A 288,358-nucleotide genomic window follows, 5' to 3' on the forward strand; every position below is an offset into this window, starting at 1 on the left:
CAATTTAACATTGTCAACAGTTCATATGCTAGCTAAAGCTGCACTAGGTAGTGTCCAGGGCTGCCAAGAGCCAGGCCGTTCCTGGGGGAAGGGGTGTGGCCTAATAGTTGGAGGTGTGGCCACGCCCCCTTAAGGAATAAAAACAGAAAAAATATATAGCGCTGGGGAGGGGGCGCTGTGAGCCCCTCAGCCAAGTGCAAATCCATGGGGTGGGCGCGACCAGGAAGATCGCTCCCCCCACAGGCAGAGGAGACTGCTGCTGCTGCTCTGAAGCAAGCAGTCTCCCTTTGCAGCCCAGCACAGCTGACAGGGAGGAAGGGGGCGGTTGGACCCGGGCCCCTCCAGCAATCCCGGGCCTGGGTAATCAGTACGAGTTCTGTTTCCTCTCGGCACCCCTGGTAGTGTCTACTAAAGGTAAGAAACAAGCCAAGTTGCGTCCTCAATAATGGATTGCTGACAATCCAGTGAAAGGTATTCTATTACTCTCTGCACAGTCACATGTGTGCACACAGTACTATCGCTTCACTTTCGGAGACCCTGTCCCTTCATGTGCTATTTGATACGTTCGGGAGGCATTATCACATACTGCAGTGTAATTTTGTGTGCTAATATCGCATCCAGATCACACTGAGAATGTGATTATTGATAAATGGACCCAAAAATCCCTAGTCTGTCATCTGACCAAGCCAGCTGCAAGTAATCAGGTATCAGAACTGCAGATAACCTAGTCACAATGCTGCATGACTGCCTGATCTGCATCAATGTCCAAATATTTACTCTGGTGCACGTCGTCAGATGGATATGAGAATGCAAATACAGAAGTGGGCGTCCCTATGCTCGGCTATGCTTTGGAAGGCATTAGCATATTTTAGCAACTGCAAACCGTGAAAGAATGCTGTTGCGATTGCATTAGCGTACAACGCTGAATCTGGCCCTATTTACTTATTTGAGTTAATCCAAATCTTATTTTAACCATTTTTCTACGTATCTAACTAGATACTGAGACAATGTTGCTTTTTTTCCTCAAACGTGCCTTACTAATCTCTTCTGATGAATTAACGCACTGTACAAGCAATAAGATATGTTTCATCTGTATAACCTTTAACATTTCAGAATGATTGCAGAATATTAAAATATAACAAACTGCTCCATTGGGTTACAGCAATATCTAACCACAAAAATAGAACATAATCAGCATGCTTCCCCGTGGGAGCATATTTCACTATATGTCTGTAAGAAATAGTAATAAAAAGCAATAAACACTAAAACTAATACACAAGCTGTTACATGTCTTTTTAAGTGTTTTGTTCATCTGCCAGATATATACAGAATGGCATATTAGAACCAATAACAGAATATATATTATTTATCATAATAAGCTACCCGCTGTGGTTAGGGAATTCATGAAACTGTTATATTCTTTTCTGTAATTTAACTTATTTGTTTTCCTTAAAGTAAATGTATTTAAAAGAAATATAGCAAGAATTCACCCATTAGCTAACTAGTTATATGAACAAATATGTACTTCACACTGTAATTTATATAAAAATGATGTTCTATCGCAGCTTACAAATTAATAACAGCTAGTACCCACGTATGTACATTCATTTCATTATCATTCAATTAATAATAAAATGTTAACTAGCTGGATGTTGGTAAATGTTTGAATATAATTCAGTAGTTAATTAAGCACAACGTGAAACTTCAATAGGCTTTGCATTAAATGTTAATGTACAGAATGAAATAAACCGATGTCTACATTACTCTACACTGAATGAAGTCAGCAGCATACACAAGTAAAATGCTGTCCATTCCAATTGATTTTATTAACGATATATACGGAGACCGTAGTTATCAACATCCTAATATAGTAGCCAGCTACTTTTTTCTGCCCGGCATGAGCACATCTAGTGTGGCATTCATTATTAGCATAGGGCATTAAACACCCAAACATGATAATTATTAAAAACTGTTCTATTGTAATTCAAGCACTCTCCCTCAATAAATTATACATTGTAGAGCACACAGACTGAAAACAGATACTGCAGGAATAAATGATGCTGAGTGCAGAACAAGGAAGGTAACATATCTGCGTGCACTTCTGAATGGATGGCTACCCTAACATTTCCAGTGAATTGTGCCAAGACAGTAATTACACATTGTAGTCCTGCCATTGTTTGCTCTGCAACTAAACCAAAGTATACCTTCCACAATCATTACATTGATTTCAGGTAATTATATAGCATCATCAGTAACATTTAACATTTATGTCCATGCATTACTATGTTTCACAGGGAAAAAAACAATTCCTGCCAAAGCTCTCAGACTGACTAATCAATTAGATTTAAAGTTACAGTAACTAAATATACTAAAGACAAAATATTGAACATTTAAGCACACTGATATATCTATAGGGACCACATTAATGTAACTATAGAAGCTCGAAGGACCATGGTGTTATTTATTAAAAAGCATAACTTTTTACCAGCTTTTTCATCCAAGTTTATTCCATCCTGTTGGAATCATATGAGACACTATGCCAAGACACTCTATATCAGTGGTGTCAAACTTGGGCCCTCCAGATGCAGTGGAACTACACATCCCAGCATGCAGTGCCACAGTTTTGCTATTAGGGCATGCTAAAACTGTGGCAGGGCATGCTGGGATATTTAGTCCCACAAAAGCTGAAGGGCCCGAGTTTGACACCACTGCTCTATATGTTCTACAGCGGATGCGGTTAATATCCTGACCACGGGGATTCCGGCGCTTGAATCCTCACACTTGTCAGAATCCCGGCGCTGGCATCCCACTGCCAGAATCCCAAACGTAAGTAGCAGGGTTGGGGGTTAGGTTTAGGCACTAAGGGGAGGGTTAGGCACTAAGGGGGGAGGAATAAAAACCAACTAAGGGGCACTATCAACGGCAGCTATATATTTATATTTACTAAGGGGAGAGGGTTAGGTTTAGGGCGTAGGGAGGGGGAGGTTAGTGTCAGGCATCGGGGAGGGAGGGTTAGGGTAGGGAGAGAGGGAGGATTAGAATACTGACCATCAAGTGTCAGTATTCTAACCCTGTCTGGATTCTAACCACCGGGATCCCGAGTGCTGGCATCCCGTACCCATCCCGTTCTACAGATCAATATGGCTTTTGGCCATGAAATGTTGCTATTCATGGAATCAAGCAGTCAGTAATACAGCTGGGAAACATTCAGCATTTGATCCAATCAGTTGTACCTGAATAAAGTATGAATTGTATTTCTATGTGCCGCTAATTATACTAATAATGCTTTATTTTATGGCACATTTCTGGCTGCTATGAAGTTAAAAAGAAAATCAATGAGCATGCACTGAAATACTAAATAAAGAGTATGCACTGACATCTGAGGGTGCAATCAAGCAGAGCAAACATGTTACTGAAATAAAACTATTCTTAAGCTTGGTCAGATATACTTTAAATGCATGCGTAAAACAAGGCCTACTAAAAATAATATAAGAGTCATATTTCTTTTAAGCAGACATCTAATCACTTCTTGGTTTTCTTCCCAAAGGAAAATTGCTTGACAGAACAGCCATTGCAAACTTTTATAGTGGCATTGTCACAGTCAAGCAAGATATACACAGCTAGCTAATCACATAACATAGTTCTAACGGGTTTATGGCATGAGATGTTCAACATATTCCACCTACTGAAAACAATGCTTTAATGCACAACATTTTATGTAGGATTGTAAAAATTAATGAGCACTCGTGATCTATGGTTTGACAAGACATCTGTTCTTGTCCTATAATGATAAAATGCCCACCAATCTTTGTTGTGCAGCTATAGCAAAAAGACAAAATTAATTACTCTAAATTGCAAACTAGATAAACGCTATTGTTTCGCCACCATCATACTCAAAAGTCAACAGACTGCAGGTAACAGCTAAAGGTTTTATATTTGAGGTAATTACATGTTATCTTAATTAAAACTGTTGTGCTACCAAGAAAACAGCAAATTATAATAAACAAATAATTCCTTTATCTTGAAGCACTCCATGGCAGTCAGTAAAATAGGTGGCTTCCCTTCTAAGTTAGGTAGACATTAGTAGATACTAATTTGCCCCCAGATGGTACATACTGCAGATCAAACTACATGAATAGTAATTCTGGGCTTCCATAGAGTGCTTCAAGGAAAAAGAATAATCAGTAATAATAATTCAGTTTTCCTTTTCAATTCTCCATGGGATGCACTCAAGCAATAAAATAGACAGGACTACGGACTTCAAAACAACTATGGGGAGAATTTAATTAGACTGCTAACTTAACAGGTGCTAATTGAATGCCGGACCCAATTCAAGTAGCCCCGCTTACAAGGATTTCTTTTCAGGACACGAACATAATCCCTAATCCCTGTTAACTGTGCAGCTATCAGGTGATAACTGCCAGTTAAAACACAGGTTCGTGAACTTATCATGACGCCCTTTAACATGTTCAGGTAATGGCCATTAACAAAGCTAATTAATTGCCAATAAAGCCCAAAGCTATCTCTCATTTTCACCCATTAACACGTATCACTTGTAATTGAATTCCCCTCTAAACCTCATATGCTGGTAATCAGAAGTTTATTGAAGTGGCTGTCATATACTAGGTGCAAAAGTACCCCTCCAACTAGTTGTGTTTTCACTTACGCCCAACTCTGTAAAGCCGCAGTTAAAATTCCCTCACTGAACTTTGTGAGGCTGTCTAGTGGGCTTAGGGGAGGGTTAGGCACTAAGGGGGGAAGGGGAGGATAGACTTAGGCACTAGGCGGAGAGGTTAGTGTTTGGCACCGAGGAGTGAGGATTAGGGGTTAGGATACTCACCTCTCTACATCGGGATTTTAACCCGGTCGGGATGCCGGCATCACGTACCCAACCCATATTAAATAAATAAATATATATAAGTAGAAATAAGGGCACTCACCAGGTAGTTATAAAGATAAAATCACATCTTTAATTTAGAAACTCATTAAAATATCACCATATTGATGGACTTGACACTTTTTCAAATGTAGCCATTCGCTTCGGCATAAAACCCTACGTGTTTCGTCCCCTTGGGGACTTCATCAGGGGTAATCAAATAGGATCACAATCAGTTCACACAGTATGTGGTCACACTGGATCTTGTAAAAATGCCTCACAGATCATTTTATACAGGCCTTAGCCATAAGATCACAACTGATTCATATGCAAAGTAAGAGTCTCAGAAAATAATGAAGGGCCTCCAATTCAGATCAGAGAAGGATTTTATGCCAAAGCTAATGGCTACATTTTAAAAAGTGTCAAGTCCAAAGAATCACAAATTTCGATAAATTTACAAAGTGACATTAAGCTTGACATCATTTTATGTAAGAACAATTATTGTTATATTAAAAATATTTTGCACTGGAAGAAGTTTTATTGAAGAAACAAAAAAGGTATCCCCCAGCACTCAGAACGATATCAGCAATAAGACTTGAAAAACTACATGGTGGTAGATAAATCAGAGAGCTTAGTTGCATATGTTTGCAAAGATATGTGTAAGTCTCCAGGCCGCGTCATGGTGTCTCTGATACTGGAGGTTTCTACTACTAGGTTAAAGCCTGGGGCGCGGAACCCCAAAAAGCCAGAAACGGCCAGTCACCACAGAGCAGCACACAAGAGAAAAACTAAACTAAAGGTGTTAGCTTTTGATTTATTAATAATATTATTAACACTTACTAACACCTTTAGTTTAGTTTTTCTCTGGTGTGCTGCCCTGGGGTGGCTGGCCTTTGCTGGCATTTTGGGGTTCCCCGCCCCAGGCTTTAACCTAGAAGTAGAAACCTCCAGTATCAGAGACGCCATGACGTGGCCTGGAGGCTTACACATATCTTTGCAAATATATGCAACAAAGATCTCTGATTTATCTACCACCATGTAGTTTTTCAAGTCTTATTGCTGATATTGTTGATTGCTGGGGGATACCTTTTTAGTTTCTTGTATAGATTAACCCCTCCCTTTTATGCACCTGAGTAGTATTACTAAGGTGATTGAGCAGCTACCAATATGCATTGTAAGTCTGAGAGGCATAGATGGTACCAGCGTTTGGAGGGCATGCTGGTTCCTGTAGTGCCATTAGGAAGACCTAGGGGTGACTCCAAGGTAAGCTGGCTCTCATTTTTAGATATATTTGTATATGTGCCATTATTATGTGGCCTTATATTGGGGAAATATATGCCTCAGATTATATGTTATTTTTTTGGGGATGAGTTTGTGGCATGGTGCTCCCTGGGTTGGTACGGCTGGACTGCTTTGAGGTGGCACACTAGAACACTACATTTAGCACTTTATTAATACTTATTTTCTACTAATACTTCTTTATTTAGCATTTCAATTATACCCTTCGTCTGTGTATCACTCCCTAACACATAGCTTTTGATTTATTAATAATATTACTTACTAACACCCTTAGTTTAGTTTTTCTCTGGTGTGCTGCCCTGGGGTGGCTGGCATTTGCTAGCTTTTTGGGGTTCCGCACCCCAGGCTTTAACCTAGTAGTAGAAACCTCCAGTATCAGAGACGCCATGACGTGGCCTGGAGGCTTACACATATCTTTGCAAATGTATGCAACTAAGATCTCTGATTTATCTACCACCATGTAGTTTTTCAAGTCTTATTGCTGATATCGTTCTGAGTGCTGGGGGATACCTTTTATTTTTCCTGTATAGACTAACCCCTCCATTTCATGCACCTGAGTGGTATTACTAAGGTGATTGAGCAACTACCAATATGCATAGGAAGTTTTATTGGCATTGCCATTTAGCCTCATTTTCTGGGTGAATTATTTTTGGTGAGTGGGTATAATTACAGATGCCTGTGAAGTAATCAAGCTCATCCTTCTGGAATTGATTGATGGTATCAAGAGAATTAAGCAACCCACACTGTGACGTTATGGACTAAACACTGTGTACAAACAAAAATATTTTCAAAACTGTTCTAGCGCCCTCTGAGAATGGTTTTATATTGTTTTGTGGGGTTCGGCTAACAGAGGATCCTCTTAAAGGTGTAGCAGTATCAATTTTTGGCGCAAGATAAGGGTTATATTCTTGTATTGTGTGTATGTATATATATATATATATATATATATATATATATATTTATATTTTATATAGTTTCATACTTACAAACTTCACATCATGAGATCAGGACATAAGATGATGCTTCAAATCCAAGTACTGAACAAACAATGCTTATCTGGACGAACAGTTTTGGGGAGTCAACCTGCTCTTTGTCACTAAAATAAACATCTCAGGGGATCTGAGAACACAGGTTATTCTCACCATCATTCTAACAACTCAGCAATTTGAGAATTAACACCAGTATTAGCAGTATATTTAAGAGTAAATGTAGAAGCTATTTTAATTCTATTTGAATTAATACACCTTGATTTGGTTTAATAAAACTTTCATTTTGTTTGCAACAATAACAATTGTATGATTTTATCTATTTCATCAGAATGACTTGCAAGGAAGGAGCATGATCTCTCAGTGTCCCCATCGGACTCACAAACAACTGTTCTGTATGCCTAAGACATTCCATAATGGAAAAATATAGATTGTGATTTCGCTCCCTAGATCCAGCAAATGCAGTTTCTTCTCTTTTTCATGTTCCAGCTGTGCTAACAACTTTGGTGGTAGATACAACTTTTGTAAAGAAAGTTGGATTAGCTCTCAGAACCAGCTTATCCTCAAAGATATATAAAAGGGTGTAGTATACTTTGTCGCCATAGACATAATGCTGACATTGAGCATATTGACATTGACCACATCCACATTCATCATGTTGCAGCGATGAAATATTGATAAGATTTCAAAGTGGCAAATAGTATGTAGGGAAAATAAACCTGTTTTGTGCTCTGATGAGTGCTCTGTATACTGCTCAGAGTTCCAGAATGTTTTTTGGCAGATGACTTTCCTGATTTGTCCATCTTCCCTGAAAGGTGTGATGACCTGTCACTGACCCCCATCCATGAAGGCTGGCGTCAGTGGTGAGAAACACCCAAATTGGAATCCAGAAAGGACGCACTTTTTTTCTAATAGTCCTTTTTCAGCCACCACAGTAAGGAGAGGCGAACCTCCGGAGTGAGAAGCATCCTCTGGAGAGAATCAATCTTTGCAGAGGCCTGGAATGGAACTGAGCATACCACACCATGTCAAAGGTGGATACCATTGATACCAAGACCTGCATTGCTGATAGAATGGATACCCTTCACCGTGTTTGGGACAGGGAGATCAGCCTGTTTGTACACCTCAGAGATAGTCATACGTAACCATCGAGCCAGGGTCTGCTTGTTAGCTGGCCATCATCGTTTGTGAAAACCATATAAAAGCTGGAACTACAATTTCTTTATTCACATGAAAACGGGACACTACCTTAGGAAGGTAACTTTGTACAAAGAACAGCTCTACCCTGGTGAAAAATCAAAAATGGGGAGCAAGAAAGGGCTGCCAAATCAGAGACTCTGCATGCAGTAGAGATAGCGAGGAGAAAGTGTCTTCGCTGTCAACCATTTCAAGGCTACAGAGTCCAGAGGTTCATATGGGGAAACCTGTAGCCCCCTAAGAACCAAAGACAGATCCCACAGTGCAACCAGTGGGACAAAAGGCTGAACTTACAGAAGTCCCTGAAGAAAAATTCTAATATCTGGCAAAGAAGCAATCTTTCTTTGGAACCAGACAGAGTGCAGAAACCTGTACTCTCAATGTAGCCAGGCAGAGAGCAAGGTCTAATCCAGCCAGGAGAAAATCCAGAACCAAGGAAACACTAAACACTTTAGGGTCATACTTGCTACAGGAACACCACTGACCAAACTCTGTAATAGATGCGAGCAGAGGAAGGCTTTCATGTCCTAAGCATTATTTGAATCAGAGCTGGAAAAACCCTTGGTTCTTAAGATGGAATATTCAAGAGCCAAGCCGTCAAAGCCAGACGAGGTCCGGATGTCGTCAGGGACACTGCATTAGCAGATCCTGCCATAGAAGTAGAGGAAACGGACTGTCTATGAACAGATTCTGTATGTCGGTGAACCAATGATGTCTGAGCCAAGCCAGAGCCACCAGTATTACTGTTCCGTCTACTTGCTTGAATTTCCTGAGAACTCTTGGGAGCAGGGAAATCGGGGGAGAGATACGCCAGCTTGAAGTCCCATCTTACTGCCAATGCGTCCACAAATGCTGCGGATGGGTCTCTGGACTTGGACCGATACCTGGGGACCTTGTGGTTGCGACGTGATTCCATGAGATCTACTTCTGGTAGACCCCACTTGTTTACCAGCTGAAACACTCCCGGATGGAGAGCCCACTCTCCGGCATGTTTGTCCTGACGACTTAGGAAGTCTGCTTCCCAATTGAAAACTCACGATATGAATATTGCTGAGATGGGCGGATGACGTTCTGCCCAAATTAGAATTCTTGTCACTTCCTTCCTTGCTGCAAGACTTTGCATGCCTCCTTGATGATTGAGATAGGCTACTGTAGTTGCATTGCCAGACTGGATCTGGACCAGCCAGCCCTGGAGCAGGCCCTGTGCCATGATCAGTGCTCTGTATACTGCTCAGAGTTCCAGAATGTTTTTTGGCAGATGACTTTCCTGATTTGTCCATCTTCCCTGAAAGGTGTGATGACCTGTCACTGACCCCCATCCATGAAGGCTGGCGTCAGTGGTGAGAAACACCCAATTTGGAATCCAGAAAGGACGCACTTTTTTTCTAATAGTCCTTTTTCAGCCAACACAGTAAGGAGAGGCGAACCTCCGGAGTGAGAAGCATCCTCTGGAGAGAATCAATCTTTGCAGAGGCCTGGAATGGAACTGAGCATACCACACCATGTCAAAGGTGGATACCATTGATACCAAGACCTGCATTGCTGATAGAATGGATACCCTTCACTTGCGTAATAGCTTGCGTATCTGCCAGAGTACAAGATTACAGCCCTATCATTGCAAAAACACCCTTTGTGCCTGAAAATCCAGAAATGCTCCCAGATGTACCATCTGCTGTGCTGGAAGAAAAGATGATTTTTCCAATTGATGATCCATATTGGACACTGAATTTTGTTGTGGAAAATGTAAGGTTTACAGGTAAGCTATCCCTAGAGGACAACTGTTTAGAAAGTGAAGCATACCGTTAGCAATTGCTATGAGTTGATGTTAATGATGTGATGGTTATCAGATCACTTAAACTTTGCAAGTTAGAGCTACAGCACCAGAGTAAATGTTCACTATGTTTGGCACCAATTAATTGTCCTTATTCCAGTCTAGCAGGGAAGTTTATCCAAATGTGGTTTTGCAAAATCACTTTTTTTTATATTTTATCTGCGTTCTTGAAAAACATGATAATTACTAAAAGCAAAATCGCACATAAAGTAACATGTTTTATACCTGCAGTTTCATTAAACGCATGGTTTACAAAACCACTTGTAAAAACTCATTTGAATTTAGAAAAAAAAAACCCTTCACATAATCTGAAAGACTAGTGCTATTCACCATCGGGCCAGAACATATTGCGCCTGTTTGGCTGCCTGTCTTTTAAGTAGGCGGTCTTACTGGAATTAACTCACTCTGTGACAGGAGAATCAAAGCAGTTTGATCCGTCTTTTATGCTTGATTTTATTCTCTCTATGGGCTATATTCAATTAGTGGCGAAAACGGCCATTTTTTTTCGACATTGGCGAAAATAGCTTTTTGCCAAAAAAAAGGCGAAGTTTTCACCAAAAAACAGTCGAAAACGGCAACAGGCAAAAAAAAAAACTGGAGAAAAGTTCTCTCCATCCCAGACCAGGAGAAAAAAAAAATACAAAATCCCTATTTTTAGCTAAAAATGTGGGGATTTCGGTCAGAACCCTTTAAACACCTACCTAATAATAAATTACTGAAACATTTTTTCGTAAGTTGCGTACTTTGGCAAAAAACCTTGAAAATGGTATTCCAAGTGGAAAAGTATTGCGCTTCCTCGTTTATCTCCGTATTCAATTAGAAATCAGTTAAAACCGCATCTGGCGAATTCGGACCTTGCGAAAAACACTCTGAACCCGCCAAAAAGCTGCACTAACCTAGGGGATAACTATAGGGGTGTTCTAGTACCCCTAATAAAGCTATTCTGGGGGGGGGGGCGAGCGTTCTCCAAAGGCTTGCTGTAATGTCTTTGTATAAATGGTGAAGAATTGCATTAAGCAATATTTTTTCATGAAAATAACTAGTCCAGCCAAATTTGGGGTACTTGAAAATGGATGCTAGCATATTTTTATGTTGATAATGTGAAGTTTTAAAAAAAACGTAAAAAATCCACCTGCCACAAGCACCTGCAATCTTAAAAACACCTGTGGCATACTTGGGGACCCCCCTGGAGTCTATTTCGCTAGTTTTTAAGCTTATCCCTCAACCTTGCTTTTTCCGCCCCCAAAATGAAAGTACTTTTATGGGGTGTTCTTTAGGTTTTTTTTATACTTTTTTGACACTGTTTACCTTTTGGGGGGCTGTTCCAAGGGTGCAGGGTGGTTTGCACCCCAAAACCCCAATTTTGCACTTTTTTTCTCCTGCTGTCATAGGCGAATCCTTTTTGCCGATTCCAATGCAGTGACTTTCCGCACCAGCGGAAAGTCTTTGGAATTGAATACAGGGATAAGTTTTCACAGGGCGAAATGACGTCACCGGCGAAACTTTTTCACCCGAAAACAGCTTTTCGCTCCTAATTGAATATGGCCTCTAGTCTGATTTTTCGGGGGGCGGTATGGATGCGTCAAGTGTTTTAAACATCGCACTTAACGGTCTTTAAAATTGCATAATTACAACACGAAAAATTACTTGCACCCATTTTAACTTACCCCCTATTTACGAGGAGCAGTAATTTCCTGGAAAAAAATTGCTTTCTATCTTTTTTCAACGATTAATTTTATTTTGCCCAAAAATTTGCGCAATTGTTTTTCGCCATGGTATGCAACTTACCAATTTTTTTTCTGTAATTCATCATTAGGGTTGGGCAGGTGTCCAAAGGGCTCTGAAAGAAATACCCATATAGCCAAAAATAGGGATTTTGCATTTTTTTTCTCCTGGTCTGGGATGGAGAAAACTTTTCTCCGGTTTGTTTTCGCCTGTTTTTTTGGCGAAAAAACGTCCGTTTTCGCCAATGGCTAAAAAAACTGCCATTTTAATTGAATATGGTATGCAAGTAATTTATTTTACCACTTGTGCCACATGACTAATTTGAAAGTGTCAATGAAATCCTTAACTGACAGCTTAGGTTTGTAAGAGGATTACCACATACAAATATTTTGTATGGTTTCAAACTGAAACTTGCATACAATAAGGAATACAACACCACCATATTGTAAAAGAAAAAAATACAAGTATTTTGGGAGTTGTGTGACCTGCATTTAAAGTTCTTCGTGTAAAATGCTGAAGAAATTTCACAGTCACAGCACTCTATGCGGCTTTCACAGTATACATTTTCCCCATTCTTATTAGCCCTCTCCTCTGGGCTGCAATAAACTATGCGCTAAAAATAAATGAGTTGTATGCAAATCCTCCTACTAACCCCTGACATATGTGTTCCCCTGTTTTTCCCACTGGTGACTCTGATCCTGCTGTCCAGCCACTTACTGGGCACAGTCTCATTGAGTGCGGTTTTCTCCCTACAAATGCACCCCATCAATGCTTGCTTTAAAAAGTCAGAGCGAGTATCTCTATCAAACCTTCTTCTCTCCCTAAGCCTGGGGGGCCTTAGGGAGAGTAGAAGGTTTGATAGAGATACTACACACTCTTCCACCCTGGTTTCAGTTTTATTACTGCCTGTATGGTTATCCTATATATTTTTTAAATATTTATATAATTATATTATCACTCTATTGGTGCTGCAGACACCTTGTTGCACCCAAGGTAGTAATAATAATAATAATAATAGTAAAACACACAGTTTTACATGATACATTTATATATACTGTGTAGGAATGGACATTGGATAATAATGATTGGCAACCCCCGACTCTATTCGATACCATGATTGCCACCTTTCGCATGCTTCTATTTAATGCTCAATCGATGTGTAAGGACATCAGTTCAGCTGCAGACACACCAGGTAGTGGTGTCCACAGTCTGGTACGTTTGTGCATGTGCAAGTTTCCGGCCTTCGACTGCACATGCATACCCAATAACCAATGGTTAAATCATCAACTGGTTATGTTGTGATGGCTACATGCCATTGCAAGGCATTTTGCAATGGTGGAATTGTCGCCACTATTTGATGGCCAGCCCTAATACTGTAAATGTGAGTTAGCGTATTATTAATGCTTTCTAAAAAGATTGTATTTGCACAAAGAATTGGGGTATGATTCTCAGAGTGTCTCCAGCATTGATATGGGATTTTAGGTTACAATAATGATGAGGAAAGGTTCTCTGTAGGTGTAGATTGAAGACAACCCCTATTTTATATTTACTAAATATGTAAAAGTCTTGAAGGGATGCATCCGTTCATCCTGCTGGACTACACCGCTTTACTGTGTGTTCTTCAATATCCTTAACAAAGGTGTTTTCGATGTAATATACTTTACATATTTAATATAAGCAGAAATAACTTGTTTCGCCTATTGCAAAGTATTATAGCATTGCTAAAGAAACAAACGTGAATAAAAATAATTGAGTCCTAGTACAGTAAAATTGCAATTGAGATCACAATTAACTTCCTGTTTGATGACCTTATAATAGCAAACTGTTCCCGTCTGTGAAAAGCAAACATTTTTGCAGTTTTCATTTAATTAAATCTGCCTCTGAAAAACTGCAATAGCAATAGTATTCATGTTTAATCATTATTTTGATATATGTAGCTAATTGGGTTCCCTTCTGCAATGTTTATCAGCCTAACAATCTATAACTGCTGCTAGGATACGTTATCTTTGTTAAGAGTCTGCTTGTAGCCAAGAAATGAAGAACATTTCAGGAAAATATTCACTTGCATTTATAAATTGGAGGTTCTCATATGACCCAATCTTTCCTTTTCTAATTTTAGGTATGAAAATTACTCTTCAGTCTCCTCATATTTTCACAGTCGCTATATATGTTTGCATCCAGACATACATTTAGATTCCTCTTAAAATTAATGCGTACGTTCCTGAACAATTCAGAAAAGTTTACAAGTTTAGAAACTAAGGCAGTAGGTAGTCTGCTTTAGGGCAATCATTAAAATGTGCTAACAAGCACAATACTGCATTATTACCACCCTTGACATGCTTTGATTTGGAACAGAGAGAATTGTTCTGTGCATAGATGTTGTTTATTCATCAGTGTGCCCATAAAAAGACCACTACAAAGTAATGTGTTCACATCAATTATACTCTCGATTTAGTATGACTTAAGCTTGGTGCCACTGCTCTTATCTTTTCAATTAAAGAGCCTTCATGGCTGCAGACATAGCTGTTTATATGATTTGTGATCTTTGGTACAACATTAATGGTGTGCAGTAGGTGTAAAAAAAGACACAAAGCACATAATTTGTATATTGTGCCAGTTTATCAAAGGCAAATTTATAAAATACTTTAATCTAGCAAGCTCATTTGTACAAAAATACATTTCAGATACATTGTACAACAACTGTATAAACAAAATAGACAAATTAGGTAAAATAAAAAGAAACAACCAAGAATAAAAACATAAAACTTGACTGTCCTCCTTCGATGGTTGTAAATGAAAACCAGATGAACTGCTTAATAAGTTACATGGAAACCAAACTACTGCAAAATAATTAAAATGAATATAAACTGTGAGGAGAGTACATCGATGATAACAGTATGGTATGATGATAAAACAACTCACTTTTACAACATATGTACACTAAAATGTTAAAACCACAGAAGATACACAGTAACAGCTGCAGATTTTACTTTTTTTTTTAACTCCCATCCAACACACATACTTCCTCTATGAATGAGTCTTGATAAAAAATAAAAAAACAGAATAAAAACAAACTAATACAGTATTTAAACATACCACATGAACAGAACACGTAAAATATGCAACGCTGAAAAGCGCTCTTCATTTGTACCTTGTTTTCCCAGCTGTAATTGGAAAAAGCATGAAGCACCAGTGAAGACTTTTTTTTTCTAGCTTTTCAAATCACATCCACACAAACACTTAATCTAGAAGAAAATAGATACTTTACAAATCTTTGAAAGTCAGCCCTGCCTATGGGCAGTATCTAGCCTGTTTTCCTCTTGACAGTTTTCTAAATTGCTTCTGCCACTCTGAATTGCGCATCAGTAGTCAGATGAGTTTTTTCTTTCCTCATTATGCCATTGTGTAACCATAGCTTCCGCAGTGTAATGCCACAAGAAGCCTGTCCTTAAGGATTTCCTTACTTGGGTATTCAGGCAACTTAAGCATATTGATGCTGTAAGACACAAACCAACAAAGCCAGCATTATATATGAAACTAAAATTGATAGTTGCTAGTTCTGAAATACTCGTACATCTTCTGCTATAAAAAATAAATAAAAGATCAACAACAAAAAACTCTGTTATGGAGCATACACACGGTCAGATTTGTCAGACTTGTCAGATTTGTCAGATGAACGACTGAACGATTGGACGATTTGAACGATTTTACCAAAGTTTTGAACGATTTGAACGATTGAACGATTTTTGACTGCATTAAAATGAATGGAATCGTCCAAGTCTGACTGCAAACCCATCAGATGTCAGATATCATTATCTGACAAACGGGAACGCGCATCGTTGATCGTCCATCGTTCAGGCATGTCAGATATGAACGATTTTCCTTCAGATATGAACGACTGAACGATTTTTAAATCGTTATCGTTCATATCTGAAGGAAAAATCTGATCGTGTGTATGCACCATTATTGACTAAGTAGTTTGTTTACAAAATAGTTAATAAATTGTATTTTCACAAACTATTTACCATTATAGTTTTAGCACTTAAATCAGTACTCAAATAATTTAGAATTTATGATCCAGTCCGAGATAATCCTTCCTGAATATAATACTTTCTACACTGAATTGTGATTAATAGTTTATATTCTTATTATCATTTTTCTTTTTACCCTGCTGCTAATTGTCAGCACTGCTTGATTCAATTTGATCCTAAGGCGAGCTCTGGGAGGACAGAAACCTCCCCTACCTGGTTGATCCTGCCAGTGGCATATGCTTGTCTCAAAAATTACGCCATGCACGTGTAAGTACACACGGCTGGTACAGTGAAACTGCGAATGGCTCATTAAATCAGTTATGGTTCCATTAATCCTCTTTATCGCTCCACTCTACCATAGCCACTCTCTCACGCAAACCCATTCACCCCCCTTCTCTGGATTATAACAGTCCACTCACCTCTGGTCATCCCATTGCCCCCTTGTCATTATTCCTTCCTTGCAATTCCGCTACCAACATGCCCCCTTTGTTGTAGCCATCCAGCCCCCCATATCAATCATAATTTGCCACTTCTGTCCATACAGTCAAATAGCTACCTCTTCATTAACCTCCGTCTCATCCTCAGTAAGTAGTAACACCAATCCTCCATAGCAAACTTCTCTATTAACCTCAACATCAACATTATGAACCAAGCCACCAAGCTCTTGATTAATCTGCCACCTTGACATTAACCTTACTCTTTATTATTAACCACTTAAATCGGAACTGTGCAGCTCTTCCGGATTTTATCAGGAGGAATAACTACACCAGCTTCCTATTGAGCACTTACAAGCACCAAGTCCGTTCAATCAGTTCCCCCCTGAGCAAGGCTACATTCACTGAGCCAGAATTCCAGGCTGTGCATATGGTATTCGGGGACATTCGTTAGATGCCTATGTCAGGGGTCAATGCATAGTATGAATTATAGCTCATATAGCAATAGCTTATAGCAATGTCTGCTGACCTATACAGAAAAAACCTCCAAACTGAGACGGTCAAATATCTGAATCACACAGGGCACTGCTCACATGAGGTGCCATGGCGCCATTTCGAGGCATCATGGTAACCCGATGCCTGGGTTTTTGTCAAAGCCCTGACCTGAATATTTTCATGAAGTGGTCAGATAAGCAGGTGGAAAGCACATTGCAGGCAGTTAGTAAGGAGAAAATCTAAGGGGCAAATTCAGTGTCGTAACAGGGCTTTTCTGCACGAAGAGCCGCTTATCTTGCAGCAGCAGCTCTTTGTCACTGACGGTTACACTGGACTGGATGCCACATTTCGCGCAATTGGGCTTAGGTTTTCCAGTATGAACCCCAATGCTTATTACTCGGATTATGTAAATTGACCCAGTGTTTCAGTACCTATGGAGATCGTTATTCATTGTGACAGTTGTTATCCATTGAATCTGAATATTGAGGTCTTGATAAAGGTTCAAGCAAGAACTGAAACGTCGACCGACCGGAACCTGTTTTATGCTGTTTGGGTTATTTGTTTACCCAAACATGATGTTCAAGTGTTAATAAAATTGACTTTTTGAAAGAAAGGAGAGTGCATCCTTCCTCCAGGGGAAACCTCAGCGTATTTATGTGGCCCTTGCAGCCATTGGAAGCACCCCGAAGCTGACCTCTATATGATGAGAGTGCAGGACTTGTCTGAAATAAATATATTATACACACACACACATTCAAAAATATGTTTTGCGCAATGTATACGATACATTAAACTATACATTTACTCCGAAAACACAGTGGCAAAAGGTGGGTGCATGCTCAACCTTAAAAATAAAATACAAACAAAAAAATTATCAAAACAGGAGAACCCTATAAAAGAAGAAACAGTAGGATTAAGCACACAGGTATTAATGATCTATTAATATAAATTAAATTAATCTTTGCTTACCAGATTAATTGAAATAAAGAGGTTATTATTTAACACATACCATGTGCTAGACGTTGGCAGCAGATTTGATGTATATGCCACAGCTGCTATGGTGAAGTTTTGTAGCCCACTTCCTCCCATGATGTATGCAAAACCGCCATGAGGTACCCGCGAACTAAACAAAAATGATGAAAAATGGATTACTAGAATTTTAAACTCTGATACATAGTAATAAAGGCACTATATGCGTTGTTAACATAAACGTACATTGTCACTTCAAGTATCAATGAGTAATATGCCACTCAGACTTCCGCACATGACCCAACATGCCCACCTACTGATTTCTAAATATACTTACCTGCACATGTGGAGCACGCAGGATAAGGAGGTAGAGTACATGCAGCAATATGCACTGACATTGTTCCTGCTCGATTGTGCTGCATGACACACCTACAGAATGCAGATGGATGTCATGCAGCAAAATCTTCATTCAATTCTGCACGATGACCGCAATGTGCTATTCGGGAACGGCACATCACGGCCATCGACTTCGCAAGATTCATCTTGCACCTGATAGAGGTGAGCAGGAAATGTTGCAATGTCTGTGCCTACCATAATAGGCATTATGTGTGCAGTCGAACATTGTGTGATCGGCCACTTAAGTTACCTACACACTATACAATTATTGGGCTGATTTGCTAATAATCAGGTTAATGACTTAATTTAAAGCATAGTGTGTATGAACGATCGTTTCAGCATTTCACAGATGAAACAGTTAGAAAACACCCACAAACACATTCCTTCGATTAACCGATTGGTTGGTCAAGAATGGAAATCTCAGCCTCAATTTCCTTATATCGAGCAGTGTGTGTGCATTCTCGATAACTGCCCATATTCTCTATGTTCTCCTGTCACTATGTCATCCTCCTTTTGGGTGGACATCTGCAAAATGAGTGTGGTGTGGTGTGGTGGAAAATCTGTAACTTCTAATAAAAATTGCGTAATGTGTAGCACAGATATTGGGGCTTTTAATTTGCTGAAAAAATCGCCCTGTTTCTCGTCGGGATCAAAAAATTCTGACCCTGTGTAGCTAGCTTTAGTCTCTTATATGAAAATAAAGAAATCATCAGATGGGGAGCAGCACACTAGGTCCGCAGACAAAGGCTGGCTGAGACTCTGGTGGCATACCTGTTACCCACCAATGACCTAGAGAGTTCCTACAAAATCCAACTCTAGTAGCTGGTTACAGGTGTTGTAATTATGCAGGGTTGCATCGTAATGGAAAGTTTGTCACAGAGCAGGTTTGACTGAAACTGGGCTCCAAAAGTCAGTGGATAGAAGACAGTGAAGCAGCACACTGGAAAATGTATAATTAAAAGTAATGACAGCTGGGAGGCGCATGTTAAGACTGGAGACCAATTTCCTTCATTTACACATAATTTGTAGCCCCTGGAGAGCAGTATTAACACAAAAGTAATTCAGCCCACGAAGAGACATTCCCCTACCACCCTTCCCTCACAAAATCAAAAAGTCCAGGCCGTGCAGACATCTCCAGCATATGAAACCTTTCTACCACAAACACCTCCTCAAAGGTTAGGGACAGCAGTCACCTTTTAAAAGTTTTGAAATAGAATTTCCCCAATATCATATGACAGTATTTAGTATGCTTTTATTCCTGTTTGTAACTCTGGTCTTATCCCACTATTTAGGATAAGAGTTTCATGATTTAGATGTACTATGCGGGGTCTAATAGCCCATTTGTAGGGTTATTAAAGAAAATGTTAAGAGCTTCAATATTTAAATAAAAAAAGAACTTGTCTTTTTACATTGTTGTCATGCTATCATAGGGGCAAGGGGTGTGAATATAAATCTGCATATAATAAGTAGGCCACCAGAGCATATTTATATACAGATCTGTCCACATAAATGTATACTTTGTGCAGGACAAGTAGCGTACACAACGCGTGAACGCTGTGTGACTCTGTAGCGCCGAGCATTTTTCATTCGACTTTTTCCCTTACAATGCGACTTATTCACAAAGCGATGCAAATAGGACACACTAGCAGCTTATGCTGCATGTCTATATTATGTGTGCGACTGTGCTTATATCTACATGCGAAATACTACGTTACAGTGTCAACGGCACATCATTTTAATCAGCATAAGCTGCTTGTGCTTCATATTCGCATCGCTTTGCGAATAAGACTCATTTTATATGGAAAAAGATTGCATCCATACAGATTCCACTGAAACAGCTCTGACCCGTGAAGGCATGGGCTCCACAAGACCTCTAATGGTGTACTGTGGTATCTGGCACTAAGATGTTAGCAGCAAATCATTTAAGTCCTGTAAGTTGCAAGATGGAGGCCTCCATGGCTCGGACTTGTTTTTCCAGCACATCTGATAGTTGCTAGATGGGATTAAGATTTGGGAAATTTGGAGGCAAAGACTGCAATAGTGAAAATATTCTAATGTCTCAAAATCTTACCAGAGCAAAAGGTTCGGTTACAGCTGACTACGTGCAACAGCGTAAATATTGGTATCAACGACGCAGATCAAGCAGCCATGCAGTTTGTAAGTCAAGTCTGACCTGCCTCAAATACTGCAGGTCTTTTGCTGCAGGACTCTGACTTAGCGTGGAGTAGGAAGGTAGGTCCTGTGTGCCCATGATCCGGAACACACACGTACAAAGACGGACCCACAAGTCACTGAATGATAGGGGGAACTGAGGTAAAAGCCCTATATATATATATTTATATATTTTACACACGATCCGGCACTCTGTTCCTCCAGTTAATATTAGCCTCCGTACCTTCCTTATTGTGGTAGATGCAGAGAAAAAAAATAGGCGGCACTGGGGGTCTTATATGAAGATAGAAATGTTTACTCCTACGTTTCAGGGCATATACAAAAGGGCTGTATATGCCCTGAAACGTTGGAGAAAACCATTCCTATCTTCATATAAGACCCCCAGTGCCACATATTTTCTTTCTTTATATATATATATATATATATATATATATATATATATATATATATATATATACACTGCTCCCATCAGATGCTGTTTTAGTGATTGCCTCAGCACAGTTTTGAAAATTTATACTGGGTAAATTACTACTACTGCTATACTAAGAGCAATTTATCTAAAGGAAGTTAGGAATGTATTGTGAATATGCGTTGGCCTCCCCCCTTCTCACAAATTGTTTATCTTTGACTTTATTGCATCCCAATTTAGTGTGTGTTTGAGCTTTCGGGGTGGGGTCCCAATCAGTGAGCACAGAGACATGTTTGTAACTTTAGATATTACTGCTCACTCAGGCTGCATAGCCGGTGGCTGCCATAGTCTGTGTTAAGATTCAAAGTGTCCAAATTATAAGTGTAAATACAATTTGATAACTAAGTCAGAGTTACGCTGGAGGAAAACTGAGGGAAAAGAAACTCAAAACCAGACCACTTTCTAAACAACAACAAGCAACATACTTATGTGAATGAACAAAATCAACATCATCTGCTGTATGCATATCCAGGCAACTACTTACTGCACTCACTGCTTTGTCACTGCAAATACTCCCCTATCTGTGTACTGTTCTTGTTGATTGATCTTTGTTGATCAGAACACTTCGGACTGGATCAGCTCTGTACATTGTAATTTTGTCCTCATTCAATTTGGATTGCCTTTTCCAATTGCGTCATATCTATCCACTTTAATCATTTGTTTAATAACTAATTCCTGCACCCGCTACTCACACACCTCTCTTTATATATCACTTTTGGAGCTGCACTCATACATTAGCAGCACTGTTCTTTACATGTACTTTTGAACATTTAACAACTTTAATCCACACTGTCTCTATATCTCACAGCCTCCACTCCAGTTTACATCTCAATTATTACCTTGTCCACAGCATGAACACCCTTACTTCACACAACCCCCATATTCTATGTCCACATAATCCTCTACTTTATCCATCTCTTTCCTCCCCCTCTTGTCTCCTCCACTTGCTGTTCCCCCTTTTTTTCTCTCATCAGTCTGCTTCCAACCGTCTGCTTCTTTCCCCCACCTCTCCTATCCCTCCACTCTCAACCACCTCCCTCCATGGTCTTGTTACCCCACTACTAAGCCCCATTCCCTCCTGGTTCTGTCTGTCACCTCCAGGGCTGCCAAGTGAAATTCTGGGCCCGGGTACTGCAACATCCTGTGGGGCCACATCATGTATGGCTGCACCCATTTGTGAGTGGGTCTAGCATGTGAGATGCACCCACTCACAGGAGCATGGCATAGCACCCAGCAGCTCGGACTAAAGTAGTCACTGCTGTATTAGGATGGCGGGACAGTCCCATAATAGCTGCATTTCTTGTCAGGCTGTATATAGATGCTAAAATGTAACACGCAACAATTAAAGTGCTACTACTTTACTTTGTTTGTGTTATTTACATGAGAGATGTACAATCTATTTTCTGTCAGAGATAGATGTATGAAGGACTTAATTTTTACATATCAGGTCATCTTATACACACACACATTCCACAGCACATATCCTAACCCACTGCTCCATGCTCCTTCCTCACTATCTACCCCATCTGTGTCGCCCCTGTCTGTCTGCCCTTCTCCTTTAGAATGTAAGCTCTCACGAGCAGGGCCCTCATCCCTCACGTGCTTCTCCTCCCCCTACTTATAGTATCATTTACTCCTAACTCCCCACAATGGCACCTAACACCTGGTTGCTCATGTCCTGCTGCTTGTGTTTTGCAGCTGAGTTTATAACCTTGTCCTGCATTGTTTTGTATTACTATTAAGTGTTTTTCTTGTGTGCTCAATTATGTACTGTGTAAGGTGCTGCGGAACCTTTGTGGCGCCATATAAATAAAGGATAATAATAATAAATATATATATATATATACACACATATATATATATATATACACACATATACTCACACACATGTATATATATATATACATACACACTATATATATATATATATATATATATATATATATATATATATATACATACACACTATATATATATATACACATATACTCACACACATGTGTAGATTGTGTATATATATATATATATATATATATATATATATATATATATATATATATACACACACACATACACATTTTTTTTATATACACACACACACACACACACACATTATATATATATATATATAGTAAACATACACGCATAATATATTACACACACACATACATAAAGTTTCAAGTAGCACATCTCCAATTTAAATTATGTTAACCCATAACATTTCAACTATTTTGCATAAACCAATACAAGAAATGCTGGAGGGAGCTGTGCACAGAAATAGCTAAGCAAGGAATAAATCAGTAAGTAAGCAAGTGTCCAAGTTAAACAAAAATGAAAGATGGAAGAAGTGTGACTTGGCTTGTACGAGATTCTGGTAAAATCTTTAATTTATCTGTATTCGTAACACTATATTGCTTCATAAACAATATAGCCATCAGAAATCAAGTCATTATTACTCTGAGGCGAATATACAGCAGGAAACAAAATACTTTTGAGTTATTCTTAAAAGACATTCAGGACTCATAAAAGCTACAATCAAATCTATTTGTTTTACCAGATCTATTGAATTAATTTTATGGTCTGCAGCCGGGGAAAAGAATATTTGATTTTTTTTTTTCCACTGAAGTGGTACTAAAAAGGTAGACTCAGGCGGAGATGAAATCGTAATGAATAAACTGCACATGCAGAAAGAGACTACAAACTGGAGGAAGCAGGCATATTTATTTGTAAGTCTAACATCTAATGATCAGGGAGCTCGAGCTACATTTTCATTTTACTCAAGTGTTTGATCTACAATGGCTGTCAGATATGTTTTCTATTTATTTCCAAAGAAAAACAGAATAATTCATTTTCAAAACAGGCCAATAAATAAAACCATTATATAAATAATTGTGCATTAATACATTTAGAGAAAGACTCTTAAATCCTACTATATAACAAATTCCTGAAATAACAGAGCAAGTAACAGACTGCATCTACATGCAATAGAAAGCGAGAATGCCTTTTCCAGATATTGTAGTTGTCCATTTCAGAGGCAGAGGCAATCTGTTACCACAAACTATATACAGTATGTGGTTCAAATTCTGTTGTTCTGCGCTCTTTTGTGATAGCAGGTGAGGTAATCTGGTGTGTGAGGGCTAGTAGTATGCGGGGGATGGTATGGGGTGTAGGAATCGGGGGAAGTGGGTGGGGTAGGATGGTGGTGGGGGGGTTGCACGAGTGGTGGTGATGGGTACAGGGTTGGGTATGGAGAGAGAGGTGTGGTTTGTAGGAAGTGCTGCACCTTCATGCAGGAGTACCAGGACCTGTAAATGGTCAATGTAGAATGGGGGGTAGGTGCGCTCTTCCTTTCTTGTAGAATTGTGGTGTATCCTGGATGTGGGTGTGGAAGTGTGGTGGATGACTGTGGTGGGAGATTGTGGATAAATGAAGAGAGAGACAAAGTGAAGGGGGCCAAATTGTTTATTGCTACTCCGATGAGGTCTCGGGGAGGAAGGGGGGTGTGTGTAGTGAGACTCTGGGTGGGGAGGTAGGTGGACCCTCTCAGGGGGCTCCTTTCCGTGCGGTTCAATGACCAGCACGTCTCCCCTGCTGGACCTATGGTCTACAGTCTCTGGTGGTGGGTTTGCGACATCAATAACCAAGTCTGATGTGAGCACCCAGGCGGGTTATAAACTTAGTCTCAAAGTACTTACCTACCGGTAAGTACTTTGGTGAACGATGCGGCCGTGTTGTAGGGGGCTGGAGTTGTACGGTGGTTGTCCTGGCGAGCTCCACTGGTGCGGTGGTCGGACCATGGGATGGCAGCGCGCTTGCTATGGGAGGTCGCGGACCTGATCGTGGGGGTGTTCAGCAGATATGTGGTAACCGCGGCGTGTGCTGTGTCCCATGGGCCTGCTGGTGGCTGCCGTGCAGTCAGCTGGGCCGAAGGTGGGGATTGCTTCTTCTTTAGGGGCCACACTCTTGTTCTGTCATGTGGATATGATCACCCTTGTGGGGAGGGTGGTATAAATGGGGCACGCTTGCGCTGTGTCCTCAGTTGTGGGCGATCCCGAAACGCGTTGGTGACACTCCAACATAACACACCATCCCTGCCTGATCCCATCGACGCCCGCACCAGGAAACAGGATTGCCGTGCTGTTCACGCCGCCTCCCCGCATCTGCAGCCATCCTACCTCGACCACGTGGGGCTCGCATCTGCCAGGACCGCTGTTAGCACCCACAGCGACCGGCCCTCTGTCCTGGACCCGCCATCCCCCAGAGGCACACATTGGCCGCGACTGCCGGTCACACCACCAGTGACCGGCACCCTGTCCCGGACCAGCCTCTCCACGAGGGTGCCCACACCGCTAATGTGCCCCATTTATACCACCCTCCCCACAAGGGTGATCATATCCACATGACAGAACAAGAGTGTGGCCCCTGAAGAAGCCCATCCCCACCTTCGGCCCAGCGGACTGCACGGCAGCCACCAGCAGGCCCAGGGGACACAGCACCCAGCACACGCCGCGGGCACCACATATCTGCTGAACACCCTCGCTTTGTCTGTCTCTTCATTTATCCACAATCTCCCACCACACCCAGGATACACCACAATTCTACAAGAAAAGAAGAGCGCACCTACCCCCCATTCTATATATACAGTATGTGGCATGTTGTGAAGTTATTCTTTAATTCTATTACTCACCTGCCTGTAACAAATTGTAAAAGCAAAACTCTTTCCTCTTGAGTTAATTCTTGTACAACCTCCCAGAACCACTGTAAATTGAATCAGAAAGTAGTTTTAAATATAAACAATGTGTAGGAAAGCAAGGTTCAAATGACATACCAGCATTATGCGGACACATTGTTTTCAGTCTAGAGAATGTCATGTCACATGATCTATTATCAAATACAATATGTTAGAGGAAATATATACGCAGTGTCATACAAAATGTACAAAGAAAGCGTTAACGGTAAACTAAATTCTCTCAAGGTCTGAATTGTTGGAATCCATACAGATGCAGAGGGGTGAGAATGTGTAACATTCATGAGCTTGTAGATGGGTGATCAAGCAATAGGAATCCCAGTAAATTCATCATCATTTTCTACAGGTTAACATACATAAACAATGAGGCAGGGTTTTTCAACTAAATTAGCGCACTTCTCAAAAGGCACAATATGCCTGTAAGACCCTCGGTCATTCGTGTAGGCAGACAGAGGTTGTTTGTGTGAAAAAGGAGGGCATATCGGGGAGAGTCTTGCATATGCAGAGGACTGGACAAGGTCCCTCAGAAAGAGAGCCTCCAGAAGAATGCACTATTAGATGTATACAGATGTGTCCACAGACATCTATGCTCCATGCTCTACAAGTCGTATTACACATAACGCGCGAGCACTGTGCAACTTTTTCCCTTATTCGCTAAGCGATGCGAATAGGATGCACAGGCAGCTAATGCGGATTAAAGTGATATGTAGCATGCCTATTTTCTGTGTGTGACTGCAGTTATATGTGCATGCAAAATGCTACAATACAGTGTTAGCGGCTTTGACACTGTAATACAGCATTTTGCATGCAGATACAGCCGCAGTCACATACAGAATATAGGCATGCCACATATTTTAATCAGCATAAGCTGCTTGTGCCTCCTATTCGCATCGCTTTACGAATACAGAGTCACACACTAGAAGGGCAGTTTGAAGCGCAAGAAGGCTAGATTTATGTGGACACATCTGTAATCTAGCAATAAGGAAGTATATACAAGGTAGAACCTTAGGATCGGTCACTATAGGGGGCTACCCACCTAAGCTGCAATTCTGGAAACCAGGGAGGACGGGCAAGCCTACAGTTATCCCCTCCCAAGGGCCATGCTCTTCAGCAATAGTCTGCATGGCTCCTGTCTCCCATGCCTGTCTGTACATGGCCCTGCTTCACCCTCACTGACAGCAGCAGCCTCAGCTGGAGCTGGCCAACAGGCAGCTGCTTCCTGGGCACTGCTGTGGCTGCAACACAGGAGAGACAGACTCAGCAGATGAGGTAAATTAGGGTATGAGGGGTGGTTGGGTATAATTTGTGGTAAGCCTAAGAATAAGGTTGGGGAAAGGAGTTAATGATATAATGGGGTTAATTAGGATTAAGGGTTATTTTTTAGAATGAGGGGTGTAATTAGGAGTTTAATGCTATATGTATTATATAGCAGTCACTAGTGCTGTCTGTAGTATATGCAGGTCACTAAAGCTGTCTGTAGTATACGGAAGTTGCTTAATGCTATCTGTCATATAAGGTGGTCATATAGCTAGAGGGAGTGTACTATACACTGGGAGGGGGGGGGGGGGGGGGCATGTGCTGTGATGTCTTTGCCCCGGTTGATGGTAAGGCTAGCTTCTCCCCTGGCATGTACTAATACCAATAATCTAATAAGAAACAGCTTTAGTGCTGATTCACATTAGTAATAAATATATTGGATTATTAGGAACATTATTATAAATTGGATAGCCTGAACATTGCATCAGTTACTAAACGAACACATTTTAAAAAAGACCTATGATTTGATACTGAACACAAACCTATAACTTCAAACTCCGACCCCATCTGTGCATCTGCAGCTCTATCTGAGCCACATTGTAGGCTGGGAAAAGTAAAAAGAAAATATGGACCACATAAGACGCTTCCTATTAGTTTTTGTGGTAGAAACTTCCTAGTCTGCTTCCTATTGGTCTGCACAGACACACCCCTCCTAAAATGAGACAGCACCACCTTTTATGGGTGATGGGGCCTGTGCAATGATGTTCAGAGTCTCTAGGCTACACGCGCAGCCTCAAGGAGAAAGGGCCCAAGAAGCAGTGAAGATTTCTCTTGGTGGCCTAGTTACTGAATAAGCGCTTCTGTAAAATATGGTGAGGGCTTGGGAGTAGTGGTGTTCTACTAAAGTTATGGCAATAATTCTTCACCCAGATAAACATACACAAACTAGAGAAAAACCCCATTACCACACTTCATTTGTGCCTATATTCGGGGACATAGAGTTGAATAGATGTAACATGGATCTTTGTGGTGCAAAAAAATACCATTTATAAATGTTTAACAACAGACTTTGTGAAAATTTGTGACAAAAGGAGAACTATGTGCACTGTAGAAAGACAGAATGTTATTCTCACTGAAATGCCTGGGAATAATACATACTAAATCTGCAATATTAGGTGAAAATGTAAAACCTGGATTTTAGAAACAGATGTTAAATGTTTAAATGTTTTACCTGAATGACTTGATCTGCTCTCTCATAGCCACTGGTATATTCTGTGTTTTTTATCCAATCGTTCACATCAATTTCTGGCATGCCAGACAGAAGAAGCTCCTTCAATGACAAAATTGTCAACGCATTATTTCATGCACCAATTTACTCAGTAGCTTTGAAATTCAATGTTTTGAAGGAGGCAAATGGACACCATGTTACAGAGGTTTCTTTGCTGAAACGCATATTTTCATGAAAGCAAAGCTGGCCAAAGCTACATCGTAATGGAAGGGTGTCTAAGTGACAGAAAGGATCTGCAGTTCTATACAGTGATTCACTGCAAATCCCAGTAACACAATCTATGGGCACAAATTTAGCTTTTAAGGATTCATACTTATTGCAACGTGCATTCATTATTTCATTTGTTAGATTAGAAAGTAATTTATAGTCTGATAGATACATTGATTGATTAAATAATTATTTACGTCTGTGGGAGCAAAACAGTGATATAGCCTTACAGTAAATTAACACCTATCGAGCTCAGTAACATTCTTGCTGCTGACTGCAGAACAACATAGTGACCTAAAAAAAGAGCTTACAGGAGCACGACGTAACATAGCATGCTTGCTTAATAATTCAAACAAACGGGTTTTTCCTAAAATAAACACTTGGCACTAGAGATTTCTTAGTTCCTATATAAAGCAACATTAAACTGCAATAACCAGACCATCTATTCAATGACACCCATATTACCAGTAGATCTGAAATAAGAAGCAGAATTATAACAGAATGAAAAAAGCATAGATTTTAAGCCTTATATTAAACATTCTGTTTAATTGTACGTTGCACCTTTTAGCTTTTAAATAGCAAACTAATTAAAAAATAAAATGTGCAATATAATCCAGATAATAAATGTAAACAATTAATAAGTGTCTTATTTGTCCCGCTGTAAGTGCCATGATGTGCTCCAGAATTGCATTAGGAAATTAAGGGAACTGACTGTGCATATTTATCTGTCGCTAGTTAATAATGTGTATCTTTGCTATGTGCAATGTGCAGTAATGTTGGCTTCCTATCTTGCAATTACAGAAAAGCTTATTTGCATTGGAGCTCTGCACAGCACATTGGATTTATTTACTCAGTAGATTACATTTAGGAGCCAATTCAAAATATGCACAGAAAGATAATTGCAGATAATACATTATTAGTAGCATTGTATATATAAAGGCTAGATGCCAGAGGAAAAATATCAAAAATACAGCACTGTGCTAACAACCATACAGGCTGGAAGGGAAAATATAGGTTTTGTAGCAAAACACACAGCTTGGGCAATTTGTGGGCTGATTATAGCAATTTACAAAAAGGAAATAACTAACATTTATTCTTTCTGTGCATTGTTTATTTTCTAACTTATTGTACATTTGTTTCCCATTGTAGCGTCCTACAGGTAAATAGAATGTGTACAAGATTCTGGAGCAGATGACTTTCAATCAAAAGGTATTTGTAAGCAACAGGGGATGAGATCAGTGAATGCCACCATTAATCAGCAATCACGTGCACACAGAGAATGAAGACAGCATACGCTCATTAAATTACATAGCTCATCTCACATGGAAAGTGCAAAAAGAAACAAATCTCTCTGGTGTAAACAGCATCATATGTCACACAAGCTTATTCTAAATTAGTGAATCTCACAAAGATATAATGGGGAGACTCAAGGGTTTTGTAGCTGCAGTGTGTTCAATTTCCTATTGTAATGATGTACTATCAGTATTTATTATAAATTTAAATGTGTTAATAACATACATCAGTTTAAATAAAGTCAAACAGCAATAATATTATTCTGTATTTTTCTAGCACCGGCAAATTATGCTGTGCTTTACATACAGTAGAATGTTTCATTCCTTACAGAAGTCCCTGCATCAGTGGAGAAGCTTACAATCTAAAATTGTCTAGCCCCTCCATCCTTCCCCAAATAAACTGATTAGCTTATTTTTGGACTATAGGAAGAACCCAGAGTAACTGGCAAAAAAAAAAAAACAGACACAAGCATAGTAGAACCTATATGAAGAAATTCAATTCCTTGCGATACATGAAGAGTATCTTTGCAAATTTTCCCTGGCACCCCACACAGGAGTATTAGCAAAGATTGTCTACAATAATAAACGGCAATGTGAGCAGTTGGACATTATGGTGATGTACGGCAGCACATTGCTCTGAACCGAATTCCCCAATCTTCTGTACACAGATTGCCCTTGTTGCAATGCTCCAGTACTGTAAGGCAGCAATACTAAAGGACAGTGCCATGGTGTACCCAACAATAATCACTTAATGAAAAAATTACCCTCTTAGTTAAATTTAAAACAAAAAGCAGTGCACAAGACTTCTCCAAATATGTGACTTTATATGTTAGAATATATTTAGAATATGTAAAATTAGGTCTGTACTTTTTCACATCTGCACATACAGTAGTGAAAAAATGGAACCACCAATATAAAAGTCCCTTAATAGCAAATGTGGCACAATGATATATGCGCCATGGGTGGAGCCTACCAATTTCTGGGATTGCCTTGTTTTTCCACAAAAACTTAAAAACTAATCTCTCATAGATAGAAGTTTTCACTACCTCCAGCACTGTTCCAGAACATCCCATAAATATGCCCAATTGGAAGCATAAGTGGTGACTGAGTAGGTCGTATGCCGTGCTCAGCAAATCAGTGGGCACATGTTCTGTGGAGCTGTCTTTGTCAACCAGCTAAACACCCACACTGCAACATGGGGTATACATACTCTATACTGCTGGAAATAATGCATTTTTAGATATTATTTGATCCACATATATTCATTACATGGTTAAAATCATTCTCTCTTTCCTTAAAGGAATGCATTCTTTCTATGAACACACAAATTCAACTCATAGGGTTAGACTCAATTAGACGCAGGTTGTGTGGCATGGTCTGTTCTCCCTTGTAAAGTGCCTGGAGATACTGAATTAGAGACCCGCAATAAACCAGCCAGCAGCTGCGAGGCAGCAGTTAATGCGATTTCTGCATGCACCCTCAGGAAGGGCAAGAAGAAATAAAAGTTTAACTACTGCATCAGGGCTGCTGGCAGGTTGAATTGCTCATTGCACAGACCACGCACGCGATATATCCAGCTGATAATTGAATCTGCCACATAGTCTAAAGCTGGCCATACACCAGATCAACTTTACTCTAACTAGTTGGTTGTTGGAATAAAAATCTAGTAATGTATGGGGGAAAATGAGAATCAGCCATTTGCTCCCAAACACCTGAAAACACGATAAAGGTTGTTGAGGCAAGTTGGTTAAATTTGATGTTTGATTTAAACAACTTGTCTGAACAACAACTTTCGTCCGTTTTCCGGTGTTTGGGAGCAAATGGCTGAAGGTCATTTGCTCCCATGCATTGCCAGATTTTCATTCCAACCAACCAACTAGTTAGATGGTTGGCGGATAGTTGGTCTGGTGTATGGCCAGCTTAAGAATGTCATTATCAGTTTTTTAAAAGGGAAAAGGGATTAAGAACATGACTGATACAGACTTAACTATTGTCTATTTTCAAAGTTCCCATTCCTTTACTTATCTATATTAATTATCCATGTCATTATTAAAAAATAATTATCCATGTCATTATTAATAATTTTCACAAATATTTGCAATTGTATGTTTAGATATGGATGGTTTTCTTGCAATCTAGTGACTACAATTATTTACTTTACTAATATTAATTATGTTTGCATGACACTGAATAAGTTGTGGTGGTGATATTAAAAAGTACTAGTGCAGTGTTTCCCAAACTCGGTCCTCAAGGTACACTAACAGTCCAAATGCTTGAGCACCGATGCTTAAATCAAAATAATAGGCACTAATTAAGACACCTGTGCTCTAGTATGGCTATCCTTAAAACCGAGACTGTTTGTGTGCCTTGAGGATCGTGGTTGGGATCCTCTGTACCAGTGCCTGATGCTGTTCACTTATGCTGGCCATACACTAGTGAGATTTTGGGCCGATTGCCCAATCTTTGATGCGTCGAACGGTGAATCTTGTGGAAATAGTGTATTTTTTAGGTAGGACACGATCCGATGCGCGCTCCAGACGCTCTTAAAACGTATCGTGTGATCACATGTGCAGCCCATATTATCTATCGTAATCGTATGCAGATCGTGCCGTGTATTTCTCCATGCGATGCATCATGCATCCGACCGGCGTCATTTCAGTGACATTTTGAAGAAGTGTGTTTTCTTTCAATGACCTTCCCTCCTAAACTGCAGATCAATCGTATCATGAGATTGTATTTACATCGTGTGTCAATCGAGTGGCTGGGACTGCCAGGGAGCTGCTGGGGATTTCAAAGGAAATCATAAGATGAATCTTATCTTATGCTGGTCATACTAGTATATGGCCAGCATTAGAATAGAAAATAAACACTATGCTGTATGTGTCCTTCCTTATTCTTTGTCAGACACGGTATATAAATGTTTAATGCAACTTGAAGGTCGGTCATATCCGACAGTTATTCTCTTACTTTAAGAGATTTACTTAAGAACATTATCATTAAGTATGGATTAACATGAGCAGTGCCTTCTAAAACTGGGTACATACTATATACAATGGTGCGGCCCAGCGATGGTGCGATATGATGTAACGATACATTGCATGTGCTGTACACACTGCACAATCTGGTTTACAGAGACGCAATGTATCATTACACACTGTATGTAACTGCACCGTGTCGTTCATTGCATCGTCCCATCTGCCGTGCAGAACAGCAGATGGGACGATGCAGTGAACGATCATCGTAAATGACGGATCGGGCATACATACTATACAATGTGTATACTATCAAAACTATATCGATCATGCTTAAGGGAAAGATTGCACTCAATGACAGGAAAACACTTCTCACAGAACAATCATAGCAGAACAGATCACTTAATTGTTGGAAAAAAAAATCCAGGGCTGTAGAGTTGTTATGGTTTGTGCCAAACCATGGTGAAGGACAATTAATCTGACCATGTCCCCTTCCTCCACTGCTCAGTAGACTATTGCCTTGAGCTCTTTTGACACTGAACTTGCAAACCATTTTTTATTAAACTGGCAGCTTTTGCCAAAAGTTACAATTTGCAGTCAATTGACCTGCAGTCACTCGCCTATTTTGGTCTGCACTTTGAATGAAATGCAGATATCACCAATCCTGGAGTATGTAATTTGCACTGTAGACCCTTGCAGCTTAAGATTTCCCTCAGAGTTCCATGCTGATATAATCTTGAGAGCAACAAATACAAAGTATGGTGGTCGCTCACATCAGCTTAATGATATTGTTCAGGTGCTTGTAAAGGGCGGGGTTATACTGAACCACAGAAAAAAAGAAGATTCCCTCCAGCATACTGCAGCAATATTAGCAAAAATACTTGAATCCTACATGATAATAGAAATTCAGAGGTATTGGTTGCATACATTTGCAAATATATGATTAAGCACCGGGCCAGCGTCAAGGCTCCTCTATACCGGCGTCCCTAACATTAAGGGGTTCACGTCTGAGGCACAGAGCAGACCAAAAGAAACCAGCCAAGGACCACTCCCAAGGCATCACACGAAAAATGGAAGAAAGGTGATAGTGAAGTGTCAAGTATAGATGTGTCAAGATAATCAATAAGTGTTAATATAATAAGAAAGAATAAAAATTACATAAATAATATACAAACAAAATGTTTGTATATTAGAGAAGAGTATGGAAAAGGAAAGGAACTGCTCATGATCCAAAACATACCACCTCATCAGTGAAGCATGATGGTGGTAGTGTCATGGCGTGGGCATGTATGGCTGCCAATGGAACTGGTTCCCTTGTATTTATTGATGATGAGACTGCTGACAAAAGCAGCAGAATTAATTCTGAAGTGTTTCGGGCCATATTATAAGCTCATATTCAGTCAAATGCTTCAGAACTCATTGGACGACGCTTCACAGTGAAGATGGACAATGACCCAACGCATACTGCAAAAGCAACCAAAGAGTTTTTTAAGGCTAAAAAGTGGAATGTTATGCAATGGCCAAGTCAATCCCCTGACCTGAATTCGATTGAGCATGCATTTCACTTGATGAAGACAAAACTGAAGGGAAAATGCCCCAAGAACAAGCAGGAACTGAAGACATTTGCAGTAGAGGCCTGGCAGAGCATCACCAGGGATGAAACCCAGCGTCTGGTGATGTCTATGCGTTCCAGACTTCAGGCTGTAATTGCCTGCAAAGGATTTGCAACAAAGTATTAAAAAGTGAAAGTTAGATTTAGGATTGTTTAGTTTGTCCCATTACTTTTGGCCCCTTAAAAAGTGGGAGGCACATATAGAAACCGTTGTAATTCCTACACCGTTCACCTGATTTGGATGTAATTACCCTCAAATTATATCTGAAAGTCTGCAATTAAAGCACATCTTGTTTGTTTCATTTCAAAGCCATTGTGGTGGTAAATAGAGGCCAAAATATGAAAATTCTGTCCCAATATTTATGCACCTGACTGTATGTCTGCAGACATATCTGTCCATCGGCAGACCACCCATACACACAGAGCGGCAGCCGCGAGGAGGGGGGTGGGACACGCCCCCAACCCGCCCACCGGGTCCCGCCCCCTGGCCACCGGGACCCGAGGGCACAAGCAGATGATGGTCGTTCAGTGTGTATGAACGACCATCATCTGCAGATATATCTGTCAGGTAGATATCCACCTTTAGTTTTCAAATTCAGTCCTAAGACACCACTCCTGCCATCCCCAGCAGGACAGGCTTTGTGGATGTATCTCTAAGATAAAATAGGGGATAATTACTGGCACAGGAAAACTTTTTTGGTTGCATGTAAGGAAACCATAAAATTAGAACCCCTGTAATAGTGTAAAGAAAGGCAGATTAATGATAGGTAACAATTTATTTTGGGGGTCTTTGAAAAGAAAAAAAAGTGTTAATGAATAAAGATGGCAGTTGCCGTTTTTATAACTGTACCACCCAATTAGCACCCTGGGGTTGAACTACCTCAGGTCTCACCGGGAGAGAACAAGTGCCTAAATAGTGGTAGTTTTAAAGTAAACTCTACTTATGTTACGTCATGGCTTCCGCAAACCAGCTCAGCCCGTTTTCTATACCATTGTAGGGGGAGCAGAAAATATATGATTTCCAAAGCACCCTGCCTTATAGCTTTATCAAACTTTCATTAGTGCTCACACACACACATTATTTATATATATACATATATATATATATATATATATATATATATATATATATATATACACACACACACATATATATATACATATACACACATGTGAAAATATAAATATATATATATATATATATATATATATATATATCTACTTCAACTGCACTTATTATTTTAGAGCTAAAGGAAAGAACATGCAATTTATTAAATAACTAAATGTATGGAACAGGAAAAAAACAAAACAGATCACTGTTATACTGTGCAACAAATCATCATTAGTGGGGATTGCAGCACGTTTGCAGTGTTATTTTTAACAGCGGTAATCTTAAAATAGCTGTTTTAATTATGAATACAAGGCTATGAGAGCAATGTTTTCAAGCAAAAGCATGGAGATATAAATTCAGCTCACCAGCTCAAATTCATCAAAAAGCTGTATTAGAGAAGGCGGTATGAACATATGAAACCCCTGCAAAAATCCATTGATCTGTGGCTGAATGGCTCTTGTCATGCGAAGTTCAGTAACAAGCTGGACATATTCTGCCTGCAATAAAAAAAAAAAATTAAACGAGACTGAAAACACTGTAAGAACATATTCAATGTATCTGCTGTGTGTTTCATTACTAAAGTAACCATTCATCTAACATCTAAGTAAGGCTTTAAAATTTGTATTTTATTTTTTTACACACTAAAAAAAAAAAAAATATGAAGCTGAACAGAGACACAAGGCAATCCTTGAGAAAACGATTCTTACAGCTAGTAGTTTGTGTGTCACCAGTAAATGGGTTTCAAGAACTGCTGCAGATTACTGTATTAATGTATACAACAAATTATTTTTTTAATCATTTTTTTAAGCACCATTGCAAATTACTGAACATACACATAAATGCATCCTAAATATTGTGTAACAGGATTAGTTTTGTAAAACGGACAAAAAATAAAAACAAAATACAAAAACTGCAGTGGTGTAGTGACATCTAGTGGACGCCTGGAATATAAATGGTTTATACAAAAAGGTTTGGTGACAGAATTTAACACACTTGCCATTATTTGTAAAACCTATTACAATATATTAACCTTTTACTGTATGGCAAAAAACAAGTCAGTATATGTACTGGTATACCTACATATTGTTATCATGTAATAAAGTATTTTAACATTTCATCTTCTTAGTTGTTGATAAATCACCGTTGGTAACATTAGCAAAAGTAATAAACAAGTATATAGTGGAGATTGAAGATGTTGCAGTGGAGTCCTCTATTCTGTGTATAAACTGTTGTTTATGAAAATGCAGCCTTCAAACTCAGTAGAAAGCATTACCATAGCTGAGGTACGCTGTGACAGCTTCCTAGTGAAACTGATAAGCTGCAGTCTCATAGATAGTGACTCATCCTACGGTGTGTGTCTCCAATGGGTATTGTGATAGACAAATGAACAATGCACTTGTTTATACAAACAAATGCATAGCTATACATTTTGAAATAAAATAGTTATATTATACAGTTTGGAAATGTAGCAGTGTGGGAATCCAGAGCTTAAGCACTGTAAACAGCAAACCATAAAACTGCAGTTCATGTCCAAAAACCAATAATGCTTTGCTGAACCATGCACCTATTAAGGTTTGTCTGCAGCATATCTAGGAATTATTCTAAACAAAAAGGGGAAACACTCTGCTTAAGAATCTGAGAGACACACATGTAACGTACACCTCCTCCTCCACAACAGTGTTCATTTGCTCTTTCTACAAATCTAAAGAGACAGTAATTGTTAAACATTGTAAATGGCATTACATTTATTCATGTGTAACAGCTCCAAACACGTAATCATGTGTAATGTCTCCAGAATGCCAGGTGAAAAACACTCTTGTCTGAGAACACCAGTAATTCCATCATGCTGTCATTTGGGTCATTTTGCAGTACTCTGCCCAGTACTGGGAGATCCATAGATTATGACACCACTAGGTCGGGAATAATGAGTATGCATGCTGAGGAGCAGGTGAATCAGAATGACTCCACCATTTGAGCTAACCTGTGACTAAACGTGGGCATTCTACCCTCTGACTGTGTATACAGGGCTCTCATATACAGTATATGTCTTTCAGCTTACATTTACAAGCACATCATTCATGTGACGCCAGACACGACTGAGCTGCTCTGAAAGGTGTAAGGTAGCGTCTTTTTCTTTAAACTGTACAACTTATCAGCATCGCAGACACAGTGAAGCCCCACTTAAAGTGTACTGATGCTGGGCTGAGACTTAAATTGCATAGGAATTCATTTTAAAAATGTACAAAGGCGCAAATGAAGCACAATGGAACTTTATGTGACAAAAAGCCACAGCCGCTGCCTCGTAATATAGACTCCGACTCATTTACACACAGATGTACAAGTGTTGCGCATTAAATTGATCAGTGCAGTCTAGCAAAGTAGTTTTGTCACTTCCAGACGTTTTTATTTCTTGGAATAAGACGCACATTTTGAGGGAAAAGATGCTCCACATGGCAGACTCGCACAGGAGGGGCTGTTTGTTGAAACTAAAGCCACAGTGTATGTGGACACATGTAAGAAACATTTAGCTTGCATCTTCACTCCCCCCCCAGATAAAAAAAAAAAATTATTTAAAATTACATGTGGAAAATATTACACGATAAATACACTCTTAAATCATATAATCATCTGCCCTCTTTTCACTCTCCAAAACAGAAGCCATCTGTTCCTGGCATTTATCGCCTTGTACTCTACAAACAGCATTTTCCATTGTTGTTTATGTACCTTGTATGGGTATTTACCACACATACCAGGAATATGAGGTACAATTAAATATACATGGGTTGGATTACAAACTTTTCAGGCTAGAGCTACACAGCCGATTACAAGCCCTGTTACCATTAATTGAACATGGGACTCTTCCTGTGACCCACAGCTTAATTCGACTGTCAAAACGCAGCATGCATGAAACTATGTAGTGTCATTTGTCAGCACTTTGTTAGTGTCCATGGGAGCAGCTTTCCCTGATCACTTTAACATAACACTTTCAGCATTAGATCACTTCAGAACGCTGATGATTCCTAGTTGGTAAAGCACAGCATTCTAAATGCCTGACACCAACCATAAACTGAGCATGCAGTACCAGGTACCTACATGGTGTGCTTACACATCAGGAGAATGTGCAAGTCCAAAGAGTAACCATATAATTCACATTATAATACACTCTACACTTTTACTATTAAAATTATGCCTGAAAAGATGAAAGATGCCAGGTATGTCTAACAGAAAGCACAATGGTTGTGTGGCTTCCTTCCATTCTGTAGTCTAAATCCTGCTGTCATCTCTATGCTACGAAATGGGATTGAAATTCCGGCGGCTGTTTAAACTCGACAGCGTCAGCCCGACAGGAGGAAAACCTGACAGCGGCAGGTAAGTCACCCAACCATCCCCTCACCAACCCTAACCCTCCCTTAGGGGTGCCTAACCCTAAACTCCCGGGGTTGTGCCGATCCTAACTCCCCCCCCCCCCGACAAGACGACCGCCGGGACCAGCAGCTTGGCATCTGGGTAAGTATCCTCTGGTGCAGAGACGTCTGCGGCCCCCGGCTTGCGCAAGCTAGGACCGTAGGCACCCCTCTCCCCTGTCCGGCACCTGGTGCACGCGCACGGACCTGCCCCTGGCAACAGGGACAGTGTCCGTGATCTCGGCACTCAGGGCGCCTGCGACGCAGAGTGATCCCCGGCGTTCGCCACAGCTAGCCTCCCCCACACTACACGGAGAACAAACCCGGGCAACGTACAGACATCCACAGGACTTACAGCATACCACCGAGGTACCCCTTTGGAGCTAGCGGGACGCCGCTAGATCTCCCTGATTAACACTATACGATAACTATCTCTATCATAATTTGACTATTCAGTTGGCGGCATCAGACCAGCACTAGTGCCTATCCACAATTAGATTGGCACATTTGCTATACACTATATTTTTATCTATTCTTTTCCTTCTGATTATTGTTGATCAATTGCAGCATCGTTTATTTTGTTTTATTTTGTTTGTATATTTACATATGCAACCAATGGTATACAGGCACCATATATTGTATTGCATCTGTAGTGACTAATATTGTGACACTTTTTATCAGTAAAAGCATCATTTATTTACTTAGTCGGTACCATCTCATCATTTGGGTTCAACTATTTTAGTTTATACATAGTTCAGGAGGAATAGGTTGTGCGCAGCATCTGGTCCCCACGTTTCTCTGTATTTACCCACCGGATGACGTCAGGCATCCCCCAGTGCAGCAGCATACCTGTGGCAAGCAGTACCATTTACACCACTTGCGCAGGACCTATAATCTCTCAACTCACCTCGATCGGTCCGGTGTCCTTCGGCAGGATGAAGGATGAAGATAGCCATCGGTATTTCGATGCCTATCTTCTGTCCCTTGCCGGTCTTCTGGTGTCGGAATATAGACCTGCGGCATTTAGTCCGCCGGTCTATTAACTACATCCCCTATGCTACATGCCTTTATTTTAACCATTCTCCCTCTGAACTGTTCATCATTCTCACTCACCAAATAGTTCATCTCATAATTTCTCCATATCATGACTGCCGTCTCTTCTTACATTATTCTTTACATATAACATTCAGCTAGTTGTACCTAATTATATAAGGGAACTGATAGCGGACAACTCAACTGAGCCCTAGCCCTGTTATAATAAGTGCTTATACTGTGGGCTAAACAACACTGAAGGACTGAGAAAACATTTCCTAATATAATGGATCAAATTGCAGGATGAACCAAGATATGGCAAAGACACATGAGGCTCGTGGTGGGAGTGTTATGGTTTAGGATGTGCTTTTGGACACAGGGCAAAATTTACTAAGTTCTAAACCCCTAAGGGTGGGAACGCTCCTGAGCTGAAAGGAGAATCCAACACCCAAAGGAAGCATCCTTAAAGGCAAAGGTATCAAAGGCGTAGAACATGAGAAAGGTGTGGACAGAAGACCACGTGGCCGCCTTGCACAATTGTTCAGCAGAAGCACCACGTTGAACCGCCCACGAGGGTCCCACAGACGAAGTAGAATGTGCTGTAACCCCATTTGGAACAGGACTGAGAGATTGTCATGCGGAGCCATCGAGCCAGAGTATGTTTGTTAGCTGGCCAGCCTCACTTGTGAAAGCCGTACAACACAAAGAGAATCCGATTTCCTAAAGGAATTAGTACGATCCACGTAGATCCGAAGAGCACGAACCACATCTAAGGAGGCTTCATCTGCAGAAAGATCCGAGGACGGGAAGGCTGGAACCACAATCTCTTCATTCAAATGGAACTGGAATACCCAGCCCTGGTACGGAGGAACATTCTGTCCTGATGAAAGATCAAGAAGGGGGAGCGACAGAAGACTGCTGCAAAATCAGATAACCCACGGGCAGAGGAGCTAGTGAGGTGAAAGAGCGTCTTCGCTGTCAGCCACTTGAGGTCTACTGAGTCCAGAGGTTCAAATGGAGGAGCCTGTAGAGCCCGGAGAACCAAGGACAAATCCCATGGAGCCAGTGGAGGGACAAAAGGAGGTTGAATGTGGAGAACACCCTGAAAGAATGTTCTTACATCAGGCAGGGGAGCAATTCTTCTCTGGAACCGGATTGACAGAGCAGAAACCTGAACTCTAAGGGAGGCCAGGCGGTCCTAGATCTAACCCAGCCTGGTGAAAGGCAAGCACCCGGAAGACAATAAAAACTGTAGGGTCATAGACCCTGGGGGAGCACCATTGAAAGTAAGCATGCCAAATAGATGCGAGCTGAGGAAGGCTTACGTGCCCTGAGCATCGTCTGGGCCACAGAGCGAGATAATCCCTTGGCTCTCAAAAGGGATGACTCAACAGCCACGCCGTCAAATACAGACGAGGTAGGTCTGGATGCAGTCAAGGACCCTGTGCTAGTAGATCCTGCCATAGAGGAAGTGTAAAAGGAGCGTCTATGGAGAGACTTTGTAGGTCAGTGAACCAATGTTGCCTGGGCCAGGATGGGGTTGTTAGCATTACCGTACCGCCTTCTTCTTTGAACTTTCAGAGAACCCTTGGGATGAGGGAGATCGGAGGAAAGAGGTTTGCAAGATTGAAGTCCCACCTTACTGCCAGAGCGTCCACGAAAGCGGCTGAGGGGCCTCTGGTACTGAACCCGTACCTGGGGACCATGTGGTAGTGACGTGAGGCCATGAGTTCTACGTTTGGTAGGCCCCATTTGTCCACCAGGAGTTGAAAGACATCCGGGTGAAGAGCCCACTCTCTGGCGTGTATGTCCTGACGGCTTAGGAAGTCCGCTACCCAGTTGAGGACTCCGGGGATAAACACTGCCAAGATTGCCGGGAGATGATATTCAGCCCAGACCAGGATGTTTGCCACTTCCCGCATGGCTGCCCGACTTCGCGTGCCTCCCTGATAGTTGAGGTAGGCTACTGCAGTTGCGTTGTCGGACTGGATTTGGACCAGCTTCTCCAGGAGAAGTTCTTGCGCCCAAGTTAAGTGCTCTGTACACTGCTCGAAGCTACAGAATGTGTATGGGCAGGCGACTTTCCTGGGTTGTGTACAGTCCCTGAAAGGTATGATGACCGGTTACCGCACCCCATCTGCGAAGGCTGGCATCTATTTTGAGAAACTCCCAATTTTGAATCCAGAAGGGGCGACCCCTGTTCAGATGGGACATATGCAGCCACCAAGAGAGGGAAAGCCGAACTTTCGAAGAGAGGAGGATTGCCAGGACTGGGTCAGATAATACTGCCTGTTCCACCAGGAGAGAATCAGTTGTTGAAGGGGCCTGGAGAGGAACTGGGCGTATGCCACCATATCGAAGATGGATACCACAGACGCCAGGACCTGCATTGCTGAGTGAATGGATACCCTCCGATTGTGGAGCAAGCTGCGAACACGCAAGTATAGTGTCAAAATCTTGTCTGCTGGCAGAAAGATCCACTGTGTTCGAGAATCCAGGATTGCCCCCAGAAGTACCATCCGCTGTGTCGGACAAAGGGAGGACTTCTTCCAATTGATGATCCAGCCATGTGTTTGCAAGCAGTCCACGGTCAGCTGGAGATGGCATAACACAACCGGTGAGTGTTCCAAGATTAAGTGGTCGTCTAGGTATAGCAGGATTCTGACTCCCTGGCGCATGAGGTGGGCTGCCATCATTGCCATTATTTTGGTAAAGACCCGAGGGGCTGTTGACAGACCAAAGGGCAACATCCGAAACTGGTAATGTTGCTGCAGAACAGCAAACCACAGGAACCTTTGGTGGGTTGGAGTAATAGGTACATGCAGGTATGCATTCTGAATGTCCAGGGAAACCATGAAATCCCTGGCTCCAATGCCAGGCAATTGATCGTAGAGTCTCCATGCGGAATTTGTGCACTCGGATAAATTTGTTGAGGGGTTTTGGATTCAGAATAGGCTGATGAGACCCATTCGGCTTCTAAATCAAAAAGAGAGTGGAATAAAATCCAGTTCCTCTCTGAGCCGAAGGAACCGGTATTATCACACCTGAACTCAGTAGGGAGTAAATGGCCTCCTGGAGGGCCAAGGCCTTGATAGGGTCTGATGGGGGAACTGTAAAAAATTGCTGGGGAGGACGCCTGAAAGGCCACTTCTCGGACCTGGCGTCTGTTGTGGTTTGTCGCCAAATCGAAGAAGTCAGCCCCCCACCTTGGAATCCCCCAGGAGGAGTCCCGCCCCATCAGGCGAAGGGTTTGTCGTCTGACTTGGAAGCCAAACGTCTGGCCAACGAAGACAGCTTGGCTCACGGCTTCGTGGTCTTGTGTGAACTAGACTGCCTGGGAAAGGACTGTCTTCTTGCGTTACCCTGGGGGCGAAAGGACCGAGAAGAGGACAGCCTAGGCAGAGTTGCTGATGGCAGACAGGCAGATTTTGAGGCTGCCACGGTAGCCACAATCTTGCCCAACTCTACACCGAACAGCTTGTCTCCAGAGAAGGGTAAGGATTCAAGTGCCTTCTTGGGTCCAATGTCCGCCTTCCAGGAGCATAGCCAAAGGACCCGGCAGGAGACTACCGAGGTCACAAATGCCTTGGAGGCAAGGAGTCCAGTATCCAATGCAGCTTCTCCCAAATAAGAGGCCGCTTCCTGAATATGGGAGATGTAGGCCAGTAATTCCATGGTAGCGTCTGATGGCAGGCTCTCTTCCAGTGCCTCTGCCTATCCATCGATAGCTTTAGCCACCCAGGCCACAGCCATTGCTGGCCTAGTGAGAACACCAGAAAGAGAGTAGACTGAATTGAGGGAGTTCAGCCTTAACCACCTTTTGACGTGTAAACACCAGGGTTTTAAGCTTAGGGGCCGGTGAAGCATCCTCTATATTCAGGATTGATTTAACCGCCCTCACTAAAGAAGGAACATCCACTGTTGAATGACGGTGCTCCTTGCCCAAGTGTGACTCAGAGAGAGAAGCTTGTGCATCATCTGCCTCATCAGATGATGCATCACAATCCGAAAGCTGGGTAGACTGAGAGGATGATACAGTCCACCTATGTGCTTTGGTAGCCACCAGTCTGTCCACCTGTAACTATTGGCGATAGGCGGTAGACGTTTGAGCCATATTCTGAATTGAGTGGGCATAAACATCCATCCAAGAAGGATGCATAGGGGATACCAACATAGGGCGATATTCGATTAGTTTTGCACCCGCGGAAAAGTTTTGCCTGTTCGACTTTTCGCCGGCATTGCGTGTTTTGGACGCGGAAACTTATCGTTCGCGTTCACGCTAATGTGAAGTACTAATACCCCTACACACCTCGTAGTTGAGGGTTTAAGAAAGAGCAGCAGGGATAGATATAACTGACCGTCAGAAAGTTTAAAGGCAGTATATCACAATAGCAGAGCTAGCACAAGTCACATACAATGCATATAAATATACTTATAATGTGCAACTACTGAAGCCTCAAAGGGCTGGTAGGATTTGTGCACTGTATAACCTGGCCCCAGGGAGAGGAATACAGGGAGACTGAACCCGAAACTCCTGAGACCTGTAGCTTCAGAAAAGCCCTGATTAATGGCTGCTGGGAGTCTCATATAGGGAGGAGGGTCATCTCATATAGGGAAGAGGTTCAGCTCAGAGGTGGGAAACCTCTTGTGAGGGATCGTGCTCTGGGCTGGGGGAAGGGTTGCTAGGGGAGAGCTTACCTCCCCGCTGCTGTATGAACCGCTGGGTGCTGCTGGCCTCTAATGTGGTCCCCGACGGCAGCATTTAACTGCCCCGATGGTCTAGTGGGGGAGCGGACGAAACAGTTGCCCCACTGCAGCGTCCTCCGGCAGGTCTCCATCGCCGGAGGTAAGGGCTGCACAATACCTGTTTCTCTCCGTCTGCCCAGCTGCAGTCCTGTGTCCCCATTGTAGCGGCTAGCAGAGCGCCGCTGGCGCCTGCCGTAATCACCGACCCACACGGCGCTGAGTAACGCCACGGCATGGCGCGACTAGAAGGGCTGTTTAACGCGCAAGGAAGACACATCTTTACAGCATTTCAAAAATAGACATTGAAACAATTGTAGCATACATATAATGCGTGAGCTCCAAAGTGATCAATAAACTTTTCTTCATCTGTATATTAAAGAGCACAGTGCATTATGGAGCAGATTATTTATTAAAACAAAAGCAAATATCCCAAGCTTTTCAGTTAGAAACAATTTGGATATCTGTGAAAGGAAACCATGGATTCTTCCAGGAATCCTTAGCCATGTTGTGCCATTATCTGCAATAAACTATGCTTCATCAGTACACAATCAACATTTAATCCTAGTGAATAAGCTTTGATTGAGTACTGAAGAATGACCTATCACACTCACACATCAGGAACAGAATTCACAATGCCTTACATAGAGAAAGTGTTGTTGCTCTATGCTGAGTTTTTCTGTAGGATGTGCGTGTTTTGCAGATGTATGCATTTCACAAGGTAAAAAGAAATTGACTGAGCTTTCCTCCAGCAATTGTTAAGAGGTCAGCACTCCGCAGAAAAATGAAGAACATGCGGCAGACATTCTCGCAGTCTGGATCCAGCAGGTAATAAAAGCTCATCCCGGGAAATATTTTAACAAGATTTGTTTTCATCAGTTGTATTATCGGAAATGCAATTAACTGGTAAAAAAGAGCAAATCACAAGGATAGAGAATGCTTTGCCACATTCACGGGTAATGGAGTAGCTGTCTTAACCAGACTAAGCACAACAAATTTTATCTGAAGACTCCAATACAAAGAAGAACCCCGGAATGAACATGTACTTATAGGATGTATAGGGCAATTTCCTTTACAGGACTTATTTTACCCCTACTACACTTGGGTTTTTAGGTTTAAAAAAAAAAAATGAAAAGGGGTCAGTAATTCTTTTTGTATTAATATAATGTATCGCATTCTGATTCAGTGGAATACCATATATATTTTGTGATGACATAGGTCTGTGTGACAAATCTACTTGTTCAAATCGGTAGTCTGTTTGGCAATTCTCATACATATTCACTTTTTTGTCTTGCCTGTGGCTAATGAAAAGTGCTTTGCTGCAACCCTCAGCAAGAATGAAGAAACGTGCCACAAAGAGAACTAGCCAGCGTGTGTCTGGCCGCTAAACAGCAGTCTTTCCGTAATACCTACAGGAGGTGGACAGTGGAGAAGGGGTGGAAACTGCACATATAACCTTTTCAATGTAACAGCAAAGCAAATGCTGATATGAATGAAGTATACAAGTCCTATGGGCTTTAAAAAACAAAAAATAAAAGATGGGAGCAGCTGCAAGAAAGGAAACCAAGATGTGAAGCACAATGGACATGCCACAGTAGTAAGTGCAAATAAATGAAAGGATTTCTACTGGCTCCCCTAGAAACTATGCTAGATGTGCTTTATCAACATGCATTACATTTACATCCATTTATGTTCCACTGCTGCTGTCCAGCTTAATAGTTTTCATAAAGAACATTTCAAATCATTACTCTAATGTCTTTTCTGAATAAGTAATGGCACTATAAAAAGGACTATGAGGGCAGAGAATGATGTAGCTTCATAGTATTAGCTGGTAAGCGCACAGAAGCTTAGGAGGCTGTAAACCAAAATCTATTTGTCAATTAAGTGCATCATTTTTATTTTAACAAATCTGCCGCCCCCTTCCTCTGAAAATAGAAAACTTTAACTTGATTTTTACTTCACAAGAAAATTCCTATGCCCCCTCTCCCTAAAAGATCCCATCATCCCTGCACATTGGCAAGTGACTGTGTATGCCTTGTTAAATATTCATTATATTCCTTTCCCAGAACAACTCTGGCATGACCTGTAACTGGCACAATTTCTTTAATCTGTGTCAGACAACGCAATTATCACTTTGTCTTAGGAGAAGGCGGCCTAAATTTTCCTTAACATAACCAATGTTTTATATATGACACATAATTTATAGGAGTGAATTTCCCAGCATCTGTTCTCATACAAGAAAAATAGCATACAAACCATAACTTAATCTGCAGCTCTAAATCAATCCAACGCTTCAATCATGGATCATTATCCTGTATTTTCTTTTACAGACAAAACTGAAACATAAGGCTGGTTCCTACAAGAAGTACATCTGTGTATTCATCACAGCAAAATGGATGTTCGTAATTAAAATTGTGGCAGAGACCCGAATCTAAACATTTTTCTGCACCGACACTTTATGACAAATGATGGATAAGAGCATCATGACACCGAATGCATATTATTCCAGTTAAACGCTGCTAATAAAATGGAAAGCTGTCAGAATTTCCAGCCATGATATGCTGTTGGGATAAAATGCTGATGATTAAATGGAAAAAAATTGTATCCAAAACATCATCAAACATTCCAAAAATGCAGAATTTCCACTCCCAAAACCAAGCAATGCTTTAAGGTATATTTTGATTAAATAAAAGAAAACATCTTGTTGCCTATTTATGTATTATGAGCACTAGAGTTATTTTCAAGTTAAACCAAAAATGTCCTGAAATCACAGTTCATGTTGAGGGAATTCCAATGAATAAAACAGTTTAGCACTGTTAACATTATGATGGATTAGTAATGTCACTGAATAATGGTAGCACAGAGACTGCTAAAAGTATTGAATCTCCCACAGATTATATCCCCCAGCGGAGTAGACAGAACTATATCAGAGCGTGAAGCGTATCTTTTCAGAGACGATTTACAAACACATCTTGACACTAATCTCATCACTCACCTTGTTCTCCTGTGTAACAAGTATGCTTGCCCCTCCAGGTTTTAGGGGCACTTCTTCCATAGCTCCAAACACATCAGTCTCAACAGAGAAAGTAAGTTCCAATCCCAGGTCACTAATATCATTATCTAAAATCCACTGCAAGTTCTTTGCATATTCTGGGTCAATGGAGGCCACGTCCTGATAATTTACTGGAATACCTGCAGTATTAAAAGCATGCAGATTTCAATGGAGAGGTTTCCTTCTGTCCAAATTGCTTAACACATTTATTGCATGAGGCTGCCCTCTTGAGCAGAAGGAATGTATTGCAGTACCTATCTTCTATAAATAGAATAAAATATTGTCCATAGTAGGAGTCTGTCTATTTGATCAGGCTAATCTCAAGAACCACTGGACGGATTTTGATACAGTTTTCACTATTTTATAGAGCAGTTGTCGAGGATGGTTTAGGTGTATGAAACATTAATGTATGACAAAAGGGAGCCCAGCAGTGACAATTGTAGTGAAACAAGTCCATGATAAAATCGACGTCTGGGTGTTTTTTTTTATTACGTTGCCTAAACCCATTAAAGAAATAACGATAGACTTTATTTTATACCATGTAGAGACTGATATGTATTATCAGATTTCTCCAGAAAAATTGAAATAAGCGGTTTACTGATACAAATTTTCAGTTTTTCCCTTTTTTACCATTCCGATTTCATTCCCGGTAAGAGTCTAATTTAGCATGACAATAAATAAAGCACAGTTACAGACACTTGACGTGGTTAGAGCTGACCTAAGCGGGGACTATTTTGCTAATGGACAACTTTACTTAGTCTTTTGCGTATCACATCAAAACTAAAATGTTTTCGTGCTGACCTCAGGAGGAAAAACGACTAAATGTCGTCTACAAGGAATTCTTATAAGACCTTGGTTAGAAAAAGACTATCGCCGTAAATTCAAAATTGCTCCCGTGCGAAGCCGGGGCGGTTCGCTAGTATTAACATAAGGGAAGTAGTGCTTTGTTGTAATATAAAGCATTCTAGCATTACAAATACACGTGTAAGTAGTAAAAAATGAACATGTATGTCTTTAAAATGTTATATACATAAGTTACAAAATATCCAATAAATACAGTGAATGATCAACATTCGACTTCATATTTTGGAGCCAGAAGTCTTAGTTAGAATATTTATGGCTGCAGGAGAATGTTAATTAGGGAATTAACATTTTTATTAAAATTTGTATGCTCTCTGAATGAATATTGGATTGCTAAATTTGGATTAAAATTATGACCTACGCCTTAAAAGCTGGAACACCTAACAATATACAGTATATTTTTCCTTTCCTGTCATAACCATAGCAGGTCCCTTCATTAACTACTAAACCTGCAGAAGTCTCGATTTCATCAATTGCACCTGGAGGATTTTGATACCAAATAGCTGCACACCCCTTAAGAGCAAAAATAAGGGTGTCATGTATAAGGACCAATGCAGCTTAAAAAAAAATTATATTACATTTATTTTGATAGATGGATGTTAAATATAAATATGTAAATACATAAACGAGACTTTTTTTGTATACTCTGCAGAACTAAATCTGATCTTCCAAATCATAGTGTAAGAAAACAATTTAAAGGTAACAATTACCAATTATATACAATACAGCAAACAGCAAACAAAAGCAAGCTATATCTACTTTCATACCGAGGATGTGCTTGTAAAATGACCTGGTGAAGTAAATGTTGACCAACTGCCTGTGATAAAGTGCAAGTCCCAGAATCTCGCCAGCAAATCGGAAGTAATTCAAGTGGTCTGGGTTTACTGAGGAGTTGCTGTTTGGCTGGAAAGTTGTCCCTATTGATAGAATTAAAAACCATTTTATTTATTTTACAACAATAGATGGCAACAGTAAATTTGACACACTGGAAAATGGTATCTCATTACTTACCATCTGCTGATTGTGTGAAAAGAGCATAATCAGGATTGATCATTTCAGACGACAGTATATCAAACCACTCACGTACAACTCCTTGTCCCTGTAACAGAAAATATCCAGTAATTACCAACCAGGATTCAATCTACCAGCCACATAAACAGATGTTTGGGGCAGGAATACCTTGTTAGGTTATTGCATGTGGATCAGTATTTCCAAGAGGGCAGCAAGACTTACTATGTTTTGTTGTCCCCCCCAAGAAAAACATGTCTTGCAGTAAAAAAAATAAGATACTGAAAGTGAATCAAATAAAATTTTGCATGGAATGTGAAATTTAAAAAAGGGGAAAGTGATATATAAGTGAATGAATTGCTAACACACACAGCTGTTTCTAGGCAGCATTGGTTGTTTCTGGCTAATTTATTTGTTTAAGCATGGCCAGTCATAAGCCAAAACAGCATTTATAGGTTTGCTCTGTTTTAATTTGGGTTATGGAAAAATTACATCAAAGAACTAAGACCATACAACTACAGCTGCATTTGCCTTAAAGATTACAAGTATAAACCGCATCTGAAAATGCATATAAACGCTGCGAGGTCGATTTGCACATAAGTGGACCGAAATTGCCTGCACATCTATGTGATTGCACCGTCTTTATCTGTACACTTGGTTTCATAAGAGTCATCATAGTCAGGGCACACTTGTACCATTCCACATCTTTGGTGCAAGAGATCCACATGTGTACAGACAGATCTCTGCATAGTATGCAATTCCGTCTACACGTCCTGGCTATACTTAGTCTTCATCTGATCGCTCTGTTACAACACAAGCACACCCCCCACTCAGCTGCAAGTGAAGCGGATGACTTGGAAACGCCTGTATATGTGTATGCTCGGTTACAGACAAGGCTAAAAATGCAAAATCCATTCCGAAAATAAAGGATTTGTAAGCAATTCTGCCAAAGCACCTGTTTGTCTGCACATGCGGCTAAAAGTAGGATTTTTGGTCAACTTACCATTGAATCCTTTTCTCTTAAGCAGGCTGGGGAACACTATACCATGGGGATTGCAGGTTGGGGCTGGCACCTAAATTATACTGCAGCTTTCAAAAGTAAGCTCCTCTCCCATGCAATCCCAAAATTCCAGTACTTCTTTAGAAGAATCCATAGAGGACCCATTGAAACTGTTAGAGCAAAACAAACCAGTAGAGAAAAAGACGGTCAAGACCCAAAACTTTGCATGACCGAGCGTGAGGGAGGGATTGCAGTGTTCCCCAGCCTGCTTAAGAGAAAATTATTCAACTGTAAAACTTGGTACACACGGAGACGATGTGGGCACAATATGTTGCTTCCAGCCACAACAGAACGACATATCGGCCGCATCGTTCAGGGTGTACGGCCAATCTGCGCGCTTCTGTGGTCGCTTGCGACATCTTAAGATCGGCCGTGCTGCACGTCCAACCGCACAATATCACAAGCGACCTCGTTGCAGTAATGAGGTATCGTTCATTATGTCGTTCTGATGTGTACCAAGGATCGGATATGTCAGCCCATCGGGCCGAAATATCGACTGGGTACACAGCACTCAGTGTGTACCCAGCTTAAGTTGACCAAAAATCCAAATTTTCTCTTACAGCGAGGATGGGGAGCACTGGACCATGGGACGTTCAACAGCCACCCCTAGGGGAGGGAACGCTCAGGCTGCCTGACTGGAGAACTGTACGCCCAAAGTGGGTGCTGCCAGAGGCAAAACCTGAAATTGTAAAAGTACTAAACTACAACAGGGGCTGCGTAGTAGCCCCTTCAAATGTGCCCTACTCCGTGAGGCACCTAAAGAAAACTGGAATTGTGGAATTGCAGGGGCGGGGAGCTTACTTTTTAATGCTATAATTTAATTTAGGTCCCAGCTCCAACCCTAACCTACAATCCCCATGATCCAGTGTTCCCCAAGCCTTGCTGCAAGAGAAGTATTTTAAATGCCCACTAGTGGGTATGCACACAGTGAGCTCCCACAGAGATTCATTCATTTTTTCAAGTGTGGTGATATGCTTCCAACACAATGGAATGAGTGAGCAGCTATCCAAAACCTCTATGCTGGTGCAATTTTGAGCACAGATGGGTATACACCTACCATCAGAATGGGTTTTATTTTCAAATGCATCACACTTTAAAAAAAATGCTAGTCTGGTAATACAATTTAATGCCATTGGATAAGGGGCCTTATGATCCAACTTAAGAGAGCAGGTGGGCAGAATTCAGACTCTCTCAATGTCTTTTTGCCAGTTTTGGAACTTGGGTTCAGATTTCGGTGTTGGTTCCTATACTTGACATTCTTGGACAGATGGATAATGAAAGCAAGTGCAAGTTTTCTTCTATGAGTAGTTTTCGTAGGTTATGAATGTAATACAAGTTATGCAATCTAATAAAAAGGGTAAAGCACATTAAATTAATTTTGCTATTGTTTATTATGCTAAAAATTTTGTCTTTGAATTCAATCAAAAATGTACAAAAATATTTTAAAAGTAATCAACATTTCTCAAATTCTGACATACCATGCCTTCTTCCCCATGGAAACGCACAGAAATTCCCTGCTTAAGTTTTTCGCAGTTTGATTTAAACACCACTTCACAGCTACTCCTAAAAATAGAATCTAAATATGTAACAAGGATTAATCACACTCTCTTCAAAACAAAAATGTTTGGTTTAAGAGTTTATATGATTTAAAACCCAATACTGTACCTCGATGAACCAATAATATGTCACTCTCATTCACAGGCCGGTGGACCATATCAGAATCTGGCTGCCCAGCATGTAGGTGCTCATAAAACCATTCACAGCGCTCCTTAAAAGGCTGCAAGACAAGAAAAACAGAAAGCTCTATCACTACAAATTACAGGCCGTTCGCATACAACATTTGCAGGAATTTGTCAAAGAATGTTTTGGAAAAAAATAATTTTAATTTTAGCTAAGAAAAGGTAACTGATTAAATAAAAAGGTGTAAAGCTAGGTACACAGTGTGCAATTATTGGGCTGTCCTGAAATGCTCTCCTTCAATTATCGAATTAGTCAGACTTGACAGAAGATATCAGCCAAAAGGTCCCAAAGTCATGTAGTGTGTGGGCATTCACAATCAGACCATATTTCCTATGAATATTCCGGATTACCTCATCCTCGTTGTGGGCGGACATATGCAAATTATCAATCCATGAGCCTGAAAATCGGCTGCTTTTTCATTTAATTTGTATAGTGTGTACCACAGATATTGGGACCTTCTAAAATTTTGCAGAATGTCAGGTCAACAACAAAAATGAATAAATAAATCGCACAGTATGTAGTTAAGACCTTGCAAAAGGTTAGACAATTAACACATTATATATTATTTTAACTTCCACATTACATTATCTCAAGTTGAAGAAAGTTTCCTAGATTTTATCTAATCAAAATTTGCATTTTTAATGGCTTGCAAAATTATTCAACCGCTAAAAAGTACACACACATGTCTGTATTTCAAATGACACTTACACAGACTGTTCCAGACAGTATTTTATTGTGAACCAGTACTGGTTAAGTAAATTTCCAAACTCTTAATTATTTGTTTGCAAATTAAAAAAAATAAAATAAAAAACGCTGTTTGCCTAGCTCTAAGTATTCAACTAGTAACTGGTAGAACCACATTTTGCTGCAATAATAGTTTTAAGTTTGTAGAGGTAAGTTTCTACCAGGTTTGCACAATGTTTGAGAGTGTTTTTTGCCCATTCTTCCTTGCAGAAAATCTCAAGGTTCTTCTGGTTGGTTGGATGACGCTTGTGGACTGAAATTTTCAAATAGTGCCACTAATCCTCAATTGAATTGAGATGTGGACTTTGCCTTGGCCATTGTAGAACATCCAGTTTTAAATCATGCCAGTGTTGCTTTGGCCTTATACTTGGGATCATTGTCCTGCTGAAAGGTGAACTTTCCCCCAATCTTTAGTTTCTAACATACTGAAACAAGTTGTTTTGCAGTATCTCCCTGTATTTTGTACCATCCATAAGTTCTACATTGCCCTGTCCCCACTGAGGAAAAGACCCCAAAACATAATGCTGCCACCCCTATACTTCATGGTTGGGAAGGTGTTAGCCGAGGAATGAACAGTATTAGGTTTGCGCAAACATAGTGTTTTGTTTTGAATTGGGGCCAAGTAGATACATTTTTGTCTCATCCGACCACAAAGCCTTATCCCACATTTTAGCTGGGTCACTCTGATGTTTATTTTGTAAACTCAACACATGTATTTGTTTTTTCAGTAATTGCTTCTCTCTAGCCACCATCCCATACTGGCCACTGTATGCAGAGCTCCTGATATTAGGTGACATGTGCAACTTCCCTCCACTCTCAACCACTGAACTCTGTAGCTCATTTTAGTGATAGTTGGCCTCTCTGTAGCTTCCCTTGTACATGTCCTTCTTGTTCTGGTGCAGAGTATTGAGGGAAGGACTTGTCTAGGCAGTGCCTATGTGGTATGATGCAGCTTTCATTTCCTTGTAATTTATCCAACAGTGCTTACTGGGATATTCAAAGCTCTTGAAAAATATTTTGTAGCTTTTTATTATCTTGTGTAGGTCTATAACTGTATCTTTTAATTTTCATGCAATGCTCTTTTGTCTTCATTTTCACAGCATTTTTTAAAAGATAAACTAATATGAGGGTCACTAGTAGTACATGTATAAATACACACACACAAACCTACATATAAACAATGTTACATGCCACATGCATCCCAGATATTGGAATGGTGAATGCAGTGGATCAATGCCTTTTGTTTATTTGAGTAACTTTTTAAATTAATCTTTTTGTGATTACATCTTCTTGTGCACCCCAGTGTTAGCTCATTTAATCCAACTTGTAATTCCTATGTGTTTAATAGCTGATATGCTTGGTGGATGTCTTACCTTTAAAAACCTGTGTGCAGTTAATCCTCAAACCAGGAAGCAGGTCATACGTTTTACATTAATGTGATAGCAATTGCATAAATTGCTTAACAAATGCTGCAACAATTGAAACTAGCATTCCCAAGTTAATAAAGTACAGAGATATAGAATGGAGCAGGGGAGTCTTTAAAGAGAAGGGGGCCCGTGACACGGCTGGCTGGCCACCGCAGAATCAGTAGACTCTGGGCACTAGTGTGCGCCCAGAGTCTACTGCACATGCGCAATCGCTGGGAAAATGGCACGGCGGCCAATTTCCAGCATGTTGAGCAACGCTGAGAGACCCAACATGGGACCTCGGAGAGGAAAGTTTAGATAACATGGGTGCAGGGGTGTGCGGAGCAGGCTTTTCCTGGAGCCGGGGGCCCGTGTGCACCACACACGTTGCACCCATTATAGATACGCCCCTGGCATGGAGTGTCTATAATATATTCGGTGAGTGTAGTGCTTCAGTAAATATTATTTTAAAAATGTGATCAAATACCACATGCACTCCAGATACAGGAGCACAGGAGTTCTTTTCACACAAAGCACCAATATAAAGGAACTCATGTGATCTGATCTATTTTGATCGTGAAATGACTGTTGATACCAGTTTTAGGGGTCTATTTACTAAGCAGTGTTAGGAGACAGAGTGAAAAGTGATAAGAAAGTGATAAGGTGCCAGCCAATCAGCTTCCAACTGTCATTTTTCAAACACAGCCTGTGAGATGACAGTTGGGAGCTGACTGGCTGGCACCTTGTCATTTTCTTATCACTTTACACTCTGTCTCATAACACTGCTTAGTAAACAGACCCCTAAGTATCTCACAAACTGCTGATCTCCTGGGAATTTTCACACAGGACTCTAGAGCAGGAGTGGGCAATAAGCTGCCCTTGAGCTGCTGTTGAACTAAACATCCCAGCATGCCCTTCCACAGTTTTAGCATGGCCAAATAGCAAAACTGTGGCAGGGTATGCTGGGATATGTAGTTCTACAACAGCTAAGGGGGAGCTTATTGCCCACCCCTGCTCTAGAGATTACAGAAAATGGCAAGCAATACAAAAATATCCAGTGAGCGGCAGTCCTGTGAGAAAACGCTCTATGCATGTGAGAAGCCAGAGGAGAATGGTCAGACTGAGTTACTGTCACCTTCCTGTTACCTTAAACCGAACAGGCTAAACTAGCTGTTATTTTAAGCCTTAGCATAGCAACTAATAAACATTACAAGGAAATTAGAGTACAAAGAGAAAATATTTAACCATGTTGTGTAGAAGGGCTATTCATCCTCCATGAACTGCAAGTAGCTACAGAAGTTACATGGCACTAGTTTCCTTAAGAACAACATTTATCTACCACAGTATACTATTAGCAATGTAGGTATCACGATCACGCTCACAGCAGTACTTGAACATTTTTGGGAAAGGAGAGAGATAGGCGAGGGGTTTATGCTCACTCCATGTACTCCCAAAATACATATTAACACATATTACCAGTCCATATCCTAGTACAAGTTGAATTTGAAAAACAAAGTGATCACCTGTGCTTTAATTATGTGCATAAATCTTGACATCAGTTCAGGACACTCCAAAAGAAAATGAAAGTGATCAAATATGATCTTGGGATTTCTGAAAACAAAACATAAAAATATATCACTTTAAAGACAATTATATATGTAGACCATATTGAATTATATTCCCAAAATATACACTTAACCACTTGCCTGGCGTGTCTGCATCAGATGCGACCACGCCAGGATGGGCTTTTCCTGACACGGTTACGCCTCAGAGAAGCCTGCCGATTGATGCTGAAAGCTGATCTTCCAGTAGGTGACGGGCTCAGCCCTTCCGACCAGCCCCTTGGTTGCTGTGGCAACCTCTCCTCAGCCCCCTCCTGCCGGCCCCTCAGTTGCTGCAGCAACCTCTTCTCAGCCTGGCTTTAGATGGGGGATATCCCAAAAGTATCGTATACCTGCAACTGCAGGAAGAGTGTCTTCCTGCAGCCTGATCTCAGGGGGATAAGGAAGCTGCAGCTTCCCCTTCTCTTCCCTGACTAGCTAGCTACAGTCACTGCTGGGGGCAGCTGCAATAGGCGATCCTAATAGGAACACCCACCAGCCTGGGATGCTGACTGCACTGCAACAGCCCCGCCTGCCCCTGCACTCTCCCCCTCCCAGTTAGCAGTCATGGGCAATCCTTAGGATCGCCCTCTGCTGTTGGCTGCACTTCTTGCAATACGGTGTCCTGTAAGAAGTTTAGTAAAATGTTTTATATAGTTAATAGTTATATCTTAACTATTTTTTTCGAATAATGTAAATAATAGCTTTTTAACTCTTTTTCAGTATGAGTTATTAACAAATCTCCATATTTGTATAATTAATGGCGTGTAAATGGATATTATTTACATAACCTGATATTTAAAAAGAAAAAAAAAAAAAAAGTTATAAAAAACTCCCCTCTGTATGAATTCACCGATCTACAGTTAGAATACAGATTGCCACTTATGAAACTAGAATGCCAATTTAAAAACTGTGGCTTGGCCTGTCTGGAATGGTGCAAAATAAGGCAGCTCAAGTCTCCTGAACAATGTCTGTTTTTATTATAGGACAGACAGCGTGCTATACAGCTCTAGATACTTACAAACAAATGCAAATGTTTTGGCAAATAGAATTGCCCAAAAGTTGCTTCACTACAGACCGTGATTTCAACTTACCTTGTAACAAAACATTTTAGAACTTCGTCATGTTTGCAGACAAATTCAATAAAGCGTGGAGAAGTCATCCTAAGAAAATAAACATAAAAATAAATATTACAGTGGTTTCAATTTATACAGCCCCCCATTCCTTGTGTAGCAGATAGGTGGGACGATCATTTCTCAAACTGCACACTGAGGGCCCCATTTAATAACAATACATAACCTCTTTAGCACTCACAATAGATGTTATCTCATCCTTTCAATATTTTACAAATAGCAGTAATGGAATGTCTGCTGTTTGTCACTGCATTACTACAGTGATGCGGTCCCTTTCGGCGGCAATGGGGACACTGCAGCAGGCTTTCCGGCTTCAGTGAAGCTTTACAGGCACTTCCAGGTCCACGCTGGGTGAACAGGTCATGCGCATAACATAGAAATCAGTCGCTAGCAGCAATAGGCTGCCTGCAACAGAAGAGAAGATGAACCTGAGAAGGGAGAGTGTCACTGGACCTCGCCAGACCTTGCTGGAGGTGTGGTAAGTAATGATGAATACTAATTGCATTTTCTAAATATGCCACTGGTATTTAGAGTCATTGATAAAGGGGACACTGAGTGACCATGGAAACTGAATTCTCACTGAGTAGAGAATTCAGTAGAGAATATGTCAGAGAAGCAGCTGGAAATATTCAAACAGATAGGAGCAGGATGTGTGTAGTGAAGGTAGACTGGACATTTGTTGCAGCCATCCAATGAGATACCCTCTTCCATGATAGTGTTAGCCACTCTAGCTCTCAACCATTGGCTCTACACTCCTCAAGGACCCTATACATATTAGTGTCTAACTGTGATAAGACAATAGCTCAGTTTTTACTGGAGGGACTCCCTCTTCTCTTCTGCATGAGTGTCCTATAAGGGGTAACAATGTCAGATGGTAGCAAGTCAAAAACATAAAATTACAATTGTAATAAACAAGAATTTCCTGCATTGAAAAATTAACAGAAAACTTGCAAGCAAAAACCAAAAGTACCACACAGCATAGAGAATACCACATTAAAGGTCAGTGACGTTATTTTATTGTGACAACAACGATATTGTGAATATAAACGTCTATTCATAAGATAAGCATAGGCAGCATTGCATTAAGATCAATTAATTAATATGCCATGTTACTTCCCTAGCATTTCACATTGCATTCTGTTTGCAACACAAAAGGAAACATATGGATGCATCAGAAGGCAAATATTTATAACGGCTAACCATAATTCTGACCCCCACCCACCCCCCTAAGAAACAAAAACAATACATTTAATTTTACAAAGTTCAATGTAAATATCCTGATCTCGGTCTATACCTCCAAATGTGAATAACCCCATTCTTAACGGGTGTGATATGTATTACTAACCTAACCCCCCTAACCCTCCTTAGGGGTACCTAAACCTAACCCCCCTTCCCCGCTGCCTAAACCTAAGTCCCCCGGGGGTGCCTAACCTTAAACCTTCCCCCGGGGGTGCCTAACCCTAACCTCCCAGGGGGTGCCAAACCCGAAGTCCCCCCGGGAGCCCTAAACCTAGCCCTCCCCTCCCCCCCCCACGCGGCTGTCCGCTGCGGTGCCCGGCATCCGCTCGATCGGGATGCCGGGCGCCGGTCTCCAGACGTCGGGCAAATGACAGGTGTCTAGATTTAGATGCCTGTCACTCGTCCCTAGTCGGGATAAAGCAGTCTGGAAGCCGGCGGTCGGCATTTAGACCGTCGGGTTCCAGACTACATCCCTTCTTAACTGGGAAACGATAAAGCAATCAGTCGATGCAACATACAGAACTCCATCTCCTATTTCTATTTTCATCAAGAGGATAAGACTGAATGATTTAAAAACAAAAGTAGCGCAGGTTGTTTCAGGTTTATCATCTAGCATGGTAATACACTGGCTTTAATATCTAGTAATGTCCAACAGTAACTTTACTTACTCTGCAATGGACAGTACCCAAAATTATTTCACGAACAGTATTTCTGAAACTGACTTTATGATGTTAAAAGCCTGACAAAAAGGATAACTGGTAAGCAACGAAGAAAACAAATGGGGTAAAAAACCCACACACCATCCAGCACATTACAAAGCTGTGAAGTATTTTCTAAGAATAGAAGTGTGTGATACACTGACTTGACATAGTGAAATTTTAGTAACCGGTGCCTTTACCATTACTATTGGACAGCTGCTAATTCTACAATCTAACTTTTAGCCTGTAGCCCTGTACAGAACACATCAGAATTACACAAGCGGACAGATAACTGGTTCCCACAAGATCAACTGTGACCATTCTAATGAGCTGGTAGGCTAACAAACAGGGTATACAAAGATAAGCAGACAAAAAATAGTTACTAGTATCTGACCACCTCATTATTGTCAAACTCAAAACAATTAAAAATAAATTACCCCAGAGGCATCTGGCAAGAACAACACATATAGAAGGCTTGAATGACAGCACTGAGTCGATTTGCAGTCATTGAGATAACATCCTGACCATCTGCAACAGCTTCCTGAGCCCCAGCAGCTTCATAGCTCTTAAAGTCCCCTGTGCTTAGTGATACAGAGAGATGTTCTGTGCTTCCATTCTCTCCGATGGCTGATTGATGAGCTAGAGAAAGATCTTGTTGATCCAGTGGTTTCGGCTTCAGCAATATGCAAGTGATATTTGTGGAGTCGCTCCTGCTTTTAGTCAGTTCAGTGGCTATGAGAACTAACCATTCATCTAAGGAATGCCAAAGTAATTCTAAAGGCTGCAATGAATAAAATAAAGCAAATCACAGCACAACATTAAATATAATACTGGAAAGCAGGTTTGGGCATTTAAATCAACAATAGTTATTGAAATAGTAAATTTATAGCAAAGAGAATGAGTTATAGAAGGTATGACAAAATAAAACAAGGAATATCGCACAACCCGTTTAATTCTTACTAGACAGGTTGAGTCTCCCATATCCAAATATTCCGAAATACGGAATATTCCGAAATACGGAATTATTTTGGCATGACAGATAATGAAACCTTTGATTTTTGATGGTTCAATGTACACAAAAACTTTGTTTAAGGCACAAATTATTACAAATATTGTATAAAATTACCTTCAGGCTGTGTATAAGGTGTATATGAAACATAAATGAATTTAATTTCTGTACACAAACTTTGCTTGAGCCACAAAATTATTGAAAATATTGTATAAAATGACCTGCAGGCTGTGTGTATAAGGTGTATATAACACAAATGCATTCTGTGTGGATATTTGGGTCCCATTCCCAAGATATTTCATTATGGTATGCAAATATTCCAAAATACAGAATATTCCATTATCCAAAATACCCCTGGTCCCAAGAATTTTGGATATGGGAGACTCAACATGTATAGTTTTATCGATTAATGTTTAGATTTTAAACATGCATGCCTTAAACATATAGCATACAATCGTAGCCCTCGCCACCACCATGCCAGTATTGTACCATACTCATTTTCCCTGCGGAAATGTGTAAAATGAGTGTATAACACAATAACTGTTGTCCACAGAGATCTACTGTACAGCTATGGACAGCCTTTGTCCTCCAGCACCACTGTCATAATATACTAAATATGAATGTTTTCATTATAAATGAAGAAGCATTTTCAAAAGCCTATTTAATTACCAAGTCAGATCAAAATTCTGCTATGTGTATGCAATATAAACAAAATGCAGCACACTCATTTCCATTAATGGCAAATTTACTGCATAATACGTTGGTGCATAATAAATAATAATAATATTATATTAGGGGTGGGATGTTAAGGGCTACTTGGACTTCCACTTCAGAGTGAACAGTTACTTAGTACTAGTAGTTAATCATTAATAGAAACGGCCAATAGGATAGCTAACTGGAAGAAATTAGTATTAATGCATTTTGGAACATTCCTTTTTATCTATGAGGAATGCAGAACACAAATGGCAAGGGACAAAAGAAGGATGGTTAGCCAGTCTGCAGCAAGCAGAGACAAGTCGCTAAAATATAAAAAATACAAAATAAAAGTCCTTCAAGTTAAATCCTACTGTTAAATCAGTTAGTAAAACAAGTTTTCATTCTTAGATCGAAGTGCCACTGTCAAAGAATAAATGTATACTCATTTCATAGTTTATAAAAAGCTAATTATGCCTTGTGCGCGCTATTCGTTCCAGACATGCATGCTTCTTAGTGATCTACTTTATACTGTAAGCGCCGAAGAGCACAGCCCCTCTCACTTTGTTTACATGGACCTTCTTGTTAGCAAACGTTCATTTTCCACCACGGATTACAGCACTGTGGTATATGTGAGCACTTTATAAAAAAGATGAAATAATTTTCAAAACCAGCATACTCCCATGCCTAATAAAAGTGGCTTTGCTTTGTAATTAATTAAGTAAAACACAGTGATGGAAATAACAAATCAATTCCTCTGTCTATCTTGGGAACACTGGAAACAATGGGTTAAGAGGGAAGACTGAGGAGTAGGCACTAAGTAGTTAATTCTATTGAGGCTGAAACTCCCCTGAAACTCAAACTCTCACATCTTCACCTGAAACTCAGGGACTGATTCTGCAAGGATCGTAATAGCAAAGTTGCACGCAGACAGCTTTGCAATTGCGACCCTTGCAGATATGGTAACGCAGCAGGAGGCATCAAGTCTCCTGTGCATTACTTAACAGAGCTGCATTGTCCAAAGCAGTATCGCATAATCTGCGTAACAGACACACCTCCGTTTTGGGAAACAGAGGGCATCGCCGTCCCCTCCCCTCCCACAAACGGCAGCAGACTGTCAGCAGTCTGCGAGCGTATTAGCAAGACTCATTCTGCACACTCGTCTAGTGTGTACCCAGCATAAGATGGAGGGTTTGTACTGGCAATGCCGTGCGCAAAATATTGCACCCATAACTGGCACCTTTAAAAGTAAAAAGTGTGAAAAAGGTAATATTTTGTAAAGACATGCACAGGTTCCAAGTAGCCATCCTGCACAACCGAGGGACCCTGCTCCAATGTCCATGAGCTGCTCACAGCCCTCGTAGAATGTGCCCTGATTGGATGTAGAACCAGCTAACCCACAGATAAATTAGTCGGCCTAATAGTATGTAGATCTAATCCACTTGGCAATGGAGCGCTCGGAACAGGCCAGCCATGCATTTGAGCTTCAAACAAAACTAAAAGACTATGGGTGGTATTCTATTCAGTGAGCTGTATAGTCCGACACTTCCAAATTAAGTTGGAGAATGACGTTTCTCGCGACTTAACCTGGGTATTTATCTGCGAGGGCCGCACTAATGCAGAAAACAGCCTCGCGATAGGCACTTTAGTCAGATTTCTCCTCACACCCTCAGGTGGGTGTGAAAAGAAATCATTTTGTCGCCCTAGCAGCACACTATCAACACCGCACTAAACTGAATCTGCCTCAATGAGTCTTGTGAAAAGAAGAGGTCGGCTCCAAAAAAATGCAATTCCCCTCTAAAGAATTTGACTGCCGAAATGCAGGCAAAACAATCACCTGATGGATTTGAAAACCCAAAACCACCTTCGGTTGAAACGATGGGCTTGTACGCTAAATCACCTTTAGCCTTATAGCTAGAAAAAAAAAAAAAAAAAACTTTCCGCGTAAGCCACCTTGCATCTAATTCCTGAAGAGGTTCAAAAGGAGCTTGCTGTAACACCTCCAAAACCAGATTTACATCCCACGGTGGAAAAGGATGAAAATGGGGACACTGAATACTAACAGCCCCTGCATATGAATGTGTACCTGTAACAACAATGCTAATCACCTTTGAAAAAGAATAGATGTCATTCAAAGAAGCAAGGCACAGACCCTGGTCTAGTCCCACCTGTAAGAAAGAAAGAATATGTGGCAATCTAAACCGCAAGGACAGCAAACCCCAGCGTTCACAGCAGCCAAGATCGCATCATTTGAATCGGGTTTCTCTTAACTAGGGGGAAGGGGGCGCGGCTTGACTATCTTTCCAGGGGACCAGGAGCGGTACACGATTTTTGGGAGGCTCCCGGCCGAATCGGGAGGGTACGCAAGTATGAATATAAGTATTCCAGACCCACTGATAGATAATTGCTGTCACTGGCAAGGAAGCAGTGGCAGATCACCGGCACTCCCGCTCTGTGGACACTCAGCACGGTCCTGGCAGAAGGCGCCCCGAAGGAGAAAGGGCTACTAGAAGCCGCGAGTGGAGACGTGAGGCAGTCCCAGGTGCTGCACAAGGAAGACTACCGCCTATGGTAAAGACAGGAGTGCGGGACGCCGCCCCTGTCTTATGTTATCCAATTTACCCACTGCGCACATATCCTACAGTGCCGGGACAGCTTAGTGAGGGGACGTATACACTTATACGGCAGATCAGCCCCTTACAGAAGGTATACCTACACCCTACACTTAATTTTAACAGGACATACCACCCCCCCCTTTTTTTTTGAGGTTCCCTCACTGGAGACCATTTAACTACTGGACATATTCAGGTTGTCACATTCAGTGTTAAAAGGGAAACGTAGGCACTTAGTGCTATACGGAAAGAGACACCCTAAAGGAGTCTGCTTATATAATTTGCAACCAAGGTGTAAGAAAGGACTGACTTATCTGGGCCGTCCCCTACAGCTCTAAGTCTGGCCATAGGGAGACTTAGACACACATTTGTGCCGTACGGAAAGAGGCACCCTAAAGGAGCCTTCTTACCTCACCCAAAAAGAGCCAGAATCAACAACAAAATATTATTGTATTCTTTGGACAGTAACTTCACCGCCAGGAGCATTGTGACTCCTTCTTAATTAAGAATATTAAACACCTACTTTAAACATATAAGGTTTCATGTACATCTGTAAAATAACATACTTCACTATACACCCATATACTTATAAGGTTAGCCCTGGACACTAAACCCTAACGCTGTAACATTGTTGTTGAGAGCCCTCTAGATCTCAATTGCCACAATGTTAAAGCCAGAAATTTCAAACTTGGCATGCCAAAATTGTCCCTGAGTGAGCAGATCTTTTGAATTGGGGTTAAGGGGTTTTAGGAGACACCTCTGCACTAGGCTTAGTTCTAGGAAGATTATTATAGATTATTATGAGCAGATCTTCCCTGATGGAAGGCACCAAGGGGGATCTACCAGCATGGTAACCTGCATGGTTATTGCAGACAATTACTGTAAACCGGAGATGAACGTAATCCCCTGCCCAGGCCAGATGGGTACATGTAAAAGTGACACTAGGAATTCCTCACCCACCATTATAGCAATACCAGAGTGCATAGATTCCATCTTGAAAATTACGTAAATTATGGTTCAACCCTTTGAGACTAAGCATTTAGTGAAAAGAGCAGTCCGGTTTTTGAACCGGAAAAAGGTTGGAGTAGAACCCCAACCCTTCATGACCCTGTTGTACCTGAACATTGAATCTGGGATGCCAGCAGTGCTAGCACTGCCAGTTGTAGAGTCACTCTTCTGACCAAGTCTCTTAGCAGAGGAGTTGAAGAAAAAAAAAAAAAAAAAATATCTGTGCAGTCAAGGACCCGCAAGATCTAAAATGTATTCTCGGGACACCACACCTTTGACCCAAAGATCAGAGATTGATCTGAAACAGGTGTCGCAAACTGAAGCAGATGAGCTACTACCAGCGGTCCCGAAACGGCCTGAGGAGCGTCACATTGCCCCTTCCGCTGCTATAGGCCCCTGACTGTCCTCTGGAGGATGGAGCCTGAGACTTTCCAGGAAAACAAAAGGCCCTAAACCTAGGAGTTTTAGCCCTAGCAGGTAATACCGGAAGGTAAACACTTACCTCCGGTTGCCTGGGAATCCAATTCTGAACCAAACGGAATTGCTTCTAAGGTTTTATTTGATTCCATGTTCACCTGCCATGACCTTAACCACAAAGCTCATCTGGCTGATATGCCCAAAAGAAAAGAGGCTGTATCTGAAGATGCACGGCCCATATAGATGGAAGATTGTTTAGCATTATCCAGTATGAGTTCTGTTGAATCCCTCTGCAAACTGATCAATCCATGTCTCATGGCCTTGTTTGCCCAAGCCACAGCTAGGGCTGGCAGCAGAGCTGTCCCTACAAATGTAAATAAGGACTTTAAAATGGCTTCCATCTTGCAGTCCATTGAATATCTCAACCCTGCCGAATTGGAAGTAGGGATGACTAAATTTTGCCAGTCTAGCAATAGGGGGATCTACCATAGGTGGCACCTTCCATAAATTTGTATCCAATTCCAAGAAAGGACACAAACTTAAAACATGGAGGAATCATAAACCTTTTGACTGGCATTATCCAGGACATTCTCAAAATGTGAAAAAGCAGGGAAAGAAACTGCCTGCTTCTTCCATTTAAGAGGGCAGAGGAAGTTCCTGCCCCAGTAGGTGCATCATCTTCCATGATCTGTAAAGTCTATCAGATTCTGGGCTACTGCTTGACAAGTCCTCCGTCCTTCTGAATGGTTAATCCAGCCCTGAACTAAAATCTCAATCTTGAGAAGAATTTTCAATGACTTCTTTACCTGGAAAGATTGCTCCGTGGCTTACCCGACACTTCTTAGAGCACGTTGCCACAGAAGAATCAACCAATCTGTCTGTAGCATTACAAACTCGTGTGCTGACTACCTTGGGCTCACAAACCGCACAAAGGGTATTTGGAGTTCCCTATATCACATCTGCCTACTTACAACTATCTTGTAAAGTTGGCATACCGACATTCGATTTGTGTTATGCACATTCTTTGGATGTATTAATAAATCTTTTTTTAAATATATTTTATGTATATAATACTTTCATTATACTTGCCATTTAAAAAGGTAATTCAGCTGGGTATTAGCACTTTAAAAAGGGTCCTTATAGTAGTTATTTGCATGAAAGTCAGCTTTAAACGGCTGTGTAGGGTAGCGCCATTTTATCCGACCACTCTCCTCAATAGAATAGTAGTTATTTGCATGAAAGTCAGCTTTTAACGGCTGTGTAGGATAGCGCCATTTTATCAGACCACTCTCTTCAAAAGAATTAACAAATTTTTATGCCTACTCCTCGGGTCCTGGTCGGACCTCACGGCGTAGTACGCCGGGCAGAACTTTGACCCGAGAGCCTGTTCTGTGCCTTCCACTGGATGGATTTGAACGACATCACATAATAAAGCTTAATAACTTGAGGATTTAAGCCCGGGCAATGCCGTGTACTTCAGTTAGTAGATGAATAATTGTGATAAAAGAGAAAAACTAACTGGCAGCTTTTGTGCTGCAGCAAAGTTAAGGCCAAACAAACAAATGTAACATTTCTTATACTATATAATGTGCATGTTTGCTGATCTTTAATAAGTAAATTAAATAGACTCAATAACAATTACATTTTAGAAATACTTTAAGATTAAGAATAGCTGAGGTACTTAATTATGGCAAGTAACGTGTTGCACAAATATGCTTTAAAGAATTGTATGCTCCATCATAAAGTATTGAATAAGAAAAAATAAATAAAAAAAGCGTTAAACAAAGTGGGTTGAAAATATTGAGAGGAGGAAAGAGTTATGAAAAAAGTAAATTAAATAAAAACAATTTTCAAAACTCAAATAATAAAAGTAAACTTAATGGCATTTTGAGTTACTGACAGACAAAAGGGAAATGAACTGAAAACAGACATGCATGATATTAACCAAACTTACTTCCTGTTGAGAAGGGATCTGATAAATGAGTGCATGCTTTGTCACATTCATCTCTTTTACGTCTATCTTCCTAAAAACGTCATATACTTTTCTGACCTTGAACACCTGGCTTCTTGGCGTTTTGTTTCCGTTGTAGCCCATGTCATTTCCATTACTGGGAGATGAAGGGCCAAGGCGAAAAACATGGCAAAATATCCGTACAATCCGCAGCAGACTCTTCATTTGAGCTTCATAACTGCTGGAGATACTATAAATGGAAACAGGGTTTTATGCCAATTTATACTTCAATTAGCCATAGCTGAAACCAAATGCATCTTCAAATGACTGATATTTAATTTAGAAATGTATAGTGACCAACCATAAGAAATAAGTTTACCTTAAAGATCGAAAACCTACAAAACAGACATACAGTATGCAAAAAATAGGTGTCATTGATGAAAAAAAAAAAACAAGAGTGCTTCAGACAGGAGGGCTGCAAAGTTACCAAAAAAGAAAAGAAAATCAGCAGCACGCAAGGCCTTCATATGAAAAATAAATATATCATCTAACATACCAGCAATTACGGTCTCTACACTAAGGTTCAGATTCAATTACACGCGAGCTGCAGTGGGCAGCTTGCGTTGTGCATAAACTGACCAATTACAGGAGGCGGATTCTGCTTGCACTCCCATAGGCTGGGAGCAGAAATAAACTAGTGGGAGGTTACACATGATGCCACGGGAAGCTGTTTAGAGACTCTTGCCCCATATTACCTTAACAGTTTGTGGCCATTTGTTGTAGCGACTTCAGCAAGGCTTGTAAGCATCTTAAGGTACTGGCTTTCATTTTGCTGCGACAAATGTTCAAGGACCTGCCGCAACTATGTACAAACAGTGAGAGATAATTCAGAGAAGCTGTCATTGCATTATGTAATTTTTCAAGATTAAGGTATACAAAAGCTACTGGTGATTGAACAATATTTAATCTACTAAAAGGAATTACTTTAAGCTTCTACTTAGTATTAAAAATAGTTGCTAAGAACCCTTAATGAAGAAGGTCGAAATATAATTTATCAAACAATTTATACTCAACATATATATGATCTTTGTGGAAACCAAATTCATACAGTGGGGGAGATGTATTAAAGCAGCACACACCGTGCCACTATAACTCTTCCTGCTTTGCCTCTTTGATGAGGTGAAGCAGGAAACACTACCAATGTGTAGTATTAACATCTCATCCGCCGGAGTCGTGGAGTGAAACTGACCCCTCCGGCGATCCCCGCCAGAGCACACAGCACATCAGCCTACTGAGTGGAAGAACAAATAGATATTTCATTCAGAAGCTCCAACTATAATTTTGCAATAAGTTAGGATGGCGGAAAGATTAAAATATTATATAAATCAGTGTTACCATGTTCTCCCGAAGATCTTCATTCTGAGTCATCTGGATTAAAGTCTGAAAAAGTCTAGGATGATGCTGTATGAGAATGTCACAGGTTTCTCCATATCCACCCTACCAGGAAAAATACATTAAAATGTCATTATGACTATATTACAGCATTACATTATGGCACATGCGAAATGCATTATACAATGATAAGTATATGCTTCCATTTGGCTAGGGACATCAGGAAACAATTTAAATGACTATGTTAGAATAAAGATATTGGAGCTCATGCTGAATTGTGTATACAATAATTCACTTATAGTTTGAAACAAACAAATTTGTAATGAACAAATAAAAAGCCATAGATTTGGTACTTGTGCCTCTATATACTTACAGAAGCAGCACAGAGGAGGTGCATGCAAAGGGCAACCAGAGCACTGTAAGGACGTGTTCAGATAATTGCGAGCAGAGGCAAACCCAAAACAGAGATGCAAATACTACTGTTAATAGTAGTCTCAATTGCAGGTTAATCAGGGCCAGTGTAAATACAAACTGATAAGGATGACAGTCATCAGCTCTAGATGATTGCACATTCACCTCAAACGGTTTTCATTGCTCATGCCTATATTATATGATTTTTTTTTCTGTATATTTTTGATGAATTGTTTGCGGCTTACAATCATAGACAAGGAGGTAGATTAAACTGTTGTATTCTAGATGGTTTTTCATTCATGTGAAACTTAGTAGAGAATGGGTTTTTGCAGTGAAAACAAATGTAAATAAACAGTTCTTGTTCTTATAACCTGGCAGCGCGTAAGTGTGGGTACACACTTTTACGATTACAGGCTGATCGGGTAAAACTGTCCCGATCAGCCATGCAGTCTGTCCCCAGTGTGACCCCGTCAGCCGCGTACACACTGTGCAGACATAACACAGTGTGTATGGGCTTCTATGGGATCAGGAGGTCGAACTGATGAATATTAAACTGTACATAAGATGCGACCTCCCGATCCGGACTGTTGCAGGAGCGTTAATAGATGTTTATCGGCTAACGCACCTGCATCGGGATAGCATACACACCTATACAATCCAACAGCCGCTCTCTCAATATTGGATGAACGGCCCGATGATTGTATAGGTGTGTACCCAGCTTAAGTGTATCTTGGTGTAAGAATGATTAAACCAGGCGAATATGCCACTGGTGCAGAGCTAGAAGCATCTTGAAATGCCTCCAAGCCAGCAGATGGGTGTAAATCAGCTATACAAGAAAAAAAAAAAAAAGCTTACTTTTTTGATGCATAGGCAGCTTAATTAGAATGAGCCCCTCCATGCCAAAAAAAGATTTATATGAAAATCAAACCATTCGCAATATTTCACTGAATATCCCGTCTGTAATCCATTGTATTATATCCTTGGGTACCATACAAAACAATTGTAATACTTGTTCCAGTGTTTAAAGAAAATGAAAAGAATAGAAGGGGTATATTTTACTAAAGTGTGGTGTTGTGGAGATGTTGCCCATAGCAACCAATCAGATTCTAGCTATTATCTTCTAGAAGGTGCTAGATATGTTAAGAAGAATCTGATTGGTTCCTATGGGCAACATCTCCACTTGTAAAATAATAAATATACCCCTATGGCTGAAAAATACAGTGATACTTACTAGATTAATTTTTAAAAGTGACATGTATTAATTGAAGGATTACTTTTATTTCATAAATCAATATTAAACTTGAATATGCAAATACAAAAAGGTGATAGATATTTCAACCAAATGTTATTACAGCTAAAGTGTGATACACATGGTTGACAATTAGCCGCAGATTATTCATGCAGGATAGCTTTTTTTTTTTTGCTCGCAGCCCATACGTGAGCATAAGACGAGTGGGGTTTTCTTTCCGTAACTAACGGTTATGTGTATAACTGTAACTGGATCCTCGCACTTAACTGAATCTCCCCCATGATGCTTCAACTGCAACATTAGCTACTGCTTTCTTATCAGATATTAAAATGCTAATATAGTATATCTTAATCATAACTACTGCAGGGGAATATACTGTATATAAGACTTATCTTTATGATTATAAGAGATAGGAGAAAACTCAAACTTGTGCCTGCTTTTTCGAGCATAGGTTTTGTTTGTTTATCCAGACTCTGACATGCTTAATGATGACATCATACCATTAGAACACTAACAGCTGACATGCCCCTACTACAAGTCCACACCCATGCTGCTGCAGGAACGCTCTCAGAAATAAGATTTACAGCAGGATTTTAGAAGTAGTTGAATAAAAAACAGACATCGCTACATTCTACTAATTCACGTAAAACACTTCTACACCCTTGACTGTAGAATAAAATAACAATTTATTAAAGCTATAAAGAACACCAATATTTTCAAAAAACTGCACATGTGCATAAAAACATACCTAAAACATACACTATAATACAATAACACAAATTATCAAAACAGTGGAACATGTGAAGTTGCTGCTAAAAATCCAACACATCTAAAAAAAATGCCTTGAAACAGCCTTTGATGAAACGGCCGTCGGCTGTATTATGGCCGCTGTTTATCTTCTCTAAAAACGAATGTTCATTGAATTCCCTTTGTATAAGTTTTTACCAGTCTAGTTATCAATGCCAGGAGAGAGATATATGATTTAGCATGCCCGATGATCAGTGAAAGATTATAAGAGGTCTTGGATGATGTGAATAAGCCACAAAATTAGTGACAGTGTCAGCCAAGCAACTGAAGCAGCATAGCGTGGTACCGGCACAGCGCAGGATTAACTGAGCCAAAACGGCTCAGTCACAGCATTAACGCCAGTGTCAGATAAACAGCTACGACCGTGTAGCATGTATATCAGCATAGCGCACGGATAGCGCAGCTGAGACGGCTCAGCATATTAGAATACACAGGCTACAATTACATGTTCCCCTATAATTACTGATGCCCGATAATTATCTAATACGGGGAGATCTAAGTATAAAAGGTGATTTACTTACCATTAAACTCTGCTGATAATACAGTATTAAAAACACAAATTATACCGGACACAAAGAGCTAAGTGGCGCAGAGGGGAATACTCCTGAGAAATAATACTGAATATACCTACAAACTACATATTACTGTCAAATGGGGAAGGTGGGATTTAAAGACACAATATATATGCCTGTCGTTATGTGAAATCTCAATACTAATAACTATGAGAATAAAATACATCAACTACAGTCTCTCTACAAAGCATACAACTATAGATATGTCCTAGGAAGGAGATCTATGTGTATAAATTAACTGGCAATTTTACAATTAATGTTATTACAATTGTCTAATGTTAATAAGTGGTAATTAAAATCCACAAGTGAGAAGACAGAGGACCTCATTCAGAGTCGGTCGAAGCGGCCGCACGGTCGTACGGGAAAAGGGGCCGGATATGCAAATGATTCCCTCGCAAGTTGCGTCCCTAAGTTCGGATCGGTAGCTGACCGACCAAGGGGAGGAAGCGGTCGGAAGACCAAAAAATACGCCCCCTTCTCGCATTACACGTCATCTTCGGGCATATAAGGATTATTCGGGACCATAGGGAACCATTGGAACTGGTCGTAGAGCTTAAGGTTGACCATACCCTCTCTTAAGCTCCACGATCATGTCAGTGTAAAAACCTCCCATGTCACATGTGCCATGACACTACTTTGTTAATTATGCACTCCCATAATCCGTATGCACTCCCATAAAACGCTGTTCGCATAATGAGGCACGCCTGCGTTCGGATCTCCACTCCCCCGTCCAGTGTCCAGACAACTAGGGGACCACCAGTGTCTGGATCTGTATGATTAAGAAGTGGACATTTTTATATTCCATTCATTTTACAAGATAAGAACTGCAAAAGGACACACTGGGTGTTAGTAAAATGATTATTAACGGAGTTGTTTATGTGGCGTATGACAAAACTCTATAGACAGAGAGTGAGAAGGACATCTAGTGGTACTATGAGATATTAGAATAGGACAGGCAGCAGATTATAACATCTTGAAACATTGTATTAATAAATCAGTTCGTTTGCAGTCATATTGTAACTATACAGTCTCTCATTCAACTGGACACAATATATTTCACTAAGCTGCCCATCCACTAGGCAATTTTGACAGGGGATTGCACGAGAACGACGTAATTCTCGTGCAATCACTTGCAAATCGTCCACAAATAGGGCACTTTAAAGTCGGAAACGACCAGCGATGCGAGCGCCCGCTGGTCGTTTCCGACATCTATCATTGGGCAAACATGCTGGTCAACCTGACGCTAACGTCAGGTTGAGCATGTTGCCAGATGATTAATGAGCCTACACTGAACGACTGCTCGTTCAGTGTAAGCTTATCACAGACTAGAAACGACAGCACAATTACAATGTCGTAATCGTTCTGTCGTTTCTATGGTCTGCTAGTGGATGGGCAGCATAAGAGTGAGTGCCCACATTACTGTACAAAAGGGACAATCATACGGATTAAGACTTTATCATATCTATGATATCGATGAGACATTTTTTAACACATTCAATAAAGGATTTATTCTTTTAAGTATATTGGTCTTTGTACACCCCGATAATCGCTCTTTTGTTTTGTTTTTGACATCTAAGGTGTAACCAGTGGGTTAAATAATTAGTTTCTACATAGGCATATAAGTTGTAACACACATTGAGGTTTGAAAAGCGATTGTATTCATGCAGTTTATGTATAGACTGGTCAGATTCACCTTTGGGGTCAGACAAGATCTATTATTTAGGGGCCAACTTGTACCTGTCATTAGTAGATGTATAATAAGCTCTTCATACCTTATATGAAGTTATTAGCAGACAGTTACCACATTCCAATAGAATGACCATTGTAAGATGTGTAGACAGGCTAAGAATTATGGGTTAGTGATGTCCATATTCTACACAAAAGGGGCTTTGAAACATAGTGTAACTCCAAACATTTTAGGACACTTCATAACTGTATATTTTTTTGTCTGAGTATATCATAGTGCTTACAGAGCATGTGCAAGAGATACGAATGGTCCATGCTATGCTGGACCAATCAATGCTTGATACACAGTATGTAATTAATATGGGCTTAATATCTGGAAGCCAACACCCAGACTATGGTATATAAATCAAGACATAGACAAAGGCTCTTCGGCTCGTGCATGGACTTGATACTGCAGTAGAGTGCTTGCAATATAAATTGAAAGACCTGCGCGTTGTAAAACGAGGGCTCCTCAGATGAAGATGAACTAATTCTTATGTTGAAAATGATGAATCACCGGTGTCATCCAAATACAGACAGAAGTTGGGTATACTGTATACTTTACATGTTGTTTATTTGTTACTTGTAATAAAGTGTGTTAATTTGTACACACTCAATTGGTTATGTTGTATAGCTATTTCATTTTGATCAGAATGGAAACCTACCATTATGCATAAAGAAATATTGGGTGTGGATCATTAGATCGGATGAGCCTTGTTCGACCATTAAATGGTCGACCACGTTAATTGGACATGTAGTTTAGATAGATAAAGTATAGATCGACAGTAATAATAGTCAGACAGAAATATAGTCGAACGGGACATTAGATCGATATGCAATATATCGAATATGTAAGATCGAAAGGTATATAAGGGCGACACAACATAGATCGAGAACTAATAGTAAGACAATGTTCCAAGTTCAAAACCAAATAGGTAGATAAATAATAGATTGACAGTTAATAGATCGAGACCACACAAGTAGACATCATAACAGATCGAAATCAAATAGATTGACAGCTAATAGATCGACTAATCCAAAATCGATGCCAACTAGGTCGACAGTTGATAGATCGACACATTACTTTTAGACAATACAAAAGTGTATACATGGGGGTGCCCAGCAATTAGAGACAAGGGCTGCAGGGTGGATGTTGGGGCTTGCATTGCCAGAAGCGCTTGCAGGGATGTAAGGGCTGCCTGGGACCTGTAGTACCACGGTTGAAAGTAGTGGCGGGGGATGCGCTATTAGCGGGCAGCATGTAGGACATATATACCTTTTTGTATTGTCTAATTGCTGCCCATCCATTACTCGATGCGGGGACGATGGCACAATTATGACGCCGTCGTCTCCCGCTGGGCGAAGTGCATACACGGAACGTTCTCTCGTTCAGTGTATGCATATCAATCATCCCCAAACATGGCAACCTGAAGGCGGTCGTCAGGTTGACAGTCATGTTCGGGCGATGATTGATGTTAAAAACGACCAGCGGGCGCGCGCATCGCTGGTCAATTTTAACCTTTTACTGCCCGATTTGCGGGCGATTATCAAGCGATGGAGCGATAACGACAGTCGTTGCTCCATCGCTAGGTTTAATCGCCTAGTGGATGGGCAGCATAAAAGCAACGTGTCGATCTTTTATCTGTCGATCTATCAACTGTCGACCTAGTTGGCATCGATCTTGGACTAGTCTTTTAGTCTTGGACTAGATTTTTATCTGTCGATCTATTAGGTGTCGAACTTGGATTCGTCGATCTTTTAGATGTCGATCTATGAACGGTCAACCTATTTATATGTCGAACTATTAAATGACGATCTATTTAGTTTCAATCTTTTATTATGTCTATCATGTGTGTTGTCGATCTTCATATTGTCAGTAAGCTATGTTTCGAACATATGTAGTGTCGATCTAATGTCTGTGTCGATCTCGTGTTTGTCGATGTAGAGGTGCGGTCGATCTATAGTTTGTCGACCTCGATGGAGTCGATGTACGGTGGTCGATGTATGTATTGTCTATCTAACTGAGGTCGATCAGACAACCAGATACCGAAAAATTTCAATTCCATGCAAAAACAATTTAAATAAAAGGTCTTATGGAAAAATACAATAAGCAAGTAAAAAAAATATTAGTGTTATATATAGTTTTAATAAATTAATATTTTCTACAAAGTATTTTTTGTCAATTAGCAGACTGTAGCCCTGTTTTTTCTACTTCTTTTTTTTTTTAGTAAGAATGGCTACCTCATCACAGCTGCTTCAGTTTGCCATTTAATAATAAGTACACAGAACTATACAAACTAGCATTGAGACTGAATATACTGGTAATAACTTTAAACAAAAAAAACAAAAAAAGACAGAAATATATTAACAACTCTTAATCTGAACATGAGACTAATACAAAAAGAGAAAATAAGGCCTAATGGTGCATACACACGGTCAGATTTGTCTTCAGATCTGAACGATAACGGTTTTAAAAAGTGGGAGGCACATATAGAAACCGTTGTAATTCCTACACCGTTCACCTGATTTGGATGTAATTACCCTCAAATTAAATCTGAAAGTCTGCAGTTAAAGCACATCTTGTTTGTTTCATTTCAAAGCCATTATGGTGGTGAATAGAGGCCAAAATATGAAAATTCTGTCAATGTCCCAATATTTATGCACCTGACTGTATAAGGTATTTATTGATTTTTATGTCAACTACAGAAGTAGTTCAATTTAAGTGCAATTTAAGCACAGTGCAAAATGTGCTGGAATTATAATGATATACCTGCACACAAAGATCCAGTGGGGTCACACCATTCTTATCTGGTAGGTACTTAGAACCACGCAATAACAGTATCTGCGCTGTATCTCTTTGTCCATGACTGTGGGAAACAAAAAAAAATTATTTACAAGCTACAAACTGTATGCCTGATGGCATATTAATTGTAATATGAACAGAAGCTTAGTGCACATAAAATCTCCATGCATCGACGATTACTTTTCCTTGGCTACAAACTACTGCTGAGGGAGTAATGAATTTTAAGTTATCTTCCAGAAAAAAAAGCATTTACTGTCATTTTCTTTCTGTTCACAGTAGCACAAGTTTCATTAGAACAGGCAGACAAAATACTAAAAGCATTTTAAGCAGCAATATCACACAGACCTTTCTCTTTTAAATAACAAGCAAATACATTTTTAAGCATGCATCTTTGCTATTCTACTACAAATCATTATCTCCTTTTCAAAATTTCTGTTTGACAAACAAAAATAACTGATACACAGCTCTTATCAGGTCAGGTGATGGCCGAGGGAAAAAGGATGTCTCAGGTGAAAATGAATGGGGGGAGGGGGGGGTGTATTTTAAAGCCATGATAGTTAAGAAACATAAATCATTAGTAAAAATACAACGGAAAAAGGATAATTATGGTAAAACTTACCTTTGTTAACTCTCTTTCTTCGTAGTCCATAGGGACCACAGGGAGACAATGGGTGTAGGTGGGACCTTGGAGGACCGAACCCCAACAGCAAAGCTTTTCAATCCCAGGATGCTCTGGTCCTTCCCCCTAAAGCCCCACCCATAGCCTGAGGGCAACTCAGTTTTGTTAACAAGCCCAAGGTAGGAGCAGGATAGGAGTGAAGGAAGACTGGTACACTGAAAAATGACACTCTCACAAAGAGAAGGAAACAAGTGACCAAGAGAAAAAACCCATAGAAACTAGGAGCATCAGGGAGGGGTGCCCTGTGGACCCCTATGGGCTTCGAAGAAAGAGTTAACAAAGGTAAGTTTTACCATAACTGTCTTTTTCTTCTTCAGGGTTAATAGGGCTCCACAGGGAGACAATGGGGATGTCCCAAAGCAGTTGTTCAAGGGCGGGAAGGCTCCTGAGCTGAGAGGAGAACCCTACTCCCGAAGGAACATGCTGAGATGCAAATGTATCAAAGGCATAAAACCTAAGAAAGGTGTGGACAGACGACCAAGTGTCCGCTTTGCATAGCTATTCAGCTGAGGGGCCTCGCCGCGCTGCCCACGAGGGACCCACAGAGCGAGTAGAATGAGCAGATGCTGTAGCCGCCACAGGAAAGCCAGACTGCGTGTCAGCCTGTGAGACAGTCATGCAAATCTATCTGGCCAGAGTCTATTAGCTGGTTATACCTTCTTGTGGAATCCATATAGGACGAAGAGGGAGTCCGATTTCCTGATGGAAGTAGTACGGTCCACGTAGATCTTTAGAGCATGGACCACATCCAAACAGGCCTCACCTGCTGAAAGGTCTGGTGATTGGAAGGCCGGAACCACAAATTCCTCATTTAGGTGGAGACGAGAGACCACCCTGGGAAGGAAGCCCAGGTGTGTTCTAATAACCACCCTGTCCTGATGAAAGATTAAAAAGGGGGAGCGACATGAAAGCGCCCCTAGATCAGATACCGTACAGGCAGATGCGATAACCAGAAGAAACAGTCTTCACAGTGAGCCACTTGACATCCACTGACTCCAAGGGTTCGAATGGAAGTTCTTGAAGTGCTTGGAGCATCACTGCAAAATCCCGGAGCCACAGGAGGGACATAGGGAGGCTGTATAAGGAGAACACCTTGCAGGAAGGTGTGAACATCTGGTAGAGGAGCCAGTCTGCACTGGAACCAGATGGATAAAGCAGAGACCTTCAATTTCAGAGATGCTACGCAGAGACCTAGATCCAATCCAGCCTGAAGAAAGGCAAGAATTCTAGACACCTTAAAAACTTGGGGGTCATAGTTTTATGCCATATTCTGTGATAAATCCTAGCTGAGGCTGGTTTACGGGCCCTGAGCATGGTCTGGACCACAGAGCTGGAAAATCCTTTAGCTGTTAGGAGGGATGTCTCAAGAGCCAAGCAGTTAAAGACAAATGGGCCAGGTCTGGACGTAGACATCAGGTTTACCCGTAGAAGAAGTTGAAGAGGAACGTCTATGGAGAGACTCTGAAGATCAGAGTACCAATGGCCAAGCCAAGTATCTGGGCCAAGCCATAGCTATCAACAGGACTGTGCCCCCTTCCTGCTTGAACTTCCGAAGAATGCAAGGAAGCAGGGATATTGGGGGAAAAAGGTATGCCAAATAGAAGGTTCATTTCACTGACAATGCGTTCAACGAAGGCTGCATCTGGGTCCCTTGTCCTGGTTCCATATACTGGAAATTCACTGTTGTGTCTTGAGGCCATGAGATCCACATCTGGCAGACCCCATTTGTCCACCAGGAGCTGAAAGACTTCTGGATGTAGAGACCTCTCTCTTGCACGCACGTCGTGACGGCTGAGGAAATCTGCTTCCCAATTGAGAACTCCTGGTATGAATACCGCGGTGATGGCTGGGAGACTGCTTTCATGTGAGAATGTGGGACACTTCTGCCATTGCTGCCCGACTCAGAGTGCCTCCTTGGTGATTGAGGTAGGCTACTGCTGTGCGTTGTCGGACTGTACTTGTACTGGCCTGCCCTGAAGAATATCCTGAGCCAGAGTGAGAGATCTGTAGATGGCTCAAAGTTCCAAGACATTGATTGGTAACATTGCCTCGACTAGGGTCCAGCGGCCCTGGAAGGAGTGCTGCCCGGTCACTGCGTCCCACCCTAGGAGGCTGCATCCGTGGTGAGGAGAGCCCAATCCAGGATCCAAAACTGGGCGACCCTTATCTAAATGGAATGTCTGTAGCCACCAGGCTGAGGACAGGCGAGCCTCCAGGGGGAGCTCATCGTCTCAGATCGAAGTAGATGGGGTAGGCCGTTCCACCTGGAGAGGATCAGGTGTTGTAGGGAGTGAAACTGAGCGAACTCCACCATGTCGAAGGTGGACACCATTGATCCCAATGTCTGCATTGCAGTGTGAATTGACACTCGGCGACTGTGGAGCAGTCTGCGCACTTGGTGTTGTATTACGGAGATCTTGTCTGGTGTTAGAAAGATTCTCTGAACCGGGGAGTCCAAGAGGCTCCTAAATGTACCATTCTTTGAGAAGGTGTTAGGGAAGACTTTTTCCAGTTAATCAGCCACCCATGCATTTGTAGGAAGGCAATGGAGCTGGCCAACAGCAAGAGGTCATCTAAATACGAGAGTAGTCTGATCCCTTGACGATGAAGGGAGGCCGCCATAACAGCCATGATTATGGTAAAAACCTGAAGGGCCATTGAGAGACCAAACGGTAGGGCTTGAAATTGGTAATGCTGCTGTAGGATAGCAAACCGGAGATATTGTTGATGAGAAGGTGCTATACGTACATGTAGGTAAGCGTCCTGAATGTCCAGAGACACCAGAAACTCCCCAGGCTCCATAGCCAGGATAATAGAGCGGAGGGTTTCCATACTAAACATGGCCACCCTGTAAAACTTGTTCAGAGATTTGAGGTTGAGGATAGGCCGATGAGACCCGTTGGGCTTCTGAACCAGGAAAAGGTTGCCTGTGAGGAGACAGAAATTATTACTGCTGAATTCAGTAAGGACTGAATGGCTTTTTGGAGCAGCAGGGACTTGCTTGGGTCCGATGGAGGCTCTGTGCTTTGGGGGGGGGGGGGGGGGGTCGCCTTAGGAAGGATAGAGCATATCTGTGGGAGGCCACTTCTCTTACCCAGGCATCTGATGTGGCCCGACGCCAAAACTGGGTGAATTGAAGAAGTCGCCCTCCCACCCTGGGAGCCCCCAGGGACAGGCAGGTGGATGTCTAGTAGCCCAGGCTTGTTTGGCCCTAGGCTTGGAGGCCTTGGCTGATGCCGGCTGCCATGGAAAGGACTGACCCTTAGCTTTTCCTTGAGGGTGGAAGAACCGAAAGGATGATGTCCGAGGCTTTGTAATATATGTAGAGGGCAGGAACACTGTCTTGGAAGCAGCCAAAGTAGTCAAAATTTTATCTAATTCTGGACCAAATAGGATAGCTCCAAAATAAGTAAGGAACTCCAGAGCTCTTTTTGAACCAGAGACTGCTTTCCCAGGAACGGAGCCAAACAATACGGCGAGCCACTACCGAAGTGGCAGATATCCTGGAGCCCAGGTGAACCGTATCCATAGCTGCTTCTCCCAATAGGAGGCTGCAACTCTAATGTGAGATATGTATGATAGTTGTTCCCTTGAAGCATTAGGGGGGGGAATGTCTCTTCTAGGGCCTCTGCCCAACACTCAATGGCATTTGCCACCCAGGCCGTAGCCCTAGCAGGACGAGTAATGGCTCCTGTAATAGAGTATATGTATATGTAACAAGCTTCTATACGCCTATCTGTAGTCTCCATCAAGGAGGTTGCAGTATGGATAGGTAAGGTGGCATTCTTAACCAGACGTGTTACATGAGAATCCACTGCTGGGGGAACTTCCTATTTAGTGCAATCAGTAGCTGTAAGAGGGTAAAAGGAACTTAAACGTTTTGGAATTTGGAACCTTTTACCCGGCATATTCCATGCTTCACTCATGTGATCAGCTCATCAGAGGGAGGAAACACTGGTAAAACTACTTTTTGTCGTTTATAAAGTGGTTGTTTTTTTTCTTAGGAGCGGGTCCTTCCTCTTCTATTTGTAAATTGATTTTACAGCTCTCACAAGAGCAGGTATATTAAATTTAGAGGGTGGCTCCTCGTCTTCTTAGACGGAGTCCGAGTGAGAGAGGTCTGCGTCTTCTGCCTCCCCAGATGATATCAGAATCAGGTAACTGGGTATACTGGGAAGAGAACACAGCACGTTTAGTAGGAAAAGGCTTTACCTTTTGCAGCATTTCCTGAAAAACTGTAGGAGGTATTAACCAAACTCTGTAGTGAGTTAGAGAGTACGTCTACCCATGGGGGAGGCAAAGGATTTGCAGGGAGTACCTTCTGTGGCTATCCCACAGGAGGGTTAACACAGGGACTGCTAAGTGGTCCGGAATCTTTGTCAGTACCTGAGAAAAGGCAGCGCAGGGTGGGTCCTGAGGAGGAGACATCTGGGCTGAGGGGCATGAGTCTGTACATCAATTTGTACAAAGTTCATCCTGAATGAGGGCCTCTGGAGCTAAGCCCACTGATCAGAACTTACAAGACACCAGAGCAGGAGCAGCAGCATCAGTCTGCTTGTTATTCTTTCCTCTGCCAGACATAGCCACAAGAATAATAAAACACACAGTACGATACAGTCAGTGAACACCCTGCAGTATGTGTAATACGGCACAGTGTAGTGTGCAACTGCACTATATAGTATGTAACGGGATGCAGTTAATTTACCGGCGTCCGGAATGCCAGACGTCGGAATCCCTACTCTTTACTAAAGATATGCGTCTAAATACCAATGCCTATCTTTTGCCAGGCACCGAAATCCCGACGCACGGCATCCCGAACTAAAGTAAACAGGGACTGTTAGCTGTTGGACGCCGGGGGGAGGGTTAGTTTTAGGCACCCGCAGGGGGACTTAGGGTAGGGGAGTTAGGGTAAGGCACCACCAGGGTCTGGTTAGCGTTAGGCACCACTAAGGGAGGGTTATTTTAACTTACCAGCCCCAGTCGGGATCCTGACTGTTCAGGCTTCCAGCACCGGTATTTAGTCCACCGGCAATACATCCGGTAGCATTGCATACCGATTCTGTATGTGACAGCCCTCACAAATATATGGGAAATGTGGGGTACAATGAACCCCCTATACCTTAGTATGTCAGGGTAAATTAGAATAAAAGGGAAAAGGTATAAGCCTACAGTACAAAAAGTAGAGATCAGCGCTAGCACAAGTCAGATACCAACGCAGCAAAAAAAAAAAAACACACTATATATCTGCAATTGGCACTACAATCAACTACACAGACCACAGTGGTTGGTAGGATATAGCGCTGTATAAGCTGGCCCATGGGAGAGTTATACTGGGAGACTGGACCCAGTGTTCCCGAAGACCTGTGAAGCAGAAAATGGCTTCTGCGTGTCTCTGAGCGGGCGGAGGGTGAGGGAGGAGCAGCTCAGGATACTGCTAGGCGGCAGGGGAATGGCGCATTGAGCTGGGAGAGGGGTCGCAGGGAAACTACCTTCTCCCCGTGCTGACATTAACCACTGGGTCCCCTGGCCTCTAAATATGCCTCTGTGCCAGTATAGTAATGCCCCGGTGGTCTAGTGGAGTCGTGGGCGCACCAGTGTCCACATCAGCGCCTCTGGTCCGTCACCTGAGACCGGAGGCTAGACTGCGTAAAGACACGGGCATCCGCCTGACCTGTCACCTGGATTCTGGGCTGCAGTCTGGGGTCCGGGGTGCTTGCTAGCTAGTCCTCCCAAGAGCCCCGCCGGGAGTACCTAGCCGGGGATTGGTGTCATGGCGCTACGGAGGAGTGATGGAGCAGCAGCGCAGACGTCCAAGGGACAGTCTTTTGCAGCTGCTCAGTTTAAAACACTAGAAATAAAAAACTTGGGCTGCTTGAAGCAGCCCCACTATTAAAAATGGTGACCCAGTTGCCCTCAGGCTGAAGGCGGGGTATAGGGAGAAGGACCGAAGCATCCTGGGATTGAAAAACTTTGCTGTTGTTTCCGGCCCTCCAATAATATAAATATTATATATATATATATATATATATATATATATATATATATATATATATATATATATATATATATATATATATACATACACACACACACACACACACAGTCAGGTGCATAAATATTGGGACACTGTCAGAATGTTCATATTTTGGCCTCTGTTCACCACCACAATGGCTTTGAAATGAAACAAACAAGATGTGCTTTAACTGCAGACTTTCAGATTTAATTTGAGGGTAATTACATCCAAATCAGGTGAACGGTGTAGGAATTACTACAGTTTCTATATGTGCCTCCCACTTTTTAAGGGGCCAAAAGTAATGGGACAAACTAAACAATCCTAAATCTAACTTTCACTTTTTAATACTTTAAAAAAATAGAAAAAGTACCTGGGCGCTTATTGAGTGGGTATCACAACCTAATATATCACAGCTGATTGTTTATTGATTATTGGGATTGACTAAAGGCCCCCATACATCAGAGACTGCAAATTGCACGATTGCTGCAATCAATCGATTGTGTATTAAAATCTTTCCCTTTTCAATCGATAGCAAAATTGCCACAATCGATTGAAAAAGGGAAAGATTTTTATACACAATCGATTGCAAATTGCACGATTGCTGCAATCAAGGCAGCTGGAAAATCAGGTTGTGTAAACAATGTAACAGGTCCGATACTTTTAAACAGTGTTTATTATCAAATAATTTAAAATGTATCAGAACATAAAATCTTATGTCTCTAATATTGCATATAATATAAAATAAACATTAACACACAATTTGTTGCAGAGTTTGAACATAAAGCCCTGTGACTCACAAAGAGTCTTATATTGTGTCTAGTATTAAGAGCAAATTCAGAGTGTGTGTGTGTGTGTATATATATATATATATATATATATATATATATATATATATATATACACACATATATATACACACACACATACATACACACACACACACACACTTGCCAGCCAATTGGCAAGTTGGAGAAATATACTCCTGGAAAAAATGTGTTGAATGGCACTAACAGCCTTGTATGCGAGATTGTGGTGAAGATCACGGTGTCACTATGAGGGCTCAAACCTTGTTAAAGGGAGCCTGGATCTCCGTAAGTCTCCTAGACCAGCTGAAGTTGTCCTAATTGGGGACACTAGGCTCCTCGTCCGATAGTTACCTCCGTTGGTAACAGGGGGAATGTACCGCTATTAGTGTCCTCTGTTAAGAGCGGCGGAATTCACGGTGTCACTAGCAGGGCTCAACCTTGTACCGGGAGCCTGGATCTCCATATAACTTCTGCAACAACGGCGGGTTTTGTGAGTTTAAGGTGAAACTCATCCGACAGAAAACTCCGGTGTATTCAAGGGGAGTGGAGCGCTGGTGTGGGATATCCTTGAACAGGAAGATGATCGCATGTAGTAATCAGCAGGTGGATTAGCCGGCTATTTAATGAAGCGGCTGATGGATATGTGCCTGTGGGTTTATTCAGTGAATAGTTCCATAAAGAAATCCATATTTATAGGTGGCAGAATCTGGCAATATGTCTTTTTGAAATCAGATCTCTGCAACAGTCAGAAATTCTTAGCAGGAAATTCACCTACGCGTTTCAACGCTATTCTGGCGTCTTTGTTAATACTTTGTTGCAAATCCTTTGCAGCCAATTACAGCCTGAAGTCTAGAACGCATAGACATCACCAGACGCTGGGTTTTATCCCTGGTGATGCTCTGCCAGGCCTCTACTGCAAATGTCCTCAGTTCCTGTTTGTTCTTGGGGCATTTTCCCTTCAGTTTTGTCTTCATCAAGTGAAATGCATGCTCAATCGGATTCAGGGCCTGATTCAGAGCCGGACGCTATTTGCGCTCGCTCGTCCAGAAAAAGGGGCTGGCTATTTAAATTAACCGTTCTCTCTTTGCGGTCTGTTCACGCCTCTATGTCTGAACGAGCGAATGAAACATGCAAACGTAATTTTGAAAAAAACGCCCCCTGGCCGCTAGCATCATACGTCATGTCCGCTATTTATTAGATTAATCGAGTACATCGGACGGCGTATGAACTGCTCGCTATTCTTGTGGTGGGTTTTTCCTACCACAATCATGCGAGCAGTTCTAACTATAAAACAACTAAGTGACGTGGGCAATGACGCTGCTTTGTTAATTATGCACACCCTTAAAATGCCCGTTTTGACCTTTTGGCACGCCTGCGTTCGGATCTCCACTCCCCGTTTTCAAGCACCTTCCCCTGTTACCACCCACAAACGCCTCAATTTGTCACTCAAAATAGCAGTCATTCGCTATTTAGCGAGCACACGATTTTCGTCCGCACTGACTGGTTCGCGCATGCGTATTAAAATCCATACGCATGCGCAGTTGTGCGAACATCGGTCAGAACGAACGAGCGGCTCTGAATCAGGCCCTCAGGTCAGGGGATTGACTTGGTCATTGCATAACATTCCACTTTTTAGCCTTAAAAAACTCTTTGGTTGCTTTTGCAGTATGCTTCGGGTCATTGTCCATCTGCACTGTGAAGCGCCGTCCACTAAGTTGTGAAGCATTTGACTGATTATGAGCATATAATATTGCCCGAAACACTTCAGAATTCATTCTGCTGCTTTTGTCAGCAGTCACATCATCAATAAATACAAGGGAACCAGTTCCATTGGCAGCCATACAAGCCCATGCCATTACACTACCACCACCATGCTTCACTGATGAGGTGGTATGTTTTGGATCATGAGCAGTTCCTTTCCTCCTCCATACTCTTCTCTTCCCATCACTATGGTACAAGTTGATCTTTGTCTCATCTGTCCATAGGATGTTGTTCCAGAACTGTAATGGCTTTTTTAGATGATCTTCCTGTTTTTGAGGCTCACCAATGGTTTACATCTTGTGGTGAACCCTCTATATTCACTCTTGTGAAGTCTTCTCTTGATTGTTGACTTTGACACATATACACCTACCTCCTGGAGAGTGTTCTTGATTTGGCCAACTGTTGTGAAGCGGTTTTTCTTCACCAGGGAAATAATTCTTCTGTCATCCACCACAGTTGTTTTCCGTGGTCTTTTGGTGTTGCTGAGCTCTCCGATGCGTTCTTTCTTTTTAAGAATGTTCCAAACAGTTAATTTGGCCACACCTAATGTTTTTGCTATCTCTACGTTGGGTTTGTTTTGATTTTCCAGCCTAATGATGGCTTGCTTCACTGATAGTGACAGCTCTTTGAATCTCATATTGAGAGTCGACAGCAACTGATTCCAAATGGAAATGTCACACCTATAATCAACTCCAGACCTTTTACCTGCTTAATTGATAATGAAATAACGAGGGAATAGCCCACACCTGTCCATGAAATAGCTTTTGAGTTGATAGTCCCATTACTTTTGGCCCCTTAAAAAGTGTGAGGCACATATAGAAACCGTTGTAATTCCTACACCGTTCACCTGATTTGGATGTAATTACCCTCAAATTAAATCTGAAAGTCTGCAGTTAAAGCACATCTTGTTTGTTTCATTTCAAAGTCATTGTGGTGGTGAATAGAGGCCAAAATATGAAAATTCTGTCAATGTCCCAATATTTATGCACCCGACTGTATGTAGGTGTATATATATTTTAATAAAAAATAAATAAGAAGTTTCTTTCAAGAACAGAAACAGTACTGAGCTAGACTGCCAATTCAATTTCAATGAGTATTTGAAACAGTAATTAAGAAAACGTGACATAAAATGGCAAAGCTTTAATAGCAAACTTGAAATAAGTATCCTTGTGTCTTACCTGCATGCAAAATACAATGGAGTAGCTCCAGAAACATTAGGCCTGTTTATATCTGCACCGCTATCCAATAAGCACAATACAGTCTATAATAAAAATATATGAAAATTGGAATATTTTAGTGTTTATATAATTCATGCACACATAAAACGATCATTAAGCCTAAAAAAATAAATACGGTCTCAAATAAAAAAAAAAAAAAAAGTACACTATAAGACTAGAACTAATTGTGGAATATAAAACCACAAAAAATATTAGCACATTGCCATAACACAACTTATTCCCAAACTATGTTTGATGTTCAAACATCACTTTTACACAATACAACACAATAAAACATGATCTCAAATATACAAAATGTTTGTAACATTTGTTTTTTTGGAAAATGGTTTGCCATAACACAAAACCCTGCGTCTGTCCCCATCTATTTAAAGTCAACAGGACACAGAGAGACTGGCCATGTGAAGAAAAAAGCAAGCTGAAATAGATATTTGTGATCAACAGAAGAGAGTACAAAGAAAAAAAATCAATATACAGAATAAAACGACAGTGCTTCAAATGTGCGGCTGTAGCAATAACATACTACAAATAAATAATGGGGACTAATAAGTGGGAGATAAAACTCAAATCTACATAAAATAAAAAATAAAAAAATCACAACAACAATATATCAAAAAACAATAAAACACATAATAAAGTGTGCAATATGTACATCAATATGTACCCCAGCAGCCTTAGCAAGCTCAGTTAAAGGTTAATAAAGCCCGTAAAAACAAGCCGGAAAGAAGGAGAGGAGAGGAGAACAGACCGCCGCCAAGGCACTAGAGGCGGAACCAGAACAGACTCCATACTGAGTGCAGTGAGGGCGTCCAGTGTCCACCATGGAATCAGAGAGATGGATTTTACAGGTAGCGATTCAAAATCCTGTGGAGGACGCCTGCATTACGCTGAGGACAACCTAAAGCAGTTCTCAAGGGAGGGGGGCTCAATGGTTAAGTTCCCTGGGTAAGGTAACCAACCTACCTAACGTGTTGGAAACATACTTTAATACCTCAGAAAACAAACCCTGACAATAGGCAGCAGAGATGACCACCAAACATATGTATCGCCCACTTTACCGAAGGCCACCCACACAAACTCCAGTCCAGTGTATAAGTACAGAGATGTACAGTCCCCATTTGGCGGCTGCCAACGCTAAGCTTCACCTCCCAGCCTTCTTGCCGCGGATCCAAATTTCAGTTAGCTGCTGCTATGCAGATGGCATAAATAGTTTTTTCATTGAAAAAGCAAGAAAGTGAAACACAAGCCAAGAGTGTATATTTTATTTTTCAAACCACCAACAACAAATACCGTATGGTTATTGCTTCTGTGTTATTTTACCTTTCAAAACTGAAAACATTTGTATTCTATCGGGTATATTTACTAAAGTGAGTTTTGAGAAGTGGAGATGTTGCCCATAGCACCAATCAGATTCTAGCTATTTCTCGTGCTAGTTAAATGGTAAGTAGAATCTGATTGGTTGCTATGGGCAACATCTCCACTTCCAAAAAACTCTCACTTTAGTAAATATAGCCCTATGTGTAGGTTATCAGAATGAAATCTGCACTTTTTTATATGTTTGAATGAAACACAATATTGTGTGGAAATAATAAGGTAGCCCGACATGTCATACCATATTGAAAAATAGACAACCTACCTCACCAAATGATACAAACCCCTTAGTGTGCAGGTGCCAGTATGGAGGAAACAATACAGGTTAAGTACTCTCATCCATCTCTACTAGTATTTCTCCAGTGCAGGTTGATATGGACTGGTGATCACCAAATAACAACCAAGGGGCCACATAATTTGAAAGAGGGGACTCTACTTTGTCATGTGAGAATGTACCAGAGTGCATCCTGAAACTCGAATGGGATAGTTAATCCACCATCTCTGAACTTCATAAGAATTTCTGCAGTGCAACAGTGTAATCTGGTGATCACACATGAACACCAGAAAATAACTTCCCAGTGGTTATTTGAAAGAGGGGACTTTCCGCTTTCAAACGAGGATAGCCCCCCAAGTAGGACAATGCTAGAATGTGGGAGACTTCACTTTTTGTACTTTCCGCCAATATACAGTACAGTGTACTTCTGTTTTATAAAGGAATACATTTTTACCAGAAATATTTCACCTCAGTGCAAGAAGCTACTGAAATTATAATAAATATATGCTATTATGTGACACTGTGTGTGCTAAAATGTGAAGCAATGTGATTTCACTGGATTTCAATCAAGTAGCCATCACTGATCACTCATAGGAGCAGCGCTTTTCCAAGTCAGTAACACAACAACTGAGTGAACTGCACTCCGACATCGAGGCCCTAGATGTAGAATGGTTTCACTGCCATCACCCCACTTTCGCCAGCACCTAAAACCACTCGTACATCTTGAGCAATATGTTGCTGCTGCAGCACATCTTTGCTCATTGCTCTAACCATTAACAGTGGGTCAGGAGTGCTGGGCTGAGCACGTTGTGCTGGCCTATGACGTCAAGGCTCAGTGCTACACTCCCAGAATAACAGAGGAGCAGGAGGCGCCACCCCAGACAAGGTAAAAGCAGTACCTGCATAAAGCACAAATCTGGAACAATTTTTGTAAAATACATATATACAGTGGTGGTAAAAATTGCAGACACTTTTTGAAATTTTAATGTTTTTCAACTTCGAATGCTTATAAAAACTGTTACACTTCATGCACTGCAATGATTCATATATCAGATGAAAGGAAATTTAACACCATAAACAGAGGTCAGATATTTGCATTACAAGGGAAGTTATGCAGTGAAAACAACACTTAGGACAGTAACATCATAAGTACACAGGTATTTTCACCCTATCAGTATTTCGTTGGGTATCCTTTATTTTTCAAGACGGCAGCACAGCGACGTGGCATTGAGCCAACCAATGTTTGGAGCTCTTCCTTCTTTATTATGTGGCGCCATGAGACAATTATAGCCTCAATTAATTGTGTTTTATTGGATGGAAGCCTCAGATGTACCAGTTTTTTTCAAAAGGAACCACAAATGTTCTATGAGGTTCAGGTCTGGGCTGTTTCCTGGCCATCCCAGCACCTGTATGTCATTTTCCGTGAACCACTGTTTGCATATCCGTGCAGTGTGACAGGGAGCTGAATTGTGCTGGAAAAAACAACATTATCTGGAAAAAGATCCCTGATAGAAGGTAGAAGTTTTGGTTGTAGGATGGTATCAATGTACTTTCTGCTGTTCAGTGTGCCATCTATGACATAACAGCGGCCTTCAGCATCTGCTGTCATACATGCCCAGATCATAACACTTGTAGGATTTCTTTGTTGTCGTTTGAATGCAATCTGGATGTACCTCTTCCCCGATGCGACGTCTCACATATTTTCTCCTATCACTACCAAATATCGATATCTTAGTTTCGTCACTCCATATCACTTGTTTCTACTGACCTTCTGTCCATGCAATGTGTTCTTTTACCTGCTGTAAGCGTTTCTGCTGCTGCTTTTTATTCAACAATGGCTTTTTTCGGGGAATCCTACCTTTTAGGCCAACCTCCGTTAGTCTTCTCCGTACCGTTCTTGCACTGACAAAAACACCAGTTGCACTCAGTTCACTGCTAATGGCCGCAGATGACATCCATCTGTCCCCGACGCAAATTCGTTTTATTCTCCTATCATCAAAAACTGTTGTATTTATTTGTTACACCGTCAATAGCACTAAACAATACACACAAACATCCAACTGTAATTGCACTTCAATAACCATCTTTATTCTGCAAAATGAAGCAGCCAAACTGACCTTTCCCATCTTTGAACATGACCTTGCACCTGCTCATAAACGACATCTGATTGGTCCTCAGAACGATGATTCCGATTGGCTGGTAGTAGCTGTTACTACAATCTGCTTCTTGAATCTCACGCACCTGTGCTTCTTGGTCTGACTGAAACTAGCATAACTTCTATTGTAATGCAAATATTTGACCTCTGTTTATAGTGTTGAATTCAGTATTAAATTTCCTTTAATTTGATATATGAATCATTGCAGTGCGTGAAGTGAACAGTGTTCGCAAAGTACGCGCTATAGCGAGTTTTTACGCGTTTTAGGAAGTCTTTAAAAGTCTGTGTGTGCTGCCTGTGTGCATTGCAAAAAAAACCCCAATCACCGCCGGCGGCTTCTTCTCATCCAATTGCTGCCGGAGGTTTCTCCTGACTACAACTCCCAGAATTCCCCTGGAGCTTGCACCTCCTCCTCCCTCTGTCCACCCTCTGCTGCTGCGCTGCCCGCTCCTCGCTTATGCAGAGAGTGTCAGCCACACTCTGCTCCCGCCTCAGCTGCAGCCACTCAGCCTCCGTGTTGGACCCGGGCTGGGGAAATGACGGCACCACCGGCTTGGAGGTGTCGGCCTCGGGGTGTAGAAACACACCTGGAAGCTGGTGCCACTGCTGCTGGAAGATGACCGCTATGCCCCAGCCTCCCTGGGGGAATCTCTGCAAGAGAAGAACGCCCTGGAGCAGATGAAGTTCCTGTCTGACCCTCAGGTGCACACGGTGCTGGTGGAGAGGAGCACCCTGAAAGGTAAGGGCATCTGTCCCTGGCCAGCTGTGTGCTCCCTGGTGTTGTTGGCTGGCTGTGTGCTCCCTGGCTGTCCCTGGTATTATTGGCTGGCTGCGTGCTCCCTGGCTGTCCCTGGTATTAATGGCTGGCTGTGTGCTACCTGGCTGTCCCTGGTATTATTGGCCGACTGTGTGCGCCCTGGCTGTCCCTGGTATTATTGGCTGGCTGTGTGCTCCCTGGCTGTCCCCTGGTGTTACCGACCATCTGTGGCCTGTCCCTGGTGTTGCTGGCCGGCTGTGTGACCCTTAACTTGTGTTTATTGGCCATCTATGTGGACCTATACCTGGTGTCAATTGCCAGCTGTAATGCCCCAGTCATTGGTGTCACTGGCTGGCTGTGTGGCCCGTGTGTGTGTGTGTGTGTGTGTGTGTTCCTTCACTAGCCCTGACTGTGTAGCGGTGTGTATTTCCCATTTACCCTGACTGTTAACTGTGTGCAACCCCCCCACCTTAACCCCCTCCCTACCCTAAGTACTGCCTCCCCTAACCCCTTCCTTGCCCCAGCTGTTATCTACCATTGCCCCATTCCTACACCCAGCACTACCTGCTCCTAGCTCCCAGCACTGTCACAACTACTGTCTGCACTTGCCCCTCCCTACCCCCAGCTCTGCCTGCCCCTACTCCCCTCTAACCCCAGCTCTAGCCAAACTTCTCCCTACCTTTACCCCCAGCTCTACCCCAACTGCTAACTACCGCCTGCCCTCAACCCCCATAATATGCGATGGGACCCAAAACCAGTGGAGTAGAACCCAAACTTTTTAAAGTTGGGGTCCCAGTGGGATTTATTACAATATTAGCTCTTGGTCAAACACAACCTTCTGGTTACTCTTCAAATCACCATTTGTTTATGTTTTGAATATTATTCATAAAATAACAGCCTTATGACAGCCCATAATTCTTATACCGGAATATTTTATTCTTGGTATATCGACAGAGGTAAAAATATATAAAACAATTTACAATACAAATCAATACATAAATAGCATAAAACAACTTTAGTAAACCTGCCCCAGAACAGAAGGATAGAGGTTATCCACCACCTACACCTTTACGGGTGTAAGCTCTTAGGTGGACCTCTCATGTGGTAGGTGCAGGTTTTTCAAAGCGATGACCCTACGCGTTTTATCTGCATACGGGACTTCATAAGGGGTAAATACAAAAATGGAACTGGTCTGAATAAACACTCGATGATATGGAACTGGTTAGAACACTCAGTGCTATAAGCTTATTTTCGATCCGTTGATAGGGAGAAATTCCTAGAAAGGCTCTTAGAAGCCAAGTAGTTGTTATAACGATTTTACTGGAACAATTAGATGGATGTTTCTCAACCGATAAATGTAACCAGATTCCTTAATAGCAATTTAAATATGAAGACGTATCATATACTCCCAATGTGTAAAAACAATGAGACCCAGTGCCAAGCAAGTTTTAAAACTCTATTTAGTCCAATGAAGTTTATGTCTCCCTCTGTTAGCAGTCTGCTAACAGAGGTAGACATACACTTCATTGGACTGAATAAAAATATTGTCAAACTTAAATAGTTTAAAAGAAATGCACATGCAGACTTACGGTCTTGTGACCATTTTGGCAGGCGACATGCAATGCTGTCTGGCCCATTGCATCTTCTACATCCACATTGCTGACATGTTGGACAAGGTCATGAAGAAGCTCTGTCCGACCATTCACAGCTAGCCAGTGAATCTAAGCAGGACACAAGAAACTATTCATCATTAACTACAATAAAGTGCAAATCACTCTAAACCGAGACCATGACACAAAGAACATTATATCCAAAATGTACATAATGGGACTGATGCAGACTTGACTGGCAGGAATTGCTTCAGTATTGAGTACACATAACAAAATGTATATATTAACCAGCATGCCGAGTCGTATGCACCTCTGTGGCCGATCCGTCCCCCCTGCTCTATATGCTAGGTTTCATACCCGTAGTCATTATCAGTGCGCACTTACACCAGTCCTGTCCCTGGTGCAAAAGAGCTGTCTGAAGACAGGTGTAAAAACCTGTATGCACAGCTCTGTATAGTGCACAATTCCATCAACATACCCTCAGTGAGCTTTGAAGGGCTGTAAGAGGACGTACTCACGTAGACATTTACAAGTGGAGATGTGTACAACTTGTTCCTGGGCATATGCAAACTAAAAAGGCTCAAGATGCGCTCCGCAAATGGACTTGAATTCAACTCTGCATCAGCCCCAGTAAGAGAAGAAAACAAATGGAAATTACATACATACATGCACAGTTACAACTAGAAATTCACTGACTTGCCTTGTGTACTTACTGGGAGTTTTCCACCTGTACACAACCCTCAGCAATAATTAGTAAATCTATTACTTTACTTTTTCTGTGGGATCTGGGACAAGTGAAGTTGCTACCTGGCATTGATTACAGAGCACCTATAACAAATAATTATGCCCTGTGATACATATATACACAAAAAGCACAGAAGGCGGTTTGAAAGAAGGTTAAGGTTGCAAGAAGGCATAGTTAATACACTATTTGATTAAAGTCATCTGAAGATGGAAAAGACAATTGAGAATAGTTGTTAAATTTTATTACATCTTATTTACATGTGATATATTACATGGGATAGAAAATGAAGTAAACATTATCATTTTGAAATTAGGTAACAGACTCTTTTACCATGAATATCAGTGGGTAATAGGTAAGGAGAGAACAGACCATAAAATGTAAAATAAAAAAAGAGAATTTTGAGGATACTAGTATTTTTCATAAACTTCAAAAATTTAATTATTAGAGAGGTCTTACACTCAACTATAGCTACTGTATAATCTTAACCTTTAACGTTTTTTTTTGTTTTTTTTAAATAAAAACAAAAAAAAAAAAAGGAGATTATGTGCTTACCTGTTAAAATAATTTTCTTTGATTCCATAGGGGACACAGGCTCTACGCTGGGTATAGATTGGTGGGTTGGAGTCTGGGCACCACATAGTTAAACTTGTCCAACACAGCCCAGACTCCCCCCTCCCCTAATACCCCGCCTCCAGTCACAGGCACTTCAGTTAACAAGCCTAATGCAAGGAACGAGAAGGAGGAGAAGGAAGACCGGCATTCACTCAGGTCCAAACACACAGGAATTGTAAACATGAGAACCGGAAACAGAGCAAAGCCCCGCAAGCCAGGTGCGTCAGAGTGGGAGCCCTGTGTCCCTTATGGAATCAAAGAAAAGGATTTAACAGGCAAGCACATAAATCTCCCTTTCTTCTTCTTCCATAGGGGGGACAGGCTCTCTGCTGAGATGTCCCAAAGCTAATCCCCTAAGGGAGGGGAAATTCCTGGGCTGCGCTGAGAACTCTTCGCCCAAAAGTCACATCAGGGGAGGCGAAGGTGTCAAAGGAATAGAAACGTAATGGCAGAGGACCAGTGGCCGCTTTACACAGCCGCTCCGCAGAAGCACCACATCATACAGCCCATTCAGTTCCCGGGTTGAATGAGCAGTCACCACGGATGGTGCAGGAAGAACAGCCGCAGCATAATCGTAGCGAATAGTCAAACGGATCCATCTGGCCAACAACTGCTTAGTAACTGGCCAGCCCAGTTTGTGAAAGTCATACAGGACAAAGAGCATCTGTCTTATACAAACCCTTTGTCCTGTCCCCATAAATCCGGAGAGCCCGCACAACATCCAAAGAGGCCTTCTCCAGTGAAGAATCCGGAACCTGGAAAAAAGGAACTACAATCTCCTGGAAACAACTTTAGGAAGGTAGCCTAGTCGCATACAAAGGACAGCTCTGTCCTGGTAAAAGATTACAAACGGAAAACGACAGGACAATGCACTCAATTCCGACACCGCCGCGCAGAAGCTATGGCAAGAAGGAAGACAGTCATCCAGGTAAGCCAACGAATGTCCACTGTGTCTAAAGGCTCAAAAGGAGAAGATTGAAGGGCCCTAAGATTCAAGGACAAATTCCAAGGCGCTACTGGCAGTACAAATGGAGGCTGCAAGTGGAGGACACCCTGGAAATAAAAGTCCAAACATCTGGTAATAGCGCAATATGTCTTTGAAAGAGAACAGAAAGGGATGAAACCTTCACTTTCAGTGAAGCAAGGCAGAGGCCCAAATCCAGCCCCACCTGCAAAAAGGAGAGAACTTAAGAGAGTTGGAATGACCTGGAGTTAAGTTTCCTAGCCAAACACAATGTCAAAGTAAGTCCTCCAAACCCGATGGTAAATTCTAGCTGAAGAGGGCTTACGGGCATTGCGGATAGTTAATGATTGACCTGGAGAATCCCTTAGGTCTTAAGGTGGATGTCTCAAGAGCCACCCTGTCAAAGCGAGACGGGCCAGATCTAGATGAAAGCACGGGCCCTGAGACAGAAGATATGGCCGCAGTGGAGACGCAGAGGAGCGTCTGAGAGGCCCTGAAGATCCACCCTTCGCGGCCAATCAGGAGCCACTAGGATTAACTTGCCACCCTCCAGCATCAATATGCGGAGGATCCGCGAAATCAGAGATTGGAGGGAATATGTACAAGAGCGGGAAGGTCCACTAATTCTCCAAAGCGTCCATTAGGAAGGCCCCCCGGATCGAATACTGGACTGCAAGGTTCTGTCTGCCAAGAGGAACACCCGCTGAGTCCAGCAAGGCCCCCAAATGCACTATTTGCTGAGAGGGAGTCAGAGAGGATTTCTTCCAATTGATGACCCATCCGTGAGCGTGGAGAAGATCTACAGTGACTCGGACGTGCTCCCTGAGAACCTAGAGAATGGGCCAGGATAAGCAAGTCTATACGGAAATATTTGGATTCCCCTGCTCCGAAGATGAGCCGCCATAACCTTTGTGTCATGTGTAACCAGTCCCAGCATGACTTTAAACTTTAAAATTGGGCAGATTAACACCTCCATTTACCCAAATTTGGTAAAGCTTCAACAAGCCAATCCGAGGGCGGTTAGATTTCCACATAAATTCTCAGAAAGTTTTGTATAAAAATGTTTCATCTGCCACTGTCAACAAAATGGGCAACATTTGCAATGGGTATAAGAGTTTAGGAAATGAAATCATCTTTAATAGATGTATCCTGCCAAGATAAGAAACCAATAGATGTCCCCATCTAGATAATTCTCCCACCACCTCTCTAATCAGGTGTCTCATATTGAGGTCATAAAGATCAGCAATATGACGTGGTAATTCAACCCCCAAATATTTAACTCAAGTGGGTTTTATTGTGGGGCCCAGGTAAAGTGCCTCCGACTTGTCTGGATAAATTTAGAATCCAGATAAATTGACAGACCATGCCAAGATATCTAAAATTAAAAAAAATAAATAATTAACACAACACTGAAGGTGTGTCAATTTACATAATTATTAAAAGGCGTTTGTCCAAATAGCCGAAGTCTTTAATTACCATGGATATAAATTATATTATCCGTGACTGATATAAAAGAGGTGCAATTTAAAAGTTCATGGAAAATAAACTAATTGAAAAGAAAAGTAGATCTTCAAAAGTTTTCTTTTTACATCTTAATACACACAAATTAATTTTGAAAAAGATTTTAAAAAAATAATTAAAAAACATACAGGTCTTTATTTTGATAGCTGATAGTTATTAGTTGGAAAAAAAGGAGGTTAAACCATGATATTCATCCCAATATGTTATTAAGTGCTTGATCTGAAAAACATACCAAATGTGTGTACATTATACAGGGGTATGAAAAAGCTATGGGGTATATATATTGCAGGAGTTTGAGGATCAATCATTACTCTGTGCTACATTCACAATTTTACTAATGTGCAAAAGGCTCCCACAAATTGAATAGTAGTCAAACACAATGTGGTCTAGGCATGATAAGGGGGAGGTTACAAAAGAATTAAAACTTTTTGAAACATTTAACAGCTAAATATTTTTTCCTCTAATTGAATTAAAGTTCATAACTTTTCTTTAAATATTTTGGGAAGACCCAATAGTGAGCAGAGACAACCCTGCACATTATCACTGTTAGATCCAGCGTTTTTTGGATCCAAAAGGTAGCATTAATATAGTTCACATTCAGCACCATGAGTTGAATGAAAGTGTCTAATTTCCAGATTTAGGCAAGATTTGCACCTCTGAGTAAATTTACTAACCAACTCTTTTTTAGTAAAACATAAAAAGGTAAATTAAAAGTTAGAGTTTTCAGAAATTACCAGTATTAAACTTAGAAATCTTGTCGTAAGTTAAACCCCACGTGATTTGTGTAGTTTTTAACTGCACCTCTACATTTCACCAAACTGTAGACAAAAGAAATACTCACTGCAGTCAGACCTTCATTATTGCAAATGTTGACATCTGCATTATATTCTAGCAGCTTGCTCATGCATTTCTTCTGCCTGTGAATTAAAAATAGTATGTTACAAATAGTGTGTTCCAAAAAGGATTCAATTTTGGAATAAATACACATATTTAACATTCAAATTTCTTTTTCAGTTTACTGAATACACTACAGTCACACAGTTTACAGTTTCAAAAATGTAATTTAAATCTAATTGTGAATAAACTAATTTAAATTTAGGAAAAAGTCTTTAATACTGAAGTATTTCTGCAATGTACACACCAATGTGTGTATCTCAAGAACAAAAAAAAAACAACACTTAAGATCCCTACAATTTGCAGTACCACTAACTGGGCCCTAATGCTTAACATTTAATGTATTATTTATTCCTAGGTTTTAAAATAAAAATAAAAAAAATTATATATATATTTGAAAAAAAAAAAAAAATACCCATTTCGAGCTGCCAAGTGAAGAGGCGTGCATCCAGAAATATCCTGATAATTTGGATTGGCTCCTCTCTTTAATAGCAAAACAAGGCACTCCACAGAGCCACAGCTGCAGAGAAAAGGAGAATACAATTCACATGTGGTGAGCAATATATAATAAAGTATGTGTACTGAATATATAGAACATTCATAAACAAAAACATCTAATATCGAAATGTAAATACAGTAAATAGACCTAACAACCTAATACAAAGCATATGTGATGTTGTGCTTATAAGCAAAAGGGAGAAAGGTGAAAATAAGACAAAATCTGTGCGCTAAGTGACATATTAGTTGAAACTGAAGTAAAACCATTTTGCACAACTGAGTGAAATAAAATGACTAATTGATATGGATAGCCTCTCTTGAATTTTCATACAACAGTACAACTTTTCAGACTGACATTTCTCATCTTCTCTACCAAAAAAAGCAGATGCTAAAATATGAGATATGGTAAGAACTTACCCTTGTTATCTCTATTTCTACGAAGTCCATAGGGTTCCACAGGACACCTTGGGGTATAGGTGTGACGTCAGTCATCGGGCACCAAAGAGTTAAGCTTTCAGCCTCCCAGGATGCACTAGGTCCCCCTCCTATACCCCGCCCCCGAGCCAAGGCATCTCAGTTAGTTACCAAGCCATAGGCCGGAGGAGGAGAAGGAAGAGAGAGAACAAAGATCTGGACACATACAAGAATCACATTCTCACCAGAGGGAGACGGAAAACCGGTAACCAGAGCAAAGCCCATCTGCAGCACAGGTGCGACAGGGCGGGAGTCCTGTGGAACCCTATGGACTTCGTAGAAATAGAGATAACAAGGGTAAGTTCTTACCATATCTCATATTTTCTACTTCAGGGTCCATAGGGTATCCACAGGATACCTTGGGGATGTCCCAAAGCAGTATCCTTTAAGGGTGGGGACGCTCCTGTGCAGAAAGGAGAATCCGCCGCCCGAAGGAAGCATCCCTGAGAGGCGAAGGTGTCAAACCTGTAATACCTCACGAAGGTATGGACAGAGGACCACGTAGCAGCCTTGCAGATCTGGACTGCAGAGGCACCACGTCGAGCTGCCCACGAAGGACCAACAGACCTAGTGGAATGAGCCTTCACAGAAGGAGGAACCGGCAGGCCTTCATGAAGATAAGCTTCAGAAATAGCCATACGGATCCAGGCTGCCAAAGTTTGCTTTGAAGCAGGCCAACCCTTTTTACGGAAGCCATAGAGGACAAACAAAGCGTCCGACTTCCTAAACGTAGAAGTGCGGTCAACATAAGTCCTTAAGGCCCGCACAACATCCAAAGAGGCCTCACCCACAGAAAGACCCGGTGAGTTAAAGGCCGGAACAACGATATCCTCGTTAACATGAAACTGGGAAACAACTTTGGGAAGAAACTCGGGCCGAGTGCGGAGCACTGCCCTGTTCCCATGAAAAACCAAGAAAGGGGGTCTACAAGAAAGAGCCCCTAACTCAGAAACACGTCTGGCCGAAGCAATAGCCAGAAGGAAAACAGTCTTAGCTGTTAGCCATTTAAGATCCACTGAGCCCAGTGGTTCAAACGGCGGTCCTTGGAGAGCCCTCAGGACCACAGCCAAATCCCAAGGCACCACAGGTGGAACAAAGGGCGGCTGAATGCGGACAACACCTTGCATAAAGGTGCGCACATCCGGGATTGTAGCAATCCTACGGTGAAACCAGACAGACAGGGCCGAAACCTGTACCTTCAAAGAAGCAAGGCGAAGCCCATGATCTAGTCCCGCTTGTAGGAAGGCGAGAATCCGAGACAGACGAAACTCCCGCGGTGCATAACCTCTCGGTCGACACCACTGGAAGAACGTATGCCACACGCGATGGTATATCCTCGCGGAAGACGGTTTCCGAGCTCGCAACATGGTACGCACCACAGAGCTGGAAAACCCCCGGGACCTCAGCATGGCCGTCTCAACAGCCACGCCGTCAAAGACAGCCGAGTCAGGTCCGGGTGAAGACAAGGACCCTGAGACAGAAGGTCCGGTCGTAGCGGCAACCGCAGTGGACAGTCCACGGACAGACCCTGAAGGTCTGAGAACCAGTGCCGTCTGGCCCACGCGGGAGCTATCAACAGGAGCGTCCCTCCTTCCTGTTTGAATTTCCGGATTACCCGTGGAAGAAGGGAGACCGGAGGGAACAGGTATGCGAACCGGAACGTCCACCGGACGGACAGAGCATCCACCAGAGACGCCCCTTCGTCTCTTGTGCGAGACCCGTACACCGGCAACTTGTTGTTGAGCCGGGACGCCATGAGGTCAATCTCTGGAAGACCCCACCTGTCCACCAGCAGTTGAAAAACGTCCGGGTGCAGGGACCATTCCCCCGGATGAACGTCCTGGCGACTTAGAAAGTCCGCCTCCCAATTTAGCACTCCCGGGATGAAGACCGCTGATATGGCCGGAAGATTGCGCTCCGCCCAAACCAGGATCCGAGAGACCTCTACGAGAGCCGCCCTACTGCGGGTTCCTCCTTGCCTGTTTATGTAGGCCACGGTGGTAGCGATGTCCAACTGGACCTGTACCGGGTGACCCTGGAGAAACCGATGTGCCTGCTGGAGAGCATTGAAGACCGCAAAGGATTTCCAAGATATTTATGGGAAGCTCCGCTTCTGTCGGCGTCCACCTGCCCTGGAACCACTCCCCAGCCCCGAAGACTGGCGTCCGTTGTCAACAGGACCCAATTTGGAACCCAGAACGGACGTCCCTTGTTGAGGTGGGTCGTCTGTAACCACCAAGCAAGGGACAGGCGAACCTCCGGGGTGAGCACAATCGTCTGGGACTTCAGAGACTGAGACAGCCCGTTCCACTTGGACAGGATCAGGTGCTGCAGAGGTCTGGAGTGAAACTGGGCGTATTCCACCATGTCGAACACCGACACCATGGAGCCCAGTAACCTCATCGCCGAGTGTAGGGACACCCGGCGGCTGTGCAGACAACTGCGCACCCTTGACTGTAAAGCAGAGATCTTGTCCTCCGTCACGAAGATCCTTTGCTGTCCCGAGTCCAATATGGCTCCAAGATGCAGAATCCTCCGAGACGGGATTAGAGTGGACTTCTGCCAGTTGATTAGCCAGCCGTGCCGTTGCAGCAGTGCAATGGTCAGGTCCAAGTGGCGTAACAGGAGCTCTGGAGATCCTGCCACCAATAACAGGTCGTCCAAGTACGGCAACATGCGGACTCCCTGCAGCCGCAGAGAAGCCGCCATGACCGCCATCACCTTGGTGAAAACCCGTGGTGCTGTCGCCAGGCCAAAAGGTAACGCCCGAAACTGGAAGTGGTCGCTGCGGATTGCAAACTTGAGGAACTGTTGATGGCGCAAAAGAATAGGGACATGCAGGTAAGCGTCCTGTATGTCCAATGACACCATGTAGTCCCCAGGTTCCAGCGCCAGAATGATGGACCGTAGGGTCTCCATCCGAAACTTCGGTACCCGCAAAGACCTGTTGAGTGCTTTGAGGTTGAGAATCGGACGATACGACCCATTGGGGTTCTGTACCAAAAAAGATTTGAACAGAAACCCTGGCCCCTCTGGGAGAATGGAACAGGCACTATAACTCCAGCCTGGAGCATAGTGTGCAATACCTTCCGCAGCTCCGTAGCCTTGTTCCGGTCTGACGGTAGACCCGTGGTGAAGAATCGAGCCGGGGGTCTGTGCCGGAAGGAGAGGGCGTACCCGTGGGAGACCACCTCCAGAACCCAAGTGTCTGACGTAGTGGTCGACCAACACTGGGCGAACTGCAGCAGGCAGCCTCCCACCCTGGGATCCCCCAAAGGGAGGCCCTGACCGTCAGGCCGCAGGCTTGTCATCTGGCTTGGGGGCCGGACGTCTGGTACTCCATGCCTGCTTCCGGGGCTTGACCGATTTCTTAGGGCCAGCCTGTCGAGGAAACGACTGGTTTGGGCCTGCCCTGGGCCCTAGATGACCGAAAGGACGATGGTCCAGAACCAGAAGGAGCAGTGGCCGACGGGAGACAAGCCGATTTGGCTGCCGCCAGTGTGGCCACAATCTTATCCAGATCCGGACCGAAGAGAACTTCTCCGGTAAACGGCAACGCCTCCAGACCCTTTTTGGAATCTGCGTCAGCCTTCCAGGATCGCAGCCACAAGGTGCGACGAGCAGCTGCCGCTGCTGAAGAAATCCTGGACACCAGAGTACTAATGTCTAGGGCCGCCTCGTTGATGTAGGTGGCCGAATCACGGAGATTGCCAATCAACTCCGCCTGTTCGGCCGGACAGTCGGAATCAAAAGAAGCCTCTAATGAATCCGCCCAGCGCTCCATCGCTCTGGCAACCCAGCAAATGGCCATAGCCGGCCGTGCTGCCCCCCCCGCAAGGGAATAAGCGGACTTCAGGCAGATCTCCACCTTGCGATCCGTAGCATCCTTAAGGGAGGACATGGATGGCATCGGCAATGTGGCACTACGGACAAGACGGGTCACGTGAGAATCCACCTGTGGAGGGGATTCCCACTTTGCAAAATAATTATTCGCGAACGGATAAACCACCGCCAGGCGTCTCTGCGGCTGGTATCTTTTGCCAGGCTGTTTCCACGCCTCCTCTAAATGGTCCACCAACTGACCCGAAAGAGGAAAGACTGTGGCATCGCCCTTCACATCTTTGAAAAAGGCATACTTAGATTTAGCCGCTGGGGGAACTTCGTCCTCAATCACCAAGGCTGTGCGGACCGCCCGAATAAGTCCAGGAATATATACTTTGGACTTAGCATCAGCGTCCTTAGCATGGAGAGGTTCCCGATCGTCATAAGGAGCCGACAGACGCCACCGGCCGTTTATGCGGCCGCATCACAGACTCCCCTTGCAACACATCCGACAAGTGCTGTACAGAACTCGTCAGGGAGTTAACCCACGCTGGCTCCTGAGAAACCGGGAGCGGGGAAATAGGGAGACTGTGGGGTACCACCAATTGTCGTGGGAAACCCTGCATGGGTGACGACACCACTGACTGCTGGGACAAACCCATCGGAGTAAACGCGGGCTGCGGAGCTAACTGGCCCACTAAGGCTGTAAGCGCTTGAGCGAAACAAGCCCAGGGCGGCTCCTTTACCGGTGCAGTAACCGTAAGAGGCCGCGCCATAGACAAACACTGCCGGCAGAGGCCCTCCGCGCTACCCTCCCCTTCCGCTAACGGTACTTTACACGTAGTACACTGTAGTCGGAGGGGAAAATCACTTTCAGACATGATGGCACCAGGTATGTGACCCCTCTCACCAATTATATATTTAAGAGGCGAGAGACCACCCTGCAGCACCGCACCGCAAGGGCTTAGCAGAAAAAACAGGGACAGTATAAAGCTGACAGTTTAGAAAAAAAGTTACAGGCAGCAGCGCTAGCACAGTCACATACAATGCAGAGAAATAACAAATTCCTGCACTAACAGCGCTGATCACTCAACTACACAGACACAGGGCCTGGTAGGACACAGCGCTGAATACACAGACCTGACCACAGCGGAGGAGAGGTATGCGGGGGGACCCAGACCACGATGCTTCCAATGCAGGCTTCCAGCAGCGTTCACCATGCTTCAGAAAAGATGGCCGCCGAGGAGCAGAGAGAAGGCTGGCCTGGGGGAGGAGCGCTGACACAGGGCCAGTCAGCACAGTGCAGAGAGGGCTGTGTGCAGCGGGGGAGGCGCCGGCTGTGAGACAGGGAAGGCGCACTCCCCTGGCATGCATTTAACCCCTGGGACGCCGCAGCGCTACCGCTCTGCTGTGGTCCGCTGTCCCAGGGGGTAGTGGAAGCGCAGGTTGGTCGCCTGGCTCCACGCTGCAGCCAGTCCCCAGGGAGCCCCCTGCCTGGGGACTTAGGACCATGTGATCAGCGGGGACCCCCCGCGGGACCCCGCTGCTTACCTCTGTCCCCCTTGAATCTGGCCATGGTCCGGAACATCTGGGGTCACCGCTAGCTGTGACCCCAGATGTCCACCAGCATCCCCGGATCAGTACCGGCGTTCTGGTACCGGCGGGGTGTAGGGAAGACAGCATGGACGTCAGGACTGACTGTCCATGCTGTTCATCCAGATGTGCAGCCACAGCTGCATGAAGAAAAAGCTTCAGGGGCTCTTCTAAGCCCCCCTCTAGCAGGTGCCTCCGACTCCGGCCGGGCACCAAACGAAACTGAGATGCCTTGGCTCGGGGGCGGGGTATAGGAGGGGGACCTAGTGCATCCTGGGAGGCTGAAAGCTTAACTCTTTGGTGCCCGATGACTGACGTTACACCTATACCCCAAGGTATCCTGTGGATACCCTATGGACCCTGAAGTAGAAAAGATCATTCCACATAATCCCATCAAGCATAGAGATGTGGTTAGAACAGGGCTTGACAAATCCGGGGCTCCATGGAGACCAAGATTTTAGTCCTGGCCACTAAATTTTCTAAATAAACACTACAAACAAAGCTAACTGTAAGAAAAAAAAAAAAAACGCTCCTCCGAAGGTGCTTGCAGGAGTAGACTGGGCATGCATGTCACTGGAGTGTGTACCCGCCACAGTCAGTGTGGCTCTGCCTCCTCCCTCCTGCAAGTGTGTGTGGTGAAGGAGAAGCTGTCCCAGCCTCTCAGCAGCGTCAACAGCGTGTAAGGGGGGGACGGACAGACTGACTAACGGGCCAAGCCACCACGCTGTCACCGCTCGTCAACAGCTACGGAGCCTGCCCAGCCTGACGGAGTTGCTGCAGGACCACTTGATAGAGGTCTTCTGTGAGAGGCCTCAGGACCGGAAGGACGTGGCTGGCTGCAGGGTGGTGCTGGGGCTGCCACAACTCCTCGGACTGACACCTTCGGGATCAATTTTACAGGGAGCCCATGATTCCAACGGAGGGGGGGTTTTGGAGGACGACTCCGGCTTTGAAAGTGGCTGATAACCCTCCCAGCTCCCAAAGCGTGAGGTAGATAAGCCTGCTATCCTGTCCTTGGGTTTCTACGATGCCTGCTGGTACTTGAAGATCCCCTACAAATTTTCTCAGCCTGTTGCATTGACTTAATCTTAGATAGCAATACACAGGGGCTATCAGTACAGGGTTTTGAATAAGTGCCACCCATCAGTAACTGCCGCCCCCCCCCCCCATCCCGCCGATAACTGCCTTTCCACTTGTATATGTGCTAGACACCAGTAACTGCCCCTCGCGGACAAAGGTCTGGCTCCTAAACTTTTAAGATGGCTCCCGGATTTTACAAAGATTTGTCAAGCCCTGGGTTAGAACATGTTTACTGAACAAATAGCACTGTTATACTTGTAATATTTTAGTGGACATCATTAACTGAACACCTCAGTGTGACGACTATCAGGATCAATGAACCCCAAAGACACCAAGCTCTCTCCATACATGCAGTCATTATGGCATCACCACACTTCACAGACAGCTAAACAATTAACAATTGTTCAGCTTGTTTCCAATTACGTGTTACAAGATAATAAGAACATGGTCGTATAGTAAACACTGACCAGGTTGACATGTTTATAATGTTGACATTAACCATTTTGCTATTCAGCATAGTGAACCTGAATATTACATTACAACAGAACTGTAACGGTCCCGCACCGATGTATGTATGATTAGTTATTGATTGATCCAGAGAATAAGTACTGTACTGGTTTCTAATGACCTAAGTATTCCATCTGTCTATTTTCGTTTTGATAATTAATTATGGAGGTGCTCCCTATTAATCTTGCAAAAGTACAATCGATTACACAACAAAAGAAAAAAGGACAAGCTTTTGTCTGGTGCACTTTTTTATGTAATTCATTAAAATATATTGTCCAAATAGGCGAAATATTGAATAAAATCAGAAATAGAGGAAAAGATGTGTTCAGATATATAGAAAGATGATTTAAAATTCTTTCTGCTGTCTATCATATCAAGTAATTTCAAGCATATACTTCCGAGTTGAGTTCCTTGGTATAGAGTTATATTCCTATAATTTATTTTCAACTCATGCAACAAATGAGCTATATCTATGACTGTGTTGTTATACCATTATCAAAGAGTATTTGGACTCCCCTCAAAAGCAAACGATACTGTAACTAATATTTGTATCTCTATGGTTATTCTGTAGTAATCATATATCACCATTTGCAACAGTGTTGAAAGATTGCAGTACAGTGAACAGCGCTTTTTTTTTCTATAACAAGCAAATGGGATACGGCAACTCTTTTATTGTGTGGAATTAACCACTTAATTCTGTGTGCCAAGTATATGGTGGTTCCGATTACTTGTGTTTATATTCCAGTGACAGGTTTGTTGCTATAAAGATTAATACCTGCATCTCTTATTAATCATACGGCTCTGTCACTGCTTCTCAATGTAGCAATCGGAATAGGTCCCCGCTTCTAATATCCCCTTAGTGAACTGAACATTACATGATCGTAATGTTGACGTAGTCTTTTTTTATGCTAGTCAATCTATCCCTAATAGTAACCCTAATATAACTGTCGACATTTTGACAACAGCGCCATTTCATAGGTCAACGGTTTCCAGGTGTTGTCATTTTTTATGTTGACATCATTAACCTTATGGTGTCGACTTGACAGTCGACTCCCTGAATACAACTTGTGAAGCATGCTGCATTTTCACGCATGCTGGGAGCGGTAAAAGTCACAAAACTTTCAAAATGACATCTAAAAGTATAATCTGTGTTTCCCATTCATATATTGTAGTGTGCACTTAGCATACGCACAGGTGTACATCAGGGAAGGGATTTGTAGTGCCCTTTACATAAAGACGCAGATGAAAAACCACCAAAAGACTCAGCTGTGGCCTCATCTGCATCCACCTCTGAATCAGGCTTCAAGTTTCAATAATGTTCAAGTCTGGGGACTGAAGGCAAGTCCAAAACCTTAAGCTTTTGATTTTCATTCCTGAAAATCAGAGGGATTTTCATGAATGTTTTGGATTGTTGTCTTGAAAAAATAACAAACCATCCTTTTATCAATGTGAATTTGTTAACTGGGATGAGACAAGAGATTCTAGGATTTCTTGATGTTTAGTTTTCTTGACGCATTTTTCCTTCCATCCAGAAGGGGGGGGGGGGGTGATATAATAATAGGATTTTGGTGTTTACTGGTAAATCCATTTCTCCAATTCCACAGTGGTCACTGGAGCTCAAGACACTGGGGTATAGACTGTGGCACTTTAAATACATTTAGAAGTGTGACTGGCTCCTCCCCCTCTATGCCCCATCAGCCCCAGTTTAGAAACTGAGGACAAGAGGAGACTGAGGACAATAGGAAGACGAGGAGAAGGAGAAGCCCACAGAACGGCAGAAGACTGACTGAAGGAGAACAGAGGAAACCCGCTGCAGGGAACACATGTAGTCACACAGCCATGTAATGCAGACAACCGCAAAAGAACTAAAATAGAATGAGCCATACATGAGGGCAGGTAACCAGCGCTGGGTGGGTGTCCAGTGTCTCCTGTGGAATCGGAGAAATGGATTTACCGGTAAGTTCCAAAATCTTATTTTCTCCTTCATCCACTAGGGGACACTGGAGCTAAAGACACTGGGGACGTCCCAAAGCTAAGTGGGAAGCGCTGAGAAACTTGTCGACCAAGCGGTCAAACCAAAAAGGACAAATTGAAAAGCCAGAGTAGAGGCCCAAGCGCTGTAGAGCAAAGGAGACAATCAGAACTCCTTGCAGGACGGCCGTAGAAATTCCCATAATACAGCGTAAAATGAAAGGAACAGGAGAACGGTGACCCTAGTCCCGTAATTTCAGCGGAACACAGACCAACCCCGGTTGATGGTAGCAGAGAGCACCAACAAGAATCCGTAGAAGGGAAGCAACACAAGATAAAAAAAAAAAAAAAAAAAAACTAAAACTAGATAGTAAACCAGGAAGCTACAACAGCCACTGACAGTAGAATCCCAGCAATACCAGGCATATAATAGAGATATATATATATATATATATATATATATATACATACACACACCTGAAACTCTCTGCGAGTCTAGGGGAAGACCAGCGGCCACCTCGTCTGGGAAAAAAGAAACAAACATTCACCCTACGCCAACAGCCGAAAAGAAAACACGTATCAAAAGACCCCAAATGACAGATGACAGCCAACTGGATGGAAGTGTGTAGTCAGAACCAGCTTACTGGCCCGATACCAAGTAGGAAAACAACCGGGATACTCTAGAAGATAAGAATCGCGGATGCACAACCACACCGGGGGTGTAAAAACCCTGAGGATCTCTTCAGAGGAAGAGCTATCCAACAGTCAACGGACACAGGCCATGTGTAAGAACTACCAAAATAGGGAGCCCCCTATTCAGAGAAGCTAAAAACTAGGAAGAGGATTATGAAGGTGCCCTGAAGAAGGTGAAGAGTCCAGGACTGGAAGCCACGGACTAACTAATACACCCACTTGGATCTCTGGCGAGATGGGGATAAACGGCTCCTGTCCTAAAAGAAACCAAGGGAGACTAAGGAAACTAGGATATATAGAAGCAGACAAACCCCATCGGAGTAGTGAAAGTATCAACAGATACCGAACAGTAAAAACACAGCGAGGCCTGCTGTGTGGGAATCGGTATGAAATACCGCCGTTCGATTCCCGGCAGCGCCTGGCCGACCACAGCAGAGTTCCCGGCAGCAGAAGATCGACAGCGCTGGAAATCCCGATCGTCGATAGGTAAGTATGTTCTAACCTAACCCCCTAACCCTCCTTAAGAGTGCCTAACGCTAACCTCCCCCCCAAGTGCCTAACCCTAATCATCCCTCTAAGTGCCTAACCCTAACCCGCCCCCCTTCTCCGCTGTCTAAACTTAAGTCCCCCGGGGGGGTGCCTAACCCTAAGTCCCCCCCCGGGGGTGCCTAACCCTAACCCTCCCTCTCCCTAGCCTAACCCTCCCGGGGGGGGTGCCTAACCCTAAGTCCACCCGGGTGCCATAAACCTAACCCCCCCCCCCTGGCTGTCCGCTCGCAGTGCCCAGCATCCTTTTGATCGGGATGTCAGGCACCGGTCTCCCGCCCGGCATTTGACCCTCACCGGGATATGACTGTCGGTAAGCCGGCTGCCGGTATTAAGGCAGCCGGCTTCCCGATTGTATACCGCTGTGTGACAGTCCAGAATATAGCAGAACCCAAACAGATTCTAGTATAATAGCATTGCTAACCGCAAGTCCAGCGTAAGAAGGGAATCAGGAGTAGACTCCAGAAAAGCGATATCCCTTGTAAAGGTGCACTGCAAGCAACCTTCGCACTCTAAAGAGAGAACTACCGTTCTTTCACCTGGCCAAAAGAAGAAGTATATTACCAGTCCTGCCAGAAGTAAGGTCCCCCTTAATGTGAGGAATAGCGCTCCTAGACTAAGCGTGACAAAATTGGGATACAACTTTTTAGAGGACAAACAGTGACTCCAAAAAGTGTGTGTCGAATCCTCTGCCAGAAATGCGCACACCTAACCATGACATCACTTCTGGTAAGTTGTAGGAAGATACGAAAACCACCCGCGGAGGCCAACCACGTATCTCTCCGGAAAGGAGGAATAAAGAAGAGTTGAACTATGGACCCACAGGCTCACAAAACTCTAAGGTGTAGAGCAAACTGACAAGAAACTTATATTAATAAATAAAATCTTCCTCCATTCCCAAAGCTGAATCAGGCCCTCTGTTCGGTCTGTGACAAGACAACTCTATGGAGTTCCCTGGGAAGAGAATTAACACAGTGTTAATGAAAAGCCCTTCGAAGTTGAGCATAAAACGAATAAATAAAAATGTTATATTATATATAAATTTGTATATACTGTATATAATTGGTTATTATCACAATCACGGCAGTACTGCGATTATTAACACAGAGACCCCACAGACAGGGTTGGAAATCGAACCTGTGTTTTCATGCATTGCAGTCAGACAGCTTACCGAGTGAGTCACCTGCTACAATGAGAAGTCTCTCTCTTCGTAACGAGGAGTTAGCGCTAGCGGAGTAAGTTACTGTCAGACTCCCGCCCCAGGTATATCGTACTTAGAGCTAATTACTGCAATATTAATAATATGTCCCTCGCTAGAGGTGTATTTTTTAGAAACAGGAAGTGAACTCATGACCTCAGGGCTGGGCTTCAGATATTAACTGACCTAAAAGATGTGAGGTAGAGTACCCATCCTCAGAACAGCCTGCTACAGCCCAGGACCCATGAACACACACATATTCTTATAGGCCACACAATATTAATTTATTTCCTTGTAATGTAAAAAGGGCGCTTACTGAAGCAGAGCGTTTGTAACACATGGGTCTAGGAATCGAAATTGTGAATATCACAATATAAGGCTGTAGAAGCTAAGCTCTAGCTCATAGACTGAACACTGGGCTAATTTAACAATGCTTCCAAATTAGTGAAAGTTTTACTGAAGCAAGCACATATTACAATATATAAACATATGCATACCTCCCATGGTTAGCACTGAAAGCTACCTATATGCCCTTCAATTTAATTATATATGCTGCCGAAGTGTGAATATAATGCACACATGCATGGGAGGAATACTTCTTTAAGGGAGCTATCTAGTGTAGCATTAAATAGCATGGATGATAAATACCACGCAGCAATAGATGTGAACCCTTGATAAGGGTATACTATATGCTGCAGCACTAGAGTGGCGGCAGTTATGTGAGCGCGCGCTGCAGCCCTTCTAAAATAACTGGACTCTAGGCGCTGTGCTTCAGTGAGAAAACTCACACTATGAAACCAGTTAGGAGTCATGAACACCGCAGGAACTGATGTGTCAGCACAAGATAGCAACTATGCTAATGTCTACTTCAGAGTATTGTAACATATCTGTCATATGTGGCTGCTACACTCTGCAGCTGTAATGCGCGCAAGAGCCGTAAACACCAGGCTATCAGTGTGAGCGTGCCAAGAGATGACGGGCTCAAAGGAGCCTACAACCGGTCTTAAAATGGTGGGCGTCCCGCCTCTAACATTGGGCAACGAGGAAGGCCAGCACGATTGGGGAGCTCACTTTCCCGAGCAGGGTGTCCGAGAGATATCACGCCACAAGCTCTGCCCACTAGCGCTGATAATATAGAAATAGAGCTACTAACTATAGTAGCGTAATTATATTGAGGTGCCCGCCATTTTCCCTGTTAACAGGCACTAGATAATGGCTATTGCATAATGAAGTGAGTCACGGAAGGAGCTCACCTGCCAGCACTGTTAGGTCTAGACTAGAGAGCTCTAATGGACCTGTGGCGTCACACCCTCGTGACCCGGCATCAAAGAGGGTGGGGCGGGGATGCTAACGGGGGACCAAAAGTGGCCGCTCGCCACACTTTGTGCCCGGTGGCTCGCCACAAATATTTATTCCCCCTCTATGCCCACGTGGATGGTAACACAGGAGCGGTCCAGCCCTCCTGCAGTGGTCACATGGTTGATACGTCACAGAGGTCCTTTCTCCAAATAGGATCTAGCATCAACCCTGCCAGCACTGCGCTGCCGGCGTTAAGGAGTTTAGCCAAAGAGGAGCATCGTCTGAAACAAACTGCCCCCGCATTTTAACCGCTATTGCAAGTTAACCGCGTGAGGAGGCGAGGAGGGGGAAGATGGGGGGGGCAGCGGCCTTAATAGTCGTGGCTGTCACTAAGCCCAGCCAAAACTTCCACTGCTCCTGCTACTCAGGAGCGGTGGTTATACTTACCAGCTGCTGCGGCTGGGATGCTGGGCTGACGGGGCGACGAGGAACACCCGAACACGAGCTGGTGTCAGCTGTGGTAGGTCCTCGCAGAGTCCGTTGACTCTAGTGTGTGTATCCCCTCCTCAGAGCACCAGACACAAGCTGTTGTAGCCGTGGCAGTGCCCTTCCCGACGGCTCTCCAGTAGCAGGCAGACTGCCACAGCAAGCAGTCTGCCTGTCCTCAATGTAAAAGTAAAATAAATAAAAGAAAAATGATTAACAAAAAAGATCTGGACTCTGGAAACAGCCCAATGTGCACCGGCTCTTTGGGGCACATTTTCTAAACTGGGGCTGATGGGGCATATAGGGGGAGGAGCCAATCACATTTCTAAATTATTTCAAGTGCAAGGCTATACTCTACCACAGTCTATACCCCTGTGTCTTGAGCTCCAGTGTCCCTAGTGGATGAAGGAGAAAAGTTCACAATTTGAAAAATTGCACATTCTAGCAAGATTAATACAAACTCTAAATGGGGCTTTGTCAATTTACCTTTTAACATTCAAGAAGAAAAAAAAAAAAAGTATGGAGCCAAAGAAAGGCCACAAGTTAAAATCAAATGGGACAAAACCCCTATTTATCATCCACATAATTTGCTTGATCTTATTACACTATAAAATACATAGTGAATGACGTAATAAACTTCAATGGACTGGACTGGACAATAAGTTTACGTATGCAAACGTTTTCTATGGGACACAAGAAACAGCGGAAAGTAACACAGGATATGGTGTGGACTTCAAATGAGAGTGTGCAATGGTGTTAGTGTTTGATAGCATTATAAATCATGTGCAAAGCAATGTAATGGAAATTTCAATAACAGAAGATTGAAAAAGAAAATTAAACCTTGAATGAGTGCTTAAAGAAAAACGTGCACTAGCCTTTATGTCAGAGAAAGCAGGGTTGCTAAGGGAGAGCGTATCATTAAATGGGGGTATATTAACGGAAAGAGAAGCATTGTTACCTGAGCCATCTTCACTTTTAAGGCTTTCAAATGAAAGGAACTGGTTGAGACATTTATAATATTTTGTTCATGTTACAGACAGAAGGTAAAAGCACAACATGAGAAACCAGTTTGTGCTAAATATAAATCTGCCATAAATGTATCAGGTATAACCAGTTCTGCAAGAACTCTACTTTTGTGTTTAAATCAATAGTTAATTCCAGGGGCGGCTCCTACCCTCTTAGAGGAGGAGGGCCGCCGCCGCCGAGAAGTTTCAACCTGAGGGGGACTCCCCGCCGGAGTAGCTACTGGCCAGGTCCCAGCGCCTGCAAAGTCGATGTGACAGGCGCTGGGACTGGCGCACCGGCTTCCAAAGGGCTGCATCGTCTGCAGCCCCTAAGAGCCGGGTAGGGTTGCCTCCTGGAAGCAGCTCTCTGCAATAGCAGTCCGGACTGGCAGTCCCAGGGGGAGGAAACACCTCCCCCTGAGACTGCCTGTTGTCTGACTGGCAGACGGTGCTTCCAATAGGAAGCCTCGCAGCCCCTAGGCAAAATCCGCCACTGGTTAATTCTCATAAAACAAAAAGAATTGTCAGCACAATGTTAATCATTGTATATGGAACTCTACGGTGTTGATTTAATTAGGGGTGATGTGTCGTCAAACTTCCCGTGCTGTTTGGCTGCACACATTACAGTAGGAAGAACACCACTAGTTTTCTTGCTCACCTGTATGGGGTGCAAGGAAAAAATAGCTAGGCTGCTGGCTGCGGTATGTCATTCCAAATTGGCACATGACAGCAATGCCGCTAATTGAGTTGCCCCCAATTGAAACAAGAAGGAACAAACTTAATATATTTCCTTTGTTAATTTTGATTAATGTCTAAAGACGGTCACACTTTTCAATGTGTATTTTTAATGCAACTAATAATGGATCAACATGTGGGTGACAGATCTTACATCCAATAGAAAGTAGCTAAAATTCATCATCAGAATAGGATTTACATCCATAAATGATTGGATAAATTGAAGCTAGTATATTGTACAGGACTGAGGTGTAACAATCATACAATTTTCATACAGTGCACATGTACTGCAAATGTATGTTGTTTTGTTAGTTGAAAATTGTAAGAAGTCTTTTTTTCCTCTCTTTAACTACAGCAAAACTAATTTAAAAATTTGGTTCATAAGGCAGCCTAATAGTCCAAGTTTTAAGGCTATCCATGTTTTAGCACATGTGACTTAGGGGGTCATTCAGACCCACTCGCAAGCGGCAGTACGCTCGCAAGTGGGTCGATGGTCCCCAATGCGCATGCGCACGACGGAGGGAGCTCCGTCGTGCGCATGCGCGAGACCCGGCGAGCGACGGGGAATCCGTCGCTCGGGGTCTCGCACCAAAGGGGGCGTGCTGTCGATGGTGACTGACAGCACGCCCCCTTTGGTGGGCGTGCCGGGGGCGTGGTGGCCAGACAGAGGCGTTCCCATGGGAACGCCTACCGTCTGAAGCTGGCCCCACTGACATCACTAGTGATGTCAGTGGGAGTGATTTTGGCTCTGATAGAGCCAAAATCACTCCAGGGCTTGTGGCTGGGAAACCCGACCGCAGGGTTTCCCTCGCAAGTCCGATGGTCGCGATGGTCAAGACCATCACGACCATCTTTTTGGACGTTCGTATATGCTGTGGGTGGTGACCCACAGCTATACGAGCGTCCAGGAGGACGCTCCATTTTAATGGAGGACGGCCCTGATTCAGAGCGAGCGCTCTGGTCAGAGCGTCCGGCTCAGAATCAGGGCCTTAATTAGTACCTCAGTGATTTTAACTCATCTGTGCTCAAGCATGGATATTCTTAAAATCTGGACTGTTAAGGTGCATTGAGGGTCAAGTATTGGAAGACTGATCTGAACCAATTAAAAAAGCCCTGTATTAAAAGAAAAGCCCTGCTTGTTACACATCTGCATTAGCTGTATATTGAGAACACTACATAAACACAATATTGCCGATTTAGAAACAAAGTGTATGCATGTTGTCGTCTGAATATTAAGAATCACTACCCAATGATTGCGCTGAGCGAGAAAAATTGTGGATCCCACGGACCCTCACTTTAAAAAAAATTGGGGTCCTACTCTACAGTTTCTGGGTCCCATAATATATTATAGGGGTTGAGGGTAGGCAGCAGTTGGGACAATGCTGGGGGGCAGGTAGCAGTTGGGGTAGAGCTGGGGGTATAGGCAGGGAGAAGTTTGGGTAGCGATGGGGGTAAAGGGGAGTAAGGGCAGACAGTGCCTCGGGTAGGGAGGGCTAGCTGCAGACAGTAGTTGTGACAGTGCTGGGGGCAAGGAGGGGGCTAAGGGCAGGCAGTGCTGGGATTAGGGAGGTAACAAGGGTAGAAAGCAGCTGGCGCAGTACTGAGGGGCAAGGAGGGGATTAGGGGCATTCAGTACTGGAGGTATGGAGTGGGCAAAGGTAGATAGCAGCTGGGACAGTACTGAGGGCAAGGAGGCTCGGGTATTCTGCTGTAACTATAACTCCACACTTATTTACAATCCCTATTCTTCCAGGAGGGGGCGCTCAATTCCTTACCTGGAGAGGCTTGTACAAAGCACCTTTGACTGTCAAACTGGGCACCAGAACATTGTCCTCCTGGCAGACGTTCCCTCATCACATCTTAGCTTAAGGTGTTGATGATCTTCCAGAAGTGTTCCCTCTTCACCTCGCCTGGGCTCTTGCGCTGCCTCCTATTGGTGTAGGTGGTGTCAGCCGTAATCCGTGTGGTGGCCTTGCTGCACTCCGCTCCTGACTCTCACTTGTTCCAACAGTAAGTGACCACGTACAGACGTAGCTCGGGGTCCGGCCAGGGAGGGGTCAAGACGCTGCTCTGCTCCCAGCTCTCACCTGTTCCAATGCAGATGTCGCTCAGGGTCTAGCCAGGGTGGGTAGGCGCAGCTTCTGCTACCGGCTCTCACCTCGCAGACATCGCTCAGGGTCCGGCTGGGGAGGTACTGCTTCTGCTCCCATGCAGTGGGCAGGGGCTGGTATTCCGGGGACGGAGCATGGTGGGCCGGCCGCTGTCTATCTGGACGGAAGCTGCCTGCTGATTGAGTGAGATGCTACGCAGTGGGGACTGGCTATGTAGATGTCGCCGCTGGCTATTGGTTGAATAGAGGCTGTGGCGCTAGCAAAGCCACACATAGCACCAGCGCATCCTACAGGACTGGCTTAGTTTTTAAACTTGGGTCCCCAACTGCCTATAGCGCGTAAAAAACACGCTATAGCACGTATTTTGCGGACCCTGACCACTCATACTTCCCAAAGCAATTCACCTTATTCGGACAATAGGGCCCAAACACAGACACCACAATTGCTAAAATTACACCATGAATTATAGAAAAAGTTGTAACATTCTTAACTGGGCTAAACGTTACTTACCAAACACATTCGCTCAAATAGTACTAACATTGAAGTCCCCGGTCTTTCACATTTTCATTCCTATAATTTTTTGTATATGCTGTGACAGGGACAGCATGCTTTCACATGAAGTTAATGTGGAGTAGCAGGATCGTGCAGAGATAGAGCAATAAACAGCAGTCCAGGTTTTCCTGGGATCACTTGTAACCCACAAGCAAGGGTAATTAGCAGCACCTGTTATCTGTCTTTAAAGTTTTGTCAGTGCAAATCCACAATGATCCTGATAGTGATTTAGTCGCCCAGATTATAGTCCCTGGGGTGACTAGTGTTAGGGATCCTGGACCTGAGGGTCCACTAAAAGAATTGTGTTGCTGTATGGAAGATTCTGTGTACCTGCTGTAGCATCTTGCCTGTGAACTGACCTGTATATCTGCCTGTGGTGAGAAAAACTTCTGTTGGATTTTACTCCGGTCTATGTGATTCTTGTCACAATACATACAAAACATTTGCTAAAGACATGGTCATTGCTCTAACAACTCACTTTGCATCCAAGCACCTAGCTCAAAGATTTTTTTACATCTAGTAGCTTCTAACGAAAATCTAGGACAGAATGTTTGCTGTTTGATACCTAGCTAGTCAAATTGGCGTATTGTTTTATATCTGCACAGAAAATTGTTCCAATCTGTGAAACTTCTCTACCAAGCATGTAATCAACCCTGGAATTGAATAAATCTAGAATATTATATATATATATATATATATATATATATATATATATATATATATATATATATATATATATATATATATATATATATACATACACACACACACACACATACATACATACATACACCACAATAGGCAAAACAGAAAAAGGAAATCTGTTGCGGGTCAAGCAGAAGAAAGTTCTTTATGATCCAAGTCTAACAGTCACTCAACTGAGAAATACAGAACTATCTAATTTTAATTAAAACAATTATGTTTAAAATTTATTTAAATTACATTCATTGAATTGTTACTAATAATTTCTAATACCCCAATTAATAAGCGAAAATAATAAAATGAAAGGTGATTAAGTGCAATAAAAACATGAAATGAAGTTTAAAACGTGTTGTTAGTCTCTTATTTTACATATGGAATAGATCACTCATGTTCTCGGGTGAGTAACTTATGGTGCATACACACGATCAGATTTTTCCTTCAGATATGAACGATAACGATTTAAAAATCGTTCAGTCGTTCATATCTGAAGGAAAATCGTTCATATCTGACATGCCTGAACGATGGACGATCAACGATGCGCGTTCCCGATTGTCAGATAACGATATCTGACATCTGATGGGTTTGCAGTCAGACTTGGACGATTCCATTCATTTTAATGCAGTCAAAAATCGTTCAAATCGTTCAAATCGTTCAAAACTTTGGTAAAATCGTTCAAATCGTTCAATCGTTCAATCGTTCATCTGACAAATCTGACAAGTCTGACAAGTCTGACAAATCTGACCGTGTGTACGCTCCATTAGACTCACAACATAAAGACCTTAACGTCTGGGTATCCCACAGCAGAATAGCATTTTCTGTTTTTTGTTTTGGTACCTAGATGATCAACCAATGACTCAAATTCAGTATCTGTTTTACATTGACAAGAAAACTTCAATATTAAACATTAACTCAGTAGTTCTTACTTGGCAGCGATGTGAAGCAAACTTCTTTTAACTCTACCAAAGGCATAGTTAACGTCAAACTTAGAATTTGAGAGCAGCTCCGATACAGATCTTTAAGATAACAAAACAAAACAATAAGTCAACAGCAATATCAAATACAGTGACACAAATATAATATTTATGACTGCCAACATATATATGAAACCCTTGATTTGTTGGTAAATGTAGTTTTCATCTTGTATGCAACTTGCTAGTTAAAAAGGACATATGATACTTGAAATGCCCCATTTTAAATTTATACAATAAAATCAAAAGTTCATTCAACAAATAAGCCAGTGGCTATACATTGTTTCTAAAAGAAACATCACATTTCTACACTCATGTGCATGGTAAATTATATGGTACCCAAACTACACTGTGGAGGAAATTGGGACAAAGTTGGATACCATCAATCCAGAGGGACTAAATGAAGGAAATCCATTCAAGCGCTTTCTCTGAAAGCAAACATTACAAATGATTACACTTTATCTATATTATGCATGTTATCAATTCAATTGCCTCTTTGTGGTTATGATAGTATTGGTTGTAACTAGGGGTGAGCGGGTTCGGATTTCTGAAATCCGAACCCCCCCGATCCGAGGCCGATCCGAGTCAGGCTCGACTTTTCCCGCCTGACTCGGATCTGAAATCGAGGCAAAACGTCATCATCCCGCCTTCCGGGTCTCGCGGGTTTTGGATCCTATATAAGGTACCCGCGTCGGCGCCATTTTCTAACTCGGCTGTGGACAGTGAAGAGGGAGGGTGGGAGTTAGGGCTGGCTGGGCTGTGTAGTGTAGTGTAGTGCAGAGTAGTGTTGTGCTGTGCTGTGCTGCTGTTGTCCATAGGGGCTGTGTCCACTACTTCAAAGTCCATAGGGGCTGGCTGGACTGTGTTGTGCAGTCAGTTGTCCATAGGGGCTGTGTCCACTCCAAAGTCCTGTGCAGTGTCCCAGTCCTAAAGGGGTGCTGTAGTGTTGTCCAGGGGGTGCTCTGTCCGCCAGGGGTGCTCCTCCCAAGTGCTAAAAAAATATATATTTTTTCTGTGTTTGTGAATTGTGTGCGCAGTAGCCGCACGTGCATCAACAAAGTAATGCCAAACGTGCGCCTGTGTCATAAGTAAAGAGCCAGCTGGCTTGTCCGTTAAAGGTTGCTGTAACCCCCAAAGTACACTCCAAACCAAATAAAAAAATATTTTCTGTGTTTGTGACTTGTGTGCACTGTGGCTGCACGTGCATCAACAAAGGAGCAGCGCCAAGCGTGCGCCTGTGTCCCATAAGTAAAGAGCCGGCTGGCTCATTTCTTAAAGGGTGGTATAACCCACAAAGTGCACTACTCTCCAGCAAAAATAAAAAAATATTTTCTGTGTTTGTGTGCGCCTTAGCCGCACGTATATATCAATATAAAATAAATGGAGGACCAAACTTTCTCCGATAAAAATAAAATAGGGAAAGATCAAGAACCACTTCCTCCTAGTGCTGTTGCTGGGAGTTGTTCATCATCCCAGAGAGGAAGTAGGAACACCACTACTTTTACTAAACAATTGACCCTCCAACAGTCCCTAGCGATGAGGACAGCAGTCATCCTGAAGCAAAACGTATAACTGAGGCCTTGACTGCTATGTTGGTGTTAGACGTGCGTCCGGTATCCGCCATTAGTGCAGTGGGATTTAGATAATTGATGGAGGTAGTGTGTCCCCAATTCCAAATCCCGTCTAGATTCCACCTACATCCTCAAAGCAGCAGCGACAAGCGTGCGTCTGTCTGTTAAAGGGTGGTGTAATCCTCAAAGTGCGCTCCACAAACAATAAAAAAATTCTTCTTTTTTTTTCTGTCTTTGTGAATTGTGTGGGCTGTAGCCGCACCTGCATCCTTAAAGCAGCAGCGACAAGCGTGCGTCTGTCTGTTAAAGGATTACATCGGTGACAGCATCCAAGTAGCCATGTCAGACAGTCCGTACATGTACTGGCAGGAAAAAAGAGGCAATTTGGAGGCCCCTGTACAAACTGGCTCTATTTTACCTGAGTTGCCCCCCCTCCAGTGTGCACTCCGAAAGAGTGTTTAGTGCAGCCGGGAACCTTGGCCCTCATTCAGAGCCGTTCGCTATTTGCGGTCGTTCGTTTAAAAACAAGGGGTGGCTATTCAAATGATCCGTACGCACATTGTAGTCTGTTCACACCTCTAAGTCTGAACGAGCGAGCAAAACATACGCTCGTTTATTTGTTAAAAACGCCCCCTGGCCGCTCGCATCCAACGTCATGTCCGCTATATATTAGATTAATCGAGTACATCGACCAGCGTATGAACTGCTCGCTATTCTTGTGGTTGGTGTTTGCTACCACAAATTTGCGAGCAGTTCTGGCTCTAAAATAACCCAGTGACGTGGTCAATGACGCTGCTGTTTTAATTATGCACACCCATAAAATGCCCGTTTTGACCTTTAAACACGCCTGCGTTCGGATCTCCACTCCCCATTTTCAAGCACCATCCCCTGTTACCACCCACATACGCCTCATTCTGTCACTCAAAATAGCAGGCACTCGCTATATAGCGTACAAACGATTTTCGGCCGCACTGACTGGTTCGCGCATGCGTACTAAAAACCGTACGCATGCGCAGATGTGCAAACATCGCTCGGAACGAGCGTACTGCCGCTAACGAGCGGCTCTGAATGAGGGCCCTTGTCAGCAAAAGGCGTAGGAGGTTGCTTCCACAAAATGTGGAGAAGATGATGTTCATAAAAATTAATTATCAACTTTTCCAGGGAGACCAGCCTCCAGAACGTACAGAGGGACCTGTGGTGGCGGATTCCAGTGGGGACGAATTAATACTCTGTGAGGATGAGGATGTACACAACACTGAAGAGGGTGAGGAATCTGTGAAGATGAGGACGACATCTTGCCTCCGTAGAGCCAATTTGTGCAGGGCCAGATTAATTGCCAGCTTGTTTTGTGGGGGCCCAAATGAACCAATCATTTCAGCCACAGTCGTGTGGCAGACCCTGGCGCTGAAATGATTGGTTTGTTAAAGTGTGCATGTCCTGTTTATACAACATAAGGGTGGGTGGGAGGGCCCAAGGACAATTCCATCTTGCACCTTTTTTTTTTCTTTGCATTATGTACTGTCTGGGGCCTAGTTTTTCAAACTGCCATCCTGTCTGCCACTGCAGTATCACTCCTAGATGGGCCACGTTTGTGCCGCCCACTCGTGTCGCTTAGCATAGTCATCCATCTACCTCGGTGCAACCTTTTGGACATAAAAACACTATTGTGAGGTGTGAGGTGTTCAGAATGAACTGGAAATGAGTGGAAATTAAGGTTTTTGAGGTTAATAGCATAGGAGCAGAAAAATCAACACATTCTGTGATTTTAGCTGTTTTTATGCTTTTTTAAAAAAAATACAGATCCAAAACACAAAACACCGAAGGGTGGTTTTGGCAAAACCAATCCAGATCCAAAACACGAAGAAAGATCCAGATCCAAAACACGAAAAGTGGCCGGTGCACACCCCTAGTTGTAACATTATATTGGTTATAATTAGCTTTACTGATTTTGGGAGGTTTACGCCAACATATGTCTTCGTTTTTGCTTACTTTAGTAAATTCGTTTTTCATAGATTAATTTTTTATAGATTTTTTAGCATTGATACTGTCTTATATAGCTGTAGGTATATATTGCTTACCCTAACTGAACCATACTCTATAAACACCATCAATCATTGCTGTTCCTTTAAGAACATTCCTATAGCTCATGATAGATGTGCCTGTTGGAAAGCAGCGTGATAGGCAGATAAGCAAACTATACTTCCTGCATAAAGCAAACCCTGAAAGTAAGTGTATAACTACTTCAAGATTCAGCTAGTCTACCACAAGAGCCAACATATGGGTCCCATCCAGAAAGCTGGAAAGCATGGAAACCAGAGTCAGATTACTGCCAATAACCTATTGAATGAGCAGCCTTGACTCTTAACAAAGGTTCCTAATCAAATCAAATTGTTGACCCTTGTCTTTGTTGCTGCTATAATGAATTTTTGATGGAATAAGCTACAAATGTGCCCTCCCTCGTCTTTGCTGCAGTAGTACTCCCAATATATTGAACGATATATCTTAAAGAGTGTACCTAATTTTGAAACAAAGGCCAAATTGCGATGGCCAGGCAACTGCGTCAAAGCAATTCCAAAACAGCAAGTCTTGTGGGGTGTTCCCAGTATGTAATGGTTAGTACCAACCAAAAGTGGTCCAAAGAAGGACACCGGGTAAACCGGCAACAGTGTAATGGGCACCCAAGGCTCATTGATGCACGTCATGAGCAAAGGCTAGCCTGTCTGATCCAATCCCACAAAAGAGCTACTGTAGCACAAATTTCTGAAAAAAGTTAATGCTGGCTATGATAGCAAGGTGTCAGAACACAGTGCATCGTAGGTTGCTGCGTATGGGGCCATTCAGAGTGCCCATGCTGAACCCTGTCCACCACCAAAAGCAACTATAATGGGCATGTGAGCGTCAGAAGTGAACCATGGAGCAATGGAAGAAGGTGGCCTGGTCTGATAATAACATTTTCTTTTACATCACGTGGATAGCCGGATGCGTCGTTTATCTGGGGAAGAGATGGCATCAGGATGCACTATGGGAAGAAGATAAGGTGGCAGAAGCAGTGTGATGCTCTTGGCAATGTTCTGCTGGGAAACCTTGGATCCAGGCATTCATTTGGATGTTACTTTGATAAGTACCACCTACCTAAACATTGTTGCAGACCAAGTGCACCTTGGTGGCACGAGGGGGGACCTACACAATATTAGGCAGGTGGTTTTCAGGTTATGGCTGCTTGATGTATATTAGTATAATGTGACTATACCTACATAGTTTATTTAGGAGCTTATCTAGTTTAGAGGATATACAGGAGAGAAATCTTGTCTGCAAGATGAAATGAAATTTAGAAGTGCATTAAGTAATCACAAAGAGTTCAAAACTTTAACTCCTGAATTCCAGGGATAACATAGTAGAAACATTTTTACTTCTTCTGAAATGCTCATCTCACAAAATAAAAAAATATTCAGCTAAAAAATTCACTGTACGTGGTACGTATAGTTTAGTAGAACAGTATCCACTAAAAGTAAGTTACATTTTAAAAATATGAGATGCCCAATTGGATAAAAATTGGTTATCAATAGGTGAAATGCATTGGATGTATCTGATCTTTGTATACAAATAAATCCAATGCACAGAGTAAAGCTGAACTGAGCAGTGTCTGAGGTCAATGAAATTATACAACTCTGCCTGTCATTATAAAATAATAAAGCTTATAAAAGAAAGAGCAACTGGCACTAAAGGGGGTCTAACTAAAGGTGGGTACAGATTAGACAACCAACAATGCGATGGATGTGCCAGCCAACCCACAATGCGACGGATGACATATCGTGCAGTCCTTACACACCACACCACGACATGGTAAACGACCACACAGTATGCCGTTCAGCAGGCGCATCTAAATGCATGGGGGCATCAGTCGCATTATCAAATTGAGCTGCATGTAGGGCCGAGAACACAGTGCCACTGATGACCAAATGGGAGCACGCAGAGCCGTAACTACACATTTTGGTGCCCTGGGCCAGAAAGCGCATTGGCGCCCCCCCTCCTCCATTTTTCAAATAGGGGCATAAGATGCTCGCCCTGAAAAGTAGTGTAGCCTCATCGGGAAGGGCCATAACAAATCTGATTTATCCCGTATGATAATGAAGGGGTACCAATCCAGTTGTAACACTGTTATCAATGTGTCACTAATAAACAGTGTGACTCCGAAGGCTGCAGTGATGATATGCAATAATTTTGCAGTATAACCAGCTGTAAATGTCAAGAGGTGATAAGGTTTGAGACCCAATATGACAGTATTTTGAAATGTGTATGTTAAATAAAAGAGGATTTGACTGAAGGTGCTTGGGTAGGTGTCCAGGTGAAGGGGGTCGGTCAGGGAGGTGATAGGCGCGGCCAGAGGATGCCGGAGATGAAAGAAAAGGAAGATACAAACGAGAATGATTAAAAACAAAAATAAATAACTCGACAGGCCCAAGCAGTGCTCACTGCCATGTGGTGGCACAGATCGCACCACCCTAGTTACGGCCCTGGGAGCACGCATGGCCCGACAGAGTATACAGAGACTATTTTGACGATATGCCGGACAGATCTGTCAGATCGGCCGAAATGTTGTTTAATGTTTACCCACCTTAAGAAGCCCATTCAAAACCATATAAAGACTGTATTGCAAATAATTTAAGAGACGCAGCCAGAGGTAAGAATCACTGCAAACAAAAGTACAGGGAAAGTAATGCCCTCTGGTGCTGCTCTACTTTTTGATAAACTGATCTCTCACTCATAAAAGCCCATAAAAGATAAAAAATTAGTTAATAGGTCACTTTAATTCATAAAATAACATTGATGTGTAAAAATAAGTGCTCAAAAGATACACATAAATATCAGAAATTGCAGTGTCAACATATACAGTATGTTCCAAAGAACACTGAATAGAAATCGTAAATCCAGAATTTCCTAACTAGCCAGAGAAGTATTTGAAGATTTATTGCCAGATTTTAGAATTTCCCAATCTAGCAATCTGCTCCCATACATTACAGATCTTTTTCAGTGATCTGTAGATCATTTTCATTAAAACACAGATCTGTCAATCTTGAAAGGTCCATCCTTTCACTAGTAACGGTCTGCAAATCTGCTGATCCTCTCCATACACTAGCAATCTACAGCCCCAATAGACCTGTGAAATCCAACATTTTGGACAATCTGATTTAACAATTCCAATCACTTTTTGGTTGCAATCTGCGATCTGTGGACCCCATACATTGCAGATTTTTATACACAATCAATTGCAAATTTGCCACAATCGATTGCTGATGTATGGGGGCCTTAAGTCACACTGAAGTTTAAGGGACCAAAAAAGGTTCCACTCCTTTGAAACTCAATAGGACAGATAACATTTCAGATTAGTTAAAACCCATACACAATATCCCACTGAATGTAACTTAGTTTCTAAACTTCCCTTTCTAGAGATGAAACGTACTTGTAGCAAAGAGTGAAACAACCACTCACAATACTTTTATGATTGTACTAATGCTGCCTGGCAATCAGACTTTAAATGTCAGACTTCTAGTCTATTGCATGTAGTATATAAAGAACCAATCACCAAGGTGAGGAAAACATCAGACGATTCTTTTCACCTGTCACATAGCATGTCCTTATTATTACGCATTAGAATGATAACCTAAGTTCATATCTTGGCCTATTGATCACCCGCTTGGTCACTTACAAGACATCACTGTGGCTTATTTATCTGACCAACTAGAAATTTATGGATTAACCGTTTCTATTCCCTGTTCCTTGACCATATATGATGACACTATAGAAGTACATGCCATTTATTTACATATCTATAAAAATCGATTTTTACTCAACGTAAAATCTCTTCCTTGGAGTCCATCTGGGGGATGCCATTACATAGTGAGGTGTGGAGTAGGACACTAGCTAAGTGAAAACTGGCTCCCATCCCCTATATAGCCCCTCCCCTTTCATCCTAAATTCAGTCATATGTTTAACAAAGCCGGAGAAAGACCCACGGAAGAACTGAGAAACCAGAGACCCACAGGAATCTAGTATGAAACCAAACAAGGGAGGGATCTCAGCATGCTCCAGATGGACTCCAAGGAACAGATTTTTACGGCGAGTAGAAATCGAATTTCGTTTATCATCCATCTGGGTGATGCAATTACTTCTGGGATATATCAAAGCAAGCCAATTAAGGGGGGGGGGGGCATCAAAACCGTCCGCTCTAAGAATTTCCACTCAACACTGGCGCCCCTTGCGCCAAATGTATGGAAGCGGTAACATTTTGTAAAAGTGTGTACGGATGACCAGGTAGCTGCTTTGCAGAGCTGCTCAACTGAGGTACCATGCTGTACAACCCAAGAAGCCCCAACAGCACGAGTCGAGAGGGTCCGAATTGAAGCCGAAACTGTTACATTAGAGGACAAATATGCCTGCCGAATGGCAGAAGTGACCCATCTAGTGATGGATCCTTTCGAGGCAGGCCAGCCTGTTTTTGGTGCATTAATCAACACCAACAGGGAATCCGTACGCCTCAAAGATGCAGTACGGTCTAAGTAAGTGCATAATGCACGTACCACATCCAGTAGTGCAAAGAAAGAATCTTCATTAGTTGCTCAATCCTGGCGAAAAGTTGGAAGGACAATATCCTGGTTAATGTGGAAAGCTGATATCACCTTTGGAAGAAAGAAAGGTTTAGTGTGTAACACTACCCTATCCTTATGAAAAATGAGAACATAAGATTTACAGGAAAGACCCGCTAACTCAGATACCCTTCTGGCCGAAGCAATAGCCAAAAGGAAAACAACCTTCAAAGTGAGATATCGCAATTCTACAGTTTCCAAAGGTTCAAACCATGCCGTCTAAGTCAAACGAGGCAAACTGGGGTGACGACATGGACCCTGAAGCAACAGATCTGGACGCAGGGGCAGACTATATGGAACGTCTGCTAACATGGTCCAAAGAATTGCGTACCAATGACGGCGCGGCCAGTCTCGAGCCACCAGAATGCCCGGCCGTGCCACTGATCGAATCTGCTAAATTACCTTTGGTAACATTACAAGAGGAGGAAAGATGTATACCAGCTAGAATACCCAAGGTGCTGTCATGGCATCCACCAGGGATGCCTGAGAATCCCGGGACGGAGATCCGTACCTTGGAAGCTTCTTGTTGAGACGATAAGCCATTAGATCTATGTCTGGAGATCCCCATCTGGCAACTATTTCTGCAAACACCTCCTGGTGTAATTCCCATTCCCCTGGATGCACACTGTGGCGACTTAAGAAGTCCACCTCCCAGTTTTCCACTCCCGGAATGTAAATTGCTGAAATATCTGGAACCCAATTTTCTGCCCAATGAAGTATGTGAGAAACCTCCCTCATTGCTTGCCAGCTGCGTGTGCCAGCCTGCTAGTTTACGTAAGAAACTGCCATGGCATTGTCTGATTGGATTTGCACTGGTAAGCTCCTTAGATGGCATTGTGCCTGAATCAATGCATATCGAATTACCATATAATTCAAGTATATTGATGGAAAGAAAGACTTCCTGGACAGACCAAAGACCCTGTAAGAGTCTGTCTAGAACCCCCCCTTCCAGCCTGTTAGGCTGGCATCTGTGGTGACAATGGTCAAATCTATTACTGACAATTGTCAAACCCCAGATCTGCATCCTGTAACCACCACCGGAGAGACTGCCAGGTCTGCAGACAGATAATCTGAACATCTGCCCGTTTAATCGAGGGTCTGGCTTCACCCATCGATGAAGCAATTGGTTTTGTAGAGGACGGGCATGAAATCTGGCGAAAGGAACGCCACCATTTTTCCCCAGTATCTGCATTGCCCTGAGAACTGAGATATGAGACATCTGTAAAATGGTCCTTATTCTGGATTGCAGTTCCTGAATCTTTGCCTTAGGAAGAAACAGTCTGTGACACTGGCTGTCGAAGAGAAGACACAAAAATACCATCCTCTGAGATGGAATTAAATTTGATTTGGGGAAATTGATGATCCAGCTGAATCTCTGGAGCATAACTAAGGTAATCTGAAGATGTTGTTGCAATAGGGCTATTGAGGCTGCCCTTAGAAATAAAGTGCAGTAAAATATGCTTATATAACTATAAGCCCAGAAAAATACCAGGTTAATACACATAAGTAATAATCCTAGTTAACTGCTTATCTTGTTAGCATTCATCCCCCAGAATCTGCTGTGAGCTCTTCCACACAGAACTTCAGTCACTCTTATCAGATTGCTGCAAGGCTTTGCAGCCACGTGAGCTGCTGAAAATAAAATACCTGTGGGAGGCGTGGCCAGGCGTGGCATCCTGTTTACTCAGGACACCTGATTCATCATATCCTCCGGCATTCTCCGGAGACTGCCAGCGGCCCGGAATGATGATGTCACCAGCTGTGCGACCAAACGTGCAGCGGCGTTGGTTGCTAGAACCCATGAAGCCTCTCTGTCTCCCCAAAAGCCAACAGCATGTTGCTGCTCTGTAATCCCTCCAGCGGTATATTAAGGAAACCGTCGGGAACTAAAAGCGGCGTGGTGCTGTAGAAGCCCCGGGGAGGTGTGAGACATGCCAGCTCTACAGTGCATTGTGAGTATTAACAAACCCGGCCAATATGCTCAAAAGCAGTGTGCCGGGAAGCAGTACATAAAGGCAATAAGGTCTTTACATATTCTGATACAAGCTTACCTTCTCTTTGCCAGCTGCCCCCTTAGATGTGTGTCTGGCATGGAGAGACCCCCAGGGAGTATGTAGTTTGGTGACTCTCTCAGGGGCAATCTTTAGAGTGGGATACAGGGTCACACAGACCTCTAATCTATACAACTCCCATTCTTAGTGCTTGTCGCCTGTTGCCAGGAACTAAGCACCCAAACCAAACATCAAAATAAAGAAATAAAACCTAAAAAAAAAAAAATTACTAAAAACTTACTTTAACATTTTAATAAATCATAGACAAAATGCAAGAAACTAGAGAGGAGCGGTTCGGTTTTACTCAGATATGTTCGGATCTCAAAAACAGCATCATATTGGCTATCCGGCTGTCCTGTGTTTTGGATAGCCAATAAGAAAAAGCCGAACTAATCCAAACTTCCGATAATTTGGCGATAAGAACCACATAAAACCGAACCGCACATCTCTACAAGAAACATGGCCTTTCACATGAGTGGAGAATGTAAGTTGGCCACCACCATCCACCTGAAGCTGGGTGCCAGAGACCAGAATGGTCCATTTCCTCTGTATCACCACAGCAGTGTCTAATGGTGCATACACACGGTCAGATCTGTCAGATGAACGATTTTACCAAGGATTTGAACGATTTACCAACGATTTCAGACAGTATTAAAATGAATGAAATCATCAAAATCTGACTGCAAACACAGACGATGTCAGATATAGTTATCTGACATGCGGGAACGCACATTCATCGTTGCAGGCCCACATGTCAGATTTTATTTCAGATATGAACGATTTTTAAAATCGTTATCGTTCATATCTGACAACAAATCTAACCGTGTGTATGCACCATTACAGTACAATCTGTCCAACCCTTTTTAACAGAGCGCTTTTGTAAAGGACTGAATGGATTGCGTTCAAGTACAGGGAGCCAGATGTATTATAGCAGCACTTAATGTGCCGCTATAACGCTTCCTGCTTCGCCTCTTTACCAAGGTGAAGCAGGAAGCACTAACGATGAGATGTATTAACATCTCATCGGCCGAAGCGGGGGAGTGATAACTAGTGCAGATGCTCGTTGTCTCAGTCCCGGCCGGCTCCACTGAGCATATCCCCCCTGCTATGGGGATAGGGTATCGTCAGGCTGCAGCTGTTGATAGCGACAAGATGAACTGACCGTTAATACATAGCAGCACCGATAATGACAGGGGCGCATATCCCAGCACAGCGCAACCCCAGCCCCCCAATCATACAAAGGGGGGAGAAGAGGTATCAACGTACATAACGTGCGCTGATGCAGCTTCGGTGGTTAATACCTCTCCCCCAGCATGTGGTAAGCGCACCTATATGACACACGAGAAAGGGGATGTTATATTAAAAGGGTTGTTCACTTTTGGACACTGTAAAAGCGGACGCAAGTAGGAAAATGGGGTAGTTTTCCATGCTGTAAAGCTCCGCTACCCAAAGTGTAGAGCTGGCTCATGCCGTCGTTCCTTGTTCTAGTGAATTAAGTTGTTCTATACCTCACAATACAGTTGAATACAAGCATTTCCATAAAGCCTTAAATCTATAGCAACTGCAGTGCACTAAAACAAGTGTGTAGAGAAATTGACATCAATATACTGTATATGGTTCCCAGTGAAGAAAATCCCTCACATTTTATGTGTCTACTAATACCCCTTTTACACCATAGCAAAAACCTGGGTTTTTGCTGGGTCTACCCGAATCAGTGTAAAAAAGGTCCCTGAAAAATAACCCGGGTCAAGTGACCCGGCAATCCAACCCAGGTAGCTACCAGGGTCGAACCCAGGATGGACCTGGGTAATGGTGCAGTGTAAACGGCGCAACCCAGGTTATCCAGCCTGGGTCATGACTAAAATGAGCAGATTGGTGGAAGTGGAGCAATCACCTCCCACTTTTTATGACCTCACAAGTTTAACAGAGCAGACCCAATTTGATTGTGAATGGGGATGACCCGAGAATAACCCAGATCGAAGGTGCAGTGTAAACGGTGTCTGACAACCCAGGTCGGACCCGGGTTTTTGGTGGAAAAAAGGTATAAGTGAAAGTCTACTTTAGAGGATCTGTAAACTCTTCCAGCAAAGCACCAAATACTAGCTAGTTTGACAGGATATTTAAAAAAAATTTCAAATCCTATTATTATCAGAAAGGTGATCACATACCTGTGTTGGTCAGCCATCACCATAGGCATCAAGGTGTAAACAGCAGTTTCATTATCTGCATCAAATTAATAACACGTCAGTTAATACATAAAAAAAGCTTTAATAAAAAATTTAAAGAATTAATACTGATACTATATCAACATTATTAGAGTAAAAGCAGTTTGCAAATTGTAGTGAGAGGAAAAAAAAAAATACGGTGCCATGAAAGAATGTACTTAGCACTTAAGACTTTCAGCATACCACCACTCACTGATTGCACTTTTTATATATTACACCTGGACCTAAAAGGTTCATTTTAGAGTCAATCAATTAATGCGTGCAGATACCTACAAATGTCTAGCAAACAAGAATAATATTAAACTGGTTTATCAGGTTAAATACAAAACATACTGCCAAAACAACTTTGCTGTTACAGTATATAAAATGTGTCTCTAGCTACTATACTGTTTGGTAATATGTTTTTACACTGTAATTTTGAGCACAGTGGGCAGACACGGTACTAATGGTAGTTAAAGCACTGTAACAGAGTCGGCACTAACTTTAAACATAATGTTTTACCATTTAGTCCCGACACGTTTACAATGCTTTAACTAAAATCATTACTGTGTAGGCCAGTGTTGGCTAACCTTGACACTCCAGCTGTTGTGGAACTATATATCCCAGCATGCCCTGCCACAGTTTTAGCATGCCCTAATAGCAAAACTGTAGCAGTGCATGCTGGGTTATGTAGTTCCATAACAGCTGGAGTGTCAAGGTTAGCCAACACTGGTGTAGGCAAATCATATTGATTCCTTCCATTACTGTATTCACATTGTAATATTTATTAAGTGTCCACAACAGTATATCTGCTGCCCATGAACCCAAACTGTACTGGAGGCCAGTAAAAGAATATAGTGTAGCTGATATCTCCATCACTATATACACCAGGATAGTTCTTACATCCGATGCCACATCATTAAGCATATGGGTATTGGGCTAACAAGCAGTGCCCTCTTACTTCATCTTATCTGTTCCCACCCTATGCCTTACCTTATCACACCTCTTGCATGTTCTGTACCAGCAGCGGAACTAGCGGCGGTGCAGCCAGTGGCTTGCACCGGGGCCCGCTGTGGTGCAGGGGCCCATAGCCGCCGCTGCACCCGCCGCTAGTGTCCACTAGGCCCCACAAGTGTAGTGCAAACAGCAGTGAGAGCGGTCAGCACTACACAGTAACAGCGGCGGCTGTGTGTTTGTTATAGCAGCCAATGAGTCAGATAGACTCTCATTGGCTGCTGCGTCCACGGAGGGAGCCAGCTGGTGCTCACTCATGAGCTCCGCCTTCCGGCTGCCCCCACCGCAGCGGGTGATGGAAGAGACGTCATGACGTCTCTCCGATCATGCAGAAGAGCGGGCCGGGAGGAGCGGGCATTCAGGTAAGTTGTGTTTTTGTGTGTGTAAGGGGGCACGGGAACTGGCACAGCATAGGGGGGGCGCTACTGGGAGCAATGCATACGGAGGGGGGGAAGACTACTACTGGGGGGCAATGCATAAGTGGGACTACTACTGGGGGGCAATGCATAAGTGGGACTACTACTGGGGGGCAATGCATAAGTGGGACTACTACTGGGGGGCAATGCATAAGGGAGACTACTACTGGGGGGCAATGCATAAGGGAGACTACTACTGGGGGGCAATGCATAAGGGAGACTACTACTGGAGGGCAATGCATAAGGGAGACTACTACTGGAGAGCAATGCATAAGGGAGACTACTACTGGAGGGCAATGCATAAGGGAGACTACTACTGGAGGGCAATGCATAAGGGAGACTACTACTGGAGGGCAATGCATAAGGGAGACTACTACTGGAGGGCAATGCATAAGGGAGACTACTACTGGAGGGCAATGCATAGGGAGGGGGGTACTACTGGGGGCAATGCATAGGGGGGGGGACTACTACTGGGGGCAATGCATATGGGGGGGGACTACTACTGGGGGCAATGCATAGGGGGGACTACTTCTATGGGCACTGCATAGGTGGGACCACTTCTGGGAGGCACTACATAGGGGGGACCAAACCATATTCTTGCACCTGAGTCCACCACTCTCTACTTCCGCCACTGTTCTGTAGACTTGTTTCTCCAATATCTTACCTTTTGTGAATAGTTAAACTTGAATTTTGTGACTGGATTGTTCCCCAAGTCTTTGTAATATGCTCTACCTTCCCACTGTACACAGTTGTGGTATTTTGTGGTAACACATAAATAAGCAAAAACAATTGACAGTGGATGTCACTATTACAGTACAATATATATATATATATATATATATATATATCACACACACGGACAAACACAATAACCTATAAGTGTTCCTCACAGATAAGCTTGATGTATAGTGACTTTGATGCCCTGAACATTGGTAGACAACACACACACACATATATATATATATATATATATATATATATATATATATATATATATTATACACACACACTGCTATGTGTATGCACTGCTATGTTTATAGTGTATACACTGCCTGCTCTCATTACGTCACCTTCCGGTAGCTCCACGGTGCGGGCTTTGCGGAGGGAGCGGGTCAAACGATTTAGCTGTTCCATGGCTCTCTCCATGCTACGGGGAACGAATCCCCCACAATGTCAGGCCGCCTCCAGCACGAAGAGACTGGAGCGGAGAAGGATGAGGTCCCCAGCACGATGAGGAAGTGCTGGGACAGGTAAGATGTCACACCCGCCCCATGGTGCCTGCTGCTGCCTAGGTACTGAATGACCAGTAGGGGGAGTTACAGGCAGCCTCCAGTCCGCTGCAGGTCCATCCTATCTGTACTACTAGTTCGTAGTAGACAGTGCGTTGGCAGCAGCCGGCTGTGTGTGACCGGATCCCTGACACTTCCGCCCTGCACCGTGTAGGGGACGCGTATGCAACTGCTCGGGAAGTGTAGTTTGTAGTGGTATTTACAGCGAGAGAAGATGGAGCTGCACAGACTACATCACCCACTGTGCATTGCGGCCACGGTAACTAAGGGTTGCTCCTGAAATGTTTGTTTGGTAAAGTCTTGTCATTGGCGACACCAATAGGCTTTTATGTACATATGTGTTGTGTTCAGCAAATGGTAGACTGCAGTCACAGGGGCGTAACCAGGATGGGAGAATAAGTAGAACGAAGCTATTTTTAGGGTGAGTTACAATTTACAAGTCAGAGACCAGCCTGATGTAATTTATTACCTAGACTATCCCTGATTGTCTACCTTTGTCACCTGTAAAGAGATAAATTATAGTTTTTTTTATTCTGTTCTGCTCTAAGACTATTATAATACTGATACCTTGACAAAGGTGCAGCAATCACCTGAACAGCTGCTGTCGGGTTCTATAGCACAGGCTGGTTCAGATGAGTAATCTTTTATATTCTGTGATGCATTTTCACTGCATTTATTGGTGTGCTGGTCTCACACCCTGCACCCATATTATTTTAAACTTACCTGTCCATGGTCCCGCGGCGGATCTCAGCGTTGCTTAGAGCACCGGACCATTGTTCTGTTCATGCACAGTAGACTCCAGGTACACTCTAGTGGCTATAGTTTACTGTGCATGCACAGAACGCCGGAAAATGGCCGCTGCGGTGCACACTCTAGTGCCCGGAGTCTACTAACGCTCCGGTGGCTAGCCGCATCAGTCGGCTGCCGGCCACCGCGGAGAGAGGAGGGGGCCCTGCACAATGAGTGCAAATGGGCCCCCTCCTATGTTAAGACACCCTGATTTGATGGTAGCGTTTTTACCATTTGATGATGGTTTTCTGATGTTTGCCACTTCAAATAGTAATAATTCAATGGTGTTCCAATGGTGACTTTTTAGGGGGCAGCGACTGGGTACAGTAGAGCTGGCTGCCAGGAATTACCTTGCTGCAAGAGTCTTAGCAGAACCTGCGGGTGTGATGTGAGGACAGCACTGGGACTCTAGCAGCAGGTACACAGCAACCGATCCAGGCCCCGCCCCCAGTCCCATCACTGGCCAGCCGCGATGCAGGGGTATTGCACATGCGCACACAGGGATTTTACGTATACATGACTAATATGAATAATTTTTTCCATCAAATTATTTTGATGCAATGGTTAGTTACCATCACATCAAAAGTTTATATGGCGTAAGCCCAGCCATAATTTGATGGTGGGCTTCCGATGTCCATCCCTAGCGATGGCTCTCTGTAACAGACTGGGACCGAGAACTTGAGGGGAGGGAAGGGGTGGCTACCACACTGCATGCATGTTCCATGTCACTGATCGCATCGAGGGCCTGATTCAGACCCGCTCGCGAGCTCTGAGCGCTCGCAAGCGGGTCGATGTTGCCCAAGTGCGCATGCGCACGACGGAGGCGGCTCTTTCGTGTGCATGCGAGAGACCCAAGTAACGACGGCCAAGCCGTCGTTATGGGTCTCGCACCAAAGGGGGCGTGCTGTCGATGGTGATTGACAGCACGCCTCCTTTGGTGGGCGTGCCGGGGGCGTGGCTGCCCTGACCGAGGCGTTCCCATGGGAACGCCTACCGTCTGGAGCCGGCCCCACTGACATCACTATTGATGTCAGTGGGAGTGCTTTTGGCTCTGATAGAGCCAAAAGCACTCCAGGGCTTGCGGCAGCGAGATCCTACCGCAAGGGTCTCGTTGCAAGCCCGATGGTCACGATGGTCTTGACCATCGCGACCATCATTTTGGCCGCTCGCTATAGCTGTGGGTGGTCACCCACAGCTATGCGAGCGGCCAGGAGGCCGCTCCAAAAAGTAGTATCTGCATTCAGTGGCATGGAACATGCAGACAGTGTGGTGACCACCCCTTTCCTCTCCTCGGGTCCTCTCCTTCTAACCTAAGGTGCCCACACACATAGCATTTTTTTTCCCGATCTGGCCGTGTCAGAGTTCAGCCGTGGATCGACCGTCCCGCCGGCTTTCTCTGACTTCCCGGGCAGTCGGACGGCTGGCGCGGCGATGTGGGAGGAGCTGTGGTGTTAGGCGACCCGGTGAGTGGGGATCGCAGTTTCCGTCATGGGCGCCGCCATGACACTTTCCCTATGTCAGTACTTCCTTCCCTGAGTGGCCCGGCTGGTCAGCTGACTCTGTGGGCCTATCAGCAGGCTTCCAGGGGTATATATCCGGCTCCTGTGCTCCAGGTAGTTGCCTGAACAATCATTGTCGCCGCTAGTGTAACTAGAGGAGTCTCGTTCCAAGTTCCCGTGCTCCAGTGTGTTTCTTCCAGAGCTTCTGAGCTATCTCACCACAGTGCCTTTACTATCAACAGCCTGTGTGCAAGTTTAATCTCCATCTCTCCACAGTGCCTTTACTATCAACAGCCTGTGTGGCAGCTAACCCTCCATCTCACCACAGTGCTTTACCATCACAGCCTGTGTGCAAGTTAACCCTTCATCTCATCACAGTGATTTTACCATCACAGCCTGTTTGCAAGTTAACCCTTCATCTTACCTCAGTGCTTTTACCATCACAGCCTGTGTGCAGGTTAACCCTTTGTCTCATTGCACCCTAGTGCATGATCTCCGGCCGGCAATCCGGTATATACTTTGTGGGATATCCAGCTGTTACCTCAGCCTAGAAAATAATTCTCCACACCTCTCTAGCCAGCACCTCAAGTGCCTTTCTCCAGCCAGGAGTTCTATCCCACTCCCCACGTGCCTATTCCAGGCATTACCCTTGGGCCACGGGTGTTTTGATTCTCTTTTCCCTGCAGGCCTTGGTCACCAAGTCAAAGGACCGCGACCTGCTTACAGGGAGCCGCACAAGCCCATATCCCGCTTGGAGGGGTCACTGGCGAACACCTCCTTGTGAGTTAGACTCCGCACCATTGACTAGGTCTAGCCAACGACCAAGACTTGTGGATGCGGAGATCATACGTCCAGGCCCCTCGCCTTTGCCTCCTCCCACAGCCTCAGACCTCGGCTTTCAAAAACCTGCCTGCCAGCGTGACAGGCCGATTCCGACACAATGGAACGACAGATCAGGTAAAAAATGTGAGTCCCCACTCACGATGCGATGCGCGCCCCCGCAGGTCGCACATAGCATCTTCAGATCTGCCGTGCAGTACGGCAGAGCTGACAATCCCGACACAAATGCACTGTTAAAAACTCTGGCTGCAGGAGATCGGATGAAGATTGGACAGCATATCGTGTTCATATCGTGTTCAGAGCTGCTGGGGATATTTCAAGGGAAATTGGACACATCGTCGGATCGTGAGTACATCGGTATGTGTGTGGGCACTTAGAGTCCCTGGCTGTCCATCACATAAGAAGCTTCATCCCTCCAGGCTTCAGAAACAAGGAGCTGTTGCCGAATTACTTCATCTTGGTAAGGAGAATTAATGTATGATCAATCAGCACTGGTGAGGGGAAGTTATTAGGTGCTGAGTGGGGCTGTTAATGGGTGAATAGGTTGATGGGTGCTGTGATGAGAGATGTTTATGGGAGCTGATTGAGGAGATGAAAGTGTTACTGTGTGCTGGGAAGGTGACATGATAATGGAATGGAGAGGAATATGTTAATGGGTTTTCAGCTGGGGTTGATGTGTTCTCGAGGGAATAGTTTAATAGGGGGATAATTGATTCACATATTATTGAGGGGGGTGAGTGGGGGGCAAGTAATGGCTGCTAAATGAGTTAATGGGTGCTGACAGGATGGGTGAATGGGTTCCTGGAGGTAAATGGGGGTGGAGGTGAATGGGCATGTTGGGTGCTCTCCGTATACAACATTGTCTAATAGATTTACAGATGGGGACTTCCGGTTCTTGGATCATGGCGTGAAGACCTCTCTTCCGGAGCTCCGTGGTGTCTGCAGCCCAATACCTTTTTCAAGGCTATTAGCCTCCATTTGGGTTTCTACCGTCAGCCACCAGCCCGTCCCCCCTCTTAACGGATGGACAAATATATTTCTCCTATGATGCCAGCAAAAACCCAGCTGTTCCACCAGGAGAAGTGCCGCACTGAGACCAACATGACGCCGGATGCTGTCTCGCACACCACTATTCCTGCCTCCAAGGAATCGGCTGCTGACTTGGACACCCTCAGCCAGCAGGTAGGACAAGCTTCAGACTCCTCTGCCACGTATGGTGATTTGTGGAAGCGATAAAATCCACTATGGCCCTATTAATCTCAAAAGCAGTTGCTGACATAACATCCCAGATTCAGGGACTTACACAGCTTGTCTCTGACACTGAACTGCAGCTTAAAGCCACAAACCATGTTGCGACAGACCTCTAGCATAAAGTTAAGAAGTTATATAAAGAACTTCCAGCTCTGGAATAAAGTTGATGACCTGGAGAACATGTACTGCCGAAATAACATCCGACTGGTGGGCTAACTTGAATGGGTTAAAGGTGCAGCGCTGGCTCATATTTTGCGTAACACTTTACCTGCATTATTGGGCATAGAAGATGCGTCCTGGGACTTAGTTATTGAGAGAGTTCATCGGGTCGGCCCTTTCTCCACTACTTCCTCTTCACATCCCAGGATGACCCTTTTCAAGTGTTTTAATTACCTACATAAATCTGCTAACTGGATGGCGTCCCGTTAACTGCCAGATCTCACATGAGAAGGTCATAAACTTTTTATATTTGAAGACTATTATGTTGAACTTTTGAGGGCACATAACGCTTTTTCTAATATTTGCACTTAGTTGGTGAAGGAAAAACACAAATTCTCTTTAATGTACCCAGCAACGCTGTGAATTTACGATGGAACCGCCCATAAGGATTTCGAATCTCCGGGTGACACATATCTCAGGGAAGGAGCATTGACAAAAGATGCGAACATCTCTGACCCTCATCCCATGCCTTCTGCTCACTAATTCTATTCTCCGTTCATTACTCAATCCTCTCAAGTTCACTTACGACTTTACTCAAGTTGTTGTAGTTTATTTTATGACACTTTTGAATTCTAAACTTATACACTTTTAAGGCCGTATTCAATTAGGAGCGAAGAGTCGAGTACTTTTCGCATGCCGGACTTTTCGCCGTCATCGCTGGTTTTCCATTCGAAAAAGTATCTCTCGCGTACCCGCTTTTCCCCGTATTCAATTAGAAATCAGCGAAAACGGCACCTTGCGAATTCGGACCTGGCGAAAAGTACTGTCAAAAATTGGGAAAACAGTCTGTACCCCCCGAAAAGCTGCACTAACATAGGGGATCACTATAGGTGAGTCCTAGTACCCCTAATACAGCTATTCTGGGTACTTTAGTTCTCTCAATGGCTTGCTATTAGCGTCTTTGCATAAGTGGTGAAGAATGGCATTAAGCGATATTTTTTTCTTCAAAATAACTAGTCCCAGCAAATTTGGGGTACATGAAAATGGGTGCTAGCATCTTAGTTACAAGTTACTAATGTGAAGTTTTAAAAAAAACGTAAAAAATCAACCTTCCGCAAGCATCGGCAGTCCCAAATACACCTGGCGCATACTTGGGGATCCCCCTGGAGTCTATTTCTCTAGTTTTTAAAAGTTTGTCCCCCAACTTTGATCTTTTTCGCCCCCAAAATGAACTTGCTTTTTTGGTGTGTTCGTTTTTGACACAGTTTACCTTTGGGCGGCTGTCCCAAGGGTGCTGAGTGGTTTCCGGACATCTGCACCCCAAAACCCCAATTCAGCACTTTTTTTCGACTGCTATTCATAGGCGAAACTTTTTCGCCGGGTTCATTGCATTGACTTTCCGCACCTGCGTAAAGTCTCCACAATTGAATACGGGGATAAGTCTCCCTGGCGAAATGACATCATTGGCAAAACTTTTTCGCCAAAAACGGCTTTTCGCACCTACTTGAATACGGCCCTTAATGGTTAACCCCCTACTGTCTGAATTTTGCTGATGCATACCTCCCAACTGTCTCGCATTTAGAGGGACTGTCCCATTTTTATGGGACTGTCCCACCCACGGCCGCAGTGTCCCACGGTGGGGGGGAAGTTGGGAGAAACATACACCGCTGCTCTGCATAGCAGAGCAACGTGTATGCAGAGCGAGAATAGATGCTATGCGCACAGCATCTATTCACAGTACGGGGGGAAGCCCGATGTAAACGGAATGTGTCGCTAGGCCACGCCCCTTCACGTGTTTGTTTCAATTGTGCTATGGAGGAAGTCCTAGAAGAATATGACCTCTTTGCCTTTTTCTACTTTTTTTTTCTATTTTCCTCTGTGTTTTCATATTATTGCTTTTATATCTTACATGTCTTGGTAATGTAAAACTTTATATTTGATTGTTTTGTCACTGGTATCTAACACTTCCATTGATATGTATTCTGTCATCTATACAGTGCAACTGGAAAGGATTCACAGCGCTTCACTTTTTCCACAGTTTGTTATGTTGCAACCTTATTCCAAAATGGAATAAATTCACAGCATATATACCCCATAATGACAACGTGTAAAAAGTTTTTTTTGAGATTTTTGCAAATTTAATTAAAAAAAACTTAAGAAATCACATGTAAATAAGTATTCACAGGCTTTGCCATGAAGCTCAGAATTGAGCTCAGGTGCATCCTGTTTCCACTGATCATCATTGAGATGTTCCTACAGCTTAATTGGAGTCCACCTGTGGTAAAATCAGTTGACTGGACATGATTTTGAAAGGCATACACCTGTCTATATAAGGTCCCACACTTGACAGTGCATGTCAGAGCACAAACCAAGCATGAAGTCCAAGGAATTGTCTCTAGACCTCCGAGACAGGATTGTCTCGAGGCACAAATCTGGGGAAGGGTACAGAAAAATATCTGCTGCTTTGAAGGTCCCAATGAGCACAATGGCCTCCATCATCCGTAAATGGAAGAAGTTCAGAACCACCAGGACTCTTCCTAAAGTTGGCCGGCCATCTAAACTGAGCGATCGGGGGAAAAAGGGGCCTAGTCAGGGAGGTGACAAAGAACCCGATGGTCACTCTGTCAGAGTTACAGATTCCTCTGTGGAGAGAGGAGAACCTTCCAGAAGGACAACCATCTCTGCAGCAGTACACCAATCATGCCTGTATGGTAGAGTGGCCAGATGGAAGCCACTCCTTAGTAATAAGCACATGGCAGCCCACCTGGAGTTTGCCAAAATGCACCTGAAGGACTCTCAGACCATGAGAAACAAAATTCTCTGGTCTGATGAGACAAAGATTGAACTATTTGGAGAGAATGCCAGGCGTTATATTTGGAGGAAACCATGCACCGCTCATCACCAGGCCAATACCGTCCCTACAGTGAAGCCTGCTGGTGGCAGCATCATGCTATGGGGATATTTTTCAGTGGCAGGAACTGGAAGACTAGTCAGGATAGAGGGAAAGATGAATGCAGCAATGTACAGAAACATCCTGGATGAAAACCTGCTCCAGAGCGCTCTTGACCTCAGACTGGGGCGACGGTTCATCTTTCAGCAGGACAACTACCCTAAGCACACAGTCAAGATATCAAAGGAGTGGCTTCAGGACAACTCCGTGAATGTCCTTCAGTGGCCCAGCCAGAGTCCAGACTTGAATCCGATTGAACATCTCTGGAGAGATCTGAAAATGGCTGTGCACCGACACTTCCCATCCAACCTGATGGAGCTTGAGAAGTTCTGCAAGGAGGAATGGGCGAAACTGCCCAAAGATAGGGGTGCCAAGCTTGTGGCATCATATTCAAAAATACTTGAGGCTGTAATTGCTGCCAAAGGTGCATCAACAAAGTATTGAGCAAAAGCTGTGAATACTTATGTTCATGTGATTTCTTAGATCTTTTTTTTAATTAAATTTGCAATAATCTCAAAAAAAACTTTTTACACGTCATTATTGGGTATTGTGTGCAGAATTTTGAGGACAAAAATGAATTTATTCCATTTTGTAACAAGGCTGTAACATAGCAAAATGTGGAAAAAGTGAAGCGCTGTGAATACTTTCTGGATCTACTGTATTTGTATGTCTTTTTTTTTTTTCCCTACTGTTTCCTTCTTTTCACCCTTCCCCCTCGTGATGTACATTATATCTGATCTTGACGTTTTTCTGCTGATACTGCTTTATTCCTCACTTATGCTGTGACATGATAGATCTGAAAATAGGTTCACTCAATGTGAGAGGCTTTCACTCTCCAGCTAAAAGGCGTAAAATCCTCTGGTATCTTTCTAAGCAGAATCTAGATCTGGCGTTCCTCCAGGAAACGCATTTAGTCTCTAAAGTAGTACCTAAACTGCAGATGCTACAATGGACTGTATTAGCAGCGTCCTCATTTAACTCCAAGTCACAAGGAGCTTTCATTTTAGCTAGAGACTCTCTCTGTTGTATCTGAGGGTCGTTTCGTCATCGTGGTTATTTATATTCATGGAGTTGAATGTATTCTTTGCAACATATATGCTCCTAATGTTTATTCCATAACCTTTTATCAAAAATTGCTGGCCATCTTAAGTACCCATAGTAATAAAACTTTGTTTGCTTGTGGTGATTTTAACCTAATGTTGGCCATCGTGTTGGACAGACTTAACCCTCCTTCTCACACTGTCTCTCTCCCCAAATTGGGTATTCCCACTATTACAAGTCGACTACAATTAGTAGATGTTTGGCATGCTTTAATCCCACTTAAAAGAGATTATATGTTCCTCTCTGCCGCACACCAAACCATATACAGAATAGAGTACTTACTTCTATCGGCTACCTTATTTCCTAGAGTTACTGATCGAACCCATTTGTGTCTCGGATCACGCCTTGGTATGGTGATCTTTGAATTTGTATACTGAATCAGGTGGCAATTGGCACAATTGGCAATGGAAATTCCCGTCATATCTTTCTCATTCTCTAAAGTTCCGAAATAGAGTTGAATAGAGTTGAATATGCTTGGGATGAATTTGATAAATCTCTCCAGAATATTGCAGACAAGTACCTTTTTCTATGTAAATTTATGTTTCCACAAATTTTGGCAATAAAACTGTCCGTCTCCTTACTAACCTACTTAATGGCACCCATTCCCCCCTATGGTGGGTCACCCTTTACGCACTAGTGATGGCTCTCTTACAGCTTCCAATACCCAAATTGCCAGTGAAATAATTAAGTTTTATGAAAAACTTTATTATCCACCAGATTCATTACCGACTCCCTTTGCTTCTCCTTCTTCACCCCACTTCTCGAATTTTAGGGCTACAGAGCTACAATCTAATAAATGGGATTTGCTTCCATTCCCATATTTTTCTTCTGAATTAGCCTCCACACTCTTGGTTCCCGTGACACTGACTGAAGTACTTAAAGAGATTCAACAAAACCTGGTAAAGCTGCTGGATGAGACAGTCTTGAGTGAGGATTTCTACAAAATCCTTCAGTAACGGATCGGTGACCCTCCAGTTGCTGTATATGATAAAATTATATCCAGTAAGTCTATTCCGCTATATTTGAACTCTGTTATAGTATAGGTGCTCTAAAAACCGGATTGAAATCTCTCCCTCCTTGACTCGTACAGGCCAATCTCGCACCTTATCCTTAATTATAACATTTTCACCAAAATACTTGCAGAGAGCTGAAAGGTTACACTTCTACACTCAAACCAGTTGGGTTTCATCTGGGATAGATACTCTGTAGTGAATGTCAAATGAGTGCTTTTGGCAGTTCAATACTTGAAAGATTCAGGAAAAAACTGTTACTGGTATGATTCTTTCGCTCAGTGCCGAAAAGGCCTTTGATTTAATTTCTTGTCAACAACTTTTTAATACTCTATGCCGCTTCCGATTCCCTGAGTCTTTCATAGATATTTTAAAAACATTTTATTCTCACACACATGTTTATTGTAATGGTCATCTTTCTCTTCCCTTTGAAATCCAAAGGGGAACCAGACAGGGATTCCTCCCGTCACCCCTCCTTTTTGCAGTTGCATTAGAACCCCTAGCTATAGCTTTTAAGTTTTTCTGACTCATTCCAGGGAATTTGCATTGGCAATGTTAATCTTAAATTAGTTTTATCTGTTGATGACATGTTATTGTTTATTTCTAAACCCTCATCATCTCTTCCAGAATTTCTGTATTATCACTGCATTTGGGTCTTTTTCTGGGTATAAAATGAACTATGACAAATCTGAATTTCTTCTATTAGATAAACACCCTTCTTCTTTCTCTGTTCCTTCACTGCCTATGCTTATCAATTTAGCTCCCTCCCACTTAGGTTTTTAGGTGTCTACATCCCTTCCAGTCTCATGCAATTATAGTCCTTACATTTTTCACCAATCATTATTATTATTATTATTATTATCAGTTATTTATATAGCGCACACATATTCTGCAGCGCTTTACAGAGAATATTTGGCCATTAACATTAGTCCCTTCCCCAGTGGAGCTTACACTCTATATTCCCTATCACATGCGCACACACATACAAACTAGGGTTAATTTGTGTTGGGAGCCAGTTAACCTACCAGTATGTTTTTGGAGTGTGGGAGGAAACCGGAGCACCCGGAGGAAACCCACGCAAGCACAAGGAGAATATACAAACTCCACACAGTTAGGGCCGTGGTGGGAATCATCATAAGATAATGTAATTACTCGATCATTGGAAGCTTCTACCCCTTTCATTATTAGGTAGGGCTGCAGTTATCAAGAGTATAGCTTTTTCCTAAAATCTTCTATTTCATGCAGATTCTCCCCATTAGTATCTCCAATCCTGACATTCTACATTTGTCCCGCTTGATGTCTAAATTCCTTTGGCAGAACGAAAAGGCTAAAATTGCATTTTCCAAACTGTTGGCAATTCGCAAAGGAGGGGGAATTGGGGTCCCTGTCCTATCCTCATACTCTGTAGATTTTTCTTTTTTCTATATAAGTGACTGGGTGTTATAAAAATCTACTGATTGTACATTATTTGCCCCATATTCTCCCAGTGCTCTGCTACATTCTAAAATGACTGATATTCCCCAGCACGTTCTTTCCCATATCATATTTAGTGATACATATCTCTCCTGGACATCTATTAACAAGAAGTTTTTAGAAATCACCTCAATACCCCTTTCATTCCTCTGTGGGGTAATCCCTCTTTCCCACCATTAATTAATAATGTTACATACTTGATATGGCAAGATAAGGGACTTAAGTATTTGACCCTAGAGGCTCTTTACTTTCATTGTCTGATCTCCAGCAGACACACAGTTTACCCCATGCGGCTTCTTCATGTATTTGCAGACCAGACGCTTCATTTCCTCACTTCACCCTCCTATTCAGCAATCTTCAGAACCAGATTGCGGATTATATTGTCTGAAATTCTCTATTTCCAACCCCTTCAGAACCAGATATTTATATCCAAATATCACTAATATGTTCTTATGTTCTCTCTTCTTCCCATGAACAATCTTGTGTTGTCATGGCAGAGGGACATTCCAATGACCAGTGACACCAAGAATTTGTTGAAACACTGACTCCACTCTAAAAATGTGACATTCAACATATTTACAGCAAGTTCACATTAGAACGATTCATAGAGCTTATATATCACCATTACAACGTAAATATGTGATCCATACAGAATGTGGGACCTGTTGTGAATGCCAATCTTCAAATGCAAATTTTATACATTGTTTTTGGGATTGTGGCAAAGTTAAAAGGTTTTGGAATAAACCAGTGGGATTTATAAATTTCTTTTTTTTTTTTTCTCTCCATTTACATCTAGATCCCTTGGCTTGTTTATGCTCAATTTTTTCAAATTGGTCTATGAAAAACGATATATCCCTCTACTCTTGATTTTGGTGATGTTATCTAAGAAAATTTATTCTCATTCATGGGACCTCTAGATCTGCTCATTCCCTTACCGAAGTCAAACACAAAATGTTACAATTACACTATTTTGACAGGAGAGCTACTCTCCTGTAAATTGATAAAGGGGTTGAAAAATGTTATAGTAAATGGGGCTTAAATAGTGACCGAGTGTATCAAGTTGACAGGATGTGTGATCTGTAGGTTCATGCCAGGTTGCTCTAGCAGGGCAATGCTCCCTGCTCGTTTTGCAAATGGTAAAATGCACAGTGAGCCATTTTGGAGCGCTATGCTGAGCTCTGCCATGCCGTGCCGTGACACTCCTGTGCTGAGAAACTAGGGTTTGGGCTTGAATGCCAGGCTTCCCACAGAAATCTCAGGGCCTGATTCAGGTTGGTTCGCAAGGCTGCGTGCGCACGCAGCCAGCCGATGTTTGCATTCTGTGCATGTATATAAGACACAGTGCGCGTGCACGAACCAGCGACAGCGATCGGGAAGCGATCGCAGTGAGCACTTAGAGTCTTCACACAGTGATTGACAAGAAGTGACCGTTTGAGGCTGGTGATGGAGGGTGGTCAGAGAAACGCAGGCGTGCCTGGGCGTTTAAACGCTGTTACAGGGGTGTGCATAATTAAGTCCCTGCGATAGCATATGCTGGCAGAGGTCTAGATGGCGACAGGAAGTTTAGCAGTTTCTGTGGTAGGGTCAGGTCAACCACAACTGTGCGGATCGTTCCGATGGTACTCGAAGGGTATCATAGGTGGGCTCACTCACAATTTTGCCTAAAAACACAGCCATGAATAAAGAATGCTCCCAAAACATCCTCCAAGAGCAACTTCTCTCAACCATTCAGGAACAGTTTGGTGACAAACAATGCCTATTCCAGCATGATGGAGCACCTTGCCATAAGGCAAAAGTGTAACTAAGTGACTTGGGGAACAAAACATCAAAATTTTGTGTCCATGGCCAGGAAACTCCCCAGACCTTAATCCCATTGAGAACTTGTGGTCAATCCTCAAGAGGAGGGTGGACAAACAAAAACCCACAAATTCTGGGAAAACTCCAAGCATTGATCAGGCAAGAATGGACGGCCATCAGTCAGTATGTGGTCCAGAAGTTGATTGACAGCATGCCAGGGCGAATTGCAGAGGTCTTGAAGAAGAAGGGTCAACACTGCAAATATTGACTCTCTGCATAAACTTAATGTAATTGTCAATAACAGTTTTTGACACTTATGAAATGCTTGTAATTTTACTACAGTATACCATAGTAATATCTGACAAAGAGGTCTAAAAACACTGAAGCAGCAAACTTTGTGAAAACCAATACTTGTGTCATTCTCAAAACCTTTGGCCATGGCTGTACTAGTTGCATGTAGACTGAGGTGTTTTCTCCCCCTGGGATTGCCAGTTTGCACTGCCATTAGCACACAGCGCTTCCAATGGTAAGCCACGTCTGCTTATATTATGGCAGTGTTTCCTGGCTTCTAGGTGTTGCTGCCAATGCATTCCCTCGTTATAGCTCTTTGTGCATGCGCAATGGAGACAGTATGTAAATCAAGATATAATTGATTTACAACTTGTCTGGATATATATATTTGACAGTATATAACAACTTTCCATTGTGGAAGAATCATCCCCTTTTCCTTTGGAAAGACTGAACTAACATTGTATACTTTCAAAGATATTTTTCTAAATTTTTAATTTAATGTGGCATGATTTGTCTTACATGTTTTATCATTGAATATTATATTAAAACTTTATTATCTATAATTCATTGGGTTTGCAATAATTATGGCAATAATAAATTCATATTTGATTTTGTCCATAAATCATTGTCAGCGTTTTTTAATTAACACATCTTATGGCAACTATTTTTTACAAAAATTGAGCTAGACACTTATTCCAAGGTATCAAGGAATAAATGTATATAACCTGAAAAGAATCTATTTCTAATCCTCTGTCTTTCATCACCTGTACACATCCAAGATGGCTGCCTGCCTGATATGTGGATACAGGCAATCAAAGGTTGAAATAGGTCCCCCATGAACTGAATAATGAAGGCTGGTAAAACATATTCCAATGTGATTACCCATGAGCCACATGTAACTTAAAGAAAAGGTGTACATCACAGAGAAAAGGAATAGATTATAAGCACTGGAATTTTCCCAGTAGTAAAGGTGGCCACCATCGCATGCACAATAGGTACTCCAGATGTTGAGATGACCGCCGCTCATAATATGTATAGGCACGCAAGCGCAATGGATACTAAGATGACTGCTGCCCATAATAAGTATAGGCACATTTGCTCAAAGGGTCTCCAGACACCAAGATGGCAGCCTACCAAAAGAATCATGGGTGCTCATGCGCAATGGATACATACCTACAGATACTAAGGGCGTTTGTGACGTATTTGTCTGCCTGCAGAGCAACGATGATGTACTCTTTGTTTATTGACTACCGTGAACATGTTTTCTGAGCATTATAGCGGACTAAGGGCTTCATTCAGACCCACTCGCAAGCAGCTGTCCGCTCGCAAGTGGGTCGATGGTGTGCACTGCGCATGCGCACGACGGAGGGAGCTCCGTCATGCGCATGCGCCAGACGCGACGAGCGTAGGACTTTCCTTCGCTCGTTGTGTCTGATCAAAGGGGGCGTGCTGTCGATGTTGATTGACAGCATGCCCCCTTTGGTGGGCGTGCCGGGGGCGTGCCTGCCAGACGGAGGCGTTCCCAAGGGAACGCCTACCGTCTGAAGCCGACCCCACTGACATCACTAGTGATGTCAGTGGGAGTGATTTTGGCTCTGATAGAGCTAAAATCACTCCAGGGCTTGTGGTCGAAAACCCCGACCACAGGCTTCTGGTCGCACTGGCGATGGTCAAGACCATCGCGACCATCATCCTGCACGCTCGTATGTGCTGTGGGTGGTGACCCACAGCTATACGAGCGTCCAGGAGGACGCTCCATTTTTATGGAGGACGGCCCTCATTCAGAGCGAGCGCTCTGCTCAGAGCGTCCGGCTCTGAATGAGGGCCTAAATATACTACATTATAGCAGGTTATTATTAATGATTATTTTAATTTATTAGTTAGTAGGAAGTGACGGAAAGCAGAAGTGATGTCACGATATACTCGCAATTGCTGGTAATTGTCCCTATTAGTGGAGTCTAAATACTGGGTCACTCAACAACAGCTACATTCCCTTGAAGTAGTCTGGTACAGGATGAAACGCACTGGAAGCTGTGCAATATTGTCTTCATGGACTTTATTTTTTATGCACTAGTAAATAAATTGTATTTTATACTCACAGTGAATGTGTTTTAATCTCACATATATATATTTATACTGTAATTTTTCAAGTATGCACTTTGTCATGATCCTGATTTATTTCCCTCATATTCTACTAATTTGTCCTGTGACTTACCTCTGGATTGCTGGATTCCCTTCTATGGATTGCTGGATTCCCTTCTAGACTGATTATGCACATGAGAGCCTCTCTGTCTGTGAGATCTGCAGATTCACAATTACTGCAGAGTTTGCAGTCCAGCTGGTATGCTGGACCGGAACTGCAGAGATCATATGGATGTATTGTCTCCAGTCCTTTAGTGCTTGTGCCATTCTCTCTGCATGTCCACAGTGTGTGCCATGCCTGAGTACCCTCCAAAATCAGATCTGGGTGCAGCCATGACAGTCTGAATCAGGTGATTAGATAAACACCAACCAGAAGCCAGGCTGCAATCACATGATAGTCTCAGCCAATCCCTGAACAGCCTGGGCTATATAGGGAGCTTCCTGAACACTCCCTAGTTGCCAGTGCTTTGTTGCCTGTATTCTGCTGCAAGTTGATAGAGTAAATCTTCAGGTTCTTCAGCACAGTGACTTCCAGTGCAGTTTCCATTTCCAGCGCTCCTGGCTCCAGCATTCCAGTTCAATCCCGGTGTCCATTATTCCGGTTCAATCCCGTGTCCAGCATACCGTTTCAGTCTTGGTGACCAGTATTCCGGTTCAATCCTTGCACTCAGTATTCCAGAATCCAGTATCAGTCGTTACCACTCCTCTCTAAGGCAATCAATTGCATAAGGAAAAGTTACATAAGGCCTTCCAGCTTCTGCCCAGACCTCTCAGACGTCATTCCAGCCAGAATCCTTAGTCCAGGTCTACAACCAAACATCCATGACACACTTTATATGGTCACCCATTGTTGCTATTTGTTATTAACTATGGGCCTGATTCAGCAAAGAACGCAGTTGCTTATACGCACGCAATTGGCCGATTAATTTGCACTGCGTATGCATTGCAGTGCATGAGCCAGACGCTACCATCGGGACTGCGATCACAGAGGCTATGGAGACCATGGCAGAGTGATTGACGGAAGTGCCATTTGTGGGTGGTGACGGGGGGTGGTCGGGCGAACGTAGGCATGCCAGTACATTTCAATGCCGTTGCATGGGCGTGCATAAATTAGCCACTGCGATACCAGGCACCACCTGAGGCCTCATAGCATGCGCTGAAGTAAGCAATTCCTAAGTGAGGTCTGACCTGCCTTAACTGTGCTTATGGATCCGATGTTACCGATTGTTTAGCTATGTTGTCAAAGTAGGGCCGGCTCGAGGAGGAGCCACGCCCTGTGCAGAGAGGGACTCCGACGCACCCTTACCCTGCGCGTGGCGAAGCTGTGTGCGTCCGAAAAGGGGGCGTGGCCTAATTATCATAGGACACTCCCTAAATGACGCCAATTGGGGGTGTGCCCGTATGGCACGCCTCCAATTTAACGTTAGGCTGGGGGCGAGCCCTCTCCCTGCACTGAATGGATGCCACGCGCGTACGCACAGCATCAGCAGCACAAGATGCAGATGTCCAGCAATATATAATGCCACCCACCTCCCTTTACTCACAGCCTGAGTAGTCCACAAGATAGCGGTAACATCAAGAACCATCTAACACATTAGCATAATAGTGGTTGACCTAAGGACTTGAGCAACTTCCTGCACACAGTGAGAGCTCAGACTGCGTAGGACCTCGCAATGGCTAATTTATGCACGCCCCTGCAATGGCGTTCAAACGCACTGACACACCTGCGTTTGGCCGACCACCCCCCGTTACCACCCAGGAATGGCAATTCTTGTCAATATCAGAAGGGTCTGCGCACACGCTACGTGTAGTCTGCGTACCCTTACCCGATCGCCCTAGCTAGTTCGTGCACATGCAGTGTGATGTATGCGCAGTGCAACAACATCAGCCGAGTGCATGCATTCTCTCACTTGCGTTCCTCGCTGAATCAGGCCCTAAGAGAGGTACTGGATGTGTGGTTTGAAGGAGAGGGAGGAGTCAAGGATAACTTTAAGACGATGCACTTGTGGGCTAGAGGAGATGGTGTTGCTGTCAATAGAGAATGTGGGAAGTGAGTTTATTCGGGAAGGTGGGAAGATGATCAGCTCACTCTTAGACATGTTAAGTTTAAGAAACGCTAGGACATCCAGGAAGGGATAGCAGAGAGACAGCTGGAGATACGAGTGAGGAAAGAGGGGGAGAGTCAAGTGGAGGAGAGGCAGATCTGAGTGTCCTCAACGTAAAGATGATATTGGAGTTCAGAAGAGCAGATGGTCTCACCTAAGGAGGATATATAGAGGAAGAATAGGAGAGGCCCAAAAACAGAACTTTTAGGGACACTTACAGGCAGGGGCATGTCTATAATGGGTTTCCAGGTGTGCGGGGAACACGGGCCCCTGGGTCCTGGGGAGCACCGCACACCCAACACCCATAATATTACTTACCTCTCCGGAGTCCCACGTCGGCGTAGGGGTCCGGCGCTGTAAAACAACTAGAAAATGGCCGTGGCGGCCATTTTCCCATCGTTTGCGCATGCGCAGTACAGGGAAAATGGCCGCCAGAGTGCCCAGAGTCTATAACTCTGGCGCTGGCCGCGCACAGCTCAGTGCGGTGCCGGCCACTGGGCGGAGAGGAGGGAGCCCGTGTTGGAGACTGCACATGGGCCCCCTCCTCTCTAGAAACGCCCCTGCTTACAGGTAGAGGAAGTGGGGGGAGTGGAGTCATGAGAGGAGATGGGTTTTCATAGGGCAGTTTCTATTAGCACAATACTTACAATAAAGTTAATTGAGTATAGGATCACACAATTTATTTAGTAAGAGAAACATCTATATTTACACTTTTACACTATCCTACTTAGTCTTCTTTCTAGCACCCTGCACCTGTCAGAACCCGTGCAGTTCCTCTTTCCTGCCTGGGGTGTCGCTGTCTGGTCTGGTGCATCTAGCACACTCAGCTGATGCAACAAACTTCTGAGATGCAGCCGTTTGTATGCTAAAAATACCAGAGTCAGAGAGCGACACCCCAGGCAGGAAACAGGAACTGCATGGGTTTTAACAGGTGCAGGGTGCTAGAATAAACACTACTACTTATTATAGGTTTTTCAACAGGGACTGGGTGATTACGAGTTTACTTGCTCATATTTACTAGAGTGAAGATACCTTTCATTGCCAAGTGTATCCTTCATCAGCGCTACGCAATCCTAGAATCGATGGCCTACTAGAGCCATACATGCACTTACTATACTTTTTTTCTGTCTCTATATTTTTAACATATGCATTAGTCATGGCACTAGACTTGGTTTTTATAATGCTACAGTTAAGGCCAAAAGCTGTATGGTTAACAGTAATTATGATTTTTCTTTTCCAAATACAATTTTTATTGGAGCATTTCACATACAATACATAGCAAAAATGGAAACAGTGGCTCTGAAAGATACAAGAAGTCTACACAATTAATCATAATATAGTTGGGAAAACAAAACAAGAATATAATCACAGGTGAAAAAATACTGAAAAAAAAATGATGAGGCTAGGAATAGTCATGAGGAGACTAGGATGGTGGAGCAAATTATTCCATGTTGCAAGAATATAAGGGGGAGTCATGCGAGCAAACTCCCATTTAGTACCAAAGGGTTGAATGGAAGCAACACCATATTTGGTTGATGGTACATCAATAAATCTTTCCCAAACTTCAAAAAATTGATGTAGGTAAATTTCTTTTTTTAAGGAAATTCTCTAGTCAATCTATCACCATGAAAAAAAAAAAGGTTTCCATAAGCAAATCAAAAGAAGGAAGATCAGTTGGATCCACACATGACAGATGTATTTTGCCCACAGCCGAGATTGTCATGGTTAGTCTTCACCTTGGAAACTCAGCCCTTGGGGCAAAACCTCTGGTCCAACTCATCCATCCTTCCCGTGGGCGTCCCCTAGGGTTCTGTCCTTGGCCCTCTGCTTTTTTCTCTGTACACCTCTAATCTGGTTAAACTCATGAGCTCTTTCGGCCTACAGTATCACCTCAACTCTACCTTTCCTCTCCTGATCTCTCCCCTTCTCGCTTGGGTGTCCAGTTGCCTCTTCCACCATCTCCTCCTGGATGTCCGGGCGCTTTCTCAAACTCAACATGGCCGAAACTAAAATCCTTGTATTTCATCCATCTGGAGCAGACATGTCAAACTCAAAATCCCAACCGGGCCAAATATTCAAGGTCTAAGAGTGTGTGGGCCGCAAGAAAAAAAAGTCTTATATGCAATTTTGAATGATTTATTATTAAGAAAAAACAACAATAAAGTTTATGCACAGAAATGTCAAGTATCGGGAAGAAAACATCAACTTTAATGTTTTCTTCCCGATGTTTGACATCTTTTTGCGGTCACCAGTTTTCCAATTTCAAGAGAAATATTATTGGAAGTGATAACTTTTAAAGCTGAACCAAGATGTACATAAGGGAACCAGTTTGTAGTGCCATTTGCATAAGCTTGCAGAATGGTAACCACCAATACACTCTGCTGCATTCGCTTTTGAATGCGACTCAGAATCAGACCCTATTTATTACATTATGCCTTTTTCTTCCAGCTCTATGCAAAAATTCCCTTTGCCGCTCCCCACCACACACACATACTTACTGCCCCCATAGCTTCACACACACACGCTGCCCCCAGTTCTAACTGTCAAAAGTAGGCAGCAACTTTGTGACTGCACAGACAGTGGCACTTATCAGAGCATGGGAGCACCAGGCAGTACTTACAGGTATGCTATTATGAGTGACTCCAGTCTCAGCTGCAGTGCTTGTCCTGTCCCGGCTGGCTGAGGTTGTTTCACAGGCGCCTGTACAGATGTCTGGGTGTGCAACAGAGATTCAGCTGGGAGCGCGGCAGTAGGCCTTGTGGCATCTCTAACCAGCAGCGCGTTACTGCCGGAAGGCGGGCTTGCAGGAACACCGGCCTTGTGGTGTATAGTGTTTCTCCCCGGCTGCACGTTACTGCCGGAAGGTGGGATTCTGGGAGTGCAGGTCTTGTGGGGTCTCTCCCAGTCAGCGCAGCACATCATCACGTGACACTATCACTGTCAGGCCGCATAAAATGTGCATTCAGGCCGCATGTTTGACGTGTCTGTTCTAGAGTCTCCTCCCCTCTCAAACTTTCTATCACTGTCAACAACACCACTATCTCCTCTGTTACCCAACTCTGCTGCCTTGACTCTTCCCTCTCCTTCGCCCCCCACATTCAATCTTTTACCCTATCGTGTAATTTCCAGCTCCACAACATTGCTCACATCAGACCCTTCTCTCCCAGGGCACCACCTAAATCATTGTCCACTGACTGATCATCTCTCACCTCAACTATTGCAACCTTCTCCTCACTAGACTCCCATGTTCCCATCTTTTTCCTCTCCAATCTGTACTCATGGCTACAGCCAGACTTATCTTTCTCTCCTGGCACTCAACATCTGCTTTCCCTCTGTCCCACACCCTTTACTGGCTCCACTTTCCCTACAGAATCCTCTTCAAACTCCTCACTGTCACGTACAAAGCTATCTCCAACACCACTGCTCCCTACATTTCCATCCTCCTCTCTATACACACTCCTACCCCTCTCTGGAAAACCAATTAGAGCCACCTTTTCTCCCCTATGGTTACCACATCTCACTCTAGAATCCAAGATCTCTCCTGTGCTGCCCCCCAATCGTTGGAACAGTGGGCCTGATTCAGACCCGCTCGCAAGCGGGTCGATGTTGCCCAAGTGCGCATGGGAACGCCTACCGTCTGGGGCCGGCCCCATTGACATCACTAGTGATGTCAGTGGGAGTGCTTTTGGCTCTGCTAGAGCCAAAAGCACTCCAGGGCTTGCGGCAACGAGACCCTACCGCAAGGGTCTCGTCGCAAGCCCGATGGTCTTGACCATCGCAACCATCATTTTGGCCGCTCGCTATAGCTGTGGGTAGTCACCCACAGCTATGCGAGCGGCCAGGAGGCCGCTCCAAAAAGTAGGGGGGATGGCCTTGATTCAGAGCGAGCGCTCTGTCAGAGCATCTGGCTCTGAATCAGGGCCTGTCTTCCTTGTTCCATCAGATTTTACTCCAGCCTGCATTGCTTCAAGTTGGTGCTGAAAACCCACCTGTTCATAAAAGAATATCCATTCACCACGTAACCATGTCACCACGTAGTCTATCTGTCAGATTCTATGTTTGTAGTCAGCACAGGACTGGGACCACTAGCAAGTCTGGTAGGAACAGGAGACGCGTCAGTGACATGATAGAATCAGTCCAAGAGTTACACACTAGATGTATGTACAATCTGTAAGTGTGTGCTGCCAGCAGAGACGGGTACTGTGGATAGTAGCAAGAATATCATGCTAAAGTATGAGAGCAGTAATAGTCACACAGGAATACATGCAGACTGTAATGATTACTGCACGATGGTCAGCAATCTGGAGCTAGCAGGTCGCTTGTAGCTCCCTGATCATGCAGATTAGAAGCAGAGAGCACACTGGTGTAAATGGAATGGAGCTGTTAATCCAGGACTAATAGAAGTGGTAACTGGAGATGGAGCCACTGTTTGTAAATAGAATAGCGCTGGATGCAGGGCTAGTAGCATTGGGCAACTGGAGATGAAGTACACTAGCAATGGAGTATTACAGAGCACAGGATCAATTGTATAAACAGGGACACACTTGAAGAGTGTATCTGGTATGGCAGAGTGATAACAATGTGCACTAGGAAGCTGTAATTGAGATTGCAGCCTGGTAATAATGTGCACCTGGTAAGTAGTAGTAGTCAACCACGGATTCAGGCTTGCAATGGATAGCTGGTTGCTGGCTAGGAGGTAGCAATGTGAGAATTGCTTTGGTTTGCAGATTGGAGCTGTATTGAACTGTACTGTTTTACACTGTACTGTCTTATTATTTTGCCCTCTGTACGGCACTGCATACAACTTGTGGTGCCCTTTTAATAAAGTTAAATAATAATATGCTTCTATAATCCACTCTGGGGACAAAGGTTAGTAATTAAGCAAGACTTCCATAGCAAACCTCCATAAGCAGATCCAAAACCCCCTAATAAATGGACATGCCCATCGACAGTGGTAAAGATCTGCCTGAAGGCCACTACATTGGGACAATTTGAATTCATAGAGAAATGTCGATATCGAAAGATGTAACCATTGCCTCATGTCAGAGGATAATAGCATATGATACAATGGTTACTTCAAAAGACCATAATGAATAGCTATGGCCATTTCTTGGGGTGGTTGTACTAACAATTTATCTATAAGATTGTCAAAATCAGGAAGGCTAAAAAAATTAGAACCAATAGAAGGAAACTTCTCCACAGCAAGAGCGTAGCAGAGAGGTGTCCTTGAAGTCCTATCCATCAATTGACCAACTGTTTTTTACCCATGGCTGTCCCAAGAGTGATGGGCTGCTATTCCAAACTGGGTTTCTTAAGGAAAGGCAGATGGATGCATTTATAGTGATTCAAACTATACTTGCATCTTAAGATGAACATACAAGGTGTACGGACATCAGGAGAGAGTTGTCAAGAATATAATTGGAAAGTTCCTGCTTATGTACAGTAAATTACAGGCAAATTACGCAACACCCAGAAGAGAATCAGAAATACTTATCTCCCCCACTTTTGAAAGGTGATACGCCTTGAGAACGAACCCATAAAATAAACAACTCAACAATATCTACAATGACATAAACTGCTTTTGAAACCTCAACCCCCACTACACTCACAATTTAACAGTTACAAAATACATTCATAATAAGAAAAAAGTAATCTGTTTAGAATATGACTTAAATACTGAGTCCCAAACTGTGTAACATGAATTCACTTCAATACATCTCTATATGTGCATGGAGATCTAACTAGGATAAATCACTTTACATCCTTATCCTCAACAACTTTCACTTTCTACTCCCATTTTCTATCCTAAAATGTATTTAACAGATAACTAAACTGCCCTTCACATAAATATATATATGTTCACAGTGGATCAAACGCCACCTATCTTATTAATTACTTTGTTTGGAAAAAGGACATGCTGCACCTAACTGTCCAATTTATAGGTATAAAAAATACTCTTGCATAAATAGATGCTACAACAAGAAGTCTTCTCCGATACAATCAATCATTACACTCCCCTAGAAGTATCCATGACAACAAAACAAGCCACAGCTTACACGGAACAAGAAGGAGGTAGAGCCAGAACAATCCTTTAAAAGGAATATAGAATGATGCTCCACAGACACACAGCCCTGATGAAGCCTGTCATAATTTGACAAGCGAAACGCGTTGGCCACACCCCCTCTGTTCTAGGACATCGGAGAGACATCGGGCGGCGAAGAAGAGAGTGCATGCTCACCGCCAGACGTCCACCTCGGATACCCTGTTGACCGTTAACACCACCCGGACGACCTGCACGCAGCAGGGGAAGGAGGTAAGAAGCTCCCACTACCACCAACAAAGCTTACACCCAATGACCACGGGGACATCTTTTTTGCACACACAGCCTACACGAGACTGCAACATTGGGTTAACTGGATTCCCTGCATGGTACCACGGCACAACATTGCCTGGGGAACATTGGGCCTGATTCAGACCCAGTCACAAGCGCTGGGCGCTCGCAACCGGGTCGATGGTGGCCCAGAGTGCATGCGCACAACGGAGCCGTCTCCGTCGTGTGCATGTGCGAGACCCAGATAGCGACGGGCACTCCGTCGCTCCGGGTCCCGCAACAAAGGGGGCGAGCTGTCGATGTTGAGTGACAGCTCGCCCCCTATGGTTGGCAGGCCGGGGGGGTGGCTGCCCAAACAGAGGCATTCCTATGAGAACGCCTGTCGTTTGGGGGCGGCCCCACTGACAAGTGATGTCAGTGGAGAGCTTCCGGCTCTGTTAGAGCCGAAAGCTCTCTGGGGCTTGCGGCCACGAGACCCTACCTCAAGGGTCTCATCGCAAGCCCGATGGTCTTGACTATCGCGACCATCAACCCACAGCTATGCGAGCGGCCAGGAGGCCGCACAAAAAAAAAAAATGCCTTGATTCAGAGCAAGCACTCTTTCAGAGCGTCCGGCTCTGAATCAGGGCCATAGTTCCAACAAAATCGAACAACAACAGGTGCGCGCACCAGTACTCCCGACTGCAGTCATTTTACAGCCAGAAAACAATACCTTTTGGATTTTTAATAGAAACTGGTATATAGACATTGGAATTTAATTCACTATAAAGGACCATCCCCTGCAAGGAATAATTATTAGTATTGAACTATACTCCATAACTCCAGAGGAGTTTCTCTACACTTTGCAGAGGATAACCACCAATAATGAACTACACTCCTTATTTATAAAGGAGTTTTTTTTATAATTGATAATTACAATATATATTTTATTGACTACAATGCTTATTTCTTTTGTATTTTCCATGTCATGATATATTTCATTGTATTTTAATTCCTTTTACTCTGCCAATTAAATATACCTTTTGTAAACCTTAAATATCAGATGTGATATGTTATAGATTGCGCCAGACCAGCACAATTCTCTGTATTTTGCATGTTAATTTAATAGCAGATAAATATTTGTCCATGAAATTACAAATTCCCACAGGTAGAAAGGATGATATAATAGTATACAATGGAAGAGGTCACCCATATGAAATAGAGCAAGAGGTTACACACAAAATCTAAAATATAGTAATGACATCAGAAACGCAGTATCCTCCTAATCTAAAAAGTAGCAAATTACAGTGGCTACAAAAAAGGGTTCACCAAGAGAATTAGAATGAACAAATGGAAGTGCCCTAAAATAAGAGATATCAAATTAACAACAGAACAAATTTACGGACAGTTCTTATAACGGGCACTAGATGGCAGAGCAGATACATTAACAATTTAGCAAACGCTCTAAAACTAGAAGAAAAGTGAAAACTTATGCACAATATATCTCGGGATCATGTGGATCTCAAGATATATGTAGAGAATAAAGATTGGAGACCCACACACACAAAGAAAGTGGATCGCAATACTTTTATGAAACAAAAAACCAACCACTATCTGAATTGGTTAAAAAACATTCCAAAATTTCAATTCAAACGAATTAAGAGAAATTGTTCCAAAACCATCAATTACATTAACCAAGCCTCAGAACTCAAGCTAAAGGTTCTCGAATAAGGATACACAATAGAAGAACTGGACAAGGACTACAAGGAGACACTAGAAACATAGAAAACTGCTACTGGTACCAAATGAGAGGAAGAATTGGGGGAAAAACAAGAAAAGAAAAATATAATTTATTACACATTAAGCATATACTGGCCGTTGTTATTGAAGGATTGCGGAACACATCCAGAACATAAAGAAAAAAGTAGATACTCATAGGGGTAAATTTACTAAAGTTAAGAGTTTTTAGAAGTGTAGGTGTTTCCCATAGCAACTAATCAGATTCTAGCTATTATATTCTAGAAGGTGCTAGTTAAATGTTAAGTAGAATCTGATTGGTTGCTATGGGAAACATCACTTCTAAAAACTCTCACTTTAGTAAATTTAACCCCTAATGTTCCCACCCATTTCACATTATGGCACAATAATAATTTATCTGGCATGAAGTTCCTTGGATTTAAAAAGATAAACCACTGGAGAGGTGGTGACAAAATCGCAGAGATCTCTAAGTCAGAGTCCAAATGGATATACCATCTAGATACCATCTGTCCAAAGGGACTGAATATCGACTTTGATTTGGGCTCCTTTGGGTTGAGTACAGGATGCTGGCGCTCGGGATCCTGGCGGTCAGGATCCTGACAGGGTTAGTAAACCGACACTTGTTGGTAGGTATCCTAACCCTAAAAAGTAACCTCCCCCCTGCAGCCTAAACCTAACCCTCCCCCCTAGTGCCTAACCCTACCCCTAACCCCACTACTTACTGTTGGGAAGAAGGCGATGGGATTCTGGATGGTGTCGGGATTCTAGAGCCAGCATCCCGATAGCTGGGACAGTGACTATATCCCTTCTGATTAGTTTCTAGTGTTTCAATAGGATTTATTGTCCACACTATCCCCTTTTTTATCTCTACTTTAACTGTTCTATTCTCTACAGGGCGGATATGGGTATCAGGATTCCCTGAGATAGTGATAGAGTACACTGGAACAGTCTGTGAATATACTGAAATGAATGAGAAATGCTCGACTGAGATTGTACTATTGCAGAGGTAGGCCGCAGGTGATAGTGTAACATACTTGCCAACATTCCCTTATTGTTAGGGAGACTCCCTGAAATAGCAGAAATCTCCCTGAAGAGCATAGTAATCTCCCTGATTGCACCTTACACCATTATGAAGCTGTTTTATATATATATATATATATATATATATATATATAAGATAATCATTAGAATCATTTCCCTGCATTGTAATAAGGCACAATGATCCCTATACATTTTCTGATGCTCCCTGCCCTGTGGTGCCCTGTGCCCGCACTACCCTAGTTACGGCCCAGGAAGTAATTACTAGAGCATGTGTGCTGGAACACACTGAGGCAAATGCAAATACTGGAGACCGGTAAGTGGATCAAGTGCAGAATGCTGTTAGCAATACTGGAGACTGATGATTGGAACAGATGCAGGATGCAAATGGAGCCAGAGTACTGATCTCTAGGGGAGAGAAGTTGTTCTGACAATGAAAAGTCAGCAGTTCCTAGTTTAAATAAGGTGCCTTTAGAACTGATAAGCTGGATGAATCATGTGACCCGAGTTGCTGGAGACTGGTTTGTTAGAGCAGATCATGTACTGTTCAAGATGGAGGCACCCATGATGCAGAATGACAGAAACTGCATTATACAGATGAGTGACCACAAGTCTAAGGGATGCCACAGGAGGCCAGCGGGAATACAGATGGCAGTAAGACTGGACCTGGTAATGGGGACTTGGACCTTGATGTGTAACATTCTAATATGAGTATAATAGTATTCAGGCTTCATATGTTGCAATTTAAACATCTGATACAGTCGCTAGTGAGATGTTATAAATGTTTCAAACTTTCAATACATTTGGCCAAGTGTTATTTGTTATACAGTATGTGGAAATAATTTTCAATATGTGTGGCTTTCTATTTTTATTTTATTTATTACTCTTTAGTCTATGTCTATAAAATGATTACAGCAAAAGAGTGCTGCAAACCCCAATATTATTCTCTCCAGTGGCAATTATCCTGAGTGTATTAAAGCAACTAAAAAGGAAAGGTGTCACAAGAGGGTTAAGTACTTGTGGGGGTGAAACGGGGTGGATTCAGGGGAGTTTATAGGAGCAGACGTCTGATATTGAAAGGACGCTGGTCTGAGAGGTGTGTTGCTCATGAATGGCCCACTGATGAAGAATGGATACCGGAGACGAGATACACCCAGAGCGGACTGCGGATACATCCAACAGGTAACTGGGACGTCCGGGAGGATCACAGACTGTCAGGATAGCTTAAGCAGGGCTCCCTCTGTGGGTGGTAGTAGTTAGTAGCACCGCTGGTATGCAGAGTGTCTGGGAGGCTGGAACCTGGAGCAGTATACTAAATGTGAGACTCAGCAGGAACAAGGAATAGCAGGGAGCACAGAGAACTAACACCCAGCTAGGCTGGAAACAACATTGCACTGGCAGTGAAAGGACTGCAGATCAGCCCTTAAATACCCGGAGGAAGTGCAGGATTGGTTGCTAGGGACTCCCAGGAATGCTCTGACTGGAATGGCCGAGAGGAGTCACCTGACCACATCCAAGATGGCGGCGCCCATGTCATGCTGCAGCACTGCCAAGGTGTGCAATACTCACACTAGCAGCCAGGACACTATGCCTCCAGACCCCTGTAGCATGCAGCGTGGACCTCCATGTGCCTGCACTCACCAGAAGGACCCCACCAGAGTGTCCGGGCAGGTAAGTGCCGCTGACCCCGACCCCTCACAGCCCTGGTTGTGACAGTACCCCCTCCTTTACGAGTGACCTCTGGGCACTTCTTGGGTTTCTCTGGGTTTTCAGAATGAAACTTAGCCACTAGACGAGATGCATTGACATCCTCACTCTTCACCCAACATCTCTCTTCCGGTCCATAACCCTTCCAATCCAGGAGATACTGGAGTTGACCATAACGGACTTGAGAATCCAGAATTTGTTTTATTTCAAATTCCTCCCCTCTTTCGGTATGGACTTTTGGAGGTGATGGCACAACTTGAAGGAATCGGTTAAGGATCATGGGTTTGAGCAAGGAGATATGGAAGGAGTTTGGGATCTTGAGGTAAGTGGGTAGCCTCAATTTATAGGCCACTGGGTTGATTATCTCAGTAATGGCAAAAGGCCCGATGAAGCGAGGGGCGAACTTCATCAAGGGTACCCAAAGTTGTAAGTTATGAGTAGAGAGCCAAACTTGATCCCCTACTTTCATGCTGGGAACAGACCTTCTTTTCTTGTCTGCCCCTAACTTGTAGCAACTGGATGTCTTCATTAAAGAGGAGTGGACTTGGGACCAGATTCGGGAGAATTGTTGTAGCAAGGAATTGATTGCTGGGACATCAAAGACTGGAAGACTTTGGAACCCAGGGACTCTGGGATGATGGCCGTAGACAACGAGAAATGGGGTTTGTCCAGTGGAGGAATGATATGAACTTTTATGTGCGAATTCTGCCCAGGGTAAAGAATCCGCCCAATTATCCTGGGAAGAGGACATATAAGTTCTTAGGAATGTCTCTAGGTCCTAATTCTCTCCTTGAACCCTTGGTTTGGGGTGTGATAGGCCGTGGAGAACTTTAGCTTGACCTGTAGCGCTGAACATAAGGCTCTCCAGAATCAAGCCACTAACTGGACTCCTCGGTCCGAAACAATTTTGGTCAGTAACCCATGCAGACGGAATATGTGAGAGATGAAGAGTTGGTCCAGATCAAGAGCGGAAGGTAGTTTTTTGAGTGGTATATAGTGCACCATCTTGGAAAAATGGTCGATCACTACCCATTAGAGACAGGAAGGTCGGTTACGAAATCCAAGGATAGATGAGTCCAGGGACGGGTAGGTATGGGTAGCGGTTGAAGTTCTCTGGCAGGAGCTTGATGGGATGTCTTGTGCTGACAACATTGGGTGCAAGAGGAAATAAATTCAGATATCTCAGCCTTCATGGCAGGCCACCAATAGGTTTTGCAATCCCCCGTGTGGCTGGAGAAGCGAGATTTATGGACCCATGTTAACAACTGCTTCCTGAGTTTGGTAACCACGAAGACATTCCCCGGGGAGGTTGAACATTGATGGTAGCAAAAACTTTAGGTTACAGAACTGGAGACACCGCTGATTCCTCTAGTGTGTTCTCAGAGGAGAGAGAACGTGATAGGGCATTGGCTTTCAGGTTTTGTGATCCTGGATGGAATGTTAGAGAGAAATCAAACCAGGAGAAAAAGATTGCCCACCTGGCCAAATGAGGGCTGATGCAGTGGATGTTCCTTAGGAAGAGTAGGTTTCGATGGTCTGTGAACCCTGAGATGGGATGTTTAGCCCCTTCGAGTAAATACCGCCATTCCTCAAAAGCGAGTTTGACTGCTAGTAGTTCTTGTTCTCCTATGGGGTAATTTCTTTCCGCTGGTAGGAACTTTTTGGAGAAGTATCAACAAGGATGGATTCGGTTGTCCTCGAACCTCTGGGACAGTACTGCTCCAACTGCCTTGGAAGCAGCGTCCACCTCCAAGAAGAAAGGTCTCTCAACGTCAGGTTGTCTCAGGATGGGAACGGAGATATATGCTTGTTTCAGCAACTGGAACGCTGATTCAGCTCCGGGAGCCCATCAAGCGGGAACTGCTCCTTTACAAGTCAGAGCAGATATGTGTGCCACTAGGGTAGAGAATCCCTTAATGAATCATCTGTAATAATTGGAGAATCCTAGGAACCTCTGGACTGCTTTCAGGGAAGTAGGATGGGACCAGTCCAGATTGGCTTGCACCTTCTTATGATCCATTTTCAGCCCAGATCAGCATACTATATATATCCCAAAAAAAGAAATGGAACCTCAAAAACACATTTATCAATTTTGCAAAACAAATGGTTTCTTCTGAGACAGGACAGGACTTCTTTCATGTGTTTCCAATGCTCATCTAATGAGGGAGAGAAAACCAGGATGTCATCGGGGTAAACTACCACTGAGGAATAGAGCAAGTCTCTGAAAATCTCATTAATAAAACTTTGAAAAACCGCTGGAGCATTGCATAATCCAAAAGGCATAACTAAATACTCAAAATGTCCGTCGCGAGTATCAAAAGCGGTTTTCCACTCGTCACCACGTCGTATATTCGAATGAGGTTGTATGCTCCTCGTAAGTCCAATTTTGAAAAAACTGTAGATCCCTTGACCCTATCAAATAACTCAGTGATAAGAGGTAAAGGGTAACGATTTTTCACTGTAATATCGTTCAATCCCCGATAGTCGATTCAAGGACAGAGGCCCCTGTCTTTCTTGGTTACGAAGAAGAAGCCCACACCGGCGGGGGAAGTAGAAGGTCTGATGAAGCCTTTTTGCAGGTTCTCCTGACTATACTCAGACATGGCCTTGGTCTCTGGCAGGGACAAAGGGTAGGTGCGGCCATGTGGTGGGGTTTTCCCTGGTATCACCTCAATGGGGCATTCCCAGTCTCAGTGCTGCGGTAAGGAATCCGCCCCAGCTTTACTAAATACGTCACAGAAAGAATGATATGAACACGGAAGTCGTGAATATGCTGACAATTCAATCTTTTTGACAGGTCTGACACATGGTAGACAAGACTCATGACACGCCTCACCCCAGGACAGAATTTGCATAGTGTTCCATTCAATCTTGGGGTTGTGTTTACTCAACCAAGGATAGCCTAGGATAATCCCATGAGAGGCCTTGGGAATAACCAAAAATTGAATGAGCTCAGTATGGAGAACCCGGACTCGTACTGGTTGAGTCAATGAGGTCACAGTCCCATTAAGGATACGGCTGCCATCCACTGTGGTAAGGTGATATTGTGTTCAAGTGTAGTGATGGGAGTTGAGAGCTCCTGGACAAGTTCAGTGGTGATAAAGCTCTCTGCTGCACCTGAATCAAGGAGAGAAAGCGCTAGTTTAGAAATTTGCTCAAGTTCTAAAGAGAGAGGCAAGGTAGACTCTTTTTTAGATGAGGACTGACACATGACTCCTAACCTGGTGTCCCTGATGCCAGTTAGGAGCGGGAGTTTCTCGGACGAACAGGGCAGGATGCCACCAGGTGGCTAGTCCCTCCCAATAAAGACAAAGATTTTCTCGGCGACGTCTTTGCCGTTCTTCAGTGGACAAGCGAGAGCTATTGATCTGCATTGGCTCCTCATTGGATAGCTCAGGAACTGGAGTATTAGTAAGGGTGGCCAGGCGGAACCGATAGAGATCTTCCTTAGTCTTCTCCACTTGGCGTTCCCGGTGTCTAAGGTCCACTTTGTTGGAAAGTGAGATGACCTCATTCAGTGAGGAAAGAAGATCGCTAGTGGTGAGATCATCCTTTACTTGGTCAGAAAGGCCACTCCAGAATGCCGCGATCAAGGCCTTCTCATTCCACCTCAGCTCTGAAGCCAGCGTCTTCAACTGGACTACATACTGACTCACGGGCGGTTGCCTTGGTGTAGTCGTAGAATCTCAGCAACAGCTGACGTTCTTTCTGGCTTATCAAAGTTTCTCCTAAAGGATGCCAGAAATTCAGGATAATTGTCCAGCAGAGGATTGTATCTTTCCCACAGTGGCAACACCCAGTTCAGGGCATTTCCAGAAAGAAGGGACACTATGTAAGCCACTTTAGCTTTGGAGGAGGGAAACTTTGCTAGCTGAAGTGTGAAATGTATGTCACACTGGTTGAGGAAACCCCGGCATGACTTGGGGTTCCCGTCGAACTTATTAGGTGTCGGCAGATGCAGATGGGATGGAGCAAGAGGAGTGGTAGGAGTAGGAATGACTACCACGGGCTGTGGATTTGGAACATTTGGTAATTTCACCGTGACCAGAGAAGCCTGAAGGTTATCCTGGCGACAAGACAGGGCCAGTTGTTGCTGCGTCGCTTCCAATCCCTCCAGGCAGTTGGCAATGCCTTGGAGGAGGTCTGCCCTAGGGTCCTGACCACCGGCCGAAACCATGGGGTCAGTGCAAACTGTCACAAGAGGGTTAAGTACTTGTGGACGTGAACCCGGGGTGAATTCAGGAGAATTTATAGGAGCAGATGACTGATATTGAAAGGACGCTGGTCTGAGAGGTGTGTTGCTCATGAATGGCCCACTGATGAAGAATGGATATTGCAGACGAGATACACCCGGAGCGGACTGATGATACAGCCAACAGGTAACTGGGACATCCGGGAGGATCACAGACTGTCAGGATAGCTTAAGCAGGGCTCCCTCTGGTGGTGGTAGTAGGGAGTAGCACCGCTGGTATGCAGAGTGTCTGGGGGGCTGGAACCTGGAGCATTATAGTATATGTGAGACTCAGCAGGAACAAGGAATAGCAGGGAGCTCAGAGAACTAACATCCAGCTAGTCTGGGAACAACGTTGCACTGGTAATGAAAGGACTGCAGATCAGTCCTTAAATACCCAGAGGAAGTGCAGGATTGGTTGCTAGGGACTCCTTTGACTGGATTGGCCTAAAGGAGTCACCTGACCACATCGAAGATGGCGGCGCCCATGTCGTGCTGCAGCACTGTCAAGGTATGCAATACTCACACTAGCAGCCAGGACACTATGCCTCCAGATCTCTGTAGCATGCAGCGTGTACCTCCATGTGCCTGCACCCCACCAGAGCATCCAGACAAGTAAGTACTGCTGACCCCGACCCCTCACATCCCTGGTCATGACAAAAGGTACTCCAACCTTGCTGGTAGCTCCAGACTGGCCAAAGTGGGCATGTTACACAGACATATTTTCATCATGTTGGAGGGTCCATCTCAGCAGCTTCTGTCAAGACAACTTGTTGAGCCAATACTTTAGTGGTGGCTAGCTTTAACGGTGTGATCCTTTTAGCAAAGTATCTAAGAATTCCATAAATTTCATACAGGTCTTACTAAGAAAAACTTTGTCAAACTCAGTGGCGTAAGTTCATCCCAGACGCCCGGTGGCAAGTTATACATTGGTGCCTCCCCCCTAAAAAAAAGGGAAAATAAATATGGTGCATATATATCTATCTATATGCACAAAACTCTAATATTAAATATGTGAATTTGTTTCTACTAGACCTATTTACTAAAGTAAATTTGCAGGACATCCCCCACAAACACCCTTTTTCGGGTATATACAGCTATGAGTTAGTCACAGATAATATAGTGACCTGTATAGTGCAATTAGCATGAGGCTCAGAGTCCTCCTTATACCCCATATAGAGAGGAATATCAACTGATGTGGGGGCTTTGAGGACTGAGGGTCTCATTCAGACCCACTAGCAAGCGCCTGAGCGCTCGCAAGCAGGTCGATGTATGGCTGTGTGCACGCACAGCGGCCGCACTGCGCAAGCCCCGTAGCGAGAGAGAAATTATCTCGCTCCGTGGCTCACTACAAAAGGGGTGGCTGTCGATGTTGATCGACAGCTCGTCCTGTTTTGTAGGTGTGGCAGGAGGTGGCTTCACAAACGGAGGCGTTCCCAAGCGAACGCCTGCCGTTTGTGGGCGGCCCCACTGACATCACCAGTGATGTCAGTGGGAGAGCTTCTGGCTCTATTAGAGCCGAAAGCTCTCTGCGGCTTGCGGCAGACGAGACCCTAATACAAGGGCCTCGTCGCAAGCCCCGATGGTCACGATGGTCTTGACCATCGCGACCATCATCCTGGCCGCTTGTTAAGGCTGTGGGTGGTAACCCACAGCCTATCGAGCGGCCAGGAATCCGGATCATTTTTTAGATGCGGTCGCCCTCATTCAGAGCGAGCGGCTCTGAATAAGGTCCTGAGTTTGAGTCAAGATATTGTAAGACTGTTACTGTGGTGGAACTACAAATCACAAAATCCCCAGTCTACTGCTGAGTGCTTCACATGCCGGGAAGTTGCTCCACCAAAGATCTGCCCGCAGACTCGCTGGTGCCCCAGTTCCCTGCATCCCTTGCCCTTTTACCCGCAGCTCCATCTGGTGCATCCTTGTTGACATCCAGCTCCTGGAAGATCTGCGGCTGTTCTTATGCACTGGCGCAGCACAGGTCCGCGGCTAGAGCTGCCACCAGGAAGGAGTGGGATGGGGTGTTGTCGGTGAGGGGAGGCATCAGAGTCACACTGGTATGAGAAGCTGCTGAGGAGCAGCAACATCAATGAGCTGGGACAGGCTGTAGATAGACAGAAGCGGCATCTGGTGGTCTGACACGGAGCCCTCCACTAGTATATGGTTATGGTAGCTTCTCAGGTGCCGGGAAGAGGCGCCATGTATTGGGAAGCCGTGATGGTACACTGTGGGTACAATGTTTACAGCCCTAAGTGGGTGAATATAATGTGGGCACTGGATGAGGTGCCCCTTCAGTGCTGGCACCCAGTGGCAGGTGCATCCATTCTCTCCCATAGTTCTGCCCCTGGTCAAACCCCTCATGGTTGGAGATTTTGGATACTTATCACCATTTTGATCCAGAGATCGCAAATGACCAAATCTATTTGTGGTAATGAAATTAGTGCTGACAGTTCAGGGTACTCTATTTAATACCAAGTTGATGAAAGGTATGACACTTCGGGTATATTTAAAATTTGGTGGTTTCTCAAGCCAACGATCATCGGCTGCTTTGACAGATTTAAAATATCATCATGAATCAATGCTTAATCAGGCTTATTTAGTATTGATTTGATTTAACCATCAGCCCATGGGCGTAACTACTATAGGTTCAAGGGGCGCAGCTGGTAAATGAGTCCCAAATCTAGGTATCTTCGGATGCATAGGTCTGATATTCCCACCTCTAGTCCCAGTTCTAAGTTCTTGATTCCAATCTAATTTCTATTTGGTTCTGAGGACCTGATACAGGCTCGCTCACTAGATGCGTACGCTCGCACCCAGCATATGCAAATCCGGCACACACCCAACAAGGCAGGTGATCGCACGGCAAGACATAAGCATGCTCACTATGTCTTGGCGTGTGATCGCTTTGTGTATGTAGATGCCCACCAGCCTGTCTTAAGATGCCCACTTGCGCACGTCATCTCCAGGAAATGTATGCAACCATCGGTACATTGGGTGCCATCGGAAGCGAATGCAGCGCTACCATGAGCACTGCGAGCACTTCAGTGTACATTTCAACCAGGTGACGTGTACTATGACGCTGCCTGTTAATTATGCATGCCTCTGAAACGGCATTAAGACGCTCAGGCACGCCTGCGTTCGCACCTCCACTCCTCCATTTCTAGTGGCCTGCCCCTATTACCACCCACAAATGACTTCTGTCACTCACTCTGCTGGGCTGTCTATGCGCAGCGAGCGAATGCTTCCTGATCTCTCACACTGGTTCGTGCACGCGCACGGCGGTGCATGCGCAGAATGCAAAATCGGCCGGCTACGAGTGAACGCATCCTTGTGAGTGGGTCTGAATCAGGTCCTGAGTCTCTAGTCTGTTCTGAGTTCCCAGTAGATTGTGCCAGTCTCTAGTTCCTGGGGTTCAGGTGCTAAGACTGAGGGCCTGATTCAGACCCGCTCGTGAGCACTGAGCGCTCGCAAACAGGTTGGTGTTGGCCCAGTGCGCATGTGCACGACGGAGCCGGCTCCGTCGTGCACATGCGCAAGACCCGGATAGTGACGGGCAAGCCATCGCTCCGGGTCTCATACCAAAGGGGGCGTGCTGTCGATGGTGAGTGACAGCACGCCCCCTTTGGTGGGCGTGCCGGGGGGTTGGCTGCCCAGACGGAGGCGTTCCCATGGGAACACCTACCATCTGGGGTCGGCCCCACTGACATCACAAGTGATGTCAGTGGGAGTGCTCTCGGCTCTGATAGAGCCGAAAGCAATCCAGGGCTTGCGGCAACAAGACCCTACCATAAGGGTCTCATCTCAAGCCCGATGGTCGCGATGGTCTTGACCATCGCGACCATCTTCCTGGCCGCTCGCTATAGCTGTTGGTGTAGCTGTGAGCGAGCGCTCTGTCAGAGTGTCCGGCTCTGAATCAGGCCCTGAGTTCTCCACGATCCCCTTTCCCAATACTGCACCCCATGCCTCATAATGCATTTTTTCCCAGCACAGCACCCTGCCCTCATTGTGCAACCTTCATCCAGCACAGCACCCCTGGCCTAATTATGCACCCCTTTTCCAGTACAGCACCACTGGCCTCATTATGCACCTTTTTCCCAGCACAGTCAGCACACCTCATCCATTACAGCACTACTGGCCTCATTAATTATGCACCCCTTTCCCAGCACAGCACCCCTCAGTCATCCAACAGAGCTCCCCTGGCCAGGCTGGCCTCTATGCACTCCTTTCCCAGCACAGTCAGCACCCCTCAGTCATCCAACCCCTTCTCCCAACTAAGAGCTGACTTATTTAGACTCACTCTTAAATCAGGGCCAGGCAGGCAGTCACAGCCACTCCTGCTTGTTTTCTCCAGGGCGGCTGATGGAGGCAGAGCCGTGAGGTGTGACTTACCAGCTCTGCAAAGGCCCATAGGAGGAATGACAGCAGCTGAGCATGCACAGCTGAGCTCCGATCACAGTAGCCAATAGCTGCCATCGTCACTATGCCACTGGCCCCCTAAGCTTGAAAATCGGGATGCTCCTAGGGCAGCGGTGGCCAACCTGTGGCTCTTGAGCCACATGCAACTCTTCTATGGTTCTGCTGTGGCTCCCGTGCCGGCTCCCCTAACTGACACTGACTGCCTCCTCTGATAGGCGCACAGCTGTTCAGAGGAGGCTCGTCCTTTGTTGCAGCAGTCTGCTCCCAGCGTCATGTATGGTCGGTGTGATGTCACACCGCAAACAGGAGGTGGAGCTCAATTTTGAGACTGAATCTACAGCCACGAGGAGGATGCGGTCGCAGGCTCCCTCCATAACACAGACAGTTGCAACAGGGTAAGAGTTGTGGAAGTTTTTTATTTGTTTTTACATTTTATTTGCGACATGTGTGGAGGGTTGCTGGAGTGGCCCGTGGAGTGGGAGGCAGTGTGGGGGAAGCTGGCTGGACTGGAGTGGCCCGGTGAGAGATGGGAATTCTAGAGTGGCACATGAGGGTCTGCTGTTGTGATGCATGAAGGTCTACTGGAGTGACATATGGGGCCTGGAGTGACACATGAGGGGCTATTGAAGTGACACATAGGGAGTTTCTGGAGTGACACATGGGGTGTTGCTGGAGTGACACATGGAGGGGCTGCTGTTGTGACACATGAGGGGCTTCAGTGGTGACAAATGGGGGGCTGAAGAGGCTGCTGAAGTGACACATGAGGGGGACTGGAGTGACACATGGAGGGGCTGGAGTGACACCATGTGGGGTTGGATTGTATTATGTGAATCTTTTTTTTTTTCAATGTATTTTTTTGTGTATGTGGCTTTATCAGTGTATTTTATGTGGATCTGGTTTTTTCAATGTTTTTTATATTGTTTTGGCTTCTTTCCCTTTAATGGTTACCTCCACGGTGAGTGTGTGCATGTGCTTTTACATGCTCCTACAAGCATCATACCAGGGGCATGGGCAGCTAGGCACGTGTGCCTTCGGCTTGCCTATGATCTCGGCTCTGACATACCTACAGATATTTTGGAGCTCTTTGCCTCTGACTGGTTGGCCACCCCTGTCCTAGGGCATTCCAGATGCCTGAGGCATTTGCCTATAAAGCCAATGCCTAGGGCCGGGCTCTGCTCAAAGGTCCGAGGATGCTTTTGGGAGGGGGACCCCATACCAATTTTTTTATCAAATGTTTAACCCTTTATTTACACTACACAAAAAAGCACTGCACAGATCACAGAGATCTGTGCAGTGCTTTGACACAACACGCAGCTCACAGACACTTGTAAGTAATTCTTCAATTCTGCTTCATGTTCTATCGTGTTTTAAAACACATTTCTTAGTAAATCTATGAGTTGTATTTCTGTTTATGGAAAGTACTCATGGTGGTTTGATGGTCTATTGATTTCTATTTCCGTGTTTGGTCGTCTATTTCTGTGCGGGACCGTGTTTTTGCACTCGTGTTTGCCTTTAGTAAATCTCAGAGTTGCAAAATCAGGAAAAATTCAAATGGGAATGCAATCTCGGCCAGACATGATTCTTAGTAAATTTCCCCCTTATAGTTAATCACATCCTCCATCCAGTAATAAGCAGCACCTGTATCTGGCTTGTAAAACCCTGTATGTCCCAGATATCAGGACCAACTCATATAGGAGCAGATGTTGCTATATAGCTGCATATCCTAAGTTCCTATTCATGTTCCTTGTCCCGGTTATGTTCCTGTTGCCTGTGTGCTCAGCTATTATCTGGCAGTCTGCTCATCCATGTATTGACCTGGCCTATTTAGACCAACTCTATATCCTTGGCGTACTCCTGTTTATGCCTTCTCTATCTACAAATAGATTTGGTGTGTTTGGATCTTTATACTCATGGTTTTCTTGCTTTTGTTGTGAGTGACAGATTTGCTTTTGCTTTATTCCTGAAAGAATTTTGTGTTTCTCTGTGCTTTATTCCTGAGAGAATTTTGTGTTTCTCTGTGCTTTATTCCTGACTTTTGCCTTTTCTTATGCTTTATGTATGTGAAAATGTATTAGCACCTATCTCCTACTATTTTATATGCCTTTACATTTCTCTGATTAAAACAACTCCCATCGTAATCAATTCTTGTGTTTGCAAGTATAACAAGGATTGTCACATTTTCCCACTGGTTGACTTATTGCATACTTCGTGACTCCAGCCCATTATAGAATGAGTCGGCCCATATCAGTGTACATTGGGGAGGGACATTGGGGTGTTATTAGCTCCTTCCAGTATGTTCCAATTCTCCTAAGCGACCAACCTTGGCAGTTCACAAGGCCTATTTCAGGAGATCATGTGCATATGACTAATACCTTTCCCAGCTGATACAGGAGTGCCAAGAAGCAGAGAAAGTCCCTACATTACAGTGCAAGCTATTATCAATTACAGTTAAAGCCTCCTTTTCTGAGGCTCCAGTCTTTACCTCATTTCCTGAGGTTCCAGTGGTTACCTCCTCTCCTAATAATCCGATTAATATTTCCAATCTTGTGGATCTAGTTAATACCTTCATACCTGAGAATCTGGTAAATACCTTCATTCCTGAGTATTCAGTTAATATCTCCTTTCCTTTGGGTCCAGTCTTTACCAATTTTCCTGAGGATCTGGCTAATGTCTCTATTCTTAAGGATCCAGCTAATACCGCCATTCCTGAGGTTTCAGCTAATGCCTGTCACGTTTAGCATCCTGGAGTCCCCTACTGAGGGGCTGGAAGTTGTGGTCCCATGTCTATGAAGGAATCAGGAGTGAGGGACCTGGATGTTCAATCTCCTCATCCACAAGCATCGGATGCTGGCGAGACCTGCCCTAAGGTGCGGAGTCTAACCTGCCGGGAGGTGTTCACCAGTGACCCCTTCAAGTGGGATATGGGTTTCAGCTGCACCCGGCAAGTAGGTCACGTCCCCAGGTCAGGGATCCGATGCGAATGAGAATAGAGAAAGACACACCGCTTTGGCCCACTAGAAATATAATCTCTGTAACACTAGTACAGAGAAGCACAATAGAGATGTTTCCTGAAGAGGTGCTGTGGCAGACCAGAGGGAGAGAATCCACGGAGGAGTAGGTTGTGCAGGTAGCACTGGAGCATACTTGCCTACTTTTGAAAAATACTTTCAGGGAGATTGCAGCAGAATGCCAAAAGGCGTTTCTAGCTCCACCTATGGGCATATATATTCCTATAAACTGAGACCCTAGCTCCCCCACTGACATTAATCTATCTCTGCCCTACCACATTAACATTACTAGATGCCCTCCACACACACATTACTAGATCCCCTCCACACACACACACACACACAAACACACATTACTAGATCCCCTCCACACACACAGGTTAGTGCACTCACCTTGGGACCGGGCACTTCTCCTCCTCCAGCCTCTCCACCAAGCTCCCAGACCCAGCCACCACTGAACAGCACTCTCTCCACCAGACCAGAGCTTCTCTCTGCACCAGGTCAGCTCCAACAGGACTCCTCCTCCACCATGTCACAGTGCCCGTGGCTCCCATGTGCAGGTAGGAGAGGGGGAGGGATCTGTTGCTACGGCCACTGCCGCTGGAGACAGACAATGGTGTGTGGTCTGAGTCTCCATGCGGCAGCTCACAGATGCCCGATACATGCGCTGCCACGTCCAGATCAGTGCAGCGCTGCTGATCAGTGCAGAGCTGCTACCAGGCTCCGCCTGCCGCCACTATCGCACCCAAGCACACTCTGTGTGCGCACTGCTGTATAGCGCTGGCCACCTCTACCCACAACCCCGCGGTGGCAGGCCTTTAAGTAACATGGCGTCACGTGTTGTGACGTCCCCCCGCAGGCCCCGCCCCCTGACATTTTCAGAATCACGCATGCGCAGTCCAATTACTTCCAAAAACCGGGAGTTGAAGAACAATTTGTGGGAGAGCGGGAGGCTTCATTAAAAACCGGGAGCCTCCCGCTAAAATCGGGACGGTAGGCAACTTTGCACTGCAGGGAAGTGAGGATATGCTGCAATCACTAAAGGAGAGTGGTGATTGTACCAGTTTGGATAACGTGGTGTCTGTACACTGATGCACAACGATATGACACTGGTAAATAGCACACACAGGCATGGATGTTCTGTAGCACTGCCGTACAATGATATGACACTGGTAAATAGCACACACAGGCAAAGGCACTTGAATTACCACACACGGGCAAGGTGTTCTGTAGCACTGCTATACAAGGATAAGGCTCTTATAAATAGCAAACAGGAGAAAGGTGTTCTATCACACTGCTGCACAAGGATATGGCACTTTGTAAATAATACACAGGCAAAGGCACTTTGTAAATAATACACTAGGACTCAGTACATAGGAGATGTACAGAGCATATACTGGAAATACCACTGGGAAGAGTCTCTGGAAAATTGCATGTGAAGCCTGGACGAAGCAAATAGCAACCATCTGGGAATAACGAAGTTGATCAGGCAATTTCCTGTTCACCTGGAGTCCTGTTTAAACCCCCAGGTAGCTGTCCATTGGAAGAGCAAGTCAGCTGAGAACTGACACAGCTACCACTGGATAAGGATCTATCAGGTGATTCAGCCAAGATGGCTGCTCCCATGACCATCGCCACAGGAACTCCAATATGGAGGATTGCCTGACAGTCACCTGGGCCCCGGGGAGATTACTTAGCAAATCACCTACTGCTGCACATGATGTCTCACTGATCACGCTAGTGAGGGGAAGCCAGCGCTGTGGTAAGTAACAGCCGATCTCAGGCAGAATCCATTAGCCAAGACATTTGGCTAATGCCTTTGGACCTGATTCAGACCTGTTCACTAGGCTGCGTTCACATGTAGCCTGCCGATGTTTGCAATCTGCGTATGCATATAAGACCATGTAATCGCGAAGCTAGAATCAGTGAGAGGACAAGCCATTTGTGGGTGGTGGCAGGGGGTGGTCGATGGAAACGGGGTGTGGTAGTGCGAACGCAGGCATGTCTGTGAGTCTGAACTCCATTTTAGGGGCATGCATAATTAAAACGCAGCATCAGCATACACGTCACATGGCAGAATTACACACTGCAGCACTCACAGTGCTTGCAGTAGGGTATGGTCAGCCACAAGTGTTGGGTATGGGTCGATGTTACCGATTGTTTAAGACATTTTCTGGAGATGACTTGTGTTACTAAGGGAAAGTGGGCGTCTTGTGACAGGCTGGTGGGCATCTAAATACATACCGCAATCGCACGGCAAGACATAGTGGGTATGCTAATGTCTTGCTAGCGATTGCAGGATTTGCATACTTTGGTTGCTGACGGCTACGTGCGAACGCATCCTAGTGAGCGGGTCTGAATCATGCCCTTTATTTCTGAGGATCCGTCTAATGCCTTCATTATTGAAGATATGGATAATGCCTCCATTCCTAAGGATCTGACTAATGCTTCCATTCCTGAGGATCTGGCTAATGCATCTATTCCTGAGGATCTGGCTAATGCCTCTATTCCTGAGGATCTGGCTAATGCCTTTATTCCTGAGAGTCCGGCTAATACCTCCATTCTTGAGGATCTGGCTAATATCTCCATTCCTGAGGATCTGGCTAATGCCTTTTGGTTGAGATACTAATACTCAGTGGTGTCACAAGGGGGGTGCAGGCCACACCCGGGTGTCACCCGCCGAGGGGTGACACTAATGTGCCAACTCCTCCTCAGTGACAGCAGCCGGCTGCAGCACTGGAGCATTACGTACAGGACTCGGCTCCTGACACAGTGAGAGAGCCGGCACTTTGATAGAATTGTCGCCAGGGGCAGCCCGTATCTCCCGGACCTCTGGAGTGACTTAAACGGGGATTCGGGGTGCGAGGCCACGCCACCTGCCTGCAAAGCCACCCCCTGTCCTGCAAAGCCACGCACCCTTTTTGCCAGAGCCGCACACACAACTCTCTCTGCCCCTGCCCACACCGCTTGTCACCTCATGGAGGGATGCCACTGCTAATACTATATAATAAATATGGAGCCACAAATATAGATGATGTGAGGCCCCACATTCTGGGAGGCCCCAGCTATATTAGGTTCAGTCGCTGTCAACTAAACAGCAAATACAGCTGAATATTTGGGTTATGTTATATGAAGGGATAGTGTTAAATCGCACATGAAGAAAATGAAGACACTTCATAACTGAGATGAGTCCTAAGACAGTGTTTCCCAAATCTGGTTCTCACATCAGGGGTGTAACTAGGTATTTGAAGGGTGTGCAATCGGGATGCCGACGGTCTAAATGCATCCTGAACGAAGGTAAGCCAGGCGCTGACCGTGGACAGCCACAGGGGGGAGTAGGGTTAGGTTAGGGGCTCCCGGGGGGGACTTATAACACATGTAACTTTGACAAGGAAAACGGACCCCTCTAAACTCTGGGCCGCATAGCAGCTGTACCCCTTGTACCTATGGTAGTTACACTCATGCTCATCTGTGTTCTGTTGTTGTATAAGATTGATAGTTGTGCCTATATAACAAGTGTCTACTCATATGTATCACATACATATTCAAGCCAAAACTAACTAGATTATAGATGTATTGACCAATGCATGTACAGCTTGCAGAGCCGTAACTAGACTTTTTGGTGCCCTGTGCCAGAAAGAGCATTGGTGCCCCCCTCATTTTTCAAAGGGACATAATGCACCCAAAAAAGGGCCATGGCTTCATGGGGAAGGGCCAGGATAGAGATCAGAGAGGCCAGGAGTTGCTGGGTATGAAATAAGAGGAAGCTACAGGCAAGAATGATAATAAACAGAAATTTGACAGGCCCAAACAGCGCCCCCTGCCCTGTGCGATGGCATTGGCCGCACTACCCTAGCTACGGACCTGACAGCTTGTGGATAACCTATCAATCTCTCTCGGAGTCTCTGTTCTCTCTCAGCAATTTCTGTATTTTCATCCCAGACTTCGGAGCCTAAATTTGAGTAAAACAAACATCACAGCCCAGGGGCTTGCTGGCAACTTTTAGCCTGGGGGGCAAATGCATGCAGGCGTCCCTGGCAGAGGAGTAGCGTGTAGCCAGGGTGCCCGAAGAACGTGCGTGCTATGGCGCCCCCCCTCAAGTGTTCCAGGGAGGAGGCGGGTCCATATGGGATTAATGTAAAGTAAAAATAAAGATTAGGGGCAGCCCCCTGTCATAGTGCCCATATGCAGTGCCCGCCTGTGCCCCAGAAGAGGACCCCCTTATACAGGCTTCCAGTAGTGCCCCCAGTAGTGATCCCCCCTATGCAGTGCCCCTTATACAGTGCCCCCAGTAGTGGTCCCCCCTGTGCGGTGCCCCTTGTGCCCCCAGTAGTAAGCCTCTTATATAGTGCCACCAGTAGTGGTCCCCCCTGTGCAGTGCCCCTAGTATTAAGCCCCTTATATAATGCCCCCAATAGTGCTACCCCCTATGCAGTGTCCCTTATATAGTGCCCCCAATAGCAGTCCACCCCCATGCAGTGCCCCAATAGTGATAACCCTTATGCAGTGCCCTTTAAATAGTGGCCCCAGTTGTAGTCTTCCCCCCTATGCAGTACCCCCAGTATTGCCCTTTATATAGAGCCCCCAGCAGTGGTCTCTCGATGCAGTGCCCCCAGTGGTAGTCCCCTCCCCCCTATGTAGTGCCCCTAGTAGTAGTTCCCTCCCCCTATGCAGTGCCCCTAGTATTAGTCCCCTCCCCTTGTAGTGCCCCTAGTAGTAGTCCCCCCCTTGTAGTGCCCCCAGTAGTAGTAGCCCCCCCTTGTAGTGCCCCCAGTAGTAGTCCCCAGTAGTAGTAGTCCCCCCTTGTAGTGCCCCCAGTAGTAGTAGTCTCCCCCCTTGTAGTGCCCCAAGTAGTAGTAGTCCCCCCTTGTAATGCCCCCAGTAGCAGTAGTCCCCAGTAGTAGTAGTCCCCCCCCTTGTAGTGCCCCCAGTAGTAGTAGTCCCTCCCTTTGTAGTACCCCCAGTAGTGGTCTCCCCCTTGTAGTGCCAGCCCCCCCAGTAGACACACGTAATAAAAAAAATAAAAAAAACCCACTTACCTGAATCCCCGCTCCCGCCATCCGCTCCTCCGTCTGTCCTCCCGGGCCGCTCTGCATTATGGGAGAGACGTCATGACGTCATGACGCCTCTCCCATTACCCACTGCAGGCAGGGGCAAACGCAGGATTTTTAGGGTGGGGTTTCCAAATTTCCATTTTATATATATATATATATATATATATATATATATATAGTATATATGTGTGTGTGTGTGTGAGACACACGCAGCACCCACACATGCACCTCATACTTACAAACACACACACAGCATACATACACATAGCATGCTTACACACACCCTATTTGCCAGGCTGCTGCTGGGTGGCCGTAATGATCTGTATTTTATATTACTTTACTGTATTTTATATTAATATTACCATACTGTATTTTATAATACTATATCCCACCCTCCTCCTCTCCCGGGATTTTCCCGATGCAGATGCACAGCACAACTTGGCCAAGACCACCACACTGACACTGGCAATGTCTGTGCAGATATAGTTTTATTTTATATAACCAGGGTGCCACGAAACAGCCCCCCCCTTTCCCTGGGACTCCAATGTCTGACACACATACATCAGAAACACCCTCCCCCCCCCACCCTTCCTCCCCGGGACTTCAATGTTACACATACAACACACACACATCACACACATACATCACACACACCCTCCCCCTTTCTCCCCGGGACTTCAGCTAACCCCGTGCCGCGCCAAACAGCTCCTCGACGGACCCCTTGTAACATGCAGTATGGGAGTCAGTTGAGTCACTGGAGAGAAGTCTTTCGGGCTAGTGCGCCATGCGGGAGCCGAGGAGGCAGAGCATATAGAAATTGTAGCAGCAGCCGGGTCCGCCCCCGAGGAGGCACCCGGCATATAGAAATTGTAGCAGCAGCCGGGTCCGCCCCCAGGGAATTCTCCTCTCTGTGCAGCCACCCTGGTTATGGCCAGAGACGGAGACAAGGCTGTCTCCGTCTCTGAAAAAAAAATTTGGTTGGTCATGGGGGTTTCTGAGTACTCAGAAACCCCCCCTGCGTGCGCTAGTGGCGGGAGCCGCAAGATGGAGCGGCTCCTGCAGTGGGCGCAGCAGCAGCTAATGAGAGTCTGTCAGACTCTCATCGACTGCTGATCAAAACAAACACACAGCTACCGGAACCGGCGGCTGTGTGTTAGTCAGTGTAGCGCTGACCAAAATCGTCTGGTCAGCGCTACACGCGCGGTGCAGCCTGTGTCACAGAGACACAGACTGCCCATGGCCCGCATGGCGCTGCGGCCCGGGGGGCACATGGCACCCTGCCCCTGGCCCAGCCCGCCACTGTCACAGCCAGAGGTACACGGATGTACACTATGTTACTACATGACATTGTCTTACAGTGTTTTCTTAGCTGTGCTCAGATTTGTGGCTTTTAAACATGTGTAAAAGTGATACATTACACTTCAAAGATCATTACCCGGTTTGGGGCTGCTGGGCACAGGCATGTTGAGCACCGCAACACTTCCTCTCCCACTCATGATCGTGTTCCTGCGGGCACTGCAGGGCAGCCATAGGCACTACCAGCCCATGAGGGCACTGACAGGCAACCACGAAGCTCCCGACTGAAATGAGAGCAGGCGCTTCCAGCCCACATGGACTCAGGACATCCCCCAGCCGGCACCTGGCACCACATTTCCGGCACTGCACCGTCATGTTGGATACGGGCACAGGCCATGCGCCTCCATGTTGGATTGTTATTGGCTGCTATGCCACACTGCCGCACACAGGGCCACACAGTCCACCCACCTGCTCACTGCATAGTACACCTAGCAAAGTGACGTAACTATGGACTCGGATGGTGCAGTGGGTTGTTTGCTGGGCCACCGGGCCCCCTAAGCCACTGAGCGCACCCCTTTCACTCTTCATAGTTACGCCACTGCCTCACACACCTCCTAAAGGTTATGTTTTCAGGTTATGTGGTTCATCACACATAATGTCACAGTAACAGTATCACTGACTGAAATTAGAGTCAGGACATGAAAAAGAATTAAATAAATAGGCTTAATATGCTTCCTGAGAACTGCCATATTCCAATAAGCAAAGTCCTAGGGGTAAAGTTACTAAGTGCTGCTTTTGCTGAGGTTTACAATTTATGATTCAACGGCTTTGATAAGTTTTTTTTTAACTGCTGTTGGTGTCCATCTTTTTTATGGCAGTTTTGTGGTGTTTTTTTTCCCTTGAGGTTTCAACCAAAACCTCCACAAAAAGTCTGTAAAACCGCCATTAAACTGTCATATCTATCTGGCCAATCAGAAGGTATGGAATCACAATACACTTATAATAAGCTCAATTATTATGCATTCAATAATAAAATGATGGGGCAACATTTATTATTTTATGGTTATTTAAATGGTGCCCACATCATAAAATAATAATTGTTGGCCCCAACATAAAAAAAAAAAAACATTTTTAAATGCCAATTAGCAATTAATATTGCCCCTTTAATAGAATTAATAAATAATATTGCTTTCTTAATAAAATGGAAAAAAAAATTCTCCCAGTAATAAATTAATAAAATATTATTTCCCAGGTTACTTATCGAATACATAATGTTTGCATTCATTTTAAGTATATTGTGGCTCCTCTCCTTTTTACTGACCAGATAGGTCACACAGCATGCTTTTTGAGCTATCTTGTCTGTCACAACCACCTCATTTTTTTCAGTGCAGATGGCCTGTCCAAAATGTACCCCCTGTCAGAGACATTTGCCCAAGCCATAAGTGTAGAGATGAATGGCGCAATGTAGCAGTGTAATCCAGGACAGGTGTGTTAGCCACAAATTGCAGAAGCTGATTTTGCCTGAATAAAACAAAAAAGGAAATAATGCGGATCTTAATTCAGAACATAACCACTTGCATGTGATGTGACTGCCGCCAGCTGGGCTTTTAGTGACACAGTCACATCCCATGCAACCACGCTGTCCATGCCAACTGTAAAAGAGTAAATCTTTTCTACACATGCGCAAATTGGATTTCCTCCTGCTGCTCAGGCCCCCCGAAGGGAACTTAGAGTCTGACTCAGAGATGTACGCTAATGCCGCCACAGCTGTGTGAAAATATGCAAATGTCACAACCGCTAGGATTTCTTTTGAGAAGCCCTCCAGCAGCAAATCCAAGTGACAGCATACAAAGACACAGATCAGTCCATTATCGGACTTCTGAGTAACCCTATAGTCATGCAGACTGACCACCGGAACTAAGATGCCAGAGCTATTTGTACAGCATACGGGATCACATTCACAGGCAGAGACATGACCAAAAAATGTTCACGCCACACCTGTGCTTGGGTCACCCCCCACCTACAAACAGTCTCTGCCTGTCAATCACTCAGCAAATAAATCCTCACTGTGAGCAAGGACGGTAATCAAACTTGATGCATGCAGTCCCCCATGAACTGGGCTCCGCTGCACTCTGCAGGATGGTATGGGGGAGTGGGGTGGTTGGGACATGTCACAGGTGGTGATGGTATTGCCCTACTGCTTAATTATTTTTTTAATGAAAACTGAGTTTTAGGGGTAAGTGCTGGTGTTTAGAAGTGGAGATGTTGCCCATAGCAACCAATCAGATTCTGCTTAACATTTATCTACCACTTTCTAGAAGACAGTGGCTATGCCCATTTACCATGTGAAAATGACCTCTTGATGGATTTTATATATATATATATATATATATATATATATATATACACACAGGGTGTAGAAATAAGGACTCACGTCAGGCAGGTACTCGGTAAAGCAGTGTCTTTAATGGCAGCAGACACTGCACTTTAGCATACATAAGCTTAGGCCTGGGCAGGTGAACTTTATTTTTCTCAGTACACACACAACAGCTTTTTCTCACAGTGCACAGCAAGTTACACAGTATCCTTAAAATAACTGTGATTTTTCTGGTTCGCCAACCGTAATAACATATACCTAACATTCTGCCTTATGGCAGGGTAGGTCCCTGTACGGGCCACCAAAATGTAACATGGGGTGTAGAAATAAGAACTCACGACAGGCAGGTACTTTGTAAAGCAGTGTCTTTAATGGCAGCAGACACTGCACTTTAGCATACATAAGCTTAGGCCTGGGCACACAGGCGTATAACATAAATAAACAGATGAAAGTAAACATCCGAGCACTCCCAATATTTAATGGTCAGTCTGCTGCAATGGCCTGCAGCCACAATCTGCCATGCTCTACTAGCACAGCCAATCTCATCAGTCCCTGGCACTAAAGAAACTTTGGCCCACTAAACTGGCCTCCAGCTGGCATCAGTGCCCAGAGCATTGGGTGTATGACAGTTTTAAACCCTTTTTGTCTCTGTGATGAGCTGCAGCTGGGCCTGTGCAACTGTGAAAACCCAGAGTTCCACACCGCTACTGCAGAATGCACAGGCTTCACTCTAGCCTCCCTTGGAGGGAGCTGATCCCACAGGAATGTGGCAGTTCAGGTGAGAGACAACCCCTCTCACCACACATCCCCCCCTTTCACTTTTCCAAGCCTCGGGAAGCGCATATTCCTTGGTGATGTTCCTTCAGTCTTCTTACTTCCTCTAGAGAAGATGTCCATATTTCTGTGTCGACTACCCAGCTGATACTTCATTTCACCTTTCTCAGGCGTATATACTTTATTTAAACAACAAGAATAAACTGCGGTCCTATACTAAAGTGGCGACATAAATATAGCACAAAGTCAGGTATTAACCAGACATACATTTTAATCAAATAAATAAAAAGCAATAAAAGTGGCAATATGAAAAGTAGGTAAAAAAAATAATTTCAATCACATTACATATTTTATATCAATTGACAGCTACAGACATTACGACAGCATGAATGAAAAACATTATATCATTGCTAAACTGCAATAAAGAGAGTTGATCAGACTCTCAATAAGACAGAATATGTAACAATCAATCTCAGAGAGACCACAATGTTTCTGTTGCAATCCAGGTAATGGTCGTATGTATCCAAATATTGGTACTGAGGGCCTGATTCAGACCCGCTCGCGAGCACTGAGAGCTCGCAAGCGGGTTGATGTTGGCCAAGTGCGCATGCACACAAGGGAGCCGGCTCCATCGTGCGCATGCGCGAGACCTGCATAGCGACGGGCAAGCCGTCGCTATGGGTCTCGCTACAAAGGGGGCGTGCTGTCGATGTTGAGTGACAGCACGCCCCCTTTGGTGGGCGTGCCGGGGGTGTTGCTGCCCAGACGGAGGCGTTCCCATGGGAACGCCTACCGTCTGGGGCCGGCCCCACTGACATCACAAATGATGTCAGTGGGAGTGCTTTTGGCTCTGATAGAGCCAAAAGCACTCCAGGGCTTGCGGCAAAGAGACCCTACCACAAGGGTCTCATCGCAAGCACGATGGTCGCAATAGTCTTGACCATCGCGACCATCTTTTTGGCCACTCGCTATAGCTGTGGGTGGTCACCCACAGCTATGCGAGCAGCCAGGAGGCCACTCTAAAAAAAGAGAGGGAGGGCCCTGATTCAGAGCGAGCGCTCTGAAAGAGCGTCCGGCTCTGAATCAGGCCCTGAGTCTCTCAATAATGAAAATGATATACCGGAGATTCTTTCTGACAAAAATCTTTTAACAATTCTTTTATAGTTGTTAGAGAGTAGTAGCCACATCCATTATAATGAAATTATAAAGTATGGTATTTAGATGTTTAGATGGTAAAGAAAAAAGGAACTGATATAGGTTACGGTGTTGTAAATGTGTATACCAGTCAACAGGATCTCTCCAACAGTGGTGGCTTGCACTTGGTGCCATGCCCAAGAGGTAGCCCAAACACTGCCGCAAGAGACAAGCAGTTTCCATCTCCGAACAGCAAATGGCAGCATGGGCAGAGAGGACTCACAATCAACAGGATCTCTCCACCAGCGATGCCTGGTGGCTTGAACTCAGTGCCGTATCCAGGAGGTAGCCCAGACACTACCGCAAGATGCTAGTGGCTCCCATCTCCAGAATGTAGGCGGCAGCATGGGAAGTACAGCAGATACAAGCCTCCCGGCCGTGACCACATGTGCCGGCACTTAGTCGTGGATCACTCTCCTCCAGCTGCTGCCTGATGGTTAAGATACACGGCAGGGATCCAGCATGTATCAGTAGTGGTTGCCGGTTACTGGGTACTAAATCGGCAGCAATATAGTGCGGGTGAATCTCCAGTATTCAGGGTAGGTGAGCAACAACATGTTTCTGCTACACCTGTAGCCTTTTTCAAGCTGATTTTTTCAAGCTAATTTTTTGGTATAGCCTTTATTTTCCCTGAATGTAGTACATTCTAATAAAGGAACAAATAGTCTTAATTTTTTGCAGATGCTGGGTTGTACTTTTTCACACCACTCTGTGGACAATGTATCCCTCAAAAAGCCAGTGCAACATCCGAGCAGTCTAGCAAGAAGTACAGGGTCCAGACTTTCTTCTTGCCTTGGTTTGAGCAAATTAACATGATAAACCTGCTCTCCTTCCTGTCTATCTCAATAATTTACTGACCCCACAGGTTCCAACACTTCGTAGGACCCATGCCAGTGGGCAAACAAATCCAAGATCACCAAGACATATTGGTTACCCAACTTTGATTTTTCCAGTGGACTGATGAGATCCATTGCGATGCGATCAAATGGTATTCCAACAGTAGGCATTGGGACTAGTGGTGCCCTCAAATAAGGTCTCAGGCTGATCTTCTAGCACACGGGATATCGTTAGCAGAACCTTTTGACTTTAGCCATGATTCCTGGCCAAAAGAACCAGAGCAGGATACGTTCTAGCATTTTCTCTTCTCCGAGTTGACCTCCCCAGAGATGGGTATGAGCAGCCCCTAACGCAAGTGGTATATGCACCCTGGGTACCAATAATTGCTCAACTTTTTTCCCTTGTTCCATCTTGACTCTATATAGTAGGTCTCACTTAAGGACAAAATATGGAGTGCCCTCTGTAGGGTATGTACTTTTTGTTGTTCCATCTATGACACTAGACATTACATTCCTGAGGGCAGCATTGTTTTGTTTTTCCTGGGCAAAGCTTCAAAGGTCTATGTTAGTTGGCAACATATCCCAATGTGGAATAGGGCATCCTTATCCAATATTTGTAACTCAGAGGTTCCCTCTAGAAAGAGGACTGGTCATGCTATTCCACTCTTCTCCACTTTATGAGGTAAGGCCTTAGAGACTTTACACTTGCTTTGTCTCATGAGATTCCTTTAAAAGCTCAGCAAATTCTGGAAAATTGTGTCCCAATATGAGTGGATAAGGGAGCTTGGGTCCAACAGTGGCTACCACCTCATAAGTGCGCCCCTTTATGTTGAGGCTCACTCACACATGGGAGAAGTTTTCTGTGGAACCATGTACACAGAGTACCTCAACTAACCCTGGCACTTTCTCTACTGGTCTGGGTAGGACATCCTTTCAGATATGAGTTAGCTCACTCCCTGAATCTATAATAGCTGGTAGTTCTTGGTGATTCAGCAAAACAGACTGCCACATTAATGGGGGTCTGGCATCCAGGGGTTCCATAGTATAGAAAGCTGAATATATAGCGCCTGTGCTGGCAATACCACACTCTATAGGTTCTGTTTTCTTTGGACAGTCCTGCCTTACCCGAACTGGCTCTCTGCATTCAAAGCAGATGACCACTGAGTCTCCAGTGGTGTTTCCTTGAATAGGGGTGGCAGACGGGGTCAGAGGCCAGTAGGGTGCCAACTTAACAAGATGCCCATTCTCTGGTTTCTTTTCTGTCATTTTGCCATATTTTCTTCAGTCTCATACCACTCCAACACTATAACTAACTCCTCTAGATTCTGATGATCGGCGTGTATGACCCACTCCGACCTAGGGTTCATATACACTGTTTGATAACTATTGTCTCGCAATCTGAGCAGAAGTGCAGACCTCAGGCTGGAGCCATCTCCTCCCTGTCTGGCAAGTTATGCAACCTGCTTCTGAATCAGGAACCCTGGTAATAGGACCTATTCGTGGAAGCACTGCGCTTTCCTAGCAGGAGTGACTCCTAGCCAGGCCATAATGGCACTTTTGACTTGGCCATATTTCTCCACATCAGTAGAGAACAAATCTGCATAGGCCTTCTGAGCCTCATCAGTGAGATAGGGGGCAAGTCTATCAGCCCAAGTATTCGCTGGCCACTTTAACACTGTGCCACCCTCTCAAATATCAGCAAATACGCCTTTGGGTCATCTGTGACAGACATTTCTTTAAATGCCCTGCAGCTGACATGCCCACTGACTGGGTCACCAACTAAACATTTGTTCCTCTGTCTTTTGGTGAGAGGCCAACATATTTATCACAGTATGAAAAACCTCCTCCATTTTATCTCCTGGAAGTTTATACACAAGTCTAGGTGCTTTCAGCAATACAACAGTTATCCAAGTTTAACACAGAAACATTTCCCAGCAATGCAGTGGTTAAATATAACTCAATATGTGAGCCTGGCTCTGTTCATGTAGCAGGTGAACTTTATTTTTCTCAGTACACACACAACAGCTTTTTCTCACAGTGCACAGCAAGTTACACAGTATCCTTAACATAACTGTGATTTTTCTGGTGCACCAACCGTAATAACCTATACCAAACATTCTGCCTTATCAGTTCCTTTGCCACGTCGGAGGCATCTGGCGTTTGCACTGTGACATAGCAGTGTATGGGCCACCAAATACCTGTATGGGCCACCAAAATGTAACATGGGGTGTAGAAATAAGAACTCACGACAGGCAGGTACTTTGTAAAGCAGTGTCTTTAATGGCAGCAGACACTGCACTTTAGCATACATAAGCTTAGGCCTGGGCACACAGGCGTATAACATAAATAAACAGATGAAAGTAAACATCCCAGCACTCCCAATATTTAATGGTCAGTCTGCTGCAATGGCCTGCAGCTACAATCTGCCATGCTCTACTAGTACAGTCAATCTCATCAGTCCCTTGCACTAAAGAAACTTTGGCCCACTAAACTGGCCTCCAGCTAGCCAGCGTCAGTGCCCAGAGCACTGGGTGTATGACCGTTTTAAACCCTTTCTGTCTCTCAGTGATGAGCTGCATTGGGGCTTCTGCAACTGAGAAAATCTGGAGTTCCACACGTCCACTGCTACTGCAGAATGCACAGGCTTCACTCTAGCTTCCCTTGGAGGGAGCTGATCCCACAGGAATGTGGGCAATTCAGATGAGAGACAACCCCTCCCACCACAATATATATATATATATATATACACAGTCAGGTCCATAAATATTGGGACATTGACAGAATTTTCATATTTTGGCCCCTATTCACCACCACAATGGCTTTGAAATGAAACAAACAAGATGTGATTTAACTGCAGACTTTCAGATTTAATTTGAGGGTAATTACATCCAAATCCGGTGAACGGTGTAGGAATTACAACGGTTTCTATATGTGCCTCCCACTTTTTAAGGGGCCAAAAGTAATGGGACAAACTAAACAATCCTATATCTAACTTTCACTTTTTAATACTTTGTTGCAAATCCTTTGCAGGCAATTACAGACTGAAGTCTGGAACGCATAGACATCACCAGACACTTGGTTTCATCCCTGGTGATGCTCTGCCAGGCCTCTACTGCAAATGTCTTCAGTTCCTGCTTGTTCTTGGGGCATTTTCCCTTCAGTTTTGTCTTCATCAAGTGAAATGCATGCTCAATCGGTTTCAGGTCAGGGGATTGACTTGGCCATTGCATAACATTCCACTTTTTAGCCTTAAAAAACTCTTTGTTTGCTTTTGCAGTATGCTTTGGGTCACTGTTTAACTGGACTGTGAAGCGCCGTCCAATGAGTTCTGAAGTATTTGACTGAAACACTTCAGAATTCATTCTGCTGCTTTTGTCAGCAGTCACATCATCAATAAATACAAGGGAACCAGTTCCATTGGCAGCCATACATGCCCACGCCATGACACTACCACCACCATGCTTCACTGATGAGGTGGTATGTTTTGGATCATAAGCAGTTCCTTTCCTTCTCTTCCCATCACTCTGGTACAAGTTGATCTTTGTCTCATCTGTCCATAGGATGTTGTTCCAGAACTGTAATGGCTTTTTTAGATGTTGTTTGGCAAACTCTAATCTGGTCTTCCTGTTTTTGTGGCTCACCAATGGTTTGCATCTTGTGGTGAACCCTCTATATTCACTCTTGTGAAGTCTTCTCTTGATTGTTGACTTTGACACATATACATCTACCTCCTGGAGAGTGTTCTTGATTTGGCCAACTGTTGTGAAGGGGTTTTTCTTCACCAGGTAAATAATTATTTTGTCATCCACCACAGTTGTTTTCCGTGGTCTTCCGGGTCTTTTGGTGTTGCTGAGCTCTCCGGTGCGTTCTTTCTTTTTAAGAATGTTCCAAACAGTTGATTTGGCTACACCTAATGTTTTTGCTATCTCTCTGATGGGTTTGTTTTGATTTTTCAGCCTAATGATGGCTTGCTTCACTGATAGTGACAGCTCTTTGGATCTCATATTGAGAGTTGATAGCAACTGATTCCAAATGCAAATGCCACACCTAGAATCAACTCCAGACCTTTTACCTGCTTAATTGATAATGAAATAACGCGGGAATAGCTCACACCTGTCCATGAAATAGCTTTTGTATTGATAGTCCCATTACTTTTGGTCCCTTAAAAAGTGGGAGGCACATATTGAAACTTGTAATTCCTACACCGTTCACCCGATTTGGATGTAATTACCCTCAAATTAAATCTGAAAGTCTGTGTCACAAGCGTGGAATTTAGGAGCTGTGTTCCCGGACTGGGCCTTGGATCTGTATTATTTGGCGCAGACGCTCGCTGGAGGAGGCTTGGCTTAATGAAGTTTCTCCGCATGAGAGGGTGCAGCGAACTGACAGGAGTTTGAGGAATGCGGCAGTAACGAGATAGCTAGGAAGCTACGTGGAGCAGCTGGATAGCCTAGGGAAGACGTTGGTAGCTGAGTGGCTACGTGGAGCGGCTAGATAGCCATGGGTAGATGTTGGTAGCTTGGTAGCTGAGTGGCTACGTAGAGCGGCTGGATAGCCGTGGGTAGACGTTGGTAGCTGAGTGGCTACGTGGAGCGGCTGGATAGCCGTGGGTAGATATTGGTAGCTGAGTGGCTACGTGGAGCGGCTGGTTAGCCGTGGATAGATGTTGGTAGCTGAGTGGCTACGTGGAGCGGCTGGATAGCCGTGGGTAGACGTTGGTAGCTGAGTGGCTACGTGGAGCGGCTGGATAGCCGTGGGTAGACGTTGGTAGCTGAGTGGCTACGTGGAGCGGCTGGATAGCCGTGGGTAGACGTTGGTAGCTGAGTGGCTACGTGGAGCGGCTGGATAGCCGTGGGTAGACGTTGGTAGCTGAGTGGCTACGTGGAGCGGCTGGATAGCCGTGGGTAGACGTTGGTAGCTGAGGGGCTACGTGGAGCGGCTGGATAGCCGTGGGTAGACGTTGGTAGCTGAGCGGCTATGTGGAGCGGCTGGATAGCCATGGGTAGACGTTGGTAGCTGAGTGGCTACGTGGAGCGGCTGGATAGCCGTGGGTAGACGTTGGTAGCTGAGCGGCTACATGGAGCGGCTGGATAGCCGTGGGTAGACGTTGGTAGCTGAGCGGCTACGTGGAGCAGCTGGATAGCCGTGGGTAGACGTTGGTAGCTGAGTGGCTACGTGGAGCGGCTGGAGCGCAGTGGGAAGGCTACTTAGCTAAACTAAGAAACTAGTTGCACTGGCAACTTGTGTGAGCATTGGGGATCCTTTTATAGTGGACACTGGGAGCTGACAGGCTGAGAGAGAAGGAGAAGGCTCCTCATTGGTGGTAGTGGGGTCACATGGGCAATCCAAGATGGCCGCACCCATGGACCGGAGGACAGCGCTTCCTGGAGGTAGTCAGCGGGGACCAGCGGTGAGCAGGAGCCGGCGTGGGAGCAGCACAGCAGCGGGACCCTCCAGAGGACAACAGCGGAGACTGCCTTGGGAGAAGAGGAAGGAGCGTACAGCGCGGGAGCCGGAAGACAGCGCGGGTCAGCGCCCGCACAGGTAAGCGACAGGGTCTGATTCTGGGGTCTCCAGGCCGGCGTGTGACAGTACCCCCTTCTTCAAGAGTGGCCACCGGACACTTCCTTGGTTTATGAGGAAATTTCACATGGAACGCTTTGACCAGACGGGGTGCATGGACATCGGAGGCATTTATCCAGATTCGTTCCTCCGGACCATAATTCTTCCAGTCGATAAGGTATTGAAGACGGTTGTATCGACAACGGGAATCTAAGATTCTGTCAACTTCGAACTCCTCTCCCTGCTGTGTTTGAACACTAGAAGCTTTAGGCAGGACCTTCTGAAATCGGTTTAAGACTAGTGGTTTTAAAAGAGAAATATGGAAGGAACTTGGAATGCGAAGAAATGGAGGAAGCTTTAACTTGTAAGCCACAGGATTCAAGACTTTGATGATTGGGAATGGACCAATGAATCGCGGAGCAAATTTCATCGAGGGTACTCGGAGTCTTAAGTTTCGGGTAGAGAGCCAGACCATATCCCCAAGTCGGAAATTTGGAACCGCTCGTCTTTGGCGGTCAGCAAATCTCTTGTACCGGGCTGACGTTTTAGTCAGAGAGGAACGAACCTTTTCCCAGATGTTGGAGAATCGTTGAAGGGACATTTTGGCCGCAGGCACATCTAATGTGGGAAGAAGAGGGAAATCTGGCACTCGAGGATGTTGACCAAAAACTGTAAAAAAAGGAGTTGAGCTGGTGGATGTGTGATAATGATTATTGTGGGCAAATTCGGCCCAAGGAAGAAGTTCAATCCAGTCATCTTGGGAGGAGGAGACAAAAGTGCGCAGGAACTGTTCCAGGTCTTGATTGACCCTTTCGGTCTGACCGTTGGTCTGGGGATGATAAGCGGTAGAAAATTTGAGTTTTACCTGAAGGGCTGAGCAGAGTGACCTCCAGAACTTCGCTATGAACTGTACTCCCCTGTCGGAGATGATCTCTTGAGGAAGGCCGTGGAGCTTGAAGATCTCTTTTATAAAGCTCTGGGCGAGTAGAGGTGCAGATGGAAGCCCAGTAAGTGGTACGAAATGAGCCATTTTAGAAAAACGATCCACGATAACCCAAATTGTGTTGTGGCCCCGAGATGGAGGAAGATCAGAGATGAAATCCATAGATAGGTGAGTCCATGGCTTAGATGGAATTGCAAGAGGTTGGAGTTGACCGTGTGGAACCCGCCGAGGTATCTTGTGTTGGGCACATTTGATGCATGAAGACACATAAGACCTGACGTCCTTTTTCATCGAAGACCACCAATAGGACCGCTGGATAAATTCTAGGGTTTTATCCATACCCAGGTGACCAGAGAACCGGGAAGCATGAGCCCAATGCAGTAACCTCTTGTGGAGTTCCGGAGCGACGAAAGTCTTCCCAACCGGGGGTATAGAAGATAATTAGGTAGAGGCGAAGGAAGCGGAATTCAAGATTGGTTGGGGCTGTTCCATGGGTAGATCAGGGTTGCTCGTCATGGAACGGGAGAGTGCGTCGGCTTTGAGGTTTTGTGAACCGGGGCGATAGGAGACTTTGAAGTTAAATCTGGAGAAAAACATTGCCCACCGGGCTTGACGAGGGTTCAAGCAATTTGCAGATTTAAGATAAAGGAGGTTCTTATGGTCAGTAAAAATGGTAATGGGGTAATGAGCTCCTTCTAGAAGATATCGCCATTCTTCGAGGGCTAGTTTCATGGCGAGTAACTCTTGATCTCCAATGGTGTAGTTCTTCTCTGCAGGCAAAAACTTCCGGGAAAAGAAACCACAGGGATGAAGTTTTTCATCTTTAAATCGCTGGGAGAGCACTGCACCGACACCTTCAGAGGATGCGTCCACCTCCAGGATAAAGGGCCGGGTGGAGTCTGGTTGCTTTAAGATGGGAGCGGAGATGAAGGCTTGCTTAAGAAGTTGAAATGCAGAGGTAGCTTCGACGGGCCATATAGTTGGATCTGCTCCCTTGCGGGTGAGGGCTGTAACCGGAGCTACCAGAGTCGAGAAACCTTTTACAAACTTGCGATAGTAATTGGCAAATCCTAGGAATCTTTGTATGGATTTTAAGGAAGAAGGAAGAGACCAATCAAGAATGGCTTGTAGTTTTGATGAATCCATTTGAAGGCCTGTTCCGGAGATAATGTATCCCAGGAATGGTACACTTGAGACCTCAAACAGACACTTCTCTAATTTGCAAAACAGTTGATTGGACCGCAACCTCAGAAGGACTTGTTTGACCTGGTCTCGATGAGTTTGGAGGTCTTGAGAAAAAATCAAAATGTCGTCTAAGTAAACGACCACACACTTGTACAAGAGGTCCCGGAAGATTTCATTGACGAAAAACTGGAAGACGGCCGGAGCATTACAGAGGCCGAAGGGCATAACGAGATACTCGTAGTGCCCATCCCTGGTGTTGAAGGCCGTTTTCCATTCATCGCCTGGACGGATACTAATTAAATTATAGGCTCCTCTTAGGTCGAGTTTGGAAAAAACTGTGGCTCCCTTGACTCTATCAAATAACTCTGTAATGAGAGGAAGAGGGTAGCGATTCTTAATAGTTATTTCATTAAGACCCCGGTAGTCAATACACGGGCGCAAGCCACCATCTTTTTTTTTTACGAAGAAAAATCCAGCCCCTGCTGGAGACGTGGAAGGTTGAATGAAGCCGTAATGTATTCCAACATGGCCTGAGTCTCAGGGAGAGATAGAGGATAGGTTCGGCCCCTAGGAGGATTCTTCCCGGGAATCAGATCTATGGGATAGTCCCAATCACGATGGGGAGGTAACAGGTCTGCGCTCTGTTTGCTAAAGACGTCCTGAAACCCATTGTAGGCTTTGGGCAGGTCTGTAGAATCCTGTACAATGGAAGATCTGATAGGTATTACCCGCTGAAGGCAACCTTTGAAGCAATTGGAACCCCAGGAGATTATTTGCATGGTGGTCCAATCGATTTGAGGTGAATGTCTCTGTAGCCAGGGTAATCCGAGGACTAAAGAATGAGAGGCTTTGGGTATCACTAGGAAGGATAGTTGTTCGGAATGGAGCACCCCAATGGTAAGTTTAAGTGGTGTTGTACGATGGGTGATGGTTCCACTAGAAATGCGACTACCATCGATGGCGGTTAAAGTGATGACTCGAGGCAACGCTTCCATGGGGATTTGATGCTTCTGGACAAATTCAGTAGTGACAAAGTTCTCTGCCGCTCCGGAATCCAGGAGAGCTAATACAGCTTTGGAACCTCGAGGACACTTTAAATGAGCCTGGATGGTGGAATCAGACTTCCTTTGTGATTCAATGGCAACTCCTAACTTAACCTCTCTTTCATAAATTAGGAGGAGGCATTTCCCGGACGAATGGGACAAGTTTTAACTAAATGTTGAGGAGATCCGCAGTACATACAGAGGTTCTGCCTCCGCCTTTTCTGACGCTCCTCAGCCGATAAATGAGAGCGGTTGACCTGCATGGGTTCTTCGCCCAGAGGAGGAGAGGGTAAGCGGGAAACTGGACGTGGCCTTCCACGATCAAATCTGCCTCTTTCCAAGGCACGCTCCCTGTGACGGAGATCCACCTTGTTGCAGAGGGAGATTAACCCATCCAAACTGGTTGGAAGGTCACGGGAAGCTAGGTCGTCTTTGAGCCTTTCAGAAAGGCCACTCCAGAAGGCAGCGATGAGGGCATCCTCGTTCCAATTGAGTTCTGAAGCCAGAGTCTGGAACTGGACTACGTATTGGCCGACGGTCCTGCTGCCCTGACGGAGGCGTAGAATATCAGCTGATGCGGAGGTGGTTCTTCCGGGTTCATCAAAGATTTTGCGAAATGAAGCAACAAATTCGGGGTAGTTGGAGAGCAGGGGATCCGACTTCTCCCAAAGGGGCGAGACCCAATCGAGTGCTTGGCCAGAGAGTAGAGAGATGATATATGCCACCCTGGTTCTGGCCGTCGGAAAGTTGGCGGATTGTAGCTCGAATTGGATTTCGCATTGATTTAAAAAACCCCTGCATAATTTGGGGTTGCCATCGAACTTGCTCGGAGGAGAGAGCTGAAGACGAGCAGGAGGTAGAACCGGAGGAGCAGGTGACACCACAGGAGGAGAGGCGGCTTGGGAGCCAGCGGGAGCGGGATGAGCCAGTAAGGACTGAATGTTGTCCAGGCGTGACGACATATCTTGGATAAATTGGATCAGCTGAGCCTGAGAGGTCTCCTGTCTTTCCAGATGGGATAGTACATCCTGCGAGGCTTCTATCCCAGATCCTTGACCACTTGCCGAGTCCATCGGGCCAGTGCAAACTGTCACAAGCGTGGAATTTAGGAGCTGTGTTCCCGGACTGGGCCTTGGATCTGTATTATTTGGCGCAGACGCTCGCTGGAGGAGGCTTGGCTTAATGAAGTTTCTCCGCATGAGAGGGTGCAGCGAACTGACAGGAGTTTGAGGAATGCGGCAGTAACGAGATAGCTAGGAAGATACGTGGAGCGGCTAGATAGCCTAGGGTAGACGTTGGTAGCTGAGTGGCTACGTGGAGCGGCTGGATAGCCGTGGGTAGACGTTGGTAGCTGAGTGGCTACGTAGAGCAGCTGGATAGCCGTGGGTAGACGTTGGTAGCTGAGTGGCTACGTGGAGCGGCTGGATAGCCGTGGGTAGATGTTGGTAGCTGAGTGGCTACGTGGAGCGGCTGGTTAGCCGTGGGTAGACGTTGGTAGCTGAGTGACTACGTGGAGCTGCTGGATAGCCGTGGGTAGACGTTGGTAGCTGAGTGGCTACGTGGAGCGGCTGGATAGCCGTGGGTAGACGTTGGTAGCTGAGTGGCTACGTGGAGCGGCTGGATAGCCGTGGGTAGACGTTGGTAGCTGAGTGGCTACGTGGAGCAGCTGGATAGCCGTGGGTAGACGTTGGTAGCTGAGTGGCTACGTGGAGCGGCTGGATAGCCGTGGGTAGACGTTGGTAGCTGAGCGGCTACGTGGAGCCGCTGGATAGCCGTGGGTAGACGTTGGTAGCTGAGCGGCTACGTGGAGTGGCTGGATAGCCGTGGGTAGACGTTGGTAGCTGAGCGGCTACGTGGAGCGGCTGGATAGCCGTGGGTAGACGTTGGTAGCTGAGCGGCTATGTGGAGCGGCTAGATAGCCGTGGGTAGACGTTGGTAGCTGAGCGGCTACGTGGAGCGGCTGGATAGCCGTGGGCAGACGTTGGTAGCTGAGTGGCTACGTGGAGCGGCTGGAGCGCAGTGGGAAGGCTACTTAGCTAAACTAAGAAACTAGTTGCACTGGCAACTTGTGTGAGCATTGGGGATCCTTTTATAGTGGACACTGGGAGCTGACAGGCTGAGAGAGAAGGAGAAGGCTCCTCATTGGTGGTAGTGGGGTCACATGGGCAATCCAAGATGGCCGCGCCCATGGACCGGAGGACAGCGCTTCCTGGAGGTAGTCAGCGGGGACCAGTGGTGAGCAGGAGCCGGCGTGGGAGCAGCACAGCAGCGGGACCCTCCAGAGGACAACAGCGGAGACTGCCTTGGGAGAAGAGAAAGGAGCGTACAGCGCGGGAGCCGGTAGACAGCGCGGGTCAGCGCCCGCACAGGTAAGCGACGGGGTCTGATTCTGGGGTCTCCAGGCCGGCGTGTGACAGTCTGCAGTTAAAGCACATCTTGTTTGTTTCATTTCAAAACCATTGTGGTGGTTGATAGAGGCCAAAATCTGAAAATTCTGTAAATGTCCCAATATTTATGGACCTGACTGTGTATATATATATATATATATATATATATATATATGCAAACATGTAGAGGGGCACTCAAGGATCCAATAAATACAACTGCCGTGGTGCCTTCCTAAGGTAAGTATATCCAACGTATGTCCATAACCAATGGACCAGGCGGCACTCCAACGGACTTATCAAACGTGCAAAAGTGGTTTTATTATACCAACGTTTCAAAGCCTCAACGGCTTTTTCCTCAGGGTGTAACAAGAACAAAATACAGTGCTTACCTTAAATAGTATATACATCAAACAGTGACCCAGTCAGAACTCGTGTCTGGCCGGCGTCGCGGCATGGATGACATCATGTGAGGGGCGTGTTAGTACACGCGCATGTAACCAAGGCAACTCCGGACGCTGTCCACACTCATCAGAACACATAGACGCTCTATACATACCGCGGCGTCTGGGGAGGGAAGAACAAGTATAAAAATAGTGAGGGAATAAAAAATGTAAAAAATGTAAGACTATGCATAAAGCATAGACAATCAAGAAGTGACAAAAATGTATACATAGACATTACATATTAAAAAAGTGAATGAATAAAAAACAATGGAATCGTCATGAATTAAATAGACAAATGGGTCCCTTAATTCTATAGATAAACATCCACACTCTGGTAAGAAATTTTATATAAACTATGTGCTTTCTTGCACATCTAAATTTGTAGTATATTTAATTACTTGCCCATGCGGTATGAGTTATGTTGGGCAAACTACCAGAATGTTTAAAGAGCGTATGGCTATGCATCGCTCTTCCATTAGAGCAGCCCTCAACCGGACATGGCTGGAACCCTTGGGACTGCCGATGTGCGGGGTCTGACTGCTGTTGGAGGAGATCCAGATTGGAAGCCCCTGAGGTCCCTCTGATTCCCTGACACTACTGGTGAGTGTCAATACTCCCTTGCCCTGGTGATCTCAATTACCAATCTCCCAGCCAGCTGATCACTCCAGAGAAGTTGAATAGCAGCCACTGTGCAGGTCTTCCACTTCTAATTCTCCTTGACTGAGGATTTGGTGCCACCTTGTGGTACACAGTTATAACCACACTCTAAACATATTACAAATCCTCTTTTACTAATACCTTTTATTTCAGTTTAAAATATTGAGGTGTCTTTTGCTATATATACTTCACATACTACTATATTATTATACGGATTACTCGAGACTCTGATACTAGCTTCATTGAAAATGTGATATCGGCTTTTACCATGAATACCTAGCCAGCAGCCTCGGGGGGGTCTGTGCTCACTTGTAGTCCCTATATGTGACGTCTTTTCAAGTATTGCATTCCGCCAGCCCACTTTGCCTTTATATTATCTTATTATCTCTGAACATGGGCAAAGATAAAAAATCTGCTCAAAAGAGGGACGACCCTCGTCCCCGAAATGACTCCTCTCAATCGGACCTGAAACCCTTCCTTCTCCCGACTCCCTCCAAAGAAGTTTCTGCACTCAATCCATCAGATTCACTTTCAAATTCATCCAACCGGCCAAGCCCTTCCTCAGTTGAGGATTCCACCCTCCAGTCCTCTTCCAAACTGGGTAGCGAGATTAAAGAAATCTTGACATACATCAAGACATTGCCTACCAAACAAGACCTACAAACCACCATCAGGCAGGAAATGGCATCTGTCAAGCGGGACTTGTCACTATTTTCAGATTGCCTCACATCATTGGAAGAGACTCAAGAATCTATGGACACAACCCTATCTAAAGCTGTCCATACATGGTGAGATTCAAAAGTTGGTAAGACCAGTTGTATGATTTCCCTTGACATGATTCCCTTAACATCCTGGATGATTTGTTTTCAAAATGCAACGATTTCACATAAGACCATCAGACAAGATCAATCTTATACAATTTGAAATCATATAAGATTGATCTTGTGCAGCACATTCACACATGATTCATCTGCTGGAATGTCAGGTAGGGGAGGGAATGTCAGCTAGGGGAGGGAATGTCAGCTAGGGGAGGGACTGTCAGCTAGGTGGAGGGAATCTCAACTACGGGAGGGAATGTCAGCTAGGGGAGGGCTATTATATAGTGGGTAAAAAAGGAATCAGCCATTTTAGGATCTTTGCACACTATGCTCAGTAACTAGTGAGGCTAGGTTTTCCTGCTGAACGCTGTACTTTGCTAGTGTGTTTGCTTTGTTTTAAAGGATTGCCTTTTACACAGTGTTATTTCTCTATTTTCTGATGGATTCCTATCGCTATAAGCTTCTGCTAGCCTATGGCTATCTGAGGCTAAAAGGTGAAGGAGTTCAGGAGAGACGGAAGAGGATGAAGTCCTGCTGGACCAAGGAGTGGCTGACAAGGAGGGAGAGATATGCCTCTGCTGATGGAGCTTAGGGAGAATAACCGTGATGATTTTTGCAACTTTCTGCGACTGGATGACGCCACATTCCAGGAGTTACTGCATCTGGTGACCCCCATTATCCAGCAGGAGGACACCAATATGAGGATGGCAATCCCAGCTGAGGAGAGGTTGGTGGCGACCCTGCGGTATCTGGCGACAGGACGGTCTTTTGAAGACCTTACGTTTGGGACCCTTATTTCCGCCTGTGGAACTACAAGTGCCAGCAGACATATGGCACCTGTACCCCCACTGTAAAATAAATAGTTAAAGAAAGACAAAACACATACACCGTGACAAGTATAACTTTATTTCATACCCCTACCCACTCACACATACTCACCTATATCCTGGCGCTGGTCTCCGCAGCATCCCCAGGAACTTGGCAAAACAAAAAAATGATTGCCGACCAGACGGACCCACTATCTGTATGTGTGTTGCCACACATACAGATAGCTTGTGAATGCCAACTGACGGGACAAGCACAGAGCTGGCAAGTCACGCCAGCCAATCAGCGGCCGCGCTGACTGTAGAGTTCCCACTACTGACAGTTGCCATGTGAGTACTGTCAGGTGCCGTATGTCTGCTGGCACTTGTAGTTCCACAATTGCCAAAGGGCAGGCATGCTGGCACCTGTAGTCCCACTGTAAAGTACAATAGTTTTACATTATTTGCCCCCCCATTACACCCATACCCACCGCTCCAGGGATATGGGGATGAGCCTGTGGTGCTCGGGAGAGGGGGGACCCTTTTTTGGGGGGGTATGGGGATGAGCCTGTGGTGATCGGGAGAGGGGGGACCATTTTTTGGGGGGGTCCCCGACTCCCCCGAGATCACCGGCTTGCGCTGACCGACTTGGGGTGTAATGCTTTGGACCTGGAGCCCCGGTGATTGGGTCTCCGGGCTGTGGCATTACACCCCAGTTGGATGGGTCTGGTGCTGATCTTAAATATAGGGGGTACCCCACGTCTTTTTGACCCCCTATATTTAAGACCAGGACTGGTCCCTGCAGCCTGGTGTTGGTTTCTAAATTACGGTGGAACCCTACACATTTTGTTCCCCGTAATTTTAGAAACCAGGCCTGGCTGGCACGCCTGGGGCTGGTAAGGCTTTTTTGGGGGGGACCCTATGTCATTTTTTTTTTAAATTATAAACCCTTTTATTACAGGTACAAAATAACGGGTAATAAAGTTTAAAATTACAGGGGCACCCCTAAAGATTCATTGTTGGGCAAGGGGTTAATATTCTTTGGCAGCACAGGGGGTTAATATACATTAGTGACAAAAGGGGCCTAAACACATTGGTGGAGCAGTGGGTTTGGGAAACACAATGCTTGAGCAGTGCTGTCTATAGTACTCACTTGAAAATGCTGACACAAGCGTGCTTCAGCTATTATTTTTTTGCAGGTACCACACGTCAGTCAAAATGGCGGAGGGGAGTGGCCAGGGACAGTGTAGGTCGTACAACTGATCGTACATGTGCAAAATACATACGATTGGGCTCAATTCATACATGATCAGTTGAGAGGTCTCTCTGCAAAACCATCTGATCTGCGATCCAACTACACAACGGCGGGGACACGCATCGGGGTCGCAGGAGACTCAAAATACAACTATTTTCATAAGATTGGTCTGTCCAACCTGTAAAATCAGCCCAAATCATGTGATCAATCATTCCGTGTATGGCCAGCATAAGTTGACAGATATCATCTCATCACAGTCAGTTGATTTGCATTCTCTAAAATCCAGGGTGGATGATCTAGATAACAGAGGGAGAAGAAATAATATCCGTATTAGAGGCCTCCCAGAAGATGTCCAAACCCCTAACCTCATCGATGCCCTGACTGAGATTTTCAATGAAATTCTCGGCAATGACCCACATGATAAAATTGTTTTCGACAGAGCTCATCGGGCCCTACGTCCTCGTGGTCTTTCATCTGATAAGCCAAGGGATGTAATTTTTCGCTTACACTACTTTTCTCAAAAGGATGAGATTATGCGTAAAGTCAGGCAATTGGAAGGTGTGGACTTCAATGGAGATACTATTCACATATATCAAGACTTATCTTGGCATACACTTCAGCTTCGTAGAGCCTTAAAACCGCTAACAGACGAACTCCGCAAGCGGCAGTTGAAATACCGATGGGGCTTTCCGTTTCACCTTCAGGTTACTTTCTCTGGTAAAGCACATTTACTCCATACTCCCTCAGATCTTCCAGCATTCTGCTCTATGCTGGGCCTACCACCTGTTGAGATGCCTGAATGGAAAGATCCTTTGGCCCAACTGGACTTACCTCCTCGCTTAGAGAACCTCTCTTCTTGGCATTCGGTCCAGCATTCCAGAAGGCGGCTGAAAAATCATTCTCATCTGCCTGAATTGGAGGGCACTTGAGGTTTTTTCCTGACAGTATATTTTTGTTAGAAGCTTAATGTTTTCCATTATGTTCAGGTTTATTATTATATTCATAACCTAGGAAAATCATTTATGATGTAGTATCTAAATTTCTGATCTATTATAACTGCACTGGCTATGCCAATATAGTCTTGAAGGTCTCAACTATTTGTTTCTTGTTCTACGTTTCTGGGACGATTTGTTGCCCTCACTGTAGCTACATGTTTTCATGTTATAATTCAAATCTTACTAACATTTTCTAGTTTAAAATATCTAATATCCGTATCTGTTTTCTCTATTGCTAAGATGTCACTGTTTAAATTTATTTTTGTTTTTTGTTTTTCTATATTATTAGGACTGCATTTGACTATGACCCCCTATGACCCCCAACCCGCTTTTCATGTTACCATTTACTGGGATACTGGATTATTATAATGTTTCCACTGTCTCAGACGCGGGAATTCTATTTTTCTTGATGTTGTATAACATTTTATTTTTATGCTCTTTTGTTTTTTATCCTTTTTTCTTTTTCTTTTGTTCTTCTTTTTCTCTTTTTCTTCTGCCTTCTCTTTTTTCTTTCCCTTTCTTTATCCCTGGGACCACCACCATACTTCCCTATAAATCTCCTTTGATGACTACAGCTGCCAAGCTTATTGTTTCCTCCATTAATGTTCGAGGCCTAAACATCCCTGAAAAAAAGATCCAAGCTAATGCGCTCTTTGTGGGCAGATAAAGTTAATGTGGCTATGATTCAGGAAACCCATTTTAAATTTGGGATACGCACCCCTTTCCTCCAAGACCGTCATTATCCTATTGTGTTCTTTAATAATAGTCCTGAGGGGAAATCTAAGGGAGTTGCGATTCTTTTTTCAAAACGATTACCCATCTCCGATGTTAAAATTTATAAGCTGATTCCAGGCAGAGTACTTCTAATTACTTGTCAACTTTTTCACCAGGCCTTTACATTTATTAATGTATATGCCCCTAATCAGGCACAACATAACTTCCTGAAATTGGTTTTGGACCAGCTCGATTCTCGGTTAAAGGGTATCATAATTTTAGGGGGAGACCTTAACTGGACCTTAGACCAGTTATATTCGATGTTTCTTCTAACTCCCCTCAGTTCTCACAAGCTAAATATAGGCAGGTTAAACAGAGTTTCCATGATCACCAGCTGGCCGACTCTTGGAGAATTTTGCATCCCACAGGTCATGACTATTCATTCTATTCCAACCCCCACAAGAAGTATTCTTGTTTAGATTATTTATTTTTGAGTCACAGACATCTCCACATGCTCGCTGATGCCAATATTGGTCCCATCACATGGTCGGATCATGCCCCTGTTATTCTGACATTGACACTGCCTTGTCTCTCCTCTTCTAAATTGCCACCACCTGCTTCTTCCCAAGACATATTAGACTATCTCTCCGCAGCCACTTTTCCCACCTTGTCTCCTTCAGATAGAGACTCCATGGAGCTTCCCTTCACATTGAAAAAACTCGATTCTGTTTTAGCTTCTTCCCCTTCAGGTAAAAGCCCAGGCCCAGATGGTCTAACCATCGCCTACTACAAAACTTTCAAAGATTAACTGGCCCCTATGCCTCTAAATGCCTTTAACACAATTTCCGCAGACTCTCAGTTTTCTAGACAATCTCTAGAAGCATATATTTTGGTAATCCCTAAATCAGGCAAGGATCCCTCCCTGTGTCCGAGCTACAGACCCATTTCACTCCTTAATGTTGACCTTAAATTATACACCAAACTCATAGCCAATAGATTACATCCACTTCTCCCACAGTTAGTTCACAATGATCAGGTTGCATGGAAGCCCTAGCGAGGTCAATTAGAACCAACCCTCATATCTCAGGCATTAAAGTGGGCGGGATAGAATATAAACTCGCATTATTTGCTGACGATCTACTAGCTATTATTTCTCAACTGGTCACATCTTTACCGCACTTGAAGTTAGAATTTGAAAAGTTTGGGAAATTATCCAAAATCCAGTGCTCCCTCCCCTACAATAGCGAGTCTCCAAGATTCCTTCCCATTCACCTGGCACCCTTCCCATATCACATATTTAGGGATTAAACTTACTAGAAATCTGTCACAACTATTCCAAACAAATATTCTTCCCTTTCTTTCCTCAATTCGCTCAGATTATTCCCAATGGCACCTGAAGCAGCTTTCTTGGTTAGGAAAGATTAATGTGGTGAAGATGAATACACTACCCAAATTGCTCTATGTTCTCCAGACGTTGCCGATTGCTGTGCCGGAATCTTGGTTTCGATCACTTGCTTTACTGATCCATCAATTTATTTGATCCCCTTAAGAGACCTAGAATCAGACATGATTTACTATCACGCCCAAAACAGATGGGTGGTCTTCAGCTCCCAGACATCAAATCCTATTATCATGCTATCCACCTAAATATAATCCTTGAATGGACTAGAAACAGAGATATTAAACAATGGATTGCCATTGAAGGCTGTTTCATGAAACAAGACCCTGAGATAGTGCCATGGTTGTCGTCACTTCCTAGGATATCCCCTCCTCACCCAACTATCTCTCCCACCCACTCCCTATGGAAGACTTATCCCTAACATCTCCTCACTTTTTGGTCCTCTCACTTCATTTGTGGCTAATCCAAGGTTCCCGTCAGGTATTGATCCTTCCCATTTTCCCAACTGGACCGAAGTGGGTCTCTTCAGAGTTGGCCAGTTGGTAAATGCTTCTGGCATTAAACAGTGATCCGGTAGAGATGGAACATTCCTCAGTCGGATTTCTGGAAATTTTTGCAAATACACCATTTCCTTACTTCAGATAATAGGCTTACCTTAGCAAAAAGGGACCTTACTAATTTTGAGAAACTATGTGTCACCCCATTATCCCCCTCACATACAATATCTGCCCTTTATCAATTATTATTATCTAGTCAAGTGTCCAGTATTCCCCCTTGGGCTAAGGCCTGGGAGAAAGATTTGGGTCTCGCTCTTTCTGATTTGGAATGGCAGAATATTTTTCTTAAAACCCACACTAGCTCTATTTGTGTCACCGTTAGGGAAACACAATATAAGATCTTAATGCGATGGTATCGTCATCCTGTTATATTACATTCCATGTTCCCATCAGTTCCCAATACCTGTTGGAGATGTTCTACCGCTGTGGGCTCTCTCCAACATATTTGGTGGGATTGTCCCTTACTATGAAATTTTTGGTCCGATGTTATTTCTGTCTCCCAACAAATTCTAGGCTTTCCCGTTCAGGTCCCGAATTCTGGTTAATTAACCATTCGTCAATCCCAATATCCCAGTTCATGAAATCCCTGCTTCGCCATCTTACTAACGCAGCTCGTGCTGTGATACCTGTACTTTGGAGATCTACAACTCCCCCTACACGTAAAGACTGGTTTTGTAGGCTTGATTATTTTATGTCAATGGAAGATATCTTATATTCCTCATTAGATAAGTCTGCTGATTTTACCAGTACCTGGTTCCCTTGGCTGAAATATAAGTCTTCAGATATATACAGGAATTATATGTCTTCCACCTCATCTATCATATAAATTATAATTCTCAGAATAATAACTACTATTAGTCTTACATATGCGATGGTCCCTCCTCTTCTCTTTTCTTCTCTTCCCTTCTCTTCTCTACTATTCTTGTTCTTCTCTCTTTTACTGTTTTTTACTTTTCTTATTGTTTTTCTTTTTTAGATGTTTTTCTTTTAAGGTTCTATTTTTGTTTTTGTTTTTTTTATGTATTCTATATCTGATATAGAATGCGTTTTTTGTGCAATTAAGCCTGATCTTTTTTAAGAAAATTTGTATTCAATTATTATCTGTTTCGGGCTTATCAGATGTGAAATGTTTATATCAACTGTATTTTTCTAAATATTCTAATAAAAACAGAATATATAAAAAAAAATTGTCCATGAGAAAAACAGTCTCCACTTAGGTCAACTCCAGCCATGTTAAGTGTCTGTCCCTTTGCTTTATTTATTGTCATGCTAAAGCAGACTCTTAAGGTACCTACACACTTTGCAATGTTCTCACGATCTGACATTGTGTTCGATTTTTCTTGAACTCTCCCCGGGAGCTCCCTGGCAGTCGCGGGCACGATTTGGTCTGAAAAACAGCCAATTTGATACACGATCTCACTATCATGCATCATGTCGGATGTCCAAATCATGAGATCATGCATGATGAATTGTGAGCTTACCAAACAACACACGAGGATCTTCACGATTGGTTGGAAATTTAAATAATGGATGGGGCTAGCTAGGGGGTATAAAAAGCAGGCACCATTTTAACTATGTGCACATTCTGCTCTGCTACTAGTAAGGCTAGGTGTATACCTGCTGAACCCTGTACATTACTACTGTGCTCTGCTTTGTATTTGGCTTGCCTTTTACAAAGTGTGTTCTACCTGCAAGTGTGTGCTAATTGCATTCTATCCTGTTCCTGAATTCTTTATTGATGGATCCCTATCGGTATAGATTGTTGGTTGCCTATGCCGGGGTCAAGGTGATGAAGACGAGGGCCAAGCGAAGGAGGGGAGTATTCTGGACCAAGGAGTGGCTGCTGCAAATGGATACTCGCTCTCACATGTCCCTGCTGATGGAGATCAAGGAGAACAACCCGTATGACTATCGCAACTACCTGTGTATGGATGACGTCACCTTCCTGGAGTTGCTGAGTATGGTGACCCCCCACATCTGGAGGCAGGACACAAGGCTGCGGAGGGCAATCCCTGCTGAAGAGAGGCTGGTGGCTACCCTGAGGTACCTGGCTACAGGAAGGTCACTGGAAGACCTGAAGTTTGGGACCCTCATCTCCCCTCAGTCCTTGGGCGTCATCATCCCAGAGACCTGCAAGGCTATTGTTAAATGCTGCAGTACCAGTATTGCAAGGTAAGAAAAAAAAAACCTACACATTTGTTTCTTGTGAAAGAAAAACTTTTTATATATTTTTTTTGTTTTCAACTCTTTCAATAACAGTATTGTCAGCCAATATGGCTGCATTAATAACACTGTGCCAACAACACTGCACAGTAATAACTAAAAAACTTTTTTCATTATTTATAAATTTTTAAGTATGTATATAAAATGTAGAGAACAGCATTATCACCAAATATTATCAGTCCCAATAGCTAGGCTGCTGTATGGTATATGGTGGGTCAGATGCCAGATTGAACAAGCCAAAACACACATGACAGATTGTGGCCCTGGCTTCCATCAATCTGTACTTGCACTATGTGTGTAGTGACCTAGTCCAATCAGAGTCATCACCACTGTATACCATAAAGTACCTATTGGGAGTGATCAAATTTGGTCATAGTACAGGCAACAATAATAATAATAAATAATGACATCTTCAAAATATGGGACAAATCATCTTCTGCCTCCAGCATGGCAGTGTAAATTGCCTGGCTTGTGGAATGAGTACTGGGTGGTGGAGTAGCCTACAACTGGGCTGGGGGGGCCTCACAGAGGTGATTGGGGCAGGTGAGCACATAAGAGGGTCTGCTATTTATGTGGAAATATTCAGATTTAAATTTATAGCCCTAATCAACAGCTCATAGACCAGCCTCTGGAACTCCCTCTGTGTTTGCCCTATCATTTGGTGCATTGTTCTATTTATATGTGATGTAAATTCATCAATATGGTCTGGTTGGCTTTGGAGGATTTGTTCCGCCTGCTGCAGGAATATGTCCTCTGGCTCGGTGGTTTGCTGTTGCTGCTGCTTTCTCCCCAGCCTTTTTTTTTTCTTTGGGGAGGTGCGGAAGATGTTGGGGGGAGATTGAATGGTCGTGGGCATGGTGAAGAGGTATCCACCTCGCTGTCCCCGATCAGACTGATGTGCGGAGTTGTGGACAAATTGGGGTCTTGGGTGGGAGTCTATGTAGGAAAAAAATGGAGGAAAAATATTATGGTCATGTTTTAACCAGTTTTTTATATTTTTCTAGTTTACAAACACTGTGGATAAGTGGAAGACCATCGTTGAAGAGTTTTAAAAATGTTGGAATTTCCCTAACTGCGGAGGAGCCATCGATGGAAAACATATACGCATCAACCCACCTGCCAACACCGGATCATATTACTACAACTATAAAGGCTTCTTCGGCATCATTCTCGTGGCAGTGGTAAATGCCAACTATGAATTTTCGTTTGTGGATGTGGCAAGAATGGCCGTGCTTCTTATGGTGGGTCCTTCAAACAGACGACATTCTACCTGAGACTCACCAACAAAACCCTCAACTGGCCGTCACTGGACGAGAAAAAGCAAGACCTAAATTACGTTTTCTTTGCAGACAAGACTTTTGCTTTATATGAACATGTGTTGAAGCCATTTGCACAGAGGGGCCTAACCAGAGAGAAGAGGATCTACAACTATAGTCTATCCCGGGCACGGCACATTGTGGAAAATGCATTTGGAATACTGAGCAACCGGTTCCACATTTTCCACATCACCATAAACCTACGTGTGGACAAGGTAAACTGGATCGTGATGGCGTGCTGTGTGCTGCATAACTTTTTGCGAAGAAAAACTACACAAAGGGACCAGTCACAACTAGACTAGAAAATGCAGGACATCCGGAGGAGATTGCCCAGTTTACATCAGTGTCTGCACCTCCAATTCAAACAACAACGACACCACATGCCAAAGAAGTGAGGGAGGAGTATATGGCTTATTTCAATGGACCAGGTTCGGTGCCATGGCAGGAGGACTGTCTGAGATAACTGACTAAAGTGGACATTTCTGATTTTTCTAAAATGTTTTGTTTAAAAAAAAAAGGTTTTGGTGTATAAACTGTGTCTCTACTTACCAAAATATCCTCAGATGGTCCACTCACTTCTGCCGCCTCCTCTTGTCCCTCTCGCTCGGCCATCAAGACCAGAGACTGCCAATGTGGCTCCTGCTCGCTTATAAGGTCATCAGGTTGTAGTACCACAGAATGGGCTGGTAGAGGTCGTCGGTTGGCCTCTCAAAACCACTTGGATTCGTCCACTTTCGACCATTCGTTTACGTACATCATCCTCAAATTTTGGACTTCGGCGTTGACAGTTTTGATGTTAGCATCCAAACAAAACTTCTTGGTGTACTCGAGCAATTCCTCCAATGCTGCCATTATTTGGACTTATTGGCATATTGTCTACAGCTTATCCACCATAGACATTCTTTGGACTGCAGGATCTCCAGGAATCCTGTGATAAATTCTTGCTCCTCATCAATAGACATTCCTAGGAAGAAGAAAAATATGGACATATACAGTTTTAGCAATAATTGTAAATAGTTTTGTGATTTTTAATGTTGATATTTAAATTTTGAGGTACATTTTTAAGTGTTTGTTCATGTTATGGTGTTTTAATATTTTTTTTACAGGGTTTTAATATGTTTGTTATGGTGTTTTAATATGTTTTTTACAGGGTTTTAATATGTTTGTTATGGTGTTGTAATATATTTGTTTTAATATGTTTGTTATGGTGTTTTAATGTTTTTTACAGGGTTTTAATATGTTTGTGATGGTGTTGTAATATGTTTGTTATGGTGTTGTAATTGTTATTTTAATATATTTGGCATGATGTTTTAATATGTTTGTTATGGTGTTGTAATATGTTTTATTACAGTGTTTTAATATATTTGGTATGGTGTTTTAATATGTTTGTTATGGTGTTTTCATATTTTCTAGGTATTTAAAAGGTGGCCCGTGACATTGGTGGGCAGTGGGTAGGTGGGTGGCTCACATTTGTGGACAGGGTGTATAATGCATGACCCAGCCACCGCCTGCCTCATATATGCAGGTGGTGGCTGGGTCATGCTTTATAAGGGGACAGAGGGTTAATGACAGTGGTGGGCAGTGGGTAGGTGGGTGGCTCACATTTGTGGACAGGATGTATAATGCATGACCCAGCCACCGCCCACCTCATATAGGTGGGCAGTGGCTGGGTCATGCATTTATAGGTGGACAGACGGTGGCTCACATTGGTGGTGCATCAATGCAGCAGCAATACTCACCAAAACAAATAAGTCCAGACTTGGGTGTATAGTCTGAATCACATCCTTCCTTCTCCTTCAAATCATGATGCTGCACAAGATAGTGATTGGGTGTGTACAGGGATCTGTCAGTCAAGCTATGCGATGTACGATAGATCGTGCATTAGATCATAAGTAAAAAAGTACTGTGACCACATCGTGTCCCAGATTGGCAAACCTACCCTACAGCATGACAGATCTGAAGATGCAATGTAAGACCTGTGGGTACGCACATCAGCATTGTGATCGTGAGTAAACACTCACTATTTTGGCATATTTTATACAATTTGTCGTCATGATGCGTCGGAATCGGGCAAATCATGTAAAATATTGCCAAGTGTGTAGTCAACTAAACTGGGAATTGGTTTGAAATTAAAGAATAGTTTTTCACATAAATGAATTAGGAACTGTAAGAAAAGGGTAAAGCTTCATTTTTTATTACTAAACATCAATTTTTTCTGTTAAAACCAGATACTATGTATCAATCTCTACATGGTATATAATAAAGTCCATTGTTGTGATATTTCTTTAACGGTTTAGGCAGCGTAAGCCAAGAAAGCGCACAGACGTTTGCTTTTTCCATTGACTTGCTTCACTAAAATCATCACTGCTGGGCTCCCTTTTGTCATACATTACTGTTTCATACACCTAAACCTTCCTCAATAAATGGTCTATAGAATAGTGAAAACTGCATCAAAATCAGTCCAGTGGTTATCGAGATTAGCCTGACCAAACAGATGTCTACCAGGTACTTTATTTTATACTATGTATAGATATACATACAGTTATACAGTATGTATATAAATTACATGGCAGCAGTGTGATGTGTACATGTGAACATCATACTCACACCCACTTGTCCTTTTTGAAATTCTCATACCAAAACCATGGGCACTTATATCTAGTTGGTCCTCCCTTTGCTGCAATTGCAGCCTCCACTCTTCTAGGAGGATGCTACAAACATGCTTGAAACATGACTGCAAGGATTCTCATCCCTTCAGCTACCAGAGCATTAATGAGATCAGGCAGTGAAGTTGGGCAAATAGTCCTGGCTTGCAGTCAGCATTTTATTTCATCCCAATGGTGTTCCATATGTTGAGGCCAGGAAAATCTGTTTCAATGGCACTTCACTTTGCTCTCCATCACTCCCCTATGGAATTTCCCACTAAGGCATGTCCTTTGTACTAAAAGTACAAACTGCCCCTGGGTGTTGCTGCAATTTTGATATATAAATTACAATGTATTATTCTTAGTATTTTGCAATGAATGTGCAAGCCTTACAAAATCAGTCATTCCTACTATCGATGTACAATTTGCTTGTCACAGATTATTAGTATAGTGCACTTCTTTTTTTATATCATGTTACTGAACTTGTTGGACTAAATAGTTTGACCAAATATTTAACAGGAAGGAAAAACTTTCTAATTATTGCTTTTCTGCTGCTGATCAGCAGGTGGCAGCATTGTTAATCATCTAATATCAAATGTAATTTGTGAAGGTTAATAAATAGCACAAAGTTTTTCTTAAAGAATAATACCACAGGGGATTTTCTTATTACACATAGAATATGGCGCTTGTGAACTCACACCACTAAAGCAACAAAATTACATTGCAAGCATACACTGATCACTGGGGATAGCAATACTTGTGTAAAAAATGTTCCAACATGAGCGGCAGTGGCCATTCCTCCCACCACATGTTTATTCTGAAAGTTCTTGCACATTATGTCAATTCCTTTGTGGCAAAAGTAGCAACCTAGTGTCCCTGGTATACTTGGAGCTGCTATGTGTGTGAGGATACTAAGATGCAATGTATCCAATGGCAAAAAGATGCTAGGTGTATGAGAACACATCTGTATAGTGAAGTTAATATTTGTCAACTCAGCTGTGTAATAAAACACTTTGTTATCCAACATAACAATGTGTTAATCATTATTTATGTTCACAGTGATTAATTGAAATGTCAATATTTGTATATATATATATATATATATATATATATATATACAGTATATATATATATATATATATATATATATATATATTTATATTAATCTATAATTAGATTAAAAAATGACCCTCTCCATTTGCATCAGTCTAAACCAGAATACATAGATTTAGAAACATTAATTACAATATAAGAAGTGTATCAACTGTAACAATGTTCAATGTTGCAATAATTGTAACATACTGAATACATTTATATCAGTGACTACATAGACATAGGAACTGGTTGATTAACAGCCAATCTAAGCTAACCTAGCTTTATTTTACTTCTCTACACAATCTAAATAGGAGATTAATGTGGGGTACACACTAGACAGGCTTGCTAAACAATGCTAATGACTAGACTAATTCCCACCAACCAAAACGATCCCGGAATATAGTCGATGGGAAGCGTACATACTAACAACACTTGTTTCATTCCAAATGATCCTCTCTATGCCAAATTGTCTTGCTGATATACTGTAGTGTCTCTGGGCCTGATTCAGAGCCGGACGCAATCAGCCGTTCGCTCGTACGCATTCGGTTGTTTTAAACCACGCATGTGTCCGGTTCTCATTGCGCATGTGCGGCCGGATCATTGCGGTCATTTTTCGTTCGCTCGTATACACAGCGAACAGGAAGTGACCTATGTAATTTGATTGACAGAATGTTCCGTTTATGGGTGGTAACGGGGGTGGAGATGAGAAAACGCAGGCGTGTCCACCGGTTTTTTGGGCATACATGTATTATCTTGTGCGAACGTCCAATTTGGACAGGCTTTTGGATACGTCACTGTGTGATCCAATTTCCATTATGACTGCTCGTTCAGCTTGTGGTAGGGTATTGGATCTCGCAAACACGATGGTCTCTTCGTAGCTCCCTTAGCGAATCAATGTTTTGCTATTCTCCTTTACAAGGCACAAGACCAATCACCTAATAATTGGATCACTTGCGAGAAGGTGATTTGCAATGGCCATGATTTATTAGCTAAATTTGGAACGCATGTTGTGTTCCTATTTGTTTGTGTTTTGTAATCACAGCAATCACAAAATAAATGTTTAAATAAAGGTTAAAATGCTTGATTTTTTTGCTATATTCCGTACGCATTTTTTTTTTTATGTATAATTTTTTTTTACATTTTGGTTACAATACAGAAAAACAATCAGCTACTAATTGCTTTGCTTGTGTTATTGTTAACCTACCTGTTACCTTATGTTTTTTGGATTTAAACATTTTTTAAAGTATATGACCTTTGTTATGTAATTAAGTATGTTTGTTCCAGTCCCTTTTAGCCATTTGCTAATGAATTTGACACACATTTTTTTTTTAGGGTTTTTTATTTTTCAAAAATTAAATGTTCACATTTTGTTAGAAATGTTGCTTTTTTTTCAGCCAAATGTATTTTTTTTTACATCCCAAAAATAAAGTAATGTTAAAAAAATATCAATTCACAAGAAAGGAGAGGGAGGTGTGGTGTAGCAAAATATGGGGCAAACACAGAGATGGAATTTGGGGAAATTAGCCAGTGCTGTCAATGCCTTCTCCCCCGCTTGGCTTGATGTTGGAGGGAGCATGACTTTGTCTGGTTGTACGGCGTGCCTGGGCAGAGGTAGCTGGTGTTTCCTCTGGGCTAGGCATAGGGCTAGGCACATTTGGAGGGATGGCCGATGTTGTGCCAGAGGTGGAGGGCCCTGATGTTCCAGCAGGAAGGGAGGCTGGCTCCAACATGCGCAGGCGGACAAGCTGCTCCAGGGCATTAGCTATTCTGACAATGGCCACAGCGTTTGCCTCCAGGGCGTCCGCCACCCGTAGCAGATTGGCGTCCATCCTCATCAGAATCTCGGTGTTTTTATCAGTTTTATCATTGAGATCTGTGAGAAGGGCCACTGCCTGCGAGGGGGAAGGCCCTGGACTGTCCGCCACAGGGTCCCCAGCCGGAAATACTGCTTCCTCCCCTGCGGAGCCAGCAGATCTACTGTGGCCAAACCTCAGTTCTGGAGCAGACTCGTCCTCTTCTGTGCCTGTGTGAAAAAGAGAGATCATAAAAATATTAGTACATTTGTATTTGTATTTAAACAAGTTTTTCAATCATTTATAACTAAATTACCTGCAGCAACATGTGAAGCCGCAAAGTCTGGCATGTCTGTGTCCATGTTGGACACGCCAAACACCTCCTCTTCCTGCACAGACCCCTGTGCCAGCTCCTCCAAATCTGTTAACTCCAATGACACAGGGGTTGGCCCACCACCTGTCCCCCCTGCATGCCTAGCCCTATCAGCCATTTTTTATTTTAGTTGATATTTGAAGTCTCTCCATCTGTTGTTTAAAAATATATGGTTAGTTTTTGTACTAAGTTTTTTGAAATTTGGAAATAGGTTACAGCATTTACGTACCGGCGTTTGACCTCTTTGGTTGAACGGACAAAATCACCAACCCCATTGACAGCACTGGCTATTTCCTCCCACAGTTTCCATCTCTGGGTTGCACCCATATTTCGGGGTGCCTGTGCCAGGTTATCAACGCACTTTTGCACCAAAGCCTCCATCTCATTTCTTGTGAATTGTGGCTGCCTTTTTCATTTGGCCCTGGCCTGGGTACTAGGCCCCGCAGCCTCCTCATTGTCAGTCTCAACACCTTACAAAAAAATAATAAAAATATATTTTTTTATTATTATTTGTGTGGTAACTTTAATTTTGGAGCTACTTACTGTGAGGTCCTGGATTTTGGCTTTGCTGCTGTTCATTGGACATGATTGAACCCTTGAATTCAGCAGACCCATTGTGGGCTCTCGTGACGTTTTTATAGATGCGTGTGCATTATACGGGCGCATTTATTGTGCGTCATTGATTTGAGCTGGAAAGTTCGGTCTATTTAAGGCTTTTTTGTGGCCTTGTTTCGGGGTGGGTTGATTGAAGTGGTTGGAGTTTGTGATTGTTGAGGAGTAGTGGTTGGTTAAGGAGTTGGTTGGATTTGGTACGAGTTTTTGATTTTCTTTTTTTTTCTTTCGCATTTTTGTGTTTTTTTTCTAAGACTTTTTTTTGTGTTGAGATAAGTTTTGTGGGTTGCTTTTTGGGTCGATTTAAACTTGCAATTTTTGTTTTAATTTTTTAATGTTAATACGTGTTTCCTTTTTTTATTTTTTACCTTTCGTGTTGTGGATTGCATTTATTTTTTTGTGATCGTCTTTGTGCGGTAAGTGTTTCTTGACATACATTAGACCCTGTTATTTTTATTAATTTATCATGTTTTTTTAAGGGGTCACACTATCCAGATAGGTGTATTTTTTTTTTTTTTGCCAAATGATTTTTTTGGCATCAAAAATGCGAAATGTATTGTGTATATTTTGCTCATCTCCTGTCTGTGGTGTTAGCGTACTATTTAGTGTTATTTTGTAACCTATATTGCATATATATTGTGCTCATCTCCTGTCTGTGGCGTTAGCGTACCATTTAGCGTTATTCTGTAACCTATATTGCGTATATTTTGCTCATCTCCTGTCAGTGGCGTTAGCGTACCATTTAGCATTATTTTGTAACCTATATTGCGTATATTTTGCTCATCTCCTGTCTGTGGCGTTAGCGTACCATTTAGCGTTATTTTGTAACCTATATTGCCTATATTTTGCTCATTTCCTGTCTGTGGCGTTAGCGTACATTTTAATTTTCTTTGAAAATCCTAGAATAACAACATCATCTGTGTAGTGCATGCATTCTTTATATTTTTGCCTTAGCCTGTCTTTATTTTGTGTTCATTTTTACATTATTTTTATGGTAAATCTAATTCGTAGGTTTACTTAAAGATGTCACTGCCTAACCCTGTAAGATTCTTCTTAATGTGTAAAAAAGATAAGTATATTTTCTCATTGTTAAATGTTGTAAAAATAATGACATTGTTTAACATTTCAGATTGATGTTGGGCGAATTATAGTGGCGATGGTCCACGACCCCGACCAACCTGAACATCCTCCTAGGCGTAGGCATCATAGGCGTGCAAGGCCCCAGATATTTATAACACGCATCACCCTTTTTAGAGTGCCTGATGATGTGGTTTTACGGTGTTATCGCCTACCAACCCAAATCATCCTAGACACTCTTTCATTAATAGAGAGTGATCTTGAAAGGCAAATTAACAATCCAACAGCAATACCACCACTTACGCAGTTAATGTCGGTGTTACATTTTTGTACCACAGGATCCTTCCAGACCACAGTTGGGATCGTTGCTGGCATTTCCCAATCCTCCTTTTCAAGGATCCTGAGGGCAGTAATGGATGCACTCTTTAAGCACCTCCATCATTTTATTAATATGCCTTTGGATATTGCAGGCTTCCCACACATCATAGGGGTTGTGGACGGCACTCACATACCACTTCAGCCTCCAGCAGTGCTGGAGGCAATATTTAGGAACCGCAAACATTTCCATTCAATGAATGTAATGGTGGTATGTGATGCCTCCCTCCAGATCCTGTCCCTGAATGCCAAATTTCCAGGAAGTGCACATGATTCATTTGCAATCAGGGCTTTGGCACAAATTAAACAACCTACAAGCTGGTGATGCGTGGCTTCTGGGTAAGTTTTACCCCTAATTTTTAAATCAAACACTGTTGACTTAGAAATGGTACTGAATGATTTTTTATTTTCACAGGAGACAGTGGTTACCCTTGCATGCCCTGGCTGCTCACTCCTTATTTGGTTCCTACACCAGGGCCACAAAGTAAATATAATTCCGCACTTACTGCCACCAGGCAGGTGGTGGAGCGTTGTATTGGCCTTTTAAAAGGCCGATTTTGATGCCTCCACCGCTCTGGTGGCGACCTCATGTATTTGCCGGCTAAGGTTTCCAAAATTGTGGTCCTGTGTGGGATATTTCACAACATCGCCATAAGGAGTGGTGTCCCAATGCAGCCAGAGGATGCCTTGCCTGAGGATGGCCCCCCGAGGTTGGTCGGAGGAGCATGTGAGGGGGGGCCATACATGATGAGGTAGTTACACGCTTTTTCAGGTATTTGATTTTCCTTTTTTTTTTCAGTTGTTGACATTAGGAATAATGAAAATTATGTGTGTTTACTATCCTATGTTTTGAATTTTAACCTTTTTTTTTTGCAAAATCCAAACAACAACCTGCTTACGTCTTGAAATTGATCGCCTGTGACAATAATGACTCACAAATGACCTTTACACCTGGACAAATGTGTTTCTTACCTGATTTGGGACAACATGTTGGCATGCTCCATCTTCAACCAGTTCTTGATATTTTTTTTCAACTATTTGTGTGTATTTTTTTTGTATTGTGAGATAATGTGTAATAAACAAATTTTATATTTATTCGTTTTTTTAACATGAAAAACCAGCAAATGGTCAGTACCTTTTAAATTAATTTCCAAGTTTTTTTTTTTTTTTAAACAAAATAAAAATTAACAACATGTTTGCATAGTTTGCCCAACCTTTTTTCCTCTTTATTTTACTATTTTGGGAGTTGCATTGATAATTTTTAATAAATTAAATAACTACATAAGGGTATTTTAGCGAAACATTATGGAGTTAATGAGCAATTGTCGCAATTAGTTGAATGACAAAATATGTCTTTAAATTCTTGGAAACCACTCTTTGTTTTTTTAATTTAAATGTTTAAAGAATAATTAATCAAAAAATTTAGTCTGGCAAATTGTTTGCATTTCCATATGCAAATTCCAAAAACCCAAATGTTAAAAAAAAAAAAAACATTGATTGACCTTGTGAGCTAATGTTTGAGTCAATAAATTAGATTTGTTTAAATAAACACCTTTTATTAACAAAATCAAAATAAAAAACATTAATGGTGCAAAAATACTATTAAATGGTCCATTGACACCAGCAGCTGGACCAAATGGCCCCTCATCTCCATAATATGGGCCAAAATCTCCTGATCCCACCTCCTTGGGTCTGTTGAAAGAGAAATATGTGTTTTAATTAAATGTGAATTTTTTAAATAAAACATAAAAGGAAAACAGTATGATTTACAAATAAAAATAGTTAACATACCATGCTAATTCATGTGCAAAAATATAGTGGTAACATGAATTTGCCTAAATTACCAATTGGCACAAAAAAACAACTTAACAAAACATGAACATGAGAATAGTGGGTTGAACAATCACTTTGGCATTTTAAATAATCCTTACACAGTTTGTATATTGATTTTAGACAACAAATTTTAAAAAGCACAATGAAACTTGTATTTGGCTCTGGCATATGTGGTTATTGTAAAGTTTATTTTGTTATGAAACATGAATAAATTTGGCCAAAATTTAGGTAAACAAACTCAAAGAAACTTAAAAAAAAAAACCCCAAAAAAACATTTTAAACATTAAATTTGGGACAAAATTTGACATAAATTAGCACCCAAAAGAAAAAAAAAGATGCTTTAACCCCCCCCAAAAAATTGACTGCCCTTAGATTGTAAGCAGGGATACCACAGTGTATGCATATAGGGCACATTTTAACAAAATAATTGCAAACATGAAACACAAAATACCTGCAGCTTCAGGGTCAGGTTGGCCCAGATCCTCTTCCTCTGAAGAAGTGGGCCAGTGGATGGCCGAACAAGGTGGGGAAATGTCTGGTGGGGATAAAGGGGAGGGAGTGGAATCAGGAGTGGGTGCATCAGGGGAGGGTGTGGGAATGTGGATGGGTAGGACAGGGGAGGGAGGGGTTATTTGGATTTGGGGAGCAGGTCAGGGGAGGGTGAAGAAATTTGGGAGGAGTGGGCAGGGGAGGAGATGGTGGGAGTTGGGGAGAGAGGTCAGGCCGGCCTCCGACTCCGTCTATGGATCCGCTCCTCACCTAAATGATGTATAGTTTGTAATATTAGCAAATATGTATACCAAAAAACATTTAAAATGTAATACATTAACCCAAAAGAAAATAATAATTAAAAATCAACAACATTAACAAGGTCTCATTTAGCCCGAAAAAAACGCATACTGCACACATGCACACGCATTAATGCAAATTTACATTAGCAAAGACAAAAAGTAACAACAGATTGTCATAGATATATAAACATTCAAATATCCACTTACGCCGACGGATCCTCATCCGAAGATGTGCAAGCAGGTGTGGGGACCGGCGGCGTAAATCAGACCACCGGCGCTCTAATTGGCCGATGGTCCTCCGAAAGCCCAATGCCCGCAGCCTGCGCCGCACCTCTGCGTACGCCCGTCGCTTGCGTAGGTTCGTGACGGGGGGCGGCATGTCCGTTATACGCCGATCCAGTACTTCAGTGAGCACCCGAAGCACACACCGTGTAAAAACACTGGGTCTCATGATGGCAATGTTTTTTTTTACACAAATCAGTTTTATTACAGGGACCCCTAAATTTTGATTGGCTAATGTACTTTCATAAATAACATGAAGAATTCTATTGGTTAATGTGTGAGTCATGTGAACAACCCCCAAAAATATATTGTGACTTAGGATTGGCTTGCTGCATTTGGATGCGTTAGCAGCAAGCGGAAATAAAACAATTTCTAAATTATAAACCAAAATAAAAGCTATTAAAAAACCAAACAAACAGCCTTTGGATTGAAAAAAAACAAGTTTGCCGGACATATTCTACGGACCAAAATGAACGCAAAACAAACAATAACGTTTATTGACATTCAAAAAAGAAACAAGATTGAAAACATTCGACCAACAATTAAATAAATTAAGGTAATGATTGGCACCAATCGATTAACGGATGTTTGACGAACGAGAAACAAGGCAATCGACAAATGACAGGCCTACTTCCGGTCGTACTTGTGCGATCGAACACTTCATCAAAAAACGAGTAGTGCGCTCGCTATTTTGGACGCTCGTTAGCTAGAGGAGGGGTTGTGGAAATATGGGGCAGAAGACTCGCTACGAGCGACCACACGTGCGAGTGCTTGGTTTGACATTTGGACGGTCGTACCTACTGCGGGTGAACGGCTGATTGCGACCGGCTCTGAATCAGGCCCTCTGTACACACTGTCAGATAATGGTGTTTTCAGGATGGAAAATGCTACTTAATTATAATAATTGACTGGACTGAACGGACATACAGGACATACTCCTGCCATGAGCAGGAGCTTAATATGTGGTTGACCATATATGGCACTCCATCTGCTGTGGAACTACACATCCCAGCATGTCCTGCCACAGTACATGTTGCTGCAGGTTCCAATATTTGAGATAAAGTCAGCAGTGTCAGCAGGAGCACACCAGTCACAGAGAGGAGAGTAGTAGGGGGGTGCATAATGTGGGTATGCTGGGTGGTGTGTGGGTGTGCTGGTAGTATTGTACTGTAAGGGCACAGGCTCATATGTGTTGTCACTGGTGCTTGTATATTATGGCAAAACTAGTATAAATTGTGTGTGGCATGATGCTTATATATTGAGGGTGACTTTGTTGCTGGCCAATTTGAATAACAATGCAGGTTACCTTTATTCGTTTTTGTTGTTGTACTGTGCACAACATATTTACTTCCAAAATTGCTGTCTCCTGATATTTGGACATGTCTCTTGGCTCAGTGGTTCTCAAACTCTCTCATTTCGAAGCACCCTTTGCCCCCCTCCATGTCTCTCCCTTCACCCCCTCCATGTCTCTCTCTTTGCCCCCTCCATGTATCTCAATTTGCACCCTCCATGTCACTCCATTTGTGCCTCCGTGTCTCTCCCTCTACCCCCTCCATGTCTCTCAATTTGCCCACCTCCATATCTCTCCATTTGCCTCTTCAATGTCTCATATTACCCCCCTCCATGTCTCTCCTTTTTCAAGCTTTAATTTTGACTTCCATGGCCTCTCATCTTATACTGCTACCATAGCAACATGTAGCTGTTGATTGATCTCCTCAGTGCGAGTGCACCAGCAATGCATAACTCATGACCTGAGATTTTTTTCTTTCTAGTACCGAATTATACAGTAAGTAAAAGCAAGACTGTCTACATGCTCAATAGATGTGTGAAATAGACATACACAATCCAAATATACAAGTGCCTTAACAGGCGAAATGTAATTATTGTTTTCATATGGTAGATGATCTGATAACATGATTTCAGTAGTTATTTGCTCATAAAAACTGCTTTTTTAAAAAAAAAAATTGAGAATTCATCAGGAAAGTTCTACTTTCAATGTTTATTTAAATTTTATAATGATTTTTCAATGTTTATTTAATTTTTATAATGATTTTTCAATAACTCTTTAACATGTCGATAATTTAATCATAGCTCCCAACATACATATTTTGAAATCCTGAACATGCACCAAAAAGGGGCCGTGGCCTTGTGGCACATCTCAGGTTTTCGGCACTCTGCTAGGGCATGCTGAGCATTCCTGAGCAACTGGGCTTCCCCAAGGATCTCCTCCCCACACTGTTTACCAGTGGTGGTTTAAGAGAGGAGGGGACGAATGTACAGACTACTCCGTGTGGGTCCCCACCTCTCTGTGGTACAGTAGACTGGCATTGTGCTAGAGTCTACTGTGTATGTGCAGGTCTCTGGTAACATGGTGTCCGTGCCATGGTCCTGGAGATACCTCCAATGCACATGCAAAAAATCTCTTGAAAAATGGGCGCCGCACCATATTCCAATTGATTTGTGCTGCTACTGCGCCAACGGGGGACCACAGAGATAATTATTAAACATGGGTGCACGGTGTTCAGTGTGGGTCTCCCTGGACCCAGAGGCCTGTGTGCACTGCACACCCTGCACCCATTATAGATAAGTCAATGCTGTTTACTGCGCACGGCATCTATTTAGTAGTCACTCGCTGCTCTGCTGTGCAAAGCAGCGGTCATTGAATGCTTCCCCAAACTTCCTCCCGACCAGGACAGGGGAACATTGTCCAAAAAGTGGGACTGTCCCACTAAAATCGGGACGGTTGGGAGGTATAATTTAATAAAGACTCATTCCCACACAATACAATATATCTTGCATCCCCAGTATCAACACAGTTCACAGTATACCAGATCTATTCCCAAAGACAAAGTACAGATCTTATTCTTTGAATAATACTCACCTCCTCTTTGTGCTGCCACTGAAAAGCTCAAGGTGGACGCAGACAGTCAGCAGGAGGTAACTTAATGCAAATGCTGCTAGAAAGCTCTTCCCTGGGGTACATCTGTGCTTATGAAATTGCAAGGACTGAGATATCCACTATGGGTGTTGGTAGACACTGTAATACCGCCTGCTGCATCTTTAGACGCCACCATCGGTAGCACCAACAGTGGCCGGGTCCTGCAGGAAGCACTGTCAGCATCTCCCTAACCAATCACCCTGGCAGCAGCGACTCCTCACCCAATCACTGCCTGATACCTCCATCCTTCCCTCCTCTCTGGTGTGACAAGGTAGGAGGGGCCCCGGCTCTCCGTCCTCTCCACTCCCGTCGGCCGCACTCAAGACACCACCTGAGACTTCTGTGCTACACTCCTCTGGGTGTCACATTAGTAGGGTCCACGGCTCTCCACCCTCTCTGCTCCCATTGGCCACACTCAGGACACCGCCTGAGACCTCTGTGTACACTCTACTCAGGAGTCACATGTTAGTAGGGTCCGCAGCACTCTGCTTCCATCAGCCGCACTCCAGGCAGAGCACCGGGCGAGCAGAAATGTGCTTCAGCAAGTAACTGCACCCCGCCGGGGGGCCTCGCATACTCTCAATTTAGGTTGCACAGTATCCTCTTCTCCCAGAGCCATCTAATACCCCACAGGACATGTAGGAACCCCACACACACGACACATCGTAGGGGCAGCAGCAGCAGCCCCCAATCATACAGCCCCCCACACACTCACAGTTACGGCACAGATACCAGACACATGCTACACAGATAAAACACATTATTAGTCACACACACTACATGCATTTTGCACTCACTTTGATGATCAGTCTCTATTCCCACAGCAATTCACTTACCCTTTTATTAAATTTTTATTGTGGTGTTGCACTACAAAACCTTTACATACAACAATTTGCACTGTTAAGTTTAGATTTTCACACTAAATAAAAATGGACCTGTAAAGAAAAGTATTTAGGTGGCTAAAATTACAGTGTCTTTTAATATTCACTTGGAAGGGCTTAGTCTGTGCTCATTCGATATGTTTTATTACTTTGGGTGCTGTTATGGCCATGGTGTCTGCAGGACTTCCGACATTGCTGGTGGGCTCCGGTACTGGGGGTGGTGTGTGGCCAACTCATGGAGGTGTAGCCAGGCTGCCTCCTTACAAATCATAAAAAATAATTGGGCGCCAGTGTCAGACCCGGAGGGGGTGGGGGATGCGAGTGCGATAGTGTGCTGGGCTGGGGAGAGAGGCTGCTGGAAGATATATATGTATGCTGTGTCACTCAGCACAACCAAAGTTAACTGATTGATTGACTGCAGCTGCCAATTAAGAAGAGAGTGCCAGTTCTTCGGCATAAATATCAAGGAAAATATTGGGTGCACGCTCAAAAACACACATATGGTCCTACAGAAATACAGTTAAACATTTATTAAAATATAAACACTAATAAATATATTGAACATTCAACACATCAGTATTCTCTGTCAAAAATATTGCAGTATAAAATCGTCCAGCGATTTAATGGATGATGATAGCAACTCAAGGCCTCCATACATCAGCAATTGATTGCAGCAATTGTGCAATTTGCAATTGATTGTGTATAAAAATCTTTCCCTTTTTCAATCGATTGTGGCATCTCTGCAATCTGCAATCGATTGAAATCGGGAAATATTTTTATACACAATAAATTGCAAATTGCACAATTGCTGCAATCAATTGCAGATGTGTGGGGGCCTTAAGTTGCAATCTGAAGACTGCAACTTTATGGTCGCTAAAAATGAAAGAATCCAAAGTGAGTCCCGGGGTGGTCTTAAAGAAGAATCTGCAGTTTACACGACTGACTGTTTATATCGGGCATTAAAGTTTATTCTCTATATGTACAATAGTAGAGGTTGCCTTGTGTGCAGGCTACTTACGACCTCAGTCTCTCTCCACTTTCAGAGAGCCCCAGGGGGTAAACAGTATGAATCAGTGGTGGATCTAAAGTGTTGCGTGGTGAGGCAATCTCAGGTCTTGGAAACCGGCTGGATAATATTGCGCTCTCAGGCTCACCAGAGCGGCAGGCTGTAGCTGCATCGGCCAGCCTTGTAATAGCTGAAGGCATCACCTGGTATTTCCGTGTGCTGTGTAATGGCAAGTTCCTCTGAGCTGTATACAGGGTTATTGCTCACACGCCGTAGCAGTGTTTGTACTGCTCATTGGAGTGCCAGACCACAAAAGCGCTGTGTGTTCTTTTCTTTGGGAAAAGCCGGTATGAAGCTGTATGGGCTGTGATGCCAGGTAGAATACACCAGTCCTCCACGCTATACACTGATTTCTGTCTGCTCAACGAGTTTCCGTGTCTATGGACACCTTCGTCAGGAGCGTATAATGCGTAAGTGTGGAATGTTTCCTTTTGTAAGAATCTAATTGGAAACAGTTGGCTGCAGGATCCTGTCCCTGCCGGGCCCGGGTAAAGAGGACCTGCTGCCCCCATCTCTCAGCAGCTTGGGGGGCTGGGGAGATCCCCATGATGACACTAATGAGATGGGAAAGGGATACCCCAAATTATTGGGTTTACACCTGTGAGGGATGCAAACGTTTCTTTAAAAGGAATATATGTAGAAACCTTAGTTTTTGTCATGGATTCTAAGGCTATGCTGTATAAATTTAAGTCATTCTATCTGTGAAAATGTTTTGTATGCTTAAAAATTTACTAATATTTTGGAAGATCACTGACCCTAGTTTCTTTGCTTATTTTGACTGCTGCAGATCATTCCATTACCATGGACAACAATATTGCCTGGTGTTTGGTGACTGACTTTCCATAGTGTCCTGTGTGTTTAATGTATGTGGAGTGATCTCATAGCATATGGGGAGTTTAAAAGTAAAAATTATAATAGGAACCAGGAACTTTGGAGTAGGACACCAATTTTTTAAAGTGAGGGGTCCCTGGGACCCACATTTTTGTCCGTTCAGCGCGATCACTGAAATCCTGAGTAAATTTGACGGCAACCTAAAGCCTTGCTAGAGTTTCCTGAACCAATGTGAAATCCACTTCGAGCTCCTACCAAACAACTTTCCAACAGCAAGATCCAGAATCACATACATAATTTCTCTGTTGTCAGGACCAGCATTGGACTTGGTTGCTCCACTGTGGGAGCAAGCAGATCTCCCTCTGTCAAACTATGCAGTTTATTGCAACTTTTTGAAAAAATTTCAATGAACCTGGCAGATCATCTTCTGCTTTCACTAACGTCCACCGATTTTGCCGGGAGTCACAAACTGTCAGACAGTATGTAGTAAATTTTTAAACCCTGGCATCAGAGTTGCTGTGGAATGATGGGACCCTAGTGACGGCTTTTTGGAACAGGTCATCAGACAGAATAAAGAGCGAGTTGGCTACTCAAGGCCTTCCACATAATTTGGACAACCTCATCTTGTTGTGCACAAAAAATGGTCTATGTATAAGAGAATGGGCTATTGAAAGGTTCTGGGGAGATCACTCCAAGCTGCGGCCTATTCATCATCCTCGCCCTCAGTCCCCTCCTGGGAAGAGCCGATGCAAATTAATCGTTCACGTCTATCCACTGAAAAACGTCAAAGGCGGCAGTGAGAGAAGTAATGCTTATACTGTGCAGCTCCCAGTAATTTCCTCATCTTCTTTTCTTTATGTCTGGGAAATGCTCAGTCCTAACCTGCACAGGGGAAGTCTGATTGGGAATGGTTACTAAATCTTCTCCAAATCTCGATTGTGTGTGATTCTAAAGTATTATCTGCACTAGTGGACTCTGGATCTGCAGGCAATTTCCTCACTGTATTCCAAGAAATGTGTCTCCCCATGGAAGTTCTGCCTCGGCGTATCACTTTAACCGCAGTGGATGGGAGTCTCATCTCAGATGAAGTTATCACCCATCACAGTTCTTCTGTGACCCTGCATGTGGGAGCTCTGCTTTTTGAACAACTAGAGTTTCTTGCTATTCCAAAAGCCTCTCATGACATAGTTCTCGGCCACCCCTGGCTGCAGCTCCACAACCCGCTGATTGACTGGATGACATTAGATTGTGGCATTGGGAACTTCCTGCTTTCAGACGTGCCTACAACGTGTCATTCTGTTACATGAATCTGGCATGAAACAACCAGATCATTTACCAGATGCCTACAAAGACTTCATCAATGTAATCAGTAAGCAATCAGCTGATGAATTGACGCACATCCCATCGAATTGATCCCAGGGAAGTCTCCTCCTTATCCGTTCCAAATCCATGTCCATCCCGGAGAAAAGGGCAATGCCTTTATATATTAAAGAAAATCCACAGAAGGGATTCATCCATCTGCCTTCTTTTTTTGTTAAGAAAAAAGACGAAAAGACGCAGGTCTTCGCCCATGTATAGATTACCACAGCCTGAATGATATAATGATCAAGAATGGGTACCATTTCCTGCTGATCACTGAACTGTTTGATAGGGTGAAAGGTGCTACTATTATCACTAAATTAGACTTGAGGGGCACTTACAACCTAATTAGAATCCGAGAGGGTGACAACTGGAAGACCGCATTCAATACCAGGGACGGCCACTATGAATATCTCATTATGCCCCTCGGCTTGTTCAATGCCCTGGCACTTTTTCAACACTTTACCAATGAGATTTTTAAGGATGTGCTATACAAATTCTTAGTGGTCTACCTAGACGATATCCTCATCTTCTCTCGAGATCTAAAATCCCTCTATCAGCAAGTCAAGGAACTCCTTTGTTGTCTTTGGCCTGAACATCTTTATGGGAAACTAGAAAAATGTATCTTCGAGGTACCTACAATTCCATTTCTGGAATACATTATCTCTGGCACCGATTTTTGAATGGACCCCCAAAACCAAAAGGCTGATGCCTTCTCCAGGTCCATGGTGCCAGAGAAAGAGTCACCTTCTACAGAGGAACATCCAATCATCAATCCTCTTGCTTTTGCTATGACTCAAGTTTTTCTGACTCCACCACCAGGGAAAATTTTCATCTCCTCAGCCCTTTGTAAAAAAATGTTGTCCTGGACTCATGTCCCTCGCTTCGCTGGGCATTCCAGAATGTTGAAGACTTATAATTTTCTTCATGTTGAAGACTTATAATTTTCTTCAAGGATCTTACTGGTGGCCAACCATGAAATCCAATATTCAAGAGTTCATTGCCTCATGTACCAAATGTGCCCAGCACAAGGTCTTTCACCAAGCTTCTGCTGGTTCTCTTCAACCATTGCCTTTACCCAGTCATCCTTGGACACGTGTCATTGGATTTTCATAATGGAACTGCTCTCCTCCCAGGATATAACGCTATCTGGATCATGGAAGACCAGTTTTCCAAAATGGTCCACTTCACTCCACTCTCTGGTCTACCAAGAACTGCTGAGATAGCACAGCTTTTCCTCCACTAAATATTTCAGTCTCAATAGAGAGATATAGTCTCCGACTGAGGCATTCAACTCATGGCCAAGTTCTTGAAAGCATTGTGTTCAGCCCTCCAAGTAAAATTAAAATTATTTTCTGCATACCACCCACAAATGATTGGCCAGACCGAGAGGGTAAACAAATAGCTTGAAACTTTCCTCAGACTGTATATCTCTTCCTCTCAGGATAATTGGGCTGAATTGCTACCATGGGCTGAATTCACTCACAATTTTGCTATCATTCAGCTACCAACACAACTCCATTCTTTGCAGTCTATCGTTAGCACTTACGAGTACAGATGTTCAGTCATTACCTTCTGTTGATGTTCCTGCAGCCACCTTCACATTTCAATGATTCTCTAAGCTGTGGAGAGACATTATTATTATCATTTATTTATATGGCACCACAAGTGTTCCGCAGCGCCTTACAAAATATATAAACAAATACGTGACTAAAGACTTACAGTACAATACAATAGAATGCAGGACAAGGACATGGATAACATCCATTCATCCTTGAAGAAAGCTTCCCTTTGCTACAAAGTTTTTGCAGATCAGAAAAGACGAGCAGTTCCCAGTCTGAAAATGGGAGATTAAGGGCCTGATTCAGAGCCGCTCGTAAGCGGCCGCTCGTTCGCTCCGAGCGATGTTCGCACATCTGCGCATGTGTATGGGTCGTAATGCGCATGCGCCAACCAGTCAGTGTGGTCGGAAAACGTATGTTCGCAAAATTGCGAGTGCCTGCTAATTTGAGTGACAAGATGAGGCGTTTGTGGGTGGTAACAGGGGAAGGTGCTTGAAAACGGGGAGTGGAGATCCAAACGCAGGCGTGCCAAACGGTCAAAACGGGCGTTTTAAGGATGTGCATAATTAACAAAGCAGCGTCATCGACCACGTCACTTGGTTGTCTCTTAGCCTGAACTGTTCGCATGATTGCGGTAGGAAAATCCAACCACAAGCACTGCGAGCAGTTCAGACGCCTTTCGATGTACTCAATTAATCTAATAAATAGCGGAGATGACGTATGATGCGAGCGGCCAGGGGGCGTCTTTTCAAAATAGCGAGCGCATGTTTCGTTCGCTCACTCAGACATAGAGGCGTCAACAGACCGCAAAGAGCGAGCGCTCAATTTAAATAGCCGGCCCCTTTTTCTGAACGAGCAAGCGCAAATAGCGTCCGGCTCTGAATCAGGCCCTAAGTGTGGTTATACACTCATAACTTGAGACTCAGGGGTAAATTTACTAAGAATCGAGTTTGGTTGAGATTGCAATCTCGGGCGAGTTTAGGCATTTTTTTCAACTCGCAAATTTACTAAAGATAAATTCAGGTGATTTTAGGAGAGATTGCTCTCTTTTCACTGAAAAACTCGGGTGAGATTGCAAACTCGAATAAACTCAGCATCGGCCAAACTCGAATATAGTTTCACTGAAAAAAGATACAACTCCGGAATTTACCAAGAATCGAGATTATAATCTCGGGTATAATTGTAGCAAAATCACAGCTAAATAGAAGTTTCAAATAGACCATCTCCTGAGCTGCGAGTTTGCCAGAAACATACACAGATTGGTGTGATTTGTGTATGTTTCTGCAATGAATCAGTGTTTAAATGGTTAAATAAAAATAAAAAAAATGACATAAGGTCCCCCTACAAAATACATAACCAGCCCCGGGCTGCTCAGCCATTCCTGGTTCCTAAAAAAATGGGGCAAAAAATGTGTAGGGTTCCCCTGTATTTTAGTAACCAGCACCTGGCTGCTGAGCCAGTCCTGATTTCAAATATATAGGGAAAAAAATGCATAGGGTCCCCCTATATTTAAAACCAGCACCAAATCCAAACTAAACGGGGTGTAATGCCACAGCAAGGAGACCCTATCACCAGGTCATCCAGGCCAAAGCATTAACACCCCAATCCAGTCAGCCCAAGCCGATGATTTCAGAGGCAGTGGGGACCCCAATTAAGGGTTCCTCCCTCTCCCGAGCACCCCAGGCTTAGTCTGAAGTCCGGGGCTTTTCCCCGCACCTCTGGGTTGTGGGTACGGGGGTAATAGTGGGGAAAATAGTGATAAACTATTGTATTTTACTGTGGAACTACAGGTGCCAGCATGCCTGCCCTTTGGCACTTGTGGAACTACAAGTGCCAGCAGGTGGCTGACGCCCATACCCCCACTGTAAAATAAATAGTTAAATAACTGCAACACTCACACAACGTGTAAAGTATAACTTTATTACATACCCCTACCTACCCCACTCACACATACTTACCTGCTGTCAGCATGTAGAATTTCAATGGGAGTACCTGGAAAAAGCTCCTATACTCACCTCTATCCTCGCGCCGCTCTACGTAGCATCCATGACACGGCAAAATAAAAAAATTAAACCTGTTCCATGCCAGACATGTGTAAGTATATACACATATATTTAGGGCTGTATCCAATTAGAGGTGAAAATTGTCATTTTTCCCCAAAAAACTGCGATATTTTTGTAAAAAAAACAGGCGAAAAAAAAACTGGAGAAAAGTTTTCTCCATTCCAGACCAGGTGAAAAAAAAATGCTAAATCCCTATTTTTGGCTAAAAATGTGGGGATTTCTTTCAGAACCCTTTGGTCACCCCCCCTAATGATAAATGACCCCCCAAAAATTCATAAGTTGCGCAATTTGGCGACAAATGACCGCACAAATTTTGGGTAAAAAAAAAAACATTGAAAATGGTTTTAATGTATTGGTTCTGATTTTTCGGGGGACAGTATGGATGTGTAAAGTATTTTAAACATCGTACGCTGTCGCAGCAGGCGGTTTTTTAAAATTGCATTTGTATGACATGAAAATATACTTGCACCCATTTTAATGTACTCCCAATTTACATGGAACAGTAATTTCCTGGGAAAAAAATTGCTTCCTATCATTTTCAACGTTTTTTTTTTCACCCAAAATTGCGCTTTCATTTTTTGCCAAAGTACGCAACTTACAAATTTTTTTGGGGTAATTTATCATTAGGAGGGGGGGTGTCCAAAGGGTTCTGAAAGAAATCCCCACATTTTTAGCAAACAATAGGGATTTTGAATTTTTTTCACCCAAAATTGCGCTTTCATTTTTTGCCAAAGTGCGCAACTTACATATTTTTGGAGGGTAATTTATCAATAGGGGGGGTCCAAAGGGTTCTGAAAGAAATCCCCACATTTTTAGAAAACAATAGGGATTTTGAATTTTTTTCCGCCTGGTCTGGGATGGAGAAAACTTATCTCCAGTTTTTTTTATGCCAATTGCATTTTCGGCTGTTTTTTGGCTAAAATATTGCCTATTTTTGGTGAAAAGCATCCGTTTTCGCTGCTAATTATATACGGCCTTTAGACTACGCGAAATGACAGATGACAGCAGTCATCTGAAATTCCCACGGACCGCCAGCCAATCTGAGGCCGCTTTACATGTAGCGGCCGCTCATTGGCTGTGACCCACATGTAACCAGCCAATGAGTGGCCACTATATGTAAAGCGGCCTCTGATTGGCTGCCGGCCTGTGGGATTTCCTGGAGAGGCCCATCTCCTGTCATTCTCAAAGTATTGGTATATGTGACAACACATATGCCAATACTTGTCCGGCATGGATCGGATCATATTTATTTTTGCCAAGTCTGGGATTCTACGGAGAGTGGTGCAAGGAGAAAGGTGAGTTTTGCATCTTTTTTTCAGGTACCCCCATTGGATTCTACTAGAGAAGGGGACAGAACAGCTGGCAGCAGGTAAGTATGTGTGAGTGGGGTAGGCAGGGATATGTAATAAAGTTATACTTTACATGGTGTGTGAGTGTTGTGGTTATTTTACTATTTATTTTACAGTGGGGGTAGTACCACAAGTGACAAAGGGCAGGAATGCTGGCACCTGTATTTCCACTGCAAAATACAATAGTTTATCACTATTTTCTCCACTATTACCCCCATACCCACAGCCCAGGGGTGCAGGGAAGAGCCCCGGGTTTCAGACTAAGCCTGAGGTGCTCGGGAGAGGGGGGACCCCTTTATTGGGGTCCCCACCTCCTATGAGATCCCCGACTTGAGCTGACCAGCTTGGTGTGCAAATGATTTGGCTGGGGTGACCCGGTGATAGGGTACCTTGGCTGTGGCAGCATTAAACCCCGGACGGATTGAGTCTGGTGCTGTTTTTAAATATAGCGGGCGCCCTATGCATTTTTTCCCCTATTTTTAAAACCAGGACAGGCTCAGCAGCCATATGCTGGTTCCTAATATACAGGGCGACCCTATTCATTTTTTCCCTGTAATTTTAGGAACCAGGACTGGATGAGCAGCCCAGGGCTGGTTATGCTTTTTGGGGGGGGCCCTACATAATTTTTTATTTAAATTTAACCCTTTTTTTTTTACAGGTACAACACAGGCAGCCTTCACATATCTCACTGATATGTGCAGGCTGCTTGTTCGGGAGAGTTTGACAGAGAGAAAACATTGCAATCTTGGGTGAGTAATCTCATCTAAACTTGCTATTCGGGGGAGATATCTCAATCTGCTTCACCATCGGCCAACTCACTCTCAGCTAAACTCACTTCTTAGCAAATTTGTAAGTTTCAGAAGCATCAAGTCACCCGAGTTTCGTCGATGCTGATCGAGTTGACAAAAAAAACTCAATCAGACGCGAATTTTAGTAAATGTACCCCTTAGAGTCCCGACCATGAAATTTGCATCCCGGTACATCGGATCATTCTCGATCTGAACAAGGCATAAATCCTGTTGCATAAAGTTGAAACTTCCACAATTCGTGTGTATTCCAAATTCATTCCACATTTCTCTTTTACAACCTCTTGTCTTAAACCAATTTCAGCAGTCTCCACCTAAAACTCCTAAGGTTCAAACACGACGTGGAGTGGAATTCGAAGTGGAAAGAATTTTAGACTCGCAATGTAGTTATGGCTGCTTACAATACATCATCAATTAGGAGTATGAGCCAGAGGAAGATGTTCATACTCAACTGATTTGTGCCTTCCATGCCATGTATTCTTAAAAGCCAAGAAGGTGTCCAAGGGCCACCCTCAAGAGGGAGGGTACTGTCAGGAATCAGCATCTGGCTCCCTGTCACTTACCTGTAAGATGGGTGACTCTCCTCCAGCTGGGTTTCCAGCATTCCTGCAGCTCTCTGGCAGCTGCACATTGTTCCAGAGTTCAGGCCTGCTATGTCCACAGCACTTTCCCTCCAGGTCTATGCACTGGGCACAGCCATCTTGGGTCAGGTCAGCTGACCCCCTCAACCACCAATGACGTAACAGGATTCAGTCATCTGAATCAGATCACCAATCCAAGGGCAGCAAGGGGAATAATAGGCTGTCCCAGTGCACTAGAAAACTGTCAGTGCATCGTCACTTTCTAGCTACGTATAATGGCTCCTGATTATACTGATCAGTACCTGTTACTACTCTGCAGCACTACTGGTCCCAGCCAGGACTCTGCAGTACTACTGGTCCTAGCCAGTTAATACAGTCCAGTTCCAACCACTACTGGTCCCAGCCAGTTTAAACATTAAGATGTATTTATTATAGTTTTGTATGTGCATGATTTGTTGCTTACTGGGCAAGAAAGCCAAATAACTGAAGTTAAATTGTTGCTAGGTAACAAGTTCATGAGAGCTAATAGACAGCACTTTGGTCAGTGTGAAATATGTGGTTAGTGAGGAGAATCTTGCTGATATGTTAACCAAAGGTTTGACGTCACATGTACTAAATACTTTTCTACAATGTGGGCTGTAATGCATTTGAAATGTAGATGTATTATGCTTGTGTATACCCTCTTGTGTTTTTGGTTACAGGTAAATCATTCAACAATGTGGTACATCTTCTATTGTTAGTGTAACCAGAGACAGTCTAAAGCAACACCTATCCCCCCTTGTGTTAGGAGACAGCACCCTGCATGGTCTCTGTCGAGACTATGTACTGCTGGAGGTGCAACATCTGACATTTTGCACTGCACCATACCATACGGCTTCAGCTATGTCCTCCATACTGAAAGGACGTATCCTCGAGAGATTCCAAACAGGAGTATATGAGAGACAGTGTTATAGAGGTCAGTGACCCTGTTAGTACCACTGCACCACCACCGCTATAGCGCTACATTTATATGAGCCATTGTATACATATCTCCCAACAGGAATGGGTATGATATACCACCGGCCCCGTCAGCGGCAGCCCGACAGGAGCAGAGTTCGAAGCAGCGGAAGCCCGACAGCGCTGGAAATCCCGATCGTGGATAGGTAAGTATAGACTAACCTAACCTAACCCCCCTAACCCTCCTTAGGGGTGCCTAACCCTAACTTCCCCCCCAAGTGCCTAACCCTAATCGCCCCTCTAAGTCCCTAACCCTAACCATCCCCTTCCCCGCTGCCTAAACCTAAGTCCCCCGGGGGGGTGCCTAACCCTAAGTCCCCCCCGGGAGCCCTAAACCTAACCCTCCCCCCCGCGGTTGTCCGCTCACGGCGCCCGGCATCACTACGATCGTGATGCCGGGCGCCGGTCTCCCGGTGTCGGGGAAATGCGGGCGTCTACATCTAGAGTCCCAGCATTTCACCCATGCCGGGATAAGACGGTCGGGAAGCCGGCTGCCGGTATTTAGGCAGTCGGCTTCCCGATTGCTTCCCCTCCCAATATGACCCTCTCCAGGAGGGTCACAATGCTCTGGTCCTGGACTTCCCAGGTAAGAGGTGGGGCAGCAGCGCAGTTCAAAATTCAAAAAGGGGAGCCACACCAACTGTCATTTCACACGCTGCCAAACATCACTGGCTGGGACTCACTGGCAGTTGGTGTGACTCACCTATTTGAATTTTGGACTGTCCTGCAGCCCGACCTCTGGAGCCTCCACCAATCATAAATTACCAGGGAAGTCCAAGACCAGAGCTTTGTGTCCCTCCTGGAGAGGGTCATGTTGGGAGGTATGAGTGTGTATACTTCACTGCCACTACTGTACGAGTGACAGATTGACTGATCAATGTAGGACAATACAACAGTTCCATATGTCAGTGTTTTCTTAAGTTACTTAATTTGATTAAACAAGATCCAACTAACTTTTAAAATAATTGCATATGCTCAAATTACCACACAACTGAATGAAAACTGCAATTTATAGACATGGATGTTGGTAGCACAGATATTAGTGGTACACAGGCACTTACAGAGCTAGCTCACATGGCTCGTCATGTATTCTTGAATTGGTTTATAGGCAAATATTGCATTTTGGAAAATAATTGTGTTTAGTACATAATCCTTGAAATTGTTTTATTCCATGTACTTTATTTTTCAGCTGGTATATAATTCTGAAATAAATAACTATACCTAAATGGAATTGTCACAGGATGCACAATATTTCTGCTATGTTATTTGATAGGATTCATGACTATGTATGGGTCAGTGTGTAGGATTTCAAATAGTGTGGGTTTGTTTTCAAGAACAAAATTGATTAAGATAAAGAGATGCAAGTGTTCCCATAGCAACGCTAAGAGGCCACCTCTTGCCTTGTGTTATGTTTAGCTGTCAATTCCGACATATTGACTAAAATAAACTAAGGTATGAGACAAATAGTGGGAAATAGAAATATACATAACACTTCAGATAATCTGGACTTGAATTGATAACATAAAAAGAGAGAAAATATCCAATGGTGAGATAGACAGCAAAATACAATAGCACAGTGTTTAAATATATTTCTATTAAATTTAAGAGTAAATATGCAATACTATTGATCACTTAATTATGGTTTATTTATTTCTATGGTGGACTAATTTGCAAATATAATTAACTCTCAGACTGATGCCGAGTTAAATGCAAGTACCTTTCGGTAAAAAAAATCTTGTTGTTTTTAGCACTGTGCATACTCTACAGCCGGGCCTATGCATTTACATGCAGTTCCTAGTCGTACACCTTTCTGTTGCATATTTAATTGCAATGTAATGGGTAGTAACTGGGAGATAATGGAGTATTCACATGTAGACAAAGTTTAATGAGGGTGTGTGTAGAATTGCAAGTTGTGCTGACTTGTGTATAGGTGAGATCCATCTGATTACAGGCAGATCTCTTCAGAGCTGGATTAAGACTATGGTGGTATTTGCCTGTGGCAACCAATCATCTTCTAGCTATCATTTATCTAGCACAGTCTATAAAATGACAGATAGAAGTTGATTGGTTGCTATTGGCACATTACCATTTTTATCTATCTCTAAGGTTTGATACATCTCCCCCATTGCAAGTTTTTATACATAAATCCTCATCTTACAAAAAATATCACCATTTATCTTATTAAAGTGCTTATTTGTAACACAAATAACCCACATAATAATAACAATAACGATGAACCTTGAGAATCTTATATATCCTGAGAGATCAATTATACCTCTTTTCCACCAAAAACCCAGGTCCGACCTGGATTTTCAGACATGGGTCCAACCCAGGTCATACACGGTTTACACAGCACCATCGATCTGGGTTATTCTCAGGTCAGCCCCGTTCACACTGAACCTGGGTCTACCCTTCTAAACTTGTGAGGTCAGAAAAAGTGGGAGGTGACTGCTCCACAACCACCAATCAGCTCATTTTAGGCATGACCCAGGTCGGATAACCTGAGTTGCGCTGTTTATACTGCACCATTACCCAGGTCCATCCTGGGTCCAACCCTGGTAGCTACCTGGGTTGGATTGCCGGGTCACTTGACCTGGGTTATTTTTCAGGGACCCTTTTACACTGAGCTGTGACCCGAGTAGACCCAGCAAAAGCACAGGTTTTTGCTCTGGTGTATAAGGGGTATAAGGATGTTACATCAGTCTCTAACTTGGTTCACAATTATTAACAGATTGGAAGTTAGTTGGGGGTTAATCATTTAAAAAAAACATTCATATTACAAAAAAGCAGCATGTGCAATTGACTTATTTGTTTATAATCTCAAAAATGTGCATGGCTAGATTTTAGATACCACCTGATGTTATATGTTAATAAACTAATTTCTAGATTAATATTTTTTTTATTTTATTGGACACTTTATTAAACTGAAATGTGTATATCTGAGCAGAAAGAAACTTAGATTAGGCACATTTTGATATATATGTATTATGAAATGAATATAAGGGCCAATACTCTCTGCTCATTCTACTTCACCTCTCTGCAGCTTTTATACAGTGGACCACCCTTCAATCTGCAAATCCGTCACTCCCTCAGTCTGCATGATACTGCCTTCTCCTGGCTGTCCTCCTACCTCTCTGACCCCTCTTTCTCTCTCTCTCCTCCCACTTCCACCACCAGTAGATGTCCCCAAATGTTCTGTTCTTGGTCTTTTTCTATTCCCATTATCTTTATATCTATCCATTATACATTACCTTTAGGTGTGCTTATTGCTCTTTGGGCCTCATGTCTATGTTTCACACCCAAACTATGAAAACACAATCACTCACCAGTTTTCAATATATTCAGTATTTTTTAATGGTCCTATACTCCTATATTTGAATATTTAATTCAATCTTGTAATATTTTCGCTCAATGCGTCACAAGTCTCGGGCGGATTATGGATGTGGCCTGTTTTTAGGGAGTTGGCTAGACCTATGCCTAAGGCGCGGAGTCTAATGTGCCGGCGCTATTCACCAGGGACCCTCGCAAGAAGGTATGGACTTGGCTGCGTCCGACACACAGGTCATGGCCCTCAGAATAGGTTTCCTTATACAGGTGCTGGTAACCTCTGGATGAAGCGGAGAAGACATATAGCTTAGTCGACAGGCCAGGTCAGAACCATATGGACTTAGACAGTACCAGGGAGCAGGCATAAACAGGTCACAGGGGATAGCCAAAGTCAAAACCAGATATCAGATGCAGTACCAGGGTCAGGCCAAATCAGACAAACGAAGCTAAGGTCAGAAACAGGTAACGGAATGTCACAGGAACGCTGGAGTATGGTAAATGAGCCTATACTCTGGCACTGGAGTGCTCCCAGAGTCTTCCTTAAATAGGCAGGACTATTCCAGTCACTTTCTGCGATGTTTGCTAAGGGCATGTGTATGCCCCTTTAAATCTTCAGCAGGTCGGCGCGTGTGCCCGTAGGGAGCCGTGGCCGCCTGCAACCGTCAGGGGAGAGAGAGGCAGTAGGCAGTGGGGAATGCCGGTGATGCGCCACCCGCTTCCCCTCTGCAGACCGGCGCCGCCGGACGCGGTAAGTGAGTACCGGAGTCCGGCACGCTGTAACAATGTATATGAGGTGCTACCCATTTTTCAAAAGGAGAATCATCATAATTACAGAGAAAGAAGCGCATTCATCAGGGTGCATTAGGACCAACCATCATTTAAAATAATATTTCTTTATTGGTATACATTAAAAAGATATCTCCTCGATATCACTAATAAAATTAAACATATAGAATGTGAATAAAGATAAGATAATTGTGCTCATAGAATTAAAATTATTTAAATCAATGCTGTGACCCCTGTCTTGATTTGTTCTTTTTTATATTTGAAGTAATTTCTGCTCAGTGGCCATTATTTTCCATCAATGAATCTCAGTATGTTTTGTCCCTTTTCATATAAAAAAAACAGTGTAGTTACTAAGTGTCAAGTCTATGATAACATTACACAATGTTTCAAAATGAATGCATACATATAAACATTTCTCTATTGCCACTAGGTGTCACTCTTTAACCCTGTCTATGGGGTATCTTTACTAAGGGCCTGATTCATGGAAGGACGGAATTGCATAGCCGCACACAAGCGGCTGTGCAATTACGTCCATTTAAAATGCAAATTCAGGTGTCAGAAACCTCCTTGCTGCATCTGGGTGATCGCAGCGCTGTGACAGAGGTCGCAGCCTGGGATCACCATTGGTCGCAATTGTTGCATGTATGCTTTAATAAAATGTTACTGTCATGGTGTGTGTGTGTGTGTCTTGTGGTTATTTTAATATTTCTTTTGCAGGTGAACTACAGGTACCAGCGGGCACTTAATACCTCACATGCTGGTACTTGTTGTTCTCTAAGTACCATCATGTGGGGGAAGCTGGCTGGGACCTCTAGTTCTCCAGCAAAACACAATATTATTAAATCTATTTTTTACATACACTTTAACACAATCAACCCCGGCACTCACCGGCCAGCGATGCCGGGGATAGCCTCAGGCTATTAGCCCAGGCCTGGGGTGCCCTGGAGAGGGGTCCCTCTTAATGGGAGGGTCCCCTCCTCCCCAGAGATCCACGGCCTGAGCTCACTAGCGGTCAGGTGTAATGCTTTAGCCAGGGGAGACGGTGAAAGTGTTCCCTGGCAGGCTACAAAGAGTCCGGTGCTGGTTATGAAAAATACAGGGTATCCCTGCTCATTTTGTCCCCTGTATTTCCACAACTAGGACTGACTCAGCAGAGCCTTGTGCTGGTTCTTAAAATACAGGTGAACCCTACACATTTTTTCCCCTGTATTTTAAGACCAGGACAGGCTCAGCAGAACGTGGGTGATGCACATCTTGTTTTTAAATTACTTATTAACTGTTTACTTTTTTAACACACAGAGACATGCATGGATCTCATGGATATGTGCATGTTTCTGTGTAAATCGAACCTGCTCATTTGGGATTGGTTGGGAACAAGATGCTGATGGTCAGAATCCTGATGCCGGCATCATGAAAGGGTTAGGATACCTACACACCTACACTTATCGATCATTATCCTAACTCCCCCCCCTCACCCTATCCTAACCCTCCCCTGTGCCTTAGCCTAATCTCCCCCTAGTGCCTAAACCTAACCTCCCCCTCCCTGCACCCTAAACCTAACCCTTCCCCTGGAGCCTAACCCTATCCCTAAACTTCCCCCCTAACTGGAGTACTTACCATTGGGATGCCAGCGCGGGAACTCTATCAGGCGTCGGGATTCTGCATTGGCATTATAAGCACCGGCATCCCGACTGTCGGAATATAATTGACCGGATCCCTTTGGGATATCTATATTTTTCAGAATTTAACATCTTTACATTTTCAAATAAACCAATTTATTTTAACTTAAGTACTATGCTATTTTTGAGGCTGTAAAGATTTCTGGCATATTTAGGCACCCACACAGTTCTACAATGACAAACTTTTCTCATTTCAAATAATTTTAATATCAGATAATATAAAATTTACATTTTCAAGGCAAAAATCCTCCCCAGGTACAGCCAGGTCCTCCCACCATCAAGAGAAAACTTTCGGCATCTCGCAAATGATAGTTATAGCAAATATAACAATGATTGTCCACATATCTCAATTGCTGATATCACAGTACCACTTACGGGCTGCCTGCACTATTCATTTGTGAGAAACCTCCTAGGCGAATTATTGAATGACAAAATTAAGTTCATTTTGGAAAAAAAATAGGCTAGCAAGCTATACAAATATACAACCAAGTACCATTCAGTGAGCCAAATGCAAAAGCCTCCAGGTTGCCAAAAGTGTTGATTTTTTTTTTTGGCAATTCAGCCGCGAGATTTAAAGCAGCAAATTTGTCAAGACTAACTTTGCCTTAAAAAAATTATTGCTATACTCTCTTGGCTAAATCGATGAAATATTGACTCTTCTGGCTATTACATTTGGTTCAAAATCATTTTTAACTGCTTAAGAGAAAATGTTTGCTTTGTCTTCCATAGTGGTAATAATTGAAGTTCGTGGGTGTCTCCTAGAAGTGATATTTTCTTTTCATCCGTTAGACATGAAGAGATGCAGGTGCCAGGAAGAGAGCATCCTCAGCCGTATATGTACAGGAAGAAGAGCATAATAGTTTCTATACAGTTTGTGAGGTGAAAGTTGTCTGATTGTGCTAAAAATCCAGCTGCATTTTCAAGCGAGGCATTGCATGATGTTTGGGAACAGAAGCTTTTTCAGACTTAATTTAAATGGCATGTTTGGGTACACAAATAAACTGTATGAAATATATGGTTCAATTTGTTTCAGGTCTTTGAATCAGCTCTCAAGTTTGAAAATGCCAGGATAAATACTTTTATTTTTAGACTTAAACATTGTAGCTAAATTTAAGCTAAGAGACCAGGTTGAACTTGTTTAACTAGGAGACCAGATTTAAACTTGGTTAAATTGTTACTGTCACATCTCTGAGAATTCCCCTGTATATATGTTTGTCAAGAATAAAACTAGCACTTCTGTGGTATAGGTGAACAATAATGTTCATTACACACAGGGTACAATGCTTAATTCCTACTGTACTTTAGATGCAGCTTGTGTCCTGCAGACCGGATACACAAAATGTAAATGAACCAGTAAATGAAAACAGTCCAGGAATGGATACTCAGAATGCACTGTGAATAATACAAGACAGTTTTGGAACGCACTAAGGCAATAACTCAAATGGTACCAGGCATGGGATGTAGTTAAAATGATGACCATTGGCATGAAATCCCGGTGCTGGAATCCCGAACCGGGAACAAGACATCGGTGCCAGAATCCCGACAAGAGCGGAGATGCCGATGCCAGGATCCCAACAGCCGGCATGCCGCTGTTAAGTACAGCGGGAGCCCTTAGGTCTTAGCCGTGGTGGGGAAGGTTAGGTTTAGGCACCCTAGGGGTTGAGAGAGTTTAGGGTTAGGCTACGGGAGGGGGAGGTTAGGGTTAGACTACAGACAGGGGGGTTAGGCACCACGGGGGGGCAGAGTTAGGCACTAAGGGGGGGTTAGATTTAGGCACTAAGTTAGGGTTAGGCTGCACAACAGTAGGGTTAGGGGGTTAAGGAGGGTAGGTTAGGGATTCTCAGCATCGGGATGCCACTGTCAGTCTTTTGACAGCAGGCATCCTGAGTGCCGGGATTTCATACCCAATCCCCAGGCATTGAATAATGCTGCTGCTGTTGCAACTGCTGCTACTTTGCATTGCACAATTGTAGCTGGCTGCAAGCGTAGAATGCAAGGTAGCAATGCAGGGGTCAGATGCAGGTAACTGGATTGCACTGGAGATATGCTGAAGTGATCACTGGTAAAGTAGTGTTGGAGAACACTGAGGCAGAATGCTTTGTGAAGCAAATGCTGAAACAGGTTTGCTTGTTTGCACTGGAGATATGCTGAAACAAAACTGAGCAGATTTTCTGGATAGCACAATGACAGACTAACATTAAGTCCCGTATTTCTTATCTATGCAGAGTTTGTATATTCTCCCTGTGCTTGCGTGGATTTCCCCCCGGGTACTCCGGTTTCCTCCCACACTCCAAAAAATATGCTGGTAGGTTAATTGGCTCCCAACACAAAATTAACCCTAGTGTGTATGTGTGTGCGCATGTGATAGGGAATATAGAGTGTAAGCTCAACTGGGGCAGGGTCTGATGTGCATGACCAAATAGTCTCTGTAAAGCGCTGCGGAATATGTGTACGCTATATAAATAAATCTATGGGAAGTTTTATTCATATTGTTATTGGAGATCATTTTTAAGAATTCAGTGCTTGGACAAATGATACTGGCTTTATCAATTTATGTTTGATGTGTGTCTGTGTTCTGTCTATGTATACCGGTATTAGGGGACATAGGGGTATATTTACTAAAGTGTGGGTTTTTGGAAGTGGAGATGTTGCCCAAGCATCCAATCAGATTCTAGCTTTTATCTTCTAAAAGGTGCAGGGTAAATATTAAGTAGAATCTGATTGGTTGCTATGGGCAACATCTCTACTTCTAAAAACCTGCACCTTTGTAAATTATATACCCCATATAGATTATTATCTGTTTCATTTGATATTTTAATAAACAATATTGATATTGTTATTCAGTATATGTGAGTTAATTATCTTCATGTGGTGAGCGCTTGGAAATTTGCTGTTACACAATCACCTATTTTATTCAGGCTTGGAGCATGCCTGTCTCCTCATTGCAGATACTTATATGTCTTGGAAGCTACTACTAGCGCAGCCTTCTTACCACTTTCTTTGTACCTACTACATACACTGATATATATTCCATAGTCAAAAAACCTTACAGTTTCACATGTCCCATTGAAGCTTCATTAGACAAGATCTGAAATTTCACAAAACCTACTGAATTTCTGCCACTTAAACTCAAAAAAGCAATTAAATTCTGATCATTAAAGCTGATGCCTTAATGGACATGTTCCTTGCGCCATCACACCCCGTGGTTAACTGCGGATTCAGCACTCACAGAGTGAGACTGCTGTCACTCACAAAATGGTGGAGCTGCTAATTCACAGAATTGTGTGCTCATTGGAATACACACATGTAGTCTATGCAACTGAGGCCTGAGTAGTTATGTGACACCCACATCCCACTCAGTGCCCACAATCTTCCCATTTAGTCACCACAACAATCTCACTGGGTTCCAACATCCTTCTCACTCCATACATCCATCTTATTCTGAATACACATTTAGCTCCTTAATTGCTAAAATGATCATACTCTGTCTATGCATGTACACTTTCTTTCCCTATATGCCTCCATGCGCTCGCAAACGGCTTTAACGGTAATGCCCTGCGCGTGTGCAGCGTGCGCATGCGCAGCATGCGCATGTGTGAGCCCCGCTGAGTGAATGAAGTTCAGTTGCTGCGGGGCTCGCAACAAGACAGTGTGGCTGTCGATGTTGATTGACAGCTCGCCCCGTTTTGTGGGCAGGTAAGGGGGGTGGCCGGATAAACGCAGGCGTTCCCCAGGGATAGGGTGTCCAGGAGAGGCAGTGGGTGATGGTAGGGAAGGAGTGATGGGGAAATCATAAAGTGATGCTAAGGAGTAAGTGATGTAGAGGATGACGGGGAGAGGCAGTAGGTGATGGGTAGAGACTGTGGGAGATGGAGATGCAGTGGGTGACAGGAAAGGGTGACAAGGAGAGGCAGTAAGTTACAGGGAGAGGGTGATTCCTTGTAGAGGGCAGAGGGTGATGGGGAGAGAGTGACGCAGGGGAGAGGCAGAGGGTGATGGGGAGAGCCAGTGGGTGATGCTAGAGCAATGGTGACAGGGAGAGGCAGTAGGGTATGCTGGGTATAGGGCAACAGGCAGTAGGTGACAAGGAGGGGAAGTGGGTGACACCAGGGATAGGGTGTCAGGGAGAGGCAGTGGGTGATGATAGGGAATGAGTGACAGGGAAATCAGAAAGTGACGCTAGGGGGTAGCAGTGGGTAACGTAGAGGATGACGAGGATAAGAAGTGGGGTGTCAGGCAAGATGGGTGATGGGTAGAGATAGTGGGAGATGGAGAGGCAGTGGGTGACAGGAAAGGGATACGGGGAGAGGCAGTGAGTGATGAGGAGAGGGTGACGGGAAAAGGCAGTGGGTGATAGGGAGAAGCAGAGGGTGACGGGGAGTGAGTGAAGGCTTGTAGAGGGCAGAGAGTGAAAGGCGAGAGAGTGTGATGGGAAGATAGTGATGCAGGGGAGAGGCAGAGGGTAGTGGGGAGAGGGTGATAGTGAGAGCCAGGGTGTGATGCCAGAGTGAGGGTAACAGGGAGAGGCAGTGGGTGATGCCAGGGATAGGGTGACAGGGAGAGGCAGTGGGTGATGCCAGGGATAGGGTGTCAGGGAGAGGAAGTGGATGATGCTAGAGAATGAGTGACGGTGGAGTCAGAAAGTGACACTAGGGGGTGGTTGTGGGTGATGCCAGGGATAGGGTGTCAGGGAGAGGAAGTGGGCAATACTAGAGAATGAGTGACGGTGGAGTCAGAAAGGACCACTAGGGGGTGGCATTGGGAGACGTAGAGAATGACGGGGAGAGATGGCTGACAGGTAGAGACAGATGGGGATGGACAGGTAGTGGGTGACAGGAAAGGGTGATGGGGAGAGGTAGTAAGTGACTAGGAAAGGGTGACAGAAGAGGCAGTGGCTGATAGGGAGAAGCAGAGGATGACAGGGAGAGGGTGATGCCTTGTAAAGGGCAGAGGGTGACAGGAGGGAGAGGGTGATGGGGAAATAGTGACAGCAGAGAAGCAGAGGGTGACAGGGGGAGGCAGTGGATGATAGGGAGAAGCAGAGGGTGACAAGGAGTGGGTGATGCCTTGTAGAGAGCAGAGAGTGAGAGGAGAGAGAGGGTGATGTAGAGATAGGGATGCAGGGGAGAGGCAGAGGGTGACAGGGAGAGGGTGATAGCAAGAGCCAGTGGGTTATGCCAGAGCGAGGGGGAAAGGGAGAGGCACTGGGTGACACCAGGGTTAGGGTCAAAGGCAGTAGGTGACAGAGAGAGGGTGATAGCAAGAGCCAGTGGGTGATGCCAGAGTGAGGGTGAAAGAGAGAGGCAGTGGGTGACACCAGGGATAGGGTCAAAGGCAGTAGGTGACAGAGAGAGGCAGTGGGTGACCCCAAGGATAGGGTGTCAGGAAGTGGGTGACAGGGAGAGATAGTCGGAGATGGAGAGGCAGTGGGTGACAGGAAAGGGTGACGCGAAGAAGCAGTGGGTGATAGGGAGAGGGTGATGCCTTGTAGTTAGAAGAGGGTGACAGGAGAGAGAGGGTGATGGGGAGATAGCAACGCAGGGGAGTGGCAGAGGGTAATGGGAGAGGGTGACCGGGAGAGACAGTGGATGATGCCAGGGATAGGGTGTCAGGGAGAGGCAGTGGGTGACACCAGGGAGCGGCATTGGGTGATGGGGAGAGGGTGACAGGGAGATGAAAGTTGGTGATGCCAGAGAGAGGGTCACAGGGAGTAGCTGTGTGTGACGCCAGGGAGAGGGTGTCAGAGAGGTAGTGGATGACGCCAAGGATAAGGTGACAGGGAGAGGCAGTGGGTGATGCCAGGTAAAGGGATGAAAGGCAGTGGGTGACAGGTAGGGGATAATGGTGAGAGGCAGAGGGTGATATATAGGGGGGCTGGGCTGGATGGAAAATGCTGGAGCTGGGGAACCCTGGGCTGAATGATGGAGGGACACTGTGACTGTACTGGCTAGGGGGGTTCTTGCTGAGGGGCAATTAGATGGAGGCAGTGGGCTGGTTGGGTAGGGAAGGGTGTAGACACTGGGATGGGGGAGTCAGTGAGATGGCGGGAGGCATTGGGCAGGGGGAGAAGAGGGCAGTGAGAAAGGGATGGGAGGGGGGAACCACTGTGACACGGCTATTTGGATAGTAGTACCTGTGCCAAATAGAATTGCACACAGTACTTGTGTTGGGGTTTTGGAATTGTAGAGCAAGAAGACAGCAATGAGCTGCAACACAAAAGGATGTTATCTGCGGAATTGCTTTTCCACATCTTTTGTTTTGCAGCTCATTGGACTCTATGAAATTCCAAAACCCTGGCATATGTACTTGGTGCAATTGTAATATATTTGACACCGGCACAGCGTGTGAATGCAAATAAAAATACACCTGACCTTACCTATATGGTGGTTTCTCTGCACTGGGGAACGTCTGAAGACATTGATTCTCCCTGGGCAGATGGTATTTTCGTTCAGTATTCACTTTTCATGTAGGAAATCGCATTGTCCAGAAGAAGCCTGATTATGTAGGAATATAACTAATGTTATTATCATACAACAGAGGTTCAACCAGACTCGCCACCTGTGTCCCCTCTGGTCTCCTGTCCATGTGTTACTCCAGCCTCCTTTCCAACCTCCTTCTGCCCACTTGTCTTTCCAAATAATAATACTTGTCTTTCCAACCTTTTTCTGACCCCTTATCTGAACAGACTCTGTCCCCCTCCCCTCTCCTACCATTTGCGAGGTCCTCTCCCGCACGGTTGGCACAGTGGCTTCCCCTTTGTGGTGGGAGGGAGTGTGACGTAACATCACAAGGTCAGTGTCGCACTCCCAGCATTGCAGTACTGTAGGTAGGTACAGGATGCCAAGTTCTTATTGGTACGCCATACCTGACAGTACCACCATGCTGCCATACTAGTGCACTATAAATAAATAAATAAAAAAAGCTTCTAAATGATGGGGGCACATGCCTTGGTGCCTCCCCCCCTGAATCCACCACTGGACATTGGTACAGTATACATATAATGTTGAAGATGTTGATATGAACAGGGATAAACACACATCAGGGAGGGAGGCAGAGGCCTGCAAAAAATTAACAGAGGATAGAGACAAGGGATAGGGGAGGGAAAGGAGGTGTCAGAGACATAAGCACAAGAAGAAGGGGTTGACTGAAAAATAGGAGTCAGTGCAGACAAACTAGGAATAACCGTCTCTTCTATCGCTACACTGGCCAACCCCAGCACAGTCCATAAAACTCCATCAATCTTCTGCTGGCCACCCAGGCAGAGTCCACGGCCGTGCTGCAGTGCATGAAGCAGGTAGAGCCGGGGAGAGAGGGACATCATGTGTAGAGGCAGGGGCGTGGCCACACATGTACAAAACAGAAGCCATGCTGTGGCTGCAGTGTCACTGAAAGGCTGCACACTGTCTCACTCTTTTTGTGTGCAACACAAGCTCTGTAACCCCAAAGACTCACTGGTACTAACATAAGCCCTTGGCGGTTAGCAGGCGGGCTCCCAGTGAGGAGTCCGGAGGATGAGGAGCCTGCCGATGGCCACCGCGGCTAGCAGATGCAGTCCTCTCCGGCTCACGCCCACTGCGTCCAGCCAGCTGCGGGCCCATTCCATCCAAAGGCTGTCCCTGAGTCACAGAACAGCACGTGCTGCGCATTTTGCGGCCTCCGCTCCAATAGAACAGTCAGGCCCTGAGTGTGCCTTCACTAACCTGATTAAAAACTGGATGCGAGGGGAAAAGGACAGTCATCTTAGTACACCTAAGTGAAGCCACGTACACCACCTGCTGGAGGCTCTACTGAGGCTGTGCAAGGAATTGAATTTTCCTATCTCTATAATGGCGCAATTGTGAGGTTATGGTTTAAAAACTAACTTTCTCAATAGCTACCTAATAAAACAAACCCCAAGTCTAAATTCGCCCCCTACCCTGAGTTATGCCTTCCCAAAAATCCCCCATAGAGAACAGCAGAAAAGTGTTCCTAACTGAGTGTCAGAAAAAACTAACAGTTGGAACTTTAGATTACTCCCAAATCCTCATCTTTATTTTTTGCCCTGAAATTTGGTATGCAGCACCAAGGGACATTTCTACTCATCCATGCCAAATTTCAGCTCGGTACTTCTTATAGCTTTTGAGGTGTAGCCCCTTAAGCACACCCCCCCCCCACCCTCCGGAATTCTCTATGGAGATTACTGATTTTTTTTATTAAACCTAAAAATAAGGGCACGACTGTGCCCTAATATATATATAATACTCTGCAAAAGGTTTAGGCAGGTGTGGAAAAAATGCAACAGTACTGACAGGGCCGCCATCAGGGGGGGGGGGACTGTCAGGACTGGAGTCCCGGGACCGGACACTTAGCAGAAAGGGGGGGGGTATGGGCCGCTCCTACCCCTGTAGTTGCTGACTTTTTGTGGAACGCAGTGGCACTGCTGCTGCTGGCTCCAGTAGATAAGATTGAGATGGTGGGCACTAGGACCCGCCACGGTTCTAACAGGCCAGGTCCATCCAGCAATGACTGCGCATGCGCGTTAATGCCTGGGACAGAGAGGAGACAGACAGCAGTGGGCGGCATGCGCCGCGAAGCCGGTAAGAAAGATGCACTGTGCTGTATGAGGGAGGGGAGGGAACGGGAGTGGGACACACAAGGGGCCTGGCTGGACACACAGAGAAGTGGGCCTGGCTGGACACATAGAGAAGGGGGCCTGGCTGGATATTATTATTACATTTTATTTATAGGGCGCCACAAGTGGTCCGCAGCACCGTACATACAGTAAAGGGTACACAGAACATTACATTACAATGCAGTAACCAAAATATAAATAGAACACAAGTAACAGTTAGCAACACAATTCTCCATACACAATACTGCTCTGAAGGTGAAGGCTGTCATAGAAATGCTAGAGAAGAAAGCTGTGAGACAGTGGGGAGGAAGACCCTGCTCCTAGGAGGTTACAGTCTAGGGGAGAGGGGAGACAGACAGATGACATGAGGCATGAGTGTGTAGAGGGGGACCTGAGTGCAGGAAGTAAGCAAGGTAGAGATGGCTGAGGCGGGAGGGACAGAGACCTGGTAACATGGTTATGTGGTGGAAGGGTATGCTTTGGTGCACAGGTGGGTTTTCAGGGCACGTTTGAAGCTCTGCAGGGTTGGAGAGAGCCTGATCGAGCGAGGAAGCTCATTCCAGTGGAGGGGGGCTGCACGGGCAAAATCTTGGACACGAGCATGAGATGAAGTAACCAGGGTGGAGGAGAGATAACAGTCATTGGCAGACCAGAGTGAGCGGGTGGGAGTGTGTAAGGAGATGAGGTTGGAGATGTAGGGAGCAGTAGAGTTAGAGAGGACCTTGTATGTGAAGGTGAGGAGTTTGAAGAGGATTCTGTAGGGGAATGGGAGCCAGTGAAGGTTTTGGCAGAGGGGAGCAGCAGAAGTGGAAAGGCGGGAGAGGAAGATAAGTCTAGCTGTAGCATTGAGAACAGACTGGAGGGGGGCAAGATGGCAATGTGGGAGGCCAGTAAGGAGAAGGTTGCAGTAGTCAAGCCGAGAAATGATTAATGAATGAATAATCAGTTTGGTAGCATTCTTGCAGAGGAAAGGCCTAATGCGAGCGATGTTGCATAGCTGGAACCGACAGGATTGTGCCAGAGATTGAATGTGGGGGGTGAAGGAGAGTGTGGAGTCAAGGGTGACACCCAAACAGCGAAGTTGGGGTACAGGGGAGATGATGGTGTTGTTGACAGTGATAGCAAGATTGGATGGAGTTGAGACTCTCTTAGGGGGAAAGATGATGAGTTCGGTTTTGTCCATGTTGAGCTTCAGAGAGCGCTCGGACATCCAGGAAGAGATGGCAGAGAGGCAGCTGGATACCTGAGAGAGGACAGAAGGGGAGAGCTCAGGAGAGGAGAGGTATAGTTACGTATCATCGGCATAGAGGTGGTATTGGAGGCCGAAGGAGCTGATGAGATCTCCTAGTGTAGAGGTGTACATGGAGAATAGCAGCGGGCCCAGGACAGAACCCTGTGGAACACCAATGGGAAGGGTGGAAGGGGGGGAGGTGAAGCCAGAGGCAGACACTGAGAAGGAGTGGTTGGTGAGGTAAGAGGTGAACCAGGCATGGAAAGGTCTGAAGGGTGCGGAGGAGGAGAGTATGATCCATGGTGTCAAAGAGAAGGGGGCCTGGCCGGACTCACACACAAGGGGGCCTGGCCGGACTCACACACAAGGGGGCCTGGCCGGACTCACACACAAGGGGGGCTGGCCGGACTCACACACAAGGGGGGCTGGCCAGACTCACACACAAGGGGGGCTGGCCAGACTCACAAACAAGGGGGGGCTGGCCAGACTCACACACAAGGGGGGCTGGCCAGACTCACACACAAGGGGGGCTGGCCAGACTCACACACTAGGGGGGCTGGCCAGACTCACACACAAGGGGGGCTGGCCAGACTCACAAACAAGGGGGGCTGGCCAGACTCACACACAAGGGGGGCTGGCCAGACTCACACACAAGGGGGGCTGGCCAGACTCACACACTAGGGGGGCTGGCCAGACTCACACACAAGGGGGGCTGGCCAGACTCACACACAAGGGGGGCTGGCCAGACTCACACACAAGGGGGGCTGGCCAGACTCACACACAAGGGGGGCTGGCCAGACTCACACACAAGGGGGGCTGGCCAGACTCACACACAAGGGGGGCTGGCCAGACTCACACACAAGGGGGGCTGGCCAGACTCACACACAAGGGGGGCTGGCCAGACTCACACACAAGGGGGGCTGGCCAGACTCACACACAAGGGAGGCTGGCCAGACTCACACACAAGGGGGGCTGGCCAGACTCACACAAGGGGGGCTGGCCAAACTCACACAAGGGGGGCTGGCCAGACTCACACAAGGTGGGCTGGTTGGACAGACAAGGGGAGGGGCTGGCTGGACACAGAAGAGGGCAGAGGGCTTGATATTTTTGGCCAAATGTTTTTTCCAAAGGAATAAGGTAGCAGGGGAAGGGAGGGGGGCGAGGGGGGCCCTGCCGATTTTCTCAGTCCTGGGCCTCACAATTTCTGATGGCAGCCCTGAATACTGACAGATTTTATAATATAAACTTAAATTAAGCCTCAGTGAACAAAACAGGAAACAGTTTTAAATGTTAAAAATTATAATATTTATTTTGCTAATAACATATGGCTTCATTAATGTCAGCGCATATTTATGAATGTTGTAAATTTCTTACATTTTTGAAAGCCCAACCCACAGCAGCTTCAAAACGCCTCAGAAGCCATCGGAGGAGACCTGTAAGTAAATGCACATAGCCTTTAACGCCCGTACAATAATGTAAATTTCCTAAAGAAATTGATTTTTTGGGTGCTCGTAGGTCAATCCTCTGGTCCACCAAAGAAACGGAGTGGCACTGTAAAGGCAGTGGAGCCTCCAACACAGAGAGAAAGGGAGTCACAATCAGCATCATCTGGGCCTCGATCACCCATTTGGATGGCGAGTCTGTGAAAGTAAAATATACTCATTACAAATAAACATACATTAATTACTATATTGAAAATAAGAGTAACAACATTAAAACATACATTTGCATAGCATTCCATAAACTGGGTGCTGTGGCACCCTGGGGTGGCTCAGCCAACTTGCAGCGGTGTATTGGGTAGGTGGTTCAGGGACCAAGCCAATGTTTTATGCTTAAATTTAGTATTTAGACCAGTGCTGGAGGCTAACAATCCTACACTAAACAATATGCATATGTGTACAAAAAAGCATAATTAAAACAAAGGATGATATGTTAGCACCAGTTTTACTCAAATATTTAAGAATAATAAACTTCTTAATTTGCAAATATTAAACTTGCGGTACCCTGAAAAGAAAACATGATTTGTCAAGCACAATAATTTAGTTATGTTTAGGAATGTCTACTTCAGGCATTGTCAACCTGTGCCTCTCAAGCTGTAGTGAAACTACAAGTACCAACATGCCCTGCCAGAGTTTACTTATTACGGAATGCTAAAAGTGTAGCAGGACATGCTGGGCTGTGTAGTTCCACAACTGCAAAAGTCCTGTCTATTCTGCATCCATGCTTTAAACATTTTTTGTTTAATTTAGTATTACACAAACTTCAACAATATAGACCACTGCAACAACATTGTAGAATTCTAATGAAAAACTAATTGTGAAGGAAATGAGATTAAGGCAAGAACATTAAAATGAGGCAAATGGAGTTAACATTAAAAACACAATACTTAATCATTTATATCTTCTAGATTATCAAGATCAGCCTCTGGAGCCTCAACCAGCATATTCAGATGTGGAAGGTCTAGAGGAAGAACACAAGCTGGTTACACTGAACCTTATTCCCGAGACACCAACTATGCCAACCATCCCCATGTACTCGGCAACTACTAGCCCCTACCCCTCCACCATCACAGCTAGACACTTCCTACTGGCAAACAATGGTGGAAATGCAACAACAACAAATACAATTGCTTACCACACACGTGCAGCAAAATTAGACCATAAATAAAATTGGGCACAGGCACACTTGAAATATGATGTCTCAGAGGGTGGAGCTTACTAGCATTGATAACACAATGGAGCAAATCAGAGAATCATATATGAGGTTTGAGGCATCTACCTTACGGTACCAGGAAACTCAAAACCGTTACCAAGACAATTTCTTATGTTTGTTGGAGCAATAGAATAGAGCAATCAGGTAGCAAAATGCCATACTACTGAATTTAGGCACCCAACTGTTAGGTCGCTTACCTGACCCAAGTGGCAGCATAGCATCAAGCAGTACATCACAGGCCCCAACTCCTGTAGGAACACCACCCCGACGGACACCCTGCACGAGAGGTGGGTCTCAACAGGGCCAGGGTGGCAGGGTCAAGCTAGGTGAAAGCTGTGAAAATATAGATGTTGTGTAAAAAAGTTGACATTGTTCTCAATTGTTACACATTTAACTTTCAACATTCCAGTGTCAATGGTTATTGACTTTGGAATAACAAACATATTTGTTTGTAAAATTTTCAAGAAGGTTGCAACATTATATTTGCAAAACTATATTTAGTTATGCAAATGTGTTTTGATTGTGCATTCATACATAAAAGTATTTTTTTTTTTTTTTTAAATATCCCAAGAAATGTGCCACTGACATCGGGACTGCGAACACAGTGACTACGCAGACCCATCGCAGAGTGACTGACAGGAAGTGCCATTTGTGGGAGGTGACGGGGTGGTGGTCGACGAAACCCAGGCGTGCCAGTGCGTTTGAACGCCATTGTAGGGGTGTGCACAAATTATCCACTTCGATTCCATATGCAGCTTAGCCTTTGACTGCGTGCGATGAGGTTAACAATTTCTGAGTAAGGTCTGACCTTGTGCAAGTGTGCGTGAGGCTCCGATGGTACTCGCTGTTACCGATGGTTTTGCAGTCTTGCTAAAAATTACGGAAGTCTGTAAGGTAAGGTGGGCGTCCTTATCTAGTGCTGCGATGGCATAGCGTTTGGAATGGATTAGCATATCATCGCAGTGAGACTGCGTGCGTAATCGCAGCCGTGATCGCAGTTGCAATCCATACTGATTTAGGCCTTTGTCACTTCAACATAATTTTTATGTTTAAGGGCTATAGGACAGGCTAATTACATATGAGTGCAAAAGTGTTTGAAAAAAATAACTTAAACAGGTGGCAAATAAACTACATTTGAAATGGTAATAAGGATACTTACATGAGAAATGCGCTCTGATGAGCTGCTGTCTCACCTGCCTTCCACTTTGTCATCCAACTGTCACCTGATGCATCAAATTCCCCAGCCTGCTCACTGTCTAGGGCATAATCAGTGGTAGTGGCTGCTGCAAACACATATTATGCAAAAGACAGCAGCAGAGCACAATATTATATATATTTAACAGCGAATACAACAAAATCCCTCCAGACCTATCAAGACAACGAAACCAAAAGTATGTTCTATCACAGATCTGGTGGACTTATGGGCATCATTATACTTGCGCTCAGCTGGAGAATTTGGAAGCGACAGTGGAGTAAGTAACTGGGAGCACCACACGTAGCCAGAATCACCTGTTGGGGGGAAAATACAGCATTCAGTAACAGATAGGAATGATTTTGCACAGGGGTGTTCTATAAATAAATAAAAAAAAAACTTACCCAACAGCCAATCCTCCGGCATTTGTCCAGCCTCAAATTTGTCATGGAGGTGTGACTGGCTGAGGACAAAGGCATCGTGACATGAGCCAGGGTAGCCAACTACAACACTCATGATTTTGAGTTGTACATCACAAACCAGCAGCACGTTTGTAGAATGGGCATGGGGCCGATTTAAATAGACATGCGCCCTGGCCCTAGGTGGTCCCAGCTCAATGTGTGTGCAGTCTATAGCACCCAGGACATTATGCCTGAAATGCCATAAAAAGCCACCTTGACTGCATGCGAGTGTGACTCCTGGCTAGGAAAGCAGATTGAGGTGTTTATCAGAGGCTCTAATGCTGCCATAACCTGAGTCAGGTATCTGGAGAATGTTGACTGGGATATCCCGAGAACTCTACCAGTTACAGACTGAAAGTTTTAAGTCACAAAAAGTGCGACACACTCAAAAGCTTATGCAGGCCTGAGACAGTGCGTGAGCGTCTGTCTCAGGGTCTATGTCCAATTTAACTTTTCATGCAGATGGAATATGTTAGAACAATTTAGCCGTAACATTTGTATGACCTCGCCATTGACCAATGCATTCAGGTTCAAACACCCCCTAAAAAACCGTGGCCTGCACAGCTTCTGCGATACCTCTTAAACCTGCTCAACTTCTTGCTCCTGGGTACTTCCAGACTGGTGGTAGAGCCTCTGGTATCCCAGCCATATATATAAGATAGCAGTGCTAACAAAGTCTGCCATTATTGCTCACACAACATAATGCTGGTGAATTATACCCTTTTATAGGCATCCTGAGAGTGTGCTAATTATCCTTAACTTCAAACACATACAAACTATTTCCAAACACGACTGTAATTTCAAGAGAGTTTTAAATCTCACCCAAAGTTTACTGCCTTCTGCAGAACACGCAGCTCCCAGGTAGGTCTATTTGTTTCGAGATTTTACATCCGAGTTTGCTCCTTTCTTGGGAGAGTTTTAAAACTCTAATCTTGCTAAATTCCCAAATACTTGAGAGTTTGGCCAATGGTATATTGATCAGTGATTGCATTCTCTCCCGAGATTTTAGAACTCGATCGAGAAATCTCTCCTGTTGAATCGTGCAATGAACCTTTAGTACAGTGTTGGCTAACCTTGACACTCCAGCTGTGGTGGAACTATATATCCCAGCATGCCCTGCCACAGTTTTAGCATGCCCTAATAGCAAAACTGTAGCAGTGCATGCTGGGTTATGTAGTTCCATAACAGCTGGAGTGTCAAGGTTAGCCAACATTGCTTTAGTACATTCCTGCCTATAAACCTCTAAGATTCACCTGCCTATAACCTCTAAGACAAAACCTGCCTATACCTTCTAAAACCATAAGGTGTCGCTAATTAGCGCTGTGTTTAATTATACCATTAATAAAACACTAAGACAGTTGAATAGCGGTCCAATGCGCTAAAGATTATTATTCAGGTAAAAGTACAGATGTTACCATGCTATGATCTAACATTGAGCTCTAAATAAATTGTACAAACATTAGCTCATAAGGTACAGTCAATATATATGCGTGCACTTTGGGACCAGATACCGGCATCAATAATGAGACCTTTCGTCAAACAGCATAACAGGAACACCACAGACTGGCATCTTGTTTCAGAGAACTCACATATATACCCGTACTGGGATAAGCAATACAATAGAATACGTTGGCAGGTTCTCATTGGTTCCTCTTCTTGCTTCTTCCGTTACGGTACAATTCATAGGTAAGTGCAAAGACTCAACCCAGCCTCTAACAGCCTGATTGTGTTCACCTTCCCGCTGCATAATAAATCTAATCTAACTATGGCATACAACATTTCAAGAAGTTATTCTCTCTAACAATCATATTTCATAGCCGCATGTTCAGATCTACTCACCGATGCCACCGGAACGCTGTGGGAACAGAGTAGATCAGTACGGCACCAAACACGGTCCAATTGTCATTTACTAAGCCATAGTTACAGAAAACATTAATTTCTTTATATGCTGACATTGCGATTAAACCAAGTAATAATCATTCCTTTCGTGCTGCGGGACCATTGCTTTTAAATGTTTTCGGGGAGAAATGACACTAAATTGTGTTGTGTGTTTGAGGGTCTGTGGGGCACTTAGCGACCAGCACTAAGTTGGAAAGGCTTCTGTGTATGTGTGTGAGCATGCCAGTATGGGTTTGGGAAAGGTCACTAAAAAGCTGGCTGTGCATCTAAATAGCTATTTTGCGTTGTCCTATGTTTAACATGAAGTGCAGGGAAAACACCACTAATTTGCTACTTTTTGCTACATCGCGTATGTGTTAATGTGAATGCAGGGGAAAACACCACTACTTTGCTACTGCTCAAATATGTCTGTGGTGATTTTAATGTGTTGCAAATTAATGTTAGGTCTGCTAAACACCGTCGGTAGGTGTTAGGGTAAGATTGTTAAAAAGCTGTTCGTGCTACTTTTTAGCAACTTTGCGTTGTGAGTAGCAAAATTGCTACTTTCATCAATTTTGCACTGTGGATTGTGTACTATGTATTTTTGACAAAATGGCGCTTGTGTAAGCTTTCTTTTCTAAAATGGAGTCTTGCTGCCATTCACAAGATGGCGTCGTGCATGTTTTCCTGATTGGCAAACAGATTCTGTCTTACCCAATTATTCGGTTTCGACACTCCCAAGTTTGCTTTTAGTAAATTTCTGAGTTGTTGAAAATTGCTAAACTCACCCGAGATTTCACGCTTGACCAGACACGATTCTTAGTGATTTTACCCCCAGGTTTGGGCACTACACTTATTATGAAGGATACAGATCGCAATTATTTTTTGCATCATACCAGTTATCATCCAGTGGGCCTTAAAGACGGACTGTCAATGTCCCAGTTCATGAGGGTATTGAGAACATATTCTGCCCCCGAAAGGACTGAAGTGCAAATATTGGAGATGAGTAATAAATTTATTAAGCGAGGGTACTTACCAGCAACTGTCCATAAATGCAGTGGTAAGAAACAAATTCAATAACCCATAAAGTGTGATTAAGGATTCCATACAGAATTCGATTATATTTACAACATCGAAGTGTGAAATACTGGGACATTGTGGCATCTGACTGTAAATTAAAGTTGGATAGAAGAAAACCTTTACTATCCTATAAGAAGACCCAATCTGAGAAATCACTTGTTGAGACCAACTCTAAACTTCTCTAAGGAAAAAAGAGTCTTTGCTACGTCAGTCAAAAGTAGGATGTTCGAGATGCACAGGGTGCACTACATGCCAATAAATGTGTGATAAAGGAAGAGTTTTGTGACAAAAGGAGGACAAATGAATATGTAAACTTGATACTGTAAGCCAAATGGAGTTTAAAGGAGAATAATAATTTTAAATGTTTTTTTTTGTATATAGCTATGTGGTCCTATTTGTGGTTAACAGAATGGTTAGTTTATTAGTGATGAATCCAGGGATTGGTCGTAGCATAAGTTGAATTTCTCATTTTTCTTTTACGAACAAAATAATTCCATATTTGTATATATTTTTTGTATTATTTTTTTTAGATAGTTGGTATATATACATATATTTGTGCAACTTCAAGTGAACACAGTTATATGCATGTGGGATTTGGATGTTTAATTTGGGTAGAATTGTATTTATATTAAAATGATGAGTGTGAAGGGACGCATTGTTAACAGTGGCAATTTTGCCTGTATATGTGTCTCCTTATTGATGGCTAAAGGGGCCCATACATCAGCAATCACAAAAAAAGATTCACAAATTCTGTGATTTAAAGATTCTCCAATCCACCAATCTGTGCCCATACATCACAGAAATGTTTGAGTGATTTGGTAATCATTTTAAGGAAAAACAGATATGCCAGTATTGAAAGGCTCATCATTTTACTAGTAACAGTCTGCAAATTGGCTGATTGTTAACATACACTAGCAGATTGGTTTGTGAAATTCAACATGTTGAACAACCTGCTTCACCAGTTCCAATCACTTTTGGGTGAGAATCTGCGATCTGTAAACCCCATACATTGCAGAGATTTTTTACATAATCATCTGCAAAACACAGTTGGTGGTAATAACAATGTAGTTCAGCCAGGGAATCATACACAAACCACTGGTGAGTTATGTGAACTCCAGCTTAACTTTTCTCTCTGCAGTTAAGCTGAAGTTCATATCACCACCAACCGCGTTTTGATCAAAAGGAATTTAGTTTCATATGTATTGACTATTATGGCTTGCTATACCCATGATGAATTCAGGGGTATAGCGAGCCATAATATGGATGTAACGCCCCTATGGACGAAACCTGTAGGGTGATTTTATATAGAACCGCCATATTGGTCAGCCAACAGTCAAGAGCCTTCATCCCAATAACAGGGCCAGATAAAGGAATATTGTTGCCAATATACCATTGGTGGTGTTCTATTATTAATTGAAGTAAGCTTTTTATGTATATGTTTGGGTCTGTTAATTTTAAAGCAAAATAAATTGGCAATACTTCACACTAAAGCTGTTGTACTACTCTCTGGGTGCATCTGGTGCAAGGGTCTCATTATAGGACCTGACTGTATAAAGGCTTACCATTAGTGGTCATCTCCTCGTTGAAGATACCATCTTCTACACTACCCCAATGGGAGAACTACAAAGTGTGAGGATCAAGTATGTGTAAAAGAAGTAACAGTAATGGACTTTAAGGATTAAATATTCTGTATTATACATTTGTGGCGCACGTGGATCTAAGACCGCCTCATGCCCCTCAGTCGCTTAAGAGTCTTCTATTTGGTTACATATGTGATTTCTCTGCAACATAGAACCTCTGAAGATCTTGTTCCTCCCTGGGAGAATGGTGACTTTAGTCGGTATTCACTATTCACGTAGATCACATGGTCTGGAAGATGCCTGTTTGCGTAGGAATATAACCAAAGCCATCATAGGTGGCAGAGGTTCAACCATATAATACATAGTAAATGAAGTTTTGGTGCAGGGCAAAATGTGAACTTCCCTGATCAAACAATTTTATATTATTATTGGCTAATGTGGTATCATTTGTATCAGTAATATTTCTTTAGAATTGGTGGCATAATGAATATTACTGTCCCCAAGCCTTTTCTTTCTAATCCTGCCAGTTGTGAATAATCTCCAGCCATTTCCCCCAGTTCTCTTTAGCCTCAACCGCCATTGTGCCTCTATAACAAATCCCCCAGTGTCTCTCCATCTCCAGCCTGCTTCTATCTCTCCAGGTGCAGACCACCAGTGTTACTCCAGCTGCAGCACCCCAGTGCCTTTTTAGCTCTCTTATGTCTCTCCAGCAAAGCCCTGTGTCGCTCCAGCCAGCCCCTCCTGACTTTTCAGCATCTTCTGTCTCTCTAGGCTCATTCTGTCTCTCCTGATCCTCAGAATTTCTCCAGCTGCAGCCCCCTTCTGTCTCTCCAGCAAAGCCCCCAGTATCAATCCAGCTGCAGCCCCCAGTGTCACTTCAGCTACCCTCTGTTTCTCCAGCAAATCCTATCAGTGTCTCTCTATCTCCAGACAGCCCCCTTCTGTCTCTCCAGCCCAGTGTCTATCCAGCTGAAGCCTCCTACTGTATCTGCAAAGTTCCCCAGTGTCTTTCCAGATCCCCAGACTCTCCTCCATTTTTTTACTCCATCAAAGTCTCCCAGAGTCTCTCCAGCCAGTCTACTTCTGTGTTTCCAGACCCTTCTGTCTCTCCAGCCCCACTGTCTCCACTGCTTACCTGTGTCTCTCCAGAGACCAACTTGGCCCGACAGGAAATGTCCGCTCAATGCATTTTGACATATCCACCATTTGGTGAACCCAGCAACTTTATCAGGAGTGTCTCCTCATAAAGTCTCTGGGTTCACCACATGGTGGATCCGACAAAATGCATTGAGTGAACATTTCCTGTCAGAACAAGGGACCTATTCATGATGGAAAAATAAAAAAGTTGTGATAAATTAGTTTTAAACTGTCCGCAAGTTAATTGTAAAAATTGGAGCCATTCAACATTACTCCATTACTAAAATATCAGTTCTGATAAGCTGCTCTTTCTGCAGAGACAGCTTTTCAGAAGTGCAAGATACTACCCCTGCTTCCTCTGCCCAGTGTCTACACTCCCTCCTTGCACCCTCTCCCCCCGTGTCTACTTTTTTCCCTCCCTGCATCCTTTCCCCCAGTGTCTCCCATCCCTCCCTGCATCCTCTCGCCTGGTGTCTGCTCCCTACCCACATCCACTCCCCAGTGTCTCCTTTCCCTCCCCACATCCTCTCCTCCGGTGTCTTCTTTCACTTGTGTCTGCTCCCTCGCAACATCCTCAGCAAATCCACTTCAATGGAACATGATCCAAGATAATTCTAAATGTTTGCCTCAAAAGGTAGTACCTTAGTGTTTCTAATGCCCACTTAATTGCCAATGTTTCTTTTTCAACAGTAGCATAATTTATTTCATGTATATTCAAATTCCTACCCAATTAAATAAGAGGATGCTCTTCTCTATCTTTGCCCTGAGACAACACAGCACCCAGGGCTGTAACAGGGCGTAACAGCACCATATGCCAACATCGCCCCCTTTGCACATGATGTTATGCATAGGGGTGGGGCAATATGAACGTTATATGTCTGGATGAGCTCAAATGCTACTTATCTTCTTTTAGATGTTAAATTTCCCTGTAGATTAATTTGTTAAGGTTGTCGACTTGTTGATGTCCAGTGCAGGGCCCTAAAAAGGAAGGGGGGGTGACAAGGGTGGTCGTACGGGGCCCCAACACACAGAGGGGCCCCCAGACTGGGTCAAAGTCACCCTGCCAGGAACAGGTGTCCAGCTGTTCCCAGCTCAGCAGCCACAGCTATTCTACCTAATGTAACAGGACAGTCAGTGCTGCTGCATCAGCTTTCATCTAGTGAGGAAAGGGACCGGATCCACACGCTAGCAGATGCAGGGGGGTGTTTGAGTACCTAGAATCCCCCCTGACACACCAATTCCTCCCTACAGTCACTGGCTGCATCGGGGGCGGTGCCAATTCGACAAACCCCTTCCCCATTCACCCACGAATCACAGCATTACATCGCAGGGATGGGGCCTTATGAGGTGCCCAGTCCCTGTTGCAACCAGGACTGGTCCTACAGCAGCTGCTGCATCAAGTGAAGGTATGTTTGTGTACTGTGTCATGGTGTATATGTGTTATGTGTATACTGTATATGTGTTAGTGTGTATGTATGTGTTAATGTGTATAAATGCATTAGTGTGTAAATTGTTATGTGTGAGTGTATTTTGTATATGTATAGTCATATTTAGGACCCCAACCCCAAAGAAAATCCTGCATTTGCCTCTGTCTTCATGTGGCCGGGGTGGGGTGGGGGGTAAGCGCCATGTGGTGCTTTAAGGGGGGAGGGTAGGCTCTGTGTGGCTTGGTGGGGGCCCCCACAACTTAGTTGTCCTGTGGCCCCCACAAGCCTTAATCTGGCCCTGGTCCACTGCTTTGAGCTGTGTCACTTCAGTTCAATCACTTCCTTTTGGATGATAGATTGCTTTGGCTATCCTCTTGTAAAACCCAATGTCTGTTAGTTTGTTGTAGATTGAAAATATCACTTTTGTAAATGGACGTTTTACCAAAATCATCTAGTGAATGAAATAATGCAACAAAGTGACCATTTAGAAACACTTCATTAAACACATTGAATAAAAACAACGTGAAAATGTCAGCCTGTGAAGATTATCAGGGGCTGAACCCATCTCAGGATGACGTTCGGTAACATCAAGTTCAGAAAAAATACTTTTTCGGGACTTGATCAATGGCCCTGACTCTTAATTTATACAAAAGTATGTGAAAGTGTTCATTTTCACATGCTTTTGTATAAATTAAGTAATGATGAATAGACCCCCAAGGCTTAGCATATAAAAACACTTAGGGATATATATCAAAGCTTGGAGAAATAAAATACCATCCAAATGGGCTTCTAACTGCCATTTGTCAGTGTTTGAAAAAGACAGGAGCTGACTGGTTCATATATTATGGTCTACACTTTAACTCTCTCCAAGGTTTGATATATATCCCCCTTGTTAATGTTTTAAAGTGTATATTATACACCCAATCTACTGTACATGTGTTTCAAGCTATTAGTCTTTTCTGTTAAATATTGTGACTTAGCCAATGAACCATTTCAGTTGCCTTTCCATACACAATATCTAATGTATGAGCTGTTGGAAATATGGCCTTGGAAAATGAATACAGTGTTTTGCTGTATTTCACTAATGACATATTAAGGTGGTTCAATAAGTAAGATAACAGGATCTCTCACATGTTCTCTATTTTATTCTTATTCAGACTAAATAGACCACTGTTTCCTCTCATGGCAATTAGACTGCCCCTCATATCAGTCATGGCAGGACTGGTGGAAACATCATTAAACAATGAGGAGCATAGTGTGATCAGATTTCTGCATCAAAAGAGCACATCAGCAGCTGAAATTCAAAATGACCTGGGTTGCTGTAAACAGTTGTCATATTGCTGCACAATAACGCCAGGCCACACTCAGCCAATTGCACTTGTGAGTTGTTACAGCACTACCTTTGGGAGGTACTACACCATCCTCCCTACAGCCCTGACTGGCGCAGAATGATTTCCATCTCTTTGGACCATTGAAAAAGTACCTGGGTGGATGGTGAATTTCAGCAAGACGTCATGTCCTGGCTTCAGGGACTTGACACTGATTTCTTCTCTGGTGGGATAGATATCTTGGTGTACCATTGGAAGAAATGTTTAGACAAGTATGGGGAAAATAATCTGTACCATCGCTATACTATTGATAATACGTATATGTATGTGTTGAATAAATTTATGCAATGAGAGGCCTTGTTACTTTATTTATTGAACCAACCTCATATATAGTTGCATCACCACTTCTCTCTTTTGTTTGGTCCTCTACCTATGCAGCCTAAAATCCAATTGGCCATCCACATTGCTTTTAAATATTTTTGCCTGCCTTAAAGACTCCAGGAAAAGAGACTTGTCATATAAATAAAAGATGGGGTATTTTATGGTACAGAAGAAATATGTTATATAGGATCCAAGGCACAACAGTCACAAAAGCAGCCATCTGTAGACACAAGATCCACTCAATCCTTATAACTGAACCAATATTAAAAAAAACCCACGGGTACAGGCGCTTCACATTGGTCAAAATCACGAAAGTCAATAAAGGTTACATAGCCTTTAACTGTCGTGTGCTCAATATATTCCCAGCTGAATCCACATGGTGGACCGTAATCCTCTTTTTCAGAATCAGAAGCTCGGAAAAAAGGAGAAAATATATATGGTGTAGTACGTTCAAATTGCAAAAAAACACCCTTGGTGACAATCCTAGTATAAACGTGTGATGTATATCGTTAACACCAGATCCCAGAGTATCACAAAAAAACAGGTAAGCTGGCGGCATTATACCATACTTGTATACTTATACCGCCACCGTATGGACTCAGCATGCGTATTTCAAACCACAAACATGACAAATTCAAAGTATAGATGAACATAACATACTCACAGTATTCCAAACTTTACCATGCACGTAGCAGTTTCTTCATTGTATATTCCTATGACCAATCCAATACTCACAGTATTCCAAACTTTACCATGCACGTAGCAGTTTCTTCATTGTATATTCCTATGACCAATCCAAGAGATATGGTAAACTCAAAGAATAAATTTATAAACAAATGTATTCAAACAAATTCTTTACATCAAAGCAAATCAATCCAGTAAGTAGTATAGTGACAGATGGATCTCATACATAGAATCTCAAAAAATGTGCCGCCAGCAGAACGTTAATGAAAAACACATATTCACTGTCACTTGCTGGTCATAAATAAAAATAAATAGCCTTACATTCACTGACCAACCCCTTTCAACCTCTTGTTGAGGTCTTTTTCAAGGTAACAGAGTGTAAGAGACAAACAGTTTACATACCCGCGGATTGGACATGGATCCCGCTAGTTCAATATAGTCCATATGCTGATGTCGCCATCAGAGCGGTTACTATAGTAGCCTGTAAACAAATAGCTCCAGATATGGACACTGCAATGAATAGTAAGCCGTGTGACATTCAGTCACAATCGCTCTCAAGCATCTACGCAATTACATCACTGTCTGTCTATGGCTTTCTCATGGTGGTCTGTAAACAAATGGCTCCAGAAGCCGGATACAAATAAAATATAGTTGTCCTTACTAATTAAATAATAAAGATGCTGCTGTCGCCTCGGTAGTTATAGTACCTAGTAAACAATAGAGATCTGTGCAGCCATATTACAAATAAGCTTGAGAGATGTGGCATTTCAAAACATTGTGGGTCACTTTTAACATAAAAAATAATTAATAATAATAATTAAAAAATAATTAATAATTAAAAATTAACTCATCTTTAGCACAATTGACAATATATAAAAAAGAAATTAAACAGGATATAAAAAGATTAAAAATTAAAAGAAATCAGGACTGAATAAACTAAAATAGGGATTATAAAAACCACTTGAGTTCAAAGTCATGGTTTAGACCACTGGGCACAAGTGTATTGAGATCATATATCCATCTCATCTCGCTCTTAGATAATCTGTTCTCCTTATTATTATATCTCCAGTGGTCTTTCACAAATTCTATACCCCAAAAGGCAGAAATATGTTGGGGAGAACTGTGGTGTACATTTTTAAAATGTAAGGAAAAGGGGTGATTTTCATGCCCTCTTTTGATGTTCTAAACAAGTTCTGACAAACGCACCTTGAGTGCCCTGTAGTTTTCCTGATATAAGGTTTATTGTAGGAGCATTTTATGGCCTAAATTTCCCATTTGGTATTACATGTCAGAAAATGTTATTTGATAAACATGTCCATTATATTCAAAATGTGCCTGTTTTTTAACCGCCGATGGACAGGACTTGTACATAGTGCATTCACCACATCTGTAAAATCCTTTGTTTCTTACTATTCCCCCTAATGGTTTTTTGAGGAAAGCAATGGACACTAATCTATCTTTAATATTAGGAGCCCTTTTGAATAAAAACCTAGGTGTTTCTGGTAATAGAGTGGCAAGTACTGGATTGTTTAAAAGAATGTGCCGATTATTATTAAAAATTTGTTCAATTGATCTATAATGGCTCATATAGCTTGTGTTAAAGGCCATATTTAAAGATGTCATTAATATTATTTCTTCTGGTATTGTTAGATGGTTGAAATAAAAGTTCCCTATCTATTTCTGAAACCTCCATAGCAGCTTTCTATATATGATTAGATTTGTAACCTGTAAGAATTTTTTCTTCAAGGTAGCTACTTCTTTTTCAAAATCTCCCTGCGATGTACAGTTGTGTTTCAAACGTATCATCTGTCCCTTGGGTACATTTTTTAACCATTGGGGTAAATGGTTACTCTGGGAATCGATATATGTATCAGTAGGTTTGATATATGTGGAGGTTACAATTTCTCCATCTTCAATAAAGATATTTAAATCCAAAAAATTAATTTGTTTTGTACTGTATGTAAAACTTAAACTGATGTTCTTCTGATTGGAATTTAAATAACTACAGAAGGCATCCAAAGATGACTGATCTCCATTCAAGTTTGTAGGTGACACCATCTTTTAGTTGGCGCAGTACCTCTTCTACATAATTGGATTTGTTCAAAATAACAACCCCCCATCCCTTTTCTGCCAGCTTGATTATGACATTTTCATTCTCTTTCAGACTGTCTAGTGATGCTCTTTCAATCTGGTTAAGATTGTGTCTATGGGCGGGCAAATTGTTTTATAATGCATTAAGTTCTTCCGCTACTATTTCATTAAAGGTTTCCACGAAAACATGTTTTATTAATGATGGTTTAAAATTCGGCTGCTTCTTATTCCGTTGTAATCTCTCTAATGTCTTCTTTATGGGGGAAAAAAAAAACTTTTTTAAGGCTAATTTCCAGATTAATTTTTGTACATCAATATATAAATCCAAAAAGTTGATTTGATTACTGGGTGAAAATTTGAGCCCTTTCTGAAGTACAGGAATGTCATCAGCACTAAGAATATGAGTATTCAAATTGAAAATTTTCACAGATATCAGATTATTTGCCGAGGATTCTGCTTTTAAATGAAAATTATATTTGAGGTGTCGTCTTTCTCATTTCCAAATGCCACCCCTTTTTTTCTCTTTTAGTTATTTTTACATTAAGTTTAGGTTTGTGTCTTATTCCTGGTGGGTTTACTGGTATTTCCAGGGGACCATTCTGTCCTCTAAAAAATCCTGTCCAAAATCATGGGTTTCTGAAATATCCGATAGTACATCGAATTTATAGGGTGTTTTTTTATACAATTTGTACATACTACAGCATATATATTTTCTCCTTTTTTCCGAGCTTCTGATTCTGAAAAAGAGGATTACGGTCCATCAAGTGGATTCAGCTGAGAATATATTGAGCACATGACAGTGATGTACTAATTAATCTTTATTGACTTTTGTGACTTTGACCAATGTGAAGTTTGACAAAGCACCTGTACCCGTGTAAATTACATTATTTCTTATACCTATAATTGAGGCAACACTACCCTTACTCTTTATTAGTATTCATGTATATTTTCTACTTGCACTTTTGTACCTTTTAAAATGCTTATTCAGGAGTTATTCCAGAGAGCAGGGTATATAAGCTAGCTCATTGCAAATAACCGAAGCCTCGTTGTTGGGACAACATTAAGAAGATCAACCTGACTCCAGACACTGAAGCAAGTGGCAGGGGCTCTCTGGAATATCTGACTGAATATTATGCTGTCACATATACCAAGATAATATATTCATTGAATAATGTTCTCAATAAACTGTATTTGTTGGGACTAGCGCCTCCTTGTGTGTCTCAATAATACCTGTGTATCCAAAGAAGCTGGTTCCACCAGGAATATTGAGTAGAGGGTATGGGATTTTTACATAGCGTAGTCAGGGGGTATGGGAATATTACATGGCATAGTCAGCAGGATACAAAGGGTTAATTTGATGCACAATGAGTACCATCTAATTGGTTTAAGGTATGTAATAATTCAGTAGAACCCCCTTCATAGTGTAGCAGATTCAGATGCTACTACAAAGTGATGGTGAAATGTTGTAAAATATATTAATCCTGTATGTTGTAAAGATCCAGGATATGATGTGCAACATGTTAATTTGTCTGTATATAGTAAATATGAAGCCTGTGCTGTTGGAGCTGTGTTGAGTATTGCCACTCAAGTCCTTATTGAGGACTATAGGAAACAACTGTATGCAGAAACAGAGACAGTGAAGGAACAGCTGGCTGATTTTCATTCATGTGTTCATGTACAGGAAGCAGACTCAGCAGTACTACAGTACCAGATTGAAATATTATGTGGTTAACACTGTAAATAAGTAACAGAGATGGCTTGGCCATAGGGATGTGAAAGCTGCCTGTGCCCGTACTCCGAGTTAAACAAGACTGGGAAAATTTGCAGAGTTTTGATGGTGATTCTTTGAATGAGGAAGTTCAATATTTGGAGGGTGTAGCAGCAGAACTGTTGCCCATAGTAACACAGCACAGGGCCGAAGATGTAACACTGTTATGAGCCGTCATGACAGCTCATATCTGCTGGAGGTTCTGGCTAGAGCTGAGAGGGTTAACAGGCAGACAGTCACAGTGAAGTTTGGTCCAGGCTGATTGCTTCCAGCTGGGAAACCTGTGAACATGCAGCACTCAGCTGCTCATAGTGGTAATTACCAGAGACTGGTCTTGTTTGCTCACACAGGATTGGCTCTGACTTCTGTTATAGAGCAGCCAGCCCATTCCTGCCTTGCCGGAAGTTGTGTAATCCAGTCCCCATTTCTACTGTTTGGTATGCCTAGTTCCTGTCCCGGCTCTGCCTTGCGTTAGCTGTACCTGTTGCAAGTATACCTGAAACATTCATTGTGCTGAAAATCCACTCTGCAAGCCATTGGTGCTGTGCACTTTTGTTATTCCATCCTGCAATATATGTTCATATCTCTTGCTGCTTTTATACTTTGCAAAACACACGCTGGTTATGATATTGCTATTCCATTCTGCATTATATGTTATGCTGCAATTCCATACTGCCAGCTACATGTATATATGAGTTTATTGCTATACCATCTGCTATATATCTGTTTGTGATTTGCATATAAACACAACTACTTAAAATAGTGGCAATCATATTCTGTTATTGTCCACATTGCATGCTGCTCTGTGATAATTACCCTGCAATATTATTACTTAGTATTGCTGATATTCACACTACCTGTTTATTAGTGGGCATTCTATCTTGCTTGTGTCCATGGTTGCAGGCTGCTCTGTGGTTAATATTAACTTTGTACACTCCAGTATTACCTAGCGAACGCCCGCTGTTTGTATAAACCTCTACTGTACAGAAGTCAAGACCTGGTGGCATCCTAAATACCAGTGAGTGTGTTGTACTCTATGGGAACAACCAGCACTTGTTATAGGCAGAAGCCCTTCCTAGAGTGGCTCTGGGGGACTTATACAAATACAGGGGAGATTCATTACAATCAGTAAGAGTTACAGGGACAGTGCAGGCTGCAGGAGAAGATAATGTAGTCCAACCCAGCAATTTTAGACAGTCAGAGGCAGAACAAAAGTGGACTGATGAGTTGAGTTCCTATACTGCAGCAGAACTGCAAAAGTTAGGTTCCCGTTTCCGATAGAAACAGGGGGAGCCATTGCTTGATTGGATATTGAGATTGTGGTAGGAAGGGGCTGATAGTGTCCGGTTGGATGCTCAAGAGTCCACACAGATGGGATCCCTATGCTCAGACCCTCAATTCAGATTATACATGAAGAGAACGCGAGACACAGTGGGTAATTTTATCCTGTTGACTTGCACCTACATAATAAAGGACATGGGATACACTGGTTAAGGGTTCTAGCCTGCATGGGTGGGTTTGAAAAGATGATGGGACAGGATGCTAATGAGGTAGCCACCCAGTATACTGATCCCAACTGGAAAGGTATATTAAGCAAAAAGTTACTCCACATAGAGTTCATAATTGCATTACTCTTGTACAGATATTATAGAAAACCAACAATCTAATTATTTGCAATGAATTTGTAATTATGGGTTGGTGGTGCTCCCTACAATAAGCTCTAATATCAAAAGAAAACACACAGAAAAACCCTTTTTTGGGGCACTCTTTAGTACATATGTGATTAAAACTTAACTAATAAGGTCAAAACAGATATAACAATCTAAAAATTAAATTATATCTTGATCTATATTTCAGAATGCAAATATAGCTGTATATATGTGACTTCACAAATTTGATAAACAAACAATCTTAATGAATTCAAACTCACAGTCATAATACTGACAAAAAGAATTTTGCTGAGTTTAGTTAATTCTAATCCTATAATTGGTACAATTACTATGCCATGTGAAATTATAAAAGTGATTCATTGATTACAACTGATTAAACTTAATGTGGAGTCACTGACAAGCAATTTCAATATTGTTAGTTTACAAAATGTATATCATAGTTTGAACATTTTATAATTATTGTGATAATAATCATTAGTGTAAAAGGAGTATCAAGATTCTCTTTATAAAACTGTTTAAATACTGAGCTTTTTTATATACAAATGTGTATTGTCAAAATGTATTATTGCAAGCACAAAAGCAAATAGAAATATCAAATGATATAAGTATAATCTATTATAAACATATACAGGATGGTTTTCAGGGTAGACATAAAACTCTGTAGATCAACAGTTGTTTGCAAATGTATCACATTCATGCAAGCATGTCTCAAATTCACAGTATGATACAAAGTATATAATCCGATTGCAAGCATGTCTCAAAATTGCAACATAATAGCAATTAGATGTTTTAAACTAGTGTAAACAGAATACCAGTGTCAGGACTGCGACTATTTCAGTACATAAAGATAGATTATTTTTTCCAAAGTTCCTTTGTGGTCATTGGAGGAGCTATCCTGCTTGCTGGCGTTCTTCACATACAGGGTATAGAGAGTTAAAGTGATCATCTGTTTCCAAGGTGTTGTCAGGTTGTGGGATTCCTAGATTGCTCATTATTTCAAACCTGATTCCATTTGGGTCACATGTTCTGAACTTCCTATAGATCACAGACCTCTAGTATAAAGCCTGTTACTAACTGTGTCTCAGTGTCTGTGCAACATTACTTTCAGGTCTTTCTTAGACTCCTGCCAGATCCCTGCTGTGCCTGTGGGTTGCTGTGGACTTTGCTATACCTCCGCTCATGTTCCAGCTAAACTTCTGATGCGTTACCAGCCGCACTACAGAGCTCAGCATAGCCATTGCCTAAGTATTGCATTCTGCTCCACTGCTGTGGTTTCACCTTTTACGGCACTATTTACTTTGCCTGTTGTCTCTTAACTCCTGTGGACTTCGAACCCATCTTCGTTACAGTTGTCAACTGCACCGTTACAGTTATCACCGCATCGCAGGGCTCAACCCTGTTCCGGATTCTAGTCACGCCGCAGGGCTCAACCCTGTTCCTGAACCTCACCGCATCACAGGGCTCAACCTTCATTGCATCACGGGGCTCAACCCCGCTCCAGATTCTAGTTACACCGCAGGGCTCAGCCCTGTTCTGGAACCATATTGGCTCTTCTGTGTTAAAGACTATATGGGGGGTTTTCTCCTATACTCATTATTGCTTATGTGAACCTCTGTGTTGTTGAGACTTTATGTGAGATGTTGCTATTTCTCCTGTGAATAAATTCTATTTACTTTTATTCCATGCTACCGAGATTTCATCAAAAGGTCATTCCTAAAGCCACCTCAGTTTATTGTGCCTAGTAGGCCTGCCTCCTCCCAGGAGTCTCAAGTGTCGGCAGCTGTGACACCCAGAGCTTAGTTCCTATGATCTTTATACACAAGCATCACTACACACATATCAACAAAAATATAGGTAAAAGAACCTGAGTTACAGCTTAGATTAGGGAAACCGAATCTAACATGGCGTATTAACCCCTCCTGTGCTGGCAAGACAATACAGATGAAGTCTCTATGTACCAGCAATTATGGAAGCACAAATGTTCAACATACAGTGTAATAAATAGTATCATATTTCTCAGCTATCAAAATGTAAAACAGGTAAGTATTCCTCCAAATACTGTAGAATGCCGCTTGGAAAGGTGCCAGTAGTTGCCTAGCCAAACCAATACAGCAGAGACTTTAGTGTCAGTAGAGGAGAAGAACAGCAGCTGTGGCACTCTCTACTTCCTATCTCCTGGATATCTAAGTAAGCCATTCCTACACTGTTGGGTATTGCTGATCAGATATGCAAGTCCTAGCTATTTAAACAGTCTGACATTAGCTTACTCTATATTTATGGGAATATGTTAGGCTCTCAGATACCTATACCTAGCAGTGATAATAAGAAGACCTCAGAGTAAAATGTCTATATTTATTTGGCAATGTAATGTATCTTTGTCTTCACAGTTGCATATATTATTTACTTGGCATTATAAATATATCTTTCTATGCAGCTGTAATCTCTCTGTTAATAACATCAACTTATTTCAACCTATGTAAAAACACATTCCATATATTTCTTATGCATAGAATACAAAATAATTAGTCCAAGAGGACAACACATGAGCTAGTGGATGAATTACGAAATCCTTGGTTCCTAGAGGTAGTTAATGGGGCTTCTTATGGGGCTAATGGTCAGCATTCTAATGTTAGCTGAGACCTCCATCCCTACCCTTCTACTCCTTGTCATTGACTTGTTTGAGCACTATTTTAGTTTGTTGGAGGAAGCACCTTTGCTATTTAAAGTGCAAGGGAAGTCCCTGTTTTCATTACATAAGCAACAGATTGGCTTGTGCTAATTCAGTCTTGTATAATTATAGTTTTCTGACTACAGTTGTGTTAAGGAAACCCCTCTGGAATAATGCAAAATCACATGGACATGAAATATTAAACAAAAAAATATTTATTGAGGGTTGGAAATGATGGCAGGGTAATGCAGATGAATTAAAAAAAAAACTGAATAAACAGGGTATATAGGAACAGTGCTTGAAATACAGAGCTACTATGAATAATTGACTGCAGACCGGTAAGTAAGCACAGGTTTCAAGATTGTGACAGAGATAAATGGTTCAGATATGCATAAGTCCATACACTTCCATAGGCTGGAGACACAGAGCTTATATGGGTAATACCTTGGTATTGTAGGCAGGAAGATCCCAATGAACAAGACAGACTGAACTGGACCACAGCCCAAACGAAATTCAAAGCAAACAGACAAACAATGACCAGCTCTCACTGCTGTTTGCAGACAGCCTATAAGGCTGGCGGACAGGTGTGACTCATGGTGTAATTAATCACAAATTCACCAGAGAGCAGCACCTCTGGTCAGGACCAGAACTGCAGAACATATCTGACAGATCTGGTGACCCCTACTGGTGAAAAAGCAAACAAAACAGAAAATACAAACAGACAATACTGACAAGTTGTTTGCTGCATACATTTTCCTGTCTCTGTCTGCATTCCCTACCTAAGTTCTTTGACCATCACAATGCCCTGTTGGCAGCTGACAAGTGGGGCTGCCTTGGGGTGGCCAATACCTCTCTAGTGAACAGTCGGGTCACTTTATTGTCTCTATGGTTAGCCATCCTATAATGTCCATGGCACTTTGCCCACATCTACTGTAGTCACAAAGGTTGGTCTCTTGCCAGTCTGTGTAGCAAATATTGCAGGGAGATGGATGAAGCATATGGCACTTACAGTGCAGAAAGTCCAGGAAGTCAGACGTTAGAGAGAGAGAGAGAGAGAGAGATGACTGCACCAGCATGAAACAGGATTGTTGGGGAAACGTGTACAGTGCTGTGTGATGTGATTGCACTATGGGCAGTTGCAGTTGCTTATATGCACACAATCAGCCAATTGTTGTGTACTGCGCATGCATATGCATCACAGAGTGCATATGCGAACCGGCCTACTGCAATCGGGACTGCGATCGCAGTGACCACGCAGACCCATTGCAGAATGATTGACAGGAAGTACCATTTGTGGGTGGTGACGGGGAGGTGGTCGGCCGAACATAGGCGTGCCAGTGCATTTCAATGGCATTGCAGGGGCTTGCATAAATTATCCACTGCGATACCAGACACAGCCTGAAGCCTCATAGCGTGCGTTGAAGTAAGCAATTCCTTAGTGAGGTCTGACCTGCCTTAACTGTGCATATGGGTCCGATGTTACTCGACTGTACCGATTATATCGCTATGTTGCCAAAGTATACTGGTGTGAGTAAGGAGAAGTGGGCGTCCTTATGTTAAGCTGCGATCACAATGCGAATGCAAACATTTGCATAGCACTGCTGATATTAGTAACTGCGTTGCGCGCGCATAAGCAGAATAGTGATCCTTGCTGATTCAGAACCTATATAAGAAAACAATACAATTACAAATTTATAGACTATGAGGGGTATTCAATATGAAACGATAACTTCACTGTCGAAGTTAACGTTTCATATCAGAGTTTTTACCTGCATTAAAGTATCGGGCGCGCTCCCGCTTATCCCCGTATTGAATATAAAATGAACGAAAACGGGAAACTCCGAAGTTGGATTTGCGTAAAGTTACGAATTTTTCCTTAAAAAAATTGTAAGACCCCCCTAAAGTTGTAAAAACATGGGGGATCACTATGGGTACCCCCGTTTTAGCCTTTAATTGAAAGTCGGGGATTTAAATAGCCGCAGCAGGTGTTTTTTTCCCGACATTGAAGAAGTGATGCAGAAGAGCACTTAGGTGATTTTTTTTGTTTTTTTAAGTGGTCCCATCAAATTTGGGGTACATGAAAATGGGTACTAGCATATTTTTATGTCCCTAAAGTAAGTTTTTAAAAATTCTGCATTTGTGCACCTGCCGCTATAATTCTATTCTAGAAAACACCTGCCGCATACTTGCAGAATAGCCCTGAACCTATTTCCCTATTCTTAAACAATTTTTTCCCTTTTTTTTTTTTTCCACCCCAATTTTTAAATTCATTTTTTGGGGTGTCCCTATTTTTTTTTTTTTACTTTTTTTGACACCGTTCTTTTTTAAATGTCATTCCCAGGGGTGCAGGCTATTTTTTTTAAGCCTGCACCCCTAAACCCCAATTCTGCACTTTTTTTCGACACCTATTCAATGGTGAAAAGTTATCTCCGTTTTTTATCAAAGACTTTTCAAAACTGCGATAAGTCTTTGAAATTGAATATGGTGTAAAAGTCAAACCTGCGATAATGACGTCAAAAGTGCGATATTAACGCAAAAACGATGTTATCGCTCCCATATTGAATACCCCTGTAAGCTATATTAATATTGACAAAACTGTTTTATTTTCCTCAAACCTTGTTGTTTCCAGAAATGTAATAATAAGCCAGAGCTAGAAAAACAAAACATATAAATTAAATGTCATAAATTTATTATTTTAACAAATAAGACATTTATAACTCCACAGAAACATTACCAGGATTAGTGGCCCTATTTAGTGTGATATGCCTGGTACTAGCTTTTCTATCTGTTTTCTTGTTCATTTGTCCTGAAGACAAAGCCAACAATTCACATGCAAAGTAACTGTATGACAAACAGACAAACAAAATGAAAACAGGACACAGGAGGATAAGAGGATAGAAGAATAAAGAATTGTGAAATCTCAATGGGCAGTCACAGGAAGCAATTTGAATAATTTACAGTGAGAGAACTAATTAATGGCAGCTCAATCGAGCAGCCGGATAGCAGCATGATTACAGCAGCTGCATAACACCCAGCTAGAATCATAGCAGGTGCATGTTCAATGTCTAGTAAAATGGTGAAACGCTTAGCCCATGGAGTATTCTATACAATTATGTACAGCTGCAGTGTAGATAGTGCTTCTTTACTCTTGTGTCAAACATGACTTTATTCTATATATACAGTATATACACAAACACACACACAGAAATATTGATAGCAAGAGGCATATATAGTACATATAGAAGAACAGAAACTATACAATGCACAATGGGCCTGATTCAGCAAGGATCGCCATTCTGCTTATACGCACGCAATGCAGTTGCTAATATCAGAGGTGATATGTAAATAATATAATTCGCATTGTGATCATAGCCTAACATAGGGACGCCCACTTCCAATTACTCACATCCATATATTTGGGTAACATAGTGAAATAATCTGTAACATCGAGTAACATTGGACCCATACGCACAGTTAAGGCAGGTCAGACCTCATGTAGGAATTGTTTACTTCTGTGCACACTATGAGGCCTCAGGCTGCGTCTGGTATAGCAGTGGCTAATTTATGCACGCCCTGCAACGCCGTCCTAACGCACTGGCACGCCTGCGTTTGCCCGACCACCCCTCCGTCACCACCCACAAAAGAGACTTCCTGTCAATCACTCTGCCATGGGTCTGTGTATCCTCTGCGGTCGCAGTCCCATTCGCATCGACCAGCTTGTGCACGCACACTGCAATGCATACGCAGTACGCAACAATCGGCCAATTGTCTGCGTATAAGCAACTGCGATTATTGCTGAATCAGGCCCAATAACCCAATGATATATGTTAAAATGTAACAAAAAATAAATAAAGATGATGAATACGTGATCTATATTCTAATATTTCAACCATTATATATATCAGATTGCCACTTTTTTATGTCATACAATGTATAATATGCCATGTACATTATTTCCTGTAGGTAATGTTAAATAGAAAATAAATTAACTGAAATGATACTGACAAACATTTAGGGGATTATTAAACCATTGTTTCATAAAATTATGCAGAAACTACAGTTTCTGCATAATTTTATACATCCCGGTTATGTAATAACAGAAATCTCCTACAAAAAGCTAATTAGTGCTGCAGACTACAGTCCCCATTATTATCAAAGGGGACTAAGGTCTGACCATCATGTACCAAACTCCAAGAAGCAATGGCATAAACCACTTTATGCCCATGGAGGCATATACGTTGGAGAGGGATCTTAAGATCCCTCTCTGGAGCCTCTCAAAATTGAAATTGGACCTAATCCACTACGGATCACTATTGCGATCACAGCTGCGATTACGAACACAGATCTGCTGTGAAGATATGCTAATGTTTGCAATTGCAAAGCCAGCATAGAGACACCTACTACTGCTAACTCACATCCGTAAAACCTTGCAGAACTGTGTACACTGAGAATAAAAACTTGCAGCAGTTCCGCAATTTTTAATACATGTGCACCTTAGTGAGATTATTGTATACAGAGTGACTCATTTACTTAAATAAAAGATCATGTATCTCTCACATCACTAGCAATAGTTTAAGCATTCAGTAAGCAATCCTAACTGTCAACCTGAGTGAAGCATTATTTTACCCTTTACAAGTATCCAAGAGAAGAAAAACTGTTAAACACTACATAACATATAGTACAATACTTTATATAGGGGTTCTCAACTCCAGTCCTCAAATACCTCCAACAGGTCATGTTTTGAGGATTTCTTTAATCATGCACAGGTGAGTTGATCTATTTTGCTGGATCAGTAATTATCCGACCTGCTTCCAGACAGAAATTCTCAAAACATATGACATATTGACATGTGTAATGTTCTCTATTTAATTCTAATTTCCCACAAGGCCACTGTTGGAAGGGGTCATAGGCACACTAGGGAGGGATAAGTGTAGAGGCATACATGGAAAGGTTCTGTGTGCCTCTATTACTGTGTAAGCAGGGAGAGGAGGAGAATAAAGGAGTAGAGTGTCTGGGGGTCTGCGCTCTGCAGTGCTGATGGACCCTGCAGCAAACTGCTTCTTAGTAACAGGCATACAACTGCCTGTGACTAAGAAGCAGTTTGCTGCCAGGACCATAAGTGACACAGCAGTAACGGTTGCTGTGCTACTGACTCGCGTGGGGTGGTGGCCATCTTGAGGAAACTGGCTAGCTGCTCAAGGTCCTAACTGACCCTCCAACCAGCCATCAGAATTACAAAAAACTAAATAATGTAAGAGGTGCTAGTCAATCTAAAATACATTTATTAATACTAATAAAAGAAAAAGATATATAAGTATGAAAAAAAATAAGATCACAAAAACAAAACAAGAAAAACCTATAGAAAATCAAATAAATAGCATTGAATAGCCAATTTACATAAATGTATCTAATTAAAAAATAACACACAACAGTACTGAACAGAATTAATACTCAAATGTAAAAAATGGTTAATGGTGTTACAATTAGTAACAACTAGAATATTGTTGCAACCTAATACAAAGAATGATATTTTCAGTATTCCAAGCTTTGGTAGGTAGTAGCAATTTAGCACTTTTGGAGCCAGTACATAAGTACAAGTCTATGGATAATTTGTTGTGTTTTAAAAAACACAGAGGGTCAGGTACTCCAATAGAAAATAAATGTTCCAGACTAAAAGGGCAAGGGGAGTGTACAGGAAGAAACGTGCACGCATGGTAGTTGATATCAAAACACTTATTCCCTCATGTTGTCCCTTATATGTAATTAGCATTCAGGGCTTGTTGTTTTAAAAGAACTATGTAGTTACCAGTCCTTCATACAGTGATATAATGCTCAGACACTTAGCATACTGTGCTGGCACCAATACGAGCATCCAACATCGGGACAGGGACCCTTGGTGACACGGCAACTTTACTTTTCCTTATGCCTCTCCAGATGTGGGCAGGTACTAATGCATTTCTCCACCTCTTTGGCCCGTAGGCGGCTTCCTCAAAAGGTATATACTGGTATACTGCTGTGCCGATTATAACAATCAGCTGTTTGTCATTTTGTGATTAGGTGTGCGCACACATTGTATGTGTGCTGAAGAGCCCATAAGTAATCCATAATATCTGGCTTACTTGCATCTTGTATTGTTGTTTTAGAATTAGCAAAGGTTACCTGCTCTCAATGCAGGTTACTTATTCTTGTCACAGATATTTCAAACGTCCACTTTGTTAATTTTTATTGAAGTGTCCATTTTAATTTGTTTAAATTATAGTGTTAATGTTCACCTACTGTGATTTCACTATATCACCATTCTATAGTACCCTAAATGTCATTACTGCAGAAAATTGTATGTATATAAAAAAAGCAACATCGATATATAAATTGATAATGTTACACTTAATTTCTTATATAAGCCATTAAATATATATAAACAATATAATGAAAATATACACTTAGATAGATATTTAATAAATTAGATAAAAAATTAAATTAAAAATTAAATCTGAGTATAGAATAAATAAATTCAAATAAAAAATAAATAATAATAAGCAGATATATAAATAAATAATAAAATCAGTAATATATGATATTAGAAAAATGTGTATGGGTGCGCTCCCCAATCAGTTCTTATATTGGTTATACACTAGCAGCTCCAACAGCAGGATCTGCTACCTGCTAAAAAAGGTCACTGTAACACTAGTGGATGTGGCGCGCTGGTTTGAATAACCACACAAATTGAAATAACTATATTTATTTAAAAAAAAATAATTTTAAAATTGTACTAGCATATATCAAACAGTAAATTATAAACATAGAGTATAATAAAGATGGTACAATCCAGTGCTGTAGTCTGTTCAAGCTCTTTTAATTGATAATTCCCCAGATTCCTTTTCTTAAAGGGGTAACTTCAAAAAAGGTCCTAAATAATGATGTACATGAATTGATGAGTGATCTTCCGTTTGACTAAATATTGGTTATAAATATTAGCACACTTCAGAATATTAGACTTATACACTCATAGTGCTGTATTTAGGACATAGATATGCAGTGTGGAATGGGTGATTGATATGTGTACTCACTGGTAGAGGTCTCACACAGACGTGCTCTACCCAGAGAGGGGCTACAGTTGGTCTGATGAGCATGACTTTGTGATCCAGTGAATCAATCAATGTTTTATTGTTACTTTGTGATCTTGATCAACACCCCTGAAGACATCCCCTGTGAGGGCCGAAATGCGCAGGGTACTGCTGCAGTACATATCCGCCATATCGAGGTCCCTGTCAATGAGCTCACCCAAAACAACCAGCAGCTGGGATGCTTGTTCAGGGTTAACTTCCACCAAGGGAAGGGCCACAAATTATACCACTCACAATTCCAATCAGGAATGAAGGCACTATCCAGACTTGTGTAAACAGAAAATATAAACGTCTTTTTAATCAAATAAAAACATACCAGATAGATGCACCAACTTTTCGGTCCCCACGGTTCCAGTCTCCCTGCCAATGTATCCATTTTGCTTCACTGATTTGCTGGCATCACCTTGATAAAGGTCCCAGTGGTGACCGAAACGTTGGTGCAACTAACTAGCATGTTTCAAAGATGTTTATTTTTTTTATGTTTACACAACTCTGGAGGGTGCCTCCATTCCTTATTGGAATTGTGAGTTATATATATATATATATATATATATATACACACAGTATATATAAATACATACATACATGCACACACACACAGTGGAGTCACATTATTACGACCACTAGCTAATAGCCAGATCAACCACCGTGTGCAGCTAGATGGGCTGGGAGTAACTCAATAAGGTGCTGGTAGGTTGCCACAGGTATCTGGAGCCATGCTGACTGCAGTGCATCCCACAGCCGGCGGGTGCGTGGTGGAGTATCCAAAGAGTGCATTTAAAAGGATCTTCGATGAACCAGGCAGATCCACTTCTGCCTCTTCGGACATTCTTCGAGTTCACCAGGGGTCTCGTACTGTGGACCAGTACGTGGTTGAATTTCAAACTATTGCCTCTTAGTTGGAATGGAATGACAGAGCTCTTAGGGCAGCATTTCTACATGGTTTATCTGAAAAACTGAAGGATGAATTGGCTTCCCAAGATTTACCAGAGTCCCTCTCAGAATTAATTTCTCTTTGTATCAAGATCGATCTACATCATAGGGAAAGGCAGTCAAGTAGATGGCGAGAAGATTGTTACAAGGGTCGTCCATTGTCTGCCCGTCCAAATTGTTCTTCTCCTCCACCCAAGGATGAACCTATGCAAATAAATCGATCTCGTTTGACTCCAGCAGAGCGGACTCACCGCATTCATGTAAAGCTTTGTATTTACTGTGCTGCACCGGGACATTTCATTGGCGCTTGTCTTCATCTCTCGGGAAATGAGAGACCTTTACCAGTTTTCGGGAGTGTCTGGTTGGGGGTTCTAGCTAATTCCTCCCACCTATCGGACTGTTTGTTGCCTGCCAAAATTAATTCTGGGTCCTACACCAAGAGCCTTAAAGCTTTAGTAGACTCCAGAGCAGGGAGGAACTTTATCTCGGAGTCGTTGGTACGTGAACTTAAAATTCCAGTAAAACCTCTTCTGCGTACATTGGCTCTCAGGAGTAGATGGCAGTACCATCCGAGGTGCTCTTACCTCAATATCTCTACCAGTTTCTCTCAGTATAGGAGCCTTGCACCAAGAGAAAATCAAACTTCTAGTGTTGCCAAAAAGTACCCTTGCTCGTGTGTTGTTATTGCCCTGGCTTCAAACTCATAATCCTACCTTAAATTAGTCTACCATGCACATACTAGTTTGGGGACCTAGTTGACATAACAAATGTCATGAATAATTCCTAAGCGGACTCATCAAACTATTCCTGAGACTTCTGCTTCTACTACATCACCTCTCTCTGTCAAATCAAGTCCTAAACAAGGTATTCAAGTGCCCGAACCTTATTGAGACTTTAACAATATTTCCTGTGAACAAGCTGCTGATAAACTACCTCCTTGGGATTGCGGCATTGATTTAGTCCCTGGGAAAGTTCCACCTCGTGGCCGCATTTATCCACTCAGTTCCTGAAACAGCAGCTATGTCTGACTACATCAACAATTTAGCCAAGGGTTTCATTCGACCTTCACACCAGGATGAGTTTTTTCTTTGTGGAAAAGAAGGATGGGGGCCTTAGACCTTCCATTGACTACCGAGAACTAAATTAGATTATGGTGAAGAACAGATATCCCCTTAATCTCATTTCAGAACTATTCGAAAGTGAATGGAGCTATCATCTTCATTAAACTTGATTTCTGAGAGGTGGAGATGAGTGGAAAACTGCGTTTAAAATTCGCGATGGCCACTATGAATATTTAGTGATGCCCTTTGGCCTGTGTAATGCCCCAGCAGTTTTCCAGGGGTATGTAAATGAGATCTTCCATGATATTCTGTATCATAATGTGGTAGTCTATTCAGATGATATTTTGATTAATTTCAGAAATATTCAGTGTCACCATCAGCATGTCAAAGAAGTCCTCTCTCGTTTTCGTGCCCATCGCCTATTTGGGAAAATTTCCAAGTGCATAATTGAAAAAACCATCTGTTCTGTTTTTACGTCATATCATTTTGGGAGAATCTCTACAAATGGATCAGAGAAACTGAGTGCTATTCAAGACTGGCCACAACCCAACACCTTAAGAGCTGTTCAGCAGTTCCTCGGATTTTCCAACTACTACCAAAGATTTATCCACAAATGTTCTGCTGTTGTAGCCCCCATCACGGCTCTCACAAAATAATGGGCTAATCCTTCTCATTGTCTCCCTCTGCTGTGACTACTTTCCAGACTCTCAAGCAAGCCTTCTCTTCCGCTCCCATCCTATGACAACCAGATTTAGATAAACCCTTTACAGTCAAGGTTGATGCTTCCTAAGTTGGAATTGAAGCGGCGGTATTGTCTCAAATAGCAGATGATGGATGAAATCATCCTCGTGGATATTTTTTGTGAAAATTCTCCCCAGTTGAGAGGAATTATGCTATCGGTGACCAGGAGCTATTGGCCATGAAGCTAGCACTTGAGGAGTGGAGACACTTCTAGAGGGAGCCAAGTTTCCAATAACTTATCTCCATCGCAAAAATCTCTTGTATTTTAAGACGGCTCAACGCCTTAACCTCAGGTAAGCTCATTGGGCTGTTTTCTTCTCCAGGTTCAATTTTAAGGTTCTATTTCGCTCTGATGTGCAGAACAGAAAACTGGATGCTCTTTCTCGATGCTTCCTGCCCCTGGAAGAAGATGAGAATCAGCATAAGAACTGTACTATTCTCGACCCACTAGTATTTACACATACTCAACTTTGTAGTCCTCCTCCTGGCAAAGTCTTTGTGGCTCCCCATCTTTGCAAGCAATTACTTATGTGGGCTCATGCCTTTCTGCTTGCAGGTCACTCCGGCATTCTCAAGACATTTAAGCTCCTCCAACGCTCTTACTGGTGGCCATCTATGAAAGATGTCAGCAAGTTTATTACTTCCTGTGCCAAGTGCACTCAGCACAAATCTGCTCGTAGGAAAATTGTTGGTCCTCAACATCCGTTACCCATTCTGACCAGTCCGTGGTCCCGTTTGTCCACGGACTTAATTTCTGATCAACCCACCTCCAAAGGACACAACACTATTTGGGTGGTTGTGGACCGATTCTCTAAGATGGCTCACTTCAACCCTCTGGTTGGTCATCCTTCAGCTCCACAACTAGTCAAAGTCTTCCTTCATGCATGACCTAGCTAAGGAAATTGTGTCAGACTGGGTGTACAATTTGTGGCCAAATTCTGGCCATCTCTTTGTTCTTCTTGTGGAATAAAATTTTAATTCTTGTCTGCCTATCATCCCCAGACAAATGGGCAGACAGAAAGAGTCAATCAAGAACTGGAGAAGTTTATCAGATTGTTCGTGTCTTCTTCCCAAGACGACTGGTTTGATCTGCTTCTTGGGCAGAGTTTCATAATTTCAGATATCATACCTTCACAGATTCCACTCCTTTCTTCGTAGTTTTCGGTAGGCATCCTCATGTCCCTGAGTTCCAAGCTTTACCGCCAGTTGAAGTACCTGCCGTCTCCGGTCTTCTGGAGTCTTACTCTAACATATGGAAGAAAATTCATTCCTCCTTAAAGAGAACTTCCAGCAATTAAAAGAAATTTGCTGATTGCAAACGTCTGGCTATCCCTTTTCTAAAACCTGGATATAGAGTCTGGCTTTCTACTAAAAACATAAGATTAACAGTTCCAAGTATGAAATTCGCCGTGCGCTTCATTGGACCTTATCGAATCTTAAAAGTCATTAACCCGGTGGCTTACAAATTGGAGTTACCTTCCCAATTTAGGATACCTAACACTTTTCAAATTTTTTTGCTCCAACCTGTAGTACTCAACCAGTTCCAGCATACTCCACCTAAGACTCCACAAATTCGTATTCAACGTGGAGTTGAGTTTGAGGTGGAACTAATTCTTGATTCTAGACATCGGTTACTCATCTCCAGTATTTGATCAACTGGAAAGGCTATGGCCCTGAAGAACGTGTGTGGACTAAAGCCTCTGTTGTTCATGCTCCGTAGCTTTTCATGGAAAATTTCCTGATAAACCTTCAAGGTGTCAGGAGTCCACCCTAAAAGGAGGGGATACTGTCAGGATGCGACCTGGGATTGGCTGCTACTCACTGCAGCTCTGGCTTTCTCCTAATCTCCCAGGTGGTCAGACTCCAGGTGCAGCGGCAGGTGGCGTGCTGAGTATTCTCCCCGGGGTCTGCTAAGATTTCCTTGCATTGCTCCACTGTGAAGTTCGCGCAGCTGCAGTCATGGGTGCAGCCTTGTTGTCTGTATCACCTGACTGGACTTTCCTCCAATGGTAGCCCTGCAGTCACTCAGCTGATTCTCTTTTCCTATGAATGGCTACCTAGGGGTATATAGCTGAGCTCCAGGAACAGGAAGTTGCCTGAAAAACTTCACTACTTCCATTGACTGTTTGCTGTTGCATTGTTCCAGGCTCCATGCTGTGTTTATCTCCAGTGATATTTCTCAGTGCTCTTCTGCATACAGATCTCTAGTGATATACTCAGTAATAATCAGCATACTAATCTCCAGTGATATCTCTCAGCGCTATTCTGCGTACAGATCTCCAGTGATATACTTAGTACTAATCAGCGTACTGATCTCCAGTGATATTTCTCAGCGCTATTCTGCATACATATCTTCAGTAAAATACTCAGTACTAATCAGCGTACTGATCTTCAGTAATATATTACAGTACTAATCTGCGTACTGATCTCCGAAGACATTCTTCAGTGACATTCTGCATATCAATCTCCAATGGTATTCTTCAGCGATACCCCGATTATCAACCCCAGTGATATTCTTCAGTACAATCCTCTCTTCATTTCCAAAACTGTTAGTCCCATTATCATCTATTCCCCAGTGAGTTAGACTCCGTGCCTCTGGTCAGGTCTCACCAACACCCGGATCTAGCTGATGAGGAAGACTTATATCTATCCCCCTCGCCTGCTGCTTTCTCCAGATCCTAGTTTCCTGTCTCTCAATCATCCGACTGAGGATCCCCAGGGCTAGGTTGTGACAGAAGGGACAAGTGAAACCCCAACTATGGAAAGTGGAGGCGGTTAAGTCCTTGCCAAGACCCTCCACCAAAAAACAAATGAGGACTTTCGTTGGGCTGTTAGGCTATTACCACTGTTTCATTACACAGTTCGCCTCCAGAGCTTTACCGTTGACTGAAACCCTTAAAAAGGCTCAGCCAGTAAGAAACCTCTGGTCCAAAACAGCTGAGACAGCATGGGAAGATATGAGGATGGCCCTGTGTTTCAATCCAGTCCTACAGGGACATGATTTCCAGAAACCCTTTGTCCTGCAAACCGATGTCTCCATCAGTTTTTTGTCACAGTACATTGAGAAGCCGATTCTCTACTTAAGTAGGAAACTGCTGCCACACAAAACAAAGTATGCTATACTCGATCTAGAATATTGGGTGTTAAAATGGGCAACAGAAGCCCTAAAGTATTATCTCCTGCAAAGAGATTTTGTCCTAGTCACGGATCACACACCCTTCAGGTGGATGCACCTCAACAAAGAGGTCAATCCCAGGGTTACGCATTGGTTCTTGACCATTCAGCAATATAAATTTGTCATACAACATCGGCCTGGAGCTGAACATAGAAATGTGGACACATTGCCCTGGAAGTTTGAAAAAGCCGAATGGTGTCGCACATCACAAGTAAGATGGGCACTTCCCCAAGCTTGGAGAAGCAAAAGGGGAGGGATGTGTTGTGGGAGGGGTTGCCTCTCACCTGAATTGCCCACATTCCTGTTGGATCAGCTCCCTCCAAGGGAAACTAAAGCAAAGCCTGTGAAGTCTGCAGTAGCAGTGGAGGTTTGGAACTCCGGGTTTTCTGGGTTGCACAGGTCCAGCTGGATGACAGGAAGGGTTTAAAACCCTCATCCACCTGTGTTCTGGGCACTGACGCCGAATAGTGGGCAGCGAGTAGGCCGGAGTCTCATTAGTGCCAGGGACTTTTCTAAAATATCTGTGCTAAGGAGCATAGCAAATAGTGGCTGCATTCAACCGCAGAAGACTGAACACTAGCACTTTGGTGCTGGGTCATTTACTTACACCGGCATGTCTAATTACTGTGCCTGTTTGTCCACGCTTCTGTCTATGTATGTTAAAGTGCAGTGTCTGTTACAATTAAAAGGCACTGTGAAACTGCCTAACATAGGGCTGCGATCAGAAATACTAGGAGACGACAAAATTTGTTATAGATCAGCTACAATTCTAAAATATTGACAGGACACCTTGCATTCCAAACACTACAAAAGTGTATAAATCATGGATTAAATTTAAATGTATCTATTTGAAAAAGTCTATGGCATCAATATCTAGGTATTTACTATTATTATTATTATCATCAATTATGATTATCAGGGCAATACTCACATTAAGTAAACAGAAATAAACATGAGTGTTTGTGAGATTTGAGGATGTGACAATAAAACCATTGTGAATGTTTTCTATAAAACTTCATAAAGCTAAAATTATTTAAAAGTTCATAAGGATTTATAAATACAAATACTCACCAAATGCCTAACTTATATCTGCTTTCTAACTCCAGTGATTTTAAAACATTTAAGGAGCGTACACACTAGACAATATGCTCCTTGCGCGATATCGTCTAGTGTGTCCCCGGCAGGCTGTGCTCAATGTCGTTCATGACATTGAGCACACCCGCTGAACGATATCATTAACGATATCGTTCAGCGCCGGGCTCTCTCCGCCCATTCAATAACATGCAGCAACCTGACGACATTGTTAGATTGGCCTGCATGTTAACCCGATGAACGATAATGACGAACGACCCGCGGGAACGCGCGTCGTCGTTATCGTTCATCGTTTTTGTGTTAAAAATGGACGATAAAGTGGACGACTGAACGATAACAATATTGTTATCATTCAGTCGTCCACTTTAATCGCCCAGTGTGTACGCACCATTACAGTATGTCTATTCATATATCAATATCCTCATAAAATGCAGTGACATTTAAAATATTAATTTAAATACTGATGAAAATAGAATTACACATAAATGATGTGCCCATATTTTGTCGACATAATTTAAGACACAGGGCCCGATTCAGAGCCGCTCACAAGCGGCTCGATGGTTCCCCACTGTGCTCGCGCCGCGTCCGGCTTGCATGTCCCCCGCTGAGCGACTGAAGTTCAGACGCTATGGAGCTCGTAACAAGACGGGGCGGCTATCGATGTTGATTGACAGCTTGCCCCGTTTTGTGGGCGGGTAGGGGGGGTGGCCGGACAAACGCAGGCGGTCCCTTAGGAATGCCTGGTATTTGTAGGTGGGTTTACTGACATCACTGTTGATGTCAGTAGTGGACTTCCCGCTCTGTTAGAGCAGGAAGTCCACTCGGGCTTGCGGCAGCTAGACCCTACCCCAGGGTCTCGTCGCAAGCCTGATGGTCACGATGATCGCAACGGCCTCCAGCCCGCTCGCACAAGCTGTGGGTGATCACCCACAGCTTTGTGAGTGGCCGAAGTAAAAAAAACAAACAAAAAAAAAACGCCCAGATTCATAGCTGGCTCAGGGTTAAACAACCATTGTATTTCTAGTTGTGTTATCTCTTGATATAGGCAACATTTTAATATTATTGATGTGATTAATGCCATAAGATACTGTAGGTAAATAAATATGACCTTTATTTCAAATGGCCATACTTGCCTACTCTCCCAATTCGGCGGGCAGCCTCCCGAAAATCGGTTTGCGTTCCCAGCCCCCCAGAAAAGTAGGCAAGCCTCCCGACCCCTCAGACTCCCCCGCAATTCCCAGACAAATTCCTGCCGCGGTGGGGTGGAGGGGGGGGCGATGATGTGATTCGTGCTGAATCACATCATCATGACCCCGTCCCTTGCTTCACAATTCCGGGGTGTTGGCATTGTGTAGCGGCGGTGGGGCTAAAATTATGAGATTGCATGGCCAGGCCCTGGTCTGCCCCTATTGCCAAGTAATATCCCCAGACGCGCTCCCCCTATGCCGTGAAATGCCCCTCCCGAAGGGGGCTGCCAGAATGTCGGCAAGCATGCCTTAGGCTTATGTGGTTGATGAAAACATAGATGAAACTCGGGGATCATGCTAAATTAGATGGAATTTTACTTACCTTGCAGAGCTGGTAGTAATATGCCTTGAGCTGGCCTTGACCCCCCACGCACATGTGACATCATGCCATCACAAGGCGTCAGGGTTATAGACGGGACCAGGAAGCTGAGCTCCCATCATGTCCTAAGAATGCACATGGTGGCCCTCCAGCAGATCTGCAGGTTGCAGTTCCAGACCCTGGTGCAGCGGCAAGTGTAGAATGTGTGCCTGGTTTATTCCAAGAGTGATCAGTAGTATATTTGTACCTGCTTTACTCCAGGAGTGAACAGTAATATATGCAGGAAATGTAGCTTCACAGTGATAGTAGTAAATACTAAAATACACAAGTCATACCTACCTAATAAATAGTACATGTCTGGACAGTGCTATTAATAACTAATATAATTTACTTTTACATAGTAAATGCAACTTTAACAGAAAAATAAAAATTTTAAGTATTAATTAAGTTTAAATCAATATATAGCTATGTTGCCTTCCCCTTAAAAGATGAAATGGGAATCTGGTTTACCGAAAGCTAGTAGCACTGAAATAATATGCATAGATTGCAGCAGCCACATCACAATAGTAATAATATAGATGGAAGAGACTCAAATACATTTGTCAATAAGAATTAACCATCAATCATCAGCATAATCACTGCAGTTGATCTACCTCCTATTAGTCGCATATATACTGTCAGGACCCGGACTGCAAAAACTGCAACGGAGGTCCCGGGCAGCTGCGATCCACCTGTCCAGATTCCGGCGCACTCTCCTGCATGCCCGCTCTCCCCAAAGCTGTGAGCAGTGTCTACCGCATGGAACATTTTAATACTGCCAGGGAGCATTGCGCTCGGTCCCGCTACCCAGTGGTTCCCATTCTCACTTACCTGTTATGGCGCTGCTCTGCTGTGTCCACGCTGGCTTCTCCTGACCATGGGTGATTTGATCATGTGACCTAGCATCTACCAATCCTATTCACTTCTGGGGTCAGCTGTTAGTGTGTGACCAACCAGTAGCAGGCATTAGGTATATAAACCCTTTCTGAACTCTTAATCAGCATCTGTTCAACGACTCCTAAAAGTTTCCTTTTGGCTCCTGCCGGATCCACGTTTATCCCTGTCCAAGTACACCATTGTTTTCTATTTACTGGACTTGGTTCAGTACCCTAAAGCCAGCTTCCAAGCCATTGTTTTACTGAGCATAGCTCAGCACCTTGCTCTAAGAACTTTGCTTATTACTGACTGAGTCTGACTCAGTAGGACTCTGCCTTTTACCTGGGCTCAACCCCGTGTTTCAGCGTACAGTCTTCAGCCTCTGGTATCATACGCAGATCCACGTCAACTGCATTTATCTAGTGGAATACTATCTGTACTTTTGAATACAGATTCCTGCTGTTCTTCCCTGTGTTCAGTTCTATCACCGGGACTAAGTAATCTGCTATAACCAATACCTCTAGTATCTCCAATAATTTTTGTCATCATTAAAGTCCTATACTTCATTCTGATCATCTCGCATCAAGTTCCAGCTTCTATACAATCTGCCTTCGCCTATTTGTTCCTATAACCAGTTCTCCCAGCTCTGTGCCGACCTATGAGGAAAACCATGTCTCAGACCTCCTCAGTTTGTGCTGCCGGGTGGCAGTATTTCTGAAACAGCGCAGTTTGTGAACTGTTCGCGTGCTGCTGTGGTGAAGGTGTATCGTGACTGGACAAATGGCACCATTGCGAATAACTGATGTGGAAACTGTGAATCACCACGTGCCAATAATGTGAGAGGTGAACGACGGCTACGAAGGTGTGTGAGGCCCGACCGACACGCTACAGTGGAGCAGCTCACCATCAAAATAAACTTGGCGGCCACCAGACATGTGTCTTTAACTACAGTTCAGCGAACCCTGCTGCGTATGGGGCTCCAAAGCAAATGGATGGTCACTGCATCTATGCTAACGAAGGTGCATCGGTGGAAAAGGCTTCAATTTTCATGCCTGTATCCGCTTTGGACCTCTGTTGATTGGCAAAGGGTTGTCTTCTCTGATGATGGTGTATCAAGCGAGAAACATCGGAAAACAAACACCCTGCAACCATAGCTGGAAGAACACAAGCTGATGGTGGCAGCCATATGGTCTGAGGAATGTTTTCATGGAATTCTCTGGGCCCACTTGTGGAAAACACCCTAAACTGATTTGTTTATGAATCCATCCTTGCAGAGCATGTACACCCATACATGCTGATTTTCTTCCCTGAGGCAGATGGGATCTTCCAGCAAGTCAATGCAACATGTTCCACTGCTAGAGGGAGATTAATGGAATGGGTTTCCATAGCCGAGCATCTTCATACAAGCCTCACATCACCAAGTCCAATGTCAAGCGTCAGATGGAGTGGTGTAAAGCACACCGACACTGGACTGTGGAGCAGTGGAAACGTGTTCTGTGGAGGGACAAATCACGCTTCTCTGCTTGGCAGTCAGATGGGTGAGACTGGGTTTGGCAGATGCCAGTAGAATGACACCTGCCTGACTGCATTGTGCCAACTGTGAAGTTTGGCGGAGGAGGGATAATGGTATGGGGCAGTTTTAAAGGGTTTAGCCTAGGCCCCTTATCTCCAGTGAAGGACAATCTTAATGCTTCAGCATACCAAGACAATTTGGACAATGCTATGCTTCCAACTTTGTGGCAATAGTTTGGGGAAGGCCCTTTTCTATTCCAACATGACAGTGCCCCAGTGCACAAAGCAAGGACTATGAAGAAATGGTTTGATAAGCTCAGTGTGGAAGAACTTGACTGGCCGCACAGATCACTGACCTCAACCCCATCGAGCACCTTTGGGATGAACTGAAACAGAGATTGCGAGCCAGGCCTTCTCGTCCAATATCAGTGCCTGACTTCATAAATGCTCTACAGAATGAATGGGCACAAATTCCCACAGAAACACTCCAAAATCTTGTGGAAAGCCTTCGAAGAAGAGTGGAAGCTGTTATAGCTGCAAAAGGGAGACCAACTCCATATTAAAGTATATGTATTTGAATACAATGTCATTACAGTCCCAGTTGGTGTAATGGTCAGGCGTCTGAAAACTTTTGTCCATATAGTATGTATATATAGAACTCCTGGAGATTCTGGGCTGCCCCCAAACTCTCACCACACTGTGAATAGATGTCATGCATATGCGGACGGCATCTATTCACCCACTGCTCACGGCTTCATCCTCCGCGGGACACTGCGGCCCACATCCAGGGACAGGCGCAGTAGCACAGCGGGAGGCGGGCCCACTGGCATTAGGCTGTGATCAGTAGTGCACTTGGCCGCCTACATAAGGGCAGTGCGCATTTTTGCCTTTTAAATGGGGCACGGAGTGGCGCCCCACTGAAACAACCTAGGGGGAATGCTATATATTTCAGTTTGGTCATTTAATTAAAAGG

At 43.4% G+C, this 288,358-nt stretch overlaps 1 protein-coding gene across 2 annotated transcripts; it reads right to left on the reverse strand.

Moving 5' to 3' along the window:
• Positions 1-14,514: 14,514 nt before the first annotated feature.
• Positions 14,515-132,697, reverse strand: HACE1 (HECT domain and ankyrin repeat containing E3 ubiquitin protein ligase 1). 2 transcript variants are annotated; one of them, XM_088460435.1, is made up of 24 exons: positions 132,343-132,697; positions 129,807-129,861; positions 117,328-117,417; positions 97,549-97,653; positions 97,081-97,156; positions 92,377-92,508; positions 86,174-86,256; positions 75,704-75,800; positions 68,173-68,274; positions 67,533-67,639; positions 66,877-67,027; positions 59,525-59,868; positions 57,112-57,180; positions 55,940-56,027; positions 52,192-52,303; positions 52,005-52,102; positions 49,470-49,557; positions 49,226-49,375; positions 47,541-47,737; positions 35,732-35,863; positions 28,116-28,214; positions 25,568-25,638; positions 17,884-17,997; positions 14,515-15,410 (listed from the first exon to the last, which is right to left on the reverse strand). In XM_088460435.1, the coding sequence occupies exons 1-24, from the start codon at positions 132,416-132,418 to the stop codon at positions 15,308-15,310; spliced, it is 2,739 nt and encodes a 912-aa protein (XP_088316561.1). In that variant the 5' UTR covers positions 132,419-132,697; the 3' UTR covers positions 14,515-15,307. The 2 variants fall into 2 exon arrangements, with proteins under 2 accessions (XP_088316561.1, XP_088316560.1); XM_088460434.1 differs by having other exon boundaries at positions 66,781-67,027.
• Positions 132,698-288,358: the final 155,661 nt, after the last annotated feature.

This window comes from Taudactylus pleione, unplaced genomic scaffold, assembly GCF_031769625.1.
Source record: "Taudactylus pleione unplaced genomic scaffold, aTauple2 ptg000046l, whole genome shotgun sequence".
Classification (NCBI taxonomy): domain Eukaryota; kingdom Metazoa; phylum Chordata; class Amphibia; order Anura; family Myobatrachidae; genus Taudactylus; species Taudactylus pleione.

What these genes read in the sequence shown, in the direction of transcription:
- HACE1 (XM_088460434.1), bottom strand. Translation starts at nt 132,418, where the DNA reads ATGGAGAGAGCCATGGAACAGCTAAATCGTTTGACCCGCTCCCTCCGC. An exon ending in CACTTGGCAGCTCGAAATGG is followed by an intron (nt 97,157 to 97,548) that starts GTATTTTTTTTT and finishes TTTAATTCACAG; the next exon opens with GCAGAAGAAATGCATGAGCA. An exon ending in GAGCAGATCAAGTCATTCAG is followed by an intron (nt 25,639 to 28,115) that starts GTAAAACATTTA and finishes TTCAATTTACAG; the next exon opens with TGGTTCTGGGAGGTTGTACA.